The sequence below is a fragment of the Rosa chinensis genome, chromosome 3 (assembly GCF_002994745.2).
Source record: "Rosa chinensis cultivar Old Blush chromosome 3, RchiOBHm-V2, whole genome shotgun sequence".
Taxonomy (NCBI): domain Eukaryota; kingdom Viridiplantae; phylum Streptophyta; class Magnoliopsida; order Rosales; family Rosaceae; genus Rosa; species Rosa chinensis.
In genome coordinates this window covers 42,086,934-42,375,291 of record NC_037090.1, presented here as the reverse complement: position 1 = coordinate 42,375,291, position 288,358 = coordinate 42,086,934, and the positions used below count along the sequence as shown (strand labels likewise).

General features: G+C 37.6%; 1 protein-coding gene and 1 non-coding gene across 2 annotated transcripts; one reads left to right on the top strand and one right to left on the bottom strand.

Moving 5' to 3' along the window:
• Positions 1 to 74,894: 74,894 nt before the first annotated feature.
• On the top strand, positions 74,895 to 224,001 carry LOC112194600 (the record flags this gene model as incomplete). Its single annotated transcript, XM_040516133.1, is given in 6 exon segments — positions 74,895 to 75,116; positions 111,934 to 112,295; positions 112,431 to 112,691; positions 112,693 to 113,173; positions 193,698 to 194,437; positions 221,609 to 224,001. Coding segments are annotated over 6 exon segments (4,422 nt in total), but the record flags the coding sequence as incomplete, so codon positions are not given.
• Positions 219,010 to 219,116, bottom strand: LOC112195582. Its single transcript, XR_002934635.1, has one exon. It is a non-coding gene; the product is annotated as a small nucleolar RNA R71 (small nucleolar RNA).
• Positions 224,002 to 288,358: the final 64,357 nt, after the last annotated feature.

Here is a 288,358-nt window from a genome sequence, read left to right as displayed (position 1 = left end):
ATGTTGGGAGTTTTGTGAAATAATGAGTTTTTGGCCGGCGGCGGTGCACCACCGTCTGTGGCGGTGTTCCGGCCACTTAAGGAACTGTTTTTGGTATTATATATGTTCTACTCGTTGATACGAGCGTTTCGATATATAATATGCAAATTTTGGAGTTCGTATGGAATTGTTATGATTTTTGCAATTTCATACCGATCGATTATTCTATCCGTGAGGATTTGAGCGTCCGATCGACTTGTGGTTTGGTCACATCGATCGTGGACGTATTCCAGAGACTTCGGGAGGTCTCGGATGTGGTTTTGCCTCGATTGGCGCCACTTTGGGGGATTTTAGTTCAAAACAGGGGTTTCGGACTTAAAATTGGTTATGAATCGTTACTGATTTGAGATCATTGGTGAATAGGTGCTTCTAGAAGGTGAATTGGACGAGTTGTTGGTGATAGTGTACTAGTTCGGTTCTGTATAGAAGACGCAGCGGGATTCAGAGGTGAGTAATCTCACGAAGTTCATTTCACGAACGGGAATACCCTTATTATTTTGAGAGTTATTTAGTTAACTGCAAACTATAGATGGTATTAGTGGCACTTTAGAGTAGATGATTACGTGTGTGTATATATATATTATGGGATGTATATATATACATACGTATTCATGTATTAGTAGATATATGTTTACGTGAAATATATATGTTTTGGTGGTTTGTGGATTTATGAAAACAATGTGCATCAAATGATGCTTTTTATTGTTTTGGGGTGTGGCTTTTGGAAAACAAATGATTTGTGGAAATGATTGATTTCGATTTGTTTTGAAAAGCGTTGAGATTTGAGAAAAGTGTTGAGATTTGGGTATGAAAACAATAGGCATGAATTGATGCTTTTTATTGTTTTGTGTTATGGCTGTTTCGGAAAACAATAATTATGGAAATGTTGATTTCGATTGTTTTCAAAAGCGTTGTGATTTGTGTAACATTTTGGGTCCAATGCGACTCCTTTAATGTTTTGCTCCAAGGGACATTGCGGCCCGAGGATCGAAGGTCTGAGACCTTGGGCAGAATACCAGGTGACCACGTCTTTGGCCGGACGAGTGGTTACGTTTTTCAGTTAGAGCTCTAATCTGTCTGCCATATAGGTAATTCATGGGGTAACGGGAATTGGTTATTTACAACTCATGACATTACGTATTTTTAGGGAACAAGGTGTGAGTTGCTTCCTTATTAATGGTTTTTAAGGGGACAAGGTGCAAGTTGATTTCCTTATTAACGATTTGATAGAAATCAAGGTGTGAGTTGCTTTCTATGGTACGCTTATGGTACAACTGATAGAATTCAAGGTGTGAGTTGTTTTCTATGTTTTATTGATAGAATTCAAGGTGTGAGTTGTTTTCTATGTTTTATTGATAGAAATCAAGGTGTGAGTTGCTTTCTATGTTTTATTGATAGAATTCAAGGTGTGAGTTGTTTTCTATGTTTTATTGATAGAAATCAAGGTGTGAGTTGCTTTCTATGTTTTATTGATAGAATTCAAGGTGTGAGTTGTTTTCTATGTTTTATTGATAGAAATCAAGGTGTGAGTTGCTTTCTATGTTTTTGATAGGAGCACAATGTGCGACGATATTAATGAGTATATGCTCCATTTTAGCTTTGTTTCTCCCTTAAGTTTAGTGTCTTGAGTCAGTAAGTCATTTTGAGAGTCTTGTTGAGTGTTTGGAGTGAAATAGGCGAAAAAAGTAAAATTCATGAAAAATCCTAGCTAGATCAGGATTCCTAACTGTCAACTATTTTTGCGGTCTTTACATTTTAATTTCCCTTTATTTTCTCTAGAAAATTCTGATATTCTCCTGCTTGTTGTAGGAAACGTTGCCTGGTTGAACTTGATACGTGCAAAAGCATTCGCCAATTTAAACCCTGAAAAATGTAGTTGTTAGTATAGAATAAGCAGGGATCGTTCAAGCCGGGGATTGAGGGTGCTTACATGTGAAACGAAAATAAGAAAATGAATTTACAAAACAAACGAAAATAACAAGTATATATAGACAACAATTCGAAATTTACAAAGAATCCAAGTTAGAATGGGTTTAGAAATCCTACTCCTACTTAAATACATTTTACAAATCCATATCACATTGGGAATCCATATACAACAAGGATTTAGATTACTTAATTATTAAGAAAACAAATTATTGACTAAGTCAAACAAGAAATACTAAGTCAAAACTAACTCTAACTACTTTCCCTAAAATTTAGGAGCTAATCCCTAAAAAATAGGAGCACATAACAAACACATAACAAACTCCTAAAAACCACCAAATTAATTCCTAGAAAACACTAACACATATTTACTATTCACGGAGACACTATTCACTAATTTTTAAAAACATTTTTATTTTATTATTTATTCATTATTTATATGAACATGCTACCTAAAAATCTAAGTTAATTTTATTTATTTACACAAACAAGAAAATATAAAGATAGGGGGGTTTTGAAGATCGAAAACAGAAAATTTTCAGAAAATAAAGATTAAAATCGTTTCTATACAAAGGTGGGAAAAGAAGAATTTTTCGAAGAACACTTGTCAAGAACTCATCAAGATCAATATTTTCATGCATCCCTTAATCTTTTTAATTACCATGGAAAGCTATCAACCAAGAACACAAAGATCCAAGCAACCATTGTCCCCTTTTTACTTTCTTTCTTAAGTCAAATTGAAAATCAAGTCAATTTTATTTTGAAAAGTTCGATATCAATAATGAAAAATCCCGTTTTCAAATCATTAAGTTCAAGAAAGAATCAATAGACATGCAAATCCAAGGGCGTCAATACTCATCATCACATGCATAACCTGATTTTCGACTCAAAGCAAGCCTTTACTACTTATTCGAATTAGGTTTCACCAAGCATCAAACCTAATTACTAGCAAGTTACATGCAAGTCTTCCTTTTATGTTTGTCAGACCAAGTGAATCGTTAACATGTACTGAAGCACAAAAATCAGATTATCATTCCATATTCGGCAATTTATCAAGACAAAGAACACATAAACATATCAAACATAGAAAAGAACATCAAAATTGCATCCAAAAATAAGATTGCATACTCAAAAGTTTAGGTTCACACATAGAAAATCCAAAGCAGAAATTCTATCTAACAAGTACACCAAACCGTGAATATATGTATGGTAAAGCATATGAACAACCCTTAATTACGTCCCAAAGATCCAAAGCAGCTCCAAGGTGTCGCAACAAGTGAAGATCACGGCAATGGAGGAAGATGGCACGGCAAAGCTCCTTGAAGATTGTGAAAACCTGAAAACTAGAGAGAGAGCAAGTGAGAATACGAAATTGTGGAGAAAAGTGTTCCCCTTGAAACGTCTAATACACTAGGTATATATAGGAGAACGTCTCAAAGCTCTCCCAATTCGTTTCTACTTGACTTCTCCAAGTTCTTGTTGATTTAGGACTTCTTTCTCACAAAACAGATTTCCGGCAGGATTGACCTCAGTGCACTAAAACAGCCATAACTTTCTCTAGAAAATAGCTATTGATGAACCGTAAAAAGATTTGGAAACTAGACATCCGTAGCTTTCCAACCATATAAAGATCATAATTTTCTGAGCTCTGAGCGATTTATGACACTCCGTTGAAGTTGACTGATCTGCACAGGCAGATTTCCGAATCTGTAATGGATTTGACTTTTAATGCACAAGTTGAGTCCAATTCGATTTTCCTTTGCATCACAGGCCTCTCACATGCCTTCCACACCTATTCTAAAGTAGAAACGTCAAGAACTCCTTAGAACCTTCAAGAATCTCACGGCAATTCAATCGTTACTCAACAAGAAGTCCAAATTCCACATTGCTTTGTAATTCGAATCTCTTGTTGCTTCCTCCTCCATGTGCACAGCATATGACCTTCTTGAGACTTCTAGATGCTTCATGATCGTTCCATAGCTCTCCTAGTATGAGTAGAACTCCATATGCAAGTAGGTTTCCTAGTTGAATACAAACTTCTTTTCTGCGATTCTTCTACACTCTTCCGGAACCTTCTTGAGTAATCCTTATCCAACAGGGACTCCTTGTCACACTAGGATTCCTTATCTGAGTAGAATTGGGTTTCCCTGTTCAAGTAGAACTTCTAATTTCCGCGACTTAAGAGTTTGAATCCAAGTCAGCTTCTGATTCCTACTCCAACTAGGATTCCTTTTCCTAGTCAAACTGGGAGAACTTCCATTTCTTCATTTCTTCTCATTTCTGTGCCACTTGTGCCTTCCTTAGCCGTTTTCGGACCTTGAGACTCCATTTTACCTGAAAAACACTAACTAAGTTAAATTGATCGAGATAAAGGAAATAACTTAGCAAAATATAGGGTTTAAACATTATAAACGTCGCATTTCATGCTCCTATCAAATTCCCCCACACTTAGCTTTTGCTAGTCCCTTAGCAAAATCAACATAACAAACCAAAAAGACTACAAAACAAAGCAAACAAACTACGAAAATAAACTAAGTAAGGAAGACGAAAACGCTAAGACTCAAGACTCAAAACAAACAAACATATAACACAAAAAGACTTAAACGAAAATCAAAACCAAAAACAAAGACCAAGACGTTGACACACACAATGACCTCTAAGCCCTTTAACATATTGTCTCAGAAATCTCATACTTTCAAGTCACCAAGATTAGCACTTAACCAAGCATCACATCTTTAAGATATTCAAGAGCTAATTATAAAATATAATCCACATATAAGCATGTAAGACTTGGGGGTAAACAATGGTGATGGGTGTAGCTCAACACATTTCAAACAAGTCATGATTCAAAACTCACATGGATATATCACTCTTTCTTCTCTCAGATTCAAGGCTCATGCTTAAAAGCTTATCACTCAAGTATATGTGAAAGATAAACAAGTGAATCACATACATATAAGAAACGAAACCACATATATATTTTTCAAAGATCTCATGAAAGATATCAACTACTTGCACAGATGAACCCAAACCATAAGTTCAACAGTCATGACTCATCTCCACAGATCAAAGGCTGTCCCATCTTAAGGATCAAAGAGGTCTTACAATTAAGGTTGTAATGGGGCCAAGGCTTAAGGTTAAAAGAAACGAAGGGATAGGGAAATCACAAAGTATCCTAAAAACCTAGTAGAGCACTTGTTGATGTAGAGAGACTAAATTTCGAATCCACCAAAGCATATAGACGCCAAGTATCCTTCAAAGGCTTATAAAAGGGCCAAGTACCATCATGTTGGGCCCAAACTTCATTCTAACCTTCTTTTGAACAAGCGTGAATAGGACAAAGACCAAATTTTTCAACAATGGGCCTTCAATTCAAAGTAAACTCCAAATCCACTAAGCATAGGGGACTAAAATCCATAAACATAAAACAATAATACATTTTTTTTTTAAATTGCCGAAATATTTCCTTTCTCTTTTTTTTTTTACGATTTCATTCCCTTTTTTTTTTCGGCAATACATACAATATTTCTCTTATGGACAAGTCTAACCCCCACACTTGAACTTCTTCATGTCTTCAACTCTTCCTTGACGCCAAAACTCCAAGCAAAGTCTCAAGAATATGCTCCACTAAGTCTTTAGAACAAAGGGTAAGGATATAACTATACTAGGGTTAAGGTTAAGGAATTTTGAGGGTGATGAAAGAAAAGGCTCAATGTAGGCTCAAAATGGTTAAACTAGGGGAGTCCCACGACGGGCACAAATAGGGACACAGGCTATATTTGGCTATGGTGGTAAAAATCCTAAGTAAGTACCTTTATCCTTTCCAGAATCAGGGCCATATATTGATCATAAATGTCTCAACAAGCATAACAGTGAATTCTAGCATTCTCTAGTCCATCAAACTTAATCTATGGCAAGTAATCAATCAAGATGAAAGAATAATGAGATCAACAAAATCATCGCCAAGAAAATAAGAGTATAATTCATTTTGTCATTAATCACTCAACAAAGAAAGGGCACATGGCTCAAATTCTCACAAGGGTTATCATGAATCATAACTTATCTTCCACATGTTCATATTCTGTACCAAAGTTACGCATACACCATATCTACTACACATTCATATGCTTTTCATAAAATATAATTAACCAAAGAATATCATCAAACATTATCTCAATCTTGTGATCCTCTTTTAGCCTTCATTTCTGAGATATAAGCACATCCTAGACAGTTAAAAGGGCATCCTAAGACTCAAAACACAAAATAAAAACAACACATAAAAGTGACGCAACAAACAAAACAAAACAAAAAAACAAATTTTTTTTTTTTTTTTGTGAACAGTGACGAATATTTTTTTTTATTATTAATAAAGTGACGAAAATATTTATTTATTTATTTTTATCTTTTTTTTTTTAAGACCACAAAACTAGCTCCTAAAAACAAAGTGAAACGTTATACCCTTCCCCCACACTTAAATCATGCATTGTCCTCAATGTATAAACAAGTATAAAGCATGGAAAGCATAAATCAAGCATGGAATAAGAGATAACGCAACAAATCCTAAAACAAAGAAAAATTTACGAAAATAAAAGAGAAGGAAGAGTTCAAGAAAGCAAATCTGCGTTGATGGCTCCTCCACAGCTACGGTTGAAATGGGTTGCCTCCCATGCAGCGCTTAATGTTTAAAGTCTTTCAGCCTAGACTTGCACCTCCATTTATTCCAATATATACACACAACAAAACGTCACAAGTACGGATATATACAAGACTAACCAAATTTATGTATATATTTACAAGTTTTACAATTTTTGAGTAGTTAACTCCAATAAGGAATCGTGAATCAAGGTTTAGACACACAGCCCAAAGATTCTAGTTTTAATACAAGTCTCCCTTCCCTTTATCTTTTGGTTACTCTTTTCACACAGAGCCAGGTAGTAGAGGAACGATTTTGGCGGAGCTCAGCTCACTTGATTAGCAGGGGACGAGACCCTTTGCTAGCACTTCTCGTATCCAATCAACCTAGACACCCTGTGCTAATAAAGTGTGCCTATTTGATAAAGAAAACTTTGACAAGTATTAACAAAAGAATATTTCACCTAGTCCTTATGACTCACAACTTCTTACCAAACCCAACTATTCTCGAAAATTGTCTAAGTATATGACTTCAACAAGACATCATGAACCATTGTTTTGGACGTGCGGCCCAAGTCCTTGCCTCCACACATATTTCTTCTCAAATCCTTTGGGCAACCTTACTGAAATGGCCAGTTGGGGAGGACGAACAAGAGAGGTAAAATCCATTTTGGCATGAGCTACTCCCACATAGTGGTTTAGGCTCATTTGAATGCACTTCTGGAAAAAAAAAACCTGTCATGAACGTTGTCCCCTTCCTAGACACCATCCCACATAGGCTATACTTACTTAGATAAGAAAAGTCCTAAGTGCAAGACATTTTTCAAGTGTTAATAAAAGCCGCCCTCAACCTTAAGAGACCTGAATCAGGTACTTATAAGGGGTTAAGGCTAATACTAACAAAAGAGACTTCACCTATTCCATCATAATTCATAATCCCTTACCAAAATCATACCTTAGTGGCGTTTTCATCACATGAAGACTTTTCAATCCCCGGCAACGGCGCCAAAAATTGATACGTGCAAAAGCATTCGCCAATTTAAACCCTGAAAAATGTAGTTGTTAGTATAGAATAAGCAGGGATCGTTCAAGCCGGGGATTGAGGGTGCTTACATGTGAAACGAAAATAAGAAAATGAATTTACAAAACAAACGAAAATAACAAGTATATATAGACAACAATTCGAAATTTACAAAGAATCCAAGTTAGAATGGGTTTAGAAATCCTACTCCTACTTAAATACATTTTACAAATCCATATCACATTGGGAATCCATATACAACAAGGATTTAGATTACTTAATTATTAAGAAAACAAATTATTGACTAAGTCAAACAAGAAATACTAAGTCAAAACTAACTCTAACTACTTTCCCTAAAATTTAGGAGCTAATCCCTAAAAAATAGGAGCACATAACAAACACATAACAAACTCCTAAAAACCACCAAATTAATTCCTAGAAAACACTAACACATATTTACTATTCACGGAGACACTATTCACTAATTTTTAAAAACATTTTTATTTATTATTTATTCATTATTTATATGAACATGCTACCTAAAAATCTAAGTTAATTTTATTTATTTACACAAACAAGAAAATATAAAGATAGGGGGTTTTGAAGATCGAAAACAGAAAATTTTCAGAAAATAAAGATTAAAATCGTTTCTATACAAAGGTGGGAAAAGAAGAATTTTTCGAAGAACACTTGTCAAGAACTCATCAAGATCAATATTTTCATGCATCCCTTAATCTTTTTAATTACCATGGAAAGCTATCAACCAAGAACACAAAGATCCAAGCAACCATTGTCCCCTTTTTACTTTCTTTCTTAAGTCAAATTGAAAATCAAGTCAATTTTATTTTGAAAAGTTCGATATCAATAATGAAAAATCCCGTTTTCAAATCATTAAGTTCAAGAAAGAATCAATAGACATGCAAATCCAAGGGCGTCAATACTCATCATCACATGCATAACCTGATTTTCGACTCAAAGCAAGCCTTTACTACTTATTCGAATTAGGTTTCACCAAGCATCAAACCTAATTACTAGCAAGTTACATGCAAGTCTTCCTTTTATGTTTGTCAGACCAAGTGAATCGTTAACATGTACTGAAGCACAAAAATCAGATTATCATTCCATATTCGGCAATTTATCAAGACAAAGAACACATAAACATATCAAACATAGAAAAGAACATCAAAATTGCATCCAAAAATAAGATTGCATACTCAAAAGTTTAGGTTCACACATAGAAAATCCAAAGCAGAAATTCTATCTAACAAGTACACCAAACCGTGAATATATGTATGGTAAAGCATATGAACAACCCTTAATTACGTCCCAAAGATCCAAAGCAGCTCCAAGGTGTCGCAACAAGTGAAGATCACGGCAATGGAGGAAGATGGCACGGCAAAGCTCCTTGAAGATTGTGAAAACCTGAAAACTAGAGAGAGAGCAAGTGAGAATACGAAATTGTGGAGAAAAGTGTTCCCCTTGAAACGTCTAATACACTAGGTATATATAGGAGAACGTCTCAAAGCTCTCCCAATTCGTTTCTACTTGACTTCTCCAAGTTCTTGTTGATTTAGGACTTCTTTCTCACAAAACAGATTTCCGGCAGGATTGACCTCAGTGCACTAAAACAGCCATAACTTTCTCTAGAAAATAGCTATTGATGAACCGTAAAAAGATTTGGAAACTAGACATCCGTAGCTTTCCAACCATATAAAGATCATAATTTTCTGAGCTCTGAGCGATTTATGACACTCCGTTGAAGTTGACTGATCTGCACAGGCAGATTTCCGAATCTGTAATGGATTTGACTTTTAATGCACAAGTTGAGTCCAATTCGATTTTCCTTTGCATCACAGGCCTCTCACATGCCTTCCACACCTATTCTAAAGTAGAAACGTCAAGAACTCCTTAGAACCTTCAAGAATCTCACGGCAATTCAATCGTTACTCAACAAGAAGTCCAAATTCCACATTGCTTTGTAATTCGAATCTCTTGTTGCTTCCTCCTCCATGTGCACAGCATATGACCTTCTTGAGACTTCTAGATGCTTCATGATCGTTCCATAGCTCTCCTAGTATGAGTAGAACTCCATATGCAAGTAGGTTTCCTAGTTGAATACAAACTTCTTTTCTGCGATTCTTCTACACTCTTCCGGAACCTTCTTGAGTAATCCTTATCCAACAGGGACTCCTTGTCACACTAGGATTCCTTATCTGAGTAGAATTGGGTTTCCCTGTTCAAGTAGAACTTCTAATTTCCGCGACTTAAGAGTTTGAATCCAAGTCAGCTTCTGATTCCTACTCCAACTAGGATTCCTTTTCCTAGTCAAACTGGGAGAACTTCCATTTCTTCATTTCTTCTCATTTCTGTGCCACTTGTGCCTTCCTTAGCCGTTTTCGGACCTTGAGACTCCATTTTACCTGAAAAACACTAACTAAGTTAAATTGATCGAGATAAAGGAAATAACTTAGCAAAATATAGGGTTTAAACATTATAAACGTCGCATTTCATGCTCCTATCAGAACTCTTGGAAACAGCAATGATGGAGTCATAAAATAAAGCATTAAGATATTTGACCAAGCAATGAAGAAGGGAAATAAAGGAGAAAAGATGTTTTCAGTTGAGGAATAAAAGAAAAAGATGTTTCAGTTGGAAAATAAATAAGAGGAAGACGTTTTCAGTTGGGGAATAAAGGAGAAAGATGTTTTCAGTTGAAGAATAAAAGAGAAAGATGTTTCAACTGAAAAATAAATAAGAAAAAGATGTTTCAGCTTGGAAATTAAAGGAATTGCCCCATTATGAGAGGAGTTAAGGCCTTAAAGGAGAAAGATGTTTCAGCTGGAAAATTAAAGGAAATACGGTGCAATCTCATCCGTCCAATGATGAAGGGTATGATCGACAAAAGCCAACCAATGCTCCCCTATAAATAGACAACGTCCAGAACTGAATTTGCATCACTTCCCAGCCAAGATCATTCCCAGACTACCCAATTCACTCCTCAAACCTCCATATCTTACAAGACCGTGACCACCATCCATCCATCAATCTACAAAGCTCTAAGGCGCTGAGTCAAGGACGCTCCACCACCATAGTAGAGACAAGTTCATCACCTTGTTGCTAAGCCGCTGAGGAAAGCTTCAAAGTGTAACTATGACTCTACTTATAATTTTTGTTTCGGTTTTGTGTGTTTCAATTTGCGAGTTGTGTAATTGGAGACATGGAATTTTCAGAATATTTTTATTAATATTTTTGAGATTTTCAGTTTATTATTGAGTTAATTTCGAGAATTCTTTTATGATGCATGTTACAATCTTGTGCCCTTTTACGTGTTTAGGTAATTTTCAGAGTTAGGTTCATAAGTTTACATGCTAGAATAACGGTGAGAGTTCTTGTGTGTTTTCTTAATTTGCCAAGAGTAATTGTTATTTGTTAAGACGCTGAGTTAAACAAGTAGCAATTAGTTCTAAAAGTGGTAAAAACTATGTTCAATGGTTAAACGATTCTGGAAATTACGTGTTAAATTCTATGTTTAATGGTTAATTTGCACGTGTGAGTTGATTCGAGGGTTAGATAATACTACTAGTTAAGAGAATTACGCTGAGTGTTTTCAAAAATTAGTAGTATTAGGCTTGGTAAGGACTTTTCCGATCCAAGCCTACATTAGAATGAATCAGATAAGTGGATTGATCCGCTGAGGCTTTTCATTTGAGCTCTTATCTAGGCATTTAAGATGGGCACATTTTTGTAGCATGTTGAAATGAATTTTCCGTTTTTACACTTAGTAATTTCTGAGTGGTATTGGTCTAGGTTAGGGAAGTCGATCATTGTATATAGTTTTATTTGTTTTGTTTTTATTTTAAGTAGATTAGGAACCAAATTTCAAAACCCCCCATTTTATTCTTTTATTTGTTAATTGACCTTTTTGTGTAGGTGTACCCTACAATCCCCGGACTGAACGATCCCTGCTTATCCTATACTGACAACTACATTTTGCAGGGTTAAATTGTGAGGCTATTTCAGCCGCATCAATTTTTGGCGCCGTTGCCGGGGATTGTTAAAATCCCTTGCACTTAAAGTGTCATCGATTTTGTTGTATATAGAATGCATGCTAATATTTGTACTACACTTGTGGAATGGTGACAAATTGCTATTTTGGTTAGGCCAAGCTTTAATTGTGATTTAGTTTCAATTTTATGAGTGTTACGAAATTAAGCATGTGTTTTATCATTGTTGTACAATTTGTAGAAGTTGTTTTTTAAGCATATTGTAAATTGTATGTGTTTCATTTAGATTAATTTACTTAATTGTTGTAAAATTGTATGTGGATATGAATTCAGCTAAATACTTAATTGTTGTAAGTGTGTAAAATCGTATGAGTAGACAAGGGCCCTTTTGTTAATATTGGCCTAAACCCTTCATTAGTACCTTACTCAGGTCTCTTGAGGTTGAGGGCGGCCTTTATTAGCACTTGGAGAACGGTCTAACACATTAGTTAATTTCCCAGCTGAGTAAGGGGCGCATACGGATGGTGTCTTAGGTTGAGACCCTGGGTGATGGGTTCAATTGGATCTCAGAGATACTATAGAATGAGCCTAAACCACTATGTGGGAGTAGCCGATAGGGGCCTAAACCTCAATGAGGGAGTAGCCTCCGTAGTATCACCAAAATGAGTCCTCCCTCTCACTTACCTCTTAATCTGGCCATCCGGCCTTCTGAAACAAAGGAAAGAGACTTATGTCTGGGCGACTATCCCTATATCGTATCTCACCAATAGTAGTGGTTTCTATTGGGCTCGACTTACAACTTGGAATCAATTGAGATATTAACTATGTTTATAAAAAAAAAAATAAAAAAAAAATTGATGTGTGACCTGCTTAAGGTATATTGGATTAAACATGACTTTGTCGAGGGTAGCTGTTCTATAGTCCCATTGCACAAACGAGGTCCTTTGTTCCAGTACCTAAGTATGTAAATGTAAAAGTAACTTAGAAAGTAGGAAAGACATAATGTTTGTATTTCGAACCTTGTATATGTTACTAACACTTGATTTGGTCTTAAAGGTCCATGAATGTCCACTGTCTCTGATAAGACTAAGGAGCTCTTTGAAAAATTGGAACGTGCTAGGCAAAGGGCAGAACTCACTTTTTTAGACCGCCCTCCTCTAGAAAGGAGGGATTCCCAGGACTCTAGCTATTCAGGTTATAACTCCTCAACTAGATCAACCGAGGAGATCAACAAACCTGACCATTCTGAAGAAGGAGAAGAACAAGTCTTTGAAGAGGAAGACGAGGAGGTCACTGAAGAGGACGTTGTAGACACAGAAGAGGAAGAAGAGGAAGAGCACGCCCGTGTTGAGCAAGTACAGGCACCAATGGCTGAGACTATTAGGCAACTGTCTAATCCTACAGGTGGGGGAGCTGCGCCCTTATGCATTGCCTATCCAGAACCAGGAGAGGGGCTTAATGATGATTTTGAGTTAAAGAGTGGGTTTCTGCATCACCTACCCAAGTTTCATGGGATGAGTAGTGAAGACACCAACAAGCATCTCAAGGAGTTTGAGTTTGTTTGTGGGAGTATGTGCCCTAAAGGAGCTGATATCAATATCTTGAAGATGAAGGCATTTCCCTTTACTTTGGAGGACAAGGCCAAGACTTGGCTATTTGAGCTGCCTGCTGGCACTATCAACACTTGGGATAGGATGAAGGGCGAGTTCCTTACGAAGTACTTTCCTGCCTCAAAGGTCACTGTTTTGAGGAAGCAGATTAGTGGAATTACGCAAGGACATGAGGAGAATTTCTGCAATTATTGGGACAGGTTTAAGAGCCTTGTAGCATCATGCCCTAACCATGGGATGAGTGAGGGGTCCCTCCTTACCTATTTTTATGAAGGACTCACCGCTAATGAGCGTGGTCTGTTAGATGCTGCTGCTGGAGGATCCTTTATGGATAAGACACCTGCTGATGCCAAGGTGCTACTTACTAATCGTGCACTAAACTATCAACAATATGAGGGGGTGCTTTCCTCTCAACGGAGGGTACATGAGGTGTCCACTAACTCTGCTCTTCAAGACAAGGTCAACAAGATGTCTACTATGCTATCTCAAGTCTTAAACGTTAATGGAGGAGGAGCAATGGCTCAAGTGTGTGGGATGTGCTCGACTCAAGGGCACCCTACAGATAAATGTCCCCAGCTTGCCTCTCCAGAAGGATGGGAATCTGTTAACGCCCTAGGGTATCAAGGAGGCCAAGGAGGCCCGAGGTACAACCCTTACTCCAATACTTACAATCATGGGCTCAGAGACCACCCCAACTTTCGTTGGGCCAACAATGATAACACCTTGAGACCACCTCAAGGCCCGGGGCAGAATTCTCAGCGCCCATCAGGTTTGTTTTTGAGGCCTCAGGTACCTCAAACTTTTGGTATTCCCAATTCTGTCCCTCCACCTCCTGTCTCTAATACTTTGAGTGCCCCTAATTATGATGAACTGTTGAAGTCCCTTGCTGTGGGGCAACAACAACTTAACACGGCTACTCAAGCTTTGATTGAAGGACAGGCGACCCATTCAAAGGATATTGCAGAGCTCAAGAATCAAATGGGCCAAGTGGTGGATTTCATGGGTCGGATTGCTGAAACAGGGAAGCTACCAAGTAACACGGTGCCTAACCCAAGGAATGAGCACGTGTGAACAAGGAGAAAAGTCCAGGCTGACGGACTATAAATATTAAGCGCTGCATGGGAGGCAACCCATTTCAACCGAAGCTGTGAAGGAGCCATCAACGAGAGTTTGAAATTTCTATCCCTTCACTTGCTTAGGTTGAATTGTACTTGTGTCTTTGTTTATTGTTTGTTTATTTTACCCTTCCCTTAAAAAAAAAAAAAAAAAAAAAAAAAAAAAAAAAATTCTATGGTTTTTTTTTAGTGTCTTTTTTGTTTTGTTTTGTTTGCTTGAGTCTTAGGATGTTCCTAACGTCTAGGATGAACATGTCTCTGAATTCATGGCTGAAGGTTTTCACAATCAAAATAGGACTTAATTGAATTCTGTGGTTAATCGACGTTGTGATACTTGTATGAAGATTTGAGATAGGATTGTAACTTGGTTCATTAAGCATGCTAGGATTAAGTCTGATTCATTTGACCCTAAGTGAGCTGTTGAGCTAAAATACTTTCTTTTCGAGTGCTTAATTGATAATTCTATAATTTCATGGCTGTATTTGCAAAACCTCATCATTCTTTGAAAATCCAATGATCATGTGCCGTAGATTTTAATGGACTAGAGAGTACTAGAACTCGACTGTTGTGACTGTCAAAACTTGTATGCCATAATATGCCCTGATCTTGGATAGGATAGAAGGCATTAAGGTAACCACCATAGCCAAACAAGCATGTGTCCCCAATTGTGCCCGTCGTGGGACTCCTTAGAATGAACCCCTTTGAGCCTATGTTGAAAACCTTTGTTTCATCACCCTCACTACCCTACCATGAGCTTAGTACAGGATATCTCTACCCTTGTCTTAGGGACTTAGTAGAGCATGACATAGTATGTAGGGGTGACGATGAAAGACAAGTGTGGGGTGGGGAAAATCCAAGAAAAAAAGAAGAGAAAAAAAAATTTGCCGTAAAAAAAATGAATGAAAGAAAATGAAAATGAAAAAGAAAGAAAGAAAAGCGGCAAAAAAAAAAAAAAAAAAAAAAAAAAAAAAAAAAGAGAAGAAAAATTGAAAAGAAAACTCTTGGGAAATTGTTGAAGTGTGGTTTTGGACTTTCAAATTTGTAGAAGGCTCAAAGTTGAAAATTATGCCTTTGTCCGTTTCCATGTTCGTTAGAGTGAAGGTTTGGCCCAAAACAATGATATTTGACGTACAAAAATGATGACATAAGGTGGTCCATATATGCTCTGCTAGGTCCTTAGGATTTTTTGTATCCTTAATCTTCATTTCGAAAACCCTAGCTTAGCCCCATTACAACCTGTTTTAAGTGCTTACTTGATCCTTGAGATGGGCAGTCTTTGGTTAGTGGAGTCAGGTACGCAGTCGAGCTTATGGTTTAGGTCCATTTGTGCACTTAGTCATTTCATGAGGTCTTTAATAATTCTTCACAAAATGCATTTATTGATGAAATATGCAAGCTGTTTGTTGCCTTACAATTTATTCTCTTGCATATACTTGAGAGTGAAGCTTTTAAGCATAGCCATTTCTGAGAGAAAAATCGAGAGTATGCCCTGTGAGTTTGGATTGGACTTGTTCGAAACATGCTATCATTCACTGTATAACTTAAGTTCTCCATATCTTGCTTAGTCATATGAGTGTCACATGTTTATTAACCATGGAATTATCTATGCAATTTTGATTAAGTGTTTAACGTGAAAGCCATGAGTTTGGAGTCTCTGAGACAACAGTTAGGAGCAATAGAGTCATTTACTTGCTTTTCGTCGAGTCTTTATTTTGTTTTGTATTTTTGTTTTGCTAAGGGACTAGCAAAAGCTAAGTGTGGGGTAGTTGATAGGAGCACAATGTGCGACGATATTAATGAGTATATGCTCCATTTTAGCTTTGTTTCTCCCTTAAGTTTAGTGTCTTGAGTCAGTAAGTCATTTTGAGAGTCTTGTTGAGTGTTTGGAGTGAAATAGGCGAAAAAAGTAAAATTCATGAAAAATCCTAGCTAGATCAGGATTCCTAACTGTCAACTATTTTTGCGGTCTTTACATTTTAATTTCCCTTTATTTTCTCTAGAAAATTCTGATATTCTCCTGCTTGTTGTAGGAAACGTTGCCTGGTTGAACTCTTGGAAACAGCAATGATGGAGTCATAAAATAAAGCATTAAGATATTTGACCAAGCAATGAAGAAGGGAAATAAAGGAGAAAAGATGTTTTCAGTTGAGGAATAAAAGAAAAAGATGTTTCAGTTGGAAAATAAATAAGAGGAAGACGTTTTCAGTTGGGGAATAAAGGAGAAAGATGTTTTCAGTTGAAGAATAAAAGAGAAAGATGTTTCAACTGAAAAATAAATAAGAAAAAGATGTTTCAGCTTGGAAATTAAAGGAATTGCCCCATTATGAGAGGAGTTAAGGCCTTAAAGGAGAAAGATGTTTCAGCTGGAAAATTAAAGGAAATACGGTGCAATCTCATCCGTCCAATGATGAAGGGTATGATCGACAAAAGCCAACCAATGCTCCCCTATAAATAGACAACGTCCAGAACTGAATTTGCATCACTTCCCAGCCAAGATCATTCCCAGACTACCCAATTCACTCCTCAAACCTCCATATCTTACAAGACCGTGACCACCATCCATCCATCAATCTACAAAGCTCTAAGGCGCTGAGTCAAGGACGCTCCACCACCATAGTAGAGACAAGTTCATCACCTTGTTGCTAAGCCGCTGAGGAAAGCTTCAAAGTGTAACTATGACTCTACTTATAATTTTTGTTTCGGTTTTGTGTGTTTCAATTTGCGAGTTGTGTAATTGGAGACATGGAATTTTCAGAATATTTTTATTAATATTTTTGAGATTTTCAGTTTATTATTGAGTTAATTTCGAGAATTCTTTTATGATGCATGTTACAATCTTGTGCCCTTTTACGTGTTTAGGTAATTTTCAGAGTTAGGTTCATAAGTTTACATGCTAGAATAACGGTGAGAGTTCTTGTGTGTTTTCTTAATTTGCCAAGAGTAATTGTTATTTGTTAAGACGCTGAGTTAAACAAGTAGCAATTAGTTCTAAAAGTGGTAAAAACTATGTTCAATGGTTAAACGATTCTGGAAATTACGTGTTAAATTCTATGTTTAATGGTTAATTTGCACGTGTGAGTTGATTCGAGGGTTAGATAATACTACTAGTTAAGAGAATTACGCTGAGTGTTTTCAAAAATTAGTAGTATTAGGCTTGGTAAGGACTTTTCCGATCCAAGCCTACATTAGAATGAATCAGATAAGTGGATTGATCCGCTGAGGCTTTTCATTTGAGCTCTTATCTAGGCATTTAAGATGGGCACATTTTTGTAGCATGTTGAAATGAATTTTCCGTTTTTACACTTAGTAATTTCTGAGTGGTATTGGTCTAGGTTAGGGAAGTCGATCATTGTATATAGTTTTATTTGTTTTGTTTTTATTTTAAGTAGATTAGGAACCAAATTTCAAAACCCCCCATTTTATTCTTTTATTTGTTAATTGACCTTTTTGTGTAGGTGTACCCTACAATCCCCGGACTGAACGATCCCTGCTTATCCTATACTGACAACTACATTTTGCAGGGTTAAATTGTGAGGCTATTTCAGCCGCATCAGTTTTATTGATAGAAATCAAGTGTGGGTTGTTTTCTATGTTTCGTTTTAAAAGGAAACAAGGTGTGAGTTGCTTTCTTTTATTTCGATTTGAAAGGAAATTAAAGTGTGAGTTATTCTCCTTTATTTCGTGTTTTAAGGAATCAAAGCGTGAGTTGTTTTCCTTATTTTTGGCGTGAGTTGTGTGTGGTTTGAGTTACTCATACGGGCTTGCAAAAGCTTACCGGGTTTGTTGTGTGGCAACCCGGTACACTATTCAAACGGTGTAGGGGTTAATCCTGCAGGTTAGGATAATCGGGGCTGAAGCGGAGGTAGCGCCTTTGCGGCTTTACGGTAGGAAGCCATTTTTGTAACTTTACCGTTGATTAAGGACTTCCGTTGTATAGTTACTCTGAGCTGCATTTACGTTTTATTTTGTTGTTGACAATCTATTTCGTAAGCATTGTAATATATAACTCTATGGAGCGAGTTTATATTAACTTTGAGGGTTCAGGGCATCAATATCTGTGTAAGTTAAAGGGAAAAAGATTCCAGGTATTTTGTATTGATGACTGGACGTTCACGCATATATAATTATGGGGTTATATATATCGATTTTCATGTGTGTAAAATCAGGGGCGTGACAGCACGTGTGAACAAGGAGAAAAGTCCAGGCTGAAGGACTATAAATATTAAGCGCTGCATGGGAGGCAACCCATTTCAACCGAAGCTGTGAAGGAGCCATCAACGAGAGTTTGACATTTCTACCCTTCACTTGCTTAGGTTGAATTGTACTTGTGTCTTTGTTTGTTTGTTTATTTTACCTTTCCCTTATTTTCGTAGCCCCCATATTTAGGGTCTATATACCATATTTTTTTGCCGACATTGAGGACAATGTAGATTCTAAGTGTGGGGTGGGTTTACACATTTATTTAATAATATTTTCAGTTTTAAAAAAAAAAAAATTGGTTTTATAGAGTCTTTTTGTGTGTTTGAGTCTTAGGATGCTCCTAACGTCTAGGATGAACATGTCTCTGAATTCATGGCTGAAGGTTTTCACAATCGAAATAGGACTTAATTGAATTCTGTGGTTAATCGACATTGTGATGCTTGTATGAAGATTTGAGATAGGATTGTAACTTGGTTCATTAAGCATGCTAGGATTAAGTCTGATTCATTTGACCCTAAGTGAGCTGTTGAGCTAAAATACTTTCTTTTCGAGTGCTTATTGATAAATTCATAATTTCATGGCTGTATTTGCAAAACCTCATCATTCTTTGAAAATCCAATGATCATGTGCCATAGATTTTAATGGACTAGAGAGTACTAGAACTCGGCTGTTGTGACTGTCAAAACTTGTATGCCATAATATGCACTGATCCTGGATAGGATAGAAGGCATTAGGATAACCACCAAAGCCAAACAAGCATGTGTCCCCAATTGTGCCCGTCGTGAGACTCCTTAGAATGAACCCCTTTGAGCTTACGTTGAAAACCTTTGTTTCATCACCCTCACTACCCTACCATGAGCTTAGTACAGGATATCTCTACCATTGTCTTAGGGACTTAGTAGAGCATGACATCGTATGTAGGGGTGACGATGAAAGACAAGTGTGGGGTGGGGAAAATCCAAGAAAAAAAAATTTGCCGTAAAAAAAAAATGAAAAAGAAAGAAAGAAAAGCGGCAAAAGAGAAGAAAAATTGAAAAGAAAACTGTTGGGAAATTTTAGAAGTGTGGTTTTGGACTTTCAAATTTGTAGAAGGCTCAAAGTTGAAAATTATGCCTTTGTCCATTCCCATGTTGGTTAGAGTGAAGGTTTGGCCCAAAACAATGATATTTGGTCTGTGATGCCCCGGAAATTCGTATTTATTTTCCGAGGATTTTCCGGAATCTAATTTATGGTTGTTGGACGGTTTCGTGGCTTGTGGACGGAGCGGAAGTGGTTCGGACAAATTAATTATTCGAAAAGTACGACTTTAGGGGGGATTCAATGTTGACTTTTGATACGTTGGGATTCTCCGAAAACTTCCTTCAAGAAAGTTGTAGAGCGCGTCGTTACGAGTTCGTGGACATGTGGAACGCGAGAATCGGAATTCGTATGAGGAAGTTATGGCCATTGGAAGGAATTTCCATTTTTGTATAAATAGAAGTTTCCCAAGTTGGAAACTTACTATTTTTCATTATTTCCGTTTCCGGAAATCCCTTCTCTCTCTCTTCTCTCTCGTTCGCACCTTCAGAGTCGAAGTTTTTCGACTGACCCGACCCGGATTTTCCGGCCGACTGCGGCGGTCTCCGGCCGTTAAACTTGGCCAGCAGGGTCGCCTCCTCCGTCTGGTCGTCCCTCTGGTGTTCTCTTACGGCGATTCTCCGTCTCAGTGGCAGTTCAAGGCGGTGCAGATTGGAGAAATCGGACCCGACCGGAAAACACGGTTCCGACATCGGCACGGCTTCGATTTTTCTTGGTTGGACTCAGAACAGCCTCGCCGATCGATCCTTGATGGTTGTTTGGATCGATTCACGTGAAACTTCGATCAACTCGGAATGGATTACTGTTCACGACTTGTGAGGTAGTTTTCGATCCCTTAGGCTTGTTTTCTGACTTCGATCCTGTTATGAAAGTTCACAAGCATGCTTAGATGAAGCTTTTTGATGTTGGGAGTTTTGTGAAATAATGTGTTTTTGGCCGGCGGCGGCGCACCACCGTCTGTGGTGGCGTTCCGGCGGTGTTCCGGCCACTTAAAGAAATGTTTCTGTTATTATATATGTTCTACTCGTTGATACGAGCGTTTCGATATATAATATGCAAGTTTTGGAGTTCGTTTGGAATTGTTATGATTTTTGCAGTTTCATACCGACCAATTTATGCTATCCGTGAGGATTTGAGCATCCGATCGACTTGTGGTTTGGTCACATCGATCGTGGGCGTATCCCAGAGACGTTGGGAGGTCTCGGATGTGGTTTCGCCTCGATTGGCACCACTTTGGGGGGATTTTAGTTCAAAACAGGGGTTTCGAACTTAAATCAAATATAAATCGTTACTAAGTTGGAACCGTATGTGATTAGGTACTTGACGAAGTATTTGAACGAGTTGTTGGTGATAGAAATCAAGGTGTGAGTTGCTTTCTATGGTATGCTTATGGTACAACTGATAGAATTCAAGGTGTGAGTTGTTTTCTATGTTTTATTGATAGAATTCAAGGTGTGAGTTGTTTTCTATGTTTTATTGATAGAAATCAAGGTGTGAGTTGCTTTCTATGTTTTATTGATAGAATTCAAGGTGTGAGTTGTTTTCTATGTTTTATTGATAGAAATCAAGGTGTGAGTTGCTTTCTATGTTTTATTGATAGAATTCAAGGTGTGAGTTGTTTTCTATGTTTTATTGATAGAAATCAAGGTGTGAGTTGCTTTCTATGTTTTATTGATAGAAATCAAGTGTGGGTTGTTTTCTATGTTTCGTTTTAAAAGGAAACAAGGTGTGAGTTGCTTTCTTTTATTTCGATTTGAAAGGAAATTAAAGTGTGAGTTATTCTCCTTTATTTCGTGTTTTAAGGAATCAAAGCGTGAGTTGTTTTCCTTATTTTTGGCGTGAGTTGTGTGTGGTTTGAGTTACTCATACGGGCTTGCAAAAGCTTACCGGGTTTGTTGTGTGGCAACCCGGTACACTATTCAAACGGTGTAGGGGTTAATCCTGCAGGTTAGGATAATCGGGGCTGAAGCGGAGGTAGCGCCTTTGCGGCTTTACGGTAGGAAGCCATTTTTGTAACTTTACCGTTGATTAAGGACTTCCGTTGTATAGTTACTCTGAGCTGCATTTACGTTTTATTTTGTTGTTGACAATCTATTTCGTAAGCATTGTAATATATAACTCTATGGAGCGAGTTTATATTAACTTTGAGGGTTCAGGGCATCAATATCTGTGTAAGTTAAAGGGAAAAAGATTCCAGGTATTTTGTATTGATGACTGGACGTTCACGCATATATAATTATGGGGTTATATATATCGATTTTCATGTGTGTAAAATCAGGGGCGTGACAGTTTGGTATCAGAGCGTAAGGTGCATATTTGGTGACAATCAATACTCCTCGAGTGATGGCCCGTCTGCAGCGGATCCCCATCTGATGCTCTTCGGTATTGATATAGTCATTGGGTATGCAATTAGTGTTGGAATGTGAGTCTTCAGGGTAGTGTTGGCTTAGTGAACAAAGTGTAGGAGCTTAAGGTAGCTTCTAGGAGTTATAGTCTTTTGAGGAATGAGGACCTTTAGATTTAACTCTTGTTTACGTAGGGGATAGAATTGTATCTTCTGACGTAGTAAGGTGGTTGATTTAGTCATAACATTGACTTCTACTTGTGATTGGGAGAATACCTTATGGTTACGCTATGTTCTTTAGGTAATGGATCTTCAGGGAGACAGTGCTAAGGATAGAGGCAGATTTTTCCCTCTGAAGGAGTTTTACCGGAAAGATGAAGTGCAAGGAACGCTTTTGATGCAGCCTGTTCTGCCTGTTTTTGAGGGCATTAATACTACTCGCCTATCATGGTTGACTGGGGAAGTTACTAGATTGGGAGCAGTCGCATTTCATGGTGGTACAGACTACATGTTAGCTGAATGCTGGATCGAGAACATGGAGACCTATTTTAAGATGATTATCTGTACTGACGTTGAGAGGTGGATAGTAGCTACATTTCTCCTCCAGGATGAGGCAAAGCAGTGGTGGGATTTTGTACTGAAGACAAAGGATGTGGCCACCTTGACCTGGAGATGTTTTGTTGGACTCTTTCGAGATAAGTATTTTCCGGCTTCTGCTAGAGAGCAATTGGGGATCGACTTTATCTCATTAGTTCAAGGAACTATGAGTGTCAGAGACTATGAGGCTCGATTTTCACAATTGTATCGGTTTGTCTGGCCGATGGATGCAGAAAAGTTGGCTCGTAGGTTCGAACAAGGATTGAACTATGAGATCAGGGAGAAGGTGATTATCCTTCGATTGCCTACTGTGGCAATGATATTGGATAGGGCTATGGCAATCGAGCGGGAGCTCCAGGCTTCTCGGAGGGAGTCATCAATCGTAGGAGATTCCCGAGGAAAGGGAAAGGCAATTGCGGAAGGCAGTGATGCACCAGGTACTCAGGATGGGTCTCGGAAAAGACAGAAGACTTGTCAGCAGGCTCCTGTTGGTGTAGCCGCTGAACCTACTTGGATTGCACCTGTTGGGCAAGCTGTGCCTTTGAGATGTTTTAACTGCAACGAGTTGGGGCATGTGGCTAGGAGTTGTGTGAAGCCGAAGTGCAGGAAATGTTACAAGTGTGGGCAGAAGGGACATGTTGTTCGGGAGTGTACCCAACCTAAAGTTATGAGAGAGAGGACTCATCAGCAGGCGCCAGCTAGGGCTGTAGCTGCACCTGTTAGGGTTGCACCTGTGGGGCAGGTGGTAAACCATAAGTGCTTCAATTGCAATGAGATGGGCCATGTTGCTCGAGTTTGCACGAAACCGAAGAATTTGGTATGTTTCACATGTGGCCAGACAGGGCATTTCTCAAGGGATTGTACCCAGCAGCAGGGTAGGGGACAAGGGAACCAGCAGAGGCAACTGCCTCAGGGGCAGGCTAGGGTGTTTGCTATTGGTCAGCAGAATACCGAGGAGGAAGGTACTTTATCTATTTCTTCTTGGGTTGTTAGAATGATGTGTGATAGTTGCGTACTTCTTTCCGTATGTTGTGTTGTGATAGGTTTTACTTGTTGATTATAGTTTGACCTATGAGTGTGGCATGTTGTGATGCATAGGCTTTGGTCGAATTGAATTGAATTGACGGTTTCATTTTCAATTCTAGTAACGTAAGGGTTACATTATCGTTGAGTGGTGCAGATACTGTTGTGATAACAGGATTCTGGACTCTTGTGTGATTTGTGTGTAGTATTGCAGTCACAAGGTTTTAGTGGGCAGGGTTTGAGATTGGGAATTCAAGAATGATAGGATTACCACCAAGTGGTGTGGTAACGATACCTACTGTTGTGATACTAGGTGAGGTACCTATATCCACTATTGATCGAGGAAGTTGTACTTTGAAATGAAGGAATTCTTGCTGAGAATGAAAATTGGATTTGAGCTTGGTTTATGCGTACTTGTGGGATTGGTGCGTGTAAATTTCGGGACGAAATTTCTTTAAGGGGGGTAGAATGTGATGCCCCGGAAATTCATAATTATTTTCTGAGGATTTTTCCAGAATTAATTTTATAACTATTGGACGGTTTCGTGGCTCGTGGATGGAGCGGAAGTGTTTCGGGCGAATAATTAATTGAAGAATATGGTTTTAGGGGGGTTGCCAAAGGTTGACTTTTTATTCGTTGGGATTCTCCGAAAACTTCCTTCACGAAAGTTGTAGAGCGCGTCGATACGAGTTCGTGGACATGTGGATCGCGAGAATCGGAGTTCGTATGAGGAAGTTATGGCTATTGGAAAAAGTTTCCATTTTAGTATATATAGGAAAAAATCAGAAATATATTTTCATTTCCTCATTTCCTTTTCCGGAAGCCTTTTTTCTCTCTCTCTTCTCTCTCGTCCGCTCCCTCAGTATCGAAGAAAACCGCCTGACCCGACCCAAACCCGGCCGATCCGACCCGACTTTTCCGGCCAACTGCGGCGGTCTCCGGCCTTGAAACTTGGCCAGCAGGGTCGTCTCCTCCGTCTGGTCGTCCCTCTGGTGTTCTCTTACGGCGATTCTCCGTCTCGGTGGCAGTTCAAGGCGGTGCAGACTGGAGAAATCGGACCCGACCGGAAAACACAGTTCCGACGTCGGCACGGCTTCGATTTTCTTGGGTTGAGTTCAGAACAAGCTCGCCGATCGATCCTTGGTGGTTGTTTGGATCGATTCACGTGAAACTTCGATCAACTCGGATTGGATCACTGTTCACGGCTTGTGAGGTAGTTTTCGATCCCTTAGGCTTGTTTTCTGACTTCGATCCAGTTATGAGAATTCACAAGCATGCTTAGATGAAGCTTTTTGATGTTGGGAGTTTTGTGAAATAATGAGTTTTTGGCCGGCGGCGGTGCACCACCGTCTGTGGCGGTGTTCCGGCCACTTAAGGAACTGTTTTTGGTATTATATATGTTCTACTCGTTGATACGAGCGTTTCGATATATAATATGCAAATTTTGGAGTTCGTATGGAATTGTTATGATTTTTGCAATTTCATACCGATCGATTATTCTATCCGTGAGGATTTGAGCGTCCGATCGACTTGTGGTTTGGTCACATCGATCGTGGACGTATTCCAGAGACTTCGGGAGGTCTCGGATGTGGTTTTGCCTCGATTGGCGCCACTTTGGGGGATTTTAGTTCAAAACAGGGGTTTCGGACTTAAAATTGGTTATGAATCGTTACTGATTTGAGATCATTGGTGAATAGGTGCTTCTAGAAGGTGAATTGGACGAGTTGTTGGTGATAGTGTACTAGTTCGGTTCTGTATAGAAGACGCAGCGGGATTCAGAGGTGAGTAATCTCACGAAGTTCATTTCACGAACGGGAATACCCTTATTATTTTGAGAGTTATTTAGTTAACTGCAAACTATAGATGGTATTAGTGGCACTTTAGAGTAGATGATTACGTGTGTGTATATATATATTATGGGATGTATATATATACATACGTATTCATGTATTAGTAGATATATGTTTACGTGAAATATATATGTTTTGGTGGTTTGTGGATTTATGAAAACAATGTGCATCAAATGATGCTTTTTATTGTTTTGGGGTGTGGCTTTTGGAAAACAAATGATTTGTGGAAATGATTGATTTCGATTTGTTTTGAAAAGCGTTGAGATTTGAGAAAAGTGTTGAGATTTGGGTATGAAAACAATAGGCATGAATTGATGCTTTTTATTGTTTTGTGTTATGGCTGTTTCGGAAAACAATAATTATGGAAATGTTGATTTCGATTGTTTTCAAAAGCGTTGTGATTTGTGTAACATTTTGGGTCCAATGCGACTCCTTTAATGTTTTGCTCCAAGGGACATTGCGGCCCGAGGATCGAAGGTCTGAGACCTTGGGCAGAATACCAGGTGACCACGTCTTTGGCCGGACGAGTGGTTACGTTTTTCAGTTAGAGCTCTAATCTGTCTGCCATATAGGTAATTCATGGGGTAACGGGAATTGGTTATTTACAACTCATGACATTACGTATTTTTAGGGAACAAGGTGTGAGTTGCTTCCTTATTAATGGTTTTTAAGGGGACAAGGTGCAAGTTGATTTCCTTATTAACGATTTGATAGAAATCAAGGTGTGAGTTGCTTTCTATGGTACGCTTATGGTACAACTGATAGAATTCAAGGTGTGAGTTGTTTTCTATGTTTTATTGATAGAATTCAAGGTGTGAGTTGTTTTCTATGTTTTATTGATAGAAATCAAGGTGTGAGTTGCTTTCTATGTTTTATTGATAGAATTCAAGGTGTGAGTTGTTTTCTATGTTTTATTGATAGAAATCAAGGTGTGAGTTGCTTTCTATGTTTTATTGATAGAATTCAAGGTGTGAGTTGTTTTCTATGTTTTATTGATAGAAATCAAGGTGTGAGTTGCTTTCTATGTTTTATTGATAGAAATCAAGTGTGGGTTGTTTTCTATGTTTCGTTTTAAAAGGAAACAAGGTGTGAGTTGCTTTCTTTTATTTCGATTTGAAAGGAAATTAAAGTGTGAGTTATTCTCCTTTATTTCGTGTTTTAAGGAATCAAAGCGTGAGTTGTTTTCCTTATTTTTGGCGTGAGTTGTGTGTGGTTTGAGTTACTCATACGGGCTTGCAAAAGCTTACCGGGTTTGTTGTGTGGCAACCCGGTACACTATTCAAACGGTGTAGGGGTTAATCCTGCAGGTTAGGATAATCGGGGCTGAAGCGGAGGTAGCGCCTTTGCGGCTTTACGGTAGGAAGCCATTTTTGTAACTTTACCGTTGATTAAGGACTTCCGTTGTATAGTTACTCTGAGCTGCATTTACGTTTTATTTTGTTGTTGACAATCTATTTCGTAAGCATTGTAATATATAACTCTATGGAGCGAGTTTATATTAACTTTGAGGGTTCAGGGCATCAATATCTGTGTAAGTTAAAGGGAAAAAGATTCCAGGTATTTTGTATTGATGACTGGACGTTCACGCATATATAATTATGGGGTTATATATATCGATTTTCATGTGTGTAAAATCAGGGGCGTGACAGCACGTGTGAACAAGGAGAAAAGTCCAGGCTGAAGGACTATAAATATTAAGCGCTGCATGGGAGGCAACCCATTTCAACCGAAGCTGTGAAGGAGCCATCAACGAGAGTTTGACATTTCTACCCTTCACTTGCTTAGGTTGAATTGTACTTGTGTCTTTGTTTGTTTGTTTATTTTACCTTTCCCTTATTTTCGTAGCCCCCATATTTAGGGTCTATATACCATATTTTTTTGCCGACATTGAGGACAATGTAGATTCTAAGTGTGGGGTGGGTTTACACATTTATTTAATAATATTTTCAGTTTTAAAAAAAAAAAAAATTGGTTTTATAGAGTCTTTTTGTGTGTTTGAGTCTTAGGATGCTCCTAACGTCTAGGATGAACATGTCTCTGAATTCATGGCTGAAGGTTTTCACAATCGAAATAGGACTTAATTGAATTCTGTGGTTAATCGACATTGTGATGCTTGTATGAAGATTTGAGATAGGATTGTAACTTGGTTCATTAAGCATGCTAGGATTAAGTCTGATTCATTTGACCCTAAGTGAGCTGTTGAGCTAAAATACTTTCTTTTCGAGTGCTTATTGATAAATTCATAATTTCATGGCTGTATTTGCAAAACCTCATCATTCTTTGAAAATCCAATGATCATGTGCCATAGATTTTAATGGACTAGAGAGTACTAGAACTCGGCTGTTGTGACTGTCAAAACTTGTATGCCATAATATGCACTGATCCTGGATAGGATAGAAGGCATTAGGATAACCACCAAAGCCAAACAAGCATGTGTCCCCAATTGTGCCCGTCGTGAGACTCCTTAGAATGAACCCCTTTGAGCTTACGTTGAAAACCTTTGTTTCATCACCCTCACTACCCTACCATGAGCTTAGTACAGGATATCTCTACCATTGTCTTAGGGACTTAGTAGAGCATGACATCGTATGTAGGGGTGACGATGAAAGACAAGTGTGGGGTGGGGAAAATCCAAGAAAAAAAAATTTGCCGTAAAAAAAAAATGAAAAAGAAAGAAAGAAAAGCGGCAAAAGAGAAGAAAAATTGAAAAGAAAACTGTTGGGAAATTTTAGAAGTGTGGTTTTGGACTTTCAAATTTGTAGAAGGCTCAAAGTTGAAAATTATGCCTTTGTCCATTCCCATGTTGGTTAGAGTGAAGGTTTGGCCCAAAACAATGATATTTGGTCTGTGATGCCCCGGAAATTCGTATTTATTTTCCGAGGATTTTCCGGAATCTAATTTATGGTTGTTGGACGGTTTCGTGGCTTGTGGACGGAGCGGAAGTGGTTCGGACAAATTAATTATTCGAAAAGTACGACTTTAGGGGGGATTCAATGTTGACTTGTGATACGTTGGGATTCTCCGAAAACTTCCTTCACGAAAGTTGTAGAGCGCGTCGTTACGAGTTCGTGGACATGTGGAACGCGAGAATCGGAATTCGTATGAGGAAGTTATGGCCATTGGAAGGAATTTCCATTTTTGTATAAATAGAAGTTTCCCAAGTTGGAAACTTACTATTTTTCATTATTTCCGTTTCCGGAAATCCCTTCTCTCTCTCTTCTCTCTCGTTCGCACCTTCAGAGTCGAAGTTTTTCGACTGACCCGACCCGGATTTTCCGGCCGACTGCGGCGGTCTCCGGCCGTTAAACTTGGCCAGCAGGGTCGCCTCCTCCGTCTGGTCGTCCCTCTGGTGTTCTCTTACGGCGATTCTCCGTCTCAGTGGCAGTTCAAGGCGGTGCAGATTGGAGAAATCGGACCCGACCGGAAAACACGGTTCCGACATCGGCACGGCTTCGATTTTTCTTGGTTGGACTCAGAACAGCCTCGCCGATCGATCCTTGATGGTTGTTTGGATCGATTCACGTGAAACTTCGATCAACTCGGAATGGATTACTGTTCACGACTTGTGAGGTAGTTTTCGATCCCTTAGGCTTGTTTTCTGACTTCGATCCTGTTATGAAAGTTCACAAGCATGCTTAGATGAAGCTTTTTGATGTTGGGAGTTTTGTGAAATAATGTGTTTTTGGCCGGCGGCGGCGCACCACCGTCTGTGGTGGCGTTCCGGCGGTGTTCCGGCCACTTAAAGAAATGTTTCTGTTATTATATATGTTCTACTCGTTGATACGAGCGTTTCGATATATAATATGCAAGTTTTGGAGTTCGTTTGGAATTGTTATGATTTTTGCAGTTTCATACCGACCAATTTATGCTATCCGTGAGGATTTGAGCATCCGATCGACTTGTGGTTTGGTCACATCGATCGTGGGCGTATCCCAGAGACGTTGGGAGGTCTCGGATGTGGTTTCGCCTCGATTGGCACCACTTTGGGGGGATTTTAGTTCAAAACAGGGGTTTCGAACTTAAATCAAATATAAATCGTTACTAAGTTGGAACCGTATGTGATTAGGTACTTGACGAAGTATTTGAACGAGTTGTTGGTGATAGTTTGGTTCGGTTCTGTATTGAAGACGCAGCAGGAGTTCGAGGTGAGTAATCTCACGAAGTTCATTTCACGAACGGGAATACCCTTATTATTTTGAGAGTTAATTGGTTAACTGCAAACTGTAGATGGTATTAGTGACATTTCCGTGTAGATGACTATGTGTGTGTATATATATATTATGGGATGTATATATATACATACGTATTCATGTATTAGTTGTGGATTTGTGAAACAATATGCATGAAACGATGCTTTTTATTGTTTTGGGTTGTGGCTTTTGGAAAACAATTGGTGGGAAATGGTATTTCTATTGTTTTGAAAAGTGTTTGAGGATTTGAGAGTCACAGGTTGTGATTTCTCCTTTTGAATTGATTTAACGTTTTGATCTGACGACCGGTGGTCTGAGGATTTGAGAGTCATAGGTTGTGATTTCTCCTTTTGGGTTGATTTAACGTTTTGATCTGAGGGTTAGGTTGGCCTAAGGATCCGGGGTTGCAGGTTGCATCCTCATGGCAATATTATATCGTAAGATTGAACCTTGGCCGGGTGACAGGTTACGATTCAGTTAGAGCTCTAGTCTGTCTGCCATCGTACTTTAGGGATCTAAGTAGGTTACTTAAGACTCCTGGGTACATATTTTGTCCAGGTTGGACCGATTTGTTGTTTTATCCAGGTTGGATCGATTTATCATATTCTACTTGTTAGGTTAACAATAGGTATGATTTATTTGTGTTGATGCTTTGTCCAGGTTGGACCTATTTGTTGTTTTGTCCAGGTTGGACCTATTTGTTGTTTTGTCTAGGTTGGACCTATTTGTTGTTTTGTCCAGGTTGGACCGATTTGTTGTTTTATCCAGGTTGGATCGATTTATCATATTCTACTTGTTAGGTTAACAATAGGTATGATTTATTTGTGTTGATGCTTTGTCCAGGTTGGACCTATTTGTTGTTTGATAGAAGCATTTTAATGCGACGTTTTAACTGTTATTTCCCTATATTTTCTGCGTTATTTCCTTAATAAAACTCTGTTTAGGAAAGTTTCCGTTCTTCGAATGGGAAAGTTCCTAATTGTAGAAAGTTTCCATTTTGTAGTTTCTATTTTCCAATTTTAGAAAGTTTCCATTTTAGTTTAAGAAAGTTTCCATTTCTTATTTTAGAAAGCTTCTATTTTCAGGTTTTTGGAATAAATAAGCAGAATTGAGTTCATAAATGGAACGAGAAGTTTCATGAAGATGACATGGCAAGGAGAGAATCAAGGAAGAGTTTTTTTTAAAAAAGGAAAATATATTTTCCTTGGGGATTAAATTTGCCGTGTAATACTTAAGGAAAAACAAGGTGACAACGTGGGAATTAAGGTGATTGATTGAGGATTTCAAGGAGAGATTTTCTTGGGAGACTTTTATGGAAAGAAATATTGTTGGAGGAATAATTTGGTGTGATTGCCAACGTGAAAATCAGAAATAATCAAGGAGATGACGCCAAGAGAGATTCAAGGGAGATATTTATGGAAGGAAAATATGTGTGCACCAAGGAAAAGCTAAAAAGGCGTCTAGATTCATCCCTAAATTCCCTAAAGGAATGTTGGCCGAAATTCATGAAGAAAATCAGAATAATTTCAAGGAAATTCGGCAATTAAATATTAGGGAGGTATTTTAGAGAATTATGATTGGTTGGAACACATCACAAGGCTTACTTGGCATTCTATGATTGGTTGGACCACATCACAAGCTTACTTGGCGAATTATCATTGGTTGAAGCTATGTGGAAAATTCTGATTGCTTTGTGAACCCTAGCCATGCTCCTATATATTCTCCCCTTTTCTCAACGTGAAGGGTTCCTCTCCCCCATACAATTTACACTTTAGAAAAAAATCAGAAAATCTTCTTAGCATAGCCGTGAGTTTCTCCATCCTCTAGTCATCTCCACGAGTTCAAGCAAGGCCAAGGGAGAAGAAGCATAACCGTGAGCATCCATCATCCATCTCCAACCTTGAAGCTTGCTTTCCAGATTCAAGAGACCACCACATCAATCGTTCATCACCATCCCCATCTCACGGTGTAATCCGAGTCTCCTTTGTAACCTTTGCTTTGAATTTCGTTGGTTATGAACTAGTTGACATATGTGTTTGAACAAATATTAATTTCTGGAATTTTTATGATTAATTGAGAATTTTCAGATTCATATTATTGTGATTCGAGAGTTGCTTATGTGGGTTTGTTTAATTAAATTTGCGTTATAGATAACTTTTGTATTTTAATCTTATGTGGTTGCAAACACTTAGGGTTTCGATATAATTGGTGCTAGGTTTAAGAACATGAAATCGACTTTTCGTTTTGTGTAAACTTGAATCAAAGTAGTAAAGGTTTTGTACAAAGATCGAATTTAATTAACGAGGATTGCAATTAGGTGGACTTTTCCATACTAAGTTGTACACTTGAGTTGATAGCCTTTCTCTATGTGTAATGCGTTAAACATGACATGATTGACTAGCTTTCTAGGGTTTGATTGCATGTTTGATAGGATTAATCTAGGTGCTTTCGCTTAGGTTAATTAGCATTGAAAAGTAAAAAATGGGAATTCATTTGCTTTCGAATGTTTCACATGATCAACTCCTTTCTCATGACTTAGATGAACAATATTAGGGTTTGAGTCAATTTTAATCATATGTTTCGATTTTGATCTTTGTTCTCTCATTCCATTTGTATTTTTATGTTTTTGCATTTTATTTGTTTTCTTTACTTAGGTTAATTTTCGAAAATCAAAAACAAAATTCCCCCTTTTTCGTAAATAATGTTAATTGTTCTTAATTTGTTAATTAATTAGTTAATTAGTTAATTAATTACTTAGGTTGTTTTTTATATTATTGAATACGAATTTTAATTGTGAGTTGTAAATTAAAGAAGGAATAGGTGAAGTCGTGTTTATTAATATTGGCCTAAACCCTTTATTGGTACCTAGTCCAGGTCCCTTAAGGTTGAGGGCGGCCTTTATTAACATTCATTGAACTGTCTTCACACTTAGGATCTTTTTCATCCAAGTAAGTATAGCCTATGTGGGATGGTGTCTAGGAAGGGGACAACGCTCATGACTGGTTCTTGAATCCAGAAGTGCTTACAAATGGGCCTAAACCACAATGTGGGAGTAGCTCATGCCAAAATGGATTCTACCTCTCGTGGTCGCCCTCCCCTACCTGGCCATTTCAGTAAGGTTGCCCAAAGGATGTAGGAGAGACTTGGTGTCTAGAAGACTATACTTGGGCCGCACGTCCTCTTGATTTACCGCTTGGAATTTAATTTGATATCAATGATATATATAACAAACGAAAATATTGTGATTCACTAAGGTATATTGGATTAAACATAGTCTTGAAAAGGGTAGCTGTTTCAGTCCCATTGCACATCGAGACTCCCTGTTCCCGTACCTAAGTGTTGAAAATAATTGTAAAGGAAAGGAAAGAATGTAAATATTTGTAAGTATTTTCGTACAAAGAAAGAAAAGAAAAAAAAAAAAAAAAACACTTGTGTAAATATTTTTCGTGTTTTTTTTTTTTTTTACTCACTTGTGTACTTAACTTGTGTCTTATGTACTGACTTGTTAACTTGTGTCTTATGTACTGACTTGTTAACTTGTGTACTTAACTTGTTAATATTACATGTAGTTTGTAATTCACTAACTTGTTATACTTGTTTATATATATATATATATATATATATATATTTTTTGTATTTCTTTGTTAATGATAGTCACTAACTTTATTTAATGGAGGTACCGTCTGGCTGAAAGACGTTAAATTCAAGCGCTGCTTGGGAGGCAACCCAATTCAGAAGCAGCTGTGAAGGAGTCTTCAATAACACAGATTTGCTTTCTCTTTCGCTATTTCTTTTACTTTATAATTTTCTCCTTTATTTTTGTAGTCTTTTCGTAAATTCCATTCCTATATGCTTAATTGTTTCATTGCATGCTTATGATTGATTACATTGAGGACAATGCAATATTTAAGTGTGGGGGAAGGGATTTATACTTCTGTTTTTTATTTTGAGTCATATATATTGGAAAATACAAAAAAATCGAAAAATGTCAAAAAAAAAAAAAAAAAAAAAATTTATTGTAGCCGTGAGTCTTAGTCCTTTGTTTTTATTTTCGAGTCATAGGATGCCTTTGAACTATCTAGGATGATTCTATATCTCTGAAATCATGATTAAAAGAGGATCACAATATTGAGATGATTTTAAATGGTATTCTTTGGTTAATTGAGATATATGAAAAATGTATGCATGTGTAGTGGATATGGATTTCATGACTTTGGTACAGAATATGAGCATGTTAAGATGAGTTTTGATTCATAAAAGCCCATGTGAGATATTGAGCCCATGTCCCTTTTTCTTGGAGTGATAAATGAAAAATATATTCTTATTTTCTTGGCGATGTTTTGATGATCTCATTATTCTTTCATTTGATTGATTACTTGCCATAGATTAAGTTTGATGGACTAGAGAATGCTAGAATTCGCTCTTGTGCTTGTTGAGACATTTTATCAATACATGGCCCTGATTCTGGAAGGGATAGAGGCACTCTAGGAATTACCACCATTGCCAAATTAGCCTGTTTCCCTATTTGTGCCCGTCGTGGGACTCCCCTAGATAAACCCCTTTGAGCCTACATTAAGCCTTTTCTTTCATCACCTTGAAAATCCTTAACCTGAACCTTAGTATAGCTACACTCCTACCCTTTGTTCTAAAAACTTAGTGGAGCTATCTTTTGAGACATACTACATGGGTTTGGAGTTAAGGATGAAAATTGAGAAGAGGTGAAAGTTCAAGTGTGGGGGTAGACTTGTCCATGAAAAAAAAAAAAAAAATGAAAAAAAAATTAAAGAAAGAAAGGGAAGAAAAAAATGTTTATGGATTTTAGTCCCCCATACTATGTGGATTTGGAGTTTGTTTTGAATTGAAGGCCCACTGCAGAAAATTTGGTCTTTGTCCAGTTCACTAGTTCAAGGGAAGTTTAAAATGAAGACATTAGGCCTTTTATTTCACCCCTAGGGAAAGTGACGTTTTTACAATGCCTTGCTGGAATTTCTTGAAGTCTCTACACATGAGCTCTGCTAGGTTTTTAGGACACTTTGTTAAAATCCTTACCTTTCATTTCTTAAAAGCTTGAGCCTTAGCCCCATTACAACCTTTGAGAAGACCTTCTTGATCCTTAAGATGGGACAGCCTTTGATGTGGAGATGAGTTACAAGAGTTGAACCTATGGCTTGGGTCCATCTGTGCAAGTAGTTAATATCTTTCATGAGATCTTTTGAAAAAAAAAATTATTATATTCACAAAGTGCTTTTCGTTTCTTATATATGTGAGCTATTTGATTGCCTCAAAATATTTTCTCTCACATATAATTGAGTGATTATAAGCTTTTAAGCATTGCCTTGAATTCTGAGAGAAGAAAGAGTGGATACACCTTGTGAGGATTTGAATCATACTTGTTTGAAGCATGCTTAACAGAAACCATCACCATTGTTCCAACCAAGTCCTACTTGTGTATATGTAAATTATGTGTTTTAATTAACTCTTGAATGCCTAAACATTGATTCTTGGTGGAGTGCTAATCTTGATGTTGTGAAAGTAAGAGATTTCTGAGACAAAAAGTTGAAGGGAAGTAGAGTCATTGTTTGTGTAGAGTCTTTAAATTTTCGTTGAGTCTTAGTTGAGTCTTTGTGTGATTTTGCTAAGGGACTAGCAAAAGCTAAGTGTGGGGGAATTTGATAGAAGCATTTTAATGCGACGTTTTAACTGTTATTTCCCTATATTTTCTGCGTTATTTCCTTAATAAAACTCTGTTTAGGAAAGTTTCCGTTCTTCGAATGGGAAAGTTCCTAATTGTAGAAAGTTTCCATTTTGTAGTTTCTATTTTCCAATTTTAGAAAGTTTCCATTTTAGTTTAAGAAAGTTTCCATTTCTTATTTTAGAAAGCTTCTATTTTCAGGTTTTTGGAATAAATAAGCAGAATTGAGTTCATAAATGGAACGAGAAGTTTCATGAAGATGACATGGCAAGGAGAGAATCAAGGAAGAGTTTTTTTTAAAAAAGGAAAATATATTTTCCTTGGGGATTAAATTTGCCGTGTAATACTTAAGGAAAAACAAGGTGACAACGTGGGAATTAAGGTGATTGATTGAGGATTTCAAGGAGAGATTTTCTTGGGAGACTTTTATGGAAAGAAATATTGTTGGAGGAATAATTTGGTGTGATTGCCAACGTGAAAATCAGAAATAATCAAGGAGATGACGCCAAGAGAGATTCAAGGGAGATATTTATGGAAGGAAAATATGTGTGCACCAAGGAAAAGCTAAAAAGGCGTCTAGATTCATCCCTAAATTCCCTAAAGGAATGTTGGCCGAAATTCATGAAGAAAATCAGAATAATTTCAAGGAAATTCGGCAATTAAATATTAGGGAGGTATTTTAGAGAATTATGATTGGTTGGAACACATCACAAGGCTTACTTGGCATTCTATGATTGGTTGGACCACATCACAAGCTTACTTGGCGAATTATCATTGGTTGAAGCTATGTGGAAAATTCTGATTGCTTTGTGAACCCTAGCCATGCTCCTATATATTCTCCCCTTTTCTCAACGTGAAGGGTTCCTCTCCCCCATACAATTTACACTTTAGAAAAAAATCAGAAAATCTTCTTAGCATAGCCGTGAGTTTCTCCATCCTCTAGTCATCTCCACGAGTTCAAGCAAGGCCAAGGGAGAAGAAGCATAACCGTGAGCATCCATCATCCATCTCCAACCTTGAAGCTTGCTTTCGAGATTCAAGAGACCACCACATCAATCATTCATCACCATCCCCATCTCACGGTGTAATCCGAGTCTCCTTTGTAACCTTTGCTTTGAATTTCGTTGGTTATGAACTAGTTGACATATGTGTTTGAACAAATATTAATTTCTGGAATTTTTATGATTAATTGAGAATTTTCAGATTCATATTATTGTGATTCGAGAGTTACTTATGTGGGTTTGTTTAATTAAATTTGCGTTATAGATAACTTTTGTATTTTAATCTTATGTGGTTGCAAACACTTAGGGTTTCGATATAATTGGTGCTAGGTTTAAGAACATGAAATCGACTTTTCGTTTTGTGTAAACTTGAATCAAAGTAGTAAAGGTTTTGTACAAAGATCGAATTTAATTAACGAGGATTGCAATTAGGTGGACTTTTCCATACTAAGTTGTACACTTGAGTTGATAGCCTTTCTCTATGTGTAATGCGTTAAACATGACATGATTGACTAGCTTTCTAGGGTTTGATTGCATGTTTGATAGGATTAATCTAGGTGCTTTCGCTTAGGTTAATTAGCATTGAAAAGTAAAAAATGGGAATTCATTTGCTTTCGAATGTTTCACATGATCAACTCCTTTCTCATGACTTAGATGAACAATATTAGGGTTTGAGTCAATTTTAATCATATGTTTCGATTTTGATCTTTGTTCTCTCATTCCATTTGTATTTTTATGTTTTTGCATTTTAATTGTTTTGTTAACTTAGTTTTATTTTCGAAAAACCAAAAACAAAATCCCCCCTTTTCGTGTACAATGTTTATAGTTGTGAATATCTTTGTGAATATTATACTTTGTTTTAATTTTAATTGTTTAATTGTTTGACAATGACAGGTGTACCCTCAATCCCCGGAATAGAACGATCCCTATTTATTACGTACTACTAATGACATTTCAGGGTTAAATTATGCGCTTGCTTATAGTTGCATCATTGTTTTGTCCAGGTTGGACCTATTTGTTGCTTTGTCCAGGTTGGGCCTATTTATTGTTTTGTCCAGGTTGGACCGATTTGTTGTTTTATCCAGGTTGGATCAATTTATCATATTTGAATTGTTAGGTCAACGATTTATATGATTTTGTCACGATGTGACTTTCGTTGTTTCTTTTGGGAAAAGAGTATTGATTTTGGAAGCATGGTATGTTTTCTTTATTCGCGAGTTGAAAGTTTTTCCTCGTTTTTGGCGTGAGTTGTGCATGTGTGTTTTGAGTTACTCATACGGGATTGCAAAAGCTTACCGGGTTTGTTGTGTGGCAACCCGGTGCACCATTCCAACAGTGTAGGGGTTAATCCTGCAGGTTAGGAAAAATCGAGGTTGAGGCAGCAAGCTAGCAGCTTTACGGTAGGAAGCCACCTTTGTGACTTTACTTTTGATAAGGACTTCCGTTGTATAGTTACTCTGAGCAGCCTTTACGTTTTATTTTGTTGTTGACAATTTAATTCGTAAGCTTGTGTAATATATAACTCTTTGGATGCGAGTGTATATTAACTTTGAGGGTTCAGGGCATCAATATGTGTGCAAGTTAAGGGAAAAAGATTTCAGGTATTTGTATTGATGACTGGACGTTCACGCATATATAATTATGGGGTTATATATATCGATTTTCATGTGTGTAAAAATCAGGGGCGTGACAGTTTGGTATCAGAGCGTAAGGTACATATTTGGTGATAATCAGTACTATCCGAGTGATGGCCCGTCTGCAGTGGATCCCCATCTGATGCTCTTCAGTATTGATATAATCATTGGGTATGTAGGAGTGTTGGTTGTGAGTTAGAGTGTAGAATTGTCAGAGCATTGGTTTGCTCTGTTAGTGAAGTTGTGAACCTAGGTGTTGGTTATTTGAGTTGTAGTCTTTTGAGGAATGGGAACCTCTGGATTGAACTCTGGTGGGGTGATGAGGATTGTTTTCGGGGAAAACTGTATCCTTTCATACGAGCTTAGTTGTTAGATTGTTGAAGTCATGTTGTTTGACTCATGTTTGCGTTTGGAGATTTTGCAAGTATTAATCAAGTGTGTTTTGCTCCTTGGGTGATGGATTCGCAAGGAGACAGAGCTAGGGGTCGAGGTAGACCCAGAGGCAGAGGTAGAGCCCGAGGTAGGGGCAGGATTCTTCCTCCTGTTGAGGAGATGTTTGAGAATGAGGTTGAGACATTGAGTGTTAAGCTAACCGTTCTACCTACTGTGGAGGTTGTCAATATTGTGGATGCCACTCGTTATCGACGTTGGCTAAGGAGATTTGAGGCTGGGAGCAATTCATCTCGTTAGTTCAAGGGATTAAGAGTGTGAGGGATTATGAGGGTGAGTTCTGGAAGAGGCGCAGGACTCATTAACAGGCGCTAGCTAGGGGGGTAGCTGCACCTGTTAGGGCTGCACCTGTGGGGCAGGTGGCACCCGTGAGATGTTTCAATTGAGGTGAGATGGGCCATACTGCCAAGGGTTGCACGAGGCCGAAGGATTTATGTGTTGTGTGTCTAGGTTGGACTGATTTGTTGTTGGTACATCATGGGGGGTAGTGGGGAGCTATCTGATGCTCATGAGTACGTGTTTTAAAAGAGAGTTTCGGGGATTCTTTCTTTTAAATGTCCTGGGAGGACTTGCGAATCATATTCTATTTGTTAGGTTAACGATAAATATGATTGAGGTGTGTGTTGGTGTGTTGTGTACTTCGTTCTGTGTGTTGGGTTTTCCCTGTTGTCTAGAGTTAGACCTTGGTGTGTGGTGTCCTTTTGTGGAGTGATTATTGAGCATTGTGTATTGTGTGTTGCATATTTCACTTTTGTGGTAGAAATTGTTGTGATGGTTTGGTCTATGGAAATAACTTTGTATTGTTTTTGTGAAAGGTGGACTGTAAAGGAACTGTGTGTTGATGTTTGAGTTGAAGTGAAGGTTTCACTTTCAATTCTTGTAATGCAAGGGTTGCATTATCGAGGAAATGATGCAGATACTGTTGTGATAACAGGATTCTGGACTCTTGTGTGATCTATGTGTAGTGCTGCGATCACAGAGTCTTTGTGGGGTGGTGTGCGTGGATGAGATCCATGAAATGATTGGGTTACCTCCAAGTGGTGTGGTAAAGATTCCTAGTGTTGTGATACTAGGTAGGGTACCTGTATCCATTATTGAGCTAGGTGTGTTGTACAGCGAGGTGAGAACAAGTTGTTGAGGATGAGAATTGGATGTAGGGATGAGTTTATACGTACTGTGGGAGTGGTATGTGTAAATTTCGGGACGAAATTTCTTTAAGGGGGGTGGAATGTGATGCCCCGGAAATTCGTATTTATTTTCCGAGGATTTTCCGGAATCTAATTTATGGTTGTTGGACGGTTTCGTGGCTCGTGGACGGAGCGGAAGTGGTTCGGACGAATTAATTATTCGAAAAGTACGACTTTAGGGGGATTCAAGGTTGACTTTTGATACGTTGGGATTCTCCGAAAACTTCCTTCACGAAAGTTGTAGAGCGCGTCGTTACGAGTTCGTGGACATGTGGAACGCGAGAATCGGAATTCGTATGAGGAAGTTATGGCCATTGGAAGGAATTTCCATTTTTGTATAAATAGAAGTTTCCCAAGTTGGAAACTTACTATTTTTCATTATTTCCGTTTCCGGAAATCCCTTCTCTCTCTCTTCTCTCTCGTTCGCACCTTCAGAGTCGAAGTTTTTCGACTGACCCGACCCGAACCCGGCCGACCCGACCCGGATTTTCCGGCCGACTGCGGCGGTCTCCGGCCGTTAAACTTGGCCAGCAGGGTCGCCTCCTCCGTCTGGTCGTCCCTCTGGTGTTCTCTTACGGCGATTCTCCGTCTCGGTGGCAGTTCAAGGCGGTGCAGATTGGAGAAATCGGACCCGACCGGAAAACACGGTTCCGACGTCGGCACGGCTTCGATTTTTCTTGGTTGGACTCAGAACAGCCTCGCCGATCGATCCTTGATGGTTGTTTGGATCGATTCACGTGAAACTTCGATCAACTCGGAATGGATTACTGTTCACGACTTGTGAGGTAGTTTTCGATCCCTTAGGCTTGTTTTCTGACTTCGATCCTGTTATGAAAGTTCACAAGCATGCTTAGATGAAGCTTTTTGATGTTGGGAGTTTTGTGAAATAATGTGTTTTTGGCCGGCGGCGGCGCACCACCGTCTGTGGTGGCGTTCCGGCGGTGTTCCGGCCACTTAAAGAAATGTTTCTGTTATTATATATGTTCTACTCGTTGATACGAGCGTTTCGATATATAATATGCAAGTTTTGGAGTTCGTTTGGAATTGTTATGATTTTTGCAGTTTCATACCGACCAATTTATGCTATCCGTGAGGATTTGAGCATCCGATCAACTTGTGGTTTGGTCACATCGATCGTGGGCGTATCCCAGAGACGTTGGGAGGTCTCGGATGTGGTTTCGCCTTGATTGGCACCACTTTGGGGGGATTTTAGTTCAAAACAGGGGTTTCGAACTTAAATCAAATATAAATCGTTACTAAGTTGGAACCGTATGTGATTAGGTACTTGACGAAGTATTTGAACGAGTTGTTGGTGATAGTTTGGTTCGGTTCTGTATTGAAGACGCAGCAGGAGTTCGAGGTGAGTAATCTCACGAAGTTCATTTCACGAACGGGAATACCCTTATTGTTTTGAGAGTTAATTGGTTAACTGCAAACTGTAGATGGTATTAGTGACATTTCCGTGTAGATGACTATGTGTGTGTATATATATATTATGGGATGTATATATATACATACGTATTCATGTATTAGTTGTGGATTTGTGAAACAATATGCATGAAACGATGCTTTTTATTGTTTTGGGTTGTGGCTTTTGGAAAACAATTGGTGGGAAATGGTATTTCTATTGTTTTGAAAAGTGTTTGAGGATTTGAGAGTCACAGGTTGTGATTTCTCCTTTTGAATTGATTTAACGTTTTGATCTGACGACCGGTGGTCTGAGGATTTGAGAGTCACAGGTTGTGATTTCTCCTTTTGGGTTGATTTAACGTTTTGATCTGAGGGTCAGGTTGGCCTAAGGATCCGGGGTTGCAGGTTGCATCCTCATGGCAATATTATATCGTAAGATTGAACCTTGGCCGGGTGACAGGTTACGATTCAGTTAGAGCTCTAGTCTGTCTGCCATCGTACTTTAGGGATCTAAGTAGGTTACTTAAGACTCCTGGGTACATATTTTGTCCAGGTTGGACCGATTTGTTGTTTTATCCAGGTTGGATCGATTTATCATATTCTACTTGTTAGGTTAACAATAGGTATGATTTATTTGTGTTGATGCTTTGTCCAGGTTGGACCTATTTGTTGTTTTGTCCAGGTTGGACCTATTTGTTGTTTTGTCCAGGTTGGACCGATTTGTTGTTTTGTCCAGGTTGGATCGATTTATCATATTCTACTTGTTAGGTTAACAATAGGTATGATTTATTTGTGTTGATGCTTTGTCCAGGTTGGACCTATTTGTTGTTTTGTCCAGGTTGGACCTATTTGTTGCTTTGTCCAGGTTGGGCCTATTTATTGTTTTGTCCAGGTTGGACCGATTTGTTGTTTTATCCAGGTTGGATCAATTTATCATATTTGAATTGTTAGGTCAACGATTTATATGATTTTGTCACGATGTGACTTTCGTTGTTTCTTTTGGGAAAAGAGTATTGATTTTGGAAGCATGGTATGTTTTCTTTATTCGCGAGTTGAAAGTTTTTCCTCGTTTTTGGCTTGAGTTGTGCATGTGTGTTTTGAGTTACTCATACGGGCTTGCAAAAGCTTACCGGGTTTGTTGTGTGGCAACCCGGTGCACCATTCCAACGGTGTAGGGGTTAATCCTGCAGGTTAGGAAAAATCGAGGTTGAGGCAGCAAGCTAGCAGCTTTACGGTAGGAAGCCACCTTTGTGACTTTACTTTTGATAAGGACTTCCGTTGTATAGTTACTCTGAGCAGCCTTTACGTTTTATTTTGTTGTTGACAATTTAATTCGTAAGCTTGTGTAATATATAACTCTTTGGATGCGAGTGTATATTAACTTTGAGGGTTCAGGGCATCAATATGTGTGCAAGTTAAGGGAAAAAGATTTCAGGTATTTGTATTGATGACTGGACGTTCACGCATATATAATTATGGGGTTATATATATCGATTTTCATGTGTGTAAAAATCAGGGGCGTGACATGGTCTGCAAAAATGATGACATAAGGTGGTCCATATATGCTCTGCTAGGTCCTTAGGATTTTTGTATCCTTAATCTTCATTTCAAAAACCCTAGCTTAGCCCCATTACAACATGTTTTAAGTGCTTACTTGATCCTTGAGATGGGCAGTCTTTGGTTAGTGGAGTCAGGTACGCAGTCGAGCTTATGGTTTAGGTCCATTTGTGCACTTAGTCATTTCATGAGGTCTTTAAAAATTCTTCACAAAATGCGTTTATTGATGAAATATGCAAGCTGTTTGTTGCCTTACAATTTATTCTCTTGCATATACTTGAGAGTGAAGCTTTTAAGCATAGCCATTTCTGAGAGAAAAATCGAGAGTATGCCCTGTGAGTTTGGATTGGACTTGTTCGAAACATGCTATCATTCACTGTATAACTTAAGTTCTCCATATCTTGCGTAGTCATATGAATGTCACAGGTTTATTAACCATGGAATTATCTATGCAATTTTGATTAAGTGTTTAACGTGAAAGCCATGAGTTTGGAGTCTCTGAGACAACAGTTAGGGGAAGTAGAGTCATTTACTTGTTTTTTTTTTGTTGAGTCGTTGTTTTGTTTTGTATTTTTGTTTTGCTAAGGGACTAGCAAAATCTAAGTGTGGGGTAGTTGATAGAAGTACAATGTGCGACGATATTAATGAGTATATGCTCCATTTTAGCCTTGTTTCTCCCTTAGTTTAGTGTTTTGAGTCATTGAGTCGTTTTCAGAGTCTTGTAGAGTGTTTGGAGTGAAATAGGCGGAAAAAGTAAAATTCATGAAAAATCCTAGCTGGATTAGGATTCCTAACTGTCAACTATTTTTGCGGTCTTTACATTTTAATTTCCCTTTATTTTCTCTAGAAAATTCTGATATTCTCTTGCTTGTTGTAGGAAACGTTGCCTGGTTGAACTCTTGGAAACAGCAATGATGGAGTCATAAAATAAAGCATTAAGATATTTGACCAAGCAATGAAGAAGGGAAATAAAGGAGAAAAGATGTTTTCAGTTGAGGAATAAAAGAGAAAGACGTTTCAGCTGGAAAATAAATAAGAGAAAGACGTTTTCAGTTGGGGAATAAAGGAGAAAAGACGTTTTCAGTTTAGGAATAAAAGAAAAAGATGTTTCAGCTGGAAAAATAAATAAAAGAGAAAGACGTTTCAGCTTGGAAATTAAAAGAATTGCCCCATTATGAGAGGAGTTAAGGCCATAAAGGAGACGTTTCAGTTGGGAAAGCCAACCAATGCTCCCCTATAAATAGACAACGTCCAGAACATAATTAGCATCACTTCCCAGCTAAGATCATTCCAAGACTACCCAATTCACTCCTTAAACTTCCATCACCTACAAGACCGTGACACCATCCATCCATCAATCTACAAAGCTCTAAGGCGCTGAGTCAAGGACGCTCCACCACCATAGCAGAGACGAGTTCATCACCTTGTTGCTAAGCCGCTGAGGAAAGCTTCAAAGTGTAACTATGACTCTACTTATATTTTTTATTCCGGTTTTGTGTGTTTCAATTTGCGAGTTGTGTAATTGGAGACGTGAGATTTTCAGAATATTTTTATTAATATTTTTGAGATTTTCAGTTTATTATTGAGTTAATTTTGAGAATTCTTTTATGATGCATGTTACAATCTTGTGCCCTTTTATGTGTTTTGGTAATTTTCAGAGTTAGGTTCATAAGTTTGCATGCTAGAATAACGGTGAGAGTTTTTGTGTGTTTGCTTAATTTGCCAAGAGTAATTGTTATTTGTTAAGACGCTGAGTTAAACAAGTAGCAATTAGTTCTAAAAAGTGGTAAAAACTATGTTCAATGGTTAAACGATTCTGGAAATTACGTGTTAAATTCTATGTCTAATGGTTAATTTGCACGTGTGAGTTGATTCAAGGGTTAGATAATACTACTAGTTAAGAGAATTACGCTGAGTGTTTTCGAAAATTAGTAGTATTAGGCTTGGTAAGGACTTTTCCGATTCAAGCCTACATTAGAATGAATCAGATAAGTGGATTGATCCGCTGAGGCTTTTCATTTGAGCTCTTATCTAGGCATTAAAGGTGGGCACATTTTTGTAGTATGTTGAAATGAATTTTCTGTTTTTACACTTAGTAATTTCTGAGTAGTATTGGTCAAGGTTAGGGAAGTCGATCATTGTATATAGTTTTATTTGTTTTGTTTTTATTTTTAGTAGATTAGAAACCAAATTCCAAAACCCCCCATTTTATTCTTTTATTTGTTAATTGACCTTTTTGTGTAGGTGTACCCTACAATCCCCGGACTGAACGATCCCTGCTTATCCTATACTGACAACTACATTTTGCAGGGTTAAATTGTGAGGCTATTTCAGCCGCATCAAGAAGTGAATTGGGCAGAGCTATGGAATAATTTTTAACTAGGAACTGATAAACTAGGAAGTGATCTTGGTCAGGAAGTGATCTTGGTCAGGAAGTCGATCATTGTAGATAATTTTATTTGTTTTGTTTTTATTTTAAGTAAATTAGAACCAAATCTCAAAACCCCCCATTTTATTCTTTTATTTGTTTATTGACCTTTTAGTGTAGGTGTACCCTACAATCCCCGGACTGAACGATCCCTGCTTATCCTATACTGACAACTACATTTTGCAGGGTTAAATTGTGAGGCTACTTCAGCCCCATCAATTTTTGGCGCCGTTGCCGGGGATTGTTAAAATCCCTATCGCTTAAAGTGTCATTAATTTTGTTGTTTATATAGAATGCATGCTAAATTTTTGTACTACATTTGTGGAATGGTTGATGCGGCTAAAAGCAAGCGCATAATTTAACCCTGAAAATATCGTTAGTAGTATAAGCAAATAGGGATCGTTCTTTTCCGGGGATTGAGGGTACACCTGTCATTGTCAAAAAAATTAAACAATTAAAATTAAAACAAAGTATAATATTCACAACTATAAACATTGTACATGAAAAAGGGGGGATTTTGTTTTTGGTTTTTCGAAAATAAAACTAAGTTAACAGAACAATTAAAATGCAAAAACATAAAAATACGAATGGAATGAGAGAACAAAGATCAAAATCGAAACATATGATTAAAATTGACTCAAACCCTAATATTGTTCATCTAAGTCATGAGAAAGGAGTTGATCATGTGAAACATTCGAAAGCAAATGAATTCCCATTTTTTACTTTTCAATGCTAATTAACCTAAGCGAAAGCACCTAGATTAATCCTGTCAAACATGCAATCAAACCCTAGAAAGCTAGTCAATCATGTCATGTTTAACGCATTACACATAGAGAAAGGCTATCAACTCAAGTGTACAACTTAGTATGGAAAAGTCCACCTAATTGCAATCCTCGTTAATTAAATTCGATCTTTGTACAAAACCTTTACTACTTGGATTCAAGTTTACACAAAACGAAAAGTCGATTTCATGCTCTTAAACCTAGCATCATTCATATCAAAACCCTAAGTGTTTGCAACCACATAAGATTAAAATACAAAAGTTATCTATAACGCAAATTTAATTAAACAAACCCACATAAACAACTCTCGAAGAACAATAATATGAATCTGAAAATTCTCAATTAATCATAAAAATTCCAGAAATTAATATTTGTTCAAACACATATGTCAACTAGTTCATAACCAACGAAATTCAAAGCAAAGGTTACAAAGGAGAATCGGATTACACCGTGAGATGGGGATGGTGATGAACGATTGATGTGGTGGTCTCTTGAATCTCGAAAGCAAGCTTCAAGGTTGGAGATGGATGATGGATGCTCACGGCTATGCTTCTTCTCCCTTGGCCTTGCTTGAACTCGTGGAGATGACTAGAGGATGGAGAAACTCATGGCTATGCTAAGAAGATTTTCTGATTTTTTTCTAAAGTGTAAATTGTATGGGGGAGAGTCCAAATAATTAACAAAAGCTTGAATCTTATTATAAGCCCTTAACCAATGTTTAGACGTGCGGCCCAAGGGCTCGATCCTTAACACTAGTCACATGACTAACGTTAAAGACAAAGTCCTTCACCTATTCCATTATGGTTAAAAACTCATAATAAAGCTCTCACTCTTATCAACCATTATTATTCAACAATTTGTACAAGTAACATATTCACAAGTATTTCTTTTCTCTTTTTTTTTTTTTTCAATTATTTTCAACACTTAGGTACGGGAACAGGGAGTCTCGATGTGCAATGGGACTGAAACAGCTACCCTTTTTCAAAACTATGTTTTATCCAATATACCTTAATGTGTCACAACATTTTCTTTTATTATAAATATCATTGATATCAAATCTAATTCTAAGTGGTAAATCAAGTGGACGTGCGGCCCAAGTATAGTCGCCTAGACACAAAGTCCCTCCTACACCCTTTGGGCAACCTTACTGAAATGGCCAGGTAGGGGAGGGCGAACACAAGAGGTAGGATCCATTTTGGCATAGGCTACTCCCACATAGTGGTTTACGCCCATTTGTAAGCACTTCTGAATCCAGAACCCGTTATGAACGTTGTCCCCTTCCTAGACACCATCCCACATAGGCTATACTTACTTGGATGAAAAAGGTCCTAAGTGTGAAGACAGTTCAATGAATGTTAATAAAGGCCGCCCTCAACCTTAAGGGACCTGGACTAGGTACCAATAAGGGGTTTAGGCCAATATTAATAAACACGACTTCACCTATTCCTTCTTTAATTTACAACCCACAATTAAAATTCGTGTTCAACAATATAAATAACAACCTAAGTAATTAACTAACTAATTAACTAATTAACTAACAGATAAGAGAATTACCAACAATTAACAAGAGATTTTTTTTTTTCTAACACAACATATAAACAAAACAAATATTCACATATTTAACAAGTGATTTTTCAATCCCCGGCAACGAAAATTGATGTCGCTTTTGGGAAGCGACCAATTTAACCCTGAAATGTCATTAGTAGTATAAAGTAAATAGGGATCGTTCTATTCCGGGGATTGAGGGTACACCTGTCAATGTAGGACAAACAAACAATTAAAATTAAAACAAAGTATAATATTACAAATATATGACAAAATATATACATATTTACGAAAAGGGGGGATATTTTTGATTTTGGTTTTCTTTTTCGAAAATAAAAGCTAAGCTAACAAAATAATTAAAATGCAAAAACATAAAAATACAAATGAAATGCAAGAACAAAGATCAAACCGAAATATATAATTAAAATCAATTCAAGTTCATCATTGTTCATCATAGTCATGCAAGAGGAGTTGATCATGTGAAACGTTCAAAAGCAAACAATTTCCCATATTTTACTTTCAATGCTAATTAACCTAAGTGAAAGCACCTAGATTATTCCTATCAAACATGCAATCAAACCCTAGAAAGCTAGTCAATCATGTCATGTTTAATGCATTAAGCACCTAGAAAGGCTATCAACTCAAATGTGCAACTTAGTATGGAAAAGTCCACCTAATTGCAATCTTCTTTGATTAAATTCGGTTTTTGTACAAAACCTTTACTACTTATTGATTCAAGAACACAAAACCAAAAAGTTGATCCATGTTCTCAAATTCGTAGCAACATTCACATAAAAACCCTAAATGTTTCGAACCATTCAAGATTATCATACAAAAGATTTCTATCATGCAAATTTAATCAAACACTCACACAAAAGCAACCATAAATCACAATATATGAATCTGAAAATTAACAATTAATCATAAAATTCCAGAAATTAATATTTGTTCAAACACATATGTCAACTAGTTCATAACCAACGAAATTCAAAGCAAAGGTTACAAAGGAGAATCGGATTACACCGTGAGATGGGGATGGTGATGAACGATTGATGTGGTGGTCTCTTGAATCTCGAAAGCAAGCTTCAAGGTTGGAGATGGATGATGGATGCTCACGGCTATGCTTCTTCTCCCTTGGCCTTGCTTGAACTCGTGGAGATGACTAGAGGATGGAGAAACTCACGGCTATGCTAAGAAGATTTTCTGATTTTTTTCTAAAGTGTAAATTGTATGGGGGAGAGGAGAATATATAGGGGACGGCCAACTTGGTCTCCAAGCCGTGTATTTCTTCTTTATTTTCCATGGGATTAATCTGAAAATGCCACATAGTTTCCTCCAATGATAGCTTGCCACATAAGCCCTATGAGGTGGTCCAACCAATCACAAAATTCTCTTTTAATTTCCTAGAAATCTTGCCGAAATACCTTGAGATAATTTCTGATTTTTCTAGTTTAAATTCGGCCAAACTTCCTTTAGGAATTCTAGGGATGAATCTAGACTCCTTTTTAGCCGTTTCTTGGTCTCCACACTTTGGCTTTCCTTAAAATTCTCCCTAGAATATCTCCTTGCCGAAATCTCTAGGGTTTCTTCATGATTATCACGGAAATTCCTTCTTTTCCTCTTGGCTTGGACGGCAAAAGATATTCTAGGGTTTATCTCTTGATATATTTCCATAAAAATAGCCCTAGAAAATCTCCCTAGAAAATCTCCTTTTAATTTCTGATTTTCCACGTCATTTTCCTTGTTTCTCTCTTCATTTTGGACGGCAAACATCTCTAGGGTTTCTTCATTGCATCACAAACCCTAATTGCATGGGCTTTGTGGGCTTTTGATCCATTTGCCAAAAATCCAACAAGTGTTGAGAGTTCTTGGGCCTCCATGCGCCACCTTTGTGCCATGTCATCATCTAGAGTCTTCAAGAAGCCTCTCTCATGCCATGTCACTTCATTAATTCGATCTCCATTCATGGTTGGCTCAAGAGTCTTGTTTTGGCAAGCTTTCCTTTTCTGGACAGGGTTTCCTGGTTGGACCAGGAAAGCTTCATTTCTGCTCATTTGTGCTTCCCTTTGTACTTCATCTTGTCTCCCTCCAGCGTTGGCTAGCTTCTCTCTCCATTTGTGAGCTCGTTTCAGCTCATTTGTGACAAGGACCTGAAAATAGAAACTAGTAAGAAAAATAGAAACTTTCCTAAAATGAAAAATGGCAACTTTCCTAAACTGAAAATGGGAAACTTTCTAAAAATGATAAATAGAAACTACAAAAATAGAAACTTTCTACAAATAGGAACTTTCCCAATCAAAGAATGGAAACTTTCCTAAACAGGGTTTTATTAAGGAAATAACGCAGAAAATGCAGGGAAAAGCAAGTAAAACGTCGCATTAAAATGCTCCTATCAATGGTGACAAATTGCATTTTTGCTAGGCCAAGCTATAATTGTGATTTAGTTTAAGTTTTATGAGTGGTACCAAATTAAGTATGTATTTTATAATTGTTGTGCAATTTGTAGAGGTTTTATTTTTTTTAGCATGTTGTAAATTGTATTTGTTTCACTTAGATTAAGCATGTTGTAAATTGTATTTGTTTCACTTAGATTAATATACTTAGGTTGTTTTGAAATTTGTTAAATACTTAATTGTTATAAGTGTGTAAAAAAAAAAAAAAAGCTAAAGAGAATTAACTCAAAAAAAAAATTGTGAACAAGGAGAAGAGTCCAGGCTGAAGGACTATAAATATTAAGCGCTGCATGGGAGGCAACCCATTTCAATCGAAGCTGTGGAGGAGCCATCAATGAGAGTTTGACATTTCTATCCCTTCACTTGTTTAGGTTGAATTGTACTTGTTTCTTTTATTTTTGTTTTTGCTCCTTTATTTTTGTATTTATTTTCATAAATTTCATTCCTATATGCTTAATTGTTTCATTGCATGCTTATGATTGATTACATTGAGGACAATGCAATATTTAAGTGTGGGGGAAGAGATTTATACTTTTGTTTTGAGTCATATATATTGAAAATACAAAAAAATTGAAAAATGTCAACAAAAAAAAAAAATCGTTGCTTTTATTTATTGAGTCAAAATGATTTTTGGGTGAAATATCTTCTTCATCGTAGGCGCATCTGATGGGATGTGATGTCTAAGGTCTAGTTTGGATCCGAGAAGTGCTGACAAAGGGTCTCGTCCCCTGTCAAACAAGTGAGCTGAGCTCCGCCAAAATCGGTCCCTTCTTCACCTGGTCATGTTCCAAAGGAGTTACCGAAAGGAGAAAGGAAATAACCATAGTTCAAAACCTTTTTGGCGTCAGTCTTAGTCTTTTGTTTTGCTTTGAGTCTTAGGATGCCCTTAACTGTCTAGGATGATTCAATATCTCTGAAATTATGGCTAAAAGAGGATCACAGATTGAGATGATGTTAAATGTTATTCTTTGGTTAATTGAGATATATAAAAAGCATATGCATGTGTAGTTGATATGGATTTCGTAACCTTGGTACAGAATACGAGCATGTTAAGTTGAGTTTTGATTCATAAAAAAACCGTGTGAGATATTTGAGCCATGTCCCTTTTTCTTAGAGTGATAAATGAAATATATTCTTAATTTCTTGGCGATGTTTTGATGATCTCATTATTCTTCATTTGATTGATTGCTTGCCATAGATTAAGTTTGATGGACTAGAGAATGCTAGAATTCACTCTTGTGCTTGTTGAGACTTTTATCAATACATGTCCCTGATTCTGGAAAGGATAGAGGCACCCTAGGAACTATCACCATAGCCAAATTAACTTGTTTCCATTTGTGCCCGTCGTGGGACTCCCTTAGTTTAATCACTTTGGGCCTACATTAAACCTTTTCTTTCATCACCCTTAAAATCTTTAACCCTTAACCTTAGTATAGTTACAATCCTACCCTTTATTGTAAGAACTTAGTGGAGCTATCTTTTGAGACTTACTACATGGATTTGGTGGCAAGGATGAAGACTGAGAAGAGGTAAAAGTTCAAGTGTGGGGGTAGACTTGTCCATAAGAAAAAAAATAATAATGTGAAAGCCGTGAAAAAGAAAGAAAAAAAGTGTGTACGGCTAGGAAAAAAAAATATATATATATATATATATATGCATATGGATTTTAGTCCCCCATACTTGGTGAATTTGGAGATTGTTTTGAATTGAAGGCCCATTACATAAAAATTGGTCTTTGTCCAATTCACGAGAGTTCAAGGGAAGTTTGGGCCCAACATGGAGATATTAGGCCTTTTGCTATGCCTCTACGGGTGTGACGTTCTGAATGCCTTGGTGGATTTCTAGAAGTCTCTCTACATCAACATGAGCTCTACTAGGTTTTTAGGATACTTTGACATTCCTTAACCTTTGTTTCTTAAAACCTTGAACCTTAGCCCCATTTCAACCCTTTAAAGTCCTTTTTTGATCCTTAAGATGGGACAGCCTTTGATCTGTGGAGATGAGTTATAAGAGTTGAACCTATGGCTTGGGTCCATCCGTGCAAGTAGTTGATATCTTTCATGAGATCTTGAAAAAAATTATATTTACAAAGTGCTTTTCGTTTCTTATATATGTGAGCTATTTGAATGCCTCCAAATATTTTCTCTCACATATAATTGAGTGATTATAAGCTTTTAAGCATTGCCTTGATCTGAGTGAAGAAAGAGTGGATATACCTTGTGAGGATATGAATCATACGTGTCTGAAACATGCTGAGCTCCACCCATCACCATTATTACACCCAAGTCCTACTTATTTATATGTGGATTATATGCTTCAATTAACTCTCTGATAGGAGCATTTTAATGCGACGTTTTAACTGCATTTCCCTACACTTTTCTGCGCCATTTCCTTGAAAAATCCCTGTTTGGGAAAGTTTCCATTCTTTGATTGGGAAAGTTCCTTATTGTAGAAAGTTTCCATTTTTGTCTTCATTTTTCATTTCTCATTTCTCATTTCTCATTTTTCATTTCTCATTTCTGGAAAGTTTCTATTTTTCATTTTTAGTAAGTTTCTATTTTCATTTTTTAGAAAGTTTCTATTTTAAGTATAGTTTCTATTTTCAGGACCTCCGAGCTAGAAAGTGGAAATGAACGCACGAATGGAAAGAGGAGCTTGCCAACATCAAGACGAACGAACATGAGAGAAAATGGCCCACACATTTGAGCAGAAATGAAGAAACAAGCTTTCCTAGTCCAACCAGGAAATCCTACAAAATGGAGGAAGGCTTCCCTAGCAAGTTTCCAACGCAACCATGAAAAAGAAATGGAAGAATATTGTGTTTTGCGTTGGAAAATGAGAAGGCTTGAAGATAAAGCAACGAGGCCCAAGAACTCTTTGGATTTTCGGCAAATTGGATAAAGGCCCATCAAAGCCCATGACATTAGGGTTTGTGACGCAAACCCTAACCCTTAAGGTTGTTGTTGCCGTGAATTTGCAAGAGAGAAACAAGGAGGTGGCGTCCAAGAAAATCAGAAATTAAAAGGAGATTTTCTAGGGTTATTTTTATGGAAATAAATCAAGAGATAAAACCCTAGAAGACCTAGCCGTCCAAGCCAAGAGGAAAACAAGGGGATGCCGTGCAAACCCTAGGGAATTCGGCAAAAGATAATGAAGAGAAAAACTAGGGTTTTGCCGTGAGGAAAAATCAGAAAAAAATAAAGAGATTTCGTGGAGATTTCTTAGGGAGCTTTTAAAGGAAAGAGAATATGTGTTGAACACAAAAAGCTCTCAAAGGAGTCTAGGTTCGTCCCCCTTTATTCTCTAAGTATATTGTTGCCGAAATTGGTGAAGGAAATCAGAAAATATCTATATATATTTCGGCAAGATTATTTAGGGAATTTATATTGGAATTTTGTGATTGGTTGCACCACCTCATAGGGCTTATGTGGCACGAAATCATTGGAGAAAATTATGTGGAGGAAGCAAGAGATTGCCGTGAGCTTTGCTAGGGTTGTGGACGGATTGAAGACCTAGAAGCCGTCCCCTATATATTCCTCTCTTCTCTCAACGTCAAGGGTTCCCAAGTTCCATTCTTTTACGTTTATACTTTGAGAAAAAAATCAGAAAACTCTCTCTAGCTTAGCCGTGTTCTTCTCCATCCTCTAGGGCAACCACGAAGTTCAAGCAAGGCCAAGGAAGAAGAAGACAAGCCGTGCACACCATCCACCCTCCACCTTGAAGATTGCTTTCGAAATTCAAGAGACCACATCATCACTTCATTCATCTCATCTTCATCACGGTGTAATCCGATTCTCCTTGTACCTTTGCTTTGTATTTTCGTTGGTTTTGCCTTAGTTGACACATATGTATGAACAAGTATTGTTTTCTGAAATTTTATGATGAATTGTTAATTTTCAGATTCATATATTGCGATTTATGGTTGCTTTTGTGTGAGTGTTTGATTAAATTTGCATGATAGAAATCTTTTGTATGATTATCTTGAATGGTTCGAAACATTTAGGGTTCTTATGTGATTGTTGCTACGAATTTGAGAACATGAATCAACTTTTTGGTTTTGTGTTCTTGAATCGATAAGTAGTAAAGGTTTTGTACAAAAACCGAATTTAATCAAAGAAGATTGCAATTAGGTGGACTTTTTCATACTAAGTTGCACATTTGAGTTGATAGCCTTTCTAGGTGTTTATTGCGTTAAACATGACATGATTGACTAGCTTTCTAGGGCTTGATTGCATGTTTGATAGAATTAATCTAGGTGCTTTCGCTTAGGTTAATTAGCATTGAAAGTAAAATATGGGAAATTGTTTGCTTTTGAACGTTTCACATGATCAACTCCTCTTGCATGACTATGATGAACAATGATGAACTTGAATCAATTTTAATCATGAGTTTCGACTTTGATCTTTGTTCTTACATTCCATTTATATTTTTATGTTTTTGCGTTTTTAATTATTTAGTTAGCTTTTATTTTCGAAAATAGAAAACCAAAATCAAAAATCCCCCCTTTTTCGTAAATATGTATATATTTTGTTTTATTTTTGTAAATATTATACTTTGTTTTAATTTTAATTGTTTAATTGTTTGATAATGACAGGTGTACCCTCAATCCCCGGAATAGAACGATCCCTATTTACTTTATACTACTAATGACATTTCAGGGTTAAATTGGTCGCTCGATAAAAGCGACATCAATTTTTGGCGCCGTTGCCGGGGATTGAAAAATCACTTGTTAAATATGTGAATATATGTGTTTGTTTATATTGTGACCGAAAAAAAAAAAAAAAAAAATTTCTTGTTAATTGTTCATAATTTGTTAGTCAATTAGTTAATTAGTTAATTAATTACTTAGGTTGTTATTTATATTATTGAATACGAATTTTAATTGTGAGTTGTAAATTAAAGAAGGAATAGGTGAAGTCGTGTTTATTAATATTGACCTAAACCCCTTATTGGTACCTAGTCCAGGTCCCTTAAGGTTGAGGGCGGTCTTTATTAACATTCATTGAACTGTCTTCACACTTAGAATCTTTTTCATCCAAGTAAGTATAGCCTATGTGGGATGGTGTCTAGGAAAGGGGACAACGTTCATAACGGGTTCTTGGATTCAGAAGTGCATGCAAATGGGCGTAAACCACAATGTGGGAGTAGCCTATGCCAAAATGGATCCTACCTCTTGTGTTCGCCCTCCCCTACCTGGCCATCTCAGTAAGGTTGCCCAAAGGATGTAGGAGGGACTTTGTGTCTAGACGACTATACTTGGGCCGCACGTCCTCTTGATTTACCGCTTGGAATTGAATTTGAAATCAATGATATATATAACAAATGAAAATGTTGTGATGCACCTAAGGTATATTGGATTAAACATAGTCTTGAAAAGGGTTGCTGTTTCAGTCCCATTGCACATCGAGACTCCCTGTTCCCGTACCTAAGTGTTGAAAATAATTATAAAGAAAAGGAAAGAATAGAAGTAATTTTACTTAATTTCGTAAAAAAAAAAAAAAAAAAAAAAAAAAAAAAAAAAAAAAAAAAATATAATAATAATAATAATTAGATGTGAATAGTGACGTTTTGTTTGTTTGTGTGAAAGTTTTGTGTAAATGGTGTCTAATCGTGTTAAACAAAGGAAATGTAAAGAATTAATTGTGAATATTGTTACATTCTTGATTTATTATAAGTGTGTAAAATCGTATGAGTAGATAAGGGCCCTTTTGTTAATATTGGCCTTAACCCTTCATTAGTGCCTTTCTAAGGTCTTATGAGGTTGAGGGCGGCTTTTATTAGCATTTGGAGAACTGTCTAACACATGAGTCCTTTCCAAGCTGAGTAAGGGGCATATAGGTGGTGTCTTAGGTTGAGACCCTGGGTGATGGGTTCAAATTGGATCTCAGAGATACTATAGACCGTGCGTAAACCACAATGTGGGAGTAGCCAATAGGGGCCTAAACCTCAATGAGGGAGTAGCCTCCGTAGTGTCACCAAAATGAGTCCTCCCTCTCACTTACCTCTTAATCTGGCCATCTAGCCTTCTGAAACAAAGGAAAGCGACTTATGTCTAGACGACTATCCCTAGATCGTATCTCACCAATAGTAGTGGTTTCTATTGGGCTCGACTTACAACTTGTAATCAATTGAAATATTAACTTTATTTTGTAAAGATTATAAGATACTTGAACATAACCTCCACTTGTAAATTGTGTTGTTTTGTACATTTTATACTTGTATAAACTTCTTACGTGGTTTATTTGTGAAAAGATTGTGGATAGTTTGTAATTTATACTTCTCTTTATACTTGTATAAATCATAAATAGTAAAGTCGTGAATAGTAACTTGTGAATAGTGACTCGTGAATAGTGAAGTTGATGTATTAACCACTAATTTGTAATTAGTTTACTTTATACTTTGCTAACTTCTTTGAATGCTGATAATGTTCAGGATTCCTATGAATGACCGAGCCTTTTAGACCATCTACACTAAAGGAAATTGAAGCAAGGCTCGCTCGCTTGAAGGGTCCTTCACTTCTTGAACAGACAAGCCCTTCCCCTTCGACACACAGAGGGTACATCTTTAACGAACAAGGGAAGAGGACCTACTGTTCTGAGGAGTCTACATCACCTACACCAAGTCCATCTCCTCCTTCACGTTCACCTTCACCTGTGATTTCGTCCAACTCTACACCACCACCTTCACCACCACCTGAAGAAGTCGAAGAAGAGAGAATGGCATCTATTAGGGAACTTTCCACTGCAACTGTTGAAGGAGGACCCCCTACAGGCATAGTATACCCTCCCCCTGCAGCTGGAAGACAAGCAGAGTTTGAGCTAAAGAGTGGTTTGTTGCACAAGCTCCCTATCTTCCATGGACTTAATATGGAGGACGCTAACAAGCATGTTCGAGAATTTCAATCTGTTTGTGCAAACATGCAACCACAAGGGGCAGATGAGAACCTTCTTAAGATGAGAGCATTTCCATTCTCTCTAGCTGATAGAGCCAAGGATTGGCTATATGAACTCCCTGCAGGACGTATCACTTCATGGGAGACAATGAGAAAGGCCTTCTTGGAGAAATACTTCCCAGCTTCTAAGGTCATCACACTTAGAAAGAAGCTCAGTGGAATAGAGCAAGCCCATGATGAGTCCTATGCTGCTTACTATGAGAGGTTCAATTCCTTACTTGCACAATGTCCTCAACATCAGATGAAGGATGAGACCCTACTCACATGTTTCTATGAAGGACTCTTACCCTTGGAAAGGCAAATGTTGGATGCTGCAGCTGGAGGAGCTTTTGTGGATAAGTCCCCTACAGTTGGGAAGGAGCTGATAGCTAATCGTGCCTTGAACTCTCAACAATATGAGGGGGTAGGACACTCTACTCGTAGGGTGCATGAGATGAGCAAGAATACTGCAATTGAGGACCAACTGAATAAGCTTACTCTACTCATGAACCAAGTGGTAAGTTCCAAGGGACCAAGTGCAACAATAGCTTGTGGGGTATGCTCTATGCAAGGGCATGTTACAGATCAGTGCCCTCAACTTAATGAGAATGGAGGATGGGAATCTGCAAATGCTATTGGAGGATATCAAGGAGGATACCAAGGAGGACCTCAACGTCCTAGACATGACCCTTACTCCAATACGTACAACCCAGGATGGAGGGACCATCCCAACTTCAAGTGGACTAACAATGATAACGTTCAGAATCCTCTTGGTGGGAACTTCCAACGTCCTCAAGGGCCTTCATTCCAAGGATCATCTTTTCAAAGGCCCTACATGCCCCCTCCTCAACAGAACTCAGGACCTTCAATGTCTCACTATGACAAAACGTTGGAAGCCTTGACTAGTTCCACCCAGGCCTTGACAAACTCTACTCAAGCTTTGATTCAAGGACAACAGACCCACACTAAGGATATTGCAGATCTTAAGAAACAGATGGGCCAAGTTGTGGACTTCATGAGCAAGATTCATGAGACTGGGAAGCTTCCTAGTGGCACAATACCTAACCCTAAGGGTAATGTGGAGAATGCATCAGTTGTGACTACGAGGAGTGGGAGACCATTTGTGGATCCACCCAAGCAACCCAAGAAGGTCCAAATGAGCATAGAAATTGAGGAAGACCAAGAACCCACCAAGTTGGGTATTGAGAAGGACCCTGCAACGTCAAAGGAAGAGACCAAGGCATCCTCATCTTTAAAGGCAAAACCGGAAATCAAAGGTAATAATTCTAACTTATCAAATTCGGTTATTGCTAACCCTTCTTCTTCTTGCATGCCCTTCCCACGCAGGTTTGCCCAATCTAAGAAGGATGAAAGTGACCAAGCTATCTTGGAAACTTTCAAGAAGGTGCAAGTAAACCTACCCCTCCTAGAGGCCATCAAGCAAGTCCCTAAGTATGCCAAGTTCCTCAAAGAGCTTTGCACTACTAGGAGAGTAAACCGTGAAAAGGAGGTGGTAAAGGTAAGTGAGAATGTCTCTGCCCTAATTCAGAGGAAGTGATACGTGCAAAAGCATTCGCCAATTTAAACCCTGAAAATGTCGAGCGTTAGTATAGAGTAAGCAGGGATCGTTCTAAACCGGGGATTGAGGGTGCTAACATGTGAGAAACAAATTAAAGAAAAGAATATACAAGTTTACGAAAATATAAGAATATTTACAAGTTAAGTTAGAATTAAATTAGAAATCCATATACAACATAAATACAAACTACAAATTCTAGTTAAACTCTAACTACACAAATCCATGTATAACACAAACACATATTACTATTCACGAAAACACTATTCACGGAATTAAATTATATTTCCAGATTATTAACAAGTTATTTACGTTTACATGCTATCTAAAAATCCTAAAATTAATTTTATATATTTACAAATATACAAGAACACAAAACATAAAACATAGGGGGGTTTTAAAGATCAAAGTATAAATTTTCAGAAAATAAATAAAAGAACAAAAATCGTTTCTATACAAAGGTGGGAAAAGAAGAATTTTCGAAGAACAACTTATCAAGAACCATTCAAGAATCAATGTTTCATGCATCCCTTAATCTTTCTTTTAATTACCATGGAAAGCTATCAACCAAGAACACAAAGATCAAAGCAACCATTGTCCCCTTTTAACTTTCTTTCTTAAGTCAAATCGAAATAGCAAGCACCAAATCAATTTTATTTTGAAAAGTTCGATATCACACACTCTAAGCAACTGTGTTGAAAAATCCCGTTTTCAAATCATTAAGTTCAAGAAAGAATCAATAGACATGCAAATCCAAGCGTGTCAAAACTTATCATCACATGCATAATCTGATTTTCGACTCAAAGCAAGCCTTTACTACTCATTCGAATTAGGTTTCACCAAGCATCAAACCTAATTACTAGCAAGTTACATGCAAGTCTTCCCATGTTTCGAACCACAAGAACGTTCCATGTAATGAAGCACAAAAATCAGATTATCAATCCATGCATTCGGCAATCAATCAAGACAAAGGACACATAAACACATCAATCATTGAATAGAATATCAAAATTGCATTCGAAAATAGTTTTGCATACTCAAAAGATTCGGTTTACACATAGAAATTCCAAAGCAGAAAATCCATCTAGCAATTACACAAAACCGTGAGTTATATGTATGGTAGAGCATATGAACAACCCTTTATCACGTCCCAAGGTCCAAAGCAGCTCCTTAGCACAGCAACAAGTGAAGATCACGGTGGTGGAGGGTGATGGCACGGCTTTGCTCCTTGAAGATTGTGAAAACCTGAAACTAGAGAGCAAACAAGTGAGAATACGAAATTGTGGAGAAAAGTGTGAACCCTGAAACGTCTAATACACAAGGTATATATAGTAGAACGTCTCAAGGCACTCCCAATTCGTTTCTACTTGGTTTCTCTTAGTTCGTGTTGATTTAGGACTTCTTTCTCACGAAACAGATTTCCGGCAGGATTGACCTCAGTCCACTAAAACGGCCATAACTTTCTCTAGAAAATAGCTATTGATGAGCTGTAAAAAGCTCTGGAAACTAGACATCTGTAGCTTTCCAACCATATAAAGATCATAATTTTCTGAGCTCTGAGCGATTTTTGACACTCCGTTGAAGTTGACTGATCTGCACAGACAGATTTCCGAATCTGTAATGGATTTGACTTTTAATGCACAAGTTGAGTCCAATTCGGTTTTCCCTTGCATCACATGCCTCTCACATGCCTTCCACGCCTATTCTGAAGTAGAAACGTCAAGAACTCCCTAGAACCTTCAAGAATCTCACGAAATTCCAATCCTTACTCAACAAGAAATCCAAATTCCATATTGCTTTGTAATTCGAATTCTTTGAGACTTCCTCTTCCATGTGCACGGCATATGACCTTCTTGAGTCTTCTAGATGCTTCATGATCGTTCCATAGCTCTCCTAGTATGAGTAGAACTCCATATGCAAGTAGGTTTCCTAGTTGAATACTGCTTCCTTTTCCGAGATGCTTCTACACTCTTCCGGAATCTTCTTGAGTAATCCTTATCCAACAGGGACTCCTTATCATACTAGGATTCCTTATCTGAGTAGAATTTGGTTTCCCTGTTCAAGTAGAACTTCTAATTTCCGCGACTTAAGAGTTTGAATCCAAGTCAGCTTCTGATTCCTACTCCAACTAGGATTCCTTTTCCTAGTCAAACTGGGAGAACTTCCATTTCTTCATTTCTTCCCATTTCTGCGCCACTTGTGCATTCCTTAGTCATTTTTGGACCTTGAGACTCCATTTTCACCTGAAAAACACTAACTAAGTTAAATTGATCGAGATAAAGGAAATAACTTAGCAAAATATAGGGTATAAACATTATAAACATCGCATTTTATGCTCCTATCAAATTCCCCCACACTTAGCTTTTGCTAGTCCCTTAGCAAAATCAACATAACAATCCAAAAAGACTAAGAAACAAAACAAAGACTAACGAAAATAAACTAAGTATGACAAACGAAAATCAAAGACTCAAGACTCAAAACAAACAAACATATAACACAAAAAGACTTAAACGAAAATCAAAACCAAAAACAAAGACCAAGACGTTGACACACACAATGACCTCTAAGCCCTTTAACATATTGTCTCAGAAATCTCATACTTTCAAGTCATCAAGATTAGCACTTAACCAAGCATCACATCATCAAGATATTCAAGAGCTAATTACAAAATATAATCCACATATAAGCATGTAAGACTTGGGGGTAAACAATGGTGATGGGTGTAGCTCAACATATTTCAAACAAGTCATGATTCAAACCTCACATGGATATATCACTCTTTCTTCTCTCAGATTCAAGGCTCATGCTTAAAAGCTTATCACTCAAGTATATGTGAAAGAATAGCAAGTAGATCACATATGTATAAGAAACGAAAGCACATATATTTTTCTTTTAAAGATCTCATGAAAGATATCAACTACTTGCACAGATGAACCCAAGCCATAAGTTCAACAGTCATGACTCATCTCCACAGATCAAAGGCTGTCCCATCTTAAGGATCAAAGAGGTCTTACAATTCAAGGTTGTAATGGGGCCAAGGCTTAAGGTTTAAAGAAACGAAGGGATAGGGAAATCACAAAGTATCCTAAAAACCTAGCAGAGCACTTGTAGATGTAGAGAGACTATTTTCCTCGAAATCCACCATGTATATCAAAACGTCATGTATCCTCCAAGGGCTTATAAAAGGGCCAAGTGTCATCATGTTGGGCCCAAACTTCATTCTAACCTTTTTCGAACAAGTGAATTGGACAAAGACCAAATTCTTCAACAATAGGCCTTCACTTCAAAGCAAACTCCAAATCCACTAAGTATAGGGGACTAAAATCCATAAACATAAACAATACTTCACATTTTTCTCTTAATTGCCGTAATATTTCCTTTCTTTTTTTTTTTTTTACGATTTCATTCTCTTTTTTTTTTTCTTTTCGGCAATTACATACAAAGATTACATATGGACAAGTCTACCCCCACACTTGAACTTCTTCATGTCTTCAAAATTCTTCCTTGACGCCAAAACTCCAAGCACAGTCTCAGAAATATGCTCCACTAAGTCTTTAGAACAGAGGGTAAGGATATAACTATACTAGGGTTAAGGGTTAAGGAATTTTGAGGGTGATGAAATAAAAGGCTCAATGTAGGCTCAAAATGGTTAAACTAGGGGAGTCCCACGACGGGCACAAATAGGGACACAGGCTATATTTGGCTATGGTGATGAAAATCCTAAGTAAGTACCTTTATCCTTTCCAGAATCAGGGCCATATATTGATCATAAACGTCTCAACAAGCATAACAGTGAATTCTAGCATTCTCTAGTCCATCAAACTTAATCTATGGCAAGTAATCAATCAAGATGAAAGAATAATGAGATCAACAAAATCATCGCCAAGAAAATAAGAGTATAATTCATTTTTTCATTAATCACTCAACAAAGAAAGGGCACATGGCTCAAATTCTCACAAGGGTTTATTATGAATCATAACTTATCTTCCACATGTTCATATTCTGTACCAAAGTTACGCATGCACCATATCTACTACACATTCATATGCTTTTCATAAATCATAGTTAACCAAAGAATATCATCAAATATTATCTCAATCTTGTGATCCTCTTTTTGCCTTAATTTCAGAGATATAAGCTCATCCTAGACAGTTAAAAGGGCATCCTAAGACTCGATCACAAAACAAACTAAAACAACACATAAAGTGACGCAACAAACATGACAAAACGTTTTGGACTTAGGGATATTTCCCTTCTCCTTTCGGTAACTCCTTTGGAACATGACCAGGTGAAGAGAGGAACGATTTTGGCGGAGCTCAGCTCACTTGGTTGACAGGGGACGAGACCCTTTGTCAGCACTTCTCATATCCAAACTAGACCTTAGACATCACATCCCATTGGATGCGCCTACAATGAAGAAGATATTTACCCAAAAATCATTTTGACTCTAACACAAACAAAACACAAAACCTAAAACAAAGTTAACGCAAAATTTTTTTTTATTTTTCTGATTTTTCCGATTTTTTATTTTGTTTTCTTTTTATAACCACAAAACTAGCTCCTAAAAACAAAGTGAAATGTTATACCCTTCCCCCACACCTAAATCATGCATTGTCCTCAATGTATAAACAAGTATAAAGCATACAAAACATCAAACAAGCATGGCATAAGAGTTAACGCAAGAAACCCTAAAAACAAAGCAAAATTTTACGAAAATAAAGAGAAAGGGAGGAGTTCAAGGAAAGCAAATCTGCGTTGATGGCTCCTCCACAGCTACGGATGAAATGGGTTGCCTCCCATGCAGCGCTTAATGTTTAAAGTCTTTCAGCCTAGACTTGCACCTTCATTTATTCTTCTGGTTGTGGCGCCTTTTGGAGGGGTACATCCTCCACATTATGCTCCACAAACGCCTCATAGTAAGGCTTAAGACGATGTCCATTTACTTTGAATTCCGCTCCAGTTGTTTGACTCTTTATCTGTATAGCACCATGAGGAAAAACATTAGTAACAATAAAAGGACCAACCCATCTAGAACGCAGCTTACCAGGAAAAAGTCTCAATCTAGAATGAAATAAAAGAACTTTTTGACCAACTACAAAGGTCTTTCCACGAATCATTCTATCATGAAAAGCCTTTGTCTTTTCCTTGTAAATCCGTGCACTATCATAGGCCTCATTCCGAATTTCCTCAAGCTCATTGAGTTGCAATTTCCTATGAAGTCCAGCGTTATCCAAGTCCATGTTGAACGTCCTAACTGCCCACCAAGCTCTATGTTCCAACTCAACAGGTAAGTGGCACGCCTTCCCATACACCAAACGAAATGGAGACATACCAATTGGTGTCTTGAAAGCCGTCCTATAGGCCCACAATGCATCCTCCAATCGTTGACTCCAATCCTTCCTTGAAGGCCCTACGGTTTTCTCAAGTATCCTTTTGATCTCCCTATTTGAAACTTCTGCTTGTCCACTCGTTTGAGGATGATAAGGTGTTGAAACCTTATGAGTAACGTTGTACTTCCTAAGCAAAGCCTCAATGGTCTTGTTGCAAAAGTGAGAACCGCCATCACTAATGATTGCTCTAGGCATACCAAACCTACTAAAAATATTAGACTTTATAAACTCTGCAACAACCTTAGAATCATTAGTCCTGGTGGCTTTCGCTTCCACCCACTTAGAAACATAATCAACAGCCAAGAGAATATAAAGAAAACCATTAGATGAAGGAAAAGGACCCATAAAATCAATACCCCAAACATCAAAAATTTCGACAATTAGTACAAAATTCAAAGGCATTTGATCTTTAGGACCTAAATTTCCGGTTCTTTGGCATCTATCACATGTCACACAAAACTCATATGCATCTTTAAATAAGGTAGGCCAATAAAAACCAGATTCCAACACCTTCCTAGCAGTTCTATCAGAGCCAAAGTGACCACCACATTGTTTAGTATGACAAAACTCAAGTATAGCTTTTTGTTCATTATTAGGCACACATCTCCTTATCAATTGATCAGAACAATATTTCCACAAATAAGGATCATCCCAAACAAATTGCCTAGCCATAGTTTTAAGTTTATCACGTTGAGCACTTAGCATATTACTAGGAAACGTTTTGGACACCAAGTAGTTCACAATATCTGCATACCAAGGCTCACTTACCTGGATTCCGAAGAGTTGTTCATCCGGAAACATCTCCACTATAGGTATGGCGTCCTCCTCACTCACAAGTCTGCTCAAGTGATCTGCCACAACGTTGTCAGAGCCCTTCTTATCCTTGATCTCCACATCGAACTCTTGAAGCAAGAGTATCCAACGAATGAGCCTAGGTTTTGCCTCCTTCTTGGACATTAGGTACCTTAAAGCTGCATGATCAGAATAAATAATAACTTTAGTACCCAATAAATAAGATCGAAATTTTTCTAAGGCAAAAACAACAGCTAAAAGTTCTTTTTCAGTTGTAGAGTAATTGAGTTGAGCATCATTGAGGGTCCTTGACGCATAGTAGATGGCATAAGGCTTCTTGTCCTTCCTTTGGCCTAGCACGGCCCCAATGGCATAGTCTGAGGCGTCACACATGATCTCAAAGGGAAGAGACCAATCTGGAGGAAGCATGATGGGAGCAGACGTCAGAAGCTCCTTTAATGTGTTGAACGCAACCTTACAATCCTCTTTGAATTCAAACGCCACTTCCTTTTGTAGAAGACGACATAGAGGCCTAGAAATCTTGGAGAAGTCCTTGATGAATCGCCTGTAGAAACCTGCATGTCCAAGAAAAGAGCGGACCTCCCTCACACTTGTGGGGTATGGTAAGTACTTAACAAGATCTACTTTAGCTTTATCAACTTCTATTCCACGTTTAGAAACAATATGCCCTAAGACTATCCCTTGTTTCACCATAAAGTGACATTTTTCCCAATTAAGCACAAGATTAGTCTCTTCACAACGCCTAAGTATCAATTCTAAGTTATTTAAGCAATCATCAAAGTCTTTACCAAAAACCGAAAAGTCATCCATAAAAACTTCAATTATTTTCTCAATAAAATCAGAAAAAATACTTACCATGCATCTTTGAAACGTACCTGGAGCATTGCAAAGTCCAAAGGGCATCCTTCTGTAGGCAAACGTCCCAAAGGGGCAAGTGAATGTCGTTTTCTCTTGATCCTCATTAGCAATGGCGATTTGGTTGTACCCAGAGTACCCATCCAAAAAGCAATAGAACTCGTGGCCAGCTAGCCTCTCAAGCATCTGATCAATGAATGGCAAAGGAAAGTGATCCTTCCTAGTAGTGGCATTGAGTTTCCTATAGTCTATGCAAACTCGATGTCCAGTCACAGTTCTCTGAGGCACTAACTCATTCTCTGCATTTTTCACAACTGTGATCCCAGATTTCTTTGGCACAACTTGAACTGGTGAAACCCACTTAGAGTCTGAGATAGGGTAGATGACGCCACAGTCAAGAAGCTTGATGACTTCCTTCTTTACAACCTCCATCATAGGGGGGTTCAAACGTCTTTGAGCCTCCCTAGTTGGCTTGGCTCCTTCCTCAAGCAGAATTCGATGCACACAAGTAGTAGGGCTAATTCCCTTAATATCCGCTAAAGTCCAACCAATTGCAGTCTTGTGCTTCTTAAGCATCTCCACCAATCTATCCTCTTGAGTTGACGTTAAAGATGATGAAATGATGACAGGTAAAGTTTCGTTTTCTCCCAAGTAAGCATACTTCAAGTGATCTGGTAATTGCTTAAGTTCCAAAGTAGGTGCCTGAATCACTGAAGGTAAAGGTTTGTTAGTAGAGGGAGAAATTAACATAGAAGAAACATTACCTAGCTCAAATGGTGTTGCCTCAAGAAAAGCAACATGTTCCATGATAGCATCACTATGAATAGCCGTGAGCTCCTCCTTAGGGATGGTAGTGTCATCCTTCATTATTCCAACACCATTGGCAATGGTTGAAACCAAAGTATCCTCATTCATCATCTCCATGAATTTCTGCGCAAGTTCATCAAGTATATCAATAGAAAAACATGATTGAAAATCAACTAAAGGGTACCTCATAGCTTCAAAGATGTTGAAACCAACAACTTCTCCATCAAATTCCATTGTCAAGGTGCCAGAATAAACATCAATTTTAGTCCTAGCCGTCCTCATGAAGGGACGACCTAGCAAAAGTGGCGTTGACTTGGGAGAGGGCTCCTCCATCTCTAAGACGTAAAAATCAGCTGGGAAGATTAGCTCACCAACCTGCACAAGTACATCCTCAACTAACCCCTTAGGGTATGCATTAGATCGATCTGCCAACTGAATAATAACATTATCATGTTTAAGCTCGCCTAGACCTAGAGTTTCATAAACAGAATAAGGCATGACATTTATAGAAGCACCTAAGTCTAGCATGGCATTTTCGAATCTACTTGTTCCAATGACACAAGGGATAGAAAAACTCCCTGGATCCTTACACTTTTCTGGCATTCTGCGTTGGAGCACAGCGGAGACATTCTCACTTACCTTCACCACTTCTTTCTCACGGTTTTGTCTCCTTGTGGTGCAAAGTTCCTTCAAAAATTTGGCATACTTAGGAATTTGCTTAATGGCCTCAAGGAGAGGGATGTTGATTTGCACTTTCTTGAAGGTCTCCAAGATGGCCTTTTCGGCCTCATCCTTCTTGGATTTAACATATCTGCTTGGGAAAGGCAAAGACGAAGAAGATGGGTTAGCAATAACCGAATTGAAAGAGTTAGAAACATTACCTTGAGGGTTCGGTTTTGCATTTGAAGCTTGAGACGTCACATGAGCCTTGGACGTTGCAGGGTCCTCCTCCTCCTCTAATGTTGACGTTGAAACCTTCTTAGGGGGCTTTGGAGGGTCTACAAGGGTCTTAACACTCCTTGTAGTGACGACCTTTGCTTGCTCAAAGTGAGGATTGGGAATGGTGCCACTTGGAAGCTTTCCTTGTTCATGAAACTTACCCATAAACTCCACCACTTGGCTCATTTGCTTCTTCATTTCAGCTACATCTGTGGATATGGCGTTGATTTGGTTCCCATGATTAGTTTGACCTGCAATTAAAGCTTGAGTAGACTTAGTTAGTGCCTTGATCAACTCATCATTAGAAGAAGAAGAAGCATTTGAATTAAAATTCGAATTAAAAGGAGTAGGGTTAGGAACTTGAGGCTTTTGATAAAAGCCTTGAGGACGTTGTTGTTGGAAGCCTAGAGGTGCACTTTGAACGTTGTCATTGTCCTTCCAACGAAAATTAGGGTGGTCCCTCCATCCAGGATTGTAAGTGTTTGAGTAGGGATCATTCCTAGGACGTTGGAACCCTTGTTGAAAGCTTAAGGCGTTGACACCTTCAAGTCCTCCACTTTCCATGAGTTGAGGGCATTGATCAGACACATGCCCTTGCATAGAACAAACTCCACACACCATGACTTGTCCATGTGATCCCTGAGACACTAGAGAAGTAAGTTTGTTAATTTTATCCTCCAATTGAGCTAAAGTACTTACCTCATGGACCCTTTCTCGTGTGGTGGTGGTTTTGGGCCTAGAGCTTCCATATTGTTGTTGATTCAAGGCCCTATTCTCAATTAGAACCATTCCAGCCGCAGGTTCCTTGTCAACAAATGATCCACCTGAAGCTGCATCTAGCATGTCTCTTTCCAAAGGAATGAGACCATCATAAAAGCAAGTGAGCAAGGTCTCATCCTTCATGCCATGTTGAGGGCATTGAGTGATAAGAGACTTGAACCTCTCATAGTATTCTGCGTAGGACTCATCCTGCCCTTGTTGGATGCCACTTATCTTCTTCCTTAACATGATGATGCGAGATGTAGGGAAATACTTCTCAAGAAACGCCTTCATCATGTCTGCCCAGGATGCAATTCGTCCACTAGGCAACTCATAGAGCCACTGCTTAGCCTTGTCAGCCAACGAAAATGGGAAGGCTTTTAACTTCAAAATATGCTCATCAGCTCCTTGAGGCTTCATGCTAGTGCATATGAACTGAAATTCCATCAAGTGTTGGTTGGGATCTTCCATAGAGAGTCCATGGAATGTAGGAAGACGATGAAGTAGCCCAGACTTCAACTCAAAATCAGCTGTTGCCCCCTCAGCTGCAGCAGGGTAGGTTATACAAGTAGGAACTCCACCAGGTGGGATGACAGATGTAGAAAGCTGCCTGATGGTGAGAGCCATTGGTGGTGGTGGTGGTGGAATGACTAAGAGTGCACGAGGTGATGGAGGTGGCGTTTGGTGTGGTGATGGAACAACTGAAGTGTCAGAAGCTTCTGATCCTCCCTCTACTCTATTCCCTTCACTATCTAATTGAAGCTCACGAAATTGAAGAGGTGTGGTCACTTGAACGTCAAAGATGTCCGAGTTCTTCTTCAATCTCTCAAGTCTATCTTTGATGACGTGAAGAGGCGTTTTGGTGTACTTAGGTGGTTCAGATGATCCAGACATTCATTGATCCTGAAATAGAATAGAGAATAAAGTTAGTAAGATATAAACAAGACGTGGACCAAGGTACACACATCAAAAACGTCACATATATACATGTATAATCCAAAGTGAAAAAAAAATTTTTTTTTTTTTTTTTTTTTTTTTTTTTAGTGGTTAGTTACAATCTTCTACAACTTTCGAATTAGCCAATTTTAATAAGAGTTTTGCAAGTCAAGGTTTGGACGTGCGGCCCAGAGATTCTAATGTTAATACAAGTCTCCCCCTTTTTATCTTTTGGTAACTCTTTTGGCACAGAGCCAGGTAGTAGAGGAACGATTTTGGCGGAGCTACTCCCACATTGTGGTTTTGGCCCTCTTGTATGCACTTCTCGTATCCAATCAACCTAGACACCCTGTGTTACTAAGGTGCGCCGCAGAGATAAAAGGAGTTGCTTGACAAGTATTAATAAAAGAACTCTCACCTATTCCGTTATGACTCACATCATTCTTACCAAAACCAATTCTTTCGAAAATTGTCTAAGTGTATGACTTCAATAAGACATAATGAACCATTGTTTTGGACGTGCGGCCCAAGTCCTTGCCTCCACACATATTTCTTCTCAAATCCTTTGGGCAACCTTACTGAAATGGCCAGTGCGGGGGAGGACGAACATGAGAGGCAGAAACCATTTTGGCACAAGCTACTCCCACATAGTGGTTTAGGCTCGTTTGATTGCACTTCTGGATTCAAAACCCATCATGGACGTTGTCCCCTTCCTAGTCACCATTTCACATAGGCTATACTTACTTAGATAAGAAAAGGCCTAAGTGTAAGACATTTTTCAAGTGGTAATAAAAGCCGCCCTCAACCTTAGAAGACCTGAATCAGGTGCTAATAAGGGGTTAAGGCTAATATCAACAAACGAGACTTCACCTATTCCATAATAGTTCAAAATCCCTTACCAAAATCATACCTTAGTGGCGTTTTCATCACATGAAGACTTTTCAATCCCCGGCGACGGCGCCAAAAATTGATACGTGCAAAAGCATTCGCCAATTTAAACCCTGAAAATGTCGAGCGTTAGTATAGAGTAAGCAGGGATCGTTCTAAACCGGGGATTGAGGGTGCTAACATGTGAGAAACAAATTAAAGAAAAGAATATACAAGTTTACGAAAATATAAGAATATTTACAAGTTAAGTTAGAATTAAATTAGAAATCCATATACAACATAAATACAAACTACAAATTCTAGTTAAACTCTAACTACACAAATCCATGTATAACACAAACACATATTACTATTCACGAAAACACTATTCACGGAATTAAATTATATTTTCAGATTATTAACAAGTTATTTACGTTTACATGCTATCTAAAAATCCTAAAATTAATTTTATATATTTACAAATATACAAGAACACAAAACATAAAACATAGGGGGTTTTAAAGATCAAAGTATAAATTTTCAGAAAATAAATAAAAGAACAAAAATCGTTTCTATACAAAGGTGGGAAAAGAAGAATTTTCGAAGAACAACTTATCAAGAACCATTCAAGAATCAATGTTTCATGCATCCCTTAATCTTTCTTTTAATTACCATGGAAAGCTATCAACCAAGAACACAAAGATCAAAGCAACCATTGTCCCCTTTTAACTTTCTTTCTTAAGTCAAATCGAAATAGCAAGCACCAAATCAATTTTATTTTGAAAAGTTCGATATCACACACTCTAAGCAACTGTGTTGAAAAATCCCGTTTTCAAATCATTAAGTTCAAGAAAGAATCAATAGACATGCAAATCCAAGCGTGTCAAAACTTATCATCACATGCATAATCTGATTTTCGACTCAAAGCAAGCCTTTACTACTCATTCGAATTAGGTTTCACCAAGCATCAAACCTAATTACTAGCAAGTTACATGCAAGTCTTCCCATGTTTCGAACCACAAGAACGTTCCATGTAATGAAGCACAAAAATCAGATTATCAATCCATGCATTCGGCAATCAATCAAGACAAAGGACACATAAACACATCAATCATTGAATAGAATATCAAAATTGCATTCGAAAATAGTTTTGCATACTCAAAAGATTCGGTTTACACATAGAAATTCCAAAGCAGAAAATCCATCTAGCAATTACACAAAACCGTGAGTTATATGTATGGTAGAGCATATGAACAACCCTTTATCACGTCCCAAGGTCCAAAGCAGCTCCTTAGCACAGCAACAAGTGAAGATCACGGTGGTGGAGGGTGATGGCACGGCTTTGCTCCTTGAAGATTGTGAAAACCTGAAACTAGAGAGCAAACAAGTGAGAATACGAAATTGTGGAGAAAAGTGTGAACCCTGAAACGTCTAATACACAAGGTATATATAGTAGAACGTCTCAAGGCACTCCCAATTCGTTTCTACTTGGTTTCTCTTAGTTCGTGTTGATTTAGGACTTCTTTCTCACGAAACAGATTTCCGGCAGGATTGACCTCAGTCCACTAAAACGGCCATAACTTTCTCTAGAAAATAGCTATTGATGAGCTGTAAAAAGCTCTGGAAACTAGACATCTGTAGCTTTCCAACCATATAAAGATCATAATTTTCTGAGCTCTGAGCGATTTTTGACACTCCGTTGAAGTTGACTGATCTGCACAGACAGATTTCCGAATCTGTAATGGATTTGACTTTTAATGCACAAGTTGAGTCCAATTCGGTTTTCCCTTGCATCACATGCCTCTCACATGCCTTCCACGCCTATTCTGAAGTAGAAACGTCAAGAACTCCCTAGAACCTTCAAGAATCTCACGAAATTTCAATCCTTACTCAACAAGAAATCCAAATTCCATATTGCTTTGTAATTCGAATTCTTTGAGACTTCCTCTTCCATGTGCACGGCATATGACCTTCTTGAGTCTTCTAGATGCTTCATGATCGTTCCATAGCTCTCCTAGTATGAGTAGAACTCCATATGCAAGTAGGTTTCCTAGTTGAATACTGCTTCCTTTTCCGAGATGCTTCTACACTCTTCCGGAATCTTCTTGAGTAATCCTTATCCAACAGGGACTCCTTATCATACTAGGATTCCTTATCTGAGTAGAATTTGGTTTCCCTGTTCAAGTAGAACTTCTAATTTCCGCGACTTAAGAGTTTGAATCCAAGTCAGCTTCTGATTCCTACTCCAACTAGGATTCCTTTTCCTAGTCAAACTGGGAGAACTTCCATTTCTTCATTTCTTCCCATTTCTGCGCCACTTGTGCATTCCTTAGTCATTTTTGGACCTTGAGACTCCATTTTCACCTGAAAAACACTAACTAAGTTAAATTGATCGAGATAAAGGAAATAACTTAGCAAAATATAGGGTATAAACATTATAAACATCGCATTTTATGCTCCTATCAGGAAGATCCCTCCAAAGTGTAAGGATCCTGGAAGCTTTACCATTCCTTGTACTATTGGTAACTCTAGATTTAAGAATGCCATGCTAGACCTAGGTGCATCTGTTAATGTTATGCCCTACTCTGTTTATGAAACCCTAGGTCTAGGGGAACTTAAATCTGACAATGTTATCATTCAGTTAGCTGACAGATCCAATGCATACCCTAGAGGTTTGTTGGAGGATGTGCTTGTACAGGTTAACCATCTTATCTTCCCAGCTGATTTTTATGTATTGGAAATGGAGGACTCCCCTGTAAGTTCCACTCCATTGCTTTTGGGACGTCCTTTCTTAAGGACAGCTAGGACGAAGATTGATGTGTATGAAGGCTCTCTTACAATGGAGTTCGATGGTGACATTATTGGCTTTAACATCTTTGAAGCCATGAGGTATCCCCTAGAGGTTAATGATTGTTTTTCTGCTGACATTTTGGATGAACTTGCGCAGAAAATGTTTGATGTTATGCATGAGGATACCCTAGTCACTACCCTTGAGAGTGGGGTAGGCTATACAAAGGAAGGCGTCACCATCTCAGAGGACAAGTTGAAAGACACTTGTGAGGATAAAATCATTGAAAACGTCTCCTTCCTTGAGGCATCACCCTTTATAGGTAAGTCTGTTTCTCCATTGTCCATTCAGTTATCCACTAACAAGACTTTACCTTCAGTGGTCCAGGCCCCAGAACTTGAGCTAAAACCTCTTCCAGACCATTTGAAGTATGTCTACTTAGGGGACAAGGAAACCTTGCCAGTGATTGTGTCCTCTGCACTAACAACTCCACAAGAAGAGAAGTTGGTGGAAATGTTGAAGCAACACAAGACCGCCATAGGATGGACATTGGCGGATATCAAGGGAATCAGCCCTACAACTTGCGTCCACAGGATACTTCTAGAGGAGGGGTCTAAACCCACTAGAGAGGCTCAACGTCGTCTCAACCCTCCAATGATGGAAGTAGTGAAGAAGGAGGTTATCAAACTCCTTGATTGTGGGGTAATCTACCCTATTTCTGACTCCAAGTGGGTCTCTCCAGTTCAGGTCGTGCCCAAGAAGTCTGGGATCACTGTGGTAAAGAATGCTGATAACGAACTGGTGCCCCAAAGGACAGTAACAGGCCACAGAGTATGCATTGACTATAGGAGGCTCAACGCAACCACAAGGAAAGACCACTTTCCTCTGCCATTCATTGACCAGATGCTTGAGCGCCTAGCTGGACATGACTACTACTGCTTCCTGGATGGATACTCTGGTTACAACCAGATTGCAATTGCAAATGAAGATCAAGAGAAGACAACCTTCACTTGCCCCTTTGGAACGTTTGCCTATAGACGTATGCCTTTCGGACTTTGCAACGCTCCAGGTACCTTTCAGAGGTGTATGGTAAGTATCTTTTCAGATTATATTGAGAAAATCATAGAGGTATTCATGGATGACTTTTCAGTTTTTGGAAAGAATTTTGATGATTGTCTTAATAATCTGGAGATAATTCTGAAACGTTGCATGGAAACTAACCTTGTCTTAAACTGGGAAAAATGCCATTTTATGGTTAAACAAGGAATAGTTCTAGGACATATTGTATCTGCTAGGGGTATAGAGGTTGATAAAGCCAAGGTTGATATTGTGCGTCACTTACCCTCTCCCACTTCTGTGAGAGAGATTCGTTCTTTCCTTGGTCATGCAGGTTTTTACAGGAGGTTCATCAAGGACTTCTCCAAAATTTCGAGACCCTTATGTCAACTACTCCAGAAGGATGTGCCCTTTCACTTTGACAAGGAGTGTCAAGAAGCTTTTGACAAGCTTAAGGAGTTGTTGACATCTGCCCCCATCATGTTACCTCCAGACTGGTCCTTGCCCTTTGAGTTAATGTGTGATGCCTCTGACTACGCAGTTGGAGCCGTTTTGGGACAAAGGAAGGAAAAGCTGCCCTATGCCATCTACTACGCCTCAAGGACTCTCAATGATGCACAAATGAACTACTCCACCACAGAGAAAGAGCTCCTTGCAGTTGTCTTTGCCCTTGAGAAGTTTCGCTCCTATTTACTTGGTACCAAAGTTACTATCTTTACTGACCATGCAGCTTTGAAATACTTGATGACCAAGAAGGAGGCGAAACCAAGGCTCATCAGATGGATCCTACTCTTGCAAGAATTCGACGTGGAAATCAAGGACAAGAAGGGTAGTGAGAACGTGGTAGCTGACCACTTGAGTCGCTTAGTGCATGCAGAAGATTATCTCCCTCTGGTGGAGACATTTCCAGACGAGCAACTCTTTGGACTTCAGGTAAGTGAACCATGGTATGCAGACATTGTGAATTATATTGTGTCTAGAAAGATTCCTGATACCATGTCACGTGCTCATAGGGATAGGCTTAAGAAAACTGTTAAGCAATATGTTTGGGATGAACCTTATTTGTGGAAGTATTGCTCTGATCAATTGATTAGGAGATGTGTGCCTGAACATGAACATAATGCTATACTTTCTTTTTGCCACTCTAAAGCATGTGGGGGACACTTTGGGTCTAAGAAGACTGCGTTTAAGGTGCTAGAGTCTGGGTTCTATTGGCCAACATTATTTAGGGATGCACATGCCTATTGTTTAACTTGTGATAAGTGCCAAAGAACAGGAAATCTAGGTCCTAGAAATCAAATGCCATTGTCCAATATAATAACTGTTGAAATATTTGATGTCTGGGGTATAGATTTCATGGGACCTTTCCCTTCATCTTTTGGGTTTCTCTATATCTTACTTGCAGTGGACTATGTTTCCAAATGGGTGGAAGCAAAGGCCACTAGAACTAATGACTCTAAGGTTGTTGCAGATTTTATCAAGTCTAACATCTTTAGCAGGTTTGGAATGCCTAGAGTTCTCATTAGTGATGGAGGATCCCATTTTTGCAATCGGACGATTGAGGCTCTCTTGAAGAGATATGATGTCACACATAAGGTTTCTACACCTTATCACCCACAAACTAGTGGGCAGGCTGAGGTCTCTAATCGTCAGATTAAGGGGATATTGGAGAAGACTGTGAACCCCAACAGGAAGGACTGGTCCTTGCGTCTAGAGGATGCTTTGTGGGCCTACAGAACTGCATACAAAACTCCCATAGGTATGTCACCATATCGAATTGTCTATGGAAAACCATGCCATTTACCTGTGGAGTTGGAGCACAAAGCTTGGTGGGCTGTGAAGTAGTTCAACATGGATATGGATGCAGCTGGGCTTCATAGGAAGTTGCAATTGCAAGAGTTAGAGGAGATAAGGAATGATGCCTTTGAAAGTGCTAAAATTTACAAGGATAAGACTAAGGCATTCCATGACAAAATGATTCGAAGAAAGACTTTTGTTGTGGGTCAAAAAGTTCTTCTCTTCCATTCTCGTCTCAAACTCTTCCCAGGTAAGCTTCGTTCTCGTTGGATTGGACCTTTTGTTATCACTCATGTGTTTCCTCATGGAGCTGTGCAGATAAAGAGTGAACATACAAGCAACGAGTTCAAAGTGAATGGCCATCGCTTGAAGCCTTACTATGAGGCATTTGTGGAACATGAAGTGGAGGATGTACCCCTCCAAAACGTTCCAAACCCTGAGGATTAAATGGAGGTACAAGTCTAGGCTGAAAGACTATAAACATTAAGCGCTGCTTGGGAGGCAACCCAATTCTGAAGTAGCTGTGGAGGAGTCATCAACGCAGATTTGTTTTATCTCTCCCTTTTACTTCTCCAATTTTTCTTTATGTTGGTAGTCATTTTCGTAAATTTCATCCCTATATGCTTAAGTGTTCCATTGCATGCTTTTTATTGATTACATTGAGGACAATGCAATATTTAAGTGTGGGGGAAGGGATTTACACTTTTATCTTGAGTCATATATTGAAAAATACAAAAAAATTGAAAAATGTCAAAAATTTAAAAATTTTCGTTGCTTTTGTTTTTGTTTTGAGTCTTAGGATGCCCTTTCAACTGTCTAGGATGATTCTATATCTCTAAAATCATGACTAAAGAGGATCACAAGATTGAGATGATTTTTAAACATGGTATTCTTTGGTTAATTGAGATATATGAAAAATGTGTGCCTTGTAGTGGATATGGATTCGAAAACTTTGGTACAGAATATGAGCATGTTAGGATGAGTTTTGATTCATATAAGCCCATGTGAGATAATTGAGCCATGTCCCTTTTTCTTGGAGTGAAATGAAAAATATATTCTTATTTTCTTGGCGATATTTTGATGATCTCATTATTCTTCATTTGATTGATTGCTTGCCATAGATTAAGTTTGATGGACTAGAGAATGCTAGAATTCACTCTTGTGCTTGTTGAGACGTTTGTCAATACATGGCCCTGATTCTGGAAGGGATAGAGGTACCCTAGGAATTTCCACCATTGCCAAATAAACCTGTGTCCCTAATTGTGCCCGTCGTGGGACTCCCCTAGATAAGCCCCTTTGAGCCTACATTGAGCCTTTTCATTCATCACCCTTAAAACCCTTAACCATGAAGCTTAGTATAGTTAAAACCCTACCCTTTGTTCTAAGAACTTAGTGGAGCTATCTTTTGAGACATACTTCATGGGTTTGGTGCTAAGGATGAAAATTGAGAAGAGGTGAAAGTTAAAGTGTGGGGGTAGACTTGTCCATAAAAGAAAAATATATGAAAAAGCCGAGAAAAAGAAAAAAAAAAAAAAATGTATACGGCTAAAAAGAAAAGAAAGAAAAATGTTTATGGATTTTAGTCCCCCATACTTGGTGATTTTGGAGTTTACGTTGAACTGAAGGCCCACTACAGAAAAATTTGGCCTTTGTCCATTCACTATAGTTCAAGGGAAGTTTACAATGAAGATTGGGCCCAACATGAAGACATTAGGCCCCTTTTATGTTACCTCTAGGGAAAGTGACGTTTTTGCAATACCTTGGTGGATTTCTTGAGGTCTCTACATCTACATATGCTCTGCTAGGTTTTTAGGACACTTTGATAAATCCTTACCTTTCATTTCCTTAAACCTTAAGCCCTAGCCCCATTACAACCCTTGATAAGACCTTCTTGATCCTTAAGATGGGACAGCCTTTGATGTGGAGATGAGTTACAAGAGTTGAACCTATGGCTTGGGTCCATCTGTGCAAGTAGTTGGTATCCTTCATGAGATCTTTAAAGAAAATTATACATGTGCTTTCGTTTCTTGAATTATGTGATATACTTGCTATCTTTCACATATACTTGAGTGTATAAGCTTTTAAGCATTGCCATGATCTGAGAGAAGAAAGAGTGGATATAACTTGTGAGGAGTTGAATCATACTTGTTTGAAACATGCTTAACAGAAACCATCACCATTGTTTCAACCAAGTCCTACTTGTGTATATGTAAGTTATGTGTTTTAATTAACTCTCGAATGCCTAACATTGAATTTTGGTTAAGTGCTAATCTTGGTGTTATGAAAGTAAGAGATTGCTGAGACAAATAGTTGAAGGGCAATAGAGTCATTGTTTTTGTCAAGTCTTTAAATTTTCGTTGAGTCTTAGTGTGTGTCTTAGTTTGATTTTGCTAAGGGACTAGCAAAAGCTAAGTGTGGGGGAATTTGATAGGAGCATTTTAATGCGACGTTTTAACTGCATTTCCCTACACTTTTCTGCGCCATTTCCTTGAAAAATCCCTGTTTGGGAAAGTTTCCATTCTTTGATTGGGAAAGTTCCTTATTGTAGAAAGTTTCCATTTTTGTCTTCATTTTTCATTTCTCATTTCTCATTTCTCATTTTTCATTTCTCATTTCTGGAAAGTTTCTATTTTTCATTTTTAGTAAGTTTCTATTTTCATTTTTTAGAAAGTTTCTATTTTAAGTATAGTTTCTATTTTCAGGACCTCCGAGCTAGAAAGTGGAAATGAACGCACGAATGGAAAGAGGAGCTTGCGAACATCAAGACGAACGAACATGAGAGAAAATGGCCCACACATTTGAGCAGAAATGAAGAAACAAGCTTTCCTAGTCCAACCAGGAAATCCTACAAAATGGAGGAAGGCTTCCCTAGCAAGTTTCCAACGCAACCATGAAAAAGAAATGGAAGAATATTGTGTTTTGCGTTGGAAAATGAGAAGGCTTGAAGATAAAGCAACGAGGCCCAAGAACTCTTTGGATTTTCGGCAAATTGGATAAAGGCCCATCAAAGCCCATGACATTAGGGTTTGTGACGCAAACCCTAACCCTTAAGGTTGTTGTTGCCGTGAATTTGCAAGAGAGAAACAAGGAGGTGGCGTCCAAGAAAATCAGAAATTAAAAGGAGATTTTCTAGGGTTATTTTTATGGAAATAAATCAAGAGATAAAACCCTAGAAGACCTAGCCGTCCAAGCCAAGAGGAAAACAAGGGGATGCCGTGCAAACCCTAGGGAATTCGGCAAAAGATAATGAAGAGAAAAACTAGGGTTTTGCCGTGAGGAAAAATCAGAAAAAAATAAAGAGATTTCGTGGAGATTTCTTAGGGAGCTTTTAAAGGAAAGAGAATATGTGTTGAACACAAAAAGCTCTCAAAGGAGTCTAGGTTCGTCCCCCTTTATTCTCTAAGTATATTGTTGCCGAAATTGGTGAAGGAAATCAGAAAATATCTATATATATTTCGGCAAGATTATTTAGGGAATTTATATTGGAATTTTGTGATTGGTTGCACCACCTCATAGGGCTTATGTGGCACGAAATCATTGGAGAAAATTATGTGGAGGAAGCAAGAGATTGCCGTGAGCTTTGCTAGGGTTGTGGACGGATTGAAGACCTAGAAGCCGTCCCCTATATATTCCTCTCTTCTCTCAACGTCAAGGGTTCCCAAGTTCCATTCTTTTACGTTTATACTTTGAGAAAAAAATCAGAAAACTCTCTCTAGCTTAGCCGTGTTCTTCTCCATCCTCTAGGGCAACCACGAAGTTCAAGCAAGGCCAAGGAAGAAGAAGACAAGCCGTGCACACCATCCACCCTCCACCTTGAAGATTGCTTTCGAAATTCAAGAGACCACATCATCACTTCATTCATCTCATCTTCATCACGGTGTAATCCGATTCTCCTTGTACCTTTGCTTTGTATTTTCGTTGGTTTTGCCTTAGTTGACACATATGTATGAACAAGTATTGTTTTCTGAAATTTTATGATGAATTGTTAATTTTCAGATTCATATATTGCGATTTATGGTTGCTTTTGTGTGAGTGTTTGATTAAATTTGCATGATAGAAATCTTTTGTATGATTATCTTGAATGGTTCGAAACATTTAGGGTTCTTATGTGATTGTTGCTACGAATTTGAGAACATGAATCAACTTTTTGGTTTTGTGTTCTTGAATCGATAAGTAGTAAAGGTTTTGTACAAAAACCGAATTTAATCAAAGAAGATTGCAATTAGGTGGACTTTTTCATACTAAGTTGCACATTTGAGTTGATAGCCTTTCTAGGTGTTTATTGCGTTAAACATGACATGATTGACTAGCTTTCTAGGGCTTGATTGCATGTTTGATAGAATTAATCTAGGTGCTTTCGCTTAGGTTAATTAGCATTGAAAGTAAAATATGGGAAATTGTTTGCTTTTGAACGTTTCACATGATCAACTCCTCTTGCATGACTATGATGAACAATGATGAACTTGAATCAATTTTAATCATGAGTTTCGACTTTGATCTTTGTTCTTACATTCCATTTATATTTTTATGTTTTTGCGTTTTTAATTATTTAGTTAGCTTTTATTTTCGAAAATAGAAAACCAAAATCAAAAATCCCCCCTTTTTCGTAAATATGTATATATTTTGTTTTATTTTTGTAAATATTATACTTTGTTTTAATTTTAATTGTTTAATTGTTTGATAATGACAGGTGTACCCTCAATCCCCGGAATAGAACGATCCCTATTTACTTTATACTACTAATGACATTTCAGGGTTAAATTGGTCGCTCGATAAAAGCGACATCACTCTCGAATATCTAAATATTGATTCTTGATTAAGTGCTAATTTTGATGTCATGAGAGTAAGGATTTTTGAGACAAATGTTAAGGGCAATATAGTCTTTGTGTGTCATTTGTGTAGAGTCTGGTAGTGAATTGTTTATTTTGGTTGAGTCTTTTGTTTTGATTTTGCTAAGAGACTAGCAAAAGCTAAGTGTGGGGGTATAATGATGCGGCTAAAATAGCCTCACAATTTAACCCTGCAAAATGTAGTTGTCAGTATAGGATAAGCAGGGATCGTTCAGTCCGGGGATTGTATGGTACACCTACACTAAAAGGTCAATAAACAAATAAAAGAATAAAATGGGGGGTTTTGAGATTTGGTTCTAATCTACTTAAAATAAAAACAAAACAAATAAAATTATGTACAATGATCGACTTCCGTAACCTAGACCACTACCACTTTAAAATTACTAAGTGTAAAAACAGAAAATCCTTTTCGACATGCTACAAAAACGTGCCCATCTTAAATGCCTAGATAAGAGTCCAAATGAAAAGCCTTAGCGGATCAATCCATTTATCTAATTCGTTCTAATGTGGGCTTGGATCAGAAAAGTCCTTACCAAGCCCAATACTACTAATTTTCGAAAACACTTAGCGTAATTCTCTTAACTAGTAGAATTATCTAACCCTCGAATCAACTCACACGTGCAAATTAACCATTACACATAGAATTTAACACGTAATTTCCAGAATCATTTAACCATTGAAACATGATTTTTACCACTTTTTAGAACTAATTGCTACTTGTTTAACTTAGCGCCTTAACAAATAACAATTACTCTTGGCAAATGAAGCAAACACACAAGAACTCTCACCTTTATTCTAGCATGCAAACTTATCAATCTAACTCTGAAAATTACCTAAACACATAAAAGGACACAAGATTGTAATATGCATCATCAAAGAATTCTCAAAATTAACTTAATAATAAACTGAAAATCTCAAAAATATTAATAAAAATATTCTGAAAATCTCATGTCTCCAAGTACACAACTCACAAATCCAAACAAACAAAACCGAAACAAAGATTGTAAGTAGAGTCATAGTTACACTTTGAAGCTTTCCTTAGCGGCTTGGCAACAAGGTGAAGAACTCGTCTCCGCTATGGTGGTGGATCGTCCTTGACTTAGTGCCTAAGAACTTCTTGGATTGATGGAAGGATGGTGGTCACGGTCTTGTATGTGATGGAGGTTTGAGAAGTGAATTGGGCTGAGCTATGGAATATTTTTTAGCTAAGAACTGATAAGCTAGGAAGTAATCTTGGTCAGGAAGTGATCTTGGTCAGGAAGTGATGATTTTGGAGTAGAGAATGGCTGCTATTTATAGTGGAATTCTCATCTCTTGTGATGCAATCATGGCCAATCGTCTTGAGGTGATTTCTCCTCCAAATTTGCTTGATTTTCTCTTGACAAAGTCATGAATTTTCTGATTTCTTTTCCCCTTAATGGCTCATTGTATATGCCTTGAATAGCGACCAGATACATCCCTTATTCTTCTCCTTTGATTTGCACTAATTTCTTCCAAGAATTGTGCACACAATAAACTCCTACAATCAAGAAAAATCAGAATTTAATTAGTGTTATAATCAATAGTAAATAAGATAATCAAGAATAAATATTGATTATAAACACTCCCTTTTATCTCCTTCAATTCTTCATGATTTTTGCTTTAAGTTTTCCTTGAATTCATCAGTCAAGAGTTCTTAATTTGATGGACTCTCTTTAAAACAAGAAAATCAGAAATTAGGAAGTTTAAAAGAAGAAAGTTTCCTAAAACAAAATAGGAAATATTTCCTAAAATGAAAGAGGAAAGTTTCTAAAATAACTCATCCTTCGTTTACTCTCATTTTTGTTCTTTTTCGCTTGTTTTCTCCATTTCAGTCCTTGAAGTACCTAAAAACATAAACTATGTTATAATTATTAATTTTAAGAGAATAACTTAGCAAAATGAGGGAAAATACATAATTAAAATGTCACACTTTGTGCTCTTATCAATCCAGAAAAGGAAAGCTTGCCAAAACAAGACTCTTGAGTCAACCAAGAGTGGAGATCGAATTAATGAAGTACATGGCATGAGGGAAGCTTCTTGAAGACTCTAGATGATGACATGGCATAAAGGTGACGCATGGAGGCCCATGAACTCTCAAGAATGAAGTGGATTTTCGGCAAATGGATAAAAGGCCCATAAAGCCCATACAACTAGGGTTGTGACGCAAAAGTAAACCCTAGACATCATTGTTCCCGTGAAATCCTAAAGATAAACAAGGAAGTTGGCGTCAAAAATCGGAAATACAAGGGAGATTTTCTAGGGAGATTTTCTAGGGCTATTTTTATGGAAATACATCAAGAGATAAACCCTAGAAGACTCCTAGCCGTCCAAGCCAAGAGAGAAACAAGGAAAATGCCGTGGAAAATCAGAAATATAAAAGAGGATTTCGGTAGAGAATTTCTTGGGAGATTTTTTGTGATGCCCCGGAAATTCATAATTATTTTCTGAGGATTTTCCAGAATTAATTTTATAACAGTTGGACGATTTCGTGGCTTGTGGACGGAGCGGAAGTGTTTCGGACAAATTTTTATTCGAAAAGTATGGTCTTAGGGGGTTTGAAAAGGTTGACTTTTTATACGTTGGGATTCTCCGAAAACTTCCTTCACGAAAGTTGTAGAGCGCGTCGATACGAGTTCGTGGATATGTGGAACGCGAGAATCGGAGTTCGTATGAGGAAGTTATGGTCATTGGAAGGAATTTCCATTTTAGTATAAATAGAAGTTTCCCGAAGGAGAAACTTACTATTTTCATTTCCTTCCATTTCCGGAAACTCATTTTTTCTCTCCCTTTTTCTCTCTCGGTCGATACCTTCAGTATCGAAGAAAACCGTCTGACCCGACCCGGACCCGGTCGATCCGACCCGACGTTTCCGACGAGCTCCGGCCATCTCCGGCGACGAAATTTTCCAGACAGGATCGTCTCCGCCGTCTGGTGGTCCCTGTGGTGTTCTCTAGCGCCGATTCTCGGTGGTAGCGGCGGTAGAAGGCGGTGCAGCCTTGTGTTTTCGGACCCGGCCGGAAAACACAACTCCGGCGACCTCATAACTTCAGGCTTCTTGGGTTGAGTTCAGAACAAGCTCCCTGGTCGATCCTTGGTGTTTGTTTCGACCGGTTTACGTGAAAATTCGATCAACTCGGATTGGATCACTGTTCACGGCTTGTGAGGTAGTTTTCGATCCCTTATGCTTGTTTTCTGACTTCGATCCAGTTATGAGAATTCACAAGCATGCTTAGATGAAGCTTTTGATGTTGGGAGTTTTGTGAAATAATGAGTTTTTGGCCGGCGGCGGTGCACCACCGTCTGTGGTGGCGTTCCGGCGGTGTTCTGGCCACTTAAGGAACTGGTTTTGGTATTATATATGTTCTACTCGTTGATACGAGCGTTTTGATATATAATATGCAAATTTTGGAGTTCGTATGGAATTGTTATGATTTTTGCAGTTTCATACCGATCGATTTATTCGATCCTTGAGGATTTGAGCATCCGATCGACTTGTGATTTTGACATATCGATCGTATAAGTGTTCCGGAGACATTGGATGGTCTCGGATGTGGTTTCGCCTCATTTGGCGTCACCTTGGGAATTTTGGTTCGATTTAGGGTTTCGAACGTTATCCCTTGTGATTCGTTGACTGAATGAGAGCTGTAATTCCTTAGGTACGTGACGTAGTACTCCGTGGAAGGCTATTTTGTGGATTGGCTGCCTTGTCCTGAATTGAAGACGCAGCGGGAGTTTCGAGGTGAGTAATCTCACAAGGTTCATTAATGAATGGAATACCTGTATCGTTTGGTGAGTAAATCTCACGATATGTGTTATGAGTAGGATCGATATTTGTTATGAGCAGGATCGATATTTGTTATGAGTAGGATCGATATTTGTTATGAGTAGGATCGATAATTGTTATGAGCAGGATCGATATTTGTTATGAGTAGGATCGATATTTGTTATGAGCAGGATCGATATTTGTTATGAGTAGGATCGATATTTGTTATGAGTATGATTACCCTATCGTCTTGGAGTTATTAGGTTAACTATGACTATAGTTGGTATTAGTGGTTTTCTGTGTGGATGGATGACTATGTGTGTGTATATATATATTATGGGATGTATATATATACATATATATTCATGTATTAGTGGCTTCGTTGTGAATCTATGTGATGATCGCTATCTATGTGATGACCAGCGAAATCTCTGTGATGATCGCTATCTATGTGATGATTGGCGATATCTTTGTGAATCTATGTGATGATCCTTGAAATCTAAGTGATGATTAGTAGGATGATGCAAATCTAGGTGATGATCGGTGGAAATCTGTGCGATGATCAGTGTGATGACTGCTCGGTAGCAGAGCTGAATTGTTATTAAGTTAACAAAGATTGAGAGGACTGCGGTGATGGTTGGGGCTACCTACAGACGTCAGAGTGTGGGACTTCGATGACTACTTTGTCTTGAATTGTTTGACTTAATGTGACCTCCTGAACTAAATTATATGCAGGGGTTACTATGAATTGTTTTGCTTGTTTTGATATGTGATTGCCTTGATTTCTCCTTGATTGTATTGATTGATGGTTTGATTTACATTAAGAGCCATAAGGGTTATGAACTGTACTCTATAGTGAGGATAGGAAGGTGATTCATTGTTCTTCACCTTTGATGTCATGTTGATGACAAAAGCTCCTAGGGGGGAAAATGGGAAATGAGTGTGATGTTGAAATTCGCCGTAGTGCGTTAGGATGGCGTTAAACATTTCTTGAGGAAGTCTTGTTTGACCGAAATTTGTGTAATTGGATGCTAGGATTGAGGTTATGAGCAGAAGGCTTTTGTGAAATTTGTGTAATTGGTTTTGAGTTACTCATACGAGCTTCATAAGCTTACCGGGTTTGTTGTGTGGAACCCGGTGCACTATTCAATGGAATGGTGTAGGGGTTAATCCTGCAGGTTGAGGAGATCGTGGCTGAAGCTGAGGTGACTCCTGTGCAGCTTTGTGGTAGGAAGCTATCTTTGTGACTTTACCGTTGATAAGGACTTCCGTTGTATAGTTACTCTGAGCTGCATTTACGTTTTATTTTGTTGTTGACAATTTATTTCGTAAGCATTGTAATATATAACTCTATGGAGCGAGTTTATATTAACTTTGAGGGTTCAGGGCATCAATATCTGTGTAAGTTAAAGGGAAAAAGATTTCCAGGTATTTTGTATTGATGACTGGACGTTCACGCATATATAATTATGGGGTTATATATATCGATTTTCTTGTGTGTAAAATCAGGGGCGTGACATTTTTATGGAAGGATAATATTATTGGAGAATTATTTTGTGACTATGCCGTGAGAAATAAGGAGAGAAAGGAGGAACCAAAGTGCCAACCAAGCAAAGATAACGCAAGGAGAGATTCAAGGGAGAAATAAAAGGAAAGAGAAAAAGGTGGAGATCAAGAAAAGCTCAAAAGAAGTCTAGATACATTCCTTAATTCCCTAAAGGAAGTTTGGCCGAATTGAACTACAAAAATCAGAAATTATATCAAGGGAATTTCGGCCAAGATTTTATGGAATTAAAAGAGAATTTTGTGATTGGTTGAACCACCTCATAGGGCTTATTTGGCAAGATATTATTGGAGGAATTATGTGGAATTTTCAGATTAATTCCATGAAGTTTACACGGCTTGGAGAGCAAGGAGGACGTCCCCTATATATTCTCACACTTTCTCAACGTCAAGGGGTCCGAATTCTTTACATTCTACACTTTAGAAAAAAATCAGAAACTCTCTCTAGCCTAGCCGTGCTCATCTCCATCCTCTAGGGCAACCACGAAGTGCAAGCAAGGCCAAGGAAGAAGAAGACAAGCCGTGAACACCATCCATCACCATCCTTGAAGATTGCTTTCGAAATTCAAGAGACCACATCATCAATTCATCCATCTCATCTTCATCCACGGTGTAATCCGATTTTCCTTGTAACCTTTGCTTTGTATTTTCGTTGGTTTTGCCCTAGTTGACACATATGTTTGAACAATTGTTGGTTTCTGAAATTTTATGATTAATTGTTAGTTTTCAGATTCATACATTGCGATTTATGGTTGCTTTTGTGTGAGTGTTTGATTAAATTTGCATGATAGAAATCTTTTGTATATCAATCTTGAATGGTTCGAAACTTTTAGGGTTTTTATGTGATTGGTGCTACGAATTTGAGAACATGAATCAACTTTTTGGTTTTGTGTTCTTGAATCAATAAGTAGTAAAGGTTTTGTGCAAAAACCGAATTTAATCAAAGAGGATTGCAATTAGGTGGACTTTTTCATACTAAGTTGCACACTTGAGTTGATAGCCTTTCTAGGTGCTTATTGCGTTGAACATGTTGTGATTGACTAGCTTTCTAGGGCTTGAATGCATGTTTGATAGAATTAGTCTTTGTGCTTTCACTTAGATTAATTAGCATTGAAAAGTAAAATATGGGAAATTGTTTGCTTTTAACGTTTCACATGATCAACTCCTCTTGCATGACTATGATGAACAATGTTAGAACTTGAATCGATTTAATCATATAAGTCAGTTTTGATCTTTGTTCTCACATTCCATTTGTATTTTTATGTTTTCGCATTTTAATTATTGTTAACTTAGTTTTTATTTTCGAAAAAGAAAACCAAAAACAAAATCCCCCCTATTTTCGTAAATACCTTTGTGAATATTATACTTTGTTTTCATTTTAATTGTTTGTTTGTCCTACATTGACAGGTGTACCCTCAATCCCCGGAATAGAACGATCCCTATTTATTATATACTACTAATGACATTTCAGGGTTAAATTATGCGCTTGCTTCGAGCGCATCAAGTTACATGAGCTCTGCTAGGGTTTTAGGACACTTTGTTAAATTCCTTACCTTTCATTTCTTAAAACCTTGAGCCTTAGCCCCATTACAACCTTTGAGAGGACCTTCTTGATCCTTAAGATGGGACAGCCTTTGATCTGTGGAGATGAGTTACAAGAGTTGAACCTGTGGCTTGGGTCCATCTGTGCAAGTAGTTGATATCTTTCATGAGATCTTTTGAAAAAAAAATTATTATATTCACAAAGTGCTTTTCGTTTCTTATATATGTGAGCTATTTGATAGCCTCAAAATATTTTCTCTCACATATAATTGAGTGTATAAGGTTTTAAGCATTGCCATGATCTGAGAGAAGAAAGAGTGGACATACCTGGTGATGCGCTCGAAAGCAAGCGCATAATTTAACCCTGAAATGTCATTAGTAGCATATAATAAATAGGGATCGTTCTATTCCGGGGATTGAGGGTACACCTGTCAATGTAGGACAAACAAACAATTAAAATTAAAACAAAGTATAATATTTACACAATATAGACATATTTACGAAAAAGGGGGTGATAGGAGCATTTTAATGCGACGTTTTAACTGCATTTCCCTACATTTCTTGCGCCATTTCCTTGAAAAATCCTTGTTTTGGAAAGTTTCCATTCTTTGATTGGGAAAGTTCCTTATTGTAGAAAGTTTCCATTTTTGTAATTTTCATTTCTCATTTCTGGCAAGTTTCCATTTTCAGTTTAGGAAAGTTTCTATTTCTCACTTTTAGTAAGTTTCCATTTTTCATTTTTAGAAAGCTTCTATTTTTCAAAAGTTTCTATTTTTCATACTAGTTTCTATTTTCAGGACCTCCGAGCTAAAAAGTGGAAATGAACGCACGAATGGAAAGAGGAGCTTGCGAACATCAAGACGAACGAATATGAGAGAAATCGGGCCACAGAAATGAGCAGAAATGAAGAAATAAGCTTTCCTAGTCCAACCAGGAAATCCTGCAAAATGGAGGAAGGCTTCCCTAGCAAGTTTCCAACGCAACCATGAAAAAGAAATGGAAAAATAATGTGCTTTGCGTTGGAAAATGAGAAGGCTTGAAGATGAAGCAACAAAGCCCAAGAACTCTATGGATTTTCGGCAAATGGATCAAAGGCCCACAAAAGCCCATACAATTAGGGTTTGTGACGCAAACCCTAGCCCTAAAGATGTTTTGCCGTGAAATCCTAAAGATAAACAAGAAGGTGGCGTCAAAAATCAGAATTATATGTGGAGATTTTCTAGGGCTATTTTTATGGAAAGAAAATACTTGGAAATAAACCCTAGAAGGATTGCCGTGAAGAATGAAGAGGAAAACAAGGGAGGCAACGTGAAACCCTAGCAAGATGACGCCAAAAGATATTCCCTAGAGATTTTTAAGGAAAGAGAAAAAGGTGGAGACCAAGAAAAGCTCAAAAGAAGTCTAGATACATTCCTACATTCCCTAAAGAGTTTTGGCCGAATTTGGAAGCATAAAATCAGAAATTATCTCTTTATTTCGGCAAGAATTATTTAGGGAATTAATATTGGAATTTTGTGATTGGCTGAACCACCTCATAGGGCTTATGTGGCAAGAAATCATTGGAGGAAATTATGTGGAGGAAGCAAGTTATTGCCATGAGTTTCTCTAGGGTTTTCCACGGCTTGGAGACCTAGGGGCCGTCCCCTATATATTCTCACACATTCTCAACGTCAGGCGCCAAAAATTGATGTCGCTTTTGGGAAGCGACCAATTTAACCCTGAAATGTCATTAGTAGTATAAAGTAAATAGGGATCGTTCTATTCCGGGGATTGAGGGTACACCTGTCATTGTCAAACAATTAAACAATTAAAATTAAAACAAAGTATATTATTTACAAAATATAGACATATTTACGAAAAAGGGGGGAATATTTTTGATTTTGGTTTTCGAAAATTAAACTAAGTTAAGAAAATAATTAAAATGCAAAAAACATAAAAATATAAATGGGATGCAAGAACAAAGATCAAAGTCGAAACTCATGATTAAAATTGATTCAAGTTCATCATTGTTCATCATAGTCATGCAAGAGGAGTTGATCATGTGAAACGTTCAAAAGCAAACAATTTCCCATATTTTACTTTCAATGCTAATTAACCTAAGCGAAAGCACCTAGATTAATCCTATCAAACATGCAATCAAACCCTAGAAAGCTAGTCAATCATGTCATGTTTAACGCATTAAGCACCTAGAAAGGCTATCAACTCAAATGTGCAACTTAGTATGAAAAAGTTCACCTAATTGCAATCTTCTTTGATTAAATTCGGTTTTTGTACAAAACCTTCACTACTTGTCGATTCAAGAACACAAAACCAAAAAGTTGATCCATGTTCTCAAATTCGTAGCAACATTCACATAAAAACCCTAAATGTTTCGAACCATTCAAGATTATCATACAAAAGATTTCTATCATGCAAATTTAATCAAACACTCACACAAAAGCAACCATAAATCGCAATATATGAATCTGAAAATTAACAATTAACCATAAAATTTCAGAAAACAACACTTGTTCATACATATGTGTCAACTAAGGCAAAACCAACGAAAATACAAAGCAAAGGTTACAAGGAGAATCGGATTACACCGTGATGAAGGTGAGATGAATGAAGTGATGATGTGGTCTCTTGAATTTCGAAAGCAATCTTCAAGGTGGAGGATGGATGATGTGCACGGCTTGTCTTCTTCTTCCTTGGCCTTGCTTGCACTTCGTGGTTGCCCTAGAGGATGGAGAGGAACACGGCTAGGCTAGAGAGAGTTTTCTGAATTTTCTTCAAAGTGTAAAACGTAAAAAAGTGGGAACTCCTTGACGTTGAGAGAAGAGAGGAATATATAGGGGACGGCCCCTAGGTCTCCATGCCGTCCAAAACCCTAGAAAAGCTCACGGCTATTGCTTGCTACCTCCACATAATTTCCTCCAATGAATTCTTGCCACATAAGCCCTATGAGGTGGTGCAACCAATCACAAAATTCCAAAATTAACTCCCTAAACAATTCCTGCCGAAATATATAGATAATTCCTGATTTTCTACACTAATTTCGGCAACAATATATTTAGAGATTAAAGGGGGATGAATCTAGACTCCTTTAAGAGCTTTTTGTGTTCAGCACATATTCTCTTTCCTTTAAAAGCTCCCTAAGAAATCTCCACGAAATCTCTTTTATTTTCTGATTTTTCCTCACGGCAAAAATCCTAATTTCTCTCTTCATTATCTCTTGGCCGAATTCTCTAGGGTTTGCACGGCAATCCCCCCTTTTTCTCTTGGCTTGGACGGCTAGGAGTCTTCTAGGGTTTATCTTTTGATTTATTTCCATAAAAATAACCCTAGAAAATCTCCTTTTAATTTCTGATTTTCTTGGACGCCTCTTCCTTGTTTCTCTCTTGCAAATTCACGGCAATACATCTTTTAGGGCTAGGGTTTGCGTCACAAACCCTAGTTCCATGGGCTCTTGTGGGCTTTTATCCTATTAGCCGAAAATCCAACAAGTCTTGAGAGTTTTTGGGCCTCCATGCGTCACTTCTATGCCATGTCATCTTCCAACGTCACAACACTTTATTTTTCCATTTCTTTTTCATAGTAACGTTGGAAACTTCATTGGTGGGCTTTCCTCCTTTCCGCAGGGTTTCCTGGTTGGACCAGGAAAACTTCTTTTCTTCATTTCTGCTCATTTCTGTGGCTCATTGTTCTTCATCTTTGCTCCCCTTGGTGTTCGCAAGTTCCTCTTTCCATTTGTGAGTTCATTTCCTCTTTCTAGCTCGGAGGTCCTGAAAATAGAAACTAGTAAGAAAAATAGAAACTTTCCTAAAATGAAAAATGGCAACTTTCCTAAACTGAAAATGGGAAACTTTCTAAAAATGAAAAATAGAAACTACCGAAAATGGAAACTTACTAAAAATGATAAATAGAAACTACAAAAATAGAAACTTTCTACAAATAGGAACTTTCCCAATCAAAGAATGGAAACTTTCCTAAACAGGGTTTTAATAAGGAAATAACGCAAGAAATGCAGGGAAAACCAAGTAAAACGTCGCATTAAAATGCTCCTATCAAATTCCCCCACACTTAGCTTTTGCTAGTCCCTTAGCAAAATCACACTAAGACTCAACGAAATTTAAAGACTCTACAAAAACAATGACTCTATTGCCCTTCAACTTTTTGTCTCAGCAATCTCTTACTTTCACAACACCAAGATTAACACTCAACCAAAATTCAATGTTAGGCATTCGAGAGTTAATTGAAACACATAATCTTCACATACACAAGTAGGACTTGGTTGTAACAATGGTGATGGTTCTGTTAAGCAAGTTTCAGACAAGTTTGATTCAATCCTCACAAGGCATATCCACTCTTTCTTCTCTCAGAATTCAAGGCAATGCTTAAAAGCTTATACACTCAAGTATATGTGAAAGATAACAAGTATATCACATAATTCAAGAAACGAAAGCACATGTATAAATTTCTTTTAAAGATCTCATGAAGGATACCAACTACTTGCACAGATGGACCCAAGCCATAGGTTCAACTCTTGTAACTCATCTCCACATCAAGGGCTGTCCCATCTTAAGGATCAAGAAGGTCTTTTCAAGGGTTGTAGTGGGTTAAGGCTCAAGGTTTAAAGAAATGAAAGGTAAGGATTTATCAAAGTGTCCTAAAAACCTAGCAGAGCATATGTAGATGTAGAGACCTCAAGAAATCCACCAAGGCATTGCAAAAACGTCACTTTCCCTAGAGGTAACATAAAAGGGGCCTAATGTCTTCATGTTGGGCCCAATCTTCATTGTAAACTTCCCTTGAACTCTAGTGAAATGGACAAAGGCCAAATTTTTCTATAGCAGGCCTTCATTTCAAAGCAGACTCCAAAATCACTAAGTATAGGGGACTAAAATCCATAAATATTTCCTTCTTTTCTTTTCTAGCCGTACATTTTTTTCTTTTTCACTTTCTTTTCCTCGGCTTTTTTCACACACATTTTTTTTTATGGATAAGTCTACCCCCACACTTGAACTTTCACCTCTTCTCAATTTTCATCCTTAGCACCAAACTGATGCGGCTGAAATAGCCTCACAATTTAACCCTGCAAAATGTAGTTGTCAGTATAGGATAAGCAGGGATCGTTCAGTCCGGGGATTGTAGGGTACACCTACACAAAAAGGTCAATTAACAAATAAACGAATAAAACGGGGGGTTTTTGAATTTGGTTTCTAATCTACTTAAAATAAAAGCAAAACAAATAAAATTATCTACAATGATCGACTTCCCTAACCTTGACCAATACCACTAAGAAATTACTAAGTGTAAAAACAGAAAATCCATTTCAACATGCTACAAAAATGTGCCCATCTTAAATGCCTAGATAAGAGCCCAAATGAAAAGCCTCAGCGGATCAATCCATTTATCTGATTCGTTCCAATGTAGGTTTGGATCGGAAAAGTCCTTACCAAGCCTAATACTACTAATTTTCGAAAACACTCAGCGTAGTTCTCTTAACTAGTAGTATTATCTAACCCTCGAATCAACTCACACGTGCAAATTAACCATTAGACATAGAATTTAACACGTAATTTCCAGAATCGTTTAACCATTGAACATAGTTTTTACCACTTTTTTAGAACTAATTGCTACTTGTTTAACTCAGCGCCTTAACAAATAACAATCACTCTTGGCAAATTAAGCAAACACACAAAAACTCTCACCGTTATTCTAGCATGCAAACTTATGAACCTAACTCTGAAAATTACCAAAACACATAAAAGGGCACAAGATTGTAACATGCATCATAAAAGAATTCTCGAAATTAACTCAATAATAAACTGAAAATCTCAAAAATATTAATAAAAATATTCTGAAAATTTCGTGTGTCCAATTACACAACTCGCAAATTGAAACAAACAAAACCGAAACAAAAATTATAAGTAGAGTCATAGTTACACTTTGAAGCTTTCCTCAGCGGCTTAGCAACAAGGTGATGAACTTGTCTCTACTATGGTGGTGGAGCGTCCTTGACTCAGCGCCTAAGAGCTTCGTAGATTGATGGATGGATGGTGGTCACGGTCTTGTAGGAGATGGAAGTTTAAGGAGTGAATTGGGCAGTCTTGGAATGATCTTGGCTGGGAAGTGATCTTTGGCTGGGAAGTGATAGGCCGGGAAGTGATGCAAATTATGTTCTGGGCATTGCCTATTTATAGGGGAGCATTGGTTGGCTTTCCCAACTGAAACGTCTTCTTTATGGCCTTAACTCCTCTCATAATGGGGCAATTCCTTTAATTTCCAAGCTGAAACATCTTTCTCTTATTTATTTTTCCAGCTGAAACATCTTTTTCTTTTATTCCTCAACTGAAAACGTCTTTTCTCCTTTATTCCCCAACTGAAAACGTCTTTCTCTTATTTATTTTCCAGCTGAAACATCTTTTTCTTTTATTCCTCAACTGAAAACATCTTTTCTCCTTTATTTCCCTTCTTCATTGCTTGGTCAAATATCTTAATGCTTTACTTTATGACTCCATCATTGCTGTTTCCAAGAGTTCAACCAGGCAACGTTTCCTACAACAAGCAGGAGAATATCAGAATTTTCTAGAGAAAATAAAGGGAAATTAAAATGTAAAGACCGCAAAAATAGTTGACAGTTAGGAATCCTGATCCAGCTAGGATTTTTCATGAATTTTACTTTTTCCGCCTATTTCACTCCAAACACTCAACAAGACTTTCAAAATGACTTAATGACTCAAAACACTAAACTAAGGGAGAAATAAGGCTAAAATGAGGCACATAATTAATAATATCGTTTAGCTTTTTTTGCTCCTATCAACTACCCCACACTTAGCTTTTGCTAGTCCCTTAGCAAAACAAAAATACAAAACAAAACAACGACTCAACAAAAAAAAAAACAAGTAAATGACTCTACTTCCCCTAACTGTTGTCTCAGAGACTCCAAACTCATGGCTTTCACGTTAAACACTTAATCAAAATTGCATAGATAATTCCATGGTTAATAAACCTGTGACATTCATATGACTAAGCAAGATATGGAGAACTTAAGTTATACAGTGAATGATAGCATGTTTCGAACAAGTCCAATCCAAACTCACAGGGCATACTCTCGATTTTTCTCTCAGAAATGGCTATGCTTAAAAGCTTCACTCTCAAGTATATGCAAGAGAATAAATTGTAAGGCAACAAACAGCTTGCATATTTCATCAATAAATGCATTTTGTGAAGAATTATTAAAGACCTCATGAAATGACTAAGTGCACAAATGGACCTAAACCATAAGCTCGACTGCGTACCTGACTCCACTAACCAAAGACTGCCCATCTCAAGGATCAAGTTAGCACTTAAAACAGGTTGTAATGGGGCTAAGCTAGGGTTCTCGAAATGAAGATTAAGGATACAAAAATCCTAAGGACCTAGCAGAGCACATAAGGACCACCTTATGTCATCATTTTTGTAGACCAAATATCATTGTTTTGGGCCAAACCTTCACTCTAACCAACATGGGAATGGACAAAGGCATAATTTTCAACTTTGAGCCTTCTACAAATTTGAAAGTCCAAAACCACACTTCAACAATTTCCCAAGAGTTTTCTTTTCAATTTTTCTTCTATTTTGCCGCTTTTCTTTCTTTCTTTTTCATTTTCATTTTCTTTCATTTTTTTTTACGACAAATTTTTTCTTTCTCTTCTTTTTTTTTCTTGGATTTTCCCCACCCCACACTTGTCTTTCATCGTCACCCCTACATACTATGTCATGCTCTACTAAGTCCCTAAGACAAGGGTAGAGATATCCTGTACTAAGCTCATGGTAGGGTAGTGAGGGTGATGAAACAAAGGTTTTCAACGTAGGCTCAAAGGGGTTCATTCTAAGGAGTCCCACGACGGGCACAGTTGGGGACACATGCTTGTTTGGCTATGGTGGTTACCCTAATGCCTTCTATCCTATCCAGGATCAGGGCATATTATGGCATACAAGTTTTGACAGTCACAACAGTCGAGTTCTAGTACTCTCTAGTCCATTAAAATCTACGGCACATGATCATTGGATTTTCAAAGAATGATGAGGTTTTGCAAATACAGCCATGAAATTATGAATTTATCAATAAGCACTCGAAAAGAAGGTATTTTAGCTCAACAGCTCACTTAGGGTCAAATGAATCAGACTTAATCCTAGCATGCTTAATGAACCAAGTTACAACCCTATCTCAAATCTTCATACAAGCATCACAACGTCGATTAACCACAGAATTCAATTAAGTCCTATTTCGATTGTGAAAACCTTCAGCCATGAATTCAGAGACATGTTCATCCTAGACGTTAGGAGCATCCTAAGACTCAAACACTCAAAAAGACTATAAAACTAACTTTTTTTTTTTTTTTTTTTTTGACTAAAAAAAAAATTCTGAAATAAAGGTGTAAACCCACCCCACACTTAGAATCTACATTGTCCTCAATGTAGGCAAGAAATATGGTATATAGACCCTAAATATGGGGGGCTACGAAAATAAGGAAAGGGTAAAATAAACAAACAAACAAACAGACACAAGTACAATTCAACCTAAGCAAGTGAAGGGATAGAAATGTCAAACTCTCGTTGATGGCTCCTTCACAGCTTCGTTTGAAATGGGTTGCTTCCCATGCAGCGCTTAATATTTATAGTCCTTCAGCCTGGACTTTTCTCCTTGTTCACACGTGCTCATTCCTTGGGTGCCTCCTAGAGGGGTATCTCTTCCTATGTGTGCTCCACAAAGGACTCACCAGATCAAGTGTTAGTAACATATACAAGGTTAGGAATACAAACATTATGTCTTTCCTACTTTCTAAGTTACTTTTACATTTACATACTTAGGTACTGGAACAGAGGACCTCAGTGTGCAATGGGACTATAGAATAGTTACCCTCGACAAAGTCATGTTTAATCCAATATACCTTAAGCGTGTCACACAACATTTATTTTTATTTTATTATAAACATAGCTAATATCTCAATTGATTCCAAGTTGTAAGTCGAACCCAATAGAAACCACTACTATTGGTGAGATACGATATAGGGATAGTCGCCCAGACATAAGTCTCTTTCCTTTGTTTCAGAAGGCCGAATGGCCAGATTAAGAGGTAAGTGAGAGGGAGGACTCATTTTGGTGATACTACGGAGGCTACTCCCTCATTGAGGTTTAGGCCCCTATCGGCTACTCCCACATAGTGGTTTACGCTCATTCTATAGTATCTCTGAGATCCAATTGAACCCATCACCCAGGGTCTCAACCTAAGACACCATCCGTATGCGCCCCTTACTCAGCTGGGAAATTAACTAATGTGTTAGACCGTTCTCCAAGTGCTAATAAAGGCCGCCCTCAACCTCAAGAGACCTTAGCAAGGTACTAATGAAGGGTTTAGGCCAGTATTAACAAAAGGGCCCTTGTCTACTCATACGATTTTACACACTTACAACAATTAAGTATTTAGCTGAATTCATATCCACATACAATTTTACAACAATTAAGTAAATTAATCTAAATGAAACACATACAATTTACAATATGTTTAAAAAAACAACTTCTACAAATTGTACAACAATGATAAAAGACATGCTTAATTTTGTAACACTCATAAAACTTAAACTAAATCACAATTAAAGCTTGGCCTAACCGAAATCGCAATTTGTCACCATTCCACAAGTGTAGTACAAAAATTAGCATGCATTCTATTTACAACAAAATCGATGACACTTTAAGTGCAAGGGATTTTAACAATCCCCGGCAACGGCGCCAAAAATTGATGCGGCTGAAATAGCCTCACAATTTAACCCTGCAAAATGTAGTTGTCAGTATAGGATAAGCAGGGATCGTTCAGTCCGGGGATTGTAGGGTACACCTACACAAAAAGGTCAATTAACAAATAAACGAATAAAACGGGGGGTTTTTGAATTTGGTTTCTAATCTACTTAAAATAAAAGCAAAACAAATAAAATTATCTACAATGATCGACTTCCCTAACCTTGACCAATACCACTAAGAAATTACTAAGTGTAAAAACAGAAAATCCATTTCAACATGCTACAAAAATGTGCCCATCTTAAATGCCTAGATAAGAGCCCAAATGAAAAGCCTCAGCGGATCAATCCATTTATCTGATTCGTTCCAATGTAGGTTTGGATCGGAAAAGTCCTTACCAAGCCTAATACTACTAATTTTCGAAAACACTCAGCGTAGTTCTCTTAACTAGTAGTATTATCTAACCCTCGAATCAACTCACACGTGCAAATTAACCATTAGACATAGAATTTAACACGTAATTTCCAGAATCGTTTAACCATTGAACATAGTTTTTACCACTTTTTTAGAACTAATTGCTACTTGTTTAACTCAGCGCCTTAACAAATAACAATCACTCTTGGCAAATTAAGCAAACACACAAAAACTCTCACCGTTATTCTAGCATGCAAACTTATGAACCTAACTCTGAAAATTACCAAAACACATAAAAGGGCACAAGATTGTAACATGCATCATAAAAGAATTCTCGAAATTAACTCAATAATAAACTGAAAATCTCAAAAATATTAATAAAAATATTCTGAAAATTTCGTGTGTCCAATTACACAACTCGCAAATTGAAACAAACAAAACCGAAACAAAAATTATAAGTAGAGTCATAGTTACACTTTGAAGCTTTCCTCAGCGGCTTAGCAACAAGGTGATGAACTTGTCTCTACTATGGTGGTGGAGCGTCCTTGACTCAGCGCCTAAGAGCTTCGTAGATTGATGGATGGATGGTGGTCACGGTCTTGTAGGAGATGGAAGTTTAAGGAGTGAATTGGGCAGTCTTGGAATGATCTTGGCTGGGAAGTGATCTTTGGCTGGGAAGTGATAGGCCGGGAAGTGATGCAAATTATGTTCTGGGCATTGCCTATTTATAGGGGAGCATTGGTTGGCTTTCCCAACTGAAACGTCTTCTTTATGGCCTTAACTCCTCTCATAATGGGGCAATTCCTTTAATTTCCAAGCTGAAACATCTTTCTCTTATTTATTTTTCCAGCTGAAACATCTTTTTCTTTTATTCCTCAACTGAAAACGTCTTTTCTCCTTTATTCCCCAACTGAAAACGTCTTTCTCTTATTTATTTTCCAGCTGAAACATCTTTTTCTTTTATTCCTCAACTGAAAACATCTTTTCTCCTTTATTTCCCTTCTTCATTGCTTGGTCAAATATCTTAATGCTTTATTTTATGACTCCATCATTGCTGTTTCCAAGAGTTCAACCAGGCAACGTTTCCTACAACAAGCAGGAGAATATCAGAATTTTCTAGAGAAAATAAAGGGAAATTAAAATGTAAAGACCGCAAAAATAGTTGACAGTTAGGAATCCTGATCCAGCTAGGATTTTTCATGAATTTTACTTTTTCCGCCTATTTCACTCCAAACACTCAACAAGACTTTCAAAATGACTTAATGACTCAAAACACTAAACTAAGGGAGAAATAAGGCTAAAATGAGGCACATAATTAATAATATCGTCACACTTTTTTGCTCCTATCACAAACCCACGTAGTATGTCTCAAAAGATAGCTCCACTAAGTTCTTAGAACAAAGGGTAGGGTTGTAACTATACTAAGCTTCATGGTTAAGGATTTTAGGGTGATGAACGAAAAGGCTTAATGTAGGCTCAAAGGGGCTTATCTAGGGGAGTCCCACGACGGGCACAAATGGGGACACAAGTTTATATGGCAATGGTGGTAATTCCTAGGATGCCTCTATCCCTTCCAGAATCAGGGCCATGTATTGACAAACGTCTCAACAAGCACAAGAGTGAATTCTAGCATTCTCTAGTCCATCAAACTTAATCTATGGCAAGCAGTCAATCAAATGAAAGAATAATGAGATCATCAAAACATCGCCAAGAAAATAAGAATATATGTTTCATTTATCACTCCAAGAAAAAGGGACATGGCTCAATTATCTCACATGGGTTTGTATGAATCAAAACTCATCTTAACATGCTCATATTCTGTACCAAAGTTTCGAAATCCATATCCACTACAAGGCACAAATTTTTCATGTATCTCAATTAACCAAAGAATACCATTTTAAAGTCATCTCAATTTTGTGATCCTCTTTTAGTCATGATTTCAGAGATATAGAATCATCCTAGACAGTTGAAAGGGCATCCTAAGACTCAAAAACAAAAACAAAAGCAACGAAAATTTTTAAATTTTTGACATTTTTCAATTTTTCTGTATTTTTCCATATATGACTCAAAACAAAAGTGTAAATCCCTTCCCCCACACTTAAATATTGCATTGTCCTCAATGTAATCAATTAAAAGCATGCAATGAAACACTTAAGCATATAGGGATGAAATTTACGAAAATAATACTAAATTCAAAAAGCAAAAACGAAAAATAAAAGAAAAGGATAAAGAAAGCAAATCTGATTTGCATGGGTTGCCTCCCAAGTAGCGCTTGGTTTTAACGTCTTCTCAGCCTAGACGTGGTTTCCTCTTCTCCTCAGTTGGTGGAACCTTCAAAGCCTCCCTTTGGGTTTGGAATTGTGTTGCTCGGAAGCTTACCACTCTCATGAAACTTGGTCATGAAGTCCACCACTTGTCCCATTTGCTTCTTGAGCTCTGCAATGTCCTTGGCATTGGTCTGTTGTCCTTGAAGCAAAGTCTGTGTGGCACTAGTCAATGCCTGAGTGGAATTAGTCAATGCCTCTATCGTCTTATCATAGTGAGAATTGGAATTCCCTACGTTGTGTTGAGGAGGCATGTAAGGTCTTTGATAGGGAGGTCCTTGAGGACGTTGGAAATTGCCACCAAGAGGGTTCTGAACATTTTCATTGTTGGTCCACTTGAAGTTGGGGTGGTCCCTCCATCCAGGGTTATAGGTATTCGAATATGGATCATAACTTGGACGTGGGGGACCCCCTTGGTTCCCTTGATAGCCTCCTATAGCATTCACAGACTCCCAACCACCATTCTCACTCAGTTGAGGACATTGATCCGTAGGATGTCCTTGAGTAAAGCATACCCCACAAGCAGAGGGTCCTCCATGGCCTTGAGTAGTCGCCACCTTGTTCACAAGAAGGGTGAGTTTGCTCAATTGATCCGCAATGGCAGGACTAGTGCTCACCTCATTTACCCTACGAGTGGGTTGTCTCACACCCTCATACTGTTGGGAGTTTAGGGCACGATTAGCTATAAGTTCCCTCCCAACCGTAGGTGACTTATCCACAAAAGCTCCACCAGCTGCAGCATCCAACATTTGCCTTTCCAAGGGTAAGAGTCCTTTGTAGAAACATGTAAGTAGGGTCTCATCCTTCATCTGATGTTGAGGACACTGTGCAAGTAGGGAGTTGAACCTCTCATAGTAGGCAGCATAGGACTCATCATGGGCTTGCTCTATTCCACTAAGCTTCTTCCTAAGTGTGATGACCTTTGAAGCTGGGAAGTATTTCTCCAAGAAGGCCTTTCTCATTGTTTCCCATGATGTGATACGTCCTGCAGGAAGTTCATATAGCCAATCCTTTGCTCTATCAGCTAGAGAGAATGGAAATGCTCTCATCTTAAGAAGGTTCTCATCTGCTCCTTGTGGTTGCATGTTTGCACAAACAGATTGGAATTCTCGTACGTGCTTATTAGCATCCTCCATATTAAGTCCATGGAAGATAGGGAGCTTGTGCAACAATCCACTCTTAAGCTCGAACTCTGCCTGTCTTCCAGCTGCAGGGGCAGGGTATACTATGCCTGTAGGGGGTCCTCCTTCAACAGTTGCGGTGGAGAGTTCCCTAATAGATGCCATTCTCTCTTCTTCGACTTCTTCAGGTGGTGGTGAGGGTGGTGTAGAGTTGGACGAAACCACAGGTGAAGGTGAACGTGAAGGAGGAGATGGACTTGGTGTAGGTGATGTAGAATCCTCAGAACAGTAGGTCCTCTTCCCTTGCTCGTTAAATGTGTACTCTTTGTATGTTGAAGGGGAAGGGCTTGTGTACTCAAGGAGTGAAGGACCCTTCAAACGAGCGAGCCTTGCTTCAATTTCCTTTAGTGTAGAGGGTCTAAAAGGCTCGGTCATTCATAGGAATCCTGAACATCATCAAAATTCAAAGAAGTTAGCAAAGTATAAAGTGAGTTAATTACAAATTAGTGATTTACACATCAACTTTACTATTCACGAGTCACTATTCACAAGTTACTATTCACGACTTTACTATTTATGATTTATACGAGTATAAAGAGAAGTATAGATTACAAACTATCCCCAATCTTTTCACAAATAAACCACGTAAGAAGTTTATACAAGTATAAAATGTACAAAACAACACAATTTACAAGTGGAGGTTATGTTCAAGTATCTTATTATCTTTACAAAATAAAGTTAATATCTCAATTGATTACAAGTTGTAAGTCGAGCCCAATAGAAACCACTACTATTGGTGAGATACGATCTAGGGATAGTCGCTTAGACATAAGTCGCTTTCCTTTGTTTCAGAAGGCTAGATGGCCAGATTAAGAGGTAAGTGAGAGGGAGGACTCATTTTGGTGACACTACGGAGGCTACTCCCTCATTGAGGTTTAGGCCCCTATTGGCTACTCCCACATTGTGGTTTACGCACAGTCTATAGTATCTCTGAGATCCAATTTGAACCCATCACCCAGGGTCTCAACCTAAGACACCACCTATATGCCCCTTACTCAGCTTGGAAAGAACTCATGTGTTAGACAGTTCTCCAAATGTTAATAAAAGCCGCCCACAACCTCATAAGACCTTAGAAAGGTACTAATGAAGGGTTAAGGCCAATATTAACAAAAAGGGCCCTTATCTACTCATACGATTTTACACACTTATAACAATCAAGAATTTAACAATATTTACAATTAATTCTTTTCTTTAAGATTAGACACATTTTACACAAAACTTTCAAACAAGAACAAACAAACGTCACACATTTTTTTTTCTTCTTTCTTTTTTTTTTTTTTTTTTGTTTTTTTTTTTTTACGAAAATACTTACAAATATTTGTTTTTCTTCCTTTTCTTTACAATTATTTTCAACACTTAGGTACGGGAACAGAGAGTCTCGATGTGCAATGGGACTAAAACAGCTACCCTTTTCAAGACTATGTTTAATCCAATATACCTTAGTGAATCACAATATTTTCATTTGTTATATATATCATTGATTTCAAATTCAATTCCAAGCGGTAAATCAAGAGGACGTGCGGCCCAAGTATAGTCGTCTAGACACCAAGTCCCTCCTACATCCTTTGGGCAACCTTACTGAAATGGCCAGGTAGGGGAGGGCGACCACGAAAGGTAGAATCCATTTTGGCATGAGCTACTCCCACATTGTGGTTTAGGCCCATTTGCACGCACTTCTGAATTCAAGAACCAGTCATGAGCGTTGTCCCCTTTCCTAGACACCATCCCACATAGGCTATACTTACTTGGATGAAAAAGATCCTAAGTGTGAAGACAGTTCAATGAATGTTAATAAAGGCCTCCCTCAACCTTAAGGGACCTGAACTAGGTACCAATAAGGGGTTTAGGCCAATATTAATAAACACGACTTCACCTATTCCTTCTTTAATTTACAACTCACAATAAAAATTCGTATTTAACAATATAAATAACAACCTAAGTACTTAATTAACTAAATTTCGACAATTACAAATAATTAACAAGTAAAATTTTTTTTTTTTTTTTTTTTTTCGGTCACAATATAAACAAAACACATATTATTCACAAAGTGACAAATGATTTTTCAATCCCCGGCAACGGCGCCAAAAATTGATGTCGCTTTTGGGAAGCGACCAATTTAACCCTGAAATGTCATTAGTAGTATAAAGTAAATAGGGATCGTTCTATTCCGGGGATTGAGGGTACACCTGTCATTGTCAAACAATTAAACAATTAAAATTAAAACAAAGTATATTATTTACAAAATATAGACATATTTACGAAAAAGGGGGGAATATTTTTGATTTTGGTTTTCGAAAATTAAACTAAGTTAAGAAAATAATTAAAATGCAAAAAACATAAAAATATAAATGGGATGCAAGAACAAAGATCAAAGTCGAAACTCATGATTAAAATTGATTCAAGTTCATCATTGTTCATCATAGTCATGTGATAGGAGCATAAAATGCGACGTTTATAATGTTTAAACCCTATATTTTGCTAAGTTATTCCATTTATCTTGATCAATTTAACTTAGTTAGTCTTTTTCAGGTAAAATGGAGTCTCAAAGTCCGAAAATGGCTAAGGAAGGCACAAGAGGCGCAGAAATGAGAAGAAATGAAGAAATGGAAGTTCTCCCAGTTTGACCAGGAAAAGGAATCCTAGTTGGAGTAGGAATCAGAAGCTGACTTGGATTCAAACTCTTAAGTCGCGGAAATTAGAAGTTCTACTTGGACAGGGAAACCCAATTCTACTCAGATAAGGAATCCTAGTGTGACAAGGAGTCCCTGTTGGATAAGGATTACTCAAGAAGGTTCCGGAAGAGTGTAGAAGAATCGCAGAAAAGAAGTTTGTATTCAACTAGGAAACCTACTTGCATATGGAGTTCTACTCATACTAGGAGAGCTATAGAACGTTCATGAAGTGTCTAGAAGTCTCAAGAAGATCATATGCCGTGCACATGGAAGAGAGAGCAACAAGGAATTCGGATTACAAAGCAATGTGGAATTTGGACTTCTTGTTGAGTAAGGATTGAATTGCCGTGAGATTCTTGAAGGTTCTAGGGAGTTCTTGACGTTTTTACTTCAGAATAGGCGTGGAAGGCATGTGAGAGGCATGTGATGTGAAGGAAAACCGAATTGGACTCAACTTGTGCATTAAAAGTCAAATCCATTACAGATTCGGAAATCTGCCTGTGCAGATCAGTCAACTTCAACGGAGTGTCAAAAATCGCTCAGAGCTCAGAAAATTATGATCTTTATATGGTTGGAAAGCTACGGATGTCTAGTTTCCAGAGCTTTTTACAGCTCATCAATAGCTATTTTCTAGAGATCATCAAAATATCGCCAAGAAAATAAGAATATATTTTTCATTTCACTCCAAGAAAAAGGGACATGGCTCAATTATCTCACATGGGCTTATATGAATCAAAACTCATCCTAACATGCTCATATTCTGTACCAAAGTTTTCGAATCCATATCCACTACAAGGCACACATTTTTCATATATCTCAATTAACCAAAGAATACCATGTTTAAAAATCATCTCAATCTTGTGATCCTCTTTTAGTCATGATTTTAGAGATATAGAATCATCCTAGACAGTTGAAAGGGCATCCTAAGACTCAAAACAAAAACAAAAGCAACGAAAATTTTTAAATTTTTGACATTTTTCAATTTTTTTTTTGTATTTTTCAATATATATGACTCAAAATAAAAGACTAAAAATATAAATCCCTTCAAAAATTGATGTCGCTTTTATCGAGCGACCAATTTAACCCTGAAATGTCATTAGTAGTATAAAGTAAATAGGGATCGTTCTATTCCGGGGATTGAGGGTACACCTGTCATTGTCAAACAATTAAACAATTAAAATTAAAACAAAGTATAATATTTACAAAATATAGACATATTTACGAAAAGGGGGGAGTTTTTGGTTTTAATTTCCGAAAATAAAATCTAAGTTACCTAAATAATTAAAATGCAAAAACATAAAAATACAAATGGAATGCAAGAACAAAGATCAAAGTCGAAACTCATGATTAAAATTAATTCAAGTTCATCATTGTTCATCATAGTCATGCAAGAGGAGTTGATCATGTGAAACGTTCAAAAGCAAACAATTTCCCATATTTTACTTTCAATGCTAATTTACCTAAGTGAAAGCACCTAGATTAATTCTATCAAACATGCAATCAAGCCCTAGAAAGCTAGTCAATCATGTCATGTTTAACGCAATAAACACCTAGAAAGGCTATCAACTCAAATGTGCAACTTAGTATGAAAAAGTCCACCTAATTGCAATCTTCTTTGATTAAATTCGGTTTTTGTACAAAACCTTTACTACTTATCGATTCAAGAACACAAAACCAAAAAGTTGATTCATGTTCTCAAATTCGTAGCAACATTCACATAAAAACCCTAAATGTTTCGAACCATTCAAGATAATCATACAAAAGATTTCTATCATGCAAATTTAATCAAACACTCACACAAAAGCAACCATAAATCGCAATATATGAATCTGAAAATTAACAATTCATCATAAAATTTCAGAAAACAATACTTGTTCATACATATGTGTCAACTAAGGCAAAACCAACGAAAATACAAAGCAAAGGTACAAGGAGAATCGGATTACACCGTGATGAAGATGAGATGAATGAAGTGATGATGTGGTCTCTTGAATTTCGAAAGCAATCTTCAAGGTGGAGGGTGGATGGTGTGCACGGCTTGTCTTCTTCTTCCTTGGCCTTGCTTGCACTTCGTGGTTGCCCTAGAGGATGGAGATGAACACGGCTAGGCTAGAGAGAGTTTCTGATTTTTTTCTCAAAGTATAAACGCAAAAGTGTGGAATTTTCGGACCCTTTGACGTTGAAAGAAGAGATGAATATATAGGGGACGGCTTCCTTTGTTCTCCAAGCCTTGTAACCCTAGTAATCTCACGGCACAATGATATAACTCCACATAATTTCCTCCAATGCTTGCTTGCCACATAAGCCTTATGAGGTGGTGCAACCAATCACAAAATTCCATTTAATTCCCTAAATAATTCTTGCCGAAATTCCCTTGATAATATTCTGATTTTTCTCTTTTATTTCGGCCAAAACTCTTTAGGGAATATAGGAATGTATCTAGACTTCTTTTGAGCTTTTCTTGGTCTCCACACATATTTTCTTTCCTTAAAACTCTCTAGATAAAATCTTTGCCGAATTCTCTAGGGTTTCTTCTTTATTTTGCACGGCAATTCCTTGATTTCCTCTTGGCTTGGACGGCTAGGTCTTCTAGGGTTTCTTCAAGTAGATTTTCTTTCCATAAAAATAGCCCTAGAAAATCTCCATAGAAAATCTTCTTTATTTTCTGATTTTTGGACGCCTCTTCCTTGTTTCTCTCATGCAATTTCACGGCAAACATATCTTTAGGGCTAGGGTTTGCGTCACAAACCCTAGTTCCATGGGCTTTTGTGGGCTTTTATCCAATTAGCCGAAAATCCAACAAGTCTTGAGAGTTTTTGGGCCTCCATGCGTCACATCTATGCCATGTCATCTTCCAACGTCACAACACTTTATTTTTCCATTTCTTTTTCATAGTAACGTTGGAAACTTCATTGGTGGGCTTTCCTCCTTTCCGCAGGGTTTCCTGGTTGGACCAGGAAAACTTCTTTTCTTCATTTCTGCTCATTTCTGTGGCTCATTGTTCTTCATCTTTGTTTCCCTTGGTGATCGCAAGCTCCTCTTTCCATTTGTGAGTTCATTTCCACTTTCTAGCTCGGAGGTCCTGAAAATAGAAACTAGTAAGAAAAATAGAAACTTTCCAAAAATGAAAAATGGCAACTTTCCTAAACTGAAAATGGGAAACTTTCTAAAAATGAAAAATAGAAACTACTGAAAATGGAAACTTACTCAAAATGATAAATAGAAACTACAAAAATAGAAACTTTCTACAAATAGGAACTTTCCCAATCAAAGAATGGAAACTTTCCTAAACAGGGTTTTATTAAGGAAATAACGCAGAAAATGTAGGGAAAAACAAGTAAAACGTCGCATTAAAATGCTCCTATCAAGCACCCTCAATCCCCGGCTTGAACGATCCCTGCTTATTCTATACTAACAACTACATTTTTCAGGGTTTAAATTGGCGATTGCTTTTGCACGTATCAATTTTTGGCGCCGTTGCCGGGGATTGAAAAGTCTTCATGTGATGAAAACGCCACTAAGGTATGATTTTGGTAAGGGATTTTGAACTATTATGGAATAGGTGAAGTCTCGTTTGTTGATACTAGCCTTAACCCCTTATTAGCACCTGATTCAGGTCTCTTAAGGTTGAGGGCGGCTTTTATTAACACTTGCAAAATGTCTTACACTTAGGCCTTTTCTTATCTAAGTAAGTATAGCCTATGTGAAATGGTGACTAGGAAGGGGACAACGTCCATGATGGGTTTTGAATCCAGAAGTGCAATCAAACGAGCCTAAACCACTATGTGGGAGTAGCTTGTGCCAAAATGGTTTCTACCTCTCGTGTTCGTCCTCCCCCGCACTGGCCATTTCAGTAAGGTTGCCCAAAGGATTTGAGAAGAAATATGTGTAGAGGCAAGGACTTGGGCCGCACGTCCAAAACAATGGTTCATTATGTCTTATTGAAGTCATACACTTAGACAAGTTTCGAAAGAATTGGTTTTGGTAAGAAGGATGTGAGTCATAACGGAATAGGTGAGAGTTCTTTTATTAATACTTGTCAAGCAACTCCTTTTATCTCTGCGGCGCACCTTAGTAACACAGGGTGTCTAGGTTGATTGGATACGAGAAGTGCTTACAAGAGGGCCAAAACCACTATGTGGGAGTAGCTCCGCCAAAATCGTTCCTCTACTACCTGGCTCTGTGCCAAAAGAGTTACCAAAAGATAAAGGGGGGGAGACTTGTATTAACATTAGAATCTCTGGGCCGCACGTCCAAACCTTGACTTGCAAAACTCTTATTGAAATTGATTAATTCGAAAGTTGTAGAAGATTGTAACTAACCACTATAATTTTCGTTGACCATGTGTATACTTGTATATATGTGACATTTTAATGTGTGTACCTTGGTCCACGTCATGTGTATACCTTACTAACATTATTCTTTTGTTCTACTACAGATCAATGAATGTCTGGATCGTCTGAACCACCCAAGTACACCAAAACGCCCCTCCACGTCATTCAAGCACGAATTGAAAAGCTTAAGAAAAACTCGGATCTCTTTGACATCCAAGTTACCACTCCACTTCAATTTCGTGAGCTTCAATTAGATAGTGAAGGGAATAGAGTAGAGGGAGGATCAGAAGCTTCTGACACTTCAATTAATCCATCACCACACCAAACGCCACCTCCATCACCTCGTGCACTCTTAGTCGCACCACCACCACCACCACCAATGGCTCTCACCATCAGGCAACTTTCTACATCCGTCATCCCACCTGGTGGCGTCCCTACTTGCATAACCTACCCTGCTGCAGCTGAGGGGTTAACAGCTGATTTTGAGTTGAAGTCTGGATTGCTTCATCGTCTTCCTACATTCCATGGACTCTCTATGGAAGACCCCAACAACCACTTAATGGAGTTTCAATTCATATGCACTAGCATGAAACCTCAAGGAGCGGATGAGCAAATTTTGAAGTTGAAGGCCTTCCCATTTTCGTTGGCTGACAAGGCAAAGCAGTGGCTCTATGAGTTGCCTAGTGGACGCATTGCATCTTGGGCAGACATGATGAAGGCGTTTCTTGAAAAGTATTTTCCTACATCTCGCATCATCATGTTAAGGAAAAAGATAAGTGGTATCCAACAAGGGCAAGATGAGTCCTATGCAGATTACTATGAAAGGTTCAAGTCTCTCACCACTCAATGCCCTCAACATGGCATGAAGGATGAGACCTTGCTCACTTGTTTTTATGATGGGCTCACCAACTTGGAAAGAGACATGCTAGATGCAGCTTCTGGTGGATCGTTTGTTGACAAGGAACCTGCGGCTGGAATGGTTCTAATTGAGAATAGGGCCTTGAATCAACAACAATATGGAAGCTCTAGGCCCAAATCCACCACCACACGTGAAAGGGTCCATGAGGTAAGTACTTTAGCTCAATTGGAGGATAAAATTAACAAACTTACTTCTCTTGTGTCTCAGGGAGCGCATGGACAAGTTATGGTGTGTGGAGTTTGCTCAATGCAAGGGCATGTGTCTGATCAATGCCCTCAACTCATGGAAAGTGGAGGACAGGAAGGTGTTAACGCCATAGGTTTCCAACAAGGGTACCAACGTCCTAGGAATGATCCTTACTCGAATACTTACAATCCTGGATGGAGGGATCACCCCAATTTTCGTTGGAAGGACAATGACAACGTTCAAAGTGCACCTCAAGGCTTCCAACCACGTCCTCAAGGCTTTTATCAAAAGCCTCAACCTCCTAACCCTACTCCTTTCAATTCAAATTTTAATTCAAATGCTTCTTCTTCTTCTTCGAATGATGAATTAATCCGAACTCTAACCAAGTCTACTCAAGCTTTAATTGCAGGTCAAACTCATCATGGGAATCAAATCAATGCTATATCTACGGATGTGAATGAGATGAAGAAGCAAATGAGTCAAGTTGTGGAGTTTATGGGTAAGTTTCATGAGCAAGGTAAGCTACCAAGTGGTACCATCCCAAATCCTCACTTTGAGCAAGCCAAAGTCGTCACTACAAGGAGTGGTAAGACCCTTGTAGATCCTCCAACGCCTCCCAAAAAGATCTCAACGTCCATTTTAGAGGAGGAGGATGACCCTGCAACGTCTAAGGCTCATGTGACACCTCCTACTGCAGAACCGAAACCTAAAGGACAAGTTTCTAACTCTTTCAATTCGGTTATTACTAATCCATCTTCTTCTCCTTTGCCTTTCCTAAGCAGATATGCTAAGTCCAAGAAGGATGAAGCCGAAAAGGCCATCTTGGAAACTTTTAAGAGAAGTGCAAATCAACATTCCTCTCCTTGAGGCCATTAAGCAAATTCCTAAGTATGCCAAATTTTTGAAGGAACTTTGCACCACAAGGAGACAGAACCGTGAGAAAGAAGTGGTGAAGGTAAGTGAGAATGTCTCAGCTGTGCTTCAACGCAAAATGCCTGAAAAGTGTAAGGATCCAGGGAGTTTTTCTATCCCTTGTGTTATTGGAACCACTAGATTCGAAAATGCCATGCTAGACTTAGGTGCTTCTATAAATGTTATGCCATATTGTATTTATGCATCTCTAGGACTAGGTGAACTTAAACATGATAATGTTATCATTCAGTTGGCAGATCGATCTAATGCATACCCTAAGGGGTTAGTTGAGGATGTACTTGTGCAGGTGGGTGAGCTAATCTTCCCAGCTGATTTTTACGTCCTAGAGATGGAGGAGCCTTCTCCAAAGTCAACGCCACTTTTGCTAGGTCGTCCCTTCATGAGGACGGCTAGGACTAAAATTGATGTGTATTCTGGCACCTTGTCAATGGAATTCGATGGAGAAGTTGTTGGCTTCAACATTTTCGAAGCTATGAGGTATCCCCTAAGTGATTTTCAATCATGTTTTTCTATTGATATACTTGATGAACTTGCGCAGAAATTCATGGAGATTATGGAGGATGATACCATGGCTTCAACCATTGCAAGTGGCGTTGGCATTCTTGAGAATGGCGCCACCATACCTAAGGAAGAGCTCACGGATTCTTATGAATCCATTCACCTAGAAAACGTTGCTTCTCTTGAGGCAACGTCCTATGTAGGTAAGTCAAGTCCTTCTTTTTCACTTTCCGTCTCTACTAATAAACCTTTACCTTCAGTGATTCAGGCACCTACCCTAGAGTTAAAGCCATTGCCAGATCATTTGAAGTATGTTTATTTGGGAGATAAAGAGACGTTACCAGTAATTATATCTTCATCATTGACGTCTACTCAAGAGGACAAGCTTGTGGAGATGCTTAGGAGGCACAAGACTGCAATTGGTTGGACTTTAGCAGACATTAAGGGAATTAGCCCTACCACTTGTGTCCACAGGATTTTGCTTGAGGAGGGAGCTAAGCCAACTAGGGAGGCTCAAAGACGATTGAATCCACCCATGAAGGAAGTTGTGAAGAAAGAAGTCATCAAGCTCCTTGATTGTGGCGTCATATACCCTATTTCAGACTCTAAGTGGGTTTCACCAGTTCAGGTTGTGCCAAAGAAGTCTGGGATAACTGTTGTGAAGAATGCAGAGAATGAGTTAGTGCCTCAGAGAACTGTGACTGGACATCGAGTTTGCATAGACTATAGGAAGCTCAACGCCACTACTAGGAAGGATCACTTCCCCTTGCCATTCATTGATCAGATGCTTGAGAGGTTAGCAGGTCATGAGTTCTATTGCTTCTTGGATGGATATTCTGGTTACAATCAGATCGCCATTGCTCATGAGGATCAAGAGAAAACGACCTTCACTTGTCCTTTTGGTACGTTTGCCTACAGAAGAATGCCATTCGGACTATGCAACGCCCCAGGTACGTTTCAAAGGTGCATGGTAAGTATCTTTTCTGACTTTATTGAGAAAATTATTGAGGTTTTTATGGATGACTTTTCTGTCTTTGGTAAAGATTTCGAAAATTGCTTAAGTAACTTAGAATTGATACTTGTACGTTGTGAAGAAACTAACCTTGTTTTAAATTGGGAAAAATGTCACTTTATGGTTAAACAGGGAATAGTTTTAGGGCATATTATCTCTAAACGTGGAATTGAAGTAGATAAAGCTAAAGTAGATCTTGTTAGATACTTACCATACCCCACAAGTGTGAGGGAGGTCCGTTCTTTTCTTGGACATGCAGGTTTCTACAGGCGCTTTATCAAGGACTTCTCCAAGATTTCTAGGCCCCTATGTCGTCTACTTCAAAAGGAGGTGGCATTTGAGTTTGATGAGGAGTGCAAGATGGCATTCAACACTTTGAAGGAGCTTCTAACGTCTGCACCAATTATGCTTCCCCCAGATTGGTCTCTACCCTTTGAGATCATGTGTGACGCCTCAGATTATGCCATTGGGGCCGTGCTAGGCCAAAGAAGGGACAAGAAGCCCCACGCCATCTACTATGCTTCTAGGACCCTTAATGATGCTCAACTCAATTACTCTACAACTGAAAAAGAACTTCTAGCTGTTGTTTTTGCCTTAGAGAAATTTCGATCTTATTTGTTGGGTACTAAAGTTATTATTTATTCTGATCATGCAGCTCTGAGGTACCTGATGTCAAAGAAGGAGGCAAAACCTAGGCTAATTCGTTGGATACTCTTGCTTCAAGAGTTTGACGTTGAGATCAAGGATAAAAAGGGCTCTGACAACGTTCTGGCAGATCACTTGAGTAGGCTAGTGAGTGAAGAGGACGCCATACCCTTAGTGGAGATGTTTCCGGATGAACAACTCTTCGGAATTCAGGTAAGTGAGCCTTGGTACGCAGATATTGTTAATTATTTGGTGTCCAAAACGTTCCCTAGTAATATGCTAAGTGCTCAACGTGATAGACTTAAGTTTTTAGCTAGACAATATGTTTGGGATGATCCTTACTTGTGGAAATATTGTTCTGATAAATTGATAAGGAGATGTGTGCCTAATAATGAACAAAAAGCTATACTTGAGTTTTGTCATTCTAAACAATGTGGTGGTCACTTTGGCTCGGATAGAACTGCTAGGAAGGTGTTGGAATGTGGTTTTTATTGGCCTACTATATTTAAAGATGCATATAATTTTTGTATGACATGTGATAGGTGCCAAAGAACTGGTAATTTAGGACCTAGAGATCAAATGCCTTTAACTCCTGTTATAATAGTCGAAATCTTTGACGTTTGGGGTATAGATTTCATGGGTCCTTTTCCTTCATCTAATGGTTTCCTTTATATTCTCTTGGCTGTTGATTATGTTTCTAAGTGGGTGGAAGCGAAAGCCACCAGGACTAATGATTCTAAGGTTGTTGCAGAGTTTATAAAGTCTAATATTTTTAGTAGGTTTGGCATGCCTAGCACTCATTAGTGATGGAGGTTCTCACTTTTGCAACAAGACCATTGAAGCTTTGCTTAGGAAGTATCATGTGACTCATAAGGTTTCAACGCCTTATCATCCTCAAACAAGTGGACAAGCAGAAGTTTCAAATAGGGAGATCAAGAGGATACTTGAGAAAACCGTGGGTCCTTCAAGGAAGGATTGGAGCCAACGTTTGGAGGATGCTCTTTGGGCATATAGGACGGCTTTCAAGACGCCAATTGGGATGTCTCCATTTCGTTTGGTGTATGGGAAACCGTGTCACTTACCTGTGGAGTTGGAGCATAGAGCTTGGTGGGCAATCAAGACGTTCAATATGGACTTGGATGGAGCTGGACTTCATAGGAAATTGCAACTCAATGAGCTTGAGGAAATTCGGAATGATGCCTATGATAGTGCACGGATCTACAAGGAAAAGACAAAGGCTTTTCATGATAAGATGATTCGTGGAAAGACCTTTGTAATTGGTCAAAAAGTTCTTTTATTTCATTCTAGATTGAGACTTTTTCCTGGTAAGTTACGTTCTAGATGGGTTGGTCCTTTTATTGTTACTAATGTCTTTCCTCATGGTGCTATACAGATAAAGAGTCATATAACTGGAGCAGAATTCAAGGTGAATGGACATCGTCTTAAGCCTTACTATGAGGCGTTTGTGGAGCATAATGTGGAGGATGTACCCCTCCAGGAGGCGCCAAAACCAGAAGAATAAATGAAGGTGCAAGTCTAGGCTGAAAGACTTTAAACATTAAGCGCTGCATGGGAGGCAACCCATTTCATCCGTAGCTGTGGAGGAGCCATCAACGCAGATTTGCATTCTTGAACTCTTCCCTTCTCTTTTATTTTCGAGAACTTTGTCTTTGTTTTAGGTTTCTTTGCGTTAACTCTTATGCCATGCTTGTTTGATGTTTTGTATGCTTTATACTTGTTTATACATTGAGGACAATGCATGATTTAAGTGTGGGGGAAGGGTATAACGTTTCACTTAGCTAGTTGTGTGGTTATAAAAAGAAAACAAAATAAAAAATCGGAAAAATCAGAAAATAAAAAAATTTGCGTTAACTTTGTTTTAGGTTTTGTGTTATATGTTTCGGTTTTTATACTTATGTGTTTTGTTTGTTTGTTTATTGTTAGAGTCAAAATGATTTTTGGGTAAACATCTTCTTCATCGTAGGCGCATCCAATGGGATGTGATGTCTAGGGTCTAGTTTGGATATGAGAAGTGCTGACAAAGGGTCTCGTCCCCTGTCAATCAAGTGAGCTGAGCTCCGCCAAAATCGTTCCTCTCTTCACCTGGTCATGTTCCAAAGGAGTTACCGAAAGGAGAAGGGAAATAACCCTAAGTCCAACACGTTTTTGTCTTGCTTGCTGCGTCATTTATATGTTAGTTTTTGTGTTGTTGTGTGATTAAGTCTTAGGACGCCCTTTTAACTGTCTAGGATGAGCTTATATCTCTGAAATTAAGGCTAAAAGAGGATCACAAGATTGAGAAAATGTTTGATGATATTCTTTGGTTAATTATGATGTATGAAAAGCATATGAATGTGTAGTAGATATGGTGCATGCGTAACTTTGGTACAGAATATGAACATATGGAAGATAAGTTATGATTCATGATAACCCTTGTGAGAATTTGAGCCATGTGCCCTTTCTTTGTTGAGTGATTAAATGGAAAAATGAAAATACTCTTATTTTCTTGGCGATGATATTGTTGATCTCATTATTCTTTCATCTTGATTGATTACTTGCCATAGATTAAGTTTGATGGACTAGAGAATGCTAGAATTCACTGTTATGCTTGTTGAGACATTTATGATCAATATATGGCCCTGATTCTGGAAAGGATAAAGGTACTTACTTAGGATTATACCACCATAGCCAAATATAGCCTGTGTCCCTAATTGTGCCCGTCGTGGGACTCCCCTAGTTTAACCATTTTGAGCCTACATTAAGCCTTTTCTTTCATCACCCTCAAAATTCCTTAACCCTTAACCTTAGTATAGTTATATCCATACCCTTTGTTCTAAAAACTTAGTGGAGCATATTTTTGAGACTTTGCATGGAGTTTTGGCGTAAATGATGAATTTTGAAGACATGAAGAAGTTCAAGTGTGGGGGTAGACTTGTCCATAAGAGAAATATTGTATGTATTGCCGAAAAAGAAAAAAAAATATTGAAATCGTAAAAGGAAAAAAAGAAAGAAATTTCGGCAATAAAGAAAAAAATGTTTGCTATTGTTTTATGTCTATGGATTTTAGTCCCCTATACTTAGTGGATTTGGAGTTGTTTTAAAGTGAAGGCCCATTGTTGAAGAATTTGGTCTTTGTCCAATTCACACTTGTTCAAAAGAAGGTTGGAATGAAGTTTGGGCCCAACATGATGACACTTGGCCCTTTTATAAGCCTTGGAGGATACATGACGTTTTGCTATACATGGTGGATTTCGAGGAAAGTAGTCTCTCTACATCAACAAGTGCTCTACTAGGTTTTTAGGATACTTTGTGATTTTCCTATCCCTTCGTTTCTTTTAACCTTAAGCCTTGGCCCCATTACAACCTTAAATTGTAAGACCTCTTTGATCCTTAAGATGGGACAGCCTTTGATCTGTGGAGATGAGTTATAACTGTTGAACATATGGCTTGGGTTCATCTGTGCAAGTAGTTGATATCTTTCATGAGATCTTTAAAAGAATAATATATATGTGCTTTCGTTTCCTACATATGTGATATACTTGTTAATCTTTCACATATACTTGAGTGATAAGCTTTTAAGCATGAGCCTTGAATCTGAGAGAAGAAAGAGTGATAGGAGCATTTTAATGCGACGTTTTAACTGTTATTTCCCTATATTTTCTGCGTTATTTCCTTAATAAAACTCTGTTTAGGAAAGTTTCCATTCTTTGATTGGGAAAGTTCCTAATTGTAGAAAGTTTCCGTTTTGTAGTTTCTATTTTCCATTTTTAGAAAGTTTCCATTTTAGTTTAGGAAAGTTTCCATCTCTTATTTTAGAAATCTTCTATTTTCAGGTCTTTGGAATAAATAAGCTGAATTGAGTTCATAAATGGAAAAAGAAGCTTCATGAAGATGACATGGCAAGGAGAGAATCAAGGAAGAGTTTTTTTTTAAAAAAGGAAAATATATTTTCCTTGGGGATTAAATTTGCCGTGTAATACTTAAGGAAAAACAAGGTGACAACGTGGGAAATGAAGATGATTGATTGAGGATTTCAAGGAGAGATTTTCTTGGGAGACTTTTATGGAAAGAAATATTGTTGGAGGAATAATTTGGTGTGATTGCCAACGTGAAAATCAGAAATAATCAAGGAGATGACGCCAAGAGAGATTCAAGGGAGATATTTATGGAAGGAAAATATGTGTGCACCAAGGAAAAGCTAAAAAGGCGTCTAGATTCATCCCTAAATTCCCTAAAGGAATGTTGGCCGAAATTCATGAAGAAAATCAGAATAATTTCAAGGAAATTCGGCAATTAAATATTAGGGAGGTATTTTAGAGAATTATGATTGGTTGGAACACATCACAAGGCTTACTTGGCATTCTATGATTGGTTGGACCACATCACAAGCTTACTTGGCGAATTATCATTGGTTGAAGCTATGTGGAAAATTCTGATTGCTTTGTGAACCCTAGCCATGCTCCTATATAAAACTCCCCCTTTCTCAACGTCAAAAGGTTCCTCTCCCCCATACAATTTACACTTTAGAAAAAAATCAGAAAATCTTCTTAGCATAGCCGTGAGTTTCTCCATCCTCTAGTCATCTCCACGAGTTCAAGCAAGGCCAAGGGAGAAGAAGCATAGCCGTGAGCATCCATCATCCATCTCCAACCTTGAAGCTTGCTTTCGAGATTCAAGAGACCACCACATCAATCGTTCATCACCATCCCCATCTCACGGTGTAATCCGATTCTCCTTTGTAACCTTTGCTTTGAATTTCGTTGGTTATGAACTAGTTGACATATGTGTTTGAACAAATATTAATTTCTGGAATTTTTATGATTAATTGAGAATTTTCAGCTTCATATTATTGTGATTCGAGAGTTGCTTATGTGGGTTTGTTTAATTAAATTTGCGTTATAGATAACTTTTGTATTTTAATCTTATGTGGTTGCAAACACTTAGGGTTTCGATATAATTGGTGCTAGGTTTAAGAACATGAAATCGACTTTTCGTTTTGTGTAAACTTGAATCAAAGTAGTAAAGGTTTTGTACAAAGATCGAATTTAATTAACGAGGATTGCAATTAGGTGGACTTTTCCATACTAAGTTGTACACTTGGGTTGATAGCCTTTCCCTATGTGTAATGCGTTAAACATGACATGATTGACTAGCTTTCTAGGGTTTGATTGCATGTTTGATAGGATTAATCTAGGTGCTTTCGCTTAGGTTAATTAGCATTGAAAAGTAAAAAATGGGAATTCATTTGCTTTCGAATGTTTCACATGATCAACTCCTTTCTCATGACTTAGATGAACAATATTAGGGTTTGAGTCAATTTTAATCATATGTTTCGATTTTGATCTTTGTTCTCTCATTCCATCTTTGTATTTATGTTTTTGCATTTTAATTCTTTTGTTTACTTAATTTATTTTCAAAACCCAAAATCCAAATCTCCCCCCTTTTCGTAAATAATGTTTATACTTGTGAATATCTTTGTGAATATTATACTTTGTTTTCATTTTAATTGTTTGTTTGTTTGACAATGACAGGTGTACCCTCAATCCCCGGAATAGAACGATCCCTATTTATTACGTACTACTAATGACATTTTAGGGTTAAATTATGCGCTTGCTTTCAGCTGCATCAATTTTTGGCGCCGTTGCCGGGGATTGAAAAATCACTTGTTAAATATGTGAATATTTGTTTTGTTTATATGTTGTGTTCGAAAAAAAAAATAATAATTTACTTGTTAATTGTTCATAATTTGTTAGTTAATTAGTTAATTAATTACTTAGGTTGTTATTTATATTATTGAATACGAATTTTAATTGTGAGTTGTAAATTAAAGAAGGAATAGGTGAAGTCGTGTTTATTAATATTGGCCTAAACCCCTTATTGGTACCTAGTCCAGGTCCCTTAAGGTTGAGGGCGGCCTTTATTAACATTCATTGAACTGTCTTCACACTTAGGATCTTTTTCATCCAAGTAAGTATAGCCTAAGTGGGATGGTGTCTAGGAAGGAGACAACGCTCATGACAGGTTCTTGAATCCAGAAGTGCTTACAAATGGGCCTAAACCACAATGTGGGAGTAGCTCATGCCAAAATGGATTCTACCTCTCGTGGTCGCCCTCCCCTACCTGGCCATTTCAGTAAGGTTGCCCAAAGGATGTAGGAGAGACTTGGTGTCTAGACGACTATACTTAGGCCGCACGTCCTCTTGATTTACCGCTTGGAATTTAATTTGATATCAATGATATATATAACAAACGAAAATATTGTGATTCACTAAGGTATATTGGATTAAACATAGTCTTGAAAAGGGTAGCTGTTTCAGTCCCATTGCACATCGAGACTCCCTGTTCCCGTACCTAAGTGTTGAAAATAATTGTAAAGGAAAGGAAAGAATGTAAATATTTGTAAGTATTTTCGTACAAAGAAAGAAAAGAAAAAAAACACTTGTGTAAATATTTTTCGTGTTTTTTTTTTTTTTTACTCACTTGTGTACTTAACTTGTGTCTTATGTACTGACTTGTTAACTTGTGTACTTAACTTGTTAATATTACATGTAGTTTGTAATTCACTAACTTGTTATACTTGTTTATATATATATATTTTTTTTTTGTATTTCTTTGTTAATTATAGTCACTAACTTTATTTAATGGAGGTACCGTCTGGCTGAAAGACGTTAAACTCAAGCGCTGCTTGGGAGGCAACCCAATTCAGAAGCAGCTGTGAAGGAGTCAATAACACAGATTTGCTTTCTCTTTCCCTATTTCTGTTGCTTTTCAATTTTCTCCTTTATTTTTGTAGTCTTTTCGTAAATTCCATTCCTATATGCTTAATTGTTTCATTGCATGCTTATGATTGATTACATTGAGGACAATGCAATATTTAAGTGTGGGGGAAGGGATTTATATTTTTGTCTTTTATTTTGAGTCATATATATTTAAAAATACAAAAAAAAAAATTAAAAATGTCAAAAAAAATACAAAAAAAAATCGAAAAAATGTCAAAAAAAAAAAAAAATTGTTTTCATTTGTTTTGTTTTTATTTTTGAGTCATAGGATGCCTTTCAACTGTCTAGGATGATTGTATATCTCTGAAATTATGGCTAAAAGAGGATCACAATATTGAGATGATTTTAAATGGTATTCTTTGGTTAATTGAGATATATGAAAAATATATGCATGTGTAGTGGATATGGATTTCGTAACCTTGGTACAGAATATGAGCATGTTAAGATGAGTTTTGTTTCATAAAAGCCCATGTGAGATATTTGAGCCATGTCCCTTTTTCTTGGAGTGATAATTAAAAAGATTATATTCTTAATTTCTTGGCGATGTTTTGATGATCTCATTATTCTTTCATTTGATTGATTACTTGCCATAGATTAAGTTTGATGGACTAGAGAATGCTAGAATTCACTCTTGACTTGTTGAGATATTTTATCAATACATGGCCCTGATTCTGGAAAGGATAGAGGCACCCTAGGAATTATCACCATTGCCAAATAAACTTGTGTCCCTATTTGTGCCTGTCGTGGGACTCCCCTAGTTTAAACCCTTTGAGCCTACGTTAAGCTTTTTCTTTCATCACCCTTAAAATCCTTAACCCTGAACCTTAGTATAGCTACACTCCTACCCTTTGTTCTAAAAACTTAGTGGAGCTATCTTTTGGGACATTACTTAAGGATTTGGCATTGAGAATGAAGATTGAGAAGAGGTGAAAGTTCAAGTGTGGGGGTAGACTTGTCCATACAGAGAAAAATATGTGAAAGCCGTGAAAAAAAGAAATGAAAAAAAAAAGAAAAATGTGTACGGCTTGAAAAGAAAAAGAAAAATATATCTATGGATTTTAGTCCCCCATACTTGGTGAGTTTGGAGATTGTTTTGAATTGAAGGCCCACTAATGAAAAATTTGGCCTTTGTCCAATTCACTAGAGTTCAAAGGAAGTTTAGAGTGAAGTTAGGGCCCAACATGAAGACATATGGCCCTTTACTTCTATGGGATTATGACGTTTTATATGCCTTGGTGGATTTTTAGAAGTCTCTACATTTACATGAGCTCTGCTAGGTTTTTAGGACACTTTGTTAAAATCCTTATCTTTCATTTCTTAAAACCTTGAGCCTTAGCCCCATTACAACCTTTGAGAAGACCTTCTTGATCCTTAAGATGGGACAGCCTTTGATGTGGAGATGAGTTACAAGAGTTGAACCTATGGCTTGGGTCCATCTGTGCAAGTAGTTGATATCTTTCATGAGATCTTTTGAAAAAAAAAATTATTATATTCACAAAGTGCTTTTCATTTCTTATATATGTGAGCTATTTGATTGCCTCAAAATATTTTCTCTCACATATAATTGAGTGATTATAAGCTTTTAAGCATTGCCTTGAATTCTGAGAGAAGAAAGAGTGGATACACCTTGTGAGGATTTGAATCATACTTGTTTGAAGCATGCTTAACAGAAACCATCACCATTGTTCCAACCAAGTCCTACTTGTGTATATGTAAATTATGTGTTTTAATTAACTCTCGAATGCCTAAACATTGATTCTTGGTGGAGTGCTAATCTTGATGTTGTGAAAGTAAGAGATTTCTGAGACAAAAAGTTGAAGGGCAATAGAGTCATTGTTTGTGTAGAGTCTTTAAATTTTCGTTGAGTCTTAGTTGAGTCTTTGTGTGATTTTGCTAAGGGACTAGCAAAAGCTAAGTGTGGGGGAATCTGATAGGAGCATTTTAATGCGACGTTTTAACTGTTATTTCCCTATATTTTCTGCGTTATTTCCTTAATAAAACTCTGTTTAGGAAAGTTTCCATTCTTTGATTGGGAAAGTTCCTAATTGTAGAAAGTTTCCGTTTTGTAGTTTCTATTTTCCATTTTTAGAAAGTTTCCATTTTAGTTTAGGAAAGTTTCCATCTCTTATTTTAGAAATCTTCTATTTTCAGGTCTTTGGAATAAATAAGCTGAATTGAGTTCATAAATGGAAAAAGAAGCTTCATGAAGATGACATGGCAAGGAGAGAATCAAGGAAGAGTTTTTTTTTAAAAAAGGAAAATATATTTTCCTTGGGGATTAAATTTGCCGTGTAATACTTAAGGAAAAACAAGGTGACAACGTGGGAAATGAAGATGATTGATTGAGGATTTCAAGGAGAGATTTTCTTGGGAGACTTTTATGGAAAGAAATATTGTTGGAGGAATAATTTGGTGTGATTGCCAACGTGAAAATCAGAAATAATCAAGGAGATGACGCCAAGAGAGATTCAAGGGAGATATTTATGGAAGGAAAATATGTGTGCACCAAGGAAAAGCTAAAAAGGCGTCTAGATTCATCCCTAAATTCCCTAAAGGAATGTTGGCCGAAATTCATGAAGAAAATCAGAATAATTTCAAGGAAATTCGGCAATTAAATATTAGGGAGGTATTTTAGAGAATTATGATTGGTTGGAACACATCACAAGGCTTACTTGGCATTCTATGATTGGTTGGACCACATCACAAGCTTACTTGGCGAATTATCATTGGTTGAAGCTATGTGGAAAATTCTGATTGCTTTGTGAACCCTAGCCATGCTCCTATATAAAACTCCCCCTTTCTCAACGTCAAAAGGTTCCTCTCCCCCATACAATTTACACTTTAGAAAAAAATCAGAAAATCTTCTTAGCATAGCCGTGAGTTTCTCCATCCTCTAGTCATCTCCACGAGTTCAAGCAAGGCCAAGGGAGAAGAAGCATAGCCGTGAGCATCCATCATCCATCTCCAACCTTGAAGCTTGCTTTCGAGATTCAAGAGACCACCACATCAATCGTTCATCACCATCCCCATCTCACGGTGTAATCCGATTCTCCTTTGTAACCTTTGCTTTGAATTTCGTTGGTTATGAACTAGTTGACATATGTGTTTGAACAAATATTAATTTCTGGAATTTTTATGATTAATTGAGAATTTTCAGCTTCATATTATTGTGATTCGAGAGTTGCTTATGTGGGTTTGTTTAATTAAATTTGCGTTATAGATAACTTTTGTATTTTAATCTTATGTGGTTGCAAACACTTAGGGTTTCGATATAATTGGTGCTAGGTTTAAGAACATGAAATCGACTTTTCGTTTTGTGTAAACTTGAATCAAAGTAGTAAAGGTTTTGTACAAAGATCGAATTTAATTAACGAGGATTGCAATTAGGTGGACTTTTCCATACTAAGTTGTACACTTGGGTTGATAGCCTTTCCCTATGTGTAATGCGTTAAACATGACATGATTGACTAGCTTTCTAGGGTTTGATTGCATGTTTGATAGGATTAATCTAGGTGCTTTCGCTTAGGTTAATTAGCATTGAAAAGTAAAAAATGGGAATTCATTTGCTTTCGAATGTTTCACATGATCAACTCCTTTCTCATGACTTAGATGAACAATATTAGGGTTTGAGTCAATTTTAATCATATGTTTCGATTTTGATCTTTGTTCTCTCATTCCATCTTTGTATTTATGTTTTTGCATTTTAATTCTTTTGTTTACTTAATTTATTTTCAAAACCCAAAATCCAAATCTCCCCCCTTTTCGTAAATAATGTTTATACTTGTGAATATCTTTGTGAATATTATACTTTGTTTTCATTTTAATTGTTTGTTTGTTTGACAATGACAGGTGTACCCTCAATCCCCGGAATAGAACGATCCCTATTTATTACGTACTACTAATGACATTTTAGGGTTAAATTATGCGCTTGCTTTCAGGCGCATCAAAGAGTGATATATCCATGTGAGGTTTGAATCATGACTTGTTTGAAATATGTTGAGCTACACCCATCACCATTGTTTAATCCCAAGTCTTACATGCTTATATGTGGATTATATTTTGTAATTAGCTCTTGAATATCTTGAAGATGTGATGCTTGGTTACGTGCTAATCTTGGTGACTTGAAAGTATGAGATTTCTGAGACAATATGTTAAAGGGCGTAGAAGTCATTTGTGTGTCAACGTTTTTGAGTCTTGAGTCTTTGTTTTTCGTTTTCTCTACTTAGTATTTTCGTTAGTTTCTTTGTTTTGTGTCTTAGTCTTTTTGGTTTGTTATGTTGATTTTGCTAAGGGACTAGCAAAAGCTAAGTGTGGGGGAATTTGATAGGAGCATAAAATGCGACGTTTATAATGTTTAAACCCTATATTTTGCTAAGTTATTCCATTTATCTTGATCAATTTAACTTAGTTAGTCTTTTTCAGGTAAAATGGAGTCTCAAAGTCCGAAAATGGCTAAGGAAGGCACAAGAGGCGCAGAAATGAGAAGAAATGAAGAAATGGAAGTTCTCCCAGTTTGACCAGGAAAAGGAATCCTAGTTGGAGTAGGAATCAGAAGCTGACTTGGATTCAAACTCTTAAGTCGCGGAAATTAGAAGTTCTACTTGGACAGGGAAACCCAATTCTACTCAGATAAGGAATCCTAGTGTGACAAGGAGTCCCTGTTGGATAAGGATTTGATGGCTGCTGAAATAGCCTCACAATTTAACCCTGCAAAATGTAGTTGTCAGTATAGGATAAGCAGGGATCGTTCAGTCCGGGGATTGTAGGGTACACCTACACAAAAAGGTCAATTAACAAATAAAAGAATAAAATGGGGGGTTTTGAAATTTGGTTCCTAATCTACTTAAAATAAAAACAAAACAAATAAAACTATATACAATGATCGACTTCCCTAACCTAGACCAATACCACTCGGAAATTACTAAGTGTAAAAACAGAAAATCCATTTCAACATGCTACAAAAATGTGCCCATCTTAAATGCCTAGATAAGAGCTCAAATGAAAAGCCTCAGCGGATCAATCCATTTATCTGATTCGTTCTAATGTAGGATTGGATCGGAAAAGTCCTTACCAAGCCTAATACTACTAATTTTCGAAAACACTCAGCGTAATTCTCTTAACTAGTAGTATTACCTAACCCTCGAATCAACTCACACGTGCAAATTAACCATTAAACATAGAATTTAACACGTAATTTCCAGAATCATTTAACCATTGAACATAGTTTTTACCACTTTTTAGAACTAATTGCTACTTGTTTAACTCAGCGCCTTAACAAATAACAATTACTCTTGGCAAATTAAGAAAACACACAAGAACTCTCACCGTTATTCTAGCATGCAAACTTATGAACCTAACTCTGAAAATTACCTAAACACATAAAAGGGCACAATATTGTAACATGCATCATAAAAGAATTCTCGAAATTAACTCAATAATAAACTGAAAATCTCAAAAATATTAATAAAAATATTCTGAAAATTTCATGTCTCCAATTACACAACTCGCAAATCGAAACACACAAAACCGAAATAAAAATTGTAAGTAGAGTCATAGTTACACTTTGAAGCTTTCCTCAGCGGCTTAGCAACACGGTGATGAACTCGTCTCTGCTATGGTGGTGGAGCGTCCTTGACTCAGCGCCTAAGAGCTTTGTAGATTGATGGATGGATGGTGTCACGGTCTTGTAGGTGATGAAAGTTTAAGAAGTGAATTGGGCAGAGTCTTGGAAAAGTTTTTGGCTAGGAAGTGATAGGCAATGAATTATCTTAGCTGGGAAGTGATCTTGGCTGGGAAGTGATAGGCAATGAATTATCTTAGCTGGGAAGTGATCTTGGCTGGGAAGTGATCTTGGCTGGGAAGTGATGCAAATTCAGTTCTGGACGTTGCCTATTTATAGGGGAGCATTGGTTGGCTTTCCCAACTGAAACGTCTTCTTTATGGCCTTAACTCCTCTCATAATGGGGCAATTCCTTTAATTTCCAAGCTGAAACATCTTTCTCTTATTTATTTTTCCAGCTGAAACATCTTTTTCTTTTATTCCTCAACTGAAAACGTCTTTTCTCCTTTATTCCCCAACTGAAAACGTCTTTCTCTTATTTATTTTCCAGCTGAAACATCTTTTTCTTTTATTCCTCAACTGAAAAACGTCTTTTCTACTTTATTTCCCTTCTTCATTGCTTGGTCAAATATCTTAATGCTTTATTTTATGACTCCATCATTGCTGTTTCCAAGAGTTCCATCAGGCAACGTTTCCTACAACAAGCAGGAGAATATCAGAATTTTCTAGAGAAAATAAAATGTAAAGACTGCAAAAAGTCGACAGTGAGGAATCCTGATCCAGCTAGGATTTTTCATAAATTTTACTTTTTCCGCCTATTTCACTCCAAATACTCAACAAGACTCTAAAAACGACTCAATGACTCAAAACACTAAACTTAAGGGAGAAACAAGGCTAAAATGGAGCATATACTCATTAATATCGTCGCACATTGTGCTCCTATCAACTACCCCACACTTAGCTTTTGCTAGTCCCTTAGCAAAACAAAAATACAAAACAAAACAGAGACTCAACGAAAAGCTAGTAAATGACTCTACTTCCCCTAACTGTTGTCTCAGAGACTCCAAACTCATGGCTTTCACGTTAAACACTTAATCAAAATTGCATAGATAATTCCATGGTTAATAAACCTGTGACATTCATATGACTAAGCAAGATATGGAGAACTTAAGTTATACAGTGAATGATAGCATGTTTCGAACAAGTCCAATCCAAACTCACAGGGCATACTCTCGATTTTTCTCTCAGAAATGGCTATGCTTAAAAGCTTCACTCTCAAGTATATGCAAGAGAATAAATTGTAAGGCAACAAACAGCTTGCATATTTCATCAATAAACGCATTTTGTGAAGAATTATTAAAGACCTCATGAAATGACTAAGTGCACAAATGGACCTAAACCATAAGCTCGACTGCGTACCTGACTCCACTAACCAAAGACTGCCCATCTCAAGGATCAAGTCAGCACTTAAAACAGGTTGTAATGGGGCTAAGCTAGGGTTTTCGAAATGAAGATTAAGGATACAAAAATCCTAAGGACCTAGCAGAGCATATAAGCACCACCTTATGTCATCACTTTTGTAGACCAAATATCATTGTTTTGGGCCAAACGTTCACTCTAACCAACATGGGAATGGACAAAGGCATAATTTTCAATTTTTGAGCCTTCTACAAATTTGAAAGTCCAAAAACACACTTAAACAATTTCCCAAGAGTTTTCTTTTCAATTTTTCTTCTGTTTTGCCGTTTTTCTTTCTTTCTTTTTCATTTTTGTTTTACGGCAAATTTTTTTTTTCTTCTCTTCTTTTTTTCTTGGATTTTCCTCACCCCACACTTGTCTTTCATCGTCACCCCTACATACTATGTCATGCTCTACTAAGTCCCTAAGACAATGGTAGAGATATCCTGTACTAAGCTCATGGTAGGGTAGTGAGGGTGATGAAACAAAGGTTTTCAACGTAGGCTCAAAGGGGTTCATTCTAAGGAGTCCCACGACGGGCACAGTTGGGGACACATGCTTGTTTGGCTATGGTGGTTACCCTAATGCCTTCTATCCTATCCAGGATCAGTGCATATTATGGCATACAAGTTTTGACAGTCACAACAGTCGAGTTCTAGTACTCTCTAGTCCATTAAAATCTATGGCACATGATCATTGGATTTTCAAAGAATTATGAGGTTTTGCAAATACAGCCATGAAATTTTGAATTTATCAATAAGCACTCGAAAAGAAGGTATTTTAGCTCAACAGCTCACTTAGGGTCAAATGAATCAGACTTAATCCTAGCATGCTTAATGAACCAAGTTACAATCCTATCCCAAATCTTCATACAAGCATCACAACGTCGATTAACCACAGAATTCCATTAAGTCCTATTTCGATTATGAAAACCTTCAGCCATGAATTCAGAGACATGTTCATCCTAGACGTTAGGAGCTTCCTAAGACTCAAAAAAACAAAAAGACTCTAAAACCAATGATTTTTTTTTTTTTAACTAAAATAAAGGTGTAAACCTACCCCACACTTAGAATCTACATTGTCCTCTATGTAGGCCAAAAATATGGTATATAGACCCTAAATATGGGGGGGCTACGAAAATAAGAGAAGGGTAAAATAAACAAACAATAAACAAAGACACAAGTACAATTCAACCTAAGCAAGTGAAGGGATAGAAATTTCAAACTCTCGTTGATGGCTCCTCCACAGCTTCGCTTGAAATGGGTTGCCTCCCATGCAGCGCTTAATATTTATAGTCCTTCAGCCTGGACTTTTCTCCTTGTTCACACGTGCTCATTCCTTGGGTTCCTCTTGGAGGGGTAACTCTTCCAATGTGTGCTCCACAAAGGACTCACCAGATCAAGTGTTAGTAACATATACAAGGTTAGGAATACAAACATTATGTCTTTCCTTAACTTTCTAAGTTACTTTTATATTTACATACTTAGGTACTGGAACAGAGGACCCAGTTTGTGTATTGGAACTATAGAACAGCTACCCTTGACAAGGTCATGTTTAATCCAATATACCTTAAGCATGTCACACAACATTTTTTATTTTAATTTGTTATAAACATAGTTAATATCTCAATTGATTCCAAGTTGTAAGTCGAGCCCAATAGAAACCACTACTATTGGTGAGATACGATATAGGGATAGTCGCCTAGACATAAGTCTCTTTCCTTTGTTTCAGAAAGCTGGATGGCCAGATTAAGAGGTAAGTGAGAGGGAGGACTCATTTTGGTGATACTACGGAGGCTACTCCCTCATTGAAGTTTAGGCCCCTATCGGCTACTCCCACATAGTGGTTTAGGCTCATTCTATAGTATCTCTGAGATCCAATTGAACCCATCACCCAGGGTCTCAACCTAAGACACCATCCGTATGCGCCCCTTACTCAGCTGGGAAATTAACTTATGTGTTAGACCGTTCTCCAAGTGCTAATAAAGGCCGCCCTCAACCTCAAGAGACCTGAGTAAGGTACTAATGAAGGGTTTAGGCCAATATTAACAAAAGGGCCCTTGTCTACTCATACGATTTTACACACTTACAACAATTAAGTATTTAGCTAAATTCATAACCTAAGTATATTAATCTAAGTGAAACACATACAATTTACAACATACTAAAAAAAAAACTCATTCTACAATTTACAATATACTGAAAAAAAAAAAAAAATCTAAGTGAAACACATTCAATTTACAATATGGTTAAAAAAAACAACTTCTACAAATTGTACAACAATGATAAAAGACATGCTTAATTTTGTAACACTCATAAAACTTAAACTAAATCACAATTAAAGCTTGGCCTAACCGAAATCGCAATTTGTCACCATTCCACAAGTGTAGTACAAAAATTAGCATGCATTCTATATACAACAAAATCGATGACACTTTAAGCGCAAGGGATTTTAACAATTCCCCGGCAACGGCGCCAAAAATTGATGCTGCTGAAATAGCCTCACAATTTAACCCTGCAAAATGTAGTTGTCAGTATAGGATAAGCAGGGATCGTTCAGTCCGGGGATTGTAGGGTACACCTACACAAAAAGGTCAATTAACAAATAAAAGAATAAAATGGGGGGTTTTGAAATTTGGTTCCTAATCTACTTAAAATAAAAACAAAACAAATAAAACTATATACAATGATCGACTTCCCTAACCTAGACCAATACCACTCGGAAATTACTAAGTGTAAAAACAGAAAATCCATTTCAACATGCTACAAAAATGTGCCCATCTTAAATGCCTAGATAAGAGCTCAAATGAAAAGCCTCAGCGGATCAATCCATTTATCTGATTCGTTCTAATGTAGGATTGGATCGGAAAAGTCCTTACCAAGCCTAATACTACTAATTTTCGAAAACACTCAGCGTAATTCTCTTAACTAGTAGTATTACCTAACCCTCGAATCAACTCACACGTGCAAATTAACCATTAAACATAGAATTTAACACGTAATTTCCAGAATCATTTAACCATTGAACATATGATGCAGCTGAAATAGCCTCACAATTTAACCCTGCAAAATGTAATTGTCAGTATAGGATAAGCAGGGATCGTTCAGTCCGGGGATTGTAGGGTACACCTACACTAAAAGGTCAATAAACAAATAAAAGAATAAAATGGGGGTTTTGAGATTTGGTTCTAATCTACTTAAAATAAAAACAAAACAAATAAAATTATCTACAATGATCGACTTCCGTAACCTAGACCACTACCACTCGAAAATTACTAAGTGCAAAAACAGAAAATCCTTTTCAACATGCTACAAAAACGTGCCCATCTTAAATGCCTAGATAAGAGTCCAAATGAAAAGCCTTAGCGGATCAATCCATTTATCTAATTCGTTCTAATGTGGGCTTGGATCAGAAAAGTCCTTACCAAGCCCAATACTACTAATTTTCGAAAACACTTAGCGTAATTCTCTTAACTAGTAGTATTATCTAACCCTCGAATCAACTCACACGTGCAAATTAACCATTACACATAGAATTTAACACGTAATTTCCAGAATCGTTTAACCATTGAAACATGATTTTTACCACTTTTTAGAACTAATTGCTACTTGTTTAACTTAGCGCCTTAACAGATAACAATTACTCTTGGCAAATGAAGCAAACACACAAGAACTCTCACCTTTATTCTAGCATGCAAACTTATCAATCTAACTCTGAAAATTACCTAAACACATAAAAGGGCACAAGATTGTAATATGCATCATCAAAGAATTCTCAAAATTAACTTAATAATAAACTGAAAATCTCAAAAATATTAATAAAAATATTATGAAAATCTCATGTCTCCAATTACACAACTCACAAATCCAAACAAACAAGACCGAAAGAAAGATTGTAAGTAGAGTCATAGTTACACTTTGAAGCTTTCCTTAGCGGCTTGGCAACAAGGTGATGAACTCGTCTCCGCTATGGTGGTGGATTGTCCTTGACTTAGCGCCTAAGAACTTCTTGGAATGATGGAAGGATGGTGGTCACGATCTTGTAGGTGATGGAGGTTTGAGAAGTGAATTGGGCAGAGCTATGGAATAATTTTTAACTAGGAACTGATAAACTAGGAAGTGATCTTGGTCAGGAAGTGATGATTTTTGGAGTAGAGAATGGCTGCTATTTATAGTGGAATTCTCATCTCTTGTGATGCAATCATGGCCAATCATCTTGAGGTGATTTCTCCTCCAAATTTGCTTGATTTTCTCTTGACAAAGTCATGAATTTTCTGATTTCTTTTCCCCTTAATGGCTCATTGTATATGCCTTGAATAGCGACCAGATACATCCCTTATTTTTCTCCTTTGATTTGCACTAATTTCTTCCAAGAATTGTGCACACAATAAACTCCTACAATCAAGAAAAATCAGAATTTAATTAGAGTTTATAATCAATAAGAAATCAGATAATTAGGAATAAATATTGATTAAAAACAATCCATTTTATCTCCTCAAATTCTTCCTGATTAATCCTTCAATTTTTCTTGATTTCATCACTCAAGAGTTTTTAATGGGATGGACTCTCATTAGAATACAAAAATCAGAAATAGAAAAGTCCAAATGAAGAAAGTTTCCTAAAACAAAATAGGAAATATTTCCTAAAATGAAAGAGGAAAGTTTCATAAATGACTTGTCATTAATTTATGCTCATTTCTGCTCTTTTTCACTTGTTTTCACCATTTTCGACCTTGAAGTAACTAAAAACATAAACTTTATTATAATTATTAATTTTAAGAGAATAACTTAGCCAAATGAGGGAAAATACATATTAAAAATGTCACACTTTGTGCTCCTATCAAATACCCCCACACTTAGCTTTTGCTAGTCCCTTAGCAAAATCAAAACAAAAGACTCAACCAAATTAAACAATTCACTACCAGACTCTACACAAATGACACACAAAGACTATATTTGCCCTTAACATTTATCTCATAAATCCTTACTCTCATGGCATCAAAATTAGCACTTAATCAAGAATCAATATTTAGATATTCGAGAGTTAATTGAAGCATATAATCCACATATAAATAAGTAGGACTTGGTTGTAACAATGGTGATGGGTGGAGCTTAGCATGTTTCAGACAAGTATGATTCATATCCTCACAATGCATATCCACTCTTTCTTCTCTCTGAACATGGCAATGCTTAAAAGCTTATAATCACTCAATTATATGTGAGAGAAAATATTTTGAGGCAATCAAATAGCTCACATATATAAGAAATGAAAAGCACTTTGTGAATATAATTTTTTTCAAGATCTCATGAAAGATATCAACTACTTGCACGGATGGACCTAAGCCATAGGTTCAACTCTTGTAACTCATCTCCACAGATCAAAGGCTGTCCCATCTTAAGGATCAAAAAGGACTTTAAAGGGTTGAAATGGGGCAAAGGTTCAAGGTTTTAAGAAACAAAGGTTAAGGAATGTCAAAGTGTCCTAAAAACTTAGTAGAGCTCATTTTGATGTAGAGAGACTTCTAGAAATCCACTTGAACCCTCGTGAACTGGACAAAGACCAAATTTTTATGTAATGGGCCTTCAATTCAAAACAATCTCCAAATTCACCAAGTATGGGGGACTAAAATCCATATGCATATATTTTTTTTTTCTTTGTTTTTCTTTTCTTAGCCATACACATTTTTTTTTCTTTCATTTCTTTTTCAAGGCTTCCACATTTTTTTTCTTATGGACAAGTCTACCCCCACACTTGAACTTTCACCTCTTCTCAATCTTCATCCTTGCCATCGAATCCATGTAGTAAGTCTCAAAAGATAGCTCTACTAAATTCTTAGAATAAAGGGTAGGATTGTAACTATACTAAGGTTAAGGGTTAAGGAATTTAAGGGTGATGAAAGAAAAGGCTCAATGTAGGCTCAAAGTGGTTTATCTAAGGGGGTCCCACGACGGGCACAAATATGGACACAAGTTAATTTGTCTATGGTGGTGATTCCTATGGTGCCTCGATCCTTTCCAGAATCAGGGACATGTATTGATAAAAGTCTCAACAAGCACAAGAGTGAATTCTAGCATTCTCTAGTCCATCAAACTTAATCTAATGAGAGTCCATCAAACTTAATCTATGGCAAGCAATCAATCAAATGAAGAATAATGAGATCATCAAAACATCGCCAAGAAAATAAGAATATATTCTTTCATTCCTCCAAGAAAAAGGGACATGGCTCAAATATCTCACATGGGCTTTTATGAATCAAAACTCATCTTAACATGCTCATATTCTGTACCAAGGTTACGAAATCCATATCCACTACTCATGCATATATTTTTCATTTATCTCAATTAACCAAGGAATACCATTTAAAATCATCTCAATATTGTGATCCTCTTTTAGCCATAATTTCAGAGATATTGAATCATCCTAGACAGTTAAGGGCATCCTAAAACTCAAAATTAAAAACAAAGGACTAAGACTGACCCCAAAAAGGGTTTGGACTAGGGTTATTTCCTTTCTTCTTTCGGTAACTCCTTTGGGACATGACCAGGTGAAGAGGGGACCGATTTTGGCGGAGCTCAGCTCACTTGTTTGACAGGGGACGAGACCCTTTGTCAGCACTTCTCGAATCCAAACTAGACCTTAGACATCACATCCCATCAGATGCGCCTACTTTGAAGAAATTATTTCACCCAAAAATCATTTTGACTCAATAAATAATAGCAACAAATTTTTTTTTTTTTTTTTTTGACATTTTTCAATTTTTTTGTATTTTCAATATATATGACTCAAGACAAAAGTATAAATCCCTTCCCTCACACTTAAATATTGCATTGTCCTCAATGTAATCAATCATAAGCATGCAATGGAACAATTAAGCATATAGGAATGGAATTTACGATAATAAATACGAAAACAAAAAAGCAAAAACGAAAATAAAAGACACAAGTACAATTCAACCTAAACAAGTGAAGGGATAGAAATGTCAAACTCTCGTTGATGGCTCCTCCACAGCTTTGGTTGAAATGGGTTGCCTCCCATGCAGCGCTTAATATTTATAGTCCTTCAGCTTGGACTCTTCTCCTTGCTCACACAACAATATTTTTTTTTTTTTTTGAGTTAATTTTCTTTATTTTTTTATTTTTACACACTTACAACAATTAAATATTTAATGAAATTCAAAACAACCTAAGTATATTAATTACAATTTACATCATGCTTAATCTAAGTGAAACACATATAATTTACAACATGCTGAAAAATAAAACCTCTACAAATTGCACAACAATTATAAAATACATGCTTAATTTGGTAACACTCATAAAACTTAAACTAAATCACAATTATAGCTTGGCCTAGCATAAATCGCAATTTGTCACCATTCCACAAATGTAGTACAAAAATTTAGCATGCATTCTATATAGATAAAAATTAATGACACTTTAAGCGTTAGAGATTTTAACAATCCCCGGCAACGGCGCCAAAAATTGATGCAGCTGAAATAGCCTCACAATTTAACCCTGCAAAATGTAATTGTCAGTATAGGATAAGCAGGGATCGTTCAGTCCGGGGATTGTAGGGTACACCTACACTAAAAGGTCAATAAACAAATAAAAGAATAAAATGGGGGTTTTGAGATTTGGTTCTAATCTACTTAAAATAAAAACAAAACAAATAAAATTATCTACAATGATCGACTTCCGTAACCTAGACCACTACCACTCGAAAATTACTAAGTGCAAAAACAGAAAATCCTTTTCAACATGCTACAAAAACGTGCCCATCTTAAATGCCTAGATAAGAGTCCAAATGAAAAGCCTTAGCGGATCAATCCATTTATCTAATTCGTTCTAATGTGGGCTTGGATCAGAAAAGTCCTTACCAAGCCCAATACTACTAATTTTCGAAAACACTTAGCGTAATTCTCTTAACTAGTAGTATTATCTAACCCTCGAATCAACTCACACGTGCAAATTAACCATTACACATAGAATTTAACACGTAATTTCCAGAATCGTTTAACCATTGAAACATGATTTTTACCACTTTTTAGAACTAATTGCTACTTGTTTAACTTAGCGCCTTAACAGATAACAATTACTCTTGGCAAATGAAGCAAACACACAAGAACTCTCACCTTTATTCTAGCATGCAAACTTATCAATCTAACTCTGAAAATTACCTAAACACATAAAAGGGCACAAGATTGTAATATGCATCATCAAAGAATTCTCAAAATTAACTTAATAATAAACTGAAAATCTCAAAAATATTAATAAAAATATTATGAAAATCTCATGTCTCCAATTACACAACTCACAAATCCAAACAAACAAGACCGAAAGAAAGATTGTAAGTAGAGTCATAGTTACACTTTGAAGCTTTCCTTAGCGGCTTGGCAACAAGGTGATGAACTCACCAAAAATTGATGCAGCTGAAATAGCCTCACAATTTAACCCTGCAAAATGTAATTGTCAGTATAGGATAAGCAGGGATCGTTCAGTCCGGGGATTGTAGGGTACACCTACACTAAAAGGTCAATAAACAAATAAAAGAATAAAATGGGGGTTTTGAGATTTGGTTCTAATCTACTTAAAATAAAAACAAAACAAATAAAATTATCTACAATGATCGACTTCCGTAACCTAGACCACTACCACTCGAAAATTACTAAGTGCAAAAACAGAAAATCCTTTTCAACATGCTACAAAAACGTGCCCATCTTAAATGCCTAGATAAGAGTCCAAATGAAAAGCCTTAGCGGATCAATCCATTTATCTAATTCGTTCTAATGTGGGCTTGGATCAGAAAAGTCCTTACCAAGCCCAATACTACTAATTTTCGAAAACACTTAGCGTAATTCTCTTAACTAGTAGTATTATCTAACCCTCGAATCAACTCACACGTGCAAATTAACCATTACACATAGAATTTAACACGTAATTTCCAGAATCGTTTAACCATTGAAACATGATTTTTACCACTTTTTAGAACTAATTGCTACTTGTTTAACTTAGCGCCTTAACAGATAACAATTACTCTTGGCAAATGAAGCAAACACACAAGAACTCTCACCTTTATTCTAGCATGCAAACTTATCAATCTAACTCTGAAAATTACCTAAACACATAAAAGGGCACAAGATTGTAATATGCATCATCAAAGAATTCTCAAAATTAACTTAATAATAAACTGAAAATCTCAAAAATATTAATAAAAATATTATGAAAATCTCATGTCTCCAATTACACAACTCACAAATCCAAACAAACAAGACCGAAAGAAAGATTGTAAGTAGAGTCATAGTTACACTTTGAAGCTTTCCTTAGCGGCTTGGCAACAAGGTGATGAACTCGTCTCCGCTATGGTGGTGGATTGTCCTTGACTTAGCGCCTAAGAACTTCTTGGAATGATGGAAGGATGGTGGTCACGATCTTGTAGGTGATGGAGGTTTGAGAAGTGAATTGGGCAGAGCTATGGAATAATTTTTAACTAGGAACTGATAAACTAGGAAGTGATCTTGGTCAGGAAGTGATGATTTTTGGAGTAGAGAATGGCTGCTATTTATAGTGGAATTCTCATCTCTTGTGATGCAATCATGGCCAATCATCTTGAGGTGATTTCTCCTCCAAATTTGCTTGATTTTCTCTTGACAAAGTCATGAATTTTCTGATTTCTTTTCCCCTTAATGGCTCATTGTATATGCCTTGAATAGCGACCAGATACATCCCTTATTTTTCTCCTTTGATTTGCACTAATTTCTTCCAAGAATTGTGCACACAATAAACTCCTACAATCAAGAAAAATCAGAATTTAATTAGAGTTTATAATCAATAAGAAATCAGATAATTAGGAATAAATATTGATTAAAAACAATCCATTTTATCTCCTCAAATTCTTCCTGATTAATCCTTCAATTTTTCTTGATTTCATCACTCAAGAGTTTTTAATGGGATGGACTCTCATTAGAATACAAAAATCAGAAATAGAAAAGTCCAAATGAAGAAAGTTTCCTAAAACAAAATAGGAAATATTTCCTAAAATGAAAGAGGAAAGTTTCATAAATGACTTGTCATTAATTTATGCTCATTTCTGCTCTTTTTCACTTGTTTTCACCATTTTCGACCTTGAAGTAACTAAAAACATAAACTTTATTATAATTATTAATTTTAAGAGAATAACTTAGCCAAATGAGGGAAAATACATATTAAAAATGTCACACTTTGTGCTCCTATCAACATAGTTTTTACCACTTTTTAGAACTAATTGCTACTTGTTTAACTCAGCGCCTTAACAAATAACAATTACTCTTGGCAAATTAAGAAAACACACAAGAACTCTCACCGTTATTCTAGCATGCAAACTTATGAACCTAACTCTGAAAATTACCTAAACACATAAAAGGGCACAATATTGTAACATGCATCATAAAAGAATTCTCGAAATTAACTCAATAATAAACTGAAAATCTCAAAAATATTAATAAAAATATTCTGAAAATTTCATGTCTCCAATTACACAACTCGCAAATCGAAACACACAAAACCGAAATAAAAATTGTAAGTAGAGTCATAGTTACACTTTGAAGCTTTCCTCAGCGGCTTAGCAACACGGTGATGAACTCGTCTCTGCTATGGTGGTGGAGCGTCCTTGACTCAGCGCCTAAGAGCTTTGTAGATTGATGGATGGATGGTGTCACGGTCTTGTAGGTGATGAAAGTTTAAGAAGTGAATTGGGCAGAGTCTTGGAAAAGTTTTTGGCTAGGAAGTGATAGGCAATGAATTATCTTAGCTGGGAAGTGATCTTGGCTGGGAAGTGATAGGCAATGAATTATCTTAGCTGGGAAGTGATCTTGGCTGGGAAGTGATCTTGGCTGGGAAGTGATGCAAATTCAGTTCTGGACGTTGCCTATTTATAGGGGAGCATTGGTTGGCTTTCCCAACTGAAACGTCTTCTTTATGGCCTTAACTCCTCTCATAATGGGGCAATTCCTTTAATTTCCAAGCTGAAACATCTTTCTCTTATTTATTTTTCCAGCTGAAACATCTTTTTCTTTTATTCCTCAACTGAAAACGTCTTTTCTCCTTTATTCCCCAACTGAAAACGTCTTTCTCTTATTTATTTTCCAGCTGAAACATCTTTTTCTTTTATTCCTCAACTGAAAAACGTCTTTTCTCCTTTATTTCCCTTCTTCATTGCTTGGTCAAATATCTTAATGCTTTATTTTATGACTCCATCATTGCTGTTTCCAAGAGTTCCATCAGGCAACGTTTCCTACAACAAGCAGGAGAATATCAGAATTTTCTAGAGAAAATAAAATGTAAAGACTGCAAAAACAGTCGACAGTGAGGAATCCTGATCCAGCTAGGATTTTTCATAAATTTTACTTTTTCCGCCTATTTCACTCCAAATACTCAACAAGACTCTAAAAACGACTCAATGACTCAAAACACTAAACTTAAGGGAGAAACAAGGCTAAAATGGAGCATATACTCATTAATATCGTCGCACATTGTGCTCCTATCAGGATTACTCAAGAAGGTTCCGGAAGAGTGTAGAAGAATCGCAGAAAAGAAGTTTGTATTCAACTAGGAAACCTACTTGCATATGGAGTTCTACTCATACTAGGAGAGCTATGGAACGTTCATGAAGTGTCTAGAAGTCTCAAGAAGATCATATGCCGTGCACATGGAAGAGAGAGCAACAAGGAATTCGGATTACAAAGCAATGTGGAATTTGGACTTCTTGTTGAGTAAGGATTGAATTGCCGTGAGATTCTTGAAGGTTCTAGGGAGTTCTTGACGTTTTTACTTCAGAATAGGCGTGGAAGGCATGTGAGAGGCATGTGATGTGAAGGAAAACCGAATTGGACTCAACTTGTGCATTAAAAGTCAAATCCATTACAAATTCGGAAATCTGCCTGTGCAGATCAGTCAACTTCAACGGAGTGTCAAAAATCGCTCAGAGCTCAGAAAAGCTACGGATGGTTGGAAAGCTACGGATGTCTAGTTTCCAGAGCTTTTTACGGTTCATCAATAGCTATTTTCTAGAGGAAGTTATGGCCGTTTTAGTGGACTGAGGTCAATCCTGCCGGAAATCTGTTTTGAGAGAAAGAAGTCCTAAATCAACACGAACTAAGAGAAACCAAGTAGAAACGAATTGGGAGAGCCTTGGGACGTCCTCCTATATATACTTTGTGTATTAGACGTCCAGGGGTCTCACATTATTCTCCACAATTTCGTTTCTCACCGGTTTGCTCTCAAGTTTCAGGTTTTCGCATCTTGCAAGTTCTAGCCGTGCCATCCTCCATCTTTGCCGTGATCTTCACCTTGTGCCACCACCTTGGAGCTGCTTTGGGTCTTTGGGACGTGATCAAGGGTTGTTCTACCATCTTCCCTATGTTTTCTTCACGGTTTAGTATGCTTGTAGTTGTAATTTTCTGTTTTGATTCTTTTAAGAGTGAAACCGAAACTATGAGTTAACAATCTGATTTTTGAATGCAATTTGGATGTTCTTTTCAATGATTGATTGGTTTATGCGTGTTTGATCTTTATTAGTTGCCGAAATATGGAATGATAATCTGGTTTTGTTTTATGGAGAACTTTTATGTGTTCTTGTTCTTTGGGTGCGCAACTTAGGATGATTGCATGTAATTGGAGCTAGTAATTAGGTGAACGCTTGTTGATCCTAGTTCGTTAAAGTAGTAAAGGCTTTGTACAAAGGTCGAGATCAGATTATGCATGTAATGAAAAGACTTGCTTTGAGTACTTGAATTTGCATGTTTATTGACTAAACTTTCACTTGCTCTTAATGATTTGAATGCATGAGATCATGAGTTGCTTTGATTGTGTGATACTTGCATTTGAAATATATTGTTTAGGCGCTTGTTCTATTCTATTGTGTAAAGGGAAGTCATATAAGGGACATTGGGCGCTTGTAACTTTGTTTCTTGGTTGATATCGTTCCATGGTAACTAAAAGATTAAAGATTGCATGAATGGATTGTTCTTGATTATTTCTTGAAAAATTGTTCTTCGAAAATTCTTCTTTTCCCACCTATGTAAATAAAATGTTTTCTTGTTTTTAATCTTTTAATGTTTTCGAAATTTTATGTTTTTCAATCTTCAAAAACCCCCTATCTTTACTTTTTCTTGTTTGTGTAAATAAATAAAATTAACTTAGAATTTTTAGGTAGCATGTTCATATAAATAATAAATATTAAATAAAAAAAAAATGTTTTTAAAAAATTCGTGAATAGTGTCTCCGTGAATAGTAAATATGTGTTAGTGTTTTCTAGGAATTATTTTGGTGGTTTTTAGGGATTTGTTTTGTGTTTTTTAGGAGTTCCTAAATTTTAGGGATTCTTTGGTGTTTTATAGGAAAAGTAGTTAGAGTTAGTTTTGACTTAGTATTTTGTGTTTGACTTGGTCAATAATTTGTTTTCTTAGTAATTAAGTAATCCTAATTAGTATATAACTAGTAATCCTTGTTGTATATGGATTTCTAATGTGGTATGGATTTGTAAAATGTATTTAAATAGGAGTAGGATTTCCATAACCTTTTCTAACTCAAACTCTCTCTTTCTTTCGAAATCTATGTCTATATATACTTGTGATTTTCGATTGTTTCTTCATTCTTTGTTCTCTAACCTTGTGTTAAATGTATGTCTCTCTAATTCTCTCTAATTTTCGTGTGAACTTGTAAATGTTCTTGTATTTTTCGTAACTTGTGTATTGTTTTATTAATTTGTTTCTCACATGTTAGCACCCTCAATCCCCGGCTTGAACGATCCCTGCTTATTCTATACTAACAACTACATTTTTCAGGGTTTAAATTGGCGATTGCTTTTGCACGTATCATCATGCAAGAGGAGTTGATCATGTGAAACGTTCAAAAGCAAACAATTTCCCATATTTTACTTTCAATTCTAATTAACCTAAGCGAAAGCACCTAGATTAATCCTATCAAACATGCAATCAAACCCTAGAAAGCTAGTCAATCATGTCATGTTTAACGCATTAAGCACCTAGAAAGGCTATCAACTCAAATGTGCAACTTAGTATGAAAAAGTTCACCTAATTGCAATCTTCTTTGATTAAATTCGGTTTTTGTACAAAACCTTCACTACTTGTCGATTCAAGAACACAAAACCAAAAAGTTGATCCATGTTCTCAAATTCGTAGCAACATTCACATAAAAACCCTAAATGTTTCGAACCATTCAAGATTATCATACAAAAGATTTCTATCATGCAAATTTAATCAAACACTCACACAAAAGCAACCATAAATCGCAATATATGAATCTGAAAATTAACAATTAACCATAAAATTTCAGAAAACAACACTTGTTCATACATATGTGTCAACTAAGGCAAAACCAACGAAAATACAAAGCAAAGGTTACAAGGAGAATCGGATTACACCGTGATGAAGGTGAGATGAATGAAGTGATGATGTGGTCTCTTGAATTTCGAAAGCAATCTTCAAGGTGGAGGATGGATGATGTGCACGGCTTGTCTTCTTCTTCCTTGGCCTTGCTTGCACTTCGTGGTTGCCCTAGAGGATGGAGAGGAACACGGCTAGGCTAGAGAGAGTTTTCTGAATTTTCTTCAAAGTGTAAAACGTAAAAAAGTGGGAACTCCTTGACGTTGAGAGAAGAGAGGAATATATAGGGGACGGCCCCTAGGTCTCCATGCCGTCCAAAACCCTAGAAAAGCTCACGGCTATTGCTTGCTACCTCCACATAATTTCCTCCAATGAATTCTTGCCACATAAGCCCTATGAGGTGGTGCAACCAATCACAAAATTCCAAAATTAACTCCCTAAACAATTCTTGCCGAAATATATAGATAATTCCTGATTTTCTACACTAATTTCGGCAACAATATATTTAGAGATTAAAGGGGGATGAATCTAGACTCCTTTAAGAGCTTTTTGTGTTCAACACATATTCTCTTTCCTTTAAAAGCTCCCTAAGAAATCTCCACGAAATCTCTTTTATTTTCTGATTTTTCCTCACGGCAAAAATCCTAATTTCTCTCTTCATTATCTCTTGGCCGAATTCTCTAGGGTTTGCACGGCAATCCCCCCTTTTTCTCTTGGCTTGGACGGCTAGGAGTCTTCTAGGGTTTATCTTTTGATTTATTTCCATAAAAATAACCCTAGAAAATCTCCTTTTAATTTCTGATTTTCTTGGACGCCTCTTCCTTGTTTCTCTCTTGCAAATTCACGGCAATACATCTTTTAGGGCTAGGGTTTGCGTCACAAACCCTAGTTCCATGGGCTCTTGTGGGCTTTTATCCTATTAGCCGAAAATCCAACAAGTCTTGAGAGTTTTTGGGCCTCCATGCGTCACTTCTATGCCATGTCATCTTCCAACGTCACAACACTTTATTTTTCCATTTCTTTTTCATAGTAACGTTGGAAACTTCATTGGTGGGCTTTCCTCCTTTCCGCAGGGTTTCCTGGTTGGACTAGGAAAACTTCTTTTCTTCATTTCTGCTCATTTCTGTGGCTCATTGTTCTTCATCTTTGCTCCCCTTGGTGTTCGCAAGTTCCTCTTTCCATTTGTGAGTTCATTTCCTCTTTCTAGCTCGGAGGTCCTGAAAATAGAAACTAGTAAGAAAAATAGAAACTTTCCTAAAATGAAAAATGGCAACTTTCCTAAACTGAAAATGGGAAACTTTCTAAAAATGAAAAATAGAAACTACCGAAAATGGAAACTTACTAAAAATGATAAATAGAAACTACAAAAATAGAAACTTTCTACAAATAGGAACTTTCCCAATCAAAGAATGGAAACTTTCCTAAACAGGGTTTTAATAAGGAAATAACACAAGAAATGCAGGGAAAACCAAGTAAAACGTCGCATTAAAATGCTCCTATCAGTTCCCACTTTTACGTTTTACACTTTGAAGAAAAAAAATCAGAAAACTCTCTCTCTAGCCTAGCCGTGTTCATCTCCATCCTCTAGGGCAACCACGAAGTTCAAGCAAGGCCAAGGAAGAAGAAGACAAGCCATGCACATCATCCATCACCATCCTTGAAGATTGCTTTCGAAATTCAAGAGACCATTCATCACTTCATTCACCTCATCCTCATCACGGTGTAATCCGATTCTCCTTGTAACCTTTGCTTTGTAATTTTCGTTGGTTATGCCTTAGTTGACACAATTGTTTGAACAAATATTGATTTCTGAAATTTTATGATTAATTGTTAATTTTCAGATTCATATATTGTGATTTATGGTTGCTTTTGTGTGAGTGTTTGATTAAATTTGCATGATAGAAATCTTTTGTATGATAATCTTGAATGGTTCGAAACATTTAGGGTTTTTATGTAAATGTTGCTACGAATTTGAGAACATGGATCAACTTTTTGGTTTTGTGTTCTTGAATCAATAAGTAGTAAAGGTTTTGTACAAAAACCGAATTTAATCAAAGAAGATTGCAATTAGGTGGACTTTTCCATACTAAGTTGCACATTTGAGTTGATAGCCTTTCTAGGTGCTTAATGCATTAAACATGACATGATTGACTAGCTTTCTAGGGTTTGATTGCATGTTTGATAGGAGTACACTACAAAAAAATGAGTCTTTTGCGACATATGAAAACCGTCGTAAAAAAAGCAAAAAACGTCGCAAATAACTTTTTGTGACGGTTTTGCGACGCTTATTGAAGCGTCGTCATAAATTGCGTAGCAAATACTTTTTTGTTTTTTACGACGCTTTAAGAAGCGTCGCAAATACCTTTCGCGACGGTTTTGCGACGTTTCTTCAAGTGTCGCAATAATTTATGTCATAAATAGTTTCATTAAATACGACGCGTAAACAAGCGTCGTAAAAACCTTTTGCGACAAAGATGCGACACTTTTTATCCGTCGCAAATACTTTGTGGGGTAATAAAAAAAACTGAGGTTCTGATCTTTCACTTCATAGGGATCTAGCAAGTAAACATCATTTGCATGTGTATTAAAAGTACCTTTCAGTCATAACAAATAAACATCATAGCTGATGTAAATGTTTACACAAAAAATTTATATTCTAATGTCAGAAAAATTTTATTATTCAAAGTAGTGATATGGGCATGTACAGTATGTAAAGTAGCTTTCTACATCCAAATTAATGTGGAAATTTCGCATGTTTGTCATCAATTGAACCTGCAATATCCTGTCACAAATGCACAAAGCATGATCAAGATTTCTCTAGGCACATAACATCAGCATATCATTCCTTCCCAATAATAAACTCTGAAATCAAGCAGCTTAGTAGCTTACCAATTGGTTATTCACTTGTTCTTCAAGGATGGAAGTTGCCTCTCAAATGAATACACCTATAACCAATTAAAGTAACATATACTTAACTGTAGATGATTAAGAAGACAACAAACAGTGGGAGGGCAAGCAATGAACAAAACCCTCAATAGACAATGAAAAGAAAAAAAAAATAACTGAGAAAAGTATATTCTTGTATGTACTAAGGCCACTCTAGGAACACTTTTCAGGATGTGTATTGCATATTTTATATGACTCATTAAAACATATAAAGAGCTGAAATATTAAACCAACCTTAGTTGAGACTCAGTGCTGCTGCTGCACTCGGAAAATAGCACCTTGATGACAGGATGCAGATCTATCTTTGGTACTGGTTTGGTATTGCCCAGTGTGGCCAAACATGACCACTGCCAGACCAAGAATTTGTATTTATGACATGAGAACAATTTGCAGCATTGGAGATCTGAGTCACGGCCCTAAATGATAATTGATCTTTTGCACATTCGAGTAGCTGGTTTGCAAACATTCTCTCCAAGGTATACTTCCTGTTCCATGAAACAAATTACATGAATTAAGCTTATACCCACCACATGAATATTCGAACACTACAATACTAAATAGAAAGGAAGAAAAAAGAAAAATCCAAAGGTAGACATGAGAGATGGGTGAGCATCTGTGAGTGCCCACCAGAAGAGAGATTTTCTTCATAAAATACAGTAAAGGGAAAAAATTAATAAACAAATAAAGAGAAATGGAAAGCCTATCCAGATTTATACAACAGTAAGGTCCTTTGTTTATTCTTCCACATAGTGATGGCTAACGGATCAATTGTTAAACCTGGAATTAGAACCATTCAATAAGAAAACCAAACTCAATTGCCAAACCAATAACAGAAATTATCAAAGTCAAAATTACCTTCTTGCAGTGATGTTGTTCCAGTGAGAAATCCGAAAATCCATATATATAGGAACCCAAGGCATTTGAAAATGGGGCAACATGAAAACCAGAAAAGCGCATTATTCAAACTAAAAAATCTCAACCAAAATTCATAGAAATTGAACCAAACTACAATTCCCTTTTAACCAGCAATCAAATTAACCCAAAGTAAATTGTACCTGAGACACAAGAAAAATAGGAACGACTAGATATAAATTGAAGGTTAGACTTTTGATCTCTCGTGATCTCAGAACCTACATATAAAACAAAGCATTATTAGCATGGTTGCTCTGTCAGCCGAAATGTGAAGATATTCCTGAACTCACAGCAATACATGGACTGTAATATCACACTGAGATCCATAAAACCTAAAGTGATTGAGTTTGTTTTTCTTGTAATTGACAGAATTACAAAGTAGGATACGTTTATACATCATATCCCAGCAATTGAAGAAACTGAAAGTAAAATGAACTCTGCAACCGGACAAAATGGGGGCAAATAAGATAATGGGTGTAAAGAGAATTCTAAAGGAAAATGGGTTCGTACCAGTTTAGGGTTGCACGCCAATTGCTCAAGAAATTGCCCCAATGAAGCCCGAACACAATAGAAACTTTGTGTCGGGGTACTCTGGCATATCTCAAGTTTTCAATCAGAGCTGCTGGTCTCACTCATCGGAGAGGGGATGCGAAGGAGTGTACCGGATTGTGGGCTCATACGGATGGAAGATCAAAATTCTTGCTCGGTTGCAGGCGGTTTAGATCTAACTAGGATAGGAGTTTGTTTTTGGGGCTTTGATGGTCAGATTGAGAGAAGATCGTGTATTTGGAAAACCTTGTTCCGTTTATTTTTTATTTTTTTCCACCGAGTGTGCGATATAAGCAGTTTATACGACAACAAATGCGACATTACTTAAACTCATGTAGTAAATAGTTTCGCCCTATTATTTAGGAGGTAAAATGTTTATACTTGCGACAATTTAGTGTATCTGTCGCAGAACCAATGTCGCAAATGCACCTTTTTCTTGTAGTGGTAATCTAGGTGCTTTCACTTAGGTTAATTAGCATTGAAAGTAAAATATGAGAAATTGTTTGCTTATGAACGTTTCATATGATCAACTCCTCTTGCATGACTATGATGAACAATGATGAACTTGAATTGATTTTAATTATATATTTCGGTTTGATCTTTGTTCTTGCATTTCATTTGTATTTTTATGTTTTTGCATTTTAATTGTTTTGTTAGCTTAGCTTTTATTTTCGAAAAAGAAAACCAAAAACAAGAATTTCCCCCTTTTTCGTAAATATGTATATAGTTTGTTATATTTTTGTAAATATTATACTTTGTTTTAATTTTAATTGTTTAATTGTTTGATAATGACAGGTGTACCCTCAATCCCCGGAATAGAACGATCGCTACTTGCTGTATACTAATAATATTTCTAGGGTTAAATTATATGCTTGCTTTGAGCGTATCAGGGGGAATATTCTTGATTTTGGTTTTCTTTTGCGAAAATAAATACTAAGTTAACAAAACAATTAAAATGCAAAAACATAAAAACACAAATGGAATGAAAGAACAAAGATCAAAGTCGAAACTCATGATTAAAATTGATTCAAGTTCATCATTGTTCATCATAGTCATGCAAGAGGAGTTGATCATGTGAAACGTTAAAAGCAAACAATTCCCCATATTTTACTTTCAATGCTAATTAATCTAAGTGAAAGCAAATAGACTAATCCTATCAAACATGCATTCAAGCCCTAGAAAGCTAGTCAATCATACATGTTTAACGCAATAAGCACCTAGAAAGGCTATCAACTCAAATGTGCAACTTAGTATGAAAAAGTTCACCTAATTGCAATCTTCTTTAATTAAATTCGGTTTTTGCACAAAACCTTTACTACTTATTGATTCAAGAACACAAAACCAAAAAGTTGATCCATGTTTCTCAATTTCGTAGCAACATTCACATAAAAACCCTAAATGTTTCGAACCATTCAAGATTATCATACAAAAGATTTCTATCATGCAAATTTAATCAAACACTCACACAAAAGCAACCATAAATCGCAATATATGAATCTGAAAATTAACAATTAATCATAAAATTTCAGAAATCAACAAGTGTTCAAACATATGTGTCAACTAAGGCAAGACCAACGAAAATTACAAAGCAAAGGTTACAAGGAGAATCGGATTACACCGTGGATGAAGATGAGATGGATGAATTGATGATGTGGTCTCTTGAATTTCGAAAGCAGTCTTCAAGGATGGTGATGGATGGTGTTCACGGCTTGTCTTCTTCTTCCTTGGCCTTGCTTGTACTTCGTGGTTGCCCTAGAGGATGGAGATGAGCACGGCTAGGCTAGAGAGAGTTTCTGATTTTTTTCTAAAGTGTAAAACGTCAAAGGGGAGACACCCTTGACGTTGAGAAAGTGAAAGAATATATAGTGGACGGCCTCCTTGGTCTCCAAGCCGTGTGCTTCCTCTTAATTCTCACGGCAAAAATGTGTTAACTCCACATAATTTCCTCCAATGCTTGCTTGCCACATAAGCCCTATGAGGTGGTCCATCCAATCACAAAATTCCAATATTAATTCCCTAAATAATCTTGCCGAAATTCCCTTGATATAATTTCTGATTTTTGTAGTTCAATTCGGCCAAACTTCCTTTAGGGAATTAAGGAATGTATCTAGACTTCTTTTGAGCTTTTCTTGGTCTCCACCTTTTTCTCTTTCCTTTTATTTCTCCCTTGAATATCTCCTTGCCGAATTCTCTAGGGTTTTCTTTTTAATTCACACGGCAAATCTGATACGCTAAAAGCAAGCGCATAATTTAACCCTGAAATGTCATTAGTAGTACGTAATAAATAGGGATCGTTCTATTCCGGGGATTGAGGGTACACCTGTCATTGTCAAACAATTAAACAATTAAAATTAAAACAAAGTATAATATTCACAAAGATATTCACAACTATAAACATTGTACACGAAAAAGGGGGGGATTTTGTTTTTGGTTTTTCGAAAATAAAACTAAGTTAACAAAACAATTAAAATGCAAAAACATAAAAATACGAATGGAATGAGAGAACAGAGATCAAAATCGAAACATATGATTAAATTGACTCAAACCCTAATATTGTTCATCTAAGTCATGAGAAAGGAGTTGATCATGTGAAACATTCGAAAGCAAATGAATTCCCATTTTTTTACTTTTCAATGCTAATTAACCTAAGCGAAAGCACCTAGATTAATCCTATCAAACCCTAGAAAGCTAGTCAATCATGTCATGTTTAACGCATTACACATAGAGAAAGGCTATCAACTCAAGTGTACAACTTAGTATGGAAAAGTCCACCTAATTGCAATCCTCGTTAATTAAATTCGATCTTTGTACAAAACCTTTACTACTTTGATTCAAGTTTACACAAAACGAAAAGTCGATTTCATGTTCTTAAACCTAGCACCAATTATATCGAAACCCTAAGTGTTTGCAACCACATAAGATTAAAATACAAAAATTATCTATAACGCAAATTTAATTAAACAAACCCACATAAGCAACCTTTGAAGAACAATAATATGAATCTGAAAATTCTCAATTAATCATAAAAATTCCAGAATTTAACAATTGTTCAAACACATATGTCAACTAGAACAAAACCAACGAAATTCAAAGCAAAGGTTACAAAGGAGAATCGGATTACACCGTGAGATGGAGATGGTGATGAACGATTGATGTGGTGGTCTCTTGAATCTCGAAAGCAAGCTTCAAGGTTGGAGATGGATGATGGATGCTCACGGCTATGCTTCTTCTCCCTTGGCCTTGCTTGAACTCGTGGAGATGACTAGAGGATGGAGAAACTCACGGCTATGCTAAGAAGATTTTCTGATTTTTTTCTAAAGTGTAAATTGTATGGGGGCGAGGAACCCTTGACGTTGAGAAAAGGGGAGAATATATAGGGGCACGGCTAGGGTTCTCCAAGCAATCAGAAATTTCCACATCACTTCAACCAATGGTATGATGCCAAGTAAGCCTTGTGATAGGAGCATTTTAATGCGACGTTTTACTTGGTTTTCCCTGCATTTCTTGCGTTATTTCCTTATTAAAACCCTGTTTAGGAAAGTTTCCATTCTTTGATTGGGAAAGTTCCTATTTGTAGAAAGTTTCTATTTTTGTAGTTTCTATTTATCATTTTTAGTAAGTTTCCATTTTCGGTAGTTTCTATTTTTCATTTTTAGAAAGTTTCCCATTTTCAGTTTAGGAAAGTTGCCATTTTTCATTTTAGGAAAGTTTCTATTTTTCTTACTAGTTTCTATTTTCAGGACCTCCGAGCTAGAAAGAGGAAATGAACTCACAAATGGAAAGAGGAACTTGCGAACACCAAGGGGAGCAAAGATGAAGAACAATGAGCCACATAAATGAGCAGAAATGAAGAAAAGAAGTTTTCCTGGTCCAACCAGGAAACCCTGCGGAAAGGAGGAAAGCCCACCAATGAAGTTTCCAACGTTACTATGAAAAAGAAATGGAAAAATAAAGTGTTGTGACGTTGGAAGATGACATGGCATAGAAGTGACGCATGGAGGCCCAAAAACTCTCAAGACTTGTTGGATTTTCGGCTAATAGGATAAAAGCCCACAAGAGCCCATGGAACTAGGGTTTGTGACGCAAACCCTAGCCCTAAAAGATGTATTGCCGTGAATTTGCAAGATAGAAACAAGGAAGAGGCGTCCAAGAAAATCAGAAATTAAAAGGAGATTTTCTAGGGTTATTTTTATGGAAATAAATCAAAAGATAAACCCTACAAGACTCCTAGCCGTCCAAGCCAAGAGAAAAAGGGGGGATTGCCGTGCAAACCCTAGAGAATTCAGCCAAGAGATAATGAAGAGAGAAATTAGGATTTTTGCCGTGAGGAAAAATCAGAAAATAAAAGAGATTTCGTGGAGATTTCTTAGGGAGCTTTTAAAGGAAAGAGAATATGTGTTGAACACAAAAAGCTCTTAAAGGAGTCTAGATTCATCCCCCTTTAATCTCTAAATATATTGTTGCCGAAATTAGTGTAGAAAATCAGGAGAAATGAACGCACAAATGGAAAGAGGAGCTTGCGAACATCAAGACGAACGAATATGAGAGAAATCGGGCCACAGAAATGAGCAGAAATGAAGAAACAAGCTTTCCTAATCCAACTAGGAAACCCTGTGAAATGGAGGAAGGCTTCCCTAGCAAGTTTCCAACGCAACCATGAAAAAGAAATGGAAAAATAATGTGTTTTGCGTTAGAAGGTGAGAAGGCTTGAAGTTGAAGCAACGAGGCCCAAGAACTCTATGGATTTTCGGCAAATGGATCAGAGGCCCACTTTTACGTTTTACACTTTGAAGAAAATTCAGAAAACTCTCTCTAGCCTAGCCGTGTTCATCTCCATCCTCTAGGGCAACCACGAAGTGCAAGCAAGGCCAAGGAAGAAGAAGACAAGCCGTGCACATCATCCATCCTCCACCTTGAAGATTGCTTTCGAAATTCAAGAGACCACATCATCACTTCATTCATCTCACCTTCATCACGGTGTAATCCGATTCTTCTTGTACCTTTGCTTTGTATTTTCGTTGGTTTTGCCTTAGTTGACACATATGTATGAACAAGTGTTGTTTTCTGAAATTTTATGATTAATTGTTAATTTTCAGATTCATATATTGTGATTTATGGTTGCTTTTGTGTGAGTGTTTGATTAAATTTGCATGATAGAAATCTTTTGTATGATAATCTTGAATGGTTCGAAACATTTAGGGTTTTTATGTGAATGTTGCTACGAATTTGAGAACATGGATCAACTTTTTGGTTTTGTGTTCTTGAATCGACAAGTAGTGAAGGTTTTGTACAAAAACCGAATTTAATCAAAGAAGATTGCAATTAGGTGAACTTTTTCATACTAAGTTGCACATTTGAGTTGATAACCTTTCTAGGTGCTTAATGCGTTAAACATGACATGATTGACTAGCTTTCTAGGGTTTGATTGCATGTTTGATAGGATTAATCTAGGTGCTTTCGCTTAGGTTAATTAGCATTGAAAGTAAAATATGGGAAATTGTTTGCTTTTGAACGTTTCACATGATCAATTCCTCTTGCATGACTATGATGAACAATGATGAACTTGAATCAATTTTAATCATGAGTTTCGACTTTGATCTTTGTTCTCACATCCCATTTGTATTTTTTATGTTTTTTGCATTTTAATTATTCTTTACTTAGATTTTATTTTCGAACTAGAAAACCAAAATCAAAAATATTCCCCCTTTTTCGTAAATATGTCTATATTGTGTAAATAATATTGTTTTAATTTTAATTGTTTAATTGTTTGACAATGACAGGTGTACCCTCAATCCCCGGAATAGAACGATCCCTATTTACTTTATACTACTAATGACATTTCAGGGTTAAATTGGTCGCTTCCCAAAAGCGACATCACCTTGTGATGTGGTCCAACCAATCGTAGAATGCCAAGTAAGCCTTGGTGTGTCATCTAACCAATCAAAACTCTCCAAATTAATTCCCTAAATTCCTTTAATATATATCCTTGCCGAAATTATATAAGGATTTTCTGATTTTCTTCATTAATTTCGGCCAAGAATATCTTAGGAGAGAGTAATTGCCGAAATTCCATAAATAAATTCTGATTTGCTTCACCAATTTCGGCCACAAATATCCTTGGGAAAGTAATTGCCGAAATTCCATAAATAAATGCTGATTTGCTTCGCCATTTTCGGCCAAAAATCACATTTAAATCTTCCAAGAATATCTCTTTGCCCTTAAAATTCTCCCTTGAATTACTCCAATCAAAATCTTCAATTATATTTTCAGATTTTCATGTTGCCTCCTCCTTTTCCTCTTTGTATTTTACGGCAAACACATATATATTCTCCAAAAATATCTCTCATGTGTCACAAACCCTAATTTCCATGGGCCTTTATCCATTTGCCGAAATCCATAACCTCTTGAGAGTTCTTGGGCCTTTGTGCGTCACCTTCAAGCCATGTCATCTTCTAATGTCTTCAAGAAGCCTCTTTCAATGCCATGACACTTCATTTTTCTGCTTTCCTTTCTTGGTTGACTCAAGAGTCTTGTTTTGGCAGGGTTTCCTCTTCTGGACAAGGTTTCCTGGTTGAAACAGGATTTCCTGGTTGAACCAGGAAAACTTCATTTCTTCTTTTCAGCAAATTTATGCAGCCCTTTGTATCTCATTTTGTCTCCTTCCAACATTGGCGAGCTCCTCTTTCCATTTGTGAGTTCATTTCCACTTTTTAGCTCCGAGGTCCTGAAAATAGAAACTAGTAAGAAAAATAGAAACTTTCCTAAAATGAAAAATGGCAACTTTCCTAAACTGAAAATGGAAACTTTCCAAAAATGAAAAATAGAAACTACAAAATAGAAACTTTCTACAAATAGGAACTTTCCCAATCGAAGAATGGAAACTTTCCTAAACAGAGTTTTATTAAGGAAATAAAGCAGAAAATGTAGGGAAATGCAGTTAAAACGTCGCATTAAAATGCTCCTATCAAAATCCTTCTTTTCCTCTTGCTTTGGACGGCAAGGAGTCTCCTAGGGATTATCTTTCCATAAATATTTTCCTAGAAAATCTCAATCGAAATCTTCTTTATATTTTCTGATTTTCCACGTCATTTTCCTTGTTTCTCTCTTGGCTTTGGACGGCAACAATGATATCTAGGGTTTATTCTTGCGTCATAAACCCTAAATGTATGGGCTTCATGGGCCTTTTATCCATTTGCCGAAAATCCACTTCATTCTTGAGAGTTCTTGGGCCTTGTTGCTTCTCATTCAAGCCTTGTCATTTTCCAACGTCACAATACTTTATTTTTCCATTCCTTTTTCATAGTAACGTTGGAAACTTCATAGGTGGGCTTTCCTTCTTTCCGCAGGGTTTCCTGGTTGGACCAGGAAAACTTCTTTTCTTCATTTCTGCTCATTTCTGTGGCTCATTGTTTCTCATTTTTGCTCCCCTTGACTTTCGCAAGCTCCTCTTTCCATTTGTGAGTTCATTTCCACTTTTTAGCTCGGAGGTCCTGAAAATAGAAACTAGTAAGAAAAATAGAAACTTTCCTAAAATGAAAAATGGCAACTTTCCTAAACTGAAAATGGGAAACTTTCAAAAAAATGAAAAATAGAAACTACCGAAAATGGAAACTTACTAAAAATGATAAATAGAAACTTTCTACAAATAGGAACTTTCCAAATCAAAGAATGGAAACTTTCCTAAACAGAGTTTTATTAAGGAAATAGCGCAGAAAATGTAGGGAAAAGCAAGTAAAACGTCGCATTAAAATGCTCCTATCAAATTCCCCCACACTTAGCTTTTGCTGGTCCCTTAGCAAAATCACACTAAGACTCAACAGAAATTAAAGACTCTACAAAAAACAATGACTCTATTGCCCTTCAACTTTTTGTCTCAGCAATCTCTTACTTTCACAACACCAAGATTAGCACTTAACCAAAATTCAAATATTAGGCATTCGAGAGTTAATTGAAACACATAATTTACACATACACAAGTAGGACTTGGTTGTAACAATGGTGATGGGTTCTGTGAAGCAAGTTTCAGACAAGTACGATTCAAATCCTCACAGGGCATATCCACTCTTTCTTCTCTCAGAATTGATGGCAATGCTTAAAAGCTTATACACTCAAGTATATGTGAAAGATAGCAAGTATATCACATAATTCAAGAAACGAAAGCACATGTATAATTTTCTTTAAAGATCTCATGAAGGACACCAACTACTTGCACAGATGGACCCAAGCCATAGGTTCAACTCTTGTAACTCATCTCCACATCAAGGGCTGTCCCATCTTAAGGATCAAGAAGGTCTTATCAATGGTTGTAATGGGGCCATGGCTCAAGGTTTAAAGAAACGAAGGGTAAGGAATTTTACAAAGTGTCCTAAAAACCTAGTAGAGCTCATGTTGGTGTAGAGAGACTTTTAGAAATCCACCAAGTATGCAAAAACGTCACTATCCCATGGGGTGATCATAAAAGGGCCTAATGTCTTCATGTTGGGCCCAATCTTCATTGTAAACTTCCCTTTAACTATAGTGGAATGGACAAAGGCCAAATTTTTCTTATAGTGGACCTTCATTTCAAAGCAGACTCCAAAATCACTAAGTATGGGGGACTAAAATCCATAAATATTTTACTTTCTTTTCTTTTTAGCCGTATACAATTTTTTTTTTTCTCTTTTCATTTTTCACGGCTTTCACATATTTTTTTTTTCTTTATGGACAAGTCTACCCCCACACTTGAACTTTCACCTCTTCTCAATTTTCATCCTTAGCACCAAACCCATGTAGTATGTCTCAAAAGATAGCTCCACTAAGTTCTTAGAACAAAGGGTAGGGCTGTAACTATACTAAGCTTCATGGTTAAGGGTTTTAAGGGTGATGAATGAAAAGGCTTAATGTAGGCTCAAAAGGGTTTATCTAGGGGAGTCCCACGACGGGCACAATTGGGGACACAAGTTCATTTGGCAATGGTGGTAATTCCTAGGTTGCCTCTATCCCTTCCAGAATCAGGGCCATGTATTGATATACGTTTCAACAAGCACAGGAGTGAATTCTAGCATTCTCTAGTCCATCAAACTTAATCTATGGCAAGTAGTCAATCAAATGAAAGAATAATGAGATCATCAAAATATCGCCAAGAAATTAAGAATATATATTTTTCCTTTCACTCCAAGAAAAAGGGACATGGGCTCAATTATCTCACATGGGTTTATATGAATCAAAACTCATCTTAACATGCTCATATTCTGTACCAAAGTTTCGAAATCTGATGCGGCTGAAATAGCCTCACAATTTAACCCTGCAAAATGTAGTTGTCAGTATAGGATAAGCAGGGATCGTTCAGTCCGGGGATTGTAGGGTACACCTACACAAAAAGGTCAATTAACAAATAAAAGAATAAAATGGGGGGTTTTGGAATTTGGTTCCTAATCTACTTGAAATAAAAACGAAATAAATATAACTATCTACAATGATCGACTTCCCTAACCTAGACCAATACCACTCGGAAATTACTAAGTGTAAAAAACAGAAAATTTATTTCAACATGCTACAAAAATGTGCCCATCTTAAATGCCTAGATAAGAGCCTAAATGAAAAGCCTCAGCGGATCAATCCACTTATCTGATTCATTCTAATGTAGGCTTGGATCGGAAAAGTCCTTACCAAGCCTAATACTACTAATTTTTGAAAACACTCAGCGTAATTCTCTTAACTAGTAGTATTATCTAACCCTCGAATCAACTCACACGTGCAAATTAACCATTACACATAGAATTTAACACGTAATTTCCAGAATCATTTATTCATTAAAGCATGATTTTTACCACTTTTTAGAACTAATTGCTACTTGTTTAACTCAGCGTCTTAACAAATAACAATTACTCTTGGCAAATTAAGAAAACACACAAGAACTCTCACCGTTATTCTAGCATGCAAACGTATGAATCTAACTCTGAAAATTACCAAAACACATAAAAGGGCACAAGATTGTAACATGCATCATAAAAGAATTCTCGAAATTAACTCAATAATAAACTGAAAATCTCAAAAATATTAATAAAAATATTCTGAAAATTTCGTGTCTCCAATCACACAACTCACAAATGCAAACCCACAAAACCGAAACAAAAATTATAAGTAGAGTCATAGTTACACTTTGAAGCTTTCCTCAGCGGCTTAGCAACAAGGTGATGAACTCGTCTCTGCTATGGTAGTGGAGCGTCCTTGACTCAGCGCCTAAGAGCTTTGTAGATTGATGGATAGATGGTGTCACGGTCTTGTAGGAGATTGAGGTTTGAGGAGTGAATTGGGCAGTCTTGGAATGGTTTTCGGCCAGGAAGTGATAGGCCATGAATTATCTTGGCTGGGAAGTGATGCAAATTCAGTTCTGGACGTTGCCTATTTATAGGGGAGCATTTGTTGGCTTTACCAACTGAAACGTCTCCTTTATGGCCTTAACTCCTCTCATAATGGGGCAATTCCTTTAATTTCCGAGCTGAAACGTCTTCCTCTTATTTATTTTCCAGCTGAAACATCTTTCTCTTTTATTCCTCAACTGAAAACGTCTTTTCTTCTTTATTTCCCTTCTTCCTTGCTTGGTCAAATATCTTAATGCTTTATTTTATGACTCCATCATTGCTGTTTCCAAGAGTTTAACCAGGCAACGTTTCCTACAACAAGCAGGAGAATATCAGAATTTTCTAGAGAAAATAAAGGGAATTAAAATGTTAAAGACCGCAAAAACAGTTGACAGTTAGGAATCCTGATCTAGCCAGGATTTTTCATGAATTTTACTTTTTTCGCCTATTTCACTCCAAACACTCAACAAGACTCTCAAAATGACTTACTGACTCAAGACACTAAACTTAAGGGAGAAACAAAGCTAAAATGGGGCACATATTCAATAATATTGTCACACTTTTTGGTCCTATCAACTACCCCACACTTAGCTTTTGCTAGTCCCTTAGCAAAACAAAAATACAAAACAAAACAACGACTCGACAAAAAACAAGTAAATGACTCTACTTCCCCTAACTGTTGTCTTAGAGACTCCAAACTCATGGCTTTCACGTTAAACACTTAATCAAAATTGCATAGATAATTCCATGGTTAATAAACCTGTGACATTCATATGACTAAGCAAGATATGGAGAACTTAAGTTATACAGTGAATGATAGCATGTTTCGAACAAGTCCAATCCAAACTCACAGGGCATACTCTCGATTTTTCTCTCAGAAATGGCTATGCTTAAAAGCTTCACTCTCAAGTATATGCAAGAGAATAAATTGTAAGGCAACAAACAGCTTGCATATTTCATCAATAAACGCATTTTGTGAAGAATTTATTAAAGACCTCAAGAAATGACTAGGTGCACAAATGGACCTAAACCATAAGCTCGACTGCGTACCTGACTCCACTAACCAAAGACTGCCCATCTCAAGGATCAAGTCAGCACTTAAAACAGGTTGTAATGGGGCTAAGCTAGGGTTTTCGAAATGAAGATTAAGGATACAAAAATCCTAAGGACCTAGCAGAGCATATAAGCACCACCTTATGTCATCATTTTTGTAGGCCAATTATCATTGTTTTGGGCCCAACCTTCACTCTAACGAACATGGAAACGGACAAAGGCCTAATTTTCAATTTTGAGCCTTCTACAAATTTGAAAGTCCAAAACCACACTTAAACAATTTCCCAAGAGTTTTCTTTTCAATTTTTCTTTTGTTTTGCCGTTTTTCTTTCTTTCTTTTTCATTTTTGTTTTACGGCAATTTTTTTTTTCTTCTCTTCTTTTTTTCTTGGATTTTCCTCACCCCACACTTGTCTTTCATCGTCACCCCTACATACTATGTCATGCTCTACTAAGTCCCTAAGACAATGGTAGAGATATCCTGTACTAAGCTCATGGTAGGGTAGTGAGGGTGATGAAACAAAGGTTTTCAACGTAGGCTCAAAGGGGTTCGTTCTAAGGAGTCCCACGACGGGCACAATTGGGGACACATGCTTGTTTGGCTTTGGTGGTTATCCTAATGCCTTCTATCCTATCCAGGATCAGTGCATATTATGGCATACAAGTTTTGACAGTCACAACAGCTGAGTTCTAGTACTCTGTAGTCCATTAAAATCTATGGCACATGATCATTGGATTTTCAAAGAATGATGAGGTTTTGCAAATACAGCCACGAAATTCTAGAATTATCAGTTAAGCACTCAAAAAGAAAGTATTTTAGCTCAATAACTCACTTTGGGTCAAATGAATCAGACTTAATCCTAGCATGCTTAATGAACCAAGTTACAATCCTATCTCAAATCTTCATACAAGCATTACAATGTCGATTAACCACAGAATTCCATTAAGTCCTATTTCGATTGTGAAAACCTTCAGCCATGAATTCAGAGACATGTTCATCCTAGACGTTAGGGGCATCCTAAGACTCAAGCAAACAAAAAAAAAAAAAAAAAAAAAACACTAAAAAAAACCATAGAAATTTTTTTTTAATTTTTTTTAATTTTTTTTTTAGGGAAGGGTAAAATAAACAAACAATTAAACAAAGACACAAGTACAATTCAACCTAAGCAAGTGAAGGGATAGAAATTTCAAACTCTCGTTGATGGCTCCTTCACAGCTTCGGTTGAAATGGGTTGCCTCCCATGCAGCGCTTAATATTTATAGTCCTTTAGCCTGGACTCTTCTCCTTGTTCACAAGTGTTAGTAACATATACAACGTTCGAAATACAAACATTATGTCTTTCCTACTTTCTAAGTTAGTTTTACATTTACATACTTAGGTACTGGAACAGAGGACATCGTTTGTGCAATGGGACTATAGAACAGCTACCCTCGACAAAGTCATGTTTAATCCAATATACCTTAAGCAGGTCACACAACATTTTGTTAGTTTGTTATAAACATAGTTAATATCTCAATTGATTCCAAGTTGTAAGTCGAGCCCAATAGAAACCACTACTATTGGTGAGATACGATATAGGGATAGTCGCCTAGACATAAGTCTCTTTCCTTTGTTTCAGAAGGCCGAATGGCCAGATTAAGAGGTAAGTGAGAGGGAGGACTCATTTTAGTGATACTACGGAGGCTACTCCCTCATAGAGGTTTAGGCCCCTATCGGCTACTCCCACATAGTGGTTTAGGCTCATTCTATAGTATCTCTGAGATCCAATTGAACCCATCACCCAGGGTCTCAACCTAAGACACCATCCGTATGCGCCCCTTACTCAGCTGGGAAATTAACTAATGTGTTAGACCGTTCTCCAAGTGCTAATAAAGGCCGCCCTCAACCTCAAGAGACCTTAGCAAGGTACTAATGAAGGGTTTAGGCCAATATTAACAAAAGGGCCCTTGTCTACTCATACGATTTTACACACTTACAACAATTAAGTATTTAGCTAAATTCATAACCTAAGTATATTAATCTAAGTGAAACACATACAATTTACAACATGCTAAAAAAATAAATATTAAAAAAAAAAAAAAAAAAAAAACTCATTCTACAATTTACAAAATGCTGGAAAAAAAAAAATCTAAGTGAAACACATACAATTTACAATATGCTTAAAAAAACAACTTCTACAAATTGTACAACAATGATAAAAGACATGCTTAATTTTGTAACATTCATAAAACTTAAACTAAATCACAATTAAAGCTTGGCCTAACCGAAATAGCAATTTGTCACCATTCCACAAGTGTAGTACAAAAATTAGCATGCATTCTATATGCAAAAAAATTAGCATGCATTCTATACCGAATTTAATCAAAGAAGATTGCAATTAGGTGGACTTTTCCATACTAAGTTGCACATTTGAGTTGATAGCCTTTCTAGGTGCTTAATGCATTAAACATGACATGATTGACTAGCTTTCTAGGGTTTGATTGCATGTTTGATAGGAGTAATCTAGGTGCTTTCACTTAGGTTAATTAGCATTGAAAGTAAAATATGAGAAATTGTTTGCTTATGAACGTTTCACATGATCAACTCCTCTTGCATGACTATGATGAACAATGATGAACTTGAATTGATTTTAATTATATATTTCGGTTTGATCTTTGTTCTTGCATTTCATTTGTATTTTTATGTTTTTGCATTTTAATTGTTTTGTTAGCTTAGCTTTTATTTTCGAAAAAGAAAACCAAAAACAAGAATTTCCCCCTTTTTCGTAAATATGTATATAGTTTGTTATATTTTTGTAAATATTATACTTTGTTTTAATTTTAATTGTTTAATTGTTTGATAATGACAGGTGTACCCTCAATCCCCGGAATAGAACGATCCCTACTTGCTTATACTACTAATAATATTTCTAGGGTTAAATTATATGCTTGCTTTGAGCGTATCAGGGGGAATATTCTTGATTTTGGTTTTCTTTTGCGAAAATAAATACTAAGTTAACAAAACAATTAAAATGCAAAAACATAAAAACACAAATGGAATGAAAGAACAAAGATCAAAGTCGAAACTCATGATTAAAATTGATTCAAGTTCATCATTGTTCATCATAGTCATGCAAGAGGAGTTGATCATGTGAAACGTTAAAAGCAAACAATTCCCCATATTTTACTTTCAATGCTAATTAATCTAAGTGAAAGCAAATAGACTAATCCTATCAAACATGCATTCAAGCCCTAGAAAGCTAGTCAATCATACATGTTTAACGCAATAAGCACCTAGAAAGGCTATCAACTCAAATGTGCAACTTAGTATGAAAAAGTTCACCTAATTGCAATCTTCTTTGATTAAATTCGGTTTTTGCACAAAACCTTTACTACTTATTGATTCAAGAACACAAAACCAAAAAGTTGATCCATGTTTCTCAAATTCGTAGCAACATTCACATAAAAACCCTAAATGTTTCGAACCATTCAAGATTATCATACAAAAGATTTCTATCATGCAAATTTAATCAAACACTCACACAAAAGCAACCATAAATCGCAATATATGAATCTGAAAATTAACAATTAATCATAAAATTTCAGAAATCAACAATTGTTCAAACATATGTGTCAACTAAGGCATAACCAACGAAAATTACAAAGCAAAGGTTACAAGGAGAATCGGATTACACCGTGATGAAGATGAGATGAATGAAGTGATGAATGGTCTCTTGAATTTCGAAAGCAATCTTCAAGGATGGTGATGGATGATGTTCACGACTTGTCTTCTTCTTCCTTGGCCTTGCTTGCACTTCGTGGTTGCCCTAGAGGATGGAGAAGGGCACGGCTAGGCTAGAGAGAGTTTTCTGATTTTTTTCTAACGTGTAGAATGTAAAGAATTGGAACCCCCAAACGTTGAGAAGAGGGGAGATTATATAGGGGACGGCCTCCTTGGTCTCCAAGCCGTGTGCTTCCTCTTAATTCTCACGGCAACAATGTGTTAACTCCACATAATTTCCTCCAATGCTTGCTTGCCACATAAGCCCTATGAGGTGGTCCATCCAATCACAAAATTCCAATATTAATTCCCTAAATAATCTTGCCGAAATTCCCTTGATATAATTTCTGATTTTTGTAGTTCAATTCGGCCAAACTTCCTTTAGGGAATTAAGGAATGTATCTAGACTTCTTTTGAGCTTTTCTTGGTCTCCACCTTTTTCTCTTTCCTTTTATTTCTCCCTTGAATATCTCCTTGCCGAATTCTCTAGGGTTTTCTTTTTAATTCACACGGCAAATCCTTCTTTTCCTCTTGCTTTGGACGGCAAGGAGTCTCCTAGGGATTATCTTTCCATAAAAATTTCCCTAGAAAATCTCAATCGAAATCTTCTTTATATTTTCTGATTTTCCACGTCATTTTCCTTGTTTCTCTCTTGCCTTTGGACGGCAAACTCTCCTAGGGTTTAATCATTGCGTCACAAACCCTAATTGCATGGGCCTTTGTGGGCTTTTATCCAAATTGCCGAAAATCCAATAAGTCTTGAGAATTCTTGGGCCTTGTTGCTTCTTATTCAAGCCTTGTTACCTTCCAATGCCATAACACTTCATTTTTCCATTTCTTTTTCATAGTAACGTTGGAAACTTCATTGGTAAGCTTTCCTCCTTTTCGCAGGGTTTCCTGGTTGAAGCAGGAAAACTTCTTTTCTTCATTTCTGCTCATTTCCGTGGTTCATTGTTTCTCATTTTTGCTCCCCTTGACTTTCGCAAGCTCCTCTTTCCATTTATGAGTTCATTTCCACTTTTTAGCTCCGAGGTCCTGAAAATAGAAACTATACTGAAAATAGAAACTTTCTACAAATGAAAAATAGAAACTTACTAAAAAATGAAAAATAGAAACTTTCCTAAACTGAAAATGGAATCTAGCCAGAAATGAGAAATGGAAACTTTCTACAAAAAGGAACTTTCCCAATCAAAGAATGGAAACTTTCCCAAACAGGGATTTTTCAAGGAAATGGCGCAGAAAATGTAGGGAAAAACAGTTAAAACGTCGCATTAAAATGCTCCTATCACATATCCACTACAAGGCACATATTTTTCATATATCTCAATTAACCAAAGAATACCATGTTTAAATCATCTCAATTTTGTGATCCTCTTTTAGTCATGATTTCAGAGATATAGAATCATCCTAGACAGTTGAAAGGGCGTCCTAAGACTCAAACAAAAACAAATGCAACGAAAATTTTTAAATTTTTGACATTTTTCAAATTTTTTTTGTATTTTTCCAATATATATGACTCAAGGTAAAAGTGTAAATCCCTTCCCCCACACTTAAATATTGCATTGTCCTCAATGTAATCAAGAAAAAGCATGCAATGAAACACTTAAGCATATAGAGATGGAATTTACGAAAATAAATACGAAAACAAATAAGCAAAAACGAAAAAATAAAAGATAAGGATAAAGAAAGCAAATCTGATTTGCTTGGGTTGCCTCCCAAGTAGCGCTTGGTTTTAACGTCTTCTCAGCCTAGACGTGGTTTCCTCTTGTCCTCAGTTGGTTTTACCTTCAAAGCCTCCATGTGGGTTTGGAATTGTGTTGCTCGGAAGCTTACCAGTTTCATGAAACTTGGTCATGAAGTCCACCACTTGTCCCATCTGCTTCTTGAGCTCTGCAATGTCCTTGGTATGGTTCTGTTGTCCTTGAAGCAAAGTCTGTGTGGCACTAGTCAATGCCTGAGTGGAATTAGTCAATGCCTCTATCGTCTTATCATAGTGAGAATTGGAATTCCCAACATTGTGTTGAGGAGGCATGTAAGGTCTTTGATAGGGAGGTCCTTGAGGACGTTGGAAACTGCCACCAAGAGGGTTCTGAACATTTTCATTGTTGGTCCACTTGAAGTTGGGGTGGTCCCTCCATCCAGGATTATAGGTATTTGAATATGGATCATACCTTGGACGTTGGGGACCCCCTTGGTTTCCTTGATAGCCTCCTATGGCATTCACAGACTCCCAACCACCATTCTCACTTAGTTGAGGACATTGATCCGTAGGATGTCCTTGGGTAGAGCATACCCCACAAGCAGAGGGTCCTCCTTGTCCTTGAGTAGTCGCCACCTTGTTCACAAGAAGGGTGAGTTTGCTCAATTGATCCGCAATGGCAGGACTAGTGCTCACCTCATTTACCCTACGAGTGGTTTGTCTCACACCCTCATACTGTTGAGTGTTTAGGGCACGTGATAGGAGCATTTTAATGCGACATTTTAACTGTTATTTCCCTATATTTTCTGCGTTATTTCCTTAATAAAACTCTGTTTAGGAAAGTTTCCATTCTTCGAATGGGAAAGTTCCTAATTGTAGAAAGTTTCCGTTTTGTAGTTTCTATTTTTCATTTTTAGAAAGTTTCCATTTTAGTTTAAGAAAGTTTCCATTTCTTATTTTAGAAAGCTTCTATTTTCAGGTTTTTGGAATAAATAAGCAGAATTGAGTTCATAAATGGAACGAGAAGTTTCATGAAGATGACATGGCAAGGAGAGAATCAAGGAAGAGTTTTTTTAAAAAAAGGAAAATATATTTTCCTTGGGGATTAAATTTGCCGTGTAATACTTAAGGAAAAACAAGGTGACAACGTGGGAATTGAAGATGATTGATAGAGGATTTCAAGGAGATATTTTCTTGGGAGACTTTTATGGAAAGAAATATTGTTGGAGGAATAATTTGGTGTGATTGCCAACGTGAAAATCAGAAATAATCAAGGAGATGACGCCAAGAGAGATTCAAGGGAGATATTTATGGAAGGAAAATATGTGTGCTCCAAGGAAAAGCTAAAAAGACGTCTAGATTCATCCCTAAATTCCCTAAAGGAATGTTGGCCGAAATTCATGAAGAAAATCAGAATAATTTCAAGGAAATTCGGCAATTAAATATTAGGGAGGTATTTTAGAGAATTATGATTGGTTGGAACACATCACAAGGCTTACTTGGCATTCTATGATTGGTTGGACCACATCACAAGCTTACTTGGCGAATTATCATTGGTTGAAGCTATGTGGAAAATTCTGATTGCTTTGTGAACCCTAGCCATGCTCCTATATAAAACTCCCCTTTTCTCAACGTCAATGGTTCCTTTCCCCCATACAATTTACACTTTAGAAAAAATTCAGAAAAGTTCTTAGCATAGCCGTGAGTTTCTCCATCCTCTAGTCATCTCCACGAGTTCAAGCAAGGCCAAGGGAGAAGAAGCATAGCCGTGAGCATCCATCATCCATCTCCAACCTTGAAGCTTGCTTTCGAGATTCAAGAGACCACCACATCAATCGTTCATCACCATCTCCATCTCACGGTGTAATCTGATTCTCCTTTGTAACCTTTGCTTTGAATTTCGTTGGTTATGAACTAGTTGACATATGTGTTTGAACAAATATTAATTTCTGAAATTTTTATGATTAATTGAGAATTTTCAGATTCATATTATTGTTCTTCGAGAGTTGCTTATGTGGGTTTGTTTAATTAAATTTGCGTTATGGATAACTTTTGTATTTTAATCTTATGTGGTTGCAAACACTTAGGGTTTCGATATAATTGGTGCTAGGTTTAAGAACATGAAATCGACTTTTCGTTTTGTGTAAACTTGAATCAAAGTAGTAAAGGTTTTGTACAAAGATCGAATTTAATTAACGAGGATTGCAATTAGGTGGACTTTTCCATACTAAGTTGTACACTTGAGTTGATAGCCTTTCTCTATGTGTAATGCGTTAAACATGACATGATTGACTAGCTTTCTAGGGTTTGATTGCATGTTTGATAGGATTAATCTAGGTGCTTCCGCTTAGGTTAATTAGCATTGAAAAGTAAAAAAATGGGAATTCATTTGCTTTCGAATGTTTCACATGATCAACTCATTTCTCATGACTTAGATGAGCAATATTAGGGTTTGAATCGATTTTAATCATAAGTTTCGGTTTTGATCTTTGTTCTCTCATTCCATCTTTGTATTTACGTTTTTGCATTTTAATTGTTTTGTTTACTTAGGATAATTTTCGAAATCAAAATCCAAAACCCCCCTTTTTCGTAAATAATGTTTATACTTGTGAATATTATACTTTGTTTTAATTTTAATTGTTTAATTGTTTGCCAATGACAGGTGTACCCTCAATCCCCGGAATAGAACGATCCCTATTTACTTTTACTACTAATGACATTTCAGGGTTAAATTATGCGCTTGCTTTTAGCTGCATCAGCACGATTAGCTATGAGTTCCTTCCCAACCGCAGGTGACTTATCCATAAAAGCTCCTCCAGCTGCAGCATCAAGCATTTGCCTTTCCAAGGGTAAGAGTCCTTTGTAGAAACATGTAAGTAGGGTCTCATCCTTTATCTGATGTTGAGGACATTGTGCAAGTAGGGAGTTGAACCTCTCGTAGTAGGCGGCATAGGACTCATCATGGGCTTGCTCTATTCCACTGAGCTTCTTCCTGAGTGTGATGACCTTGGAAGCTGGGAACTATTTTTCCAAGAAGGCCTTCCTCATTGTTTCCCATGAAGTGATACGTCCAGCAGGAAGCTCATATAGCCAATCTTTGGCTCTGTCAGCTAAGGAGAACGGAAATGCCTTCATCTTCAGAATGTTTTCATCTGCTCCTTGTGGTTGCATGTTAGCACACACAGACTGAAACTCTCTGATATGCTTGTTGGCGTCCTCCATATTGAGGCCATGGAGCATAGGGAGCTTGTGCAACAATCCACTCTTAAGCTCAAACTCTGCTTATCTTCCTGCAGCAGGGGCAGGGTATACTATGCCTGAAAGAGGTCCTCCTTCAACAGTTGCTGTGGAGAGTTCCCTAATAGATGCCATTCTCTCTTCCTTGACTTCTTCAGGTGGTGGTGAAGGTGGTGTAGAGTTGGACGAAACCACAGGTGAAGGTGAACGTGAAGGAGGAGATGGACTCGGTGTAGGTGATGTAGACTCCTCAGAAAAGTAAGTCCGCTTCCCTTGCTCGTTAAATGTGTACTCTTTGTATGTTGAAGGGGAAGGGCTTGTGTACTCAAGAAGTGAAGGATTCTTCAAACGAGCGAGCCTTGCTTCAATTTCCTTTATTGTAGAGGGTCTAATGATGTCGCTTTTGTTGAGCGACCAATTTAACCCTGAAATGTCATTAGTAGTATAAAGTAAATAGGGATCGTTCTATTCTGGGGATTGAGGGTACACCTGTCATTGTCAAACAATTAAACAATTAAAATTAAAACAAAGTATAATATTTACAAAAATAAAACAAAATATATACATATTTACGAAAAAGGGGGGATTTTTGATTTTTGGTTTTCTAGTTTCGAAAATAAAAGCTAACAAAATAATTAAAAACGCAAAAACATAAAAATATAAATGGGATGCAAGAACAAAGATCAAATTCGAAACTCATGATTAAAATTGATTCAAGTTCATCATTGTTCATCATAGTCATGCAAGAGGAGTTGATCATGTGAAACGTTCGAAAGCAAACAATTTCCCATATTTTACTTTCAACGCTAATTAACCTAAGCGAAAGCACCTAGATTAATCCTATCAAACATGCATTCAAGCCCTAGAAAGCTAGTCAATCATACATGTTTAACGCAATAAGCACCTAGAAAGGCTATCAACTCAAATGTGCAACTTAGTATGAAAAAGTCCACCTAATTGCAATCTTCTTCGATTAAATTCGGTTTTTGTACAAAACCTTTACTACTTATCGATTCAAGAACACAAAACCAAAAAGTTGATTCATGTTCTCAAATTCGTAGCAACAATCACATAAAAACCCTAAATGTTTCGAACCATTCAAGATAATCATACAAAAGATTTCTATCATGCAAATTTAATCAAACACTCACACAAAAGCAACCATAAATCGCAATATATGAATCTGAAAATTAACAATTCATCATAAAATTTCAGAAAACAATACTTGTTCATACATATGTGTCAACTAAGGCAAAACCAACGAAAATACAAAGCAAAGGTACAAGGAGAATCGGATTACACCGTGATGAAGATGAGATGAATGAAGTGATGATGTGGTCTCTTGAATTTCGAAAGCAATCTTCAAGGTGGAGGGTGGATGGTGTGCACGGCTTGTCTTCTTCTTCCTTGGCCTTGCTTGAACTTCGTGGTTGCCCTAGAGGATGGAGAAGAACACGGCTAAGCTAGAGAGAGTTTTCTGATTTTTTTTCTCAAAGTATAAACGTAAAGAATGGAACTTGGGAACTCTTTGACGTTGAAAGAAGAGATGAATATATAGGGGACGGCTTCCTTTGTTCTCCAAGCCTTGTAACCCTAGTAATCTCACGGCACAATGATATAACTCCACATAATTTCCTCCAATGCTTGCGTGCCACATAAGCCCTATGAGGTGGTGCAACCAATCACAAAATTCCATTTAATTCCCTAAATAATTCTTGCCGAAATTCCCTTGATAATATTCTGATTTTTCTCTTTTATTTCGGCCAAAACTCTTTAGGGAATATAGGAATGTATCTAGACTTCTTTTGAGCTTTTCTTGGTCTCCACACATATTTTCTTTCCTTAAAACTCTCTAGATAATATCTTTGCCGAATTCTCTAGGGTTTATCTTTACTTTGCACGGCTCATTCCTTCTTTTCCTCTTGGCTTGGACGGCTAGGAGTCTTCTAGGGTTTATCTTTTGATTTATTTCCATAAAAATAGCCCTAGAAAATCTCCATAGAAAATCTTCTTTATTTTCTGATTTTTGGACGCCTCTTCCTTGTTTCTCTCATGCAATTTCACGGCAAACATATCTTTAGGGCTAGGGTTTGCGTCACAAACCCTAGTGTCATGGGCTTTGATGGGCCATTATCCAATTTGCCGAAAATCCAAAGAGTTCTTGGGCCTCGTTGCTTCATCTTCAAGCCTTCTCATTTTCCAACGCAAAACACATTATTTTTCCATTTCTTTTTCATGGTTGCGTTGGAAACTTGCTAGGGAAGCCTCCCTCCATTTCGTAGGATTTCCTGGTTGGACTAGGAAAGCTTATTTCTTCATTTCTGCTCAAATGTGTGGGCCATTTTCTCTCATGTTCGTTCGTCTTGATGTTCGCAAGCTCCTCTTTCCATTCGTGCGTTCATTTCCACTTTCTAGCTCGGAGGTCCTGAAAATAGAAACTAGTAAGAAAAATAGAAACTTTCCTAAAATGAAAAGTGGCAACTTTCCTAAACTGAAAATGGGAAACTTTCTAAAAATGAAAAATAGAAACTACTGAAAATGGAAACTTACTAAAAATGATAAATAGAAACTACAAAAATGGAAACTTTCTACAAATAGGAACTTTCCCAATCAAAGAATGGAAACTTTCCTAAACAGAGTTTTATTAAGGAAATAACGCAGAAAATGTAGGGAAATGCAGTTAAAACGTCGCATTAAAATGCTCCTATCATCTAAAAGGCTCGGTCATTCATAGAAATCCTGAACAGCATTAACAGTTAGAGAAATTAGTAGACTACATAGTGAAGTAAATACAAGTTAATGATTTATACATAAATGTTACTATTCACGAGTTACTATTCACAAATTTATACAATTAAAAAGAGAAGTATAAATTACAAAATAATCACAAACTTTACAACTATACCACAATAACGTTTATACAAGCATAAAAGGTACAACACAATTTACAAGTGGACGTTATGTTCAAGTGTATTATTATCTTTACAAATAAAGTTAATATCTCAATTGATTATAAGTTGTAAGTCGAGCCCAATAGAAACCACTACTATTGGTGAGATACGATCTAGGGATAGTCGTCTAGACATAAGTTGCTTTCCTTTGTTTCAGAAGGCTAGATGGCCAGATTAAGAGGTAAGTGAGAGGGAGGACTCATTTTGGTGACACTACGGAGGCTACTCCCTCATTGAGGTTTAGGCCCCTATCGGCTACTCCCACATTGTGGTTTACGCACAGTCTATAGTGTCTCTGAGATCCAATTTGAACCCATCACCCAGGGTCTCAACCTAAGACACCACCTATATGCCCCTTACTCAGCTTGGAAATAACTCATGTGTTAGACAGTTCTCCAAATGCTAATAAAAGCCGCCCTCAACCTCATAAGGCCTCAGAAAGGCACTAATGAAGGGTTAAGGCCAATATTAACAAAAGGGCCCTTATCTACTCATACGATTTTACACACTTATAACAATCAAGAATTTAACAATATTTACAATTAATTCTTTTCTTTTGTATAACAAGATTAGACACAATTTGTACAAAACCTTTCAAACAAGACTACAAACAAACGTCACATATATTCCCTTTTTTTTTTTTTTTTGTACGAAAATACTTACAAATATTTCTATTCTTTCCTTTTCTTTACAGTTATTTTCAACACTTAGGTACGGGAACAGGGAGTCTCGATGTGCAATGGGACTGAAACAGCTACCCTTTTCAAGACTATGTTTAATCCAATATACCTTAGTGAATCACAATATTTTCATTTGTTATATATATCATTGATTTCAAATTCAATTCCAAGCGGTAAATCAAGAGGACGTGCGGCCCAAGTATAGTCGTCTAGACACAAAGTCCCTCCTACATCCTTTGGACAACCTTACTGAAATGGCCAGGTAGGGGAGGGCGACCACGAGAGGTAGAATCCATTTTGGCATGAGCTACTCCCACATTGTGGTTTAGGCTCATTTGCACGCACTTCTGGATTCAAGAACCAGTCATGAGCGTTGTTCCCTTCCTAGACACCATCCCACATAGGCTATACTTACTTGGATGAAAAAGATCCTAAGTGTGAAGACAGTTCAATGAATGTTAATAAAGGCCGCCCTCAATCTTAAGGGACCTGGACTAGGTACCAATAAGGGGTTTAGGCCAATATTAATAAACACGACTTCACCTATTCCTTCTTTAATTTACAACTCACAATAAAAATTCGTATTCAATAATATAAATAACAACCTAAGTATTTAACTACAAATTTGTCACGCCCCTGATTTTACACACATGAAAATCGATATATATAACCCCATAATTATATATGCGTGAACGTCCAGTCATCAATACAAAATACCTGGAATCTTTTTCCCTTTAACTTACACAGATATTGATGCCCTGAACCCTCAAAGTTAATATACACTCGTCCATAGAGTTATATATTACACAAGCATACGAATTAAATTGTCAACAACAAAATAAAACGTAAATACAGCTCAGAGTTAACTATACAACGGAAGTCCTTATCGACGGTAAAGTTATAAAAATAGCTTCCTACCGTAAAGCTGCAAAGGCGCTACCTCAGCTTCAGCCCCGATTATCCTAACCTGCAGGATTAACCCCTACACCGTTTGAATAGTGTACCGGGTTGCCACACAACAAACCCGGTAAGCTTTTGCAAGCCCGTATGAGTAACTCAAACCACACACAACTCACGCCAAAAATAAGGAAAACAACTCACGCTTTGATTCCTTAAAACACGAAATAAAGGAGAATAACTCACACTTTAATTTCCTTTCCAATCGAAATAAAAGAAAGCAACTCACACCTTGTTTCCTTTTAAAACGAAACATAGAAAACAACCCACACTTGAATTCTATCAATAAAACATAGAAAGCAACTCACTCCTTGATTTCTATCAGTAAAACATAGAAAACAACTCACACCTTGTTTCCTATCAAATGTACCAAAATCGTACCATAGAAAGCAACTCACACCTTGATTTCAATCAAATGTACCATAATCGTACCATAGAAAGCAACTCACACCTTGATTTCTATCAAAACGTTAATAAGGAAAACAACTCACACCTTGTCCCCTTAAAAACCATTAATAAGGAAGCAACTCACACCTTGTTCCCTAAAAATACGTAATGTCATGAGTTGTAAATAACCAATTCCCGTTACCCCATGAATTACCTATATGGCAGACAGATTAGAGCTCTAACTGAAAACGTAACCACTCGTCCGGCCAAAGACGTGGTCACCTGATATTCTGCCCAAGGTCTCAGACCTTCGATCCTCGGGCCACAATGTCCCTTGGAGCAAAACATTAAAGGAGTCGCATTGGACCCAAAATGTTACACAAATCACAACGCTTTTGAAAACAATCGAAATCAACATTTCCATAATTATTGTTTTCCGAAAAAGCCATAACACAAAACAATAAAAGCATCAATTCATGCCTATTGTTTTCATACCCAAATCTCAACACTTTTCTCAAATCTCAACGCTTTTCAAAACAAATCGAAATCAATCATTTCCACAAATCATTTGTTTTCCAAAAGCCACACCCCAAAACAATAAAAAGCATCATTTCATGCATATTGTTTTCATAAATCCACAAACCACCAAAACATATATATTTCACGTAAACATATATCTACTAATACATGAATACGTATGTATATATATACATCCCATAATATATATACACACACACGTAATCATCTACTCTATAGTGCCACTAATACCATCTATAGTTTGTAGTTAACTAAATAACTCTCAAAACAATAAGGGTATTCCCGTTCGTGAAATGAACTTCGTGAGATTACTCACCTCGAAACTCCTGCTGCGTCTTCTATACAGAACCGAACTAACACTATCACCAACAACTCGTCCAATTCACCTTTAAAAGCACCTAATCACCAATGATCTCAAATCAGTAACGATTCACATTTGATTTAAGTCCGAAACCCTTGTTTTGAACTAAAATCCCCAAAGTGGCGCCAATCGAGGCAAAACCACATCCGAGACCTTCCAAAGTCTCAGGAATACGTCCACGATCGATGTGACCAAACCACAAGTCGATCGGACGCTCAAATCCTCACGGATAGAATAAATCGATCGGTATGAAACTGCAAAAATCATAACATTTCCATACGAACTCCAAAATTTGCATATTATATATCGAAACGCTCGTATCAACGAGTAGAACATATATAATACCAAAAACAGTTCCTTAAGTGGCCGGAACACCGCCGGAACGCCACCACAGACGGTGGTGCACCGCCACCGGCCAAAACACATTATTTCACAAAACTCCCAACATCAAAGTTCTTCATCTAAGCATGCTTGTGAATTCTCATAACTAGCTCGAAGTCAGAAAACAAGCTTAAGGGATCGAAAACTACCTCACAAGCCGTGAACAGTAATCCCAACTGAGTTGATCGAAGTTTCACGTGAATCGATCCAAACAACCACCAAGGATCGATCGGCGAGGCTGCTCTGAGCCCAACCAAGGAGACTCGAAGCCCTGCCGACGTCGGAATAAGGATTTCCGGTCGGGTCCGAAAACACCGACCTGCACCGCCTTGCAGCGCCGCTGTGGAGGAGAATCGGTGCTAGAGGACACCACAGGGACGACCAGAAGGAGGAGACGATCCTATCTGGAAAGTTTCGTCGCCGGAGACCGCCGCAGTTGGCCGGAAAAGTCGGGTCGGATCGACCGGGTCCGGGTCGGGTCAGTCGGATTATTTCGATTCTGAAGGTAGCAGCCGAGAGAGAAGAGAGAGAGAAAGTAACTTCCGAAAATGGAAGAAATGAAAATAGTAAGTTTCCAACTTGGGAAACTTCTATTTATACTAAAATGGAAATTCCTTCCAATGGCCATAACTTTCTCATACGAACTCCGATTCTCGCGTTCTACATATCCACGAACTCGTATCGACGCGCTCTACAACTTTCGTAAAGGATGTTTTCGGAGAATCCCAACGAATAAAAAGTCAACCTTGAGCGCCCCCCCCCCCCCCTAAAGTCACACTTTTCAAATAGAATTTCGTCCGAAATACTTCCGCTCCATCCACGAGCCACGAAACCGTCCAACAACCATAAATTAGATTCCGGAAATTCCTCGGAAAATAAATACGAATTTCCGGGGCATCACATTCTACCCCCCTTAAAGAAATTTCGTCTCGAAATTTACACGTACCACACCCACAAGTACGCATAAACCAAGCATCAAATCCAATTTTTTTCATTCTAAGCAAGAATGCCCTCATCTCGAAGTACACCTTACCTCGATCAATAATCCTGGTATCACAACAACATCTGCATCACAGCTCAATACTCGTCCTCCCATCTTAGAACATAAATCACCATAAGGTCTAGTCTTGATCACCCAAACATAACTCCTCACATGGCATTATCGCACAATCGCACAATCGAGCCATAATGAAGAAAGATGCATCACGCACATACTACCCTCACCCCAAAAAGGAAGTCATGTCAAAGTCTAACTAAAGTTATCAAGCAAAACTCAGCACAACACAACACAACACAAAACAAAACAACATCACGGATAGAAGTACGCAACTATCACACATCATTCTAGCAACCCAAGTAGAAATAGATAAAGTACCTTCTAACCCTCCATATCCTTTTCACCGAAAGGACAACATAAGTCACCGCTGTGTCAATGTTCTATTTGCTAACTTAACCATCAAGAAGCAATTCAAGTCTCATCTAGACAATAAAGGAAGAATACTCTCGGAATTCTCCTATAATTACATACTTATGAGTCTCCAGCAACCTCGACCGTTACTCCCATAAACTATCATGGCAGACAGACAAGAACTCTGATTGACATCGTAACCACTCGTCCGGCCAAGGACGTGATTACCGATAACATGCCTTTGCCACCATTTGTGACCATCTGTAATTCAATCTCGATCACCATCTGAGACTCAATATATCACCATTTGTGATCAGTCACCATCTGTGACTCAATATCGATTACCATCTGCGATCAGTCACCATCTGTGACTCAATATATCACCATCTGTGATCAGTCACCATCTGTGACTCAATATCGATCACCATATGTGATCAGTCACCATCTGTGACTCAATATATCACCATCTGTGATCAGTCACCATCTGTGACTCAATATCGATCACCATCTGCGATCAGTCACCATCTGTGACTCAATATATCACCATCTGTGATCAGTCACCATCTGTGACTCAATATCGATCACCATCTGTGATCAGTCACCATCTGTGACTCAATATATCACCATCTGTGATCAGTCACCATCTGTGACTCAATATCGATCACCATCTGTGATCAGTCACCATCTGTGACTCAATATATCACCATCTGTGATCAGTCACCATCTGTGACTCAATATCGATCACCATCTGTGATCAGTCACCATCTGTGACTCAATATCGATCACCATCCGTGATCAGTCACCATCTGTGACTCAATATATCACCATCTGTGATCAGTCACCATCTGTGACTCAATATATCACCATCTGTGATCAGTCACCTCAACCTAGACACGATATACACATAGCTCACACCTACGGCCATCAATTCCATAATCTTCCATATCGTGCCTACATAAGTCAACTGGTGACTATAGCCTCATGCTTAGATTCTCAACTAGCATTCCATTACACAAATTCAATCAAACAAGACTTCCTCAAGAAATGTTTGATGCCATTCTAACGCCTTACGGCGAATCCCAAACCACGCTCATTTCCTCCCCACTAGGAGCCTTTTGTCATCAACATGACATCAAAGGTGAAAACAATACCTTTCTATCCCCTACGTAAACAAGAGTTAAATCTAAAGGTCCTCATTTCTCAAAAGACTATAACTCCTAGAAGCTACCTTAAGCTCCTACACTTTGTTCATTGAGCCACCACTACCCTGAAAACTCACATTCCAACGCTCATTGCATACCCAATGACTATATCAATACCGAAGAGCATCAGATCGGGATCCACTGCAGACGGGCCATCACTCGAGGAGTATTGATTGTCACCAAATATGCACCTTACGCTCTGATACCAAACTGTCACGCCCCTGATTTTACACACATGAAAATCGATATATATAACCCCATAATTATATATGCGTGAACGTCCAGTCATCAATACAAAATACCTGGAATCTTTTTCCCTTTAACTTACACAGATATTGATGCCCTGAACCCTCAAAGTTAATATACACTCGTCCATAGAGTTATATATTACACAAGCATACGAATTAAATTGTCAACAACAAAATAAAACGTAAATACAGCTCAGAGTTAACTATATAACGGAAGTCCTTATCGACGGTAAAGTTATAAAAATGGCTTCCTACCGTAAAGCTGCAAAGGCGCTACCTCAGCTTCAGCCCCGATTATCCTAACCTGCAGGATTAACCCCTACACCGTTTGAATAGTGTACCGGGTTGCCACACAACAAACCCGGTAAGCTTTTGCAAGCCCGTATGAGTAACTCAAACCACACACAACTCACGCCAAAAATAAGGAAAACAACTCACACTTTGATTCCTTAAAACACGAAATAAAGGAGAATAACTCACACTTTAATTTCCTTTCAAATCGAAATAAAAGAAAGCAACTCACACCTTGTTTCCTTTTAAAACGAAACATAGAAAACAACCCACACTTGAATTCTATCAATAAAACATAGAAAGCAACTCACTCCTTGATTTCTATCAGTAAAACATAGAAAACAACTCACACCTTGTTTCCTATCAAATGTACCAAAATCGTACCATAGAAAGCAACTCACACCTTGATTTCAATCAAATGTACCATAATCGTACCATAGAAAGCAACTCACACCTTGATTTCTATCAAAACGTTAATAAGGAAAACAACTCACACCTTGTCCCCTTAAAAACCATTAATAAGGAAGCAACTCACACCTTGTTCCCTAAAAATACGTAATGTCATGAGTTGTAAATAACCAATTCCCGTTACCCCATGAATTACCTATATGGCAGACAGATTAGAGCTCTAACTGAAAACATAACCACTCGTCCGGCCAAAGACGTGGTCACCTGATATTCTGCCCAAGGTCTCAGACCTTCGATCCTCGGGCCGCAATGTCCCTTGGAGCAAAACATTAAAGGAGTCGCATTGGACCCAAAATGTTACACAAATCACAACGCTTTTGAAAACAATCGAAATCAACATTTCCATAATTATTGTTTTCCGAAAAAGCCATAACACAAAACAATAAAAAGCATCAATTCATGCCTATTGTTTTCATACCCAAATCTCAACACTTTTCTCAAATCTCAACGCTTTTCAAAACAAATCGAAATCAATCATTTCCACAAATCATTTGTTTTCCAAAAGCCACACCCCAAAACAATAAAAAGCATCATTTCATGCATATTGTTTTCATAAATCCACAAACCACCAAAACATATATATTTCACGTAAACATATATCTACTAATACATGAATACGTATGTATATATATACATCCCATAATATATATATACACACACGTAATCATCTACTCTAAAGTGCCACTAATACCATCTATAGTTTGTAGTTAACTAAATAACTCTCAAAACAATAAGGGTATTCCCGTTCGTGAAATGAACTTCGTGAGATTACTCACCTCGAAACTCCTGCTGCGTCTTCTATACAGAACCGAACTAACACTATCACCAACAACTCGTCCAATTCACCTTTAAAAGCACCTAATCACCAATGATCTCAAATCAGTAACGATTCACATTTGATTTAAGTCCGAAACCCTTGTTTTGAACTAAAATCCCCGCCAATCGAGGCAAAACCACATCCGAGACCTTCCAAAGTCTCAGGAATACGTCCACGATCGATGTGACCAAACCACAAGTCGATCGGACGCTCAAATCCTCACGGATAGAATAAATCGATCGGTATGAAACTGCAAAAATCATAACAATTCCATACGAACTCCAAAATTTGCATATTATATATCGAAACGCTCGTATCAACGAGTAGAACATATATAATACCAAAAACAGTTCCTTAAGTGGCCGGAACACCGCCGGAACGCCACCACAGACGGTGGTGCACCGCCACCGGCCAAAACACATTATTTCACAAAACTCCCAACATCAAAGTTCTTCATCTAAGCATGCTTGTGAATTCTCATAACTAGCTCGAAGTCAGAAAACAAGCTTAAGGGATCGAAAACTACCTCACAAGCCGTGAACAGTAATCCCAACTGAGTTGATCGAAGTTTCACGTGAATCGATCCAAACAACCACCAAGGATCGATCGGCGAGGCTGCTCTGAGCCCAACCAAGGAGACTCGAAGCCCTGCCGACGTCGGAATAAGGATTTCCGGTCGGGTCCGAAAACACCAACCTGCACCGCCTTGCAGCGCCGCCGTGGAGGAGAATCGGTGCTAGAGGACACCACAGGGACGACCAGAAGGAGGAGACGATCCTATCTGGAAAGTTTCGTCGCCGGAGACCGCCGCAATTGGCCGGAAAAGTCGGGTCGGATCGACCGGGTCCGGGTCGGGTCAGTCGGATTATTTCGATTCTGAAGGTAGCAGCCGAGAGAGAAGAGAGAGAGAAAGTAACTTCCGAAAATGGAAGAAATGAAAATAGTAAGTTTCCAACTTGGGAAACTTCTATTTATACTAAAATGGAAATTCCTTCCAATGGCCATAACTTTCTCATACGAACTCCGATTCTCGCGTTCTACATATCCACGAACTCGTATCGACGCGCGCTACAACTTTCGTAAAAGAAGTTTTTGGAGAATCCCAACGAATAAAAAGTCAACCTTGAGCCCCCCCCCCTAAAGTCACACTTTTCAAATAGAATTTCGTTCGAAATACTTCCGCTCCATCCACGAGCCACGAAACCATCCAACAACCATAAATTAGATTCCGGAAATTCCTCGGAAAATAAATACGAATTTCCGGGGCATCACAAAATTAACTAATTAACTAACAATTAAGAGAATTACAAACAATTAACAAGAGATTTTGATAGGAGCATTTTAATGTGACGTTTTAACTGTTATTTCCTCATATTTACTTAGTTATTTCCTTAAATAAATCCGTCTTGATTAGGAAAGTTTCCATCTTTAGAAAGTTTCTATTTTTAGTAATTTTAATAAAAGTTTCTATTTTCTAGGTACATTGGAATAAATGACAAGGAAATGAGCTGAAATGAAGAAATGGAGTTTTCCTGGTCCAACTAGGAATCCTAGTCAACGCAGGAATCCTGATGAGGCTAGGAAACCTGAAGGCATTAGGAGACTACATGGCTTGAAGATATTATGGGAGATTAAATCTGATTTTTGCATGGGAAATGATGGAGATAATGTGGAAATCAAGGAGATTACGTTGAGAAAATCAAGGGAGAGTTTCAAGGGATTGTGCAACAAGAAAAGGCTCGAAACAAGTCCAGATTCGTTCCTTAATTCCCTCAAGATATGTTGGCTGAAATTAGAGAATAAAATCTGCAATTTTAATGTGGGAATCAAGAGAAATCAAGGGGAGGACATTAAGGATAAAGCCATGGAGAGATTTAAGGGAAGAAAGGTCCAAAATGCATCCAGATACATTGCTTAGGTTCATGCCTAGATATTTGGCCGAAAATTAAGAGAAAAATCAGAAATAATCTTGAGAAAATCAGCAACAATATATTAGGGATTGATTTTGGAGCTTCCTGATTGGTTGAATGACATGGCAGAGCTGACGTGGCATTAATTCATTGGTTGGAGCTGTGTGGTGCAACCAGAAAATTCCTTGGAAATTAAATTCATGAAGCCTTGCCTTCCCCTATATATACCCTCCTCTCTAGACGTTTTAGACACACCATCACACAACAACACCATCACACAACAACACCACCACAACAAACACCTCTTCATTCAGAAAATTCTCTCCATCCTCTAAAGCAAGCCACGGATTTCAAGCAAGGCCGAAGCAAGAGAAGAAGGAGCCGTGACCTATTCCTCCACCATCCACTGATAGGAGCATAAAATGCGACGTTAATAATGTTTAAACCCTATATTTTGCTAAGTTATTTCCTTTATCTCGATCAATTTAACTTAGTTAGTGTTTTACAGGTAAAATGGAGTCTCAAGGTCCAAAAATGGCTAAGGAAGGCACAAGTGGCGCAAAAATGGAAAGAAGTGAAGAAATGGAAGTTCTCCCAGTTTGACTAGGAAAAGGAATCCTAGTTGGAGTAGGAATCAGAAGCTGACTTGGATTCAAACTCTTAAGTCGCGGAAATTAGAAGTTCTACTTGGACAAGGAAACCCAATTCTACTCAAATATGGAATCCTAGTGTGACAAGGAGTCCCTGTTGGATAAGGATTACTCAAGAAGGTTCCGGAAGAGTGTAGAAGAATCGCAGAAAAGAAGTTTGTATTCAACTAGGAAACCTACTTGCATATGGAGTTCTACTCATACTAGGAGAGCTATGGAACGATCATGAAGCATCTAGAAGTCTCAAGAAGATCATATGCCGTGCACATGGAAGAGGAAGCAACAAGAGATTCGAATTACAAAGCAATATGGAATTTGGACTTCTTGTTGAGTAAGGATTGGAATTTCGTGAGATTCTTGAGGGTTCTTGAAGGTTCTTGACGTTTCTAATTCAGAATAGGTGTGGAAGGCATGTGAGAGGCCTGTGATGCAAAGGAAAATCGAATTGGACTCAACTTGTGCTTTAAAAGTCGAATCCATTACAGATTCGGAAATCTGCCTGTGCAGATCAGTCAACTTCAACGGAGTGTCAAAAATCGCTCAGAGCTCAGAAAATTATGATCTTTATATGGTTGGAAAGATACAGATTTCTAGTTTCCAGAGCTTTTTACAGCTCATCAATAGCTATTTTCTAGAGAAAGTTATGGCCGTTTTAGTGGACTGAGGTCAATCCTGCCGGAAATCTGTTTCGTGAGAAAGAAGTCCTAAATCAACACAAACTAAGAGAAACCAAGTAGAAACGAATTGGGAGTGCCTTGAGACATTCTCCTATATATACCTTGTGTATTAGACGTTTCAAGGTGAACAATTTTCTCCACAATTTCGTATTCTCACTCGTTCTCTCTAGTTTTCAGGTTTTCGCAATCTTCAAGGAGCAAGGCCGTAACCATCCATCTTCCTAGCCGTGATCAACACTTGTGCATCATCTTGGATCTGCTTTGGACCTTGGGACGTGATCAAGGGTTGTCCACACCATCATCTTTTCATGTATTCTTACGGTTTTGGCTTTCTTGTAGTTAGAATTTCTGCTTTGGAATTTCTGTTGTTTAAACCGAAACTATGATGTGACAAACTGATTTTTGGATGCAATTTAGATGGTTCTTTTCATGTTTGATGTGTTTATGTGTTCTTGATGTTGATTGATTGCCGAAATTAAAGAATAATAATCTGGTTTTATGCTTCATTACATGTCAACGATTTTCTAAGTCTGACAAACAATTAGTATGACTTGCATGTAACTTGCTAGTAATTAGGGTTGATGCTTTGTGAACCTCAATTCAAAATAAGTAGTAAAGGCTTGCTTTGAGTCGAAATCAGATTATGCATGTGATGAATTGACTCGCGTGGATGTACTTGGATTTGCATGTTCATTGACCAAACTTTCACTTGTCCTTAATGATTCGAATGCATGAGATCATGAGTTGCGTTGATTGTGTGATACTTGTTTTCGAAATAAGTTGGATTAAGTGCGTTGCTTAATTGACTGAGTAAAGGGAAGTAAAATAAGTGACATTGGTTGCGTTGATCTTTGTTTCTTGGTTGATGGTGTTCTTGGCAATTAATGAAGATTAAGGGATGCATGAATATGTTGTTCTTGAATGGTTCTTGATAAGTTGTTCTTCGAAAATCCTTCTTTTCCCACCTATGTAAATAAAATGTTTTCTTGTTTTTAATCTTTTAATGTTTTCGAAATTTTATGTTTTTCAATCTTCAAAAACCCCCCTATCTTTATGTTTTCTTGTTTGTGTAAATAATTAAAATTAACTTAGAATTTTTAGGTAGCATGTTCATATAAATAATAAAATAAATAAATAAAAAAATGTTTTTAAAAATTCGTGAATAGTGTCTCCGTGAATAGTAAATATGTGTTGGTGTTTTCTAGGAATTAATTTGGTGGTTTTTAGGAGTTTGTTATGTGCTCCTATTTTTTAGGGATTGGTTCCTTATTTTTAGGAAAAGTAGTTAGAGTTAGTTTTGACTTTGTATTCCTTGTTTGACTTAGTCAATAATTTGTTTTCTTAATAATTAAGTAATCCTAATTAGTATATGACTAGTAATCCTTGTTGTATGTGGATTTCTAATATAACTATGACTTGTAAAATGTATTCTAGTAGGAGTAGGATTCCTAATCTAATTATAACTTGGATTCTTTGTAAATTTCGAATTGTTGTCTATATATACTTGTTATTTTCGTTTGTTTTGTAAATTCATTTTCTTATTTTCGTTTCACATGTAAGCACCCTCAATCCCCGGTTTAGAACGATCCCTGCTTATTCTATACTAACAACTACATTTTCAGGGTTTAAATTGGCGATTGCTTTTGCACGTATCATCCACCATTGAAGACTTGCTTTCAAGCTTCAAGGATCACAACGAAAATCATCCATCCTCATCTTCCATCCACGGTGTAATTCGACCTCTACTTTGTAACCTTTGTTTGAATTTCGTTGGTTTTGTTTTAGTTGACATTCATGATTGAACAAAATTATTATTTCTGGAATTTTTATGATTAAATGAGAATTTCGACTCTTATATTGTAATTCGAGAGTTGCTTATGTGAGTTTGTTTAATTAAATTTGCTTTATAGATATCTTTTGTATTTTAATCTTATGTGGTTCGAAACACTTAGGGTTTTGATATGAATGGTGCTAGGTTTAAGAACATGAAATCAACTTTTTGTTTTGTGTAACTTGAATCGAAGTAGTAAAGGTTTTGGACAAAAACCGAATTTAATTAAAGAGGATTGCAATTAGGTGGACTTTTTCATACTAAGTTGCACACTTGAGTTGATAGCCTTTCTTTGTTCTTAATGCGTTAAACATGTCATGATTGACTAGCTTTCTAGGGCTTGATTACATGTTTGATAGGATTAATCTTTGTGCTTTCACTTAGGTTAATTAGCACTGAAAAGTAAAAAATGGGAAATTATTTGCTTCCGAATATTTCACATGATCAACTCCTTTCTCGTGACTTAGATGAACAATATTAGGATTTAATCGAATTTGATCATAGTTTCGGTTTTGATCTTTGTTCTCTCATTCCACCCGTGTATATATGTTTTTTACATTTTCTTTAATTTATTTATTTTAGTTTTTAATTTAATAATCCTAAAACCCCCTTTTGTGTTCATTTGTATATATTTTTATTCTTTGTTTTATTTTTGTAAATAATACTTTTTACTTTTATTAATTTGTTTTTGCAATTACAGGTGTACCCTCAATCCCCGGAATAGAACGATCCCTATTTACTATATACTAACGATGACATTTCAGGGTTAAATTATGCGCTTGCTTTTAGCGTATCAGAATTTTTATTTTTTTTTCGGTCACAATATAAACAAAACACATATTATTCACAAAGTGACAAATGATTTTTCAATCCCCGGCAACGGCGCCAAAAATTGATGCGCTCGAAAGCAAGCGCATAATTTAACCCTGAAATGTCATTAATAGCATATAATAAATAGGGATCGTTCTATTCCGGGGATTGAGGGTACACCTGTCAATGTAGGACAAACAAACAATTAAAATTAAAACAAAGTATAATATTTACACAATATAGACATATTTACGAAAAAGGGGGAATATTCTTGATTTTGGTTTTCTTTTGCCGAAAATAAATACTAAGTTAACAAAACAATTAAAATGCAAAAACATAAAAACACAAATGGAATGAAAGAACAAAGATCAAAGTCGAAACTCATGATTAAAATTGATTCAAGTTCATCATTGTTCATCATAGTCATGCAAGAGGAGTTGATCATGTGAAACGTTAAAAGCAAACAATTCCCCATATTTTACTTTCAATGCTAATTAATCTAAGTGAAAGCAAATAGACTAATCCTATCAAACATGCATTCAAGCCCTAGAAAGCTAGTCAATCATACATGTTTAACGCAATAAGCACCTAGAAAGGCTATCAACTCAAATGTGCAACTTAGTATGAAAAACTTCACCTAATTGCAATCTTCTTTGATTAAATTCGGTTTTTGCACAAAACCTTTACTACTTATTGATTCAAGAACACAAAACCAAAAAGTTGATCCATGTTTCTCAATTTCGTAGCAACATTCACATAAAAACCCTAAATGTTTCGAACCATTCAAGATTATCATACAAAAGATTTCTATCATGCAAATTTAATCAAACACTCACACAAAAGCAACCATAAATCGCAATATATGAATCTGAAAATTAACAATTAATCATAAAATTTCAGAAATCAACAAGTGTTCAAACATATGTGTCAACTAAGGCAAGACCAACGAAAATTACAAAGCAAAGGTTACAAGGAGAATCGGATTACACCGTGGATGAAGATGAGATGGATGAATTGATGATGTGGTCTCTTGAATTTCGAAAGCAATCTTCAAGGATGGTGATGGATGGTGTTCACGGCTTGTCTTCTTCTTCCTTGGCCTTGCTTGCACTTCGTGGTTGCCCTAGAGGATGGAGATGAGCACGGCTAGGCTAGAGAGAGTTTCTGATTTTTTTTTTCTAAAGTGTAGAATGTAAAGAATTGGAACCCTTGACGTTGAGAAAGTGAAAGAATATATAGTGGACGGCCTCCTTGGTCTCCAAGCCGTGTGCTTCCTCTTAATTCTCACGGCAACAATGTGTTAACTCCACATAATTTCCTCCAATGCTTGCTTGCCACATGAGCCCTATGAGGTGGTCCATCCAATCACAAAATTCCAATATTAATTCCCTAAATAATCTTGCCGAAATTCCCTTGATATAATTTCTGATTTTTGTAGTTCAATTCGGCCAAACTTCCTTTAGGGAATTAAGGAATGTATCTAGACTTCTTTTGAGCTTTTCTTGGTCTCCACCTTTTTCTCTTTCCTTTTATTTCTCCCTTGAATATCTCCTTGCCGAATTCTCTAGGGTTTTCTTTTTAATTCACACGGCAAATCCATCTTTTCCTCTTGCTTTGGACGGCAAGGAGTCTCCTAGGGATTATCTTTCCATAAATATTTCCCTAGAAAATCTCAATCGAAATCTTCTTTATATTTTCTGATTTTCCACGTCATTTTCCTTGTTTCTCTCTTGGCTTTGGACGGCAACAATGATATCTAGGGTTTATTCTTGCGTCATAAACCCTAAATGTATGGGCTTCATGGGCCTTTTATCCATTTGCCGAAAATCCACTTCATTCTTGAGAGTTCTTGGGCCTTGTTGCTTCTCATTCAAGCCTTGTCATTTTCCAACGTCACAATACTTTATTTTTCCATTCCTTTTTCATAGTAACGTTGGAAACTTCATAGGTGGGCTTTCCTTCTTTCCGCAGGGTTCCTGGTTGGACCAGGAAAACTTCTTTTCTTCATTTCTGCTCATTTCTGTGGCTCATTGTTTCTCATTTTTGCTCCCCTTGACTTTCGCAAGCTCCTCTTTCCATTTGTGAGTTCATTTCCACTTTTTAGCTCGGAGGTCCTGAAAATAGAAACTAGTAAGAAAAATAGAAACTTTCCTAAAATGAAAAATGGCAACTTTCCTAAACTGAAAATGGGAAACTATCTAAAAAATGAAAAATAGAAACTACCGAAAATGGAAACTTACTAAAAATGATAAATAGAAACTACAAAAATAGAAACTTTCTACAAATAGGAACTTTCCAAATCAAAGAATGGAAACTTTCCTAAACAGAGTTTTATTAAGGAAATAGCGCAGAAAATGTAGGGAAAAGCAAGTAAAACGTCGCATTAAAATGCTCCTATCACCTGGTAAGGATATGAATCATACTTGTCTGAAGCATGCTGAGCTTAACCCCATCACCATTGTTACAAACCAAGTCCTACTTGTGTAAGTGAAGATTATGTGTTTTAATTAACTCTCGAATGCTTAAACATTGATTCTTGGTTGAGTGCTAATCTTGGTGTTATGAAAGTAAGAGATTGCTAAGACAAAAAGTTGAAGGGCAATAGAGTCATTGTTTGTGTAGAGTCTTTAAATTTTCGTTGAGTCTTAGTTGAGTCTTTGTGAGATTTTGCTAAGGGACTAGCAAAAGCTAAGTGTGGGGGAATTTGATAGGAGCATTTTAATGCCACATTTTAACTGTTATTTCCCTATATTTTCTGCGTTATTTCCTTAATAAAACTCTGTTTAGGAAAGTTTCCATTCTTCGAATGGGAAAGTTCCTAATTGTAGAAAGTTTCCGTTTTGTAGTTTCTATTTTCCATTTTTAGAAAGTTTCCATTTTAGTTTAAGAAAGTTTCCATTTTAGTTTAAGAAAGTTTCCATTTCTTATTTTAGATAGCTTCTATTTTCAGGTTTTTGGAATAAATAAGCAGAATTGAGTTCATAAATGGAACGAGAAGTTTCATGAAGATGACATGGCAAGGAGAGAATCAAGGAAGAGTTTTTTTAAAAAAAGGAAAATATATTTTCCTTGGGGATTAAATTTGCCGTGTAATACTTAAGGAAAAACAAGGTGACAACGTGGGAATTGAAGATGATTGATAGAGGATTTCAAGGAGAGATTTTCTTGGGAGACTTTTATGGAAAGAAATATTGTTGGAGGAATAATTTGGTGTGATTGCCAACGTGAAAATCAGAAATAATCAAGGAGATGATGCCAAGAGAGATTCAAGGGAGATATTTATGGAAGGAAAATATGTGTGCACCAAGGAAAAGCTAAAAAGGCGTCTAGATTCATCCCTAAATTCCCTAAAGGAATGTTGGCCGAAATTCATGAAGAAAATCAGAATAATTTCAAGGAAATTCGGTAATTAAATATTAGGGAGGTATTTTAGGTTGGAACACATCACAAGGCTTACTTGGCATTCTATGATTGGTTGGACCACATCACAAGCTTACTTGGCGAATTATCATTGGTTGAAGCTATGTGGAAAATTCTGATTGCTTTGTGAACCCTAGCCCTGCTCCTATATAAAACTCCCCCTTTCTCAACGTCAAGGGTTCCTCTCCCCCATACAATTTACACTTTAGAAAAAAATCAGAAAATCTTCTTAGCATAGCCGTGAGTTTCTCCATCCTCTAGTCATCTCCACGAGTTCAAGCAAGGCCAAGGGAGAAGAAGCATAGCCGTGAGCATCCATCATCCATCTCCAACCTTGAAGCTTGCTTTCGAGATTCAAGAGACCACCACATCAATCGTTCATCACCATCTCTATCTCACGGTGTAATCCGATTCTCCTTTGTAACCTTTGCTTTGAATTTCGTTGGTTATGAACTAGTTGACATATGTGTTTGAACAAATATTAATTTCTGGAATTTTTATGATTAATTGAGAATTTTCAGATTCATATTATTGTTATTCGAGAGTTGCTTATGTGGGTTTGTTTAATTAAATTTGTGTTATAGATAACTTTTGTATTTTAATCTTATGTGGTTGCAAACACTTAGGGTTTCGATATAATTGGTGCTAGGTTTAAGAACATGAAATCGACTTTTCGTTTTGTGTAAACTTGAATCAAAGTAGTAAACGTTTTGTACAAAGATCGAATTTAATTAACGAGGATTGCAATTAGGTGGACTTTTCCATACTAAGTTGTACACTTGAGTTGATAGCCTTTCTCTATGTGTAATGCGTTAAACATGACATGATTGACTAGCTTTCTAGGGTTTGATTGCATGTTTGATAGGATTAATCTAGGTGCTTTCGCTTAGGTTAATTAGCATTGAAAAGTAAAAAATGGGAATTCATTTGCTTTCGAATGTTTCACATGATCAACTCGTTTCTCATGACTTAGATGAACAATATTAGGGTTGAATTGATTTTAATCATAAGTTTCGGTTTTGATCTTTGTTCTCTCATTCCATCTTTGTATTTACGTTTTTGCATTTTATTTGTTTTGTTTACTTAGGATAATTTTCGAAATCAAAATCCAAAACCCTCCTTTTTTTCGTAAATAATGTTTATACTTGTGAATATCTTTGTGAATATTATACTTTGTTTTAATTTTAATTGTTTAATTCTTTGCCAATGACAGGTGTACCCTCAATCCCCGGAATAGAACGATCCCTATTTGCTTATACTACTAACGACATTTTCAGGGTTAAATTATGCGCTTGCTTTTTGCCGCATCAGTTTGGCCGAATTGAAACAAGAAAAATCAGAAATTATCTCAAGGTATTTCGGCCAAGATTTCTAGGGAATTAAAAGAGAATTTTGTGATTGGTTGGACCACCTCATAGGGCTTATGTGGCAAGCAAGCATTGGAGGAAATTATGTGGAGTAATCGTGTTAATTTCGTGGAAAATAAAGGAGAGCACGGCTTGGAGACCAAGTTGGCTGTGCTCCTATATATACTCCTCCTTTCTCAACGTCAAGGGGTTCCTTCCTCTCTCCCTTTTTTACGTTTTACTCTTTAGAAAAAAAAATCAGAAAATCTCTCTAGCATAGCCGTGAGTTTCTCCATCCTCTAGTCATCTCCACGAGTTCAAGCAAGGCCAAGGGAGAAGAAGCATAGCCATGAGCATCCATCATCCATCTCCAACCTTGAAGCTTGCTTTCGAGATTCAAGAGTGATGCGGCTGAAATAGCCTCACAATTTAACCCTGCAAAATGTAGTTGTCAGTATAGGATAAGCAGGGATCGTTCAGTCCGGGGATTGTAGGGTACACCTACACAAAAAGGTCAATTAACAAATAAAAGAATAAAATGGGGGGTTTTGAAATTTGGTTCCTAATCTACTTAAAATAAAAACAAAACAAATAAAACTATATACAATGATCGACTTCCCTAACCTAGACCAATACCACTCGGAAATTACTAAGTGTAAAAACAGAAAATTCATTTCAACATGCTACAAAAATGTGCCCACCTTAAATGCCTAGATAAGAGCCAAAATGAAAAGCCTCAGCGGATCAATCCATTTATCTGATTCGTTCTAATGTAGGTTTGGATCGGAAAAGTCCTTACCAAGCCTAATACTACTAAATTTCGAAAACACTCAGCGTAATTCTCTTAACTAGTAGTATTATCTAACCCTCGAATCAACTCACACGTGCAAATTAACCATTAAACATAGAATTTAACACGTAATTTCCAGAATCGTTTAATCATTAAACATGATTTTTACCACTCGTTAGAACTAATTACTACTTGTTTAACTCAGCGTCTTAACAAATAACAATTACTCTTGGCAAATTAAGCAAACACACAAGAACTCTCACCGTTATTCTAGCATGCAAACTTATGAACCTAACTCTGAAAATTACCTAAACACGTAAAAGGGCACAAGATTGTAACATGCATCATAAAAGAATTCTCAAAATTAACTCAATAATAAACTGAAAATCTCAAAAATATTAATAAAAATATTCTGAAAATTCCGTGTCTCCAATTACACAACTTGCAAATTGAAACGCACAAAACCGAAATAAAAATTGTAAGTAGAGTCATAGTTACACTTTGAAGCTTTCCTCAGCGGCTTAGCAACACGGTGATGAACTCGTCTCTGCTATGGTGGTGGAGCGTCCTTGACTCAGCGCCTAAGAGCTTTGTAGATTGATGGATGGATGGTGTCACGGTCTTGTAGGTGATGAAAGTTTAAGAAGTGAATTGGGCAGAGTCTTGGAAAAGTTTTTGGCTAGGAAGTGATAGGCAATGAATTATCTTAGCTGGGAAGTGATCTTGGCTGGGAAGTGATCTTGGCTAGGAAGTGATAGGCAATGAATTATCTTAGCTGGGAAGTGATCTTGGCTGGGAAGTGATCTTGGCTAGGAAGTGATGCAAATTCAGTTCTGGACGTTGCCTATTTATAGGGGAGCATTGGTTGGCTTTTCCAGCTGAAACGTCTCCTTTATGGCCTTAAATCCTCTCATAATGGGGCAATTCTTTTAATTTCCAAGCTGAAACGTCTTTCTCTTATTTATTTTCCAGCTGAAACGTCTTTCTCTTTTATTCCTCAACTGAAAACGTCTTTTCTCCTTTATTTCCCTTCTTCATTGCTTGGTCAAATATCTTAATGCTTTATTTTATGACTCCATCATTGTTGTTTCCAATAGTTCCACCAGGCAACGTTTCCTACAACAAGCAGGAGAATATCAGAATTTTCTAGAGAAAATAAAGGGAATTAAAATAATGTAAAGACCGCAAAAACAGTCGACAGTGAGGAATCCTGATCCAGCTAGGATTCTTCATGAATTTTGTGTTTTCTGCCTATTTCACACCAAACACTCTACAAGACTTTCAAAATGACTTAATGACTCAAAACACTAAACTAAGGGAGAAATAAGGCTAAAATCAGGCACATAATTAATAATATCGTCACACTTTTTTTGCTCCTATCAACTACCCCACACTTAGCTTTTGCTAGTCCCTTAGCAAAACAAAAATACAAAACAAAACAACGACTCAACAAAAAAACAAGTAAATGACTCTACTTCCCCTAACTGTTGTCTCAGAGACTCCAAACTCATGGCTTTCACGTTAAACACTTAATCAAAATTGCATAGATAATTCCATGGTTAATAAACCTGTGACATTCATATGACTAAGCAAGATATGGAGAACTTAAGTTATACAGTGAATGATAGCATGTTTCGAACAAGTCCAATCCAAACTCACATGGCATACTCTCGATTTTTCTCTCAGAAATGGCTATGCTTAAAAGCTTCACACTCAAGTATATGCAAGAGAACAAATTGTAAGGCAACAAACAGCTTGCATATTTCATCAATAAATGCATTTTGTGAAGAATTATTAAAGACCTCATGAAGTGACTAAGTGCACAAATGGACCTAAACCATAAGCTCGACTGCGTACTTGACTCCACTAACCAAAGACTGCCCATCTCAAGGATCAAGTTAGCACTTAAAACAGGTTGTAATGGGGCTAAACTAGGGTTCTCGAAATGAAGATTAAGGATACAAAAATCCTAAGGACCTAGCAGAGCACATAAGGACCACCTTATGTCATCATTTTTGTAGACCAAATATCATTGTTTTGGGCCAAACCTTCACTCTAACCAACATGGGAATGGACAAAGGCATAATTTTCAACTTTGAGCCTTCTACAAATTTGAAAGTCCAAAACCACACTTCAACAATTTCCCAAGAGTTTTCTTTTCAATTTTTCTTCTATTTTGCCGCTTTTCTTTCTTTCTTTTTCATTTTTATTTTTACGGCAAAATTTTTTTTTTTTTTTTTTAAATGAAAAGAGCTCAAAAATGTGCCCACCTTAAATGCCTAGATAAGAGCTCAAATGAAAAGCCTCAGCGGATCAATCCACTTATCTGATTCATTCTAATGTAGGCTTTTCATTTGAGCTCTTATCTAGGCATTTAAGGTGGGCACATTTTTGTAGCATGTTGAAATGAATTTTCTGTTTTTACACTTGGTAATTTTTGAGTGGTATTGGTCAAGGTTAGGGAAGTCGATCATTGTATATAGTTTTATTTGTTTTGTTTTTATTTTAAGTAGATTAGGAACCAAATTTCAAAACCCCCCATTTTATTATTTTATTTGTTAATTGACCTTTTTGTGTAGGTGTACCCTACAATCCCCGGACTGAACGATCCCTGCTTATCCTATACTGACAACTACATTTTGCAGGGTTAAATTGTGAGGCTATTTCAGCCGCATCAATTTTTGGCGCCGTTGCCGGGGATTGTTAAAATCCCTTGCACTTAAAGTGTCATCGATTTTGTTGTATATAGAATGCATGCTAAGTTTTGTACTACACTTGTGGAATGGTGACAAATTGCGATTTCGGTTAGGCCAACCTTTAATTGTGATTTAGTTTAAGTTTTATGAGTGTTACAAAATTAAGCATGTCTTTTATCATTGTTGTACAATTTGTAGAAGTTGTTTTTTTTTAACCATATTGTAAATTGAATGTGTTTCACTTAGATTAATATACTTAGGATATGAATTTAGCTAAATACTTAATTGTTGTAAGTGTGTAAAATCGTATGAGCAGACAAGGGCCCTTTTGTTAATATTGGCCTAAACCCTTCATTAGTACCTTTCTTAGGTCTCTTGAGGTTGAGGGCGGCCTTTATTAGCACTTGGAGAACGGTCTAACACATAAGTTAATTTCCCAGCTGAGTAAGGGGCGCATACGGATGGTGTCTTAGGTTGAGACCCTGGGTGATGGGTTCAATTGGATCTCAGAGATACTATAGAATGAGCCTAAACCACTATGTGGGAGTAGCCGATAGGGGCCTAAACCTCTATGAGGGAGTAGCCTCCGTAGTATCACTAAAATGAGTCCTCCCTCTCACTTACCTCTTAATCTGGCCATTCGGCCTTCTGAAACAAAGGAAAGAGACTTATGTCTGGGCGACTATCCCTATATCGTATCTCACCAATAGTAGTGGTTTTTATTGGGCTCGACTTACAACTTGGAATCAATTGAGATATTAACTATGTTTATAATAATAATAAAAAAAAAAATAAATTGATGTGTGACCTGCTTAAGGTATATTGGATTAAACATGACTTTGTCGAGGGTAGCTGTTCTATAGTCCCATTGCACAAACGAGGTCCTCTGTTCCAGTACCTAAGTATGTAAATGTAAAAGTAACTTAGAAAGTTAAGGAAAGACATAATGTTTGTATTTCGAACCTTGTATATGTTACTAACACTTGATTTGGTCTTAAAGGTCCATGAATGTCCACTGTCTCTGATAAGACAAAGGAGCTCTTTGAAAAATTGGAACGTGCTAGGCAAAGGGCAGAACTCACTTTTTCAGACCGCCCTCCTCTAGAAAGGAGGGATTCTCAGGACTCTAGCTATTCAGGTTATAACTCCTCAACTAGATTAACCGAGGAGGTCAACAAACCTGACCATTCTGAAGAAGGAGAAGAACAAGTCTTTGAAGAGGAAGAAGAAGAAGAGGTCACTGAAGAGGACGTTGCAGACACAGAAGAGGAAGAAGAGGAAGAGCACGCCCGTGTTGAGCAAGTACAGGCACCAATGGCTGAGACTATTAGGCAACTATCCAATCCTACAGGTGGGGGTGTTGCACCCTTATGCATTGCCTATCCAGAACCAGGAGAGGGGCTTAATGATGATTTTGAGTTAAAGAGTGGGTTTCTGCATCACCTACCCAAGTTTCATGGGATGAGTAGTGAAGACACCAACAAGCATCTCAAGGAGTTCGAGTTTGTCTGTGGGAGTATGTGCCCTAAAGGAGCTGATATCAATATCTTGAAGATGAAGGCATTTCCCTTTACTTTGGAGGACAAGGCCAAGACTTGGCTATTCGAGCTGCCTGCTGGGACTATCAACACTTGGGATAGGATGAAGGGCGAGTTCCTTACGAAGTACTTTCCTGCCTCAAAGGTCACTGTTTTGAGGAAGCAGATTAGTGGAATCACGCAAGGACATGAGGAGAATTTCTGCAATTATTGGGATAGATTTAAGAGCCTTGTAGCATCATGCCCTAACCATGGGATGAGTGAGGGGTCCCTCCTAACCTATTTTTATGAAGGACTCACCGCTAATGAGCGTGGTCTGTTAGATGCTGCTGCTGGAGGATCTTTTATGGATAAGACACCTGCTGATGCCAAGGTGCTACTTACTAATCGTGCACTAAACTATCAACAATATGAGGGGGTGCTTTCCTCTCAACGGAGGGTACATGAGGTGTCCACTAACTCTGCTCTTGAAGACAAGGTCAACAAGATGTCTACTCTGCTGTCTCAAGTCTTAAACGTTAATGGAGGAGGAGCAATGACTCAAGTGTGTGGGATGTGCTCGACTCAAGGGCACCCCACAGATAAATGTCCCCAGCTTGCCTCTCCAGAAGGATGGGAATCTGTTAATGCCCTAGGGTATCAAGGAGGTCAAGGAGGCCCGAGGTACAACCCTTACTCCAATACTTACAATCCTGGGCTCAGAGACCACCCCAACTTTCGTTGGGCCAACAATGATAACACCTTGAGACCACCTCAAGGCCCAGGTCAGAATTCTCAGCGCCCACCAGGTTTGTTTTTGAGGCCTCAGGTACCTCAAACTTTTGGTATTCCTAATTCTGTCCCTCCACCTCCTGTTTCTAATACTTTGAGTGCCCCTAATTATGATGAACTGTTGAAGTCCCTTGCTGCGGGGCAACAACAACTAAACACGGCTACTCAAGCTTTGGTTGTAGGACAGGCGACCCATTCAAAGGATATTGCAGAGCTCAAGAATCAAATGGGCCAAGTGGTGGATTTCATGGGACGGATTGCTGAAACAGGGAAACTTCCAAGCAACACAGTGCCTAACCCAAGGAATGAGCACGCCCAAGCCATCATCACTAGGAGTGGGCACGTACTAGTTGACCCTCCCAGAGCCCACAAGAAGGCCCAAGCGGCCCATAATGAAGAAGAAGACGTTGTGGAGGTGTCTAGGAAGGATGTTGAGAAGGACCCAGCTACATCAAGGGTGGAAGTTGACTTGCCCCAAGCTGAGACACCCAAAGGTACAATTCCTAACTCTACTGGTTTAGTTAAGACTAACCCAGTTGTTTCTATACCTTTCCCAAGCAGGTTTGCCAAGACAAAGAAAGATAAATCTGATCAAGAGATCTTGGAAATCTTCAAGAAGGTTCAAGTGAACATGCCCTTGATCGAGTGCATCAAACAGGTGCCTAAATACGCCAAGTTCTTGAAGGAGCTATGCACCACAAGGAGGCAGACAAGAGAGAAGGAGGTGGTGAAAATGAGCGAAACGGTATCAGCCGTTATCCAGAGGAAGCTACCCCCAAAGTTGAAGGACCCAGGGAGTTTTTCTGTTCCCTGTATCATTGGTGACACCAGGTTTGAAAATGTGATGTTAGACTTAGGGGCATCCATAAATGTTATGCCTTATAATTTGTATGTGTCCCTAGGTCTAGGCCCTCTTAAGAGGGATAATGTTGTCATTCAACTTGCTGATAGGTCTAACAAATACCCTCAAGGGTATGTTGAGGATGTTCTTGTGCAGGTAAACCATCTGATATTCCCTGCGGATTTCTACGTATTGGACATGGAGGAATCGGCCCTAAATACCACACCATTACTTTTAGGGCGTCCCTTTATGAGGACTGCAAGAACTAAAATCGACGTGTACAAAGGGACTCTCACCATGGAGTTTGATGGTGATGTTATACGCTTCAACATTCTTGAAGCCATGAGGTACCCTATTTCTGATTTGAAACCTTGCTTTGCTATTGATGTAGTTGATTCACTCGCGCAGGTTTTCTCTGAAGCAATGGTTGAGGATGAATTGGCTCTGACCCTGGAGGAGGGGGTTGGATATGATGCAAATGGGGAACCTATTCCCAAGGTTGAGTGGGACGCTGAGGAGCCTAGAATGATCAAGACTGTGGCCTCACTGGAGGCTCAGCCTATAAAGAGGTCAATTTCCTATTTGTCAATTCAGGTTTCTACTAATAAAATACTACCCTCTATTGTTCAGGCACCCAAGTTGGAATTGAAGGTACTCCCTGAGCATTTGAAGTACGCGTACCTAGGAGAAAAGGAGACCCTCCCAGTGATCATATCATCAATGCTGGAGGTAGAGCAAGAAAGAAAGTTGGTGAACGTGTTGAAGAAGCACAAGACCGCCATTGGTTGGACTCTGGCAGATATCAAGGGGATCAGCCCAACCACGTGTGTCCACCGGATCCTGTTAGAAGATGGCGCCAAGCCCACAAGAGAAGCCCAAAGACGTCTACATCCGCCCATGATGAAGGTGGTCCAAGACGAGGTGATCAAGTTGCTAGATTGTGGGGTGATCTACCCCATTTCTGATAGTAAGTGGGTCTCTCCAGTGCAAGTGGTGCCCAAGAAGTCTGGGGTGACAGTGGTGAAGAACGAGGATAATGAGCTAGTGCCCCAGAGATTAGTCACTGGTCATAGGGTATGTATCGACTATCGGAAGCTGAATGCCACAACGAGGAAGGATCATATGCCCTTGCCTTTTATTGACCAGATGTTGGAGCACTTAGCGGGCCATTCCTACTATTGCTTCTTGGACGGATATAGTGGGTACAACCAGATCTGCATAGCCCACGAGGATCAGGAGAAGACGACTTTCACATGCCCCTTTGGGACCTTTGCTTATAGGCGCATGCCCTTTGGCTTATGCAACGCACCAGGTACTTTCCAAAGATGTATGCTTTCCATTTTCTCAGAATACATTGAAAATATTATTGAAGTCTTTATGGACGACTTTAGTGTCTTTGGTAAAGATTTTGATACTTGTTTAGAGAATCTAGGATTGATACTTGAGAGGTGTGTAGAAACTAACCTTGTGCTGAATTGGGAGAAGTGTCACTTCATGGTGACACAAGGAATAGTGTTAGGACACATAATATCTGATAGAGGCATTGAGGTAGATAAGGCTAAGGTTGATCTTGTACGTCACTTACCCTCCCCCACAACTGTGAGGGAGGTACGCTCTTTTCTTGGCCATGCAGGATTTTACAGGCGGTTCATCAAAGACTTCTCCAAGGTGGCGAGACCTATGTGTGCCCTATTGCAAAAGGACGTGCCCTTTGTGTTCAATGAGGATTGCAAGAAGGCGTTTGAAAAGCTCAAGGAGTTGTTGACCACGGCCCCCATCATATGCCCTCCGGATTGGAGTCTACCCTTCGAGCTTATGTGTGATGCATCGGACTATGCTGTTGGAGCTGTGTTGGGCCAGAGGAAGGATAAGAAGCCCTATGCTATTTACTATGCTTCTCGGACCCTCAACGACGCCCAGCTCAACTACTCCACCACTGAAAAAGAACTCTTGGCCGTAGTCTTTGCTTTAGATAAGTTTCGTTCTTATGTATTGCATTCTAAAGTAATTGTTTACTCTGACCATGCAGCCTTGAGATATCTGATGATTAAGAAGGAGGCCAAGCCCAGATTGATTCGATGGATCCTGTTGCTTCAGGAATTTGACCTAGAGATCAAGGACAAGAAGGGCAGCGAGAATGTGGTGGCGGACCATTTGAGCAGGATAATACATGAGGAGGACGTCCAGCCCCTACAGGAAACTTTCCCAGATGAGCAGCTCTTTGGGATAGAGGTTAGTGTGCCCTGGTATGCGGATATAGTTAACTATTTAGTCACTAGGACATTTCCTGACACACTTTCCAAAGCTAGTAAGGATAAATTGAAGAAAATGGCTAGGCACTTTATTTGGGATGAGCCCTATTTATGGAAACATTGTAGTGACCAAGTCATTAGGAGATGTGTCCCAGAGTCTGAGCATAGGTCAATTCTATCATTTTGCCATAGTGAGGCTTGTGGAGGCCACTTTGGGCCTCGTAAAACAGCCTTGAAGGTCTTAGATTGTGGATTTTATTGGCCCACTATCTTCAAGGATGCAAACTTGTTTTGTATTTCTTGTGATAGGTGCCAACGGACTGGTAATCTTGGCCCAAAAGATCAAATGCCCATGAGCCCAATAATAAATGTAGAAATTTTTGATGTTTGGGGCATTGACTTTATGGGCCCATTTCCCTCGTCTAATGGTTGTTTATATATACTATTGGCTGTGGACTATGTATCAAAGTGGGTGGAAGCAAAAGCCACCCGGACTAACGATTCAAAAGTGGTTGCAGGTTTCTTGAAAACTAACATATTTTCCAGGTTTGGAGTGCCACGTGTGCTAATCAGTGATGGAGGTTCTCACTTTTGCAACCGTACAATCGAGGCTTTGCTGAAGAAGTATGGGGTAACCCATAAGGTGTCCACGCCCTACCACCCTCAGACCAGTGGCCAAGCAGAGGTATCCAACAGGGAGATCAAGAGGATACTCGAGAAGACAGTGGGCCCGACAAGGAAGGATTGGAGCCAGAGATTGGATGATGCGTTGTGGGCCTACAGAACGGCCTACAAGACGCCTATTGGGATGTCTCCCTTTAGGTTGGCCTACGGAAAGGCATGCCACCTTCCAGTGGAGCTAGAGCACAAGGCTTGGTGGGCTGTCCAGAAGTTCAACATGGATTATGATGAAGCGGGCCTACATAGGAAGCTACAGCTAAATGAGCTTGAGGAGATAAGGAATGAGGCCTACGATGCTTCATGGATCTACAAGGAGAAGACAAAGGCCTACCATGACAAAATGATTCGCGGAAAAAGCTTCCAAGTGGGCCAGAAAGTTCTGTTATTCCATTCCAGACTTAAGCTATTCCCGGGTAAACTACGTTCTCGTTGGGTTGGCCCATTTATAGTTTCAAATGTGTTTGCTCATGGTGCTGTAGAGATCAAGAGTGAGAAGACGGGGAAGGAGTTCAAGGTAAATGGGCATCGTCTCAAGCCCTACTATGAGTCCTTGGTGGGGCACACATTGGAAGAGATACCCCTCCAGGAGGCACCCCATGACGTGTGAACAAGGAGAAGAGTCCAGGCTGAAGGACTATAAATATTAAGCGCTGCATGGGAGGCAACCCATTTCAACCGAAGCTGTGGAGGAGCCATCAACGAGAGTTTGACATTTCTATCCCTTCACTTGCTTAGGTTGAATTGTACTTGTGTCTTTGTTTGTTTGTTTATTTTACATTTCCCTTATTTTCGTAGCCCCCCATATTTAGGGTCTATATACCATATTTTTTTGCCTACATTGAGGACAATGTAGATTCTAAGTGTGGGGTGGGTTTACACCTTTATTTTCAGAATTTTTTCAGTTTCAAAAAAAAAAAAAAATTTAAAAAAATGTTGGTTTTAGAGTCTTTTTGTTTGTTTGAGTCTTAGGATGCCCCTAACGTCTAGGATGAACATGTCTCTGAATTCATGGCTGAAGGTTTTCACAATCAAAATAGGACTTAATTGAATTCTGTGGTTAATCGACATTGTAATGCTTGTATGAAGATTTGAGATAGGATTGTAACTTGGTTCATTAAGCATGCTAGGATTAAGTCTGATTCATTTTACCCTAAGTGAGCTGTTGAGCTAAAATACTTTCTTTTCGAGTGCTTATTGATAAATTCAAAATTTCATGGCTGTATTTGCAAAACCTCATCATTCTTTGAAAATCCAATGATCATGTGCCGTAGATTTTAATGGACTAGAGAGTACTAGAACTCGGCTGTTGTGACTGTCAAAACTTGTATGCCATAATATGCACTGATCCTGGATAGGATAGAAGGCATTAGGATAACCACCAAAGCCAAACAAGCATGTGTCCCCAATTGTGCCCGTCGTGGGACTCCTTAGAATGAACCCCTTTGAGCCTACGTTGAAAACCTTTGTTTCATCACCCTCACTACCCTACCATGAGCTTAGTACAAGATATCTCTACCCTTGTCTTAGGGACTTAGTAGAGCATGACATAGTATGTAGGGGTGACGATGAAAGACAAGTGTGGGGTGGGGAAAAACCAAGAAAAAGAAAGAAGATTGCCGTGAAAAATGAATGAAAGAAAATGAAAAAAAAAAAAAAAAAGAAAGAAAGAAAGAAAAACGGCAAAAGAGAAGAAAAATTGAAAAGAAAACTCTTGGGAAATTGTTGAAGTGTGGTTTTGGACTTTCAAATTTGTAGAAGGCTCAAAGTTGAAAATTATGCCTTTGTCCATTCCCATGTTGGTTAGAGTGAAGGTTTAGCCCAAAACAATGATATTTGGCAAAAAAAAAAAAAAGATGACATAAGGTGGTCCATATATGCTCTGCTAGGTCCTTAGGATTTTTGTATCCTTAATCTTCATTTCGAAAACCCTAGCTTAGCCCCATTACAACCTGTTTTAAGTGCTTACTTGATCCTTGAGATGGGCAGTCTTTGGTTAGTGGAGTCAGTTACGCAGTCGAGCTTATGGTTTAGGTCCATTTGTGCACTTAGTCATTTCATGAGGTCTTTAATAAATCTTCACAAAATGCTTTTATTGATGAAATATGCAAGCTGTTTGTTGCCTTACAATTTGTTCTCTTGCATGTACTTGAGTGTGAAGCTTTTAAGCATAGCCATTTCTGAGAGAAAAATTGAGAGTATGCCTGGTGAGTTTGGATTGGACTTGTTCGAAACATGCTATCATTCACTATATAACTTAAGTTCTCCATATCTTGCTTAGTCATATGAGTGTCACATGTTTATTAACCATGGAATTATCTATGCGATTTTGATTAAGTGTTTAACGTGAAAGCCATGAGTTTGGAGTCTCTGAGACAACAGTTAGGAGCAATAGAGTCATTTACTTGTTTTTTGTTGAGTCGTTGTTTTGTTTTGTATTTTTGTTTTGCTAAGCGACTAGCAAAAGCTAAGTGTGGGGTAGTTGATAGGAGCAAAAAGTGTGACGATATTATTGAATATGTGCCCCATTTTAGCCTTGTTTCTCCCTTAAGTTTAGTGTTTTTAGTCATTGAGTCGTTTTTAGAGTCTTGTTGAGTGTTTGGAGTGAAATAGGCGGAAAAAGTAAAATTCATGAAAAATCCTAGCTGGATCAGGATTCCTAACTGTCAACTGTTTTTGCGGTCTTTACATTTATTTTCTCTAGAAAATTCTGATATTCTCCTGCTTGTTGTAGGAAACATTGCCTGGTTGAACTCTTGGAAACAGCAATGATGGAGTCATAAAATAAAGCATTAAGATATTTGACCAAGCAATGAAGAAGGGGAATAAAGGAGAAAGATGTTTTCAGTTGGGGAATAAAGGAGAAAGATGTTTTCAGTTGAAGAATAAAAGAGAAAGATGTTTCAACTGAAAAATAAATAAGAAAAAGATGTTTCAGCTTGGAAATTAAAGGAATTGCCCCATTATGAGAGGAGTTAAGGCCTTAAAGGAGAAAGATGTTTCAGCTGGAAAATTAAAGGAAATACGGTGCAATCTCATCCGTCCAATGATGAAGGGTATGATCGACAAAAGCCAACCAATGCTCCCCTATAAATAGACAACGTCCAGAACTGAATTTGCATCACTTCCCAGCCAAGATCATTCCAAGACTGCCCAATTCACTCCTTAAACTTCCATATCCTACAAGACCGTGACACCATCCATCCATCAATCTACAAAGCTCTAAGGCGCTGAGTCAAGGACGCTCCACCACCATAGCAGAGACGAGTTCATCACCTTGTTGCTAAGCCACTGAGGAAAGCTTCAAAGTGTAACTATGACTCTACTTATAATTTTTGTTTCGGTTTTGTGTGTTTCAATTTGTGAGTTGTGTAATTGGAGACATGAAATTTTCAGAATATTTTTATTAATATTTTTGAGATTTTCAGTTTATTATTGAGTTAATTTTGAGAATTCTTTTATGATGCATGTTACAATCTTGTCCCCTTTTATGTGTTTTGGTAATTTTCAGAGTTAGGTTCATAAGTTTGCATGCTAGAATAACAGTGAGAGTTCTTGTGTGTTTGCTTAATTTGCCAAGAGTAATTGTTATTTGTTAAGACGCTGAGTTAAACAAGTAGCAATTAGTTCTAAAAAGTGGTAAAAACTATGTTCAATGGTTAAACGATTCTGGAAACTACGTGTTAAATTCTATGTCTAATGGTTAATTTGCACGTGTGAGTTGATTCAAGGGTTAGATAATACTACTAGTTAAGAGAATTACGCTGAGTGTTTTCGAAAATTAGTAGTATTAGGCTTGGTAAGGACTTTTCCGATTCAAGCCTACATTAGAATGAATCAGATAAGTGGATTGATGGGGGGTTTTGAATTTGGTTTCTAATCTTCTTAAAATAAAAACAAAACAAATAAAACTATATACAGTGATCGACTTCCCTAACCTAGACCAATACCACTCGGAAATTACTAAGTGTAAAAACAGAAAATTCATTTCAACATGCTACAAAAATGTGCCCACCTTAAATGCCTAGATAAGAGCCAAAATGAAAAGCCTCAGCGGATCAATCCATTTATCTGATTCGTTCTAATGTAGGTTTGGATCGGAAAAGTCCTTACCAAGCCTAATACTACTAAATTTCGAAAACACTCAGCGTAATTCTCTTAACTAGTAGTATTATCTAACCCTCGAATCAACTCACACGTGCAAATTAACCATTAAACATAGAATTTAACACGTAATTTCCAGAATCGTTTAATCATTAAACATGATTTTTACCACTCGTTTGAACTAATTACTACTTGTTTAACTCAGCGTCTTAACAAATAACAATTACTCTTGGCAAATTAAGCAAACACACAAGAACTCTCACCGTTATTCTAGCATGCAAACTTATGAACCTAACTCTGAAAATTACCTAAACACGTAAAAGGGCACAAGATTGTAACATGCATCATAAAAGAATTCTCAAAATTAACTCAATAATAAACTGAAAATCTCAAAAATATTAATAAAAATATTCTGAAAATTCCGTGTCTCCAATTACACAACTTGCAAATTGAAACGCACAAAACCGAAATAAAAATTGTAAGTAGAGTCATAGTTACACTTTGAAGCTTTCCTCAGCGGCTTAGCAACACGGTGATGAACTCGTCTCTGCTATGGTGGTGGAGCGTCCTTGACTCAGCGCCTAAGAGCTTTGTAGATTGATGGATGGATGGTGTCACGGTCTTGTAGGTGATGAAAGTTTAAGAAGTGAATTGGGCAGAGTCTTGGAAAAGTTTTTGGCTAGGAAGTGATAGGCAATGAATTATCTTAGCTGGGAAGTGATCTTGGCTGGGAAGTGATCTTGGCTAGGAAGTGATGCAAATTCAGTTCTGGACGTTGCCTATTTATAGGGGAGCATTGGTTGGCTTTTCCAGCTGAAACGTCTCCTTTATGGCCTTAAATCCTCTCATAATGGGGCAATTCTTTTAATTTCCAAGCTGAAACATCTTTCTCTTATTTATTTTCCAGCTGAAACGTCTTTCTCTTTTATTCCTCAACTGAAAACGTCTTTTCTCCTTTATTTCCCTTCTTCATTGCTTGGTCAAATATCTTAATGCTTTATTTTATGACTCCATCATTGTTGTTTCCAATAGTTCCACCAGGCAACGTTTCCTACAACAAGCAGGAGAATATCAGAATTTTCTAGAGAAAATAAAGGGAATTAAAATAATGTAAAGACCGCAAAAACAGTCGACAGTGAGGAATCCTGATCCAGCTAGGATTCTTCATGAATTTTGTGTTTTCTGCCTATTTCACACCAAACACTCTACAAGACTTTCAAAATGACTTAATGACTCAAAACACTAAACTAAGGGAGAAATAAGGCTAAAATCAGGCACATAATTAATAATATCGTCACACTTTTTTTGCTCCTATCAAAGAGACCACCACATCAATCGTTCATCACCATCTCCATCTCACGGTGTAATCCGATTCTCCTTTGTAACCTTTGCTTTGAATTTCGTTGGTTATGAACTAGTTGACATATGTGTTTGAACAAATATTAATTTCTGGAATTTTTATGATTAATTGAGAATTTTCAGATTCATATTATTGTTCTTCGAGAGTTGCTTATGTGGGTTTGTTTAATTAAATTTGCGTTATAGATAACTTATGTATTTTAATCTTATGTGGTTGCAAACACTTAGGGTTTCGATATAATTGGTGCTAGGTTTAAGAACATGAAATCGACTTTTCGTTTTGTGTAAACTTGAATCAAAGTAGTAAAGGTTTTGGACAAAGATCGAATTTAATTAAAGAGGATTGCAATTAGGTGGACTTTTCCATAACTAAGTTGTACACTTGAGTTGATGGCCTTTCTTTATGCGTAATGCGTTAAACATGACATGATTGACTAGCTTTCTAGGGTTTGATTGCATGTTTGATAGGATTAATCTAGGTGCTTTCGCTTAGGTTAATTAGCATTGAAAAGTAAAATATGGGAAATCATTTGCTTTCGAATGTTTCACATGATCAACTCCTTTCTCATGACTTAGATGAACAATATTAGGGTTTGAGTCAATTTTAATCATATGTTTCGGTTTTTGATCTTTGTTCTCTCATTCCATTTGTATTTTTATGTTTTTGCATTTTAATTGTTTTGTTAACTTAGTTTTATTTTCGAAAAACCAAAAACAAAATCCCCCCTTTTTGTGTAAAATGTTTATAGTTGTGAATATCTTTGTAAATATTATACTTTGTTTTAATTTTAATTGTTTGTTTGTCCTACATTGACAGGTGTACCCTCAATCCCCGGAATAGAACGATCCCTACTTACTTATACTACTAACGATATTTTCAGGGTTAAATTTTGCGCTTGCTAAGGGCGCATCATCTACAATAAGGAACTTTCCCAATCAAAGAATAGAAACTTTCCCAAACAGGGATTTTTAAAGGAAATGGTGCAGAAAATGTAGGGAAAAACAGTTAAAACGTCGCATTAAAATGCTCCTATCATAGGGGGGTTTTAGGTTTGGTTTTCGAAAATTAACTAAGTTAAGAAAACAAATAAAACACAAAAACATAATTACACGAATGGAATGAGAGAAATAAAGATCAAAACCGAAACTATGATTAAATTCGATTAAACCCTAATATTGTTCTTCTAAGTCATGAGAATGGAGTTGATCATGTGAAATATTCGAAAGCAAATAATTTCCCATTTTTTTTACTTTTCAATGCTAATTAACCTAATTGAAAGCACAAAGATTAATTCTATCAAACATGTAATCAAGCCCCAGAAAGCTAGTCAATCATGACATGTTAAACGCATTAAGCACATAGAAAGGCTATCAACTCAAGTGTGCAACTTAGTATGAAAAAGTCCATCTAATTGCAATCCTCTTTAATTAAATTCGGTTTTTGTCCAAAACCTTTACTACTTTGATTCAAGTTTACACAAAACAAAAAGTTGATTCATGTTCTTAAACCTAGCAACAATTATATATAAATCATGCATGTTTCGAACCACACAAAATTAACACATAAAAGATTTCAATCACACAAATTTAGTTAAACATTCCTGATAGGAGCATTTTAATGCGAAGTTTTAATTGCATTTCCCTACATTTTCTGCGCCATTTCCTTGAAAAATCCTTGTTTGGGAAAGTCTCCATTCTTTGATTAGGAAAGTTCCTTATTGTAGAAAGTTTCCATTTTCGTAGTTTCCATTTCTCATTTCTGGCAAGTTTCCATTTTCAGTTTAGAAATGTTTCTATTTTTCATTTTTAGTAAGTTTCTATTTTTCATTTTTAGAAAGTTTCTATTTTCAGTACAGTTTCTATTTTCAGGACCTCCGAGCTAAAAAGTGGAAATGAACGCACGAATGGAAAGTGGAGCTTGCGAATGTCAAGACGAGCGAATATGAGACAAAATGGGTCACACAATTGAGCAGAAATGAAGAAATAAGCTTTCCTAGTCCAACCAGGAAATCCTGCGAAATAGAGGAAGGCTTCCCAAGCCAGTTTCCAACGCAACCATGAAAAAGAAATGGAAAAATAATGTGTTTTGGTGTTGGAGGGAGACAAGGCTTGAAGTTGAAGCAACGAGGCCCAAGAACTATATGGATTTGAGATGGATTTTCGGCAAAATGGATCAAGGCCTGATAGGAGCAAAAAGTGTGACGATATTATTGAATATTTGCCCCATTTTAGCCTTGTTTCTCCCTTAAGTTTAGTGTTTTGAGTCATTGAGTCGTTTTTAGAGTCTTGTTGAGTGTTTGGAGTGAAATAAGCGGAAAAAGTAAAATTCATGAAAAATCCTAGCTGGATCAGGATTCCTCACTGTCGACTGTTTTTGCGGTCTTTACATTTTATTTTCTCTAGAAAATTCTGATATTCTCCTGCTTGTTGTAGGAAACCTTGCCTGGTTGAACTCTTGGAAATAGCAATGATTGAGTCATAAAATAAAGCATTAAGATATTTGACCAAGCAATGAAGAAGGGAATTAAAGGAGAAAGATGTTTTCAGTTGGGGAATAAAGGAGAAAGACGTTTTCAGTTGAGGAATAAAAGAGAAAGATGTTTCAACTGGAAAATAAATAAGAAAGACGTTTCAGCTTGGAAATTAAAGGAATTGCCCCATTATGAGAGGAGTTAAGGCCTTAAAGGAGATGTTTCAGTTGGAAAATTAAAGGAATTACGATGCAATCCCATCCGTCCAATGATGAAGGGTATGATCGACAAAAGCCAACCAATGCTCCCCTATAAATAGGCAACGTCCAGAACATAATTTGCATCACTTCCCAGCCAAGATCACTTCCCAGCCAAGATCATTCCAAGACTACCTAATTCACTCCTCAAACCTCCATATCTTACAAGACCGTGACCACCATCCATCCATCAATCTACAAAGCTCTAAGACGCTGAGTCAAGAACGCTCCACCACCATAGTAGAGACAAGTTCATCACCTTGTTGCTAAGCCGCTGAGGAAAGCTTCAAAGTGTAACTATGACTCTACTTATAATTTTTGTTTCGGTTTTGTGTGTTTCAATTTGCGAGTTGTGTAATTGGAGACATGAAATTTTCAGAATATTTTTATTAATATTTTTGAGATTTTCAGTTTATTATTGAGTTAATTTTGAGAATTCTTTTATGATGCATGTTACAATATTGTGCCCTTTTATGTGTTTAGGTAATTTTCAGAGTTAAGTTCATAAGTTTGCATGCTAGAATAACGGTGAGAGTTCTTGTGTGTTTTCTTAATTTGCCAAGAGTAATTGTTATTTGTTAAGGCGCTGAGTTAAACAAGTAGCAATTAGTTCTAAAAAGTGGTAAAAACTATGTTCAATGGTTAAACGATTCTGGAAATTACGTGTTAAATTCTATGTGTAATGGTTAATTTGCACGTGTGAGTTGATTCGAGGGTTAGATAATACTACTAGTTAAGAGAATTACGCTGAGTGTTTTCGAAAATTAGTAGTATTAGGCTTGGTAAGGACTTTTCCGATCCAAACCTACATTAGAACGAATCAGATAAATGGATTGATCCGCTGAGGCTTTTCATTTGGGCTCTTATCTAGGCATTTAAGGTGGGCACATTTTGTAGCATGTTGAAATGAATTTTCTGTTTTTACACTTAGTAATTTCCGAGTGGTATTGGTCTAGGTTAGGGAAGTCGATCATTGTCTATAGTTTTATTTGTTTTGTTTTATTTTAAGTAGATTAGGAACCAAATTTCAAAACCCCCCATTTTATTATTTTATTTGTTAATTGACCTTTTTGTGTAGGTGTACCCTACAATCCCCGGACTGAACGATCCCTGCTTATCCTATACTGACAACTACATTTTGCAGGGTTAAATTGTGACGCTGTTTCAGCCGCATCAATTTTTGGCGCCGTTGCCGGGGATTGTTAAAATCCCTTGCACTTAAAGTGTCATCGATTTTGTTGTATATAGAATGCATGCTAATTTTTGTACTACACTTGTGGAATGGTGACAAATTGCGATTTCGGTTAGGCCAAGCTTTAATTGTGATTTAGTTTAAGTTTTATGAGTGTTACGAAATTAAGCATGTCTTTTATCATTGTTGTACAATTTGTAGAAGTTGTTTTTTTTTTAACCATATTGTAAATTGAATGTGTTTCACTTAGATTAATATACTTAGGTTATGAATTTAGCTAAATACTTAATTGTTGTAAGTGTGTAAAATCGTATGAGTAGACAAGGGCCCTTTTGTTAATATTGGCCTAAACCCTTCATTAGTACCTTGCTAAGGTCTCTTGAGGTTGAGGGCGGCCTTTATTAGCACTTGGAGAACGGTCTAACACATAAGTTAATTTCCCAGCTGAGTAAGGGGCATACGGATGGTGTCTTAGGTTGAGACCCTGGGTGATGGGTTCAATTGGATCTCAGAGATACTATAGAATGAGCCTAAACCACTATGTGGGAGTAGCCGATAGGGGCCTAAACCTCAATGAGGGAGTGCCTCCGTAGTATCACTAAAATGAGTCCTCCCTCTCACTTACCTCTTAATCTGGCCATTCGGCCTTTTGAAACAAAGGAAAGAGACTTATGTCTAGGCGACTATCCCTATATCGTATCTCACCAATAGTAGTGGTTTCTATTGGGCTTGACTTACAACTTGGAATCAATTGAGTTATTAACTATGTTTATAACAAACTAAAAAAAATGTTGTGTGACATGCTTAAGGTATATTGGATTAAACATGACCTTATCAAGGGTAGCTGTTCTACAGTCCCATTGCACAAACGAGGTCCACTGTTCCAGTACCTAAGTATGTAATTGTAAAAGGAACTTAGAAAGCAGGAAAGACATAATGTTTGTATTTCGAACCTTGTACATGTTACTAACACTTGATTTGGTCTTAAAGGACCATGAATGTCCACTGTCTCTGATAAGACTAAGGAGCTGTTTGAAAAATTGGAACGTGCTAAGCAAAGGGCAGAACTCACTTTTTCAGACCGCCCTCCTCTAGAAAGGAGGGATTCTCAGGACTCTAGCTATTCAGGTTATAACTCCTCAACTAGATCAACCGAGGAGGTCAACAAACCTGGCCATTCTGAAGAAGGAGAAGAACAAGTCTTTGAAGAGGAAGAAGAAGAAGAGGTCACTGAAGAGGACGTTGCAGACACAGAAGAGGAAGAAGAGGAAGAGTACGCCCGTGTTGAGCAAGTACAGGCACCAATGGCTGAGACTATTAGGCAACTATCCAATCCTACAGGTGGGGGTGCTGCGCCCTTATGCATTGCCTATCCAGAACCAGGAGAGGGGCTTAATGATGATTTTGAGTTAAAGAGTGGGTTTCTGCATCACCTACCCAAGTTTCATGGGATGAGTAGTGAAGACACCAACAAGCATCTCAAGGAGTTCGAGTTTGTCTGTGGGAGTATGTGCCCTAAAGGAGCTGATATCAATATCTTGAAGATGAAGGCATTTCCCTTTACTTTGGAGGACAAGGCCAAGACTTGGCTATTTGAGCTGCCTGCTGGCACTATCAACACTTGGGATAGGATGAAGGGCGAGTTCCTTACGAAGTACTTTCCTGCCTCAAAGGTCACTGTTTTGAGGAAGCAGATTAGTGGAATTACGCAAGGACATGAGGAGAATTTCTGCAATTATTGGGACAGGTTTAAGAGCCTTGTAGCATCATGCCCTAACCATGGGATGAGTGAGGGGTCCGTCCTTACCTATTTTTATGAAGGACTCACCGCTAATGAGCGTGGTCTGTTAGATGCTGCTGGTGGAGGATCCTTTATGGATAAGACACCTGCTGATGCCAAGGTGCTACTTACTAATCGTGCACTAAACTATCAACAATATGAGGGGGTGCTTTCCTCTCAACGGAGGGTACATGAGGTGTCCACTAACTCTGCTCTTGAAGACAAGGTCAACAAGATGTCTACTTTGCTGTCTCAAGTCTTAAACGTTAATGGAGGAGGAGCAATGGCTCAAGTGTGTGGGATGTGCTCGACTCAAGGGCACCCCACTGATAAATGTCCCCAGCTTGCCTCTCCAGAAATATGGGAATCTGTTAACACCCTAGGGTATCAAGGAGGTCAAGGAGGCCCGAGGTACAACCCTTACTCTAATACATACAATCCTCGGCTCAGAGACCACCTCAACTTTCGTTGGGCCAACAATGATAACACCTTGAGACCACCTCAAGGCCCAGGTCAGAATTCTCAGCGCCCACCAGGTTTGTTTTTGAGGCCTCAGGTACCTCAAACTTTTGGTATTCCCAATTCTGTCCCTCCACCTCCTGTCTCTAATACTTTGAGTGCCCCTAATTATGATGAACTGTTGAATTCCCTTGCTGTGGGGCAACAACAACTTAACACGGCTACTCAAGCTTTGATTGAAGGACAGGCGACCCATTCAAAGGATATTGCAGAGCTCAAGAATCAAATGGGCCAAGTGGTGGATTTCATGGGTCGGATTGCTGAAACTAGGAAGCTACCAAGTAACACGGTGCCTAAACCAAGGAATGAGCACGTGTGAACAAGGAGAAAAGTCCAGGCTGAAGGACTATAAATATTAAGCGCTGCATGGGAGGCAACCCATTTCAACCGAAGCTGTGAAGGAGCCATCAACGAGAGTTTGAAATTTATATCCCTTCACTTGCTTAGGTTGAATTGTACTTGTGTCTTTGTTTATTGTTTGTTTATTTACCCTTCCCTAAAAAAAAAAAAAAAAAATTCTATGGTTTTTTTAGTGTCTTTTTTTTTTTTTTTTGTTTGCTTGAGTCTTAGGATGCCCCTAACGTCTAGGATGAACATGTCTATGAATTCATGGCTAAAGGTTTTCACAATCGAAATAGGACTTAATTGAATTCTGTGGTTAATCGACATTGTAATGCTTGTATGAAGATTTGAGATAGGATTGTAACTTGGTTCATTAAGCATGCTAGGATTAAGTCTGATTCATTTTAACCTAAGTGAGCTGTTGAGCTAAAATATTTTCTTTTCGAGTGCTTATTGATAAATTCAAAATTTCATGGCTGTATTTGCAAAACCTCATCATTCTTTGAAAATCCAATGATCATGTGCCATAGATTTTAATGGACTAGAGAGTACTAGAACTCGGCTGTTGTGACTGTCAAAACTTGTATGCCATAATATGCACTGATCCTGGATAGGATAGAAGGCATTAGGGTAACCACCATAGCCAAACAAGCATGTGTCCCCAACTGTGCCCGTCGTGGGACTCCTTAGAATGAACCCCTTTGAGCCTACGTTGAAAACCTTTGTTTCATCACCCTCACTACCCTACCATGAGCTTAGTACAGGATATCTCTACCCTTGTCTTAGGGACTTAGTAGAGCATGACATAGTATGTAGGGGTGACGATGAAAGACAAGTGTGGGGTGGGGAAAATCCAAGAAAAAAGAAGAGAAAAAAAAATTTGCCGTAAAAAAAAAATGAAAGAAAATGAAAATGAAAAAGAAAGAAAGAAAAGCGGCAAAATAGAAGAAAAATTGAAAAGAAAACTCTTGGGAAATTGTTGAAGTGTGGTTTTGGACTTTCAAATTTGTAGAAGGCTTAAAGTTGAAAATTATGCCTTTGTCCATTCCCATGTTGGTTAGAGTGAAGGTTTGGCCCAAAACAATGATATTTGGTCTACAAAAATGATGACATAAGGTGGTCCTTATGTGCTCTGCTAGGTCCTTAGGATTTTTGTATCCTTAATCTTCATTTCGAGAACCCTAGCTTAGCCCCATTACAACCTGTTTTAAGTGCTAACTTGATCCTTGAGATGGGCAGTCTTTGGTTAGTGGAGTCAGGTATGCAGTCGAGCTTATGGTTTAGGTCCATTTGTGCACTTAGTCATTTCATGAGGTCTTTAATAATTCTTCACAAAATGGTTTTATTGATGAAATATGCAAGCTGTTTGTTGCCTTACAATTTATTCTCTTGCATATACTTGAGAGTGAAGCTTTTAAGCATAGCCATTTCTGAGAGAAAAATCGAGAGTATGCCCTGTGAGTTTGGATTGGACTTGTTCGAAACATGCTATCATTCACTGTATAACTTAAGTTCTCCATATCTTGCTTAGTCATATGAATGTCACAGGTTTATTAACCATGGAATTATCTATGCAATTTTGATTAAGTGTTTAACGTGAAAGCCATGAGTTTGGAGTCTCTGAGACAACAGTTAGGGGAAGTAGAGTCATTTACTTGTTTTTTTGTTGAGTCGTTGTTTTGTTTTGTATTTTTGTTTTGCTAAGGGACTAGCAAAAGCTAAGTGTGGGGTAGTTGATAGGAGCAAAAAATTGTGACGATATTATTAATTATGTGCCTCATTTTAGCCTTATTTCTCCCTTAGTTTAGTGTTTTGAGTCATTAAGTCATTTTGAAAGTCTTGTTGAGTGTTTGGAGTGAAATAGGCGGAAAAAGTAAAATTCATGAAAAATCCTAGCTGGATCAGGATTCCTAACTGTCAACTATTTTTGCGGTCTTTACATTTTAATTTCCCTTTATTTTCTCTAGAAAATTCTGATATTCTCCTGCTTGTTGTAGGAAACGTTGCCTGGTTGAACTCTTGGAAACAGCAATGATGGAGTCATAAAATAAAGCATTAAGATATTTGACCAAGCAATGAAGAAGGGAAATAAAGGAGAAAAGATGTTTTCAGTTGAGGAATAAAAGAAAAAGATGTTTCAGCTGGAAAATAAATAAGAGAAAGACGTTTTCAGTTGGGGAATAAAGGAGAAAAGACGTTTTCAGTTGAGGAATAAAAGAAAAAGATGTTTCAGCTGGAAAAATAAATAAGAGAAAGATGTTTCAGCTTGGAAATTAAAGGAATTGCCCCATTATGAGAGGAGTTAAGGCCATAAAGAAGACGTTTCAGTTGGGAAAGCCAACCAATGCTCCCCTATAAATAGGCAACGTCCAGAACTGAATTTGCATCACTTCCCAGCCAAGATCACTTCCCAACCAAGATCACTTCCTGGCCAAAAACCATCCCAAGACTGCCCAATTCACTCCTTAAACTTCCATCACCTACAAGACCGTGACACCATCCATCCATCAATCTACAAAGCTCTAAGGCGCTGAGTGATAGGAGCATTTTAATGCGACATTTTAACTGTTATTTCCCTATATTTTCTACATTATTTCCTTAATAAAACTCTGTTTAGGAAAGTTTCCATTCTTTGAATGGGAAAGTTCCTAATTGTAGAAAGTTTCCGTTTTGTAGTTTCTATTTTCCATTTTTAGAAAGTTTCCATTTTAGTTTAAGAAAGTTTCCATTTCTTATTTTAGAAAGCTTCTATTTTCAGGTTTTTGGAATAAATAAGCTGAATTGAGTTCATAAATGGAACGACAAGTTTCATGAAGATGACATGGCAAGGAGGGATTCAAGGAAGAGTTTTTAAAAAAAGGAAAATACATTTTCCTTGGGAATTAAATTTGCCGTGTAATACTTAAGGAAAAACAAGGTGACAATGTGGGAATTGAAGATGATTGATTGAGGATTTCAAGGAGAGATTTTCTTGGGAGACTTTTATGGAAAGAAATATTGTTGGAGGAATAATTTGGTGTGATTGCCAACGTGAAAATCAGAAATAATCAAGGAGATGACGCCAAGAGAGATTCAAGGGAGATATTTATGGAAGGAAAATATGTGTGCACCAAGGAAAAGCTAAAAAGGTGTCTAGATTCATCCCTAAATTCCCTAAAGGAATGTTGGCCGAAATTCATGAAGAAAATCAGAATAATTTCAAGGAAATTCGGCAATTAAATATTAGGGAGGTATTTTAGAGAATTATGATTGGTTGGAACACATCACAAGGCTTACTTGGCATTCTATGATTGGTTGGACCACATCACAAGCTTACTTGGCGAATTACCATTGGTTGAAGTGATGTGGAAATTTCTGATTGCTTGGAGAACCCTAGCCGTGCCCCTATATATTCTCCCCTTTTCTCAACGTCAAAAGGTTCCTCTCCCCCATATAATTTACACTTTAGAAAAAAATCAGAAAATCTTCTTAGCATAGCCGTGAGTTTCTCCATCCTCTAGTCATCTCCACGAGTTCAAGCAAGGCCAAGGGAGAAGAAGCATAGCCGTGAGCATCCATCATCCATCTCCAACCTTGAAGCTTGCTTTCGAGATTCAAGAGACCACCACATCAATCGTTCATCACCATCCCCATCTCACGGTGTAATCCGATTCTCCTTTGTAACCTTTGCTTTGAATTTCGTTGGTTATGAACTAGTTGACATATGTGTTTGAACAAATATTAATTTCTGGAATTTTTATGATTAATTGAGAATTTTCAGATTCATATTATTGTGATTCGAGAGTTGCTTATGTGGGTTTGTTTAATTAAATTTGCGTTATAGATAACTTTTGTATTTTAATCTTATGTGGTTGCAAACACTTAGGGTTTTGATATAATTGGTGCTAGGTTTAAGAACATGAAATCGACTTTTCGTTTTGTGTAAACTTGAATCAAAGTAGTAAAGGTTTTGTACAAAGATCGAATTTAATTAACGAGGATTGCAATTAGGTGGACTTTTCCATACTAAGTTGTACACTTGAGTTGACAGCCTTTCTCTATGTGTAATGCGTTAAACATGACATGATTGACTAGCTTTCTAGGGTTTGATTGCATGTTTGATAGGATTAATCTAGGTGCTTTCGCTTAGGTTAATTAGCATTGAAAAGTAAAAAATGGGAATTCATTTGCTTTCGAATGTTTCACATGATCAACTCCTTTCTCATGACTTAGATGAACAATATTAGGGTTTGAGTCAATTTTATTCATATGTTTCGATTTTGATCTTTGTTCTCTCATTCCATTCGTATTTTTATGTTTTTGCATTTTAATTGTTTTGTTAACTTAGTTTTATTTTCGAAAAACCAAAAACAAAATCCCCCCTTTTCGTGTACAATGTTTATAGTTGTGAATATCTTTGTGAATATTATACTTTGTTTTAATTTTAATTGTTTAATTGTTTGACAATGACAGGTGTACCCTCAATCCCCGGAATAGAACGATCCCTACTTACTTATACTACTAACGATGACATTTCAGGGTTAAATTATGCGCTTGCTTTCGGGCGCATCACTGAGTCAAGGACGCTCCACCACCATAGCAGAGACGAGTTCATCACCTTGTTGCTAAGCCGCTGAGGAAAGCTTCAAAGTGTAACTATGACTCTACTTATATTTTTTATTCCGGTTTTGTGTGTTTCAATTTGCGAGTTGTGTAATTGGAGACGTGAGATTTTCAGAATATTTTTATTAATATTTTTGAGATTTTCAGTTTATTATTGAGTTAATTTTGAGAATTCTTTTATGATGCATGTTACAATCTTGTGCCCTTTTATGTGTTTTGGTAATTTTCAGAGTTAGGTTCATAAGTTTGCATGCTAGAATAACGGTGAGAGTTTTTGTGTGTTTGCTTAATTTGCCAAGAGTAATTGTTATTTGTTAAGACGCTGAGTTAAACAAGTAGCAATTAGTTCTAAAAAGTGGTAAAAACTATGTTCAATGGTTAAATGATTCTGGAAATTACGTGTTAAATTCTATGTCTAATGGTTAATTTGCACGTGTGAGTTGATTCGAGGGTTAGATAATACTACTAGTTAAGAGAATTACGCTGAGTGTTTTCAAAAATTGTAGTATTAGGCTTGGTAAGGACTTTTCCGATCCAATCCTACATTAGAACGAATCAGATAAATGGATTGATCCGCTGAGGCTTTTCATTTGAGCTCTTATCTAGGCATTTAAGATGGGCACATTTTTGTAGCATGTTGAAATGGATTTTCTGTTTTTACACTTAGTAATTTTCGAGTGGTATTGGTCTAGGTTAGGGAAGTCGATCATTGTATATAGTTTTATTTGTTTTGTTTTTATTTTAAGTAGATTAGAAACCAACTTTCAAAACCCCCCATTTTATTCTTTTATTTGTTAATTGACCTTTTTGTGTAGGTGTACCCTACAATCCCCGGACTGAACGATCCCTGCTTATCCTATACTAACAACTACATTTTGCAGGGTTAAATTGTGAGGCTATTTCAGCCGCATCATAAAGGTTTTGGACAAAAATCGAATTTAATTAAAGAGGATTGCAATTAGATGGACTTTTTCATACTAAGTTGCACACTTGAGTTGATAGCCTTTCTTTGTTCTTAATGCGTTAAACATGTCATGATTGACTAGTTTTCTAGGGCTTGATTACATGTTTGATAGGATTAATCTTTGTGCTTTCACTTAGGTTAATTAGCACTGAAAAGTAAAAAATGGGAAATTATTTGCTTTCGAATATTTCACATGATCAACTCCTTTCTCCGGACTTAGATGAACAATATTAGGGTTTAATCGAATTTGATCATAGTTTCGGTTTTGATCTTTGTTCTCTCATTCCACCCGTGTATATATATTTTTTTTTACATTTTCTTTATTATATTTATTTTAGTTTTTAATTTAATAATCCTAAAACCCCATTTTGTGTTCATTTGTATATATTTTTATTCTTTGTTTTATTTTTGTAATTAATACTTTTTACTTTTATTAATTTGTTTTTGCAATTACAGGTGTACCCTCAATCCCCGGAATAGAACGATCCCTATTTACTATATACTAACGATGACATTTCAGGGTTAAATTATACGCTTGCTCAAAGCGTATCAGGGGACTAAAATCCATAAACATTTTTTTTTCTTCTTCATTTTTTTTTCATTCTTTTTTTTTTTTTTTTACAACTTTCACACAATTTTTCTTTTTCATGGACAAGTCTACCCCCACACTTGAATTTACACCTCTTCTCAATCTTCATTCTTGCGCCAAATCCATGTAGTAGTCTCAAAAGATAGCTCCACTAAGTTCTTAGAACAAAGGGTAGGATTGTAACTATACTAAGGTTCAGGGTTAAGGATTTTAAGGGTGATGAAAGAAAAGGTTTAACGTAGGCTCAAAGGGGTTTATCTAGGGGAGTCCTACAATGGGCACAAAAGGGGACACAGGCTTATTTGGCAATGGTGATAATTCCTAGGGTGCCTCTATCCTTTCCAGAATCAGGGCCATGTATCGATAAAATGTCTCAACAAGCACAAGAGAGAATTCTAGCATTCTCTAGTCCATCAAACTTAATCTATGGCAAGCAGTCAATCAAATGAAAGAATAATGAGATCATCAAAACATCGCCAACAATTTAAGAATATATTCTTCTTAATTATCACTCCAAGAAAAATGGACATGGGCTCAATTATCTCACATGGGCTTTTATGAATCAAAACTCATCTTAACATGCTCATATTCTGTACCAAGGTCACGAAATCCATATCCACTACACATGCATACATTTTTCATATATCTCAATTAACCAAAGAATACCATTTTAAAATCATCTCAATCTGGTGATCCTCTCTTAGCCATAATTTCGGAGATATAAGCTCATCCTAGATAGTTGAAAGGGCATCCTATGACTCGAAAATAAAAACAAAAACAATATATATATATATATATATTTTTGACATTTTCAATTTTTTTTTGTATTTTCCAATATATATGACTCAAAATAAAAGATAAAAAATATAAATCCCTTCCCCCACACTTAAATTGCATTGTCCTCAATGTAATCAATCATAAGCATGCAATGAAACAATTAAGCATATAGGAAAGAAATTTACGAAAACAAAAACAAAAGAGAAAAATTGAAAAATAAAAGAAATAGGGAAGGAGAAAGCAAATCTGCTTTTGAAGACTTGATAGGAGCATAAAATGCGACGTTTATAATGATTAAACCCTATATTTTGCTAAGTTATTTCCTTTATCTTGATCAATTTAACTTAGTTAGTGTTTTTCAGGTGAAAATGGAGTCTCAAGGTCCAAAAATGGCTAAGGAAAGCACAAGTGGCGCAGAAATGAGAAGAAATGAAGAAATGGAAGTTCTCCCAGTTTGACTAGGAAAAGGAATCCTAGTTGGAGTAGGAATCAGAAGCTGACTTGGATTCAAACTCTTAAGTCACGGAAATTAGAAGTTCTACTTGGACAGGGAAACCCAATTCTACTCAGATAAGGAATCCTAGTGTGATAAGGAGTCCCTGTTGGATAAGGATTACTCAAGAAGGTTCCGGAAGAGTGTAGAAGAATCGCAGAAAAGAAGTTTGTATTCAACTAGGAAACCTACTTGCATATGGAGTTCTACTCATACTAGGAGAGCTATGGAACGTTCATGAAGCATCTAGAAGTCTCAAGAAGATCATATGCCGTGCACATGGAAAAGGAAGCAACAAGGAATTCGAATTACAAAGCAATATGGAATTTGGACTTCTTGTTGAGTAAGGATTGAATTGCCGTGAGATTCTTGAGGGTTCTTGAAGGTTCTTGACGTTTCTACTTCAGAATAGGCGTGGAAGACATGTGAGAGGCATGTGATGCAAAGGAAAACCGAATTGGACTCATCTTGTGCCTCAAAAGTCAAATCCATTACAGATTCGGAAATCTGCCTGTGCAGATCAGTCAACTTCAACGGAGTGTCATAAATCGCTCAGAGCTCAGAAAATTATGATCTTTATATGGTTGGAAAGCTGCAGATGTCTAGTTTCCAAAGCTTTTTACGGTTCGTCAATAGCTATTTTCTAGAGGAAGTTATGGACGTTTTAGTGGACTGAGGTCAATCCTGCCGGAAATCTGTTTTGTGAGAAAGGAGTCCTAAGTCAACACGAACTAAGAGAAACCAAGTAGAAACGAATTGGGAGTGCCTTGAGACGTTCTACTATATATACCTTGTGTATTAGACGTTCAGGGGTGACACTTTATTCTCCACAATTTCGTTTCTCACCGGTTTGCTCTTGAGTTTCAGGTTTTCGCGTCTTGCAAGTTCTAGCCGTGCCATCCTCCATCTTTGCCGTGATCTTCACTTTGTGCCGCCGCCTTGGATCTGCGTTGGACCTTGGGACGTGTCTAAGGGTTGTTCTTACCATCTTCATCATGTTTTCTTCTCGGTTTTGTAACTTGTTAGATAGAAATTCTGTTTTTGTTTTTCTTTGTGTAAAACCGAAACCATGAGTTAACTTTCTGATTTTTGGATGCGATTTGGATAGTCTTTTCAATGTTTGATGTGTTTGTGTATGTTTGATTCTTGTTAATTGCCGATTTCATGGAATGATGATCTGATTTTGTTTTATGGAAAACTTTTGCATGTTCTTGTTCTTTGGTTCGAAACTTAGAGTGATTGCATGTAATTGGAGCTAGTAATTAGGTTTATGCGTTGTAACCCTAATTCACTTAAGTAGTAAAGGCTTTGGACAAAGGTCGAAATCAGATTATGCATGTGATGAATTGACTTGCGTTGAGTACTTGGATTTGCATGTTCATTGACCAAACTTTCACTTGTTCTTAATGATTCGAATGCATGAGATCATGAGTTGCGTTGATTGTGTGATACCTGCGTTTGAAATATGTTGGATTAAGTGCGTTGCTTAATTGACTAAGTAAAGGGAAGTAAAATAAGGGACATTGGTTGCGTTGATCTTTGTTTCTTGGTTGATGATGTTCCATGGTAATTAATAAGATTAAGGGATGCATGAATATGTTGTTCTTGATTAGTTCTTGAAAAATTGTTCTTCAAAGATTCTTCTTTTCCCACCTATGTAAATAAAATGTTTTCTTGTTTTTAATTTTTTTTAATGTTTTCGAAATTTTATGTTCTTCAATCTTTAAAAACCCCCTATCTTTATGTTTTCTTGTTTGTGTAAATAAATAAAATTAACTTAGATTTTTAGATAGCATGTTAACCTAGTTAAATAAATAATAAATAAAAAAAAAATAAATGTTTTTAATTTCGTGAATAGTGAGTCCGTGAATAGTAAATATGTGTTTGTTTTAGTTTTAGTGTTTTTTTAGGAGTTTGTTAGGGTCTCCTTGTTTTTAGGGATGTCTTCCTTAATTTTAGGGATTTGCTCCTAATTTTTAGGAAAAGTTGTTAGAGTTAGTTTTGACTTAGTATTTTGTGTTTGACTTGGTCAATAATTTGTTTTCTTAATAATTAAGTAATTCTAATTAGAATATAACTAATAATCCTTGTTGTATATGGTTTTCTAATATGATATGGACTTGTAAAATGTATTTAAGTAGGAGTAGGATTTCCAAAACCTTTTCTAACTTGAATTCTTTGTTGGTTTCGAATTCTATGTATATATATACTTGTGATTTTCGATTGTTTCTTCATTCTTTGTTCTCTAACTTTGTGTTAAATGTATGTCTCTCTAATTCTCTCTAATTTTCATAAACTTGTATATGTTTGTTCATTGATTTCGTAAATTGTATATTCTTTTCTTTAATTTGTTTCTCACATGTTAGCACCCTCAATCCCCGGCTTGAACGATCCCTGCTTATTCTATACTAACAACTACATTTTTCAGGGTTTAAATTGGCGATTGCTTTTGCACGTATCAATTTTTGGCGCCGTTGCCGGGGAATGAAAAGTCTTCATGTGATGAAAACGCCACTAAGGTATGATTTTGGTAAGGGATTTTGAACTATTATGGAATAGGTGAAGTCTCGTTTGTTGATATTAGCCTTAACCCCTTATTAGCACCTGATTCAGGTCTTTTAAGGTTGAGGGCGGCTTTTATTAACACTTGAAAAATGTCTTACACTTAGGCCTTTTCTTATCTAAGTAAGTATAGCCTATGTGAAATGGTGACTAGGAAGGGGACAACGTCCATGATGGGTTTTGAATCCAGAAGTGCAATCAAACGAGCCTAAACCACTATGTGGGAGTAGCTTGTGCCAAAATGGTTTCTACCTCTCGTGTTCGTCCTCCCCCGCACTGGCCATTTCAGTAAGGTTGCCCAAAGGATTTGAGAAGAAGTATGTGTGGAGGCAAGGACTTGGGCCGCACGTCCAAAACAATGGTTCATTATGTCTTATTGAAGTCATACACTTAGACAATTTTCGAAAGAATTGGCTTTGGTAAGAAGGATGTGAGTCATAACGGAATAGGTGAGAGTTCTTTTATTAATACTTGTCAAGCAACTCCTTTTATCTCTGCGGCGCACCTTAGTAACACAGGGTGTCTAGGTTGATTGGATACGAGAAGTGCTTACAAGAGGGCCAAAACCACTATGTGGGAGTAGCTCCGCCAAAATCGTTCCTCTACTACCTGGCTCTGTGCCAAAAGAGTTACCAAAAGATAAAGGGGGGAGACTTGTATTAACATTAGAATCTTTGGGCCGCACGTCTAAACCTTGACTTAACAACTACTTATTTAAGTTGATTACTTCGAAAGTTGTAGAAGATTGTAACTAACCACTATAAATTTTCGTTGACCATGTGTATACTTGTATATATGTGACGTTTTAGTGTGTGTACCTTGGTCCACGTCATGTTTATACCTTACTAACATTATTCTTTTGTTCTACTACAGATCAATGAATGTCTGGATCGTCTGAACCACCCAAGTACACCAAAACGCCCCTCCACGTCATTCAAGCACGAATTGAAAAGCTTAAGAAAAACTCGGATCTCTTTGACGTCCAAGTTACCACTCCCCTTCAATTTCGTGAGCTTCAAATAGATAGTGAAGGGAATAGAGTAGAGGGAGGATCAGAAGCTTCTGACACTTCAGTTGTTCCATCACCACACCAAACGCCACCTCCATCACCTCGTGCACTCTTAGTCATTCCATCACCACCACCACCAATGGCTCTCACCATCAGGCAACTTTCTACATCCGTCATCCCACCTGGTGGCGTCCCAACTTGCATAACCTACCCTACTGCAGCTGAGGGATTAACAGCTGATTTTGAGTTGAAGTCTGGGTTGCTTCATCGTCTTCCTACGTTCCATGGACTCTCTATGGAAGATCCCAATAACCACTTGATGGAGTTTCAATTCATATGCACTAGCATGAAGCCTCAAGGAGCGGATGAGCAAATCTTGAAGCTGAAGGCCTTCCCATTTTCGTTGGCTGACAAGGCAAAGCAGTGGCTCTATGAGTTGCCTAGTGGACGAATTGCATCTTGGGCAGACATGATGAAGGCGTTTCTTGAGAAGTATTTTCCTACATCTCGCATCATCATGCTTAGGAAGAAGATAAGTGGAATTCAACAAGGGCAAGATGAGTCCTACGCAGATTACTATGAGAGGTTCAAGTCTCTCACCACTCAATGCCCTCAACATGGCATGAAGGATGAGACCTTGCTCACTTGTTTTTACGATGGGCTCACCAACTTGGAAAGAGACATGCTAGATGCAGCTTCTGGTGGATCGTTTGTTGATAAGGAACCTGCGGCTGGAATGGTTCTAATTGAGAATAGGGCCTTGAATCAACAACAATATGGAAGCTCTAGGCCCAAATCCACCACCACACGTGAAAGGGTCCATGAGGTAAGTACTTTAGCTCAATTGGAGGATAAAATTAACAAACTTACTTCTCTTGTGTCCCAGGGATCACATGGTCAAGTCATGGTGTGTGGAGTTTGTTCTATGCAAGGGCATGTGTCTGATCAATGCCCTCAATGGAAAGTGGAGGACAGGAAGGTGTTAACGCCATAGGTTTCCAACAAGGGTACCAACGTCCTAGGAATGATCCTTACTCGAATACTTACAATCCTGGATGGAGGGATCACCCTAATTTTCGTTGGAAGGACAATGAGAACGTTCAAAGTGCACCTCAAGGCTTCCAACCACATCCTCAAGGCTTTTATCAAAAGCCTCAACCTCCTAACCCTACTCCTTTCAATTCAAATTATAATTCAAATGCTTCTTCTTCTTCTTCTAATGATGAATTGATCCGAACTCTAACCAAGTCTACTCAAGCTTTAATTGCAGGTCAAACTCATCATGGGAATCAAATCAATGCTATATCTACGGATGTGAATGAGATGAAGAAGCAAATGAGTCAAGTTGTGGAGTTTATGGGTAAGTTTCATGAGCAAGGTAAGCTACCAAGTGGTACCATCCCAAATCCTCACTTTGAGCAAGCCAAAGTCGTCACTACAAGGAGTGGTAAGACCCTTGTAGATCCTCCCACGCCTCCCAAAAAGATCTCAACGTCCATTTTAGAGGAGGAGGATGACCCTGCAACGTCTAAGGCTCATGTGACACCTCCTACTGCAGAACCGAAACCTAAAGGACAAGTTTCTAACTCTTTCAATTCGGTTATTACTAATCCATCTTCTTCTCCTTTGCCTTTCCCAAGCAGATATGCTAAGTCCAAGAAGGATGAGGCCGAAAAGGCCATCTTGGAAACTTTTAAGAAAGTGCAAATCAACATCCCTCTCCTTGAGGCCATTAAGCAAATTCCTAAGTATGCAAAATTTTTGAAGGAACTTTGCACCACAAGGAGACAGAACCGTGAAAAAGAAGTGGTGAAGGTAAGTGAGAATGTCTCAGCTGTGCTTCAACGCAAAATGCCTGAAAAGTGTAAGGATCCAGGGAGTTTTTCTATCCCTTGTGTTATTGGAACCACTAGATTCGAAAATGCCATGCTAGACTTAGGTGCTTCTATAAATGTTATGCCATATTCTGTTTATGCATCTCTAGGTTTAGGTGAACTTAAACATGATAATGTTATTATTCAATTGGCAGATCGATCTAATGCATACCCTAAGGGGTTAGTTGAGGATGTACTTGTGCAGGTGGGTGAGCTAATCTTCCCAGCTGATTTTTACGTCCTAGAGATGGAGGAGCCCTCTCCCAAGTCAACGCCACTTTTGCTAGGTCGTCCCTTCATGAGGACGGCTAGGACCAAAATTGATGTGTATTCTGGCACCTTGTCAATGGAATTTGACGGAGAAGTTGTTGGTTTCAACATTTTCGAAGCCATGAGGTATCCATTAAGTGACTTTCAATCATGTTTTTCTATTGATATACTTGATGATCTTGCGCAGAAATTCATGGAAATAATGGAGGAGGATACTATGGTCTCAACCATTGCAAGTGGTGTTGGTTTCATGGAAGATGGCGCCACCATACCTAAGGAAGATCTCACGAAGTTCTATGATACCATCCACCTTGAAAACGTTGCTTCCCTTGAGGCAATGTCCTTTGGTGGTAGGTCATCTCCTTCTTTTTCACTCCCCATCTCTACTAATAAACCTCTGCCTTCAGTGATTCAGGCACCCACCTTAGAGCTTAAGCAATTACCGAATCATTTGAAGTATGTCTATTTGGGGGAAAAGGAGACGTTACCTGTCATCATCTCTTCATCATTAACGTTAAATCAAGAGGACAGGTTAGTGGAGATGCTTAAAAGGCACAAGACTGCAATTGGTTGGACTTTAGCAGATATCAAGGGAATTAGCCCTACCACTTGTGTCCATAGGATTTTGCTTGAGGAAGGAGCCAAGCCAACTAGGGAGGCTCAAAGACGTTTGAACCCACCTATGATGGAGGTTGTAAAGAAGGAAGTCATCAAGCTACTTGATTGTGGCGTCATCTACCCCATCTCAGATTCTAAGTGGGTTTCACCAGTTCAAGTTGTACCAAAGAAGTCTGGGATAACTGTTGTGAAGAATGCAGAGAATGAGTTAGTGCCTCAGAGAACTGTGACTGGACATCGAGTTTGCATAGACTATAGGAAGCTAAACGCCACTACTAGGAAGGATCACTTCCCTTTGCCATTCATTGATCAGATGCTTGAGAGGTTGGCTGGCCACGAGTTCTATTGCTTTCTGGATGGGTATTCTGGTTACAACCAAATCGCCATTGCTAATGAGGATCAAGAGAAGACCACCTTCACATGCCCCTTTGGGACGTTTGCCTACAGAAGAATGCCTTTTGGACTTTGCAATGCTCCAGGTACGTTTCAAAGATGCATGGTAAGTATTTTTTCTGATTTTATTGAGAAAATTATTGAAGTGTTTATGGATGACTTTTCAGTTTTTGGTAAAGACTTTGATGATTGCTTAAACAACTTAGAATTAATACTTAGGCGTTGTGAAGAGACTAATCTTGTGCTTAATTGGGAAAAATGTCACTTTATGGTAAATCAAGGGATAGTCTTAGGGCATATTGTTTCAAAACATGGAATAGAAGTTGATAAGGCTAAAGTAGATCTTGTTAAGTACTTACCATACCCCACAAGTGTGAGGGAGGTCCGCTCTTTTCTTGGACATGCAGGTTTCTACAGACGCTTCATCAAGGACTTCTCCAAGATTTCTAGGCCATTATGTCGTCTTCTCCAAAAGGATGTGGCGTTTGAGTTCAAAGAGGATTGCAAGGCTGCGTTCAACACATTGAAGGAACTTCTAACATCTGCGCCCATCATGCTTCCACCAGATTGGTCTCTTCCCTTTGAGATCATGTGTGACGCCTCAGATTATGCTATTGGGGCCGTATTAGGCCAAAGGAGGGACAAGAAGCCTTATGCCATCTACTATGCTTCTAGAACCCTTAATGATGCTCAACTCAATTACTCTACAACTGAAAAAGAACTTTTAGCTGTTGTTTTTGCCTTAGAAAAATTTCGTTCATATTTATTGGGTACTAAAGTTATTGTTTACTCTGATCATGCAGCTTTAAGGTACCTGATGTCAAAAAAGGAGGCAAAACCTAGGCTAATTCGTTGGATACTCTTGCTTCAAGAGTTTGATGTGGAGATCAAGGATAAGAAGGGCTCTGACAACGTTGTGGCAGACCACTTGAGTAGGCTAGTGAGTGAAGAGGACGCCATACCCTTAGTGGAGATGTTTCCGGATGAACAACTCTTCGGAATCCAGGTAAGTGAGCCTTGGTATGCAGATATTGTAAATTATTTGGTGTCTAAAACGTTTCCTAGTCATATGCAAAGTGCTCAACGTGCTAGACTTAAGTTTTTAGCTAGACAATATGTTTGGGATGATCCTTACTTGTGGAAATATGGTTCTGATAAATTAATAAGGAGATGTGTGCCTAATAATGAACAAAAAGCTATACTTGAGTTTTGCCATTCTAGACAATGTGGTGGTCACTTTGGCTCTGATAGAACTGCTAGGAAGGTGTTGGAATCGGGTTTTTATTGGCCTACTTTGTTTAAAGATGCATATGAATTTTGTATGACATGTGATAGATGCCAAAGAACCGGTAATTTAGGAACTAAAGATCAAATGCCTTTGAATTCTATTATAGTTGTCGAAATTTTTGATATTTGGGGCATTGATTTTATGGGACCTTTTCCTTCATCTAATGGTTTTCTTTATATTCTCTTGGCTGTTGATTATGTTTCTAAGTGGGTGGAAGCGAAAGCCACCAGGACTAATGATTCTAAGGTTGTTGCAGAGTTTATAAAATCTAACATCTTGAATAGGTTTGGCATGCCTAGAGCTATCATTAGTGATGGAGGTTCTCACTTTTGCAACAAGACCATTGAGGCTTTGCTTAGGAAGTATCATGTGACACATAAGGTTTCAACGCCTTATCATCCTCAAACAAGTGGACAAGCAGAAGTTTCAAATAGGGAGATCAAGAGGATACTTGAGAAAACCGTGGGGCCCTCTAGGAAGGATTGGAGTCAACGTTTGGATGATGCATTATGGGCGTATAGGACAGCTTACAAAACGCCAATAGGAATGTCACCCTTTCGTTTGGTGTATGGGAAACCATGCCATTTACCTGTGGAGTTGGAGCATCGAGCATGGTGGGCAGTTAAGACATTCAACATGGACTTGGACGAGGCTGGCCTTCATAGGAAGTTGCAACTAAATGAGCTTGAGGAAATTCGAAATGAGGCTTATGATAGTGCGCGGATTTACAAGGAAAAGACAAAGGCTTTTCATGATAAGATGATTCGTGGAAAGACCTTTGTAGTTGGGCAAAAAGTTCTTTTATTTCATTCTCGATTGAGACTTTTTCCTGGTAAGTTGCGTTCTAGATGGGTTGGTCCTTTTATTGTTACTAAAGTTTTTCCTCATGGTGCTATACAGATAAGGAGCCCTGCAACTGGAAGTGATTTCAAGGTGAATGGACATCGTCTTAAACCTTACTATGAGGCGTTTGTGGAGCACAATGTGGAGGATGTACCCCTCCAAGATGCGCCACAACCAGAGGACTAAATGAAGGTGCAAGTCTAGGCTGAAAGACTTTAAACATTAAGCGCTGCATGGGAGGCAACCCATTTCATCCGTAGCTGTGGAGGAGCCATCAACGCAGATTTGCTTTCTTGAACTCCTCCCTTTCTCTTTATTTTCGTGAAATTTTGCTTTGTTTTTAGGTCTCTTTGCGTTAACTCTTATGCCATGCTTGATTGATGTTTTGTATGCTTTATACTTGTTTATACATTGAGGACAATGCATGATTTAAGTGTGGGGGAAGGGTATAACGTTTCACTTTGTTTTTAGGAGCTAGTTGTGTGGTTATAAAAAGAAAACAAAATAAAAAATCGGAAAAATCAGAAAATAAAATTTTGCGTTAATTTTGTTTTAGGTTTTGTGCTCCATGTTTCGATTTTTATACTTGTGTTATTGTTTTGTTGTTTATTGTTAGAGTCAAAATGATTTTTGGGTAAATATCTTCTTCATCGTAGGCGCATCCAATGGGATGTGATATCTAAGGTTCAGTTTGGATATGAGAAGTGCTGACAAAGGGTCTCGTCCCCTGTCAATCAAGTGAGCTGAGCTCCGCCAAAATCATTCCTCTCTTCACCTGGTCATGTTCCAAAGGAGTTACCGAAAGGAGAAGGGAAATAACCCTAAGTCCAAAACGTTTTAGTCTTGTTTGTGCGTCATTTACATGGTTGTTTTGTCTTGTTGTGTGATCGAGTCTTAGGATGCCCTTTTAACTGTCTAGGATGAGCTTATATCTCTGAAATTAAGGCTAAAAGAGGATCACAAGATTGAGATAATGTTTGATGATATTCTTTGGTTAATTATGATGTATGAAAAGCATATGAATGTGTAGTAGATATGGTGCATGCGTAACTTTGGTACAGAATATGAACATGTGGAAGATAAGTTGTGATTCATAATAACCCTTGTGAGAATTTGAGCCATGTGCCCTTTCTTTGTGAGTGATTAATGAAAAAATGAATATACTCTTGTTTTCTTGGCGATGATTTTGTTGATCTCATTATTCTTTCATCTTGATTGATTACTTGCCATAGATTAAGTTTGATGGACTAGAGAATGCTAGAATTCACTGTTATGCTTGTTGAAACATTTATGATCAATATATGGCCCTGATTCTGGAAAGGATAAAGGTACTTACTTAGGATTTTTACCACCATAGCCAAATATAGCCTGTGTCCCTAATTGTGCCCGTCGTGGGACCCCCCTAGTTTAACCATTTTGAGCCTACATTGAGCTTTTTCTTTCATCACCCTCAAAAATTCCTTAACCCTTAACCCTAGTATAGTTATATCCTTACCCCTTTGTTCTAAAGACTTAGTGGAGCATATTTTTGAGACTTTGCTTGGAGTTTTGGCGTCAAGGAAGATTTTTGAAGACATGAAGAAGTTCAAGTGTGGGGGTAGACTTGTCCATATGAATTTTTGTTTGTAATTGCCGAAAAAGAAAAAAAGAAAAGAAAAAGAAATCGTAAAAAAAAAATAATAAAGGAATATTTCGGCAATTAAAGAAAAAAATGTGTGCTATTGTTTATGTTTATGGATTTTAGTCCCCTATACTTGGTGAATTTGGAGTTTGTTTGGAATTGAAGGTCCATTGTTGAAAAATTTGGTCTTTGTCCAATTCACTTGTTCGAAGGAAGGTTAGAATGAAGTATGGGCCCAACATGATGGCACTTGGCCCTTTTATAAAGCTCTGGAGGACATGACGTTTGCTATGCTTGGTGGATTCGAAATTTGGTCTCTCTACATCTACAAGTGCTCTACTAGGTTTTTAGGATACTTTGTGATCTTCCTATCCCTTCGTTTCTTTTAACCTTAAGCCTTGGCCCCATTACAACCTTAATTGTAAGACCTCTTTGATCCTTAAGATGGGACAGCCTTTGATCTGTGGAGATGAGTTATAACTGTTGAACTTATGGCTTGGGTTCATCTGTGCAAGTAGTTGATATCTTTCATGAGATCTTTAAAAGAAAAAAATATATAATGTGCTTTCGTTTCTTATACATATGTGATACACTTGTTTATCTTTCACATATACTTGAGTGATAAGCTTTTAAGCATGAGCCTTGAATCTGAGAGAAGAAAGAGTGATATATCCATGTGAGGTTTGAATCATGACTTGTTTGAAATGTGTTGAGCTACACCCATCACCATTGTTTACCCCCAAGTCTTACATGCTTATATGTGGATTATATTTTGTAATTAGCTCTTGAATATCTTGAAGATGTGATGCTTGGTTAAGTGCTAATCTTGGTGACTTGAAAGTAAGAGATTTCTGAGACAATATGTTAAAGGGCTTAGATGTCATTGCGTGTGTCAACGTTGGAGTCTTAGTATGTGATGCTTTTGTCTTGATTTTGTCTAAGTGTTGTCAACGTTTTTCTTGTCTTGAGTCTTGTGTTTTTCCTTTTCCTTACTTAGTATTTTTCGTTGGTCTTTGTTTTGTGTCTTAGTCTTTTTGGTTTGTTATGTTGATTTTGCTAAGGGACTAGCAAAAGCTAAGTGTGGGGGAATTTGATAGGAGCATAAAATGCGACGTTTATAATGATTAAACCCTATATTTTGCTAAGTTATTTCCTTTATCTTGATCAATTTAACTTAGTTAGTGTTTTTCAGGTGAAAATGGAGTCTCAAGGTCCAAAAATGGCTAAGGAAAGCACAAGTGGCGCAGAAATGAGAAGAAATGAAGAAATGGAAGTTCTCCCAGTTTGACTAGGAAAAGGAATCCTAGTTGGAGTAGGAATCAGAAGCTGACTTGGATTCAAACTCTTAAGTCACGGAAATTAGAAGTTCTACTTGGACAGGGAAACCCAATTCTACTCAGATAAGGAATCCTAGTGTGATAAGGAGTCCCTGTTGGATAAGGATTACTCAAGAAGGTTCCGGAAGAGTGTAGAAGAATCGCAGAAAAGAAGTTTGTATTCAACTAGGAAACCTACTTGCATATGGAGTTCTACTCATACTAGGAGAGCTATGGAACGTTCATGAAGCATCTAGAAGTCTCAAGAAGATCATATGCCGTGCACATGGAAAAGGAAGCAACAAGGAATTCGAATTACAAAGCAATATGGAATTTGGACTTCTTGTTGAGTAAGGATTGAATTGCCGTGAGATTCTTGAGGGTTCTTGAAGGTTCTTGACGTTTCTACTTCAGAATAGGCGTGGAAGACATGTGAGAGGCATGTGATGCAAAGGAAAACCGAATTGGACTCATCTTGTGCCTCAAAAGTCAAATCCATTACAGATTCGGAAATCTGCCTGTGCAGATCAGTCAACTTCAACGGAGTGTCATAAATCGCTCAGAGCTCAGAAAATTATGATCTTTATATGGTTGGAAAGCTGCAGATGTCTAGTTTCCAAATCTTTTTACGGTTCGTCAATAGCTATTTTCTAGAGGAAGTTATGGACGTTTTAGTGGACTGAGGTCAATCCTGCCGGAAATCTGTTTTGTGAGAAAGGAGTCCTAAGTCAACACGAACTAAGAGAAACCAAGTAGAAACGAATTGGGAGTGCCTTGAGACGTTCTACTATATATACCTTGTGTATTAGACGTTCAGGGGTGACACTTTATTCTCCACAATTTCGTTTCTCACCGGTTTGCTCTTGAGTTTCAGGTTTTCGCGTCTTGCAAGTTCTAGCCGTGCCATCCTCCATCTTTGCCGTGATCTTCACTTTGTGCCGCCGCCTTGGATCTGCGTTGGACCTTGGGACGTGTCTAAGGGTTGTTCTTACCATCTTCATCATGTTTTCTTCTCGGTTTTGTAACTTGTTAGATAGAAATTCTGTTTTTGTTTTTCTTTGTGTAAAACCGAAACCATGAGTTAACTTTCTGATTTTTGGATGCGATTTGGATAGTCTTTTCAATGTTTGATGTGTTTGTGTATGTTTGATTCTTGTTAATTGCCGATTTCATGGAATGATGATCTGATTTTGTTTTATGGAAAACTTTTGCATGTTCTTGTTCTTTGGTTCGAAACTTAGAGTGATTGCATGTAATTGGAGCTAGTAATTAGGTTTATGCGTTGTAACCCTAATTCACTTAAGTAGTAAAGGCTTTGGACAAAGGTCGAAATCAGATTATGCATGTGATGAATTGACTTGCGTTGAGTACTTGGATTTGCATGTTCATTGACCAAACTTTCACTTGTTCTTAATGATTCGAATGCATGAGATCATGAGTTGCGTTGATTGTGTGATACCTGCGTTTGAAATATGTTGGATTAAGTGCGTTGCTTAATTGACTAAGTAAAGGGAAGTAAAATAAGGGACATTGGTTGCGTTGATCTTTGTTTCTTGGTTGATGATGTTCCATGGTAATTAATAAGATTAAGGGATGCATGAATATGTTGTTCTTGATTAGTTCTTGAAAAATTGTTCTTCAAAGATTCTTCTTTCCCACCTATGTAAATAAAATGTTTTCTTGTTTTTAATTTTTTTAATGTTTTCGAAATTTTATGTTCTTCAATCTTTAAAAACCCCCTATCTTTATGTTTTCTTGTTTGTGTAAATAAATAAAATTAACTTAGATTTTTAGATAGCATGTTAACCTAGTTAAATAAATAATAAATAAAAAAAAATAAATGTTTTTAATTTCGTGAATAGTGAGTCCGTGAATAGTAAATATGTGTTTGTTTTAGTTTTAGTGTTTTTTTAGGAGTTTGTTAGGGTCTCCTTGTTTTTAGGGATGTCTTCCTTAATTTTAGGGATTTGCTCCTAATTTTTAGGAAAAGTTGTTAGAGTTAGTTTTGACTTAGTATTTTGTGTTTGACTTGGTCAATAATTTGTTTTCTTAATAATTAAGTAATTCTAATTAGAATATAACTAATAATCCTTGTTGTATATGGTTTTCTAATATGATATGGACTTGTAAAATGTATTTAAGTAGGAGTAGGATTTCCAAAACCTTTTCTAACTTGAATTCTTTGTTGGTTTCGAATTCTATGTATATATATACTTGTGATTTTCGATTGTTTCTTCATTCTTTGTTCTCTAACTTTGTGTTAAATGTATGTCTCTCTAATTCTCTCTAATTTTCATAAACTTGTATATGTTTGTTCATTGATTTCGTAAATTGTATATTCTTTTCTTTAATTTGTTTCTCACATGTTAGCACCCTCAATCCCCGGCTTGAACGATCCCTGCTTATTCTATACTAACAACTACATTTTTCAGGGTTTAAATTGGCGATTGCTTTTGCACGTATCAAGACTCCTTCACAGCTACTTCTGAATTGGGTTGCCTCCCAAGCAGCGCTTGAGTTTAACGTCTTTCAGCCAGACGGAATAGAAATTAAAAAGTTAGTAACTATAATTAACAAAGATTTAGAAAATATATAAACAAGTAACTATGAATTACAAAATACAAGTATAATTAACAAGTTAAGTACACAAGTGAGTAAAAAAAACACGAAAAATATTTACACAAGTGTTCTTTTTTTTTTTTGTACCTTAGTGTATCACAACATTTTATTTTGTTATAAATATTATTGATATCGAATCTAATTCCAAGCGGTAAATCAAGTGGACATGCGGCCCAAGTATAGTTGCCTAGACACAAATTTCCTCTTACATCTTTTGGGCAACCTTACTGAAATGGCCAGGTAGGGGAGGACGAACACGAGAGGAAAAATCCATTTTGGCATGAGCTACTCCCACATTGTGGTTTAGGCCCATTTGTAAGCACTTCTGGATTCAAAAACCCATCATGAACGTTGTCCCCTTCCTAAACACCATTCAACATAGGCTATACTTACTAAGATGAAAAAGGTCCTAAGTGTGAAGACAGTTCAACAAGTGTTAATAAAGACCGCCCTCAACCTTAAGGGACCTGAACTAGGCACCAATAAGGGGTTAAGGCTAATATTAACAAAAGAGGCTTCACCTATTCCATTCAATTTACAACTTACAATTAAAATTCATATTCAACAATATAAAAAACATCCTAGTTAATTTTAAACTAAGTTTCACAGATTTTATATACAACAATTATAAACAAAAACAAGTGATTTTTCAATCCCCGGCAACGGCGCCAAAAATTGATACGCTAAAAGCAAGCGTATAATTTAACCCTGAAATTATCGTTAGTAGTATAAGCAAATAGGGATCGTTCTATTCCGGGGATTGAGGGTACACCTGTAATTGCAAAAACAATTAATTAATTAGTAAAAGTAAAAAGTATTATTTACAAAAAGAATATATACAAATAACGAAATAAAAGGGGGGTTTAAGAATTATAAAATCAAAAGTTAAAGTAAATCAAATAAAGAAAACGTAAAAACATATATACAAGGGTGGAACGCAAGGAACAAAGATCAAAACCAATTCCATGTAATTAAATTCGATTCAAACCCTATAATTGTTCATCTAAGTCATGAGAAAGGAGTTGATCATGTGAAACATTCGAAAGCAAATGATTTCCCATATTTTACTTTTCAATGCTAATTAACCTAAGCGAAAGCACCTAGATCAATTCTATCAAACATGCATTCAAGCACTAGAAAGCTAGTTAATCATAACATGTTTAACGCATTACACATAGAGAAAGGCTATCAACTCAAGTGTACAACTTAGTTATGGAAAAGTCCACCTAATTGCAATCCTCTTCAATTAAATTCGATTCTTGTCCAGAACCTTTACTACTTTTGATTCAAGTTACACAAAGCAAAAAGTTGATTCATGTTCTTAAACCTAGCACCAATTACATGCAAATCCTATAAGTGTCGACCCAAATAAGATAAACATATAAAAGTTTTCTGTAAAGCAAATTTAATCGAACAAACTCACATAAGCAACTTCGAATCTCAATTATAGAATTCGAAAAGTTTATTTAAACATAGAAATTGGGCTTAAACTTTGCCCTAAACGTTATTGTTAACTAGAAACAAGTTCATACGAAATCAAACAAGGAAACCAAAAAGGTTACAAGGAAAAGGAACGAATTACACCGTGAGTGGAGATGGAGATGGAGAGCTAGATGGTTGGATATTGAATCTTGGAAGCAAGCCTTCAAGGTGGATGATGGAGGATATGATCTTCACGGCTCATTCTTCTTCTTCCTCTCCTTGCTTGAAAACGCAGAGCTTTGCAACTAGAGAATGGAGAGAATTTTTCTGAATGAAGAGGTGTTGTGGTGTTGTTCTTCTATTTGATGGTGTGTTGTGTGATGGTGTGTGTAAAACGTCTAGAGAGGAGGGTATATATAGGGGAAGGCAAGGCTTCATGAATTTAATTTCCAAGGAATTTTCTGGTTGCACCACACAGCTCCAACCAATGAATTAATGCCACGTCAGCTCTGCCATGTCATTCAACCAATCAGGAAGCTCCAAAATCAATCCCTAATATATTGTTGCTGATTTTCCCAAGATTATTTCTGATTTTTCTCTTAATTTTCGGCCAAATATCTAGGCATGAACCTAGACAATGTATCTGGATGCATTTTGGACCTTTCTTCCCTTAAATCTCTCCATGGCTTTATCCTTAATGTCCTCCCCTTGAATTTCTCTTGATTCCCACATTAAAATTGCAGATTTTATTCTCTAATTTCAGCCAACATATCTTGAGGGAATTAAGGAACGAATCTGGACTTGTTTTGAGCCTTTTCTTGTTGCACAATCCCTTGAAACTCTCCCTTGATTTTCTCAACGTAATCTCCTTGATTTCCACATTATCTCCATCATTTCCCATGCAAAAATCAGATTTAATCTCCCATAATATCTTCAAGACATGTAGTCTCCTAATGCCTTCAGGTTTCCTAGCCTCATCAGGATTCTTGCGTTGACTAGGATTCCTAGTTGGACCAGGAAAACTCCATTTCTTCATTTCAGCTCATTTCCTTGTCATTTATTCCAATGTACCTAGAAAATAGAAACTTTTATTAAAATTACTAAAAATAGAAACTTTCTAAAGATGGAAACTTTCCTAATCAAGACGGATTTATTTAAGGAAATAACTAAGTAAATATGAGGAAATAACAGTTAAAACGTCACATTAAAATGCTCCTATCAAATTCCCCCACATTTAGCTTTTGGTAGTCCCTTAGCAAAATCAAAGCAAATAAACTAAAAACAAAGACTCAACAAAATTGAAAGAAAAGACAAAGACTCAGACGTTACAATATACCTTTCTATTGCCTTTCAACATTTTAGTCTCAGAAATCTCCTACTTTCACAACATCAAGATTAGCACTCAACCAAGAATCAATATGTAGATATTCAAGAGTTAATTAAAACATATAATCTACACATACACAAGTAGGACTTGGTTGTAACAATGGTGATGGGGTGGAGCTCAGCATGATTCAGACAAGTATGATTCATATCCTCACAAGGTATATCCACTCTTTCTTCTCTCAGAATTCAAGGCAATGTTTAAAAGCTTATAATCACTCAATTATATGTGAGAGAAAATATTTTGAGGCAATCAAATAGCTCACATATATAAGAAACGAAAAGCACTTTGTGAATATAATAATTTTTTTTTCAAAAGATCTCATGAAAGGTATCAACTACTTGCACAGATAGACCCAAGCCATATGTTCAACTCTTGTAACTCATCTCCACATCAAAGGCTGTCTCATCTTAAGGATCAAGAAGGTCTTCTCAAAGTTTGTAATGGGGCTAAGGCACAAGGTTTTAAGAAATGAAAGGTAAGGATTTTAACAAAGTGTCGTAAAAACCCAGCAGAGCTCATGCAAATGTAGAGAGACTTCTAGAAATCCACCAAGGCAAAACAAGAGGGCTAAATATCTTCATGTTGGGCCCAAACTTCATTCTAAACTTCCTTTGATCTCTAGTGAACTGGACAAAGACCAAATTTTCCAATAGTGGGCCTTCAATTCAAAGTAAACTCCAAATCCTCCAAGTATGGGGGACTAAAATCCATAAACATTTTTTTTTTTCTTCTTCATTTTTTTTTCATTCTTTTTTTTTTTTTAACTTTCACACAATTTTTCTTTTTCATGGACAAGTCTACCCCCACACTTGAATTTACACCTCTTCTCAATCTTCATTCTTGCGCCAAATCCATGTAGTAGTCTCAAAAGATAGCTCCACTAAGTTCTTAGAACAAAGGGTAGGATTGTAACTATACTAAGGTTCAAGGTTAAGGATTTTAAGGGTGATGAAAGAAAAGGCTTAACGTAGGCTCAAAGGGGTTTATCTTGGGGAGTCCCACAACGGGCACAAAAGGGGACACAGGCTTATTTGGCAATGGTGATAATTCTTAGGGTGCCTCTATCCTTTCCAGAATCCGGGTCATGTGGTGTCGCTTTTGGGAGGCGACCAATTTAACCCTGAAATGTCATTAGTAGTATAAAGTTGTGATGCCCCAGAAATTCGTATGTTACTTTCCGAGGATTTTCCGGAATTTAAATTGTGGGTATCGGACGTTTTCGTGGCTCGTGGATGGAGCGGAAGTGTTTTGGACGAATTTTTATTCGTAAAGTGTGGAATTAGGGGGGGGGTTTCAAGGTTGACTTTTGATACGTTGAGATTCTCCGAAAACTTCCTTCACGAAAGTTGTAGAGCGCGTCGATACGAGTTCGTGGACATGCGGAACGCGAGAATCGGAGTTCGTATGAAGAAGTTATGAGCTTCGGAAAAACTTTCCATTTTGGTATAAAAGGACGAAATTTTCCGGAAATTGCAAAGAAGGCCAGATTTCCAAAAACGGAAACCCAGCCCTCTCCCGAGCTCCCGCGCGGCCTCCACTTCGCCGGCGTCGTTCTCGCTCCTCCGGCCACCGTTTGCTTCGATTCAAGAGTGGGTTTTGCTCGTCTCAATCCCCTCTTGAGGTCTGTGGAAGGATTGAAGGGAGATTCGAGCTGTGGAGGGAGCTACATCGACTGGAAGTGGCCGCTTCGGGGATGAAATCGCCTTGATCGGAGTCGGAGATTCCGGCCACCTTTGCCGGTGATTCTTGAGGGCTTTTGGAGCTTGGAGGACGTTGATGCTTCCCACAAGGTGGCTTGCATCGATTCAACTCGTGGAGGTCGAATTTTGGAATTGAAATTCTAGGGTTTCAATCGAGCTGTTTTGTTCTAAGGTAAAATTCGATCGATTGGTTCATAATTGGACTTTGTTGTAGTTATGAAAGTTAAAATTGGGGTTGAGATGAAGAACTTTGGTGTTGGGAGTTTTGTCAAATTCTGACTTTGGTCCGGCGGCTGTGCCGCCACTGTGGTGGTGTTTTCCGGCGGTTTCCGGCCACCTCAGGGATAGTTTCTGTTCCTGAGTTCGATCTACTCGTCGATACGAGCATTTCGATATATTGTTTGTAATTTTTGGAGATCGTATGAGCATGTTGTGATTTTTACGGTTTCGGACCGTTTGATGCTTCGATCCGTGAGGATTCGAGCTTCCGATCGACTTGTGGTTTTGGCATATCGATCGTAGAAATATTCCGGAGACATTGGGTGGTCTCGGATGTGGTTTCGCCTCGATTGGCGTCACTTTGGGGATTTTAGTTCAAAACGGGGGTTTCGGACTTAAATTGTTTGTGGATTGTTGCTAAGTTGAAACCGTATGTGATTAGGTGCTTGACGAGGTATCCTTGGACGGTTGTTTTGTGGTGTGGCTGCCTTGTTCTGTATTGAAGGCGCAGCGGGAGTTTCGAGGTGAGTAATCTCACAAGGTTCATTATGAACAGAATTACCATTATTGTTTTGGCGTTAATTATTTAACTGCAAACTATAGTTGGTATTAGTAGGCATTCCTGAGCGAATGACTACGTATATGTATATTTACGTGAAATATATATATATATTCTTGTGGATGATGTGTGATGAATAATATGCATGATGGGTTCATATTATTGTTGAATGAGACTTTTCATAGAAACAATATTGTGGAAAAAGATGTTTTCTATTGTTTGAAAAGCATTGAGTTTGATGTTACATTTTGGAGTCAAGCGTGACTCATTTTAAATGTATTGGTCTTTGTACCAAGGGTCACAGATGGTGAGCAGGGATAGGGAAAGCCGGAATTAGATAGTCGTAACGTTTTTAGGTCAGGTGTGACTTACTTAACGTTGACTTGAGACCAAATGGGGTCTGAAAAGCATGGGTCGCAGATGGTGACCAACGGTTGGTTCTAAGACCAGACGGGGTATGAAAACCAAGAGTCACAGACGGTGATAGGTTGCAGATGGTAACCAATGATTTATCTGTGTTATGAGTCTAGTTACCATAGATGTATTGTGGCATTTCTGAGTGAATGACTATGTGTGTACATATATATATACATACGTATTCATGTATTAGTGGCTTCGTGGTGAATCTGTGTTGATGTGTTGTGTGTCTAGGTTGGACTGATTTGTTGTTGGTACATCATGGGGTTAGTGGGGAGCTATCTGATGCTCATGAGTACGTGTTTCTTTAAACGAGAGTTTCGGGGATTCTTTCTTTTAAATGTCCTGGGAGGACTTGTGAATCATATTATATATGTCACAGATGGTGACTAATGGTTGATCTGAGACCAGATGGGGTCTGAAGATCATATGTCACAGATGGTGATAGGTCGCAGATGGTGACCAATGGTTGATTTCGAGATTGAATGGGGTCTGAAGATCATATGTCACAGATGGTGACAGGTCGCTGATAGTGACCAAGGCAAGAAATAAGGAATCACGCAGTTAGCCGGGCGAGTGGTTACGATAAGCTAGAGCGCTAGTATGTCTGCCATGGTACCTCATGGATCTAAGTAGGTTACTTATGACTCCTGGGTACGTATTTTGTCCAGGTTGGACTAAGAATCATATGCTATTTGTTAGGTTAACGATAGGTATGATTGATGTGCGTGTGTGTTTTATCCAGGTTGGATCAATTAATCATATTTGAATTGTGATGTTAACGATTTATATGATTTTGTCACGGTGTGGCTTTTGTGTTTTCCTTTTTGGGAAAGAGTATTGTTTTGGGAAGCATGGTATGTTTTCCTTATTCTCGAGTCGAAAGGTTTTCCTCGTATTGGCGTGAGTTGTGCGGGCTTTTATCCCGTAAATTGGTGTGAGTCATTTTGAGTTACTCATACGGGCTTGCAAAAGCTTACCGGGTTTGTTGTGTGACAACCCGGTGCACTATTCAAACGGTGTAGGGGTTAATCTTGCAGGTCAGGGAAATCGTGGCTGAAGCTGAGGTATCTAGTTGGCAGCAGAACTGGTAGGAAGCAAATTTGATCTGGCTTTGCCATTGTTATGACTTCCGCTTTGTAGTGAACTCTGAGGAGTATTTACGTTTTATTTTGTGATGGCAATTTAATTCGTAAACTTATGTAATATATAACTCTGTTGAGCGAGTGTATATTAATTTGGATTGGTTCAGTGCATCAGTATGTACTTGTTTTAAGGGAAAGATGTTCCAGGTATTTGTATTGATGACTGAACGTTCACGCATATATAATTATGGGGTTATATATATCGATTTTTATTTGTGTAAAAATCTGGGGCGTGACAGTTTGGTATCAGAGCGTAAGGTACATATTTGGTGATAATCAGTACTACCCGAGTGATGGCCCGTCTGCAGCGGATCCCCATCTTATGCTCTTCAGTATTGATATAATCACTGGGTATGTAGGAGTGCTAGTTGTGAGTTAGAGTATAGAATTGTCAGAGCATTGGTTTGCTCTGTTGGTGAAGTTGTGAACCTAGGTGTTGGTTCTTTGAGTTGCAGTCATTGAGGAATGGGAACCTCTGGATTGAACTCTGGGGGGTGATAAGGATTATTTTAGGAGAAAACTGTATCCTTTCATACGAGCTTAGTTGTTAGATTGTTGTAGTCATGTTGTTTGACTTAATGTGACCTCCTGAACTAAATTATATGCAGGGGTTACTATGAATTGTTTTGCTTGTTTTAAATTGTGATCGCCTTGTTTTCTTCTTGATTTGATTGATTGTTGGCTTAATTTGTGTAATGGAACGCTAGTTGAGAATCTAAACATGAGGCTGTAGTCACCAGTTGACTTATGTAGGCACGATATGGAAGATTATGGAATTGATGGCCGTAGGTGTGAGCTATGTGTATATCGTGTCTAGGTTGAGGTGACTGATCACAGATGGTGATCGATATTGAGTCACAGATGGTGACTGATCACAGATGGTGATATATATTGAGTCACAGAAGGTGACTGATCACAGATGGTGATATATTGAGTCACAGATGGTGACTGATCACAGATGGTGATCGATATTGAGTCACAGATGGTGACTGATCACAGATGATGATATATTGAGTCACAGATGGTGACTGATCACAGATGGTGATATATATTGAGTCACAGATGGTGACTGATCACAGATGGTGATCGATATTGCATCACAGATGGTGACTGATCACAGATGGTGATATATATTGAGTCACAGAAGGTGACTGATCACAGATGGTGATATATTGAGTCACAGATGGTGACTGATCACAGATGGTGATATATATTGAGTCACAGAAGGTGACTGATCACAGATGGTGATATATTGAGTCACAGATGGTGACTGATCACAGATGGTGATCGATATTGAGTCACAGATGGTGACTGATCACAGATGGTGATATATATTGAGTCACAGAAGGTGACTGATCACAGATGGTGATATATTGAGTCACAGATGGTGACTGATCACAGATGGTGATCGATATTGAGTCACAGATGGTGACTGATCACAGATGGTGATATATTGAGTCACAGATGGTGACTGATCACAGATGGTGATATATATTGAGTCACAGATGGTGACTGATCACAGATGGTGATCGATATTGCGTCACAGATGGTGACTGATCACAGATGGTGATATATATTGAGTCACAGAAGGTGACTGATCACAGATGGTGATATATTGAGTCACAGATGGTGACTGATCACAGATGGTGATATATATTGAGTCACAGAAGGTGACTGATCACAGATGGTGATATATTGAGTCACAGATGGTGACTGATCACAGATGGTGATCGATATTGAGTCACAGATGGTGACTGATCACAGATGGTGATATATTGAGTCACAGATGGTGGCTGATCACAGATGGTGATCGATATTGAGTCACAGATGGTGACTGATCACAGATGGTGATCGATATTGCGTCACAGATGGTGACTGATCACAGATGGTGATATATATTGAGTCACAGAAGGTGACTGATCACAGATGGTGATATATTGAATCACAGATGGTGACTGATCACAGATGGTGATATATTGAGTCATAGACGGTGACTGATCGCAGACGGTGATCAAGGCAGGAAATAGGTAATCACGTCCATAGTCGGACGAGTGGTTACGATTTCAATAGGGCGACAGTCTGTCTGCCATTATAGATTATGGGAGTAACGGTCGAGGTTGCTGGAGACTCATAAGTATGTAGTTAAAGGAGAATTCCTTGAGTATTCTTCTTTTATTGTCTAGATGAGACTTAATTTGCTACTTGATGGTTAAGTTAGCAAATAGAGCATGGTCACAGCGGTGACTCATGTTGTCCTTTCTGTGAAAAGGATATGGAATGTTAGAAGGAATCATGGTTGCATGATTTCCTCAAGCTGATGTGTGTGCGGATAAGAAAGTACCTTATCTAATTCTGCTTGTGTGCTAGAATAATGTGTGATAGTTGTGTACTTCTTTCCATGTGTTGTGTTGTGTTGAGTTTTGTCTGTTGTCTATGGTTAGACTTTTGAGTATGGCATGTGATGTGATGCATCCTTCATTGTTGTGGTAGTAGAGGGTCTATACCACTTTGATTGTAACTACAATGACAGGTAATGAGGTGTGTGCGGGTCAAGCAGGGCCAGACCTTAGCTTGATTTTGTGTTCCCAGGTTGGGTAGGCACTTATTAAGTTGTGATGCATAGGTTCGAGGTGAGTTGAAATGAAGGTTTCATTTTCAATTCTTGTAATGCAAGGTTTGCATTATTGACGATATGATGCAGATACTGTTGTGATAACAGGATTCTGAACTCTTTTGTGATCTGTGTATAGTGCTGCAGTCACAGAGTCTTTGTTGGATAGTGTACAAGGATGAGATCCATGGAATGATTGGGTTACCACCGAGCGGTGTGGTAAAGATTCCTAGTGCTGTGATACTAGGTAGGGTACCTGTATCTGTTGTTGATCTAGATATGTTGTACAGTGAGACAAGAACAGGTTGTTGAGGAATGAGAATTGGATGTGTGGATGATTTATCCGTACTTGTTGGTGTAGTACGTTTAAATTTCGGGACGAAATTTCTTTAAGGGGGGTAGAATGTGATGCCCCAGAAATTCGTATGTTACTTTCCGAGGATTTTCCGGAATTTAAATTGTGGGTATCGGACGTTTTCGTGGCTCGTGGATGGAGCGGAAGTGTTTTGGACGAATTTTTATTCGTAAAGTGTGGAATTAGGGGGGGGTTTCAAGGTTGACTTTTGATACGTTGAGATTCTCCGAAAACTTCCTTCACGAAAGTTGTAGAGCGCGTCGATACGAGTTCGTGGACATGCGGAACGCGAGAATCGGAGTTCGTATGAAGAAGTTATGAGCTTCGGAAAAACTTTCCATTTTGGTATAAAAGGACGAAATTTTCCGGAAATTGCAAAGAAGGCCAGATTTCCAAAAACGGAAACCCAGCCCTCTCCCGAGCTCCTGCGCGGCCTCCACTTCGCCGGCGTCGTTCTCGCTCCTCCGGCCACCGTTTGCTTCGATTCAAGAGTGGGTTTTGCTCGTCTCAATCCCCTCTTGAGGTCTGTGGAAGGATTGAAGGGAGATTCGAGCTGTGGAGGGAGCTACATCGACTGGAAGTGGCCGCTTCGGGGATGAAATCGCCTTGATCGGAGTCGGAGATTCCGGCCACCTTTGCCGGTGATTCTTGAGGGCTTTTGGAGCTTGGAGGACGTTGATGCTTCCCACAAGGTGGCTTGCATCGATTCAACTCGTGGAGGTCGAATTTTGGAATTGAAATTCTAGGGTTTCAATCGAGCTGTTTTGTTCTAAGGTAAAATTCGATCGATTGGTTCATAATTGGACTTTGTTGTAGTTATGAAAGTTAAAATTGGGGTTGAGATGAAGAACTTTGGTGTTGGGAGTTTTGTCAAATTCTGACTTTGGTCCGGCGGCTGTGCCGCCACTGTGGTGGTGTTTTCCGGCGGTTTCCGGCCACCTCAGGGATAGTTTCTGTTCCTGAGTTCGATCTACTCGTCGATACGAGCATTTCGATATATTGTTTGTAATTTTTGGAGATCGTATGAGCATGTTGTGATTTTTACGGTTTCGGACCGTTTGATGTTTCGATCCGTGAGGATTCGAGCTTCCGATCGACTTGTGGTTTTGGCATATCGATCGTAGAAATATTCCGGAGACATTGGGTGGTCTCGGATGGGGTTTCGCCTCGATTGGCGTCACTTTGGGGATTTTAGTTCAAAACGGGGGTTTCGGACTTAAATTGTTTGTGGATTGTTGCTAAGTTGAAACCGTATGTGATTAGGTGCTTGACGAGGTATCCTTGGACGGTTGTTTTGTGGTGTGGCTGCCTTGTTCTGTATTGAAGGCGCAGCGGGAGTTTCGAGGTGAGTAATCTCACAAGGTTCATTATGAACAGAATTACCATTATTGTTTTGGCGTTAATTATTTAACTGCAAACTATAGTTGGTATTAGTAGGCATTCCTGAGCGAATGACTACGTATATGTATATTTACGTGAAATATATATATATATTCTTGTGGATGATGTGTGATGAATAATATGCATGATGGGTTCATATTATTGTTGAATGAGACTTTTCATAGAAACAATATTGTGGAAAAAGATGTTTTCTATTGTTTGAAAAGCATTGAGTTTGATGTTACATTTTGGAGTCAAGCGTGACTCATTTTAAATGTATTGGTCTTTGTACCAAGGGTCACAGATGGTGAGCAGGGATAGGGAAAGCCGGAATTAGATAGTCGTAACGTTTTTAGGTCAGGTGTGACTTACTTAACGTTGACTTGAGACCAAATGGGGTCTGAAAAGCATGGGTCGCAGATGGTGACCAACGGTTGGTTCTAAGACCAGACGGGGTATGAAAACCAAGAGTCACAGACGGTGATAGGTTGCAGATGGTAACCAATGATTTATCTGTGTTATGAGTCTAGTTACCATAGATGTATTGTGGCATTTCTGAGTGAATGAGTATGTGTGTACATATATATATTATGGGGTATATATATATACATATGTATTCATGTATTGGTTGCATTTCTGAGTGAATGACTATGTGTGTACATATATATATACATACGTATTCATGTATTAGTGGCTTCGTGGTGAATCTGTGTTGATGTGTTGTGTGTCTAGGTTGGACTGATTTGTTGTTGGTACATCATGGGGTTAGTGGGGAGCTATCTGATGCTCATGAGTACGTGTTTCTTTAAACGAGAGTTTCGGGGATTCTTTCTTTTAAATGTCCTGGGAGGACTTGTGAATCATATTATATATGTCACAGATGGTGACTAATGGTTGATCTGAGACCAGATGGGGTCTGAAAATCATATGTCACAGATAGTGATAGGTCGCAGATGGTGACCAATGGTTGATTTCGAGATTGAATGGGGTCTGAAGATCATATGTCACAGATGGTGACAGGTCGCTGATAGTGACCAAGGCAAGAAATAAGGAATCACGCAGTTAGCCGGGCGAGTGGTTACGATAAGCTAGAGCGCTAGTATGTCTGCCATGGTACCTCATGGATCTAAGTAGGTTACTTATGACTCCTGGGTACGTATTTTGTCCAGGTTGGACTAAGAATCATATGCTATTTGTTAGGTTAACGATAGGTATGATTGATGTGCGTGTGTGTTTTATCCAGGTTGGATCAATTAATCATATTTGAATTGTGATGTTAACGATTTATATGATTTTGTCACGGTGTGGCTTTTGTGTTTTCCTTTTTGGGAAAGAGTATTGTTTTGGGAAGCATGGTATGTTTTCCTTATTCTCGAGTCGAAAGGTTTTCCTCGTATTGGCGTGAGTTGTGCGGGCTTTTATCTCGTAAATTGGTGTGAGTCATTTTGAGTTACTCATACGGGCTTGCAAAAGCTTACCGGGTTTGTTGTGTGACAACCCGGTGCACTATTCAAACGGTGTAGGGGTTAATCTTGCAGGTCAGGGAAATCGTGGCTGAAGCTGAGGTATCTAGTTGGCAGCAGAACTGGTAGGAAGCAAATTTGATCTGGCTTTGCCATTGTTATGACTTCCGCTTTGTAGTGAACTCTGAGGAGTATTTACGTTTTATTTTGTGATGGCAATTTAATTCGTAAACTTATGTAATATATAACTCTGTTGAGCGAGTGTATATTAATTTGGATTGGTTCAGTGCATCAGTATGTACTTGTTTTAAGGGAAAGATGTTCCAGGTATTTGTATTGATGACTGAACGTTCACGCATATATAATTATGGGGTTATATATATCGATTTTTATTTGTGTAAAAATCTGGGGCGTGACAAAAGTAAATAGGGATCGTTCTATTCCGGGGATTGAGGGTACACCTGTCATTTTCAAACAATTAAACAATTAAAATTAAAACAAAGTATAATATTTACAAAAATATAACAAAATATATACATATTTACGAAAAAGGGGGGGATTTTTGGTTTTTGGATTTCTAGTTCGAAAATAAAATCTAAGTAAAGAATAATTAAAATGCAAAAACATAGAAATACAAATGGAATGTAAGAACAAAGATTAAAATCGAAACTCATGATAAAAATTGATTCAAGTTCATCATTGTTCATCATAGTCATGCAAGAGGAGTTGATCATGTGAAACGTTCAAAAGCAAACAATTTCCCATATTTTACTTTCAATGCTAATCAACCTAAGCGAAAGCACCTAGATTAATTCTATCAAACATGCAATCAAACCCTAGAAAGCTAGTCAATCATGTCATGTTTAACGCATTAAGCACCTAGAAAGGCTATCAACTCAAATGTGCAACTTAGTATGAAAAAGTCCACCTAATTGCAATCTTCTTTGATTAAATTCGGTTTTTGTACAAAACCTTCACTACTTGTCGATTCAAGAACACAAAACCAAAAAGTTGATCCATGTTCTCAAATTCGTAGCAACATTCGCATAAAAACCCTAAATGTTTCGAACCATTCAAGATTATCATACAAAAGATTTCTATCATGCAAATTTAATCAAACACTCACACAAAAGCAACCATAAATCGCAATATATGAATCTGAAAATTAACAATTAACCATAAAATTTCAGAAAACAACACTTGTTCATACATATGTGTCAACTAAAGCAAAACCAACGAAAATACAAAGCAAAGGTTACAAGGAGAATCGGATTACACCGTGATGAGGATGAGATGAATGAAGTGATGAATGGTCTCTTGAATTTCGAAAGCAATCTTCAAGGTGGAGGATGGATGGTGTTCACGGCTTGTCTTCTTCTTCCTTGGCCTTGCTTGCACTTCGTGGTTGCCCTAGAGGATGGAGAAGAACACGGTTAGGCTAGAGAGAGTTTTCTGATTTTTTTTCTCAAAGTGTAAACGCAAAAGTATCGAACTCCTTGACGTTGGAAGAAGAGGAGAATATATAGGGGACGGCCTTCTTGCTTTCCAAGCCGTGTGAACCCTAAGAATCCTCACGGCAATTGCTTGGTCACTCCATATAATTTCCTCCAATGGTTGCATGCCACATAAGCCCTATGAGGTGGTCTAACCAATCACAAAATTCCATTTAATTCCCTAATAATCTTGGCCGAAATTCCCTTGATAATATTCTGATTTTATACTTTAAATTTGGCTAAAATTCCTTTAGGGAATATAGGAATGTATCTAGACTTCTTTTGAGCTTTTCTTGGTCTCCACCTTTTTCTCTTTCCTTTTATTTCTCCCTTGAATCTCTCTTGCCGAATTCTCTAGGGTTTTCTTTTGATTCCCTTGTTTTTTCTCTTGGCATTGGACGGCAAACTCTCTAGGGTAAGTCTCCAAGTATATTTTCTTTCCATAAAAATAGCCCTAGAAAATCTCTTTGCCGAAATCTTTTATTCTCTCTTTGATTCACACGGCAACTTCTTGTTTATCTCTTAGAGTTTCACGGCAACAACATCCTAGGGTTTACTTCATTGCGTCACAACCCTAATTCCATGGGCTTTGTGGGCTTTTAATCCAATTGCCGAAAATCCAATGAGTCTTGAGAGTTCTTGGGCCTTGTTGCTTCAACTTCAAGCCTTGTCACCTTCCAACGTCATGACACTTCATTTTTCCATTTCTTTTCCATAATAACGTTGGAAACTTCATTGGTAAGCTTTCCTCCTTTTCGCAGGGTTTCCTGGTTGGACCAGGAAAACTTCTTTTCTTCATTTCTGCTCATTTATGTGGCTCATTGTTCTTCATCTTTGCTCCCCTTGACTTTCGCAAGCTCCTCTTTCCATTTGTGAGTTCATTTCCACTTTTTAGCTCGGAGGTCCTGAAAATAGAAACTAATAAGAAAAATAGAAACTTTCCTAAAATGAAAAATGGCAACTTTCCTAAACTGAAAATGGGAAACTTTCTAAAAATGAAAAATAGAAACTACTGAAAATGGAAACTTACTAAAAATGATAAATAGAAACTACAAAAATAGAAACTTTCTACAAATAGGAACTTTCCCAATCAAAGAATGGAAACTTTCCTAAACAGGGTTTTATTAAGGAAATAACGCAGAAAATGTAGGGAAATGCAGTTAAAACGTCGCATTAAAATGCTCCTATCACTATGTATTGATAAAATGTCTCAACAAGCACAAGAGAGAATTCTAGCATTCTCTAGTCCATCAAACTTAATCTATGGCAAGCAGTCAATCAAATGAAAGAATAATGAGATCATCAAAACATCTGATAGGAGCACAATGTGCGACAATATTAATGAGTATGTGCTCCATTTTAGCCTTGTTTCTCCCTTAAGTTTCGTGTTTTGAGTCATCGAGTCATTTTAAGAGTCTTGTGGAGTGTTTGGCGTGAAATAGGCAGAAAACACAAAATTCATGAAGAATCCTAGCGGGATCAGGATTCCTCACCGTCATGCTAATCTGTGGGCCTTAAGAGAGAATTTATAGGTGTATTTTTCTGAAATTAAATTGTTTTAGTTTCTTTTATTTTCTCTAAAAGAATTTAATTTTGTGCCCTTTATTAAATCAGGTTGACCAAGCAATGAAGAAGGGAAATAAAGGTGAAAGACGTTTTCAGTTGGGGAATAAAGGAGAAAGACGTTTTCAGTTGAGGAATAAAAGAGAAAGATGTTTCAGCTGGAAAATAAAAGAGAAAGACGTTTCAGCTTGGAAATTAAAAGAATTGCCCCATTATGAGAGGAGTTAAGGCCATAAAGGAGACGTTTCAGTTGGGAAAGCCAACCAATGCTCCCCTATAAATAGACAACGTCCAGAACATAATTGGCATCACTTCCTGGCCAAAAACCATTCCAAGACTGCCCAATTCACTCCTTAAACTTCCATCACCTACAAGACCGTGACACCATCCATCCATCAATCTACAAAGCTCTTAGGCGCTGAGTCAAGGACGCTCCACCACCATAGCAGAGACGAGTTCATCACTGTGTTGCTAAGCCGCTGAGGAAAGCTTCAAAGTGTAACTATGACTCTACTTATAATTTTTGTTTCGGTTTTGTGTGTTTCAGTTTGTGAGTTGAGTAATTGGAGACATGAAATTTTCAGAATATTTTTATTAATATTTTGAGATTTTCAGTTTATTATTGAGTTAATTTTGAGAATTCTTTTATGATGAATGTTACAATCTTGTGCCCTTTTACGTGTTTAGGTAATTTTCAGAGTTATGTTCATAAGTTTGCATGCTAGAATCACGCTGAGTGTTCTTGTGTGTTTGCTTAATTTGCCAAGAATAATTGTTATTTGTTAAGACGCTGAGTTAAACAAGTAGTAATTAGTTCTAACGGGTGGTAAAAATCATGCTTGAATGATTAAACGATTCTAGAAATTACGTGTTAAATTCTATGTGTAATGGTTAATTTGCCCGTGTGAGTTGATTCGAGGGTTAGATAATACTACTAGTTAAGAGAATTACGCTGAGTGTTTTCGAAAATTAGTAGTATTAGGCTTGGTAAGGACATTTCCGATCCATGCCTACATTAGAATGAATCAGATAAATGGATTGATTCGCTGAGGCTTTTCATTTGGGCTCTTATCTAGGCATTTAAGATGGGCACATTTTTGTAGCATGTTGAAATGGATTTTCTGTTTTTACACTTAGTAATTTCCAAGTGGTATTGGTCTAGGTTAAGGAAGTCGATCATTGTATATAGTTTTATTTGTTTTGTTTTTATTTTAAGTAGATTAGGAACCAAATTTCAAAACCCCCCATTTTATTCTTTTATTTGTTAATTGACCTTTTTGTGTAGGTGTACCCTACAATCCCCGGACTGAACGATCTCTTCTTATCCTATACTGACAACTACATTTTGCAGGGTTAAATTGTGAGGCTATTTCAGCCGAATCAACATCGCCAAGAATTTAAGAATATATTCTTTTTAATTATCACTCCAAGAAAAAGGGACATGGGCTCAATTATCTCACATGGGCTTTGATGAATCAAAACTCATCTTAACATGCTCATATTCTGTACCAAGGTCACGAAATCCATATTCACTACACATGCATACATTTTTCATATATCTCAATTAACCAAAGAATACCATTTTAAAATCATCTCAATCTTGTGAGTCTTGAGAGTTCTTGGGCCTTGTTGCTTCAACTTCAAGCCTTGTCACCTTCCAACGTCATGACACTTCAGTTTTCCATTTCTTTTTCTTAATAACGTTGGAAACTTCATTGGTAAGCTTTCCTCCTTTTCGCAGGGTTTCCTGGTTGAAGCAGGAAAACTTCTTTTCTTCATTTCTGCTCATTTCTGTGGTCCATTGTTTCTCATCTTTGCTCCCCTTGACTTTCGCAAGCTCCTCTTCCCATCTATGCGTTCATTTCCACTTTTTAGCTCGGAGGTCCTGAAAATAGAAACTAGTAAGAAAAATAGAAACTTTCCTAAAATGAAAAAAAATGGCAACTTTCCTAAACTGAAAATGGGAAACTTTCTAAAAATGAAAAATAGAAACTACAAAAATAGAAACTTTCTACAAATAGGAACTTTCCCAATCAAAGAATGGAAACTTTCCTAAACAGAGTTTTAATAAGGAAATAACGCAGAAAATGTAGGGAAAAGCAAGTAAAACGTCGCATTAAAATGCTCCTATCAGATTCCCCCACACTTAGCTTTTGCTAGTCCCTTAGCAAAATTACATTAAGACTCATCGAAAAATTAAAGACTCTACACATACAAAGACTCTAATGCCCTTCAACTTTTTGTCTCAGCAATCTCTTACTTTCACAACACCAAGATTAACACTTCACCAAGAATAAATGTTTAGGCATTCGAGAGTTAATTGAAACACATAATCTTCACATACACAAGTAGGACTTGGTTGTAACAATGGTGGTGGGTTCTTTTAAGCATGTTTCAGACAAGTATGATTCAAATCCTTACAAGGTATATCCACTCTTTCTTCTCTCATATCATGGCAATGCTTAAAAGCTTATACACTCAAGTATATGTGAAAGATAGCAAGTATATCACATAATGCAAGAAACGAAAGCACAAGTATAATTTTCTTTTAAAAATCTCATGAAGGATACCAACTACTTGCACAGATGGACCCAAGCCATAGGTTCAACTCTTGTAACTCATCTCCACATCAAGGGCTGTCCCATCTTAAGGATCAAGAAGGTCTTCTAAAGGGTTGTACTGGGGCTAAGGCTCAAAGTTTAAAGAAACGAAAGGTAAGGATTTATCAAAGTGTCCTAAAAACCTAGCAGAGCACATGTAGATGTAGAGACCTCAAGAAATCCACCAAGGCATTGCAAAAACGTCACTTTCCCTAGAGGTAACATAAAAGGGCCAAATGTTTTCATGTTGGGCCCAATCTTCATTGTAAACTTCCCTTTAACTATAGTGGAATGGATAAAGGCCAAATTTCTCTATAGTGGACCTTCATTTCAAAGCAGACTCCAAAATCACTAAGTATGGGGGACTAAAATCCATAAATATTTCTCTTTTTTTTTTTTTCTAGCCGTACACAATTTTTTTCTTTTCATTTTTCACGGCTTTCACATATTTTTTTCTTTATGGACAAGTCTACCCCCACACTTGAACTTTCACCTCTTCTCAATTTTCATCCTTAGCACCAAACCCACGTAGTATGTCTCAAAAGATAGCTCCACTAAGTTCTTAGAACAAAGGGTAGGGTTGTAACTATACTAAGCTTCATGGTTAAGGGTTTTAAGGGTGATGAATGAAAAGGCTTAATGTAGGCTCAAAAGGGGTTTATCTAGGGGAGTCCCACGACGGGCACAATTGGGGACACAAGTTCATTTGGCAATGGTGGTAATTCCTAGGTTGCCTCTATCCCTTCCAGAATCAGGGCCATGTATTGATATAACGTTTCAACAAGCACAAGAGTCAATTCTAGCATTCTCTAGTCCATCAAACTTAATCTATGGCAAGTAGTCAATCAAGATGAAAGGATAATGATATCATCAAAACATCGCCAAGAAATTAAGAATATATTTTTCATCCATCACTCCAAGAAAAAGGGACATGGCTCAATATCTCACATGGGTTTATATGAATCAAAACTCATCCTAACACGCTCATATTCTGTACCAAAGTTTCGAAATCCATATCCACTACACATGCATGCATTTTTCATATATCTCAATTAACCAAAGAATACCGTGTTTAAATCATCTCAATTTTTGTGATCCTCTTTTAGTAATGATTTCAGAGATATAGAATCATCCTAGACAGTTGAAAAGGGCATCCTAAGACTCAAAACAAAACAAAAGCAACGAAAATTTTTAAATTTTTGACATTTTTCAATTTTTTTGTATTTTTCAATATATGACTCAAGATAAAAGTGTAAATCCCTTCCCCCACACTTAAATATTGCATTGTCCTCAATGTAATCAAGAATAAGCATGCAATGAAACACTTAAGCATATAGGGTAGAGAATTACGAAAATGACTACTAAAATCAAAAGGAAAATTGGAGAAGTAAAAGGGAAAGAGAAAGCAAATCTGCGTTGACGACTCCTCCACAGCTACTTCGGAATTGGGTTGCCTCCCAAGCAGCGCTTAATGTTTATAGTCTTTCAGCCTAGACTTGTACCTCCATTTAATCCTCAGGGTTTGGAACGTTTTGGAGGGGTACAGCCTCCACTTCATGTTCCACAAATGCCTCATAGTAAGGCTTCAAGCGATGGCCATTCACTTTGAACTCGTTGCCTGTTTGTTCACTCTTTATCTGCACAGCTCCATGGGAGAACACATTAGTGATAACAAAAGGCCCAATCCAACGAGAACGAAGTTTACCTGGGAAGAGTTTGAGACGAGAATGGAAAAGAAGGACTTTTTGGCCCACAACAAAAGCCTTCCTTCGGATCATTTTATCATGGAATGCCTTAGTCTTGTCCTTGTAAATCTTAGCACTTTCGAAGGCATCATTCCTAATCTCCTCTAACTCTTGCAATTGCAACTTCCTATGAAGCCCAGCTGCATCAATATCCATGTTGAACTGCTTCACAGCCCACCATGCTTTGTGCTCCAACTCCACAGGTAAATGGCAAGGTTTGCCATAGACAATTCGATATGGGGACATACCTATGGGAGTTTTGTATGCAGTTCTGTAAGCCCACAAAGCATCCTCTAAACGCAAGGACCAGTCTTTCCTGTTAGGGTTCACAGTCTTCTCTAATATTCCCTTAATCTGACGGTTGGTGATAGGAGCATTTTAATGCGACGTTTTACTTGCTTTTCCCTGCATTTTCGGCGTTATTTCCTTAATAAAACCCTGTTTAGGAAAGTTTCCATTCTTTGATTGGGAAAGTTCCTATTTGTAGAAAGTTTCTATTTTTGTAGTTTCTATTTATCATTTTTAGTAAGTTTCCATTTTCAGTAGTTTCTATTTTTCATTTTTAGAAAGTTTCCCATTTTCAGTTTAGGAAAGTTGCCATTTTTCATTTTAGGAAAGTTTCTATTTTTCTTATCAGTTTCTATTTTCAGGACCTCCGAGCTAAAAAGTGGAAATGAACGCACGAATGGAAAGAGGAGCTTGCGAACGTCAAGACGAGCGAATATGAGAAGAAAAGGGCCACACAATTGAGCAGAAATGAAGAAATAAGCTTTCCTAGTCCAACCAGGAAATCCTGCAAAATGGAGGAAGGCTTCCCTAGCAAGTTTCCAAAGCAACCATGAAAAAGAAATGTAAAAATAATGTGCTTTGTGTTGGAAAATGAGAAGGCTTGAAGATGAAGCAACGAAGCCCAAGAACTCTATGGATTTTCGGCAAATGGATCAAAGGCCCACAAAAGCCCATACAATTAGGGTGTGTGACGCAAGTGAAACCCTAGGGATGTTGTTGCCGTCCAAAAGGAGAGAGAAACAAGGAAAATGACGTGGAAAATCAGAATTATCAAAGAGAATTTCGGTTGAGATTTTCTAGGGTAATTTTTATGGAAAGAAAATATACTTGGGGACTTACCTTAGAGAGTTTGCCGTCCAATGCCAAGAGAAAAACAAGGGAATCGAAAGAAAACCCTAGATAATTCGGCAAGAGAGATTCAAGGGAGAAATAAAAGGAAAGAGAAAAAGGTGGAGACCAAGAAAAGCTCAAAAGAAGTCTAGATACATTCCTATATTCCCTAAAGGAATTTTGGCCGAATTTAAAGTATAAAATCAGAATATTATCAAGGGAATTTCGGCCAAGATTGTTAGGGAATTAAATGGAATTTTGTGATTGGTTGAACCACCTCATAGGGCTTATTTGGCAAGATATTATTGGAGGAAATTATGTGGAATTTTCAGATTAATTCCATAAGGTTTACACGGCTTGGAGAGCAAGGAGGACGTCCCCTATATAATCTCCCCTCTTCTCAACGTTTTGGAGTTCCATTCTTTTACGTTTTACACTTTGAAGAAAAAAATCAGAAAACTCTCTCTAGCCTAGCCGTGTTCATCTCCATCCTCTAGGGCAACCACGAAGTTCAAGCAAGGCCAAGGAAGAAGAAGACAAGCCATGCACTACCTCCATCACCATCCTTGAAGATTGCTTTCAAAATTCAAGAAACCATTCATCACTTCATTCATCTCATCTTCATCACGGTGTAATCCGATTCTCCTTGTAACCTTTGCTTTGTAATTTTCGTTGGTTTTGCCTTAGTTGACACAATTGTTTGAACAAATATTGATTTCTGAAATTTTATGATTAATTGTTAATTTTCAGATTCATATATTGTGATTTATGGTTGCTTTTGTGTGAGTGTTTGATTAAATTTGCATGATAGAAATCTTTTGTATGATAATCTTGAATGGTTCGAAACATTTAGGGTTTTTATGTGAATGTTGCTACGAATTTGAGAACATGGATCAACTTTTTGGTTTTGTGTTCTTGAATCAATAAGTAGTAAAGGTTTTGTACAAAAACCGAATTTAATCAAAGAAGATTGCAATTAGGTGGACTTTTCCATACTAAGTTGCACATTTGAGTTGATAGCCTTTCTAGGTGCTTAATGCATTAAACATGACATGATTGACTAGCTTTCTAGGGTTTGATTGCATGTTTGATAGGAGTAATCTAGGTGCTTTCACTTAGGTTAATTAGCATTGAAAGTAAAATATGGGAAATTGTTTGCTTTTGAACGTTTCACATGATCAACTCCTCTTGCATGACTATGATGAACAATGATGAACTTGAATTGATTTTAATTATATATTTCGGTTTGATCTTTGTTCTTGCATTTCATTTGTATTTTTATGTTTTTGCATTTTAATTATTTTGTTAGCTTAGCTTTTATTTTCGAAAAAGAAAACCAAAATCAAAAATATCCCCCCTTTTCGTAAATATGTATATATTTTGTCATATATTTGTAAATATTATACTTTGTTTTAATTTTAATTGTTTAATTGTTTGATAATGACAGGTGTACCCTCAATCCCCGGAATAGAACGATCCCTACTTGCTTATACTACTAATGATCTTTTCAGGGTTAAATTATGCGCTTGCTTTCGAGCGCATCAGTTGGAGACCTCGGCCTGCCCACTAGTTTGGGGGTGATAAGGTGTAGAAACCTTATGTGTCACATCATATCTCTTCAAGAGAGCCTCAATCGTCCGATTGTAAAAGTGGGATCCACCATCACTAATGAGAACTCTAGGCATTCCAAACCTGCTAAAGATGTTAGGCTTGATAAAATCTGCAACTGTCACGCCCCTGATTTTATACACAATAAATCGATATATAACCCCATAATTATATATGCGTGAAATGTTCAGCCATCAATACAAAATACTTAGAAACTTATTCCCTTTTAATGCAAGTACATATTGATGCCCTGAACCCACAAATTCTATATTGACTCGCCCCATAGAGTCACACAACACATGAGTTTACGAATTAAATTGTCAACAACAAAATAAAACGTAAATGCTCCTCAGAGTAACTATACAACGGAAGTCCTTATCAACGGTAAAGTCACAAAGATGGCTTCCTACCGTAAAGCTGCAAAGCGCCACCTCAGCTTCAGCCACGATTCCCCTGACCTGCAGGATTAACCCCTACACCATTCCATTGAATAGTGCACCGGGTTTCCACACAACAAAACCCGGTAAGCTTATGAAGCTCGTATGAGTAACTCAAAACCAATTACACGAATTTACGGGATAAAAGCCCGCACAACTCACGTCAACACGAGGAAAACCTTTCGACTCGAGGATAAGGAAAACATACCATGCTTCCCAAAACAATACTCTTCCCCAAAAAGGAAAACACAGAAGCCACACCGTGACAAAATCATATAAATCGTTAACATCACAATTCAAATCTGATTAATTGATCCAACCTGGATAAAACACACACGCACATCAATCATACCTATCGTTAACCTAACAAATAGCATATGATTCTTAGTCCAACCTGGACAAAATACGTACCCAGGAGTCATAAGTAACCTACTTAGATCCATGAGGTACCATGGCAGACATACTAGCGCTCTAGCTTATCGTAACCACTCGCCCGGCTAACTGCGTGATTCCTTATTTCTTACCTTGGTCATTATCAGCGACCTGTCACCATCTGTGACATATGATCTTCAGACCCCATCCAATCTCGAAATCAACCATTGGTCACCATCTGCGACCTATCACCATCTGTGACATATGATCTTCAGACCCCATCTGGTCTCAGATCAACCATTAGTCACCATCTGTGACCCTTGGTACAAAGACCAATACATTTAAAATGAGTCACGCTTGACTCCAAAATGTAACATCAAACTCAATGCTTTTCAAACAATAGAAAACATCTTTTTCCACAATATTGTTTCTATGAAAAGTCCAATTCAACAATAATATGAACCCATCATGCATATTATTCATCACACATCATCCACAAGAATATATATATTTCACGTAAATATATATATACGTAGTCATTCGCTCAGGAATGCCTATTAATACCAACTATAGTTTGCAGTTAAATAATTAACGCCAAAACAATAATGGTAATTCCGTTCATAATGAACCTTGTGAGATTACTCACCTCGAAACTCCCGCTGCGTCTTCAATACTGAACAAGGCAGCCACACCACAAAACAACCGTCCAAGGATACCTCGTCAAGCACCTAATCACATACGGTTTCAACTTAGCAACAATCCACAAACGATTTAAGTCTGAAACCCCCGTTTTGAACTAAAATCCCCAAAGTGACGCCAATCGAGGTGAAACCACATCCGAGACCACCCAATGTCTCCGGAATACTTCTACGATCGATATGTCCAAACCACAAGTCGATCGGACGCTCGGATCCTCACGGATCGAAGCATCAAACGGTCCGAAACCGTAAAAATCACAATATAATCATACGATCTCCAAAAATTGCGTATTATATATCAAAACGCTCGTATCGACGAGTGGATGATATACAATACCAGAAACTAACCATCACATGGCCGGAAGGCCACCATAACGCCGCCACAGTCGGCGGTGCAACCACCACAACCACCACCGACCAAAACTCAAAACCACAACAATCAAGCCAACCAGAAATGTTCATCATGAAGAGTAGAGCAACTTTCATACCTGGAGCTAAGTCTGGTTCGGCCTAGATCGTCCTAGATCAAGCTTACAAGATCGGCCAATCGCAGCCGTCTGATCAAACCCCAGATTCGTTGTGCACCGCAGATTTTCAAACCTAGATCTTCCACTCCACACACAAAATCGTCCTTCAAGGCGGGCATGAGGATGATCAGAAGGAGGAGGAGATTCCAAAACCAAGAAGGATCGGCTGAGACGTCGCCGGAAAAGTGGATTTCCGGTCGGGTCCCGATTCGTCTACTGTAGCGGCTCCGATCACTACCTTCCGGTGAACCGCCGTGAAAACCAACACCACAGGGAGGAGCGCACGGAGGAGGCGAACAGATCTGGCCTCGTCTGGTGGTCCGCCGTCGCCGGAGCTCGTCGGAAAATCCGGGTCGGATCCACCGGGTCTGGGTCGGGTCAGTCGAAAATCAGGAGAGAGAACGGAGAGAAATGAGAGTTTCCGAAAATGGAAACTTACCAAATGAGAATAGTAACTTTCCCGAAAGGGAAACCCCTATATATAGTAACTTTCCAAATTTTTCAAACACTCATAACTTTCTCATACGAACTCCGATTTCCGCGTTCCACATGTCCACGAACTCGTATCGACGCGCTCTACAACTTTCGTGAAGGAAGTTTTCAGAGAATCCCAACGAATAAAAAGTCAACCTTTGGCAACCCCCTAAAACCATATTCTTCAATTAATTATTCGCCCGAAATACTTCCGCTCCATCCAAGAGCCACGAAACGGTCCGATACCCACAATTTAAATTCCGGAAAATCCTCGGAAAATAAATACGAATTTCTGGGGCATCACATTCTACCCCCCTTAAAGAAATTTCGTCCCGAAATTTACACGTACCACTCCCACAGTACGTATAAATCATCCCCACATCCAATTCTCATTCCTCAACAACCTGTTCTTGCCTCGCTGTACAATACCCTAGCTCAATAATGGATACAGGTACCCTACCTAGTATCACAACACTAGGAATCTTTACCACACCGCTCGGTGGTAACCCAATCATTTCATGGATCTCGTCCTCGTACACTATCCAACAAAGACTCTGTGACTGCAGCATTACACACATATCACACAAGAGTCCAGAATCCTGTTATCACAACAGTATCTGCATCATATCACCAATAATGCAAACCTTGCATTACAAGAATTGAAAATGAAACCTTCATTTCAACTCACCTCGAACCTATGCATCACAACTTAATAAGTGTCTACCCAACCTGGGAACACAAAATCAAGCTAAGGTCTGGCCCAGCCTGACCCGCACACACATCATCACCTGTCATTGTAGTTACAATCAAAGTGGTATAGACCCTCTACTACCACAACAATGAAGGATGCATCACATCACATGCCACACTCAAAAGTCTAACTATAGACAACAGACAAAACTCAACACAAAACCACACATGGAAAGAAGTACACAACTATCACACATTATTCTAGCTCACAAGCAGAATTAGATAAGGTACTTTCTTATCCGCACACACATCAGCTTGAGGAAACCATGCAACCATGATTCCATCTAGCACTCCATAACCTTTCCATCTAAAGGAAAACATAAATCACCGCTGTGACAATGTTCTATTTGCTAACTTAACCATCAAGAAGCAAATCAAGTCTCATCTAGACAATAAAGGAAGAATACTCTCGGAATTCTCCTATAATTACATACTTATGAGTCTCCAGCAACCTCGACCGTTACTCCCATAAACTATCCTGGCAGACAGACAAGAACTCTGACTGACATCGTAACCATTCGTCCGGCCAAGGACGTGATTCCCGATAACATGCCTTTGTCACCATTTGTGACAATCTGTGATTCAATCTCGATCACCAACTGAGATCAGTCACCATCTGTGACACAATATATCACCATCTGTGATCAGTCACCATCTGTGACTCAACATCGATCACCATCTGTGATCAGTCACCATCTGTGACTCAATATATCACCATCTGTGATCAGTCACCATCTGTGACTCAATATCATCTGTGATCAGTCACCATCTGTGACGCAATATATCACCATCTGTGATCAGTCACCATCTGTGACTCAATATATCACCATCTGTGATCAGTCACCATCTGTGACTCAATATATCACCATCTGTGATCAGTCACCATCTGTGACTCAATATCGATCACCATCTGTGATCAGTCACCATCTGTGACTCAATGTCGATCACCATCTGTGATCAGTCACCATCTGTGACGCAATATATCACCATCTGTGATCAGTCACCATCTGTGACTCAATATCGATCACCATCTGTGATCAGTCACCATCTGTGACGCAATATATCACCATCTGTGATCAGTCACCATCTGTGACTCAATATCGATCACCATCTGTGATCAGTCACCATCTGTGACTCAATATCGATCACCATCTGTGATCAGTCACCATCTGTGACTCAATATATCACCATCTGTGACTCAATATATCACCATCTGTGATCAGTCACCATCTGTGACTCAATATATCACCATCTGTGATCAGAGATGGTGACTCAATATCGATCACCATCTGTGATCAGTCACCATCTGTGACGCAATATATCACCATCTGTGATCAGTCACCATCTGTGACTCAATATCGATCACCATCTGTGATCAGTCACCATCTGTGACGCAATATATCACCATCTGTGATCAGTCACCATCTGTGACTCAATATCGATCACCATCTGTGATCAGTCACCATCTGTGACGCAATATATCACCATCTGTGATCAGTCACCTCAACCTAGACACGATATACACATAGCTCACACCTACGGCCATCAATTCCATAATCTTCCATATCGTGCCTACATAAGTCAACTGGTGACTACAGCCTCTTGTTTCGATTCTCAACTAGCGTTCCATTACACAAATTCAATCAAACAAGACTTCCTCAAGAATTGTTTGATGCCATTCTAACGCACTACTGCAAATCCCAAACCACGCTCATTTCCTCTCCACTAGGAGCCTTTGTCATCAACATAACATCAAAGGTGAAAACAATAAATCACCTTTCTATCCTCACACAGAGCACAATCGTCACCACTATGGTCTTCAAGATAAATCAAGCCAACAATCAATCAAATCAAGAAGAAAACAAGGCAATCACAATTTAAAACAAGCAAAACAATTCATAGTAACCCCTGCATATAATTTAGTTCAGGAGGTCACATTAAGTCAAACAACATGACTTCAACAATCTAACAACTAAGCTCGTGTGAAAGGGTATAGTTTTCCCCGAAAACAATCCTTATCACCCCACCAGAGTTCAATCCAGAGGTTCCCATTCCTCAATGACTGCAACTCAAAGAACCAACACCTAGGTTCACAACTTCACCAACAGAGCAAACCAATGCTCTGACAATTCGACATTCTAACCCACAACCAACACTCCTACATACCCAATGATTATATCAATACTGAAGAGCATCAGATGGGGATCCGCTGCAGACGGGCCATCACTCGGATAGTACTGATTATCACCAAATATGTACCTTACGCTCTGATACCAAACTGTCACGCCCCTGATTTTATACACAATAAATCGATATATAACCCCATAATTATATATGCGTGAAATGTTCAGCCATCAATACAAAATACTTAGAAACTTATTCCCTTTTAATGCAAGTACATATTGATGCCCTGAACCCACAAATTCTATATTGACTCGCCCCATAGAGTCACACAACACATGAGTTTACGAATTAAATTGTCAACAACAAAATAAAACGTAAATGCTCCTCAGAGTAACTATACAACGGAAGTCCTTATCAACGGTAAAGTCACAAAGATGGCTTCCTACCGTAAAGCTGCAAAGCGCCACCTCAGCTTCAGCCACGATTCCCCTGACCTGCAGGATTAACCCCTACACCATTCCATTGAATAGTGCACCGGGTTTCCACACAACAAAACCCGGTAAGCTTATGAAGCTCGTATGAGTAACTCAAAACCAATTACACGAATTTACGGGATAAAAGCCCGCACAACTCACGTCAACACGAGGAAAACCTTTCGACTCGAGGATAAGGAAAACATACCATGCTTCCCAAAACAATACTCTTCCCCAAAAAGAAAAACACAGAAGCCACACCGTGACAAAATCATATAAATCGTTAACATCACAATTCAAATCTGATTAATTGATCCAACCTGGATAAAACACACACGCACATCAATCATACCTATCGTTAACCTAACAAATAGCATATGATTCTTAGTCCAACCTGGACAAAATACGTACCCAGGAGTCATAAGTAACCTACTTAGATCCATGAGGTACCATGGCAGACATACTAGCGCTCTAGCTTATCGTAACCACTCGCCCGGCTAACTGCGTGATTCCTTATTTCTTACCTTGGTCATTATCAGCGACCTGTCACCATCTGTGACATATGATCTTCAGACCCCATCCAATCTCGAAATCAACCATTGGTCACCATCTGCGACCTATCACCATCTGTGACATATGATCTTCAGACCCCATCTGGTCTCAGATCAACCATTAGTCACCATCTGTGACCCTTGGTACAAAGACCAATACATTTAAAATGAGTCACGCTTGACTCCAAAATGTAACATCAAACTCAATGCTTTTCAAACAATAGAAAACATCTTTTTCCACAATATTGTTTCTATGAAAAGTCCAATTCAACAATAATATGAACCCATCATGCATATTATTCATCACACATCATCCACAAGAATATATATATTTCACGTAAATATATATATACGTAGTCATTCGCTCAGGAATGCCTATTAATACCAACTATAGTTTGCAGTTAAATAATTAACGCCAAAACAATAATGGTAATTCCGTTCATAATGAACCTTGTGAGATTACTCACCTCGAAACTCCCGCTGCGTCTTCAATACTGAACAAGGCAGCCACACCACAAAACAACCGTCCAAGGATACCTCGTCAAGCACCTAATCACATACGGTTTCAACTTAGCAACAATCCACAAACGATTTAAGTCTGAAACCCCCGTTTTGAACTAAAATCCCCAAAGTGACGCCAATCGAGGCGAAACCACATCCGAGACCACCCAATGTCTCCGGAATACTTCTACGATCGATATGTCCAAACCACAAGTCGATCGGACGCTCGGATCCTCACGGATCGAAGCATCAAACGGTCCGAAACCGTAAAAATCACAATATAATCATACGATCTCCAAAAATTGCGTATTATATATCAAAACGCTCGTATCGACGAGTGGATGATATACAATACCAGAAACTAACCATCACATGGCCGGAAGGCCACCATAACGCCGCCACAGTCGGCGGTGCAACCACCACAACCACCACCGACCAAAACTCAAAACCACAACAATCAAGCCAACCAGAAATGTTCATCATGAAGAGTAGAGCAACTTTCATACCTGGAGCTAAGTCTGGTTCGGCCTAGATCGTCCTAGATCAAGCTTACAAGATCGGCCAATCGCAGCCGTCTGATCAAACCCCAGATTCGTTGTGCACCGCAGATTTTCAAACCTAGATCTTCCACTCCACACACAAAATCGTCCTTCAAGGCGGGCATGAGGATGATCAGAAGGAGGAGGAGATTCCAAAACCAAGAAGGATCGGCTGAGACGTCGCCGGAAAAGTGGATTTCCGGTCGGGTCCCGATTCGTCTACTGTAGCGGCTCCGATCACTACCTTCCGGTGAACCGCCGTGAAAACCAACACCACAGGGAGGAGCGCACGGAGGAGGCGAACAGATCTGGCCTCGTCTGGTGGTCCGCCGTCGCCGGAGCTCGTCGGAAAATCCGGGTCGGATCCACCGGGTCTGGGTCGGGTCAGTCGAAAATCAGGAGAGAGAACGGAGAGAAATGAGAGTTTCCGAAAATGGAAACTTACCAAATGAGAATAGTAACTTTCCCGAAAGGGAAACCCCTATATATAGTAACTTTCCAAATTTTTCAAACACTCATAACTTTCTCATACGAACTCCGATTTCCGCGTTCCACATGTCCACGAACTCGTATCGACGCACTCTACAACTTTCGTGAAGGAAGTTTTCAGAGAATCCCAACGAATAAAAAGTCAACCTTTGGCAACCCCCCTAAAACCATATTCTTCAATTAATTATTCGCCCGAAATACTTCCGCTCTATCCAAGAGCCACGAAACAGTCCGATACCCACAATTTAAATTCCGGAAAATCCTCGGAAAATAAATACGAATTTCTGGGGCATCACAGCAACAACCTTAGAGTCATTAGTTCTAGTGGCCTTTGCTTCCACCCATTTGGAAACATAGTCAACTGCAAGTAAGATATAGAGAAACCCAAAAGATGAAGGGAAAGGTCCCATGAAATCTATACCCCAGACATCAAATATTTTGACAGTTATGATATTAGACAATGGCATTTGATCTCTAGGACCTAGATTTCCTATTCTTTGGCATTTATCACAAGTTAAACAATGGGCATGTGCATCCCTAAACAATGTTGGCCAATAGAGCCCAGATTCTAGCACCTTAAATGCAGTCTTCTTAGACCCAAAGTGACCCCCACATGCTTTAGAATGGCAAAAAGAAAGTATGGCATTATGTTCATGTTCAGGCACACATCTCCTAATCAGTTGATCAGAGCAATATTTCCATAGATAAGGTTCATCCCAAACATATTGCTTAACAGTTTTCTTAAGCCTATCCTTATGAGCACGTGACATGGTATCAGGAATCTTTCTAGAAACAATGTAATTCACAATATCTGCATACCATGGTTCACTTACCTGAAGTCCAAAGAGCTGCTCATCTGGAAACGTCTCCACTAGAGGGAGAGGGTCTTCTGCATGGACCAAACGACTCAAGTGGTCAGCTACCACGTTTTCATTACCCTTCTTGTCCTTGATTTCCACATCAAATTCTTGCAAGAGTAGTATCCATCTAATCAGTCTTGGTTTCGCCTCCTTCTTGGTCATCAAGTACTTCAAAGCTGCATGGTCAGTATATATAATAACCTTGGTACCAAGTAAGTAAGAGCGAAACTTTTCAAGGGCAAAGACAACTGCAAGGAGCTCTTTTTCTGTGGTGGAATAGTTCATCTGTGCTTCATTCAGAGTCCTTGAGGCGTACTAGATGGCATAAGGTCGTTTGTCCTTCCTTTGCCCCAAAACAGCTCCAACTGCATAGTCAGAGGCATCACACATCAACTCAAAGGGCAAGGACCAATCCGGAGGTAACATGTTGTGATTGACTAGCTTTCTAGGGCTTGAATGCATGTTTGATAGAATTAGTCTTTGTGCTTTCACGTAGATTAATTAGCATTGAAAAGTAAAATATGGGAAATTATTTGCTTTTAACGTTTCACATGATCAACTCCTCTTGCATGACTTTGATGAACAATGTTAGAACTTGAATCGATTTTAATCATATATTTCAGTTTTGATCTTTGTTCTCTCATTCCATTTGTATTTTTTATGTTTTTGCATTTTAGTTGTTTTGTTAATTTAGTTTTACTTTCGAAAAATCAAAAACAAAATCCCCCTTTTTCGTGTAAAGTGTTTATAGTTGTGATTATCTTTGTGAATATTATACTTTGTTTTAATTTTAATTGTTTGTTTGTCCTACATTGACAGGTGTACCCTCAATCCCCGGAATAGAACGATCCCTATTTATTATATACTACTAATGACATTTCAGGGTTAAATTATGCGCTTGCTTTGAGCGTATCAATTTTTGGCGCCGTTGCCGGGGATTGAAAAATCACTTGCTAGATATGTGAATATTTGTTTTGTTCATATGTTGTGTTCGAAAAAAAAAAAAATCTCTTGTTAATTGTTTGTAATTCTCTTAATTGTTAGTTGATTAGTTAATTAATTACTTAGGTTGTTATTTATATTGTTGAATACGAATTTTAATTGTGAGTTGTAAATTAAAGAAGGAATAGGTGAAGTCGTGTTTATTAATATTGGCCTAAACCCCTTATTGGTACCTAGTTCAGGTCCCTTAAGGTTGAGGGCGGCCTTTATTAACATTCATTGAACTGTCTTCACACTTAGGACCTTTTTCATCCAATTAAGTATAGCCTATGTGGGATGGTGTCTAGGAAGGGGACAACGCTCATGACAGGTTCTTGAATCCAGAAGTGCGTGCAAATGAGCCTAAACCACAATGTGGGAGTAGCTCATGCCAAAATGGATTCTACCTCTCGTGGTCGCCCTCCCCTACCTGGCCATTTCAGTAAGGTTGCCCAAAGGATGTAGGAGGGACTTGGTGTCTAGATGACTATACTTGGGCCGCACGTTGATACGTGCAAAAGCATTCGCCAATTTAAACCCTGAAAATGTCGAGCGTTAGTATAGGATAAGCAGGGATCGTTCTAAACCGGGGATTGAGGGTGCTAACATGTGAAACGAAAATAAGAAAATGAATTTACAAAACAAACGAAAATAACAAGTATATATATACATAAAATTCGAAAGGAAGAAAGAGTTCAAGTTAGAAAAGGTTATGGAAATCCTACTCCTATTTAAATACATTTTACAAATCCATATCACATTAGAAATCCATATACAACAAAGATTAAGATTACTTAATTATTAAGAAAACAAATTATTTACCAAGTCAAACATAAAATACTAAGTCAAAACTAACTCTAACTAGTTTTCCTATAAAACACCAAAGAATCCCTAAAATTTAGGAACTCCTAAAAAACACAAAACAAATCCCTAAAAACCACCAAATTAATTCCTAGAAAACACTAACACATATTTACTATTCATGAAAACACTATTCACGGAATTAAAGTATATTTGCAGATTATATTATACAATTTATGATTTCTATACATACTAAATCCTAAAACGATTTACACATATACACAAACAAGAAAACATAAAACATGGGGGGTTTTAAAGATCAAAGTATGAGTTTTACGAAAACAAGTAAAGAACAAAAACGTTTTATTTACAAAGGTGGGAAAAGAAGAATTTTTGGAAAACAATTCATCAAGAACAATTCAAGAACAACATATTCATGCATCCCTTAATCTTGTTTATTACCATGGAACGATATCAACCAAGAAACAAAGTTACAAGCGCCCAATGTCCCTTATATGACTTCCCTTTACACAATTGATCGACGAAGCGCCAAACCAACATATTCCAAATGCAAGTATCACACAATCGAAGCGACTCATAATCTCATGCATTCAAATCATTAAGAGCAAGTGAAAGTTTAGTCAATAAACATGCAAATTCAAGTACTCGAAGCGAATCTTTTCATTACATGCATAATCTGATCTCGACCTTTGTACAAAGCCTTTACTACTATATTGAATTAGGGTCACGAAGCGTTTAACCTAATTACTAGCTCCAATTACAAGCAATCATCCTAAGTTTGCAACCAAAGAACAAGAACACATAAAAGTTATGTATAAAACAAAACCAGATTATCAATCCATATTTCGGCAATTAATCAAGATCAAGAACACACAAACACATCAATCATAGAAAAGAACATCCAAATCGCATCCAAAAATCAGAAAGTTATCTCATGGTTTCAGTTTTACACATAAAGAAAAACAAAAACAGAAAATACAAATACAAAAACACTAAACCGTGAAGAAAACATAGGGAAGATGGTATGAACAACCCTTGACTACGTCCCAAGGTCCAAAGCAGATCCAAGGCAGCAACACAAGGTAGAATTCACGGCTAGGATGGAGGATGGCACGGCTAGGAACTTGTAGATGCAAATACCTGAAACTCAAGAGCAACCCGGTGAGAAACGAAATTGTGGAGAATAAAGTGTTACCCCTGAACGTCTAATACACAAGGTATATATAGTAGAACGTCTCAAGGCACTCCCAATTCATTTCTACTTGGTTTCTCTTAGTTCGTGTTGATTTAGGACTTCTTTCTCACAAAACAGATTTCCTGCAGGATTGACCTCAGTCCACTAAAACGGCCATAACTTGCTCTAGAAAATAGCTATTGACGAACCGTAAAACGCTCTGGAAACTAGACATCCGTAGCTTTCCAACCATATAAAGATAATAATTTTCTGAGCTCTGAACGATTTATGACACTCCGTTGAAGTTGACTGATCTGCACAGGCTGATTTCCGAATCTGTAATGGATTTGACTTTTAATGCACAAGTTGAGTCCAATTAGGTTTTCCTTCACATCACATGCCTCTCACATGCCTTGCACGCCTATTCTAAAGTAGAAACGTCAAGAACCTTCAAGAACCCTCAAGAATCTCACGAAATTCCAATCCTTACTCAACAAGAAGTCCAAATTCCATATTGCTTTGTAATTCGAATCTCTTGTTGCTTCCTCTTCCATGTGCACGGCATATGACCTTCTTGAGACTTCTAGATGCTTCATGATCGTTCCATAGCTCTCCTAGTATGAGTAGAACTCCATATGCAAGTAGGTTTTCTAGTTGAATACAAACTTCTTTTCTGCGATTCTTCTACACTCTTCCGGAACCTTCTTGAGTAATCCTTATCCAACAGGGACTCCTTATCACACTAGGATTCCATATTTGAGTAGAATTGGGTTTCCCTGTTCAAGTAGAACTTCTAATTTCCGTGACTTGAGTTTGAATCCAAGTCAGCTTCTGATTCCTACTCTAACTAGGATTCCTTTTCCTAGTCAAACTGGGAGAACTTCCATTTCTTCATTTCTTCTCATTTCTGTGCCACTTGTGCCTTCCTTAGCCACTTTTGGACTTTGAGACTCCATTTACACCTGCAAAACACTAACTAAGTTAAATTGATCAGGATAAAGGAAATAACTTAGCAAAATATAGGGTTTAAACATTATAAACGTCGCATTTTATGCTCCTATCACACGTCCTCTTGATTTACCGCTTGGAATTTAATTTGATATCAATGATATTTGTAACAAAAGAAAATATTGTGATTCACTAAGGTATATTGGATCAAACATAGTCTTGAAAAGGGTAGCTGTTTCAGTCCTATTGCACATCGAGACTCCCTGTTCCTGTACCTAAGTGTTGAAAATAATTGTAAAGAAAAGAAAAGAATAGGAATATTTGTAAGTTTTTCGTAAAAAGAAGAAAAAAAAATAAAAAATAAATAAATAAATAAATTAAATAAATAAAAAATGTGCTACGTTTTGTTTGTTCTTGTTTGAAAGTTTTGTGTAAAATGTGTCTATTCTTGTTATACAAAAGAAAAGAATTAATTGTAAATATTGTTAAGTTCTTAATTGTTATAAGTGTGTAAACTCGTATGAGTAGATAAGGGCCCTTTTGTTAATATTGGCCTTAACCCTTCATTAGTGCATTTCTGAGGTCATATGAGGTTGAGGGCGGCTTTTATTAGCATTTGGAGAACTGTCTAACACATGAGTTATTTCCAAGCTGAGTAAGGGGCATATAGATGGTGTCTTAGGTTGAGACCCTGGGTGATGGGTTCAAATTGGATCTCAGAGATACTACAGACTGTGCCTAAACCACAATGTGGGAGTAGCCGATAGGGGCCTAAACCTCAATGAGGGAGTAGCCTCCGTAGTGTCACCAAAATGAGTCCTCCCTCTCACTTACCTCTTAATCTGGCCATCTAGCCTTCTGAAACAAAGGAAAGCAACTTATGTCTAGGCGACTATCCCTAGATCGTATCTCACCAATAGAAGTGGTTTCTATTGGGCTCGACTTACAACTTGTAATCAACTGAGATATTAACTTCATTTGTACAGATAATAATACATTTGAACGTAACCTCCACTTGTAAATTGTGTTGTTTTGTACATTTTATACTTGTATAAACGTCTTCTGTAGTATAATTGTAAAGTTTGTGGTTATTTTGTAATTTATATTTCTCTTTATACTTGTATAAATTCGTGAATAGTAATTCATAAATAGTGACTTTCTTGTATAAATCATAAATTTGTATTTCTTTTATTGTATAGTCTACTAACTTCTCTAACTGTTAATGTTGTTCAGGATTTCTATGAATGACCGAGCCTTTTAGACCCTCTACAATAAGGGAAATTGAAGCAAGGCTCGCTCGTTTGAAGAATCCTTCACTTCTTGAGTACACAAGCCCTTCCCCTTCAACATACAAAGAGTACACATTTAACGAGCAAGGAAAGCGGATTTACTCTTCTGAGGAGTCTACATCACCTACACCGAGTCCATCTCCTCCTTCACGTTCACCTTCACCTGTGGTTTCGTCCAACTCTACACCACCACCTTCACCACCACCTGAAGAAGTCAAGGAAGAGAGAATGGCATCTATTAGGGAACTCTCCACAGCAACTGTTGAAGGAGGACCTCCTTCAGGCATCGTTTACCCTGCCCCTGTTGCAGGAAGACAAGCAGAGTTTGAGCTTAAGAGTGGATTGTTGCACAAGCTCCCTATGTTCCATGGCCTCAATATGGAGGACGCCAACAAGCATATCAGAGAGTTTCAGTCTGTGTGTGCTAACATGCAACCACAAGGAGCAGATGAAAACATTCTGAAGATGAAGGCATTTCCGTTCTCCTTAGCTGACAGAGCCAAAGATTGGCTATATGAGCTTCCTGCTGGACGTATCACATCATGGGAAACAATGAGGAAGGCCTTCTTGGAAAAATACTTCCCAGCTTCCAAGGTCATCACACTCAGGAAGAAGCTCAGTGGCATAGAGCAGGCCCATGATGAGTCCTATGCCGCCTACTACGAGAGGTTCAACTCCTTACTTGCACAATGTCCTCAACATCAGATGAAGGATGAGACCCTACTTACATGTTTCTACGAAGGACTCCTACCCTTGGAGAGGCAAATGCTTGATGCTGCAGCTGGAGGAGCTTTTGTGGACAAGTCACCTGCGGTTGGGAAGGAACTTATAGCTAATCGTGCCCTAAACTCCCAACAATATGAGGGGGTAGTACACTCTACTCGTAGGGTGCATGAGATGAGCAAGAATACGGCCATTGAAGACCAACTGAATAAGCTTACTCTCCTCATGAACCAAGTGGTAAGTTCTAAGGGACCAAGTGCAACAATAGCTTGTGGGGTATGCTTTATGCAAGGGCATGTTACAGATCAGTGCCCTCAACTTAATGACAATGGATGATGGGAATCTGCAAATGCTATTGGAGGATATCAAGGAGGCTATCAGGGAGGATCTCAACGTCCTAGGCATGACCCTTATTCTAATACTTACAACCCAGGATGGAGGGACCATCCCAACTTCAAGTGGACCAACAATGAAAACGTTCAGAATCCTCTTGGTGGGAACTTCCAACGTCCTCAAGGGCCTTCATTCCAAGGATCATCTTTTCAAAGGCCTTACATGCCTCCCTCACAGAACTCAGGACCTTCAATGTCTCACTATGACAAAACGTTGGAAGCCTTGACTAGCTCTACACAAGCCTTGACAAACTCTACTCAAGCATTGATTCAAGGACAACAGACCCATACTAAGGACATTGCAGACCTTAAGAAGCAAATGGGCCAAGTTGTGGACTTCATGAGCAAGATTCATGAGACTGGGAAGCTTCCTAGTGTCACAATACCTAACCCTAAGGGTAATGTGGAGAATGCATCAGTTGTGACTACAAGGAGTGGAAGACCATTTGTGGATCAACCCAAGCAACCCAAGAAGGCCCAAGTGAGCATAGAGATTGAGGAAGATCAAGAACCCACCAAGTTGGGTATTGAGAAGGACCCTGCAACGTCCAAGGAAGAGACCAAGGCGTCCTCACCAATAAAGGCAAAACCGGAAATTCAAGGTAGTAACTCTAACTTATCAAATTCGGTTATTGCTAACCCTTCTTCTTCTTGCATGCCCTTCCCACGCAGGTTTGCCCAATCTAAGAAGGATGAAAGTGACCAAGCTATCTTGGAAACTTTCAAGAAGGTGCAAGTGAACTTACCCCTCCTAGAGGCCATCAAGCAAGTTCCTAAGTATGCTAAGTTTCTCAAAGAGCTTTGCACTACTAGGAGAGTAAACCGTGAAAAGGAGGTGGTAAAGGTAAGTGAGAATGTCTCCACCTTGATTTAGAGGAAAATTCCTCCCAAGTGTAAGGATCCTGGAAGCTTTACTATTCCGTGTACTATTGGTAACTCTAGATTTAAGAATGCCATGCTAGACCTAGGTGCATCTGTTAATGTTATGCCCTATTCTGTTTATGAAACCCTAGGTCTAGGGGAACTTAAATCTGACAATGTTATCATTCAGTTAGCTGACAGATCCAATGCATACCCTAGAGGTTTGTTGGAGGATGTGCTTGTACAGGTTAACCATCTTATCTTCCCAGCTGATTTTTATGTGTTAGAAATGGAGGACTCCCCTGTGAGTTCCACTCCATTGCTTTTGGGACGTCCTTTCTTAAGGACAGCTAGGACGAAGATTGATGTATATGCAGGCTCTCTCACAATGGAATTCGATGGTGACGTTATAGGCTTCAACATTTTTGAAGCCATGAGGTATCCTCTTGATGAAAGTGATTGCTATTCTATTGACATTTTGGATGATCTTGCACAGAAAATGTTTGATGTCATGAATGAGGATACCCTAGCCACGACACTTGCACAAGGAGTAGGTTACACAAAAGGTGGCGTCACTATCTCAGAGGAGGAATTGAAGGACACTTGTGAAGGAAAGATCATTGAAAACGTCTCCTTCCTTGAGGCATCCCCCTATATAGGTAAGTCTATCTCTCCCTTGTCCATTCCGTTATCTGCTAACAAGACTTTACCTTCAGTGGTCCAGGCCCCAGAACTTGAGCTAAAACCTCTTCCGGACCATTTGAAGTATGTCTACTTAGGGGACAAGGAGACCTTACCAGTAATTGTGTCCTCTGCACTGACGACTCCACAAGAAGAGAAGTTGGTGGAAATGCTGAAGCAACACAAGACCGCTGATAGGAGCATTTTAATGCGACGTTTTAACTGTTATTTCCCTACATTTCTTGCGTTATTTCCTTATTAAAACTCTGTTTAGGGAAGTTTCCATTCTTTGATTGGGAAAGTTCCTAATTGTAGAAAGTTTCCGTTTTGTAGTTTCTATTTTCCATTTTTAGAAAGTTTCCATTTTAGTTTAAGAAAGTTTCCATTTCTTATTTTAGAAAGCTTCTATTTTCAGGTTTTTGAAATAAATAAGCTGAATTGAGTTCATAAATGGAACGACAAGTTTCATGAAGATGACATGGCAAGGAGGGATTCAAGGAAGAGTTTTTAAAAAAGGAAAATACATTTTCCTTGGGAATTAAATTTGCGGTGTAATACTTAAGGAAAAACAAGGTGACAACGTGGGAATTGAAGATGATTGATTGAGGATTTCAAGGAGAGATTTTCTTGGGAGACTTTTATGGAAAGAAATATTGTTGGAGGAATAATTTGGTGTGATTGCCAACGTGAAAATCAGAAATAATCAAGGAGATGACGCCAAGAGAGATTCAAGGGAGATATTTATGGAAGGAAAATATGTGTGCACCAAGGAAAAACTAAAAAGGCGTCTAGATTCATCCCTAAATTCCCTAAAGGAATGTCGGCCGAAATTCATGAAGAAAATCAGAATAATTTCAAGGAAATTCGGCAATTAAATATTAGGGAGGTATTTTAGAGAATTATGATTGGTTGGAACACATCACAAGGCTTACTTGGCATTCTATGATTGGTTGGACCACATCACAAGCTTACTTGGCGAATTATCATTGGTTGAAGCTATGTGGAAAATTCTGATTGCTTTGTGAACCCTAGCCATGCTCCTATATAAAACTCCCCCTTTCTCAACGTCAAGGGTTCCTCTCCCCCATACAACATACACTTTAGGAAAAAAATCAGAAAATCTTCTTAGCATAGCCGTGAGTTTCTCCATCCTCTAGTCATCTCCACGAGTTCAAGCAAGGCCAAGGGAGAAGAAGCACAGCCGTGAGCATCCATCATCCATCTCCAACCTTGAAGCTTGCTTTCGAGATTCAAGAGACCACCACATCAATCGTTCATCACCATCCCCATCTCACGGTGTAATCCGATTCTCCTTTGTAACCTTTGCTTTGAATTTCGTTGGTTATGAACTAGTTGACATATGTGTTTGAACAAATATTAATTTCTGGAATTTTTATGATTAATTGAGAATTTTCAGATTCATATTATTGTGATTCGAGAGTTGCTTATGTGGGTTTGTTTAATTAAATTTGCGTTATAGATAACTTTTGTATTTTAATCTTATGTGGTTGCAAACACTTAGGGTTTCGATATAATTGGTGCTAGGTTTAAGAACATGAAATCGACTTTTCGTTTTGTGTAAACTTGAATCAAAGTAGTAAAGGTTTTGTACAAAGATTGAATTTAATTAACGAGGATTGCAATTAGGTGGACTTTTCCATACTAAGTTGTACACTTGAGTTTATAGCCTTTCTCTATGTGTAATGCGTTAAACATGACATGATTGACTAGCTTTCTAGGGTTTGATTGCATGTTTGATAGGATTAATCTAGGTGCTTTCGCTTAGGTTAATTAGCATTGAAAAGTAAAAAATGGGAATTCATTTGCTTTCGAATGTTTCACATGATCAACTCCTTTCTCATGACTTAGATGAACAATATTAGGGTTTGAGTCAATTTTATTCATATGTTTCGATTTTGATCTTTGTTCTCTCATTCCATTCGTATTTTTATGTTTTTGCATTTTAATTGTTTTGTTAACTTAGTTTTATTTTCGAAAAACCAAAAACAAAATCCCCCTTTTCGTGTACAATGTTTATAGTTGTGAATATCTTGGTGAATATTATACTTTGTTTTAATTTTAATTGTTTAATTGTTTGACAATGACAGGTGTACCCTCAATCCCCGGAATAGAACGATCCCTACTTGCTTATACTACTATGATATTTTTAGGGTTAAATTATGCGCTTGCTTTTTAGCGTTATCAATTTTTGGCGCCGTTGCCGGGGATTGAAAAATCACTTGTTAAATATGTGAATATTTGTTTTGTTTATATGTTGTCTTCGAAAAAAAATAAAATAAAATCTCTTGTTAATTGTTTGTAATTCTCTAATTTGTTAGTTAATTAGTTAATTAATTACTTAGGTTGTTATTTATATTATTGAATACGAATTTTTATTGTGAGTTGTAAATTAAAGAAGGAATAGGTGAAGTCGTGTTTATTAATATTGGCCTAAACCCCTTATTGGTACCTAGTCCAGGTCCCTCAAGGTTGAGGGCGGCCTTTATTAACATTCATTGAACTGTCTTCACACTTAGGACCTTTTTCATCCAAGTAAGTATAGCCTATGTGGGATGGTGTCTAGGAAGGGGACAACGTTCATGACGGGTTTTTGAATCCAGAAGTGCTTGCAAATGGGCCTAAACCACTATGTGGGAGTAGCTCATGCCAAAATGGATTCTACCTCTCGTGGTCGCCCTCCCCTACCTGGCCATTTCAGTAAGGTTGCCCAAAGGATGTAGGAGAGACTTAGTGTCTTGACGACTATACTTGGGCCGCACGTCCTCTTGATTTACCGCTTGGAATTTAATTTGATATCAATGATATATATAACAAACGAAAATATTGTGATCCACTAAGGTATATTGGATTAAACATAGTCTTGAAAAGGGTAGCTGTTTCAGTCCCATTGCACATCAAGACTCCCTGTTCCCGTACCTAAGTGTTGAAAATAATTGTAAAGGAAAGGAAAGAATGTAAATATTTGTAAGTATTTTCGTACAAAGAAAGAAAAAAAAAAAAAAAAAAACACTTGTGTAAATATTTTTCGTGTTTTTTTTTTTTTTACTCACTTGTGTACTTAACTTGTGTCTTATGTACTGACTTGTTAACTTGTGTACTTAACTTGTTAATATTACATGTAGTTTGTAATTCACTAACTTGTTATACTTGTTTATATATATATATATATATATATATTTTTTTTTTTTTTTTGTATTTCTTTGTTAATTATAGTCACTAACTTTATTTAATGGAGGTACCGTCTGGCTGAAAGACGTTAAATTCAAGCGCTGCTTGGGAGGCAACTCAATTCAGAAGCAGCTGTGAAGGAGTCTTCAATAACACAGATTTGCTTTCTCTTTCGCTATTTCTTTTACTTTATAATTTTCTCCTTTATTTTTGTAGTCTTTTCGTAAATTCCATTCCTATATGCTTAATTGTTTCATTGCATGCTTATGATTGATTACATTGAGGACAATGCAATATTTAAGTGTGGGGGAAGGGATTTACACTTTTATCTTGAGTCATATATTGAAAAATACAAAAAAGTGAAAAATGTCAAAAATTTAAAAATTTTCATTGCTTTTGTTTTTGTTTTGAGTCTTAGGATGCCCTTTCAACTGTCTAGGATGATTCTATATCTCTGAAATCATGATTAAAAGAGGATCACAAAATTGAGATGATTTCTAAAATGGTATTCTTTGGTTAATTGAGATATATGAAAAATGTATGCATGTGTAGTGGATATGGATTTCGTGACTTTGGTACAGAATATGAGCATGTTAAGATGAGTTTTGATTCATAAAAAGCCCATGTGAGATATTGAGCCCATGTCCCTTTTTCTTGGAGTGATAAATGAAAAATATATTCTTAGTTTCTTGGCGATGTTTTGATGATCTCATTATTCTTTCATTTGATTGATTACTTGCCATAGATTAAGTTTGATGGACTAGAGAATGCTAGAATTCACTCTTGTGCTTGTTGAAACGTTATATCAATACATAGCCCTGATTCTGGAAAGGATAGAGGCACCTTAGGAATTACCACCATTGCCAAATAAACCTGTGTCCTTAATTGTGCCCGTCGTGGGACCCCCCTAGATAAGCTCCTTTGAGCCTACATTAAGCCTTTTCATTCATCACCTTTAAAATCCTTAACCATGAAGCTTAGTATAGTTACAACCCTACCCTTTGTTCTAAGAACTTAGTGGAGCTATCTTTTGAGACATACTACGTGGGTTTGGTGCTAAGGATGAAAATTGAGAAGAGGTGAAAGTTCAAGTGTGGGGGTAGACTTATCCATAAAGAAAAAAAAAATGTGTGAAAAAGCCGAGGAAAAGAAAGTGAAAAAGAAAAAATGTGTACGGCTAAAAGAAAGAAAAATGTTTATGGATTTTAGTCCCCCATACTTAGTGATCTTGGAGTTTGTTTTGAATTGAAGGCCCACTACAGAAAAATTTGGCCTTTGTCCATTTCACTAGAGTTCAAGGGAAGTTTACATTGAAGATTGGGCCCAACATGAAGACATTTGGCCCTTTTATGAGCCTTTGGGGATACTTGACGTTTTGCCTTGGTGGATTTCGAAAATTGCCTCTCTACATCTACATAAGCTCTGCTAGGTTTTTAGGACACTTTGTTAAATTCCTTACCTTTCATTTCTTAAAACCTTGAGCCTTAGCCCCATTACAACCTTTGAGAGGACCTTCTTGATCCTTAAGATGGGACAGCCTTTGATCTGTGGAGATGAGTTACAAGAGTTGAACCTATGGCTTGGGTCCATCTGTGCAAGTAATTGGTATCTTTCATGAGATTTTTAAAAGAAAAATATATACATGTGCTTTCGTTTCATATAATATGTGATATACTTGCTATCTCTCACATATAATTGAGTGATTATAAGCTTCTAAGCATTGCCTTGATCTAAGAGAAGAAAGAGTGAATATACCTTGTGAGGATATGAATCATACTTGTCTGAAACATGCTTTACAGAACCCATCACTATTGTTACAACCAAGTCCTACTTGTGTATGCGTAAATTGTGTGTTTCAATTAACTCTCGAATGCTTAAACATTGATTCTTGGTGGAGTGCTAATCTTCGTGTTGTGAAAGTAAGAGATTGTTGAGACAAAAAGTTGAAGGGCAATAGAGTCATTGTTTGTGTAGAGTCTTTGAATTTTCGTTGAGTCTTAGTTGAGTCTTTGTGTGATTTTGCTAAGGGACTAGCAAAAGTTAAGTGTGGGGGAATTTGATAGGAGCATTTTAATGCGACGTTTTAACTGTTATTTCCCTACATTTCTTGCGTTATTTCCTTATTAAAACTCTGTTTAGGGAAGTTTCCATTCTTTGATTGGGAAAGTTCCTAATTGTAGAAAGTTTCCGTTTTGTAGTTTCTATTTTCCATTTTTAGAAAGTTTCCATTTTAGTTTAAGAAAGTTTCCATTTCTTATTTTAGAAAGCTTCTATTTTCAGGTTTTTGAAATAAATAAGCTGAATTGAGTTCATAAATGGAACGACAAGTTTCATGAAGATGACATGGCAAGGAGGGATTCAAGGAAGAGTTTTTAAAAAAAGGAAAATACATTTTCCTTGGGAATTAAATTTGCGGTGTAATACTTAAGGAAAAACAAGGTGACAACGTGGGAATTGAAGATGATTGATTGAGGATTTCAAGGAGAGATTTTCTTGGGAGACTTTTATGGAAAGAAATATTGTTGGAGGAATAATTTGGTGTGATTGCCAACGTGAAAATCAGAAATAATCAAGGAGATGACGCCAAGAGAGATTCAAGGGAGATATTTATGGAAGGAAAATATGTGTGCACCAAGGAAAAACTAAAAAGGCGTCTAGATTCATCCCTAAATTCCCTAAAGGAATGTCGGCCGAAATTCATGAAGAAAATCAGAATAATTTCAAGGAAATTCGGCAATTAAATATTAGGGAGGTATTTTAGAGAATTATGATTGGTTGGAACACATCACAAGGCTTACTTGGCATTCTATGATTGGTTGGACCACATCACAAGCTTACTTGGCGAATTATCATTGGTTGAAGCTATGTGGAAAATTCTGATTGCTTTGTGAACCCTAGCCATGCTCCTATATAAAACTCCCCCTTTCTCAACGTCAAGGGTTCCTCTCCCCCATACAACATACACTTTAGGAAAAAAATCAGAAAATCTTCTTAGCATAGCCGTGAGTTTCTCCATCCTCTAGTCATCTCCACGAGTTCAAGCAAGGCCAAGGGAGAAGAAGCACAGCCGTGAGCATCCATCATCCATCTCCAACCTTGAAGCTTGCTTTCGAGATTCAAGAGACCACCACATCAATCGTTCATCACCATCCCCATCTCACGGTGTAATCCGATTCTCCTTTGTAACCTTTGCTTTGAATTTCGTTGGTTATGAACTAGTTGACATATGTGTTTGAACAAATATTAATTTCTGGAATTTTTATGATTAATTGAGAATTTTCAGATTCATATTATTGTGATTCGAGAGTTGCTTATGTGGGTTTGTTTAATTAAATTTGCGTTATAGATAACTTTTGTATTTTAATCTTATGTGGTTGCAAACACTTAGGGTTTCGATATAATTGGTGCTAGGTTTAAGAACATGAAATCGACTTTTCGTTTTGTGTAAACTTGAATCAAAGTAGTAAAGGTTTTGTACAAAGATTGAATTTAATTAACGAGGATTGCAATTAGGTGGACTTTTCCATACTAAGTTGTACACTTGAGTTTATAGCCTTTCTCTATGTGTAATGCGTTAAACATGACATGATTGACTAGCTTTCTAGGGTTTGATTGCATGTTTGATAGGATTAATCTAGGTGCTTTCGCTTAGGTTAATTAGCATTGAAAAGTAAAAAATGGGAATTCATTTGCTTTCGAATGTTTCACATGATCAACTCCTTTCTCATGACTTAGATGAACAATATTAGGGTTTGAGTCAATTTTATTCATATGTTTCGATTTTGATCTTTGTTCTCTCATTCCATTCGTATTTTTATGTTTTTGCATTTTAATTGTTTTGTTAACTTAGTTTTATTTTCGAAAAACCAAAAACAAAATCCCCCCTTTTCGTGTACAATGTTTATAGTTGTGAATATCTTGGTGAATATTATACTTTGTTTTAATTTTAATTGTTTAATTGTTTGACAATGACAGGTGTACCCTCAATCCCCGGAATAGAACGATCCCTATTTATTACGTACTACTAATGACATTTCAGGGTTAAATTATGCGCTTGCTTTCGGGCGCATCAATTTTTGGGATGGACATTGGCGGACATCAAGGGAATCAGCCCTACAACTTGCATCCATAGGATACTTCTAGAGGAGGGGTCTAAACCCACTAGAGAGGCTCAACGTCGTCTCAACCCTCCAATGATGGAAGTTGTGAAGAAGGAGGTTATCAAACTCCTTGATTGTGGGGTAATCTACCCCATTTCAGACTCCAAGTAGGTCTCCCCAGTTCAGGTCGTGCCCAAGAAATCTGGGATCACTGTGGTAAAGAATGCTGAGAACGAACTGGTGCCCCAAAGGACAGTCACAGGCCACAGAGTATGCATTGACTATAGGAGGCTCAACACAACCATAAGGAAAGATCACTTTCCTCTGCCATTCATTGATCAGATGCTTGAGCGCCTAGCTGGACATGACTATTATTGCTTCTTGGATGGCTACTCAGGCTACAATCAAATTGCCATAGCCAATGAAGATCAAGAGAAGACAACCTTCACTTGCCCCTTTGGGACGTTTGCCTATCGACGTATGCCCTTTGGACTTTGCAACGCTCCAGGTACCTTTCAAAGGTGTATGGTAAGTATCTTTTCAGATTATATTGAGAAAATCATAGAGGTATTCATGGATGACTTTTCAGTTTTTGGAAAGAATTTTGATGATTGTCTTAGTAATCTGGAGATCATTTTGAAACGTTGCATGGACACTAACCTTGTCTTAAACTGGGAAAAATGCCATTTTATGGTTAAGCAAGGAATAGTTCTAGGACATATTGTCTCTGCTAAGGGTATAGAGGTTGATAAAGCCAAGGTGGATATTGTGCGTCACTTACCCTCTCCCACTTCTGTGAGAGAGATTCGTTCTTTCCTTGGCCATGCAGGTTTTTATAGAAGGTTTATCAAGGACTTCTCCAAGATTTCGAGACCTTTATGCCAACTACTCCAGAAGGATGTGACGTTTCACTTTGATAGGGAATGTCAAGAAGCTTTTGACAAGCTTAAGGAGTTGTTGACGTCTGCCCCCATCATGTTACCTCCGGATTGGTCCTTGCCCTTTGAGTTGATGTGTGATGCCTCTGACTACGCAGTTGGAGCTGTTTTGGGGCAAAGGAAGGACAAACGACCTTATGCCATCTACTACGCCTCAAGGACTCTGAATGAAGCACAGATGAACTATTCCACCACAGAAAAAGAGCTCCTTGCAGTTGTCTTTGCCCTTGAAAAGTTTCGCTCTTACTTACTTGGTACCAAGGTTATTATATATACTGACCATGCAGCTTTGAAGTACTTGATGACCAAGAAGGAGGCGAAACCAAGACTGATTAGATGGATACTACTCTTGCAAGAATTTGATGTGGAAATCAAGGACAAGAAGGGTAGTGAAAACGTGGTAGCTGACCACTTGAGTCGTTTGGTCCATGCAGAAGACCCTCTCCCTCTAGTGGAGACGTTTCCAGATGAGCAGCTCTTTGGACTTCAGGTAAGTGAACCATGGTATGCAGATATTGTGAATTACATTGTTTCTAGAAAGATTCCTGATACCATGTCACGTGCTCATAAGGATAGGCTTAAGAAAACTGTTAAGCAATATGTTTGGGATGAACCTTATCTATGGAAATATTGCTCTGATCAACTGATTAGGAGATGTGTGCCTGAACATGAACATAATGCCATACTTTCTTTTTGCCATTCTAAAGCATGTGGGGGTCACTTTGGGTCTAAGAAGACTGCATTTAAGGTGCTAGAATCTGGGTTCTATTGGCCAACATTGTTTAGGGATGCACATGCCCATTGTTTAACTTGTGATAAATGCCAAAGAATAGGAAATCTAGGTCCTAGAGATCAAATGCCATTGTCTAATATCATAACTGTCGAAATATTTGATGTCTGGGGTATAGATTTCATGGGATCTTTCCCTTCATCTTTTGGGTTTCTCTATATCTTACTTGCAGTTGACTATGTTTCCAAATGGGTGGAAGCCAAGGCCACTAGAACTAATGACTCTAAGGTTGTTGCAGATTTTATCAAGTCTAACATCTTTAGCAGGTTTGGAATGCCTAGAGTTCTCATTAGTGATGGTGGATCCCACTTTTGCAATCGGACGATTGAGGCTCTCTTGAAGAGATATGATGTGACACATAAGGTTTCTACACCTTATCACCCCCAAACTAGTGGGTAGGCCGAGGTCTCCAACCGTCAGATTAAGGGAATATTAGAGAAGACTGTGAACCCTAACAGGAAAGACTGGTCCTTGCGTTTAGAGGATGCTTTGTGGGCTTACAGAACTGCATACAAAACTCCCATAGGTATGTCCCCATATCGAATTGTCTATGGCAAACCTTGCCATTTACCTGTGGAGTTGGAGCACAAAGCATGGTGGGCTGTGAAGCAGTTCAACATGGATATTGATGCAGCTGGGCTTCATAGGAAGTTGCAATTGCAAGAGTTAGAGGAGATTAGGAATGATGCCTTCGAAAGTGCTAAGATTTACAAGGACAAGACTAAGGCATTCCATGATAAAATGATTCGAAGGAAGGCTTTTGTTGTGGGCCAAAAAGTCCTTCTTTTCCATTCTCGTCTCAAACTCTTCCCAGGTAAACTTCGTTCTCGTTGGATTGGGCCTTTTGTTATCACTAATGTGTTCTCCCATGGAGCTGTGCAGATAAAGAGTGAACAAACAGGCAACGAGTTCAAAGTGAATGGCCATCGCTTGAAGCCTTACTATGAGGCATTTGTGGAACATGAAGTGGAGGCTGTATGATAGGAGCATTTTAATGCGACGTTTTAACTGCATTTCCCTACATTTTTCTGCGCCATTTCCTTGAAAAATCCCTGTTTGGGAAAGTTTCCATTCTTTGATTGGGAAAGTTCCTTATTGTAGAAAGTTTCCATTTTTGTCTTCTTCCGGAGTGTGATTTTTTCATTTCTCATTTCTCATTTCTGGAAAGTTTCTATTTTTCATTTTTAGTAAGTTTCTATTTTTCATTTTTAGAAACTTTCCATTTCTCAATTTTAGAAAGTTTCTATTTTTCAAATTAGGTAAGTTTCCATTTTTCATATTAGTTTCTATTTTCAGGACCTCCGAGCTAAAAAGTGGAAATGAACGCACGAATGGAAAGAGGAGCTTGCGAACGTCAAGACGAACAAATATGAGAAGAATTGGGCCACACATTTGAGCAGAAATGAGGAAATAAGCTTTCCTAATCCAACTAGGAAACCCTGCGAAATGGAGGAAGGCTTCCCGAGCAAGTTTCCAACGCAACCATGAAAAAGAAATGGAAAAATAATGAGTTTTGCGTTGGAAGATGAGAAGACTTGAAGTTGAAGCAACGAGGCCCAAGAACTCTATGGATTTTCGGCAAAATGGATCAAGGCCCATCAAAAGCCCATGGAATTAGGGTTTGTGACGCATGGAGGAAACCCTAGGGTTACATTGCCGTGAAAATCAAAAGGAGGAGGCAAAAGTGGCGTGAAAAATCAAGGGAAGAATCAAAGATTACGCAAGAGATTTTCTAGGGTGGAGTTTAAGGAAAGAAATCAAGAAAGAGACCAAATTGCGTCTAGGTTCATTCCTAGAAACCCTAAGCATGTTTTGGCCGAAATATCAAGAAGAAAATCAGAAAATATTCAAGGAATTTCGGCAAGAATATATTAGGGTATCTCCTTGGAGTTTTATGATTGGTTGGATGACACACTAGGGCTTACTTGGCAATTTCTCATTGGTGGAAGGCATGTGGAATTATTAATTTAATTCCTTGAGAAAATAATCAGAAAATCACGGCTTGGAGGCCAAGCATTGCCGTTCCCTATATATACAAGCACCCTAGACGTCTCCAAAAACCACTTTACAATTCAGAAAATTTTCTCTACGCGCGGAAGCTCTCTCCATTCTCTAGTGCAACTTTTGGCGTTTTCAAGCAAGGAAGGAAGAAGCAAGCTTAGGCCGTGAGCATCATCATCCATTCCACCTTGAAGCCGTGTACTTTGAAGCTTGCTTTCGAGTTTCATTAGTTCATCATTCGAGTTATTCTTCCATCTCTCCATTCACGGTGTAATTCAACCTTCTTTCTTGTAATCACTTTTGATTCTCCTTGTTTGATTTCGTTGGATGTTGTTCTAGTTAACGTTTATGTTTGAACAAGGTTTATATTCTGAAAATTTATGATTGATTAAGGATTTTCGATTTCTATGTTGTGATTCCAAAGTTGCTTATGTGTGATTGTTCGATTGAGTTTGCTTTATAGATAACTTTTGTATTTTAATCTTATGTGGTTCGAAACACTTAGGGTTTTGATATGAATGGTGCTAGATTTAAGAACATGAAATCGACTTTTCGTTTTGTGTAAACTTGAATCAAAGTAGTAAAGGTTTTGGACAAAAATCGAATTCAATTGAAGAGGATTGCAATTAGGTGAACTTATTCATACTAAGTTGTGCACTTGAGTTGATAGCCTTCCCTTGAACTTCTTGCGTTGAACATGTATGATTGACTAGCTTTCTAGGGTTTGATTACATGCTTGATAGGATTAGTCTATGTGCTTTCACTTAGATTAATTAGCAATGAAAAGTAAAATATGGGAAATCGTTTGCTTTCGAATGTTTCACATGATCAACTCCTTTCACATGACTTGGAAGAACAATGTAGGTTTGTATTCGAATTTAATCATGAAATCGGTTTTAATCTTTGTTTCTTACATATCATTCTTGTATTTGTGTTTTTGTTTATACTTAGTTTTATTCTTTCTTTTAATTTTCGAAAACCAAAACCTAAAACCTCCCCTAAATCGTAAATTATGTTTATATTATGTAAATATTATACTTTGTTTTATTTTAATTGTTTATATTGTCCTACATTGACAGGTGTACCCTCAATCCCCGGAATAGAACGATCCCTACTTGCTTATACTACTAATGATATTTCTAGGGTTAAATTATATGCTTGCTTTGAGCGTATCACTGTACCCCTCCAAAACGTTCCAAACCCTGAGGATTAAATGGAGGTACAAGTCTAGGCTGAAAGACTATAAACATTTAGCGCTGCTTGGGAGGCAACCCAATTCCGAAGTAGCTGTGGAGGAGTCGTCAACGCATATTTGCTTTCTCTTTCCCTTTTACTTCTCCAATTTTCCTTTTGATTTTAGTAGTCATTTTCGTAATTCTCTACCCTATATGCTTAAGTGTTTCATTGCATGCTTATTCTTGATTACATTGAGGACAATGCAATATTTAAGTGTGGGGGAAGAGATTTACACTTTTATCTTGAGTCATATATTGAAAAATACAAAAAAATTGAAAAATGTCAAAAATTTAAAAATTTTCGTTGCTTTTGTTTTTGTTTTGAGTCTTAGGATGCCCTTTTCAACTGTCTAGGATGATTCTATATCTCTGAAATCATTACTAAAAGAGGATCACAAAAATTGAGATGATTTAAACACGGTATTCTTTGGTTAATTGAGATATATGAAAAATGCATGCATGTGTAGTGGATATGGATTTCGAAACTTTGGTACAGAATATGAGCATGTTAGGATGAGTTTTGATTCATATAAACCCATGTGAGATATTGAGCCATGTCCCTTTTTCTTGGAGTGATGAATGAAAAATATATTCTTAATTTCTTGGCGGTGTTTTGATGATATCATTATCCTTTCATCTTGATTGACTACTTGCCATAGATTAAGTTTGATGGACTAGAGAATGCTAGAATTGACTCTTGTGCTTGTTGAAACGTTATATCAATGCATGGCCCTGATTCTGGAAGGGATAGAGGCAACCTAGGAATTACCACCATTGCCAAATGAACTTGTGTCCCCAATTGTGCCCGTCGTGGGACTCCCCTAGATAAACCCCTTTTGAGCCTACATTAAGCCTTTTCATTCATCACCCTTAAAACCCTTAACCATGAAGCTTAGTATAGTTACAACCCTACCCTTTGTTCTAAGAACTTAGTGGAGCTATCTTTTGAGACATACTACGTGGGTTTGGTGCTAAGGATGAAAATTGAGAAAAGGTGAAAGTTCAAGTGTGGGGGTAGACTTGTCCATAAAGAAAAAAATATGTGAAAGCCGTGAAAAATGAAAAGAAAAAAATTGTGTACGGCTAGAAAAAAAAAAGAGAGAAATATTTATGGATTTTAGTCCCCCATACTTAGTGATTTTGGAGTCTGCTTTGAAATGAAGGTCCACTATAGAGAAATTTGGCCTTTGTCCATTCCACTATAGTTAAAGGGAAGTTTACAATGAAGATTGGGCCCAACATGAAAACATTTGGCCCTTTTATGTTACCTCTAGGGAAAGTGACGTTTTTGCAATGCCTTGGTGGATTTCTTGAGGTCTCTACATCTACATGTGCTCTGCTAGGTTTTTAGGACACTTTGATAAATCCTTACCTTTCGTTTCTTTAAACTTTGAGCCTTAGCCCCAGTACAACCCTTTAGAAGACCTTCTTGATCCTTAAGATGGGACAGCCCTTGATGTGGAGATGAGTTACAAGAGTTGAACCTATGGCTTGGGTCCATCTGTGCAAGTAGTTGGTATCCTTCATGAGATTTTTAAAAGAAAATTATACTTGTGCTTTCGTTTCTTGCATTATGTGATATACTTGCTATCTTTCACATATACTTGAGTGTATAAGCTTTTAAGCATTGCCATGATATGAGAGAAGAAAGAGTGGATATACCTTGTAAGGATTTGAATCATACTTGTCTGAAACATGCTTAACAGAACCCACCACCATTGTTACAACCAAGTCCTACTTGTGTATGTGAAGATTATGTGTTTCAATTAACTCTCGAATGCCTAAACATTTATTCTTGGTGAAGTGTTAATCTTGGTGTTGTGAAAGTAAGAGATTGCTGAGACAAAAAGTTGAAGGGCATTAGAGTCTTTGTATGTGTAGAGTCTTTAATTTTTTGATGAGTCTTAACGTGAGTCTTAATGTGATTTTGCTAAGGGACTAGCAAAAGCTAAGTGTGGGGGAATCTGATAGGAGCATTTTAATGCGACATTTTACTTGCTTTTCCCTACATTTTATGCGTTATTTCCTTATTAAAACTCTGTTTAGGAAAGTTTCCATTCTTTGATTGGGAAAGTTCCTATTTCTAGAAAGTTTCTATTTTTGTAGTTTCTATTTTTCATTTTTAGAAAGTTTCCCATTTTCAGTTTAGGAAAGTTGCCATTTTTTTTCATTTTAGGAAAGTTTCTATTTTTCTTACTAGTTTCTATTTTCAGGACCTCCGAGCTAAAAAGTGGAAATGAACTCATAGATGAGAAGAGGAGCTTGCGAAAGTCAAGGGGAGCAAAGATGAGAAACAATGGACCACAGAAATGAGCAGAAATGAAGAAAAGAAGTTTTCCTGCTTCAACCAGGAAACCCTGCGAAAAGGAGGAAAGCTTACCAATGAAGTTTCCAACGTTATTATGAAAAAGAAATGGAAAACTGAAGTGTCATGACGTTGGAAGGTGACAAGGCTTGAAGTTGAAGCAACAAGGCCCAAGAACTCTCAAGACTCATTGGATTTTCGGCAATTGGATTAAAAGCCCACAAAGCCCATGGAATTAGGGTTGTGACGCAATGAAGTAAACCCTAGGATGTTGTTGCCGTGAAACTCTAAGAGATAAACAAGGAAGTTGCCGTGTGAATCAAAGAGAAAATAAAAGATTTCGGCAAAGAGATTTTCTAGGGCTATTTTTATGGAAAGAAATATACTTGGAGACTTATCCTAGAAGAGTTTGCCGGGAAGAATGAAGAGAGAAACAAGGGAGGCAACGTGAAACCCTAGCTTTGGACGGCAAAGAGATATTCTGATGCGCCTGAAAGCAAGCGCATAATTTAACCCTGAAATGTCATTAGTAGTATAAAGTAAATAGGGATCGTTCTATTCCGGGGATTGAGGGTACACCTGTCATTGTCAAACAATTAAACAATTAAAATTAAAACAAAGTATAATATTTACAAAAATATAACAAAATATATACATATTTACGAAAAAGGGGGGATTTTTGATTTTTGGTTTTCTATTTCCGAAAATAAAAGCTAACTAAATAATTAAAATGCAAAAACATAAAAATACAAATGGAATGCAAGAACAAAGATCAAAGTCGAAACTCATGATAAAAATTGATTCAAGTTCATCATTGTTCATCATAGTCATGCAAGAGGAGTTGATCATGTGAAACGTTCAAAAGCAAACAATTTCCCATATTTTACTTTCAATGCTAATCAACCTAAGCGAAAGCACCTAGATTAATTCTATCAAACATGCAATCAAACCCTAGAAAGCTAGTCAATCATGTCATGTTTAACGCATTAAGCACCTAGAAAGGCTATCAACTCAAATGTGCAACTTAGTATGAAAAAGTCCACCTAATTGCAATCTTCTTTGATTAAATTTGGTTTTTGTACAAAACCTTCACTACTTGTCGATTCAAGAACACAAAACCAAAAAGTTGATCCATGTTCTCAAATTCGTAGCAACATTCACATAAAAACCCTAAATGTTTCGAACCATTCAAGATTATCATACAAAAGATTTCTATCATGCAAATTTAATCAAACACTCACACAAAAGCAACCATAAATCGCAATATATGAATCTGAAAATTAACAATTAACCATAAAATTTCAGAAAACAACACTTGTTCATACATATGTGTCAACTAAAGCAAAACCAACGAAAATACAAAGCAAAGGTTACAAGGAGAATCGGATTACACCGTGATGAGGATGAGATAAATGAAGTGATGAATGGTCTCTTGAATTTCGAAAGCAATTTTCAAGGTGGAGGATGGATGGTGTTCACGGCTTGTCTTCTTCTTCCTTGGCCTTGCTTGCACTTCGTGGTTGCCCTAGAGGATGGAGAAGAACACGGCTAGGCTAGAGAGAGTTTTCTGATTTTTTTTCTCAAAGTGTAAACGCAAAAGTATGGCACTCCCAAACGTTGAGAAGAGGGGAGATTATATAGGGGACAGCCCCTAGGTCTCCATGCCGTGTAAACCTTATGGAATTAATCTGAAAATTCCACATAGTTTCCTCCAATAATACCTTGCCAAGTAAGCCCTATGAGGTGGTTCAACCAATCACAAAATTCCATTTAATTCCCCAACAATCTTGGCCGAAATTCCCTTGATAATATTCTGATTTTATACTTTAAATTCGGCCAAAACTCCTTTAGGTAATATAGGAATGTATCTAGACTTCTTTTGAGCTTTTCTAGGTCTCCACCTTTTTCTCTTTCCTTAATACTCTCTAGAGAATATATTTTGCCGAAATCTCTAGGGTTTCTTCTTGATAATTCACGGCAATCCCTTCTTTTCCTCTTGGCTTGGACGGCTAGGAGTCTCTAGGGTTTGTCAAGTAGATTTTCTTTCCATAAAGATAACCCTAGAAAATCTCCCTAGAAAATCTCCAACGAAATCTTCTTGTAATTTCTGATTTTTCACGCCATCTCCCTTGTTTCTCTCTTTGCTTTGGACGGCAACAACATCCCTAGGGTTTATTCATGCGTCATAAACCCTAAATGTATGGGCTTCATGGGCCTTTGATCCAATTTGCCGAAAATCCAATGAGTCTTGAGAGTTCTTGGGCCTTGTTGCTTCAACTTCAAGCCTTGTCACCTTCCAACGTCACAATACTTTATTTTTCTATTCCTTTTTCATAGTAACGTTGGAAACTTCATAGGTGGGCTTTCCTCCTTTCCGCAGGGTTTCCTGGTTGAAGCAGGAAAACTTCTTTTCTTCATTTCTGCTCATTTCCATGGCTCATTGTTTCTCATTTTTGCTCCCCTTGACTTTCGCAAGCTCCTCTTTCCATTTGTGAGTTCATTTCCACTTTTTAGCTCGGAGGTCCTGAAAATAGAAACTGATAAGAAAAATAGAAACTTTCCTAAAATGAAAAATGGCAACTTTCCTAAACTGAAAATGGGAAACTTTCTAAAAATGAAAAATAGAAACTACTGAAAATGGAAACTTACTAAAAATGATAAATAGAAACTACAAAAATAGAAACTTTCTACAAATAGGAACTTTCCCAATCAAAGAATGGAAACTTTCCTAAACAGGGTTTTATTAAGGAAATAACGCAGAAAATGCAGGGAAAAGCAAGTAAAACGTCGCATTAAAATGCTCCTATCAAATTCCCCCACACTTAGCTTTCGCTAGTCCCTTAGCAAAATCACACTAAGACTCAACAGAAATTAAAGACTCTAAACATACAAAGACTCTATAGCCCTTCAACTTTTTGTCTCAGCAATCTCTTACTTTCACAACACCAAGATTAACACTCAACCAAGATTCAATGTTTAAGCATTCGAGAGTTAATTGAAACACATAATCTTCACATACACAAGTAGGACTTGGTTGTAACAATGGTGATGGTTCTGTTAAGCAAGTTTCAGACAAGTTTGATTCAATCCTCACAAGGCATATCCACTCTTTCTTCTCTCAGAATTCAAGGCAATGCTTAAAAGCTTATACACTCAAGTATATGTGAAGGATAACAAGTATATCACATAATGTAAGAAACGAAAGCACATGTATAATTTTCTTTAAAGATCTCATGAAGGATACCAACTACTTGCACAGATGGACCCAAGCCATAGGTTCAACTCTTGTAACTCATCTCCACATCAAGGGTTGTCCCATCTTAAGGATCAAGAAGGTCTTTTCAAGGGTTGTAGTGGGTTAAGGCTCAAGGTTTAAAGAAATGAAAGGTAAGGATTTATCAAAGTGTCCTAAAAACCTAGCAGAGCATATGTAGATGTAGAGACCTCAAGAAATCCACCAAGACATTGCAAAAACGTCACTTTCCCTAGCGGTAACATAAAAGGGGCCTAATGTCTTCATGTTGGGCCCAATCTTCATTGTAAACTTCCCCTGAACTATAGTGAATGGACAAAGGCCAAATTTTTCTTTAGTGAGCCTTCATTTCAAAGCAGACTCCAAAATCACTAAGTATGGGGGACTAAAATCCATAAATATTTCTTTCTTTTCTTTTCTAGCCGTACATTTTTTTTTTCCTTTTCTTTTCATTTTTCACGGCTTTCACATATTTTTTTTTTCTTTATGGACAAGTCTACCCCCACACTTGAACTTTCACCTCTTCTCAATTTTCATCCTTAGCACCAAACCCATGTAGTATGTCTCAAAAGATAGCTCCACTAAGTTCTTAGAACAAAGGGTAGGGTTGTAACTATACTAAGCTTCATGGTTAAGGATTTTAGGGTGATGAACGAAAAGGCTTAATGTAGGCTCAAAGGGGCTTATCTAGGGGAGTCCCACGACGGGCACAAATGGGGACACAAGTTTATATGGCAATGGTGGTAATTCCTAGGATGCCTCTATCCCTTCCAGAATCAGGGCCATGTATTGACAAACGTCTCAACAAGCACAAGAGTGAATTCTAGCATTCTCTAGTCCATCAAACTTAATCTATGGCAAGCAGTCAATCAAATGAAAGAATAATGAGATCATCAAAACATCGCCAAGAAAATAAGAATATATGTTTCATTTATCACTCCAAGAAAAAGGGACATGGCTCAATTATCTCACATGGGCTTTATGAATCAAAACTCATCTTAACATGCTCATATTCTGTACCAAAGTTTCGAAATCCATATCCACTACAAGGCACATATTTTTCATATATCTCAATTAACCAAAGAATACCATGTTTAAGTCATCTCAATTTTGTGATCCTCTTTTAGTCATGATTTCAGAGATATAGAATCATCCTAGACAGTTGAAAGGGCATCCTAAGACTCAAAACAAAAACAAAAGCAACGAAAATTTTTAAATTTTTGACATTTTTCAATTTTTTTTTTTTTTTGTATTTTTCCATATATGACTCAAGATAAAAGTGTAAATCCCTTCCCCCACACTTAAATATTGCATTGTCCTCAATGTAATCAATTAAAAGCATGCAATGAAACACTTAAGCATATAGGGATGAAATTTACGAAAATAATACTAAATTCAAAAAGCAAAAACGAAAAATAAAAGATAAGGATAAAGAAAGCAAATCTGATTTGCATGGGTTGCCTCCCAAGTAGCGCTTGGTTTTAACGTCTTCTCAGCCTAGACGTGGTTTCCTCTTCTCCTCAGTTGGTGGAACCTTCAAAGCTTCCCTTTGGGTTTTGAATTGTGTTGCTCGGAAGCTTACCACTCTCATGAAACTTGGTCATGAAGTCCACCACTTGTCCCATTTGCTTCTTGAGCTCTGCAATATCCTTGGCATTGGTCTGTTGTCCTTGAAGCAAAGTCTGTGTGGCATTAGTCAATGCCTGCGTGGAATTAGTCAATGCCTCTATCGTCTTATCATAGTGAGAATTGGAATTCCCT